Source organism: Sapajus apella, unplaced genomic scaffold (genome assembly GCF_009761245.1).
Source record: "Sapajus apella isolate SASKATOON/1434 unplaced genomic scaffold, GSC_monkey_1.0 scaffold7, whole genome shotgun sequence".
NCBI lineage: Eukaryota > Metazoa > Chordata > Mammalia > Primates > Cebidae > Sapajus > Sapajus apella.
Window position 1 is genome coordinate 23328855 of NW_022436947.1, and position 288358 is coordinate 23617212.

Sequence of the window (288358 nt, forward strand, 5' to 3'; positions counted from 1 at the left end):
TATTCAGTACTTACCATGTTTTCCTTTGAAGCAGCTTATGAGAACAGACATATGTGCAATAAGGTTAATGAAATAGAAAATCAAGAGAAAAATGAAAGGCGAAAAAATTGGCACCATCCAGCTTAATAATGCTTCTGTGACCAGCAATCACATTTGATAATGCAGTTTCTGGTGTCATGGGCAGAAGTCTATTTTGGAAAGCAGGAGATAGAAATAATATCTTCTCAGCTGGGTATCACTTTGGGAAGTTGAGAGGGGAGGATCACCTGGGGCCAGGAGTTAAAGATCAGCCCAGGCAACTTAGTGAGACCCCAGCTCTATTAAAAAACAAAAAAAAGGGGGCCAGGCATAGTGGCATGTACTACCTGTAGTCCTAGCTACTTGAGTGGGGAAGCTAACGCAGCAGGATCAGTTGAGCCCAGGAGGTCAAGGCTGCAGTGAGCTTTGATTAAGCCACTGAACTCCAGCTTGGGTGACACAGCAAGTCCCTGTCTCTATAAAATATATGTATATCTTCTTTATTGTAAGACAAACCACCATTTTTATAACAACTAATTGGTGGGAAAAGAAGAAGTCCCATATTAAATATATGTTTAGAATTTTGTTACAAAATAAATACAGTTGTTGATAAAATTACCACTTTCTTCATTATTCTCTCAATTAAAGTATTTTTTATATCCAGAGTCTCAGGATTCTTAGGAACCAATCTTGACCTCTCCTATATGGAGTATATTCTTTGTCAAGAACTGCGGAGCTTCCAAGATTTTTACCTTATTTGCAAGCTACCAAGTTAGCCTGCCATAGTTCAGGATGCTAAGTTAGGGACACAGGACTTCATCACCCACAGCACAGCAGGCAGCCTGAGCTTCACTTTTATGTAGGTTCCCTTTACCCCTGAAGTCCCACAGGGTGATACATAATAGCCCATGTGGATGCTGGATTTTGCCTCACAGCAGTGGAGACCCCCTTCCCATCCCTCCAAGGCTTCTGAGGGATGCAGCAACTCTGTTCATCCTTGGCCCTGGAAGAAGACGTTATTTTATTATCCTGATCAGGAAACAATTCTGCCCTCTGCTCTTGAAGGAAACATTTATCTCTGTCTTCCAAGACTGAAAAGATGGTCCAAAACAAAACCTGACACCAGATGTGCAGAAATGCCGCAGGGACTTGTCTACCAATGGCTAAGTTAAGGAATTGATTTTTTTTCAAACCACAGCTTATCATATTTATACCTTTAGCACTTTTAGGAATAACTGCATAATTTTGATTCATGCTATAGAATACCAGAATTTTGTCTGTGTTCCCTATCATACATTTATTTTTCCCCTAATTACACAGCACTAGATATTAAGAGAGAAACTTAAAACAGATGGATGCTTAATACCTGGGTCATAGTGTTTGACAGTTCTTGAAAGTTATATGCAATGTCCAATAGCTTTGAGAACATTCCTAACCTGGGTGATGTGGTTTTGTTTCTATAGCCTTTAATCATGTAACTGTTTTTAAACACTGCAACAAAGCGTAATCTTTTTTTTTTGAAAGAATTTTAATTGGCATTGAGTGCTGCAAATTTGGGCTGAAGTCCCACTGCTTATGGCTATTCATGCAAACAGTCCACCTGAGGCCATAGCTGTTTGATCCCCATCTCTCTATAGAACTGAATCCACCCAGGTGCAACAGTGATCCCTTGCCTTAGGACAGGTAGATTTAATTTGCCAGTGATTGTTAAGTGGTATCCCAGGCTGGGTGTAGTGGTTTACGCCTGTTAATCCCAGCACTTTGGGAAACCAAGGAGGGCAGATCACTTGAGGTCAAGAGTTCGAGACCAGCCTGGCCGACATGGTGAAACTCCATCTCTACTAAAAGTACAAAAATTAGCCAGGGATGTTGGCACACACCTGTAATCCCACCAACTTGGAAGGCTGAGGCACAAGAATCTCTTGAAACCAAAAGGCAGACTTTGCAGTAAGCAGAGATTATACCTCAGCACTCCAGCCTGGATGACAGAGCAAGACTGTTTCAAAAAAAAAAGTATCCCAATTTCAGAAATATTAAAATACAATATATGTGTACCTTACTAAGGAGAGGTAACAAAGAAATTGAAGCTATTTAGACATGGACTGTTAGGACATCTTTCTTCCAGATTTCTTCAGTCTTTAAATTTACCTGTTTTTCCACATTTTGGTTCATGCATTCATTCACTCAGCACTCGAGCATTGATTCTACACTGAGAGATACATGTAAACAATCAGTTTCATTTGAAATACATTGTATTTTTGAGGCAGATTTACTTTTGTATTGGATAATTTCACTTCGTTGAAAACTACCTGGGAAAGGTAGCATATGTATAGAAACACTTACGTTTTTTCCCCATAGTCTTCAAACTGTCCTTTCATAGAATTGTGTATAATTATCGAGAAGCCTGCTCCTAAGGAATGAATCGGCCCCTGTCTTGCTAGATGGATGTCTAAGCTGTGGAATGGCGTCATCACACCCAGAGTTCAAGAAGCAATATTGTCAAGAGCTTCTGTGAAAAGACAACCTGGCTTTGGGCAGACAACTGCTAAAAGACACCCTAGCCAAGGACAGCAGGCTGTGGTCAAAGCTGCTCTCAGCATCTTGCTGAACAAAGCTGTACTGCATGGCTGTCCCCTCCCTAGAGCAGGTATGTGGGTTTCTGCAGAGAGGAGAGGAAATTCACACCCTTATAAAATATCTTTTAAAAGTTATTTTTAGAGAGCTGGCTATCTTCTCTTTGTAATTAGAAAAATATACATTTTACAGCAGTGTTCCAAAACTGTGAATTTAATTACTGGTTAATGCTTGAATTCTAGACCTCTAAGTAAAGTTTGTGCTGGTTCACAAAGCCCCAGCTTGGATATTAAACAAGTGCATGATTTTGAAGAGTTCGTATCTTTGAGAAATGGAAATGTATTTTGCTTTAGTCAATGAAACTGCATTATCCCTGCTGTGATTCGTGTTGTTTCAGAGCTAGAACAGCATAGAGCTGATTTCAAAGGAGGAAGTTTCCCTTTATCCATAGTTTCCAGTTATAACAGTTGTAGCAAGAAGAAAGGAGAGAGTGGTGCCTGGAGAAAGGTGAACACCAGTCCTCGCAGGAAGTCCGGCCGCTTCTCTTTACCCACCTGGAATAAGCCAGACCTAAGCACCGAAGGTAAGAGGCTGGGGTTAGCGTGCTGCCTGCAAGATGGACATTCTCAGTCCAGTGTCTGAAAGCAAACCTGCTTTCATTGTTATCCACTCTGCATTTGGCAAAACGAAGTTTAAGTATTTCAATGCACATTTTCTTAGAATAAACTATATAGAAGGTACATTTTCAAAAATATATGGGAGATCTCTACCTGAAAAATACCACTTTTAAACTAGAATTCCAAAATTAATATTTACCTTGTTAATGGTCACTTATTAATTTGTTTTTCTTGCTGTTCATAATTTGCATAATAAAATCATTGCATTATTGTATAATAAAATCATTGGCATATTTCTCTCCTATTATGTCACTCCTAAGTTAATCTTACATTAAAAAAAATATATGTAGAGACATATTTAATACCCACTTAAGGCCTTTCCAGGTGAATCAGGTGTACACATTTCTTTCTCATGTATGATGTGTACCATGTGCCAGGTTCTATTCTAGGCACTGGAAACAGAGCGGTAAAATATATATATATATATATATATATATTTTATTTTTTCATTCCTGGCCAGGCATGGCGGCTCACACCTGTAATCCCAGAACTTTGAGAAACTGAGGCAGGTGGATAACTTGAGGCAGAGGGTAAAACCCTGTCTCTACTAAAAATACAAAAATTACCTGGGCATGGTGCCGCATGCCTGTAATCCCAGGTACTTGGGAGGCTGAGACATGAGAATCGCTTGAACCTGCGAGACAGAGGTTGCAGTGAGCCGAGATCACGCCACTGCACTCCAAGCTAGGTGACATAGCAAGACGCTTGGCTGAAAAAATTCCTGCCTTCATAGAGTTTATATTCTAATAAACTGAACAGATTTCATATGATGGGACATCATGTGAAAAATAAATATGTAAGCTTTCATTCTAACAAAGAAGATATAACACATCTGTATCTTCCTGTGTTAGACCTATTCCCTTTGGCATTGATAATAGGATAATCAGCTATTATATAAATTATAAATGTCCTTCCCAAAAGAAATCCAAATTGGAATAAAAATGAAAAAAAAAATTCCACCTGTTATGCACTGTGGACTTCAGATTATATAATTCATGTGCCTCCCTTCCCAAAGTATTTATTTTGTGGAATTTTATGCCAACTTTATAGCAGTTGTTTTCTAAATTAGATGCTTAAAATCTTATATGTTTTAAAACATAAAAAAGTTGTTTTTGTTGTTTTTAGTTTTGAGTATATTTTCTTTTTTTTTTTTTTTTTAAGAAGGAGAGTTGCTCTTTTTATCCAGGTGGGGGTGGAATGGCGCGATCTCAGCTCACCGCAACCTCCGCCTCCTGGGTTCAGGCAATTCTCCTGCCTCAGCCTCCTGAGTAGCTGGGATTACAGGCACGCGCCACCATGCCCAGCTAATGTTTTTTGTATTTTTAGTAGAGACGGGGTTTCACCATGTTGACTAGGATGGTCTCGATCTCTTGACCTTGTGATCCACCCACCTCGGCCTCCCAAAGTGCTGGGATTTCAGGCTTGAGCCACCGTGCCCGGCCTTGAGTATATTTTTATTCTTAAGCTTGTGTTTTGTTAATTTTAATAAAAATTTAATGTTTTTTAAGCCTATCAATATGTGCTAGGATTCTTTAATTACCCCAAGTGCATGCTAGTAAATTGTGGCCCCCTTTTTTTTAAGTGACTGAATGAAAATTTATGGAATAAAATGAATTTTCTTATAATTTTAAAAAGATAAATATTTTATATTGATAAGATACTGTTTTGATGTTAAGAGCTTGTCATTACTTCCCAAAGTTGTCAGAGGGTTTGATTCAGGGAGTGAGAGTCACTAGACTCCAGCCCACCAATTTAGTATAGATCCCCCAGATGACTTTCTGTAGCAAGGATTATACCTTTCATTTGCTCTTGCATACCTTTCAGTATGCAAGAAAGCTCCAAGACAATGACGATGATCTCCATTTACAGAGAACAACACTGAGGTTCAGAGACCCTTAGATACCTCTCCTGGAAATGTGGGGTTCTGTAATCAGCTCTTGCAAGCCCAGTGTTCTTTTCTGTAGTCCATGCCACCCTAATCCTGTTAGACATGCAGTGATCTGTGAGCACTCAAATAACTGGAAACCCACTGAGGCTCTTCACTGTGTCATTTTTAAGCTTATTAGAATCTCTACATAAAGTTTAAGATCAACTTTTTGAGCTAATAAGTGTTGTTGGTATATGCTTTAGAGTGAACAAACAGAATCAAAATGAATATGAATTTAAAGCAGTATGGAAGAGTCTAGCTCAGAAAACTATATTATGCTAAATGTAAAAACAAAAAGATGAATAGGTTTGAAATTATTTGTATTTTAATAATTTTAGTTTTAGAGCTATTTGATATCAAATGTTATACTCCTTGAAGCATGAGCTTCTTTGACAGAATAAAATTATAAGAGTATATACTGACTTCTAGGAGATTTCTAAAAGGTAATTTTACAGAGTATACAATTCACGAGTCAGTTGTTGGGTTAAAAACTATGACTGACAATGCCTCTCATTATTTTTATAATGGTAAATTTTTCCAATAATTGCATTGCATATATGAGTATTACAATGGTTGGGGTGACTTTGGTTGTTTAAAAAAACCAACACAGGAATCCTTTTGCATGTGGATCACTATGGAAGCTCATAAAATTTTATAAAGACACAGCCCATTTCCTTCCTGACCTAAAACAGAAAGAGTGATGTCAGATCCTAGGCTTTTAGGGCACAGCCCAAGGCTGTGTGCTATGTAGTAATTAGTAGAAACCACGAGTTGGTGCTTTGGAACAATAATGACAAAAGTATGAGTAAAGAAACTTGACAGTGATTTTCTTTGATCTGCTTTTAATGAGGATATATTTACTTTTCAAAAACATTCTTTAGAGAAAATTTGTGCTGGCAATATTAATATTTTATAATTCACTCAAAAGCAACTAAGTGTTTTAATGCATTTGTAACATTGAGTCTAAAATGATTTATAAGAGTGTTTCTCAAACTTTGACCATAACCGTAGTGAGAAATACATTTTACACCATGACCTGTACACACAAGCCTTTGTGTTTGTGTGTATATAACTGATACAAATCAGTATACCTACAGCAAACAATACAGGCTATTTTCCCTTTTTTTTAATTAGGTCATAATCAGCACTTCAAAAAACATTGATATGATTTTCAGCATTTTTTAAATTCCATGACTTTTTCTATACTGTTCATATTTTCTTTGCCACATAATGCAAAAGCTGTTATTTCTACAAATGCATGGCTAATGCCACATATCAAAAACTATGCCTGACTACATAGTAATGTTGGATTGCCCACAAAGGTAGAGAAAGGGTGATTACCATCACCAAAAGGCAGGTATTAAAATCTTTAGGTCCTTTGAGAACAAGGGCCTAAGAAACTAGGAACTTGAGAGAAGGGCCATCAATAAAAGCGAAGTTCAGGATTCTTGACTTGAGATTCAGATAGTGTTAGTTGTACCGAGTTCCATCAAAATGTACTCGAGGGAGCTGGCTATTCCTTGACCTTCCCACAATGCCTGTGCAGGCGGCTATGCCCAGAGCCTCTGTCCTGGGGCAAGTCTCCTCAAGTGGTGGATGCTAATCCAAGAACAGTATGAAAGTGTTGCAGAGTCCACAGTCTGTTTCTTTTAAATACAGAGTTTAAGATGCACAGGGACAATGATCTATTGAAAATGGTTCTGTTTTTTTAACAGGAATAAAAAATAAGACCCTATCACAGCTGAATTGCAACAGGAATGCTTCTCTGTCAAAACAAAAGTAAGTCCCCCTTTCAAATTTCACTCATAGCAATAGCAAACAAAGATAAATCAAGTAACTTCAATTACTATTTTGAATGTTCCATATTCTCAATTATTTGTATGACTATTATGCTGTTAATGATTTTTTAAAAAGTAATAGATGTCATTCAAATGCTGATATTAAACTGAAATCTAATGAATAGTATCCTTGGATGACGTCTAAACTGTTCCTTAAGATTAATATAATATAAACACTATTTTGCTTATAATTTGTTGAATACATTTAGAAATATTACAGAGTTCATTTCTGATCAAATTGTTTATGCATTTGTGAACTTTTAGACAGTCATTAGATGACTTTTCCACAGATTTACAGAAACAGCATGACTATTTTTAAGTGCTATATAGTTACAGTGATAATTTCTTATATTGTTCCTAAGAAGCCGACTATTTCAGCTTACAAATACTGATATATAAAGGATGATTTGGACAATTATAGAAATGTTTAGGCAGTTTGTAAATAGGTCCCTGTGATAGTACAACAAATTGTGCGCCCTGTCACTTGTCAGGTAACATTTAGGATCCTGTCCTCTGGTTTGCAGCGTTACAAAAGAGGAGAGGGCGAAGAGAGAAAAGGGGGATGAAGGAAACCGCATGGCCTGCTATTTTCTGCCAGGACCACTGCTAGATCCATTACATGCAACAGCCTGTATCATTTTTCCAGTAACCCTAAGATGTACACATAAGGGTTATTTACAGAAAAGGGAACCCAGGAACTAAGGTGTTAAGGAGGGAAAAAAGAAAACCTGATGCATGGTCATATTGCTAGTTAGCAGTAGAGCCAAGTTTGAAATTCGTGTTTGTTCCATTTTATCACACTGTCCCCTGTGCCACAGTGTTTAGCATCTTAGTTTTGTCTGGCCTGGAATATTGTACATCAAAGTGAATGTCTTTGTGAAACAAAATTTTATCCTATCAAGAAGTTTTGAGTAGGAGTTATCAAAATCCTGTGGAAATTTCTTACCTTAGTATTCTAATCTCTCAGGGTATGGGAGTGGGTTGTTGCATTAAATGACATTTATGAAATACTTTAAAGGATATTAAAAAGATATTAAAAACGTTTTCCCTACCCCACACCAAATCCTAGAAAAGGTACAGTGACTAGATTTCCAAATTGGGAATTGTTCTGACTTTGAAAAACATTTTTCTGAACTTTGTGTTAGGTCTTTAGAGAATGATGTATCACTGACTTTGAATTTGGATCAGAGACTCTCTCTGGGTTCAGATGATGAAGCAGATCTTGTCAAGGAACTTCAGAGCATGTGCTCCAGCAAGTCTGAGTCTGATATCAGCAAGGTGAGCAGTACAAATATCGGGCATTGAATGGCTCTGCCCAACAGCTGGGAGACTTTTGGGGGACCACAATTTCCTAAAAGAAATTCCTTATTAAATAGCATGGTTAATACTCCAAATCAAACCATCCTTCACGTTGCTTAGAATAGCTGTTTCTTCCGAAATATTATTTTGACAATAAAAGAGCTCTACTTTGTAAAGCCTGCCTTTCCATACTCCTCCTAGACCTGAAGTTAAAATTGTATGCTCTGGAGTGCAGTGGCACGATCTCAGCACACTACAACCTCCACCCCCCGAGCTCAAGCAATTCTTCCTGCCTCAGCCTCCCGTAGCCGGGATTACAGGTGCCTGCCACAGTGCCGAGTTAATTTTTGTATTTTTTAGTAGAGACAGGGTTTCACCATGTTGGCCAGACTGGTCTTGAACTCCTGACCTCAGGCGATCTGCCTTCCTTGGCCTCCCAAAGTGCTGAGATGACAGGCGTGAGCCACCGTGCCTGGCCTGGGCAGCTTTTTATGTAAGCCTAAATTTGAGTTTCCTCAGATCTTTTTCCCTTCCATATTCCCAACTTTGGTATGTCAGTCATCTATCAGTAAGAAAAGTACAAGCATCACAGCAGACTTACAGATCAAGCAACAGCTTTCTTGGCAAATGAGAAAAAGAATTAGCTTGTATAATGCATATCATCATAATCTTTAAGCTGTGAAATTTGAGATCCAAATATGGAAACCAGTGACCTGAAATCTCAGATAAAACATGCATCAAGTTCAACCTGTTTTGGCACTCTGGTATCTGCAGCAGGTTTCACTGAGCTGCCTTGATAGATGTCTTTTGCTTGAAAGGGAGCATAAGAAAGTGGTTGAAACTTGTTCAGGTTCCCCTGAAACACTCAACTGTGTTATTTGAGTTGTCATAATATCTCCAACAAAGTACAATTCACTATCTTATTTAACTTTGTTGGAAACAAAATATGTATACACTGGAAAAGTAAGGTAATGATTAAAATCTCGCAAATTTTATATCCTTTCTTTACTTGCCAAGTAACTTTTTTTTTTTCCTAGAGAGTTCGTCTTCTGGTCTTCTTTTGACTTTTCAAATGGGTTCTTTTCCCTTAGAGGATGTTTCTCTTGCATTTGCTGTCAGTTTTACATAAAGACTTCAAGTCTTTCATGTGAACAGTTCAGGATTTGAGGGGCAGGGAAGAGGATAAGGGTAATAGTTTTGAGGTTTCTCCGCCATTTAGCTGTGCCCTGAGTATGCACAGTGTGACTGTGGAGACATGACTGGGCAAATTCTGTATTTTCCAGATTGCTGATTCCAGGGATGATTTAAGGATGTTTCATAGTTCTGGAAACAACCCTGTATTTTCAGCAACTATTAATAACCTGAGAATGCCAGCGTCACAAAAGGTAAGTGTCCTTTTCTCCCCTCATCATGCTATTTAGAATGGTCTGCAAACATAGGAATTGTGTATTTCTCCCCAAAATGAGCAAAGAAGGATTGCTCTGGAATTGACTTCACAGAGCATCTTTCAGTATGAATCGCAGAGTTATTTTTTAAAACCAAAGCTAAGAACTGAAAAGTGGGATGAAGGTAAAAGTGTTCATTAGTTTATCAAGCTTAGAAAGAGTTTTTATAGAACATTTTGGAAACAATTACATAGAAAAGCATTACTTTTTTCCCTTCTATTTGATTCCTAAAATTTTATTCCAAAATTTTGGGTGCCTGTTGAGCTCTCCTTTTTTTGTTTGTTTGTTTCATTTGTATATGACAAAACTAGAAATACAGTAGTTCTGCCTTATCTTCAGGTGATGCCTGAACCCAACATAGTACCAAAGTTTTTATATACTATGTTTCTTCAATCCAGTAACCCAGTGGCTAAACTGGGTACTGGAGATAGCATGGATAAGATGATTCACATCCTGGGCAGGACAGAGTAGGATGGTGCAGGATATCATCATGCTACTTAGAATGGCCTGCAGACTTAGGAATTGTATATTTCCAGGCCACAAGTTAACTGAAAACACAGAAAACAAAATTGTAGATGAGGTGGGTACTCCTTTAACAAAACTTTGGTCATCTTGGTGGTTCCATTTTTTTCACATGTATTTTTAAGATTCCCTGCATTTTAGAAAATTGGAGTTAATTATAACAAAGCACTGAGTGATAACATAAAGGTCTTATACATGGCAAAAAAAATCTCAATTTTACCTCATCCTGATTTTTTCATAACATGCATTACATTTCAATGCGACTTTGAAAACAAGTCTGAATGGCAACTAGAAGAACCAGGATTCCAGTAGACTTCCGTAACCTTTTGAAATAGCTTCCATGACTACAGCACTGAACCATTATCAATTGGTTAATAAATGGCAAGAGCTAGCACAGCCTGGTATTCCCAGGTGAGCAGAAACAATAAAAAACATCTCACCCATTAGTTATGTTGTGACGATGCAGACTTCACAGAAGCACTTTGTAATATATGGTTTGTTCACCAAACCATGTTGATTGATTGCCATTCGCATCCTGTTCTCATCTACTCCCAGCGTGGCTTACAAAGACCTGTGTGTGGGTGGGGGGGGGGGGTGCAGATAGCAGGATTATAAAGTAAGCACAGTGAGACTATTAAGTTATTAAGCCTTATCTGATCACCCACAGCCCTGCCCCCTCACTGCTTCGTTAGGTTTTGATCCTGGCTTTTACATGTGGAGCTATTTGAGCTGCATGCATTGTGGGGAGCAGGTGTGGGAATCTGCGTGGTGGTGGGGGGAGGGCGCCTAATACAAAACATTTAACATGATATCCTGTGAAAAAACGCGTGGCTTTCAAGCTCACTCTACCATAATGTCTGCCCTTTTTTTGTTCAATTGGGAAGAATTTAGAAGCCCAGCAAAATTTGGAGGATGACCTAAGGAGGTGACCTGGAGTCAGCACTGAGCATTCTGGTTGGAAAACACTTTGTCCAGGGCCCATCCCTTTACCATCTTTAGAGCCTCAACTCCCCCTGGATTTATGGCTTGCCCTGAGCTGTGCTTGACTGGAGGTCAGTCTCTAGGACCTAAGAATTTAGGATTCCTTGTGGAACATGGTCAGTGGAAGGGGCCAGGAGGATCTAGGAAGAGGAACAGTGAGCCACCTTCCCCACAGGGCCAGATCACTTTGTTGTGTAAAAATGTTGTTGACTGGTAGAGACTGGCTGTTGAAATGTCTAATGGAGAAACATTGTCGTACCCCTACTTCTGCGTCACGTGACCATATTAGGTTGCTAATATGTTCCCTTACTGTTAGAGCAGTGAGGAGTTATATTGTGTCAAATAATAATAAAGGTAACTTAACTCATTTTTGTTTTCCAACAGATAATGATGGTTGCAGGCCCCCTTATTAGGTTGCTAATAAGGTACTGCCCACAAAATAATAGTACTGAAAATCAAAGCTCTGGGCAACATTGTTTAAAAAATCTTTTTTCAAGCGGGTACTTTTATACTATCTGGACTCTTATACCAAAAACAAACAAACAAACAAAACCCCACACACTATATTATTATTTAAATGTGCAATTTGATTTGGGGATTAGGACCACTGTCTCCTACTCTTCCTGAAAAGCTAGATGTGTTTCTCAGAAACCGCCAGCAGAGGGCAAAGTGGCACTGTTGGCAGCCTCCTGAAACCTTGGCTGGCTCGTTCCTTTTCTCTTCTACTCAGCTGGTGTTTCTTGGTTAGATGCCCGGTTTCTTCTGTTATCAGGAAGTATCTCCATTTAAAGGTTCTTACCTCCCTAGGTTAGTTGCGCTCACTTTCTCCTTCATGGTTAGAAGGCTGGCAATGCCTCCATTGGAGAGGGGGCCTGCAACCATCATTATCTGTTGGAAAACAAAAATAAGTTATCTTTATTATTATTTGCCACAATATAACTCCTCACTGCTCTAACAGTAAGGGAGTATAATTGGGTTTATGAATCAAGTGGCATTTAGCTGGCCTTCTAAATTAGAAACAAATATACATAAAGCAATAGGAAGAAAAAATGCTAGTAAACGTTTTCCTTTCATGTAAATCCTCCTAACGCACAAGTTCACATCTTTGGTTGCATGATAAAATCCACTTTTTTTTTAATTCTCAGAGCCTGGACAATGGGTTTCTTACAGCTCCCTGGTGATTCTTATGTGCAGCCAGGTTTGAGACCCACTAGTCTAAAACATAGCTCTGATCTGTCATCTTCATTTTCCACCCATTTTTTTCTTTCCAAATATATCTTTAGAGGGGTTGATATGCCTTCATGTAGCTTGTTTTTTACAAGTTTCTTTTTACATGTAATTTACTACTCCCCCACCCCCTACTCCTCCCTACAGAACCCTCTCTTTCCATCTGTCAGTCCTGTGCCTCTTTAAAGATCCACCCCCACTGCCATCTTCCTTATATATTTTTCTTTTCCTCCTGCCCCCTAGCTTCCCATTTAGAGAACTTATAGTATCCTCTTAGCTTCTAGCAGATGCTGTATATTGAATGAATTACACGGAATGAATTGCTTTAACGATAATTCTTAAAGGCTAAATAAAACTTACTTTAGGTCAGTGCCTTCCTCTACGAATTAGTTTTTCTTTAACATGCACAGCAATGCAGACAGTAAACGTTATACATTTAATACACAGAATGTGGAGGTTTTATCCCAGGAAGCATTAAACACTCTTAACTCTCCTGCTCCAAAATTCCACTACCTCCTAGACTTGACTTCCAGGGTGTCAGGAACACTTTTCAGGCAGGATGCAGTGCATCGGTCACTTGCTCTATTCTGCACGCCTGGCCTAGAACTGCTGTGGCTCACACTAAGCCCAAGTGATTCTCCACGTTCTCATCCTGCCTCCTCACATTCTAGCCTCATACTACCAGGCACTGACCCAACTACATTTTTCAGTTGTTCTGGGTACTTCGCAGTACTTTATTTCATGCCGACATTTCCTGCCTCAGACTTGAAGGTGCACTCCCCTTCCATCTTGTTGCAAGTACAGAGACTAGAACACAGTGTATGTCTCCTTTCCTTCCTCTGAGCCATGGCATTAGCCAGGAGGAGTTTGACAGTAATGGCAAAATTAAACAACCACCCCTCCACCAGATTCTGTATGCCAACTAGCTGTTGTTCTTATTATAAAATGCCGTATTTCATGTTTTCTGAATACTATGTATGTTGAATTTTCTGGTGGTTTTGACCAAGTTACAAGTTGTAATTGGCCTTAGTAAGCCCATGACTAAGACCCCTTTTCAGACTTAACAGTAATTTCTTGTTAGGAGAAATGAGATTGGATCATGATACCTGCACCGTTTTTACAGTATGTCTCAGTATGTGACTCTTTCACCATCCAACTCATGACAAGCAATTTAGCTTCTCATTTCTTTCTGGTAACTTGAAAGCATTAGCATCTTTATAAAACAAAAGCAGAACATACTACATAGATTCACCCCTAACCTACCATCAACCACACATGGAGGTGACAAGGATGGACTCGGAGGTGGGTCCTCACCAGATGCAGGCTCAGCCTTTTTCCAGGGCTTCCTTAGATGTCGTTAAAACTGAGCCCATCTGTTTTTTGTTTTGTCAGGAAGCTCTTGCCTTTCTAAGCTAGCTTCTTGCAGTCTCAACTTCTCATTTTCCTTTCCCTGCAAATGCAGGTGTTCTGGACCCCATATTTGTCCCTTCTTTATTATTACGTATTTGATTTGTCAGTGCTTTTATGTTTCCCCAAACCTCTAGCCAAGTGTATATTAGAGTTACATTGCTGTTCCCTTTAAGATTAGCTGAGTCTGAAAATCTGACACCAAGAGATGTCATTTTGGTGATTTGGGGAAAGTTTAATGGGCATGTTGTGTTGGGCTTCAAAGAATTATTAGGACTTTAATAGCAGGAAATAAAGGAAAAATGGGACTTAAAGGGGATTGGAGCCAAACTTGAAAAGAACTTTAGTGACATGCTTAAAAGCTTGGGACTTGTTCTGCAGTTAGTGAGGACTTAATTATCACTTACCTTCCTATTTGCACCAATACCACCATGATTCTCTGCCCATTTTTGTGGGTAACACTGGATTAGGCTGGTGAGGAGGAGAGAGAGAGGTAGATGCTAAAGATGGTAACTGAGGGTTTCCTGCTAAATTCACTGGGAGAGCAGCATTAACCGGTAATGAGACAAGAGGAAAGGCTTCAGGAAGTAAGTTGTATTGAAGAAATGCAATAAATACAGTTTTAGAAAGAGTTTGGAGTGTGGCTGGACATAGAGGTGAGTTAGTAGGGTGAAAATCAGTTCTTAGATGCAGGAGATAAATGAGGGCTAAAGAAAGAACTTTGGGAGACACGTAATTAGAGATCACTGAAATACTCTGAAGGGAAAGATCATCAAATGTGTGACATAGAAGGCTAAGAAAAATGGTGCCTTTTGAGACAGCAGTCCCAACCATTTTGGCACAGGGGACTGGTTTCATGGAGGACATTTTTCCATGGATCTGGGTAGAAGGTATGGTTTCCAGATGAAACTGTTCCCCTTCAGATCATCAGGCATTAGATTATCACAAGGAGTGGGCCACCTAGATCCCTCACTTGCACAGTTCACAACAGGGTTTGCACTCCTGTGAGAATCTAATGCTACTGACCTGACAGGTAGTGGAGCTCAGGTGGTAATGCTGGCTCACCTCCTGCTGTGCGGGCCAGTTCTTAACAGCCATGGACTGGTCCACAGCCTGGAGGCTGGGGACCCCTGATTTAATTGGTCAATGGAGAAAAAGGATATGGAGGAATTAAGCTAGGGGTTCTCAACTTTGGCTGCATATTAGAAAGATTTTTAAAAATCGTATGTCCATGCCACACCCCAGAACTATGAAACCTGAATCTCTGGGAATAGGGCCCAGCCAATGACTCTTAAAGCTTCAAGGTGATTCCAATGTCATGGTCAAGGTTGACAGCAACTCCTGTAAGAAGATTCCCAGGAGAATGCAACTGACAGCTGAAGCTAAATTTTGCCTGTTACATTTTCATTTTCTTTTAAATCTTTTAATGGTTATATGGCTGTTTAGCTGCATTATTACTTTTGGAGAGGGGAAGTTGTGAAGGTCAGCTCCTTCAGAGGCATTCAGAGCAGCTCACTTAGTAGGAGTCATATCATGTTAGTTTGCAGGATTTAATGCAATATTGGGGAAAACACCTTGAGTGAAAGTTGGGAGACCTGAGGTCCTGTCTCAGCTTCACCACTTGTTCACTATGGGCAAATCATCTTACCTATCCAGCTGTCAGATTCTTTGTGGGCAAAATGAGAGACATTGACCAGGTAATCTTAGGAGTTCTGAAACAGTGGAGAAATGAGAACATGCAGTTTCCAAGTATGGAAGATCTTGAGCCACCTAATCATAGATGCACTAGAATGCAGACTCTGCTAGGGAAGGAATGCTTCTCTTATGTTTTCTGCTCTATGCCAGTTTTTCTTATGCCTCCCAATTATTTGATTATTAATAGTTCATTTTTAAGACATGAAAGTAGAAAAGTTAGGTGACTTACCCAAGATGACAGTTTGTTTGTAGAGCCACCTACAAATTGGACTACTCCAATTTGGTGATTTCCTCATGCCTGTAATTGAGTGAAGTTTCTGTTAGTAAGGAGATCGATGCTTTAGCACTTGATTCACTGACTCCTATATTTAGGAATTTTGTAACACCAGGAAGGGATTAATGAAAATCATGCAGTAAGCCTATAGGAAATTAATTATTCAGCTTCTCCTCTCCATTTTCTTTTAATTTTTTATGAGAATCTATAGTTTTAGAGAGAAACTCCTGCACATTTGCTCAGAGACAAAGAGGAGGCAGGGGTAGGGCTCATAACAGGAGAAGCCGGTGACAGCACTGACAGCAGCAATGGCAAATGTGATAAACTTGTTTGGCTTCTCTTCTCTTACAGGAAGTCTGTCCTCTCAGCAGCCATCAAACTACTGAATGCAGCAACAGTAAATCAAAGACTGAGTTGGGTGCTTCAAGAGTTAAATCTTTTCTTCCTGTTCCTAGAAGTAAAGTCACCCAGTGTTCCCAGAACACCAAAAGAAGCAGCAGCAGCAGTAATACAAGGCAAATAGAAATCAACAACAACTCAAAAGAAGAGAATTGGAACTTACACAAAAATGAACACCTAGAAAAACCTAACAAATAGGCCTGCCTACAATATTCTCACTATTAACTTCCTCTATTTCACACAGAAACCAAGGACAACAAGATATAAATACCTTTAAATGAATAAAATGTTTTCACTGTAATATAAATTATGAGTGCGGGACCACTATTCAATTTTTTTGTAAAGAATGTATTTATAACCAACATTTTGTTGCTTTTTTTTTTTAATTCTGTAGGATTGAACTTCAATACCAAGAAGTTATGCCAACTTTTCAAGTAGTTTTATAATAGAAAAATTATAATAGTTTTAATCAAGATGTTCAGGGGTATTAAAACAGAACTGTCTGTGTACTGTATATCTGTATATATGATGTACATATGTATATTTAAGGAAGTCCACAAATCATATTGCATACATGCTACAAAATGCATATATAACTTTGGCTTAGATAACATTTGCCATTTTAAATGGTGATCATATTTTATGTTCACTTGATGGGGAATGACTAGAATGGGGCAATAACAAATCATTTCTAAACAGTTATTTTCCATTAAAAGCCATATTAAGTATTTTGCCTGTTAAATTCTAATTTTATGTTTTAAATCTTTTAGTGGTTACATTGCCATTTCGTAGCATCATGTATATATTCATGCTTATGAGTTTGCATTATGACTCCTGTAAAATATGAAATTATAATGCAATAAAAGTGTTATCTTTCTTACAAAAGTTTTATACCTAAGTGGATATAAATTACATAAATGCTTCAATAAATTAATTCAGAATTAATTCCTTCAATATTTCCAGAACTGATAAAATTGATAATATTTTCTAGAAATGTTACTTCTAAAATTACAAAATTACTTATACAACTCAGTTAAGATGCTTTGACACTAAATAAAATGTTGATTTAGTGAAATAATCTTGCTGTACATTTTTTCTACAGCTCTTTGTAGTCTACATAACAATTTGTGTTCAAGTTAGCAAATGCTAATAAAACTTGCCCTCCATGTTAATATTTCACTAGCTGTTCACAAGACTCAACCCTATTAGAAGAATCTTAGTTTAAATACTTAAATGGAGCACCAGGAATTGGGTGCTCTCAGAGTTAAAACACCTTTTTTTTCCATAAATACCAAAAAAGCACAATTTTGTACCAAGAATCATTTACTTGTCTAAAGTCATTGAAAGCCTTTTTTTTTTTTTTTTTTTTTTGGCCAGAATAGTTGTTTAAATGAAGTACACACACCTGCCTTGTCTTGCTATTACAAAACTGCACATATCTTAAAATAAACAATGTCTAGTGGAGATTCTGTCACTAATCTTGGGAACAAAACTCAATGCTCTCAAAATCATAGATAATATCTAGATTCAGGTAGCTCTAATGTGTTTTTTTTTCCTGCTTATATACACCTGCTTAGATTATATCTAATTTGATTTGTTAGTGCCAAGGCATTGTGTTTTTATTAGCAGCTTTTCTGAAAATAAAGATCCCATTAGTGTACTCAAGAACTAGAGGTGAGAAAACAAAACCAAATTTGTAATGCATTATTAAGATGACCTGTAGTAATTTATCCATGTTACTGTCAGTAACATTCAACATGTACACTTTTTGTAATTGATGGCAGATTACAAGATGTCTAAAGAGGACATTTAAAAACAGGGCTTTTAAAATAAAGGTAGAGACCTACCGATGGGTCATTATAGCAATGTAGTGAGTTACAGCTAGCATTAAAAAATAGAAAATATCATAGTCATCTTTTATTGTCTCACTGTCAATACAAGAACTGTTTGTGACAGTTTCTATCATGTGGATATAGAAATGTATGTACATGTGACACAAAGTATAACTGTGGGACACGGTCCAAAATCTTTGAAAGTCAATACTCTGTAATGGCACCTAGTGGTGGCAGTGGTGCTGCATTGAGGGGTCATATGGTCTTTGGTGGTAAACAGCCTTGGAGATGAATTGGACACGGCCATTTGTTAGCTGTGTGGCATGAGACTTTGTTTATTTTTGTTTTGAGATGGAGTCTCTGTCACCCAGGCCGGAGTGCATTAGCACAATCTCAGCTCACTGCAACCTCCATCTCCCAGGCTCAAGTGATTCTCTAGCCTCAACTTCCCTGTAGCTGAGATTACAGGCATGCACCACCACGTCCAGCTAATTTTTGTATTTTTAGTAGAGACAGGGTTTCACCATGTTGGCCAGGCTGGTCTTGAACTCCTGACCTAGTGATCCTCCCACTTTGGCCTCCCAAAGTACTAGGATTACAGGCATGAGCCACTGTGCCCAGCCAATCTTTTTTGATTCAGTTTTCTCAGTATTAAAAAAAAAAAAAAAAAAAAAACCTACAGGTCATCCATGAGTGTTAAAAAAGATAACACAGTAAAGTATTCCTAATTGCCTCACAGATTCATAAAATAAGTAATCAATTTCTCAGAACTTTTTGTGGGATTCCCTGTGAAGAAAATTTTAAGGATCTGAAGTTAAAGATAGACAGCAATACAATAACAGGAGGAGACTTCAATATCCCACTTTCAATAACGGAGAGGGCATCCAGACAAAAATCGATAAGGAAATATTGGACTTAAACTACACTGTAGACCAAATGGACTTAGATATACACAGAACATTTTATCCGACAGCAGCAAAATATACACTCTTCTCAAGCACACACAGAACATTCTCCAGGACAGGTCATTATTAAGCCACAAAACAAGACTTAACTTTAAAAAGATTGAAATAATATCAAATGCCTTTTCTGACCTATGGTATGAAGTTAGAAATCAGTAGAAGTTTCAGAAAATTCAGAAATATATGGAAATTAAACAATATGCTTCTGAACTACCAATGGATCAATGAAGAAATTAAAAGGCAAATTAAAAATACCTTGAGACAAAAATGGAAACACACCAAACTTTAAGGGGTGCAGCAAAAGCAGTTTAGGAGAGAAGTTCATGGCAATACACATCCAAAAATGACAAAGATCCCAAATAACCTAAATATCACACCTTAAGACATTAGAAAAAAAGGACAAACTAAGCCCAGAGTTGGAAGAACGGAAATAAAGATGAGAAAAATTTTTTAAAGCCATGGTATTTGAAAATCTTTTCAAATTGTAATAAAAAAACAAATACTGGCTACTATATTATGAAAACTGAATTTTAAACCAGGAGTGTGTGAAACAACTAATTCATAGAAATATCTAACTGGAAATTAGCAACTGTAGCACGTTAGCAATTTCCAATTTCATTCTATTTTAAGAGTTTCTCCAAAATACACTAATAAATTTTGTAGTTTCTTATGTAAAAGAGAAGTAGATTTCATAAAAGCTACTTATTAGAAGTAGCCAATTTTGATAAACAAGGTCAATTTTTCACAAATACAATATTTTTGTGAGCAGATAATCCTTGACATTAGATTCAGTTGACTAGCCCTAGACATCACCTTATTTAGGCATCTGTTCTTAACAACTAAGACCCATTACAGAAAAGTCACTCTCTGAAGTAATGTGAAGCTTTCTAAATGCTATCCCATCCTTTGCAAAATCATTTTATTCAGATAACATTCTGCAGGTGTCACAGGAAAAAATGAGTGAATAGATATCCTCTATTTGCCTGGTTTTGACCATGAATAAATATGTTTAGTTGTGTATCAAGATGCCCATTAAGTGTTAATTTGAAAGAGAAGACTGGGAAACACACTGAGAAGAAATGTGCAGTTACATGCCATATCTTGTCTGCCTTTCATGGTGAAGCACTCATATCAGGAGTTGTGAGCTCAGGTTCTGGCCACAGAGCTAACTACAATGACACTTAACATCTCTGGCTTTAATGTCATCATGGTAAAAATTCAGAGGGTTTGGCCGGCACGGTGGCTCACGCCTATAATCCCAGCATGCTGGGAGGCCGAGGCGGGTGGATCACGAGGTCAAGAGATCGAGAACATCCTGGTCAACATGGTGAAACCCCGTCTCTACTGAAAATACAAAAATTAGCTGGGCATGGTGGCGTACGCCTGTAGTCCCAGCTACTTGGGAGGCTGAGGCAGGAGAAATGCTTGAACCCAGGAGGCAGAGGTTACGGTGAGCCGAGTTCGCGCCATTGCACTCCAGCCTGGGTAATGAGCAAAACTCCATCTCAAAAAAAAAAAAAAAAAAAAAAAAAAATTCAGAGGGTTTTTCTGCCTCCCAGAAAGGAAACCAATGGAAAAATTAAAAATCCTTCCAGCTGTTTCTGTAAATCCTGATACCTTATAGTGAGGGCATAAGCTTAACATACCATAAAAGTTATTTCAGTTGTAATTTAAGGAAATCAAGAATATATCTCTCCTGAGCTAATTCAAATGTTCACATATGCTCAGAGTGACTTCAAACCTTACTTATTCATTAAAGTAACATTGTGCTAGGGACTAGGAATAAAGCATTAAGACATGCCAGGCACCTTTCATCTTAATAGAGCTAAGATAGTAAATAAAGAAGCAAATAAAGCACGATAATACAGAGCACTTGGTAAAGATTGTTAAAGGATTACTTTAGAACAGAATGGTTCAAGGAAGGGTCTTCAGGGATCAAGATATGTAGCAGCCAGGGTAAACAGCATTAGCAACTCTTCTTATGGAAAAACAGACAAATGAGATTAAATTATATTAAATTCAAAAGCATCACACAGCAAAGGAAGCAATCAAAAAAAAGTGAAGAAGCAATATACAGAATGAAAGAACAATTTTGCAAACCACATAGCTGATAAGAGTTAATATCCAAAATACATAAAAACTCAATAGCGAGAAAACAACCCAATTAAATGGGCTGAATAGATATTTCTCAAGAGAGGCTAACAGGGATGTGAAAGAATGTTCAACATATGAATCATCAAGGCAATGCAAATTAAAACCACAAGGAGATGTCACTTCACACCTGTTAGAATAACCATTATCAAAAAAGATAAGTGTTGAAGAGGATGTACAGTGAACCCTGTACACTGTTAGTAGGAATGTAAACTAGTACAGCCATTATACAAAACAGTATAAATGTTCTTTTAAAAATTAAAAATAGAACTAACATAGGATCCGGCAATCCTTCTACTGGTAGCGATATTTCATTTCCAAAGGAAATGACATTAGTATGTCAAAGAGATATCTGCACTCCATTGTTTATTGTAGCACTATTTAAAATGTCCAAGATATGGAATCATCATAAGTGTCCATCAACAGATGAATGGATAAAGAAAATATGACACATAATGTTTGTCCACAGGATGAAACTGGAGGACATTATAAGTGAAATAAGTCAGACACAGAAGGACAAATACCACATGATCTCACTTACATGGCAGAATCTTTAAAAAATATCAACTCATAGAAAAAGAAAGTGGAATGGAGGGGAGACTGGGAAGGTATTGCTGAAAGGGTACAAAATTTCCGTTAGAGGCTAGGCGCGAGGGCTCACACCTGTAATCTCAGCACATTGGGAGGCTGAGGCAGGTGAATCACCCGAGCTCTGCAGTTTGAGGCCAGCCTCGGCAGCATGGCAAAACCCTGTCTCTACAAAAAATACAAAAAAATTAACCAGGTATGGTGGTATGCACCTGTAGTCCCAGCTACATGGGAGGCTGAGGTGGGAGGATGGCTTGAGCCAAGATCATGCCACTGCACTCTGCACTCTAGCCTGGGCAACAAAGCTAGACACTGTCTATAAAAAAAAAAATCAGAAGGGAGAAATAAGTTGAAGAGGTCTAGTGCACATCATGGTGACTATGGTTAATAATATATTGGCTGGGCACGGTGGCTCATGCCTATAATCCCAGCACTTTGGGAGGTCGGGGGGGAGGATTACATGAGGTCAGGAGTTCTAGACCTGCCAGGCCAACATAGTAGAAACCCTTTCTCTACTAAAAATACAAAAATCTGTGGTGGTGGGCACCTATAATCCCAGCTACTCAGGAGGCTGAGGCAGGAGAATTGCTTGAACCCAGGAGGTGGAGGCTGCAGTGAGCCGTGATTGTGCCACTGTACTCCGGCCTGGGAAATAGAGAAAGACTCTGCCTCAAATAGTAATAATAATAATGCATCGTATTTTTGAAAATCCCCAAATTTACAGACTTAAAGCAATCCTCACCAAAATCTATGCAGGAATTTTTATTGTTTTTAAGAAGTCAACAAGCTCTTTAAACACATGACTTCCCTTTTAATCTGGATTTTTTGGTGTGTCTTCTTGGTTTTCTGAAATAAACATAGCACACAGATATTCGAGTTATTCTGACTTAGAGCTGAATTCTTCCTATGGTGACCACCTATTCATCTGCGGCCTTTTATTCTCTTTAGGAAGAGAAAACAGACTGACCAAGTTTATTTGACTTCTAGGTTTCTGTGCTAAGGGACCTAAACAATGTTCTATTTTCTTCCTAACAAATCCTTCAAGGGGTATTTATGTCCAAATATAATAATATTTCCACCAAAATATTTTTTGAGGTAGAAGCAGCGTGAGTGGGTTTTATCAAACCAGTTTATTCTTCAGAACTTCCTGACAATTTACCGGGAGATTTCAAGACTGGCTTTGTGAGTAATGAAATTGGAACTAGTGTAATATGCAGCCCCTGTGTGGTGTCATTTGAGAGGCAAGGTGTGGTGTGCCTGCTATGCTATCCCTCTCTTCCTTATTCTGAATTGTTTTATTAAAATGTGATATATTATTTTGTGATATGGTAAATAGATAATTGAAGTAATGAAGCTCCTCCCTGTGCTGCCTGTGAGTGATCTGTATCACTGACCATGTGACTCTTCCCTGGACCTGGGTTTTTAACTTGGAGCTAAGGTACCTTATAACTCCTGAACTCTTTGTTCTATAATTCATCATGCATATTTCAAATAGTTCAGATTTTATTTTCCTGCCCAAATGCTGAGAGAATGGAATCAAAATTCCTGCATTCAGTTAGAGAGAAGGAATCAGATACGATTGAGGATGTGGGGCCTTTAATATCGGGTGATATCCCATGTGCATGTTGTTATGAGGGGGATAGTGACCAACGACCTACTGGAACAGGAAGCGGAGAGCAACAAAGCCAAGAGAAAGATGTGCTGAAAGCCAGAAAAGTGGACACGAGGGGAAGAAAGGCAGCACAGGCTGAAGTTTAGCATTTTGGTAAAGAGATATTTCATCTGGCTAGTCCTAGCTGAGTCTAGGAACTTTAAGGGGGAAAAAAGTGTTCCATATATTTGCTACCAACCAAACTCTGTCAACTGCTTGAAGGCAAACTCTATTAGTACCTTATTCATTTCTTTTGGTTTCCAATATCTAGTACTACCATATACAAGTACTATAGGAGATACATGTTTGACAAGAACTATAAAAATATGATGATGATCATGACGATCCACGTGATATAATGGTGGTGTCCTAGCCTAACCAAGAACCCAAGTTCAGTTCACGTTCCTCTCAAGTAAATTTGTGAGAGTTTTTCACTCTCACCACCTCCTCTGCCACCATAGGAATCTATCATGTAGGCTTTTAGAACTCCTGCAGTCACATCACATGGAGTAAATGGATAATAGGAGGGCAAAAACCAAAGAAATAGAACTGGCACTGTGGAAAGTATAGGCAATCAGCTAGCAAACACCGCATCCTTGGCAGTCCTGAACATCTAAATAGGGCCTCTTCCAGTGGCCTCTCTCTCTGGATATTGGCCAGCACCCATGGAGTAGCTTCTCTCTTGAACCATGTCTTCCAATATTTCCCGGTATTTCAGGCTTTGGCATTACCCAGCCCCTTTTTTGGTCTTGCTTTTCCACCTCCATTATTCCATACCCACCCAACCCCCATCTCCCTTGCAGAAGGTGCTTGGGTTCCTTTGATGCTTATGCTGTACTCTCTCTCAAGAGTGTCTTCAAAATATTTTAGACAGGCTACAGAACTTGAATACTTATTTAACCAATGAGATCATATTTCTAACTACCAGTAGGCTGACTGTTGTCTCTAATTTCACCAATTAAAAACTCATTTCTGACATTTATTACACTAATTAGCAAAGGCTCTAATGTCAATCAATAATAAAGTCAGAGAAATGCTTGTGGTAGCTGCCTCTGCATTTCTCTAGAATGCTCCTGTGACATGATTTGTAATTAAGAATTACTAAGTGATAAACAGAAAATCTTGAAAGTAGCTAGAAAAAAAAAGCATGTTATAGGAAAGAACTACTTCAGATTTATCATAAACTGTATTCTACAGAAAAAAATAAAATATTTCTGAAGTGATGGACTAAAAGAACTGTCAATCTAAAAATTCTATATCTAGTAAAAATATCTTTCTAAAACAAAGATGAAACAAAGGAGAAGAAAACACATGATCATTTCAATACAGGCAGAAAAACATAAGACAAAATTTAACATTCATTTGTGATTAAAAAATAACTCTCAACTGACCAGGAAGAGAAGGCACTTAACCTGATAAATGCATCTGTCAAAAAACAACAAATGAACAAAAACAAAATAAACACAGCTAACATTATGTTTATCCCTAAGATCAGAAATAAGACAAAAATGACTACTTTTGCCTCTTCTAGTCATCACTGTACAAGAGATTCTAGCTAGTTCAAACAGACAAGATAAAGCAAATAAAAGTTTCCAGGATGAAAAAGTAGTAAATTTTTCTTTGCAGATGTAATTGATGTTACAAAAATTTTAAGGAATCTAAAAGTAAGCAACTAAAACTAATAAGTTAGTAAGATCATAAGATACAAGATCAATATATAAAAATAAATTGTAATTCTACATACCAGCAAATTGAATTTTAAAGATATTTAAAATAGCATCAAAATTAAGAAATATCTACGGGTACTTTAATAAAGTATGTAAGATGTGTACCCTGTAAACTAAAAATAACAGAGATGTACCATGTCAATGGATGAGAAGAATCAATATTTTTAAAATGTCAGTTCTCCCCCAAATAATTTATAGATTCAATGCAATCTCCATCAAAAATTTTTGTAGGGTTTTCCTTCTGTTTATGAAAATTAATAAGCCGAATCTAAAATTTATATGGAAATATGAAGGATATAAAAGCCAAAACAATTTTGAAAAGAATAAAGTTGTAGAATTGGCATTAACTGTAAAGACTTACTATAAAACTACAGTAATTAAGATAAGGTAGTACTAGCACAAGGACAGATATACAGATCCTGGGACAGAACAGAGTTCAAAAATCAACCTACTCACACATGCTTAATTTTTTTTTTATAAAGTACCAAAGTTGTTCAATGGAGAAAAATGCAATCTTTATAACAAATGGTGCTGAAACAGTTGCATATCAATAAATACCAATAAAAGAAAATGCTAATCCTTAATTTATAACATATATAAAAATCAACTCAAATGGATGACAGAGCTAAGCATAAGAGTCAAAATTATACACCTTCTAAAAAAATAGGAAAAACTTTGACTGCAGATTAGGCAAGATGTCTTAGGACACAAAATACTAACAGTTGAATTTGCCTGCTGGCAACTCAAGCCACATCTAAAGAAGCTGATGAAATGCTTGAATGCCCCAACTTTTGCATTATTGAGAAATTCAAACCAAATAAGCCCCAGCTTACACAAGAGAACTCTCTCTCCAGCCATGCTATTCCACCACATAAACCCCAAGTCAGTTCTCCCTCCCTGCTCTCTCAATCCGTTTTTAGACTTGCTTGGGAGCCTGGTCTGCTTTTCTCAGAAGACCTCATTATATGAGTAATAAACTTTTTCATGCCATCTTGGGGTGTATGTGTATATGTATGTGTATGTGTGTGTTTGTGTCACCATTAGCTTTATAACTGAACCAAATTTTGGGTACGCAGTTCCAATTCCTCTGTGGGATGACCACAACACTATCTTCCTTCTCATCCTTTGAGACACCAAATATTATTTTATACCTCACTTAATCCTATAAATACTTATAAGTATCTTGGCCTTTAAACCTAATATTTATCCTACGTACTTGAAAAGTATTACTCTGCCAGCTTATCCTTTATACAGTGTTCACAACTGGGCAGTCACATCAGTCTTGTGGTTTGTATTTATTTATTTATTTATTTACTTATTTCAGCACAAGCCTACACCCTGTTAGGATCACAACTACCAACTTCCCCATTCATTACAGCATTTGCACTGCCAAGATGGATCATTTTGTTTCTTTTCATGCCTTTCTTGACAGATCTACTTCATTATCACTGTAGACTTTTAAAAAATGAAGTCCAGAATCACAGTCATACAGTACCTTGGGGGCAGACTTGAGATTAGTCATTTGAATGTCTGCCTTCTAATTTCAAATCAAGCCATGTTTTCCACTGGATATAGTCAATCTGTATACCATAGAATCTAATCAGTATAGTCTCTTTAAAGAGTCTTCAACAGACTTATGCTTCAGGGGACATCACTGATATATTTTTACATAGAATTCCATGTGAATGATGCCTCCCTTAGACTGAGAAGTGTCCACCTTCCCAGAGTATATACCATTCATGTCCAAGCTAAAAGACAAAAGCCTGCCCTAAATTAAAGAGTTACTGCAAATCAAAACCACAGTGAGGTACCATCTCACACCAATTAGAATGGTGATCACTAAAAAGTCAGGAAACAACAGATGCTGGAGAGGATGTGGAGAAATAGGAATGTTTTTACATTGTTGGTGGAAGTGTAAATTAATTCAACCATTGTAGAAGACAGTGTGGCAATTCCTCACAAATCAAATACCATTTGATCCAGCAATCCCATTACTGGGTATATACCTAAAGGATTATACATCATTCCACTATAAAGACACATGTACACATATGTTTATTGTGGCACTGTTCACAATAGCAAAGGCTTGATACCAACCCAAATGCCCATCAATGATAGACTGGATAAAGAAAATGTGGCACATATACACAATGGAATACTATGCATCCATAAAGAAGGATGAGTTCATGTCCTTTGCAGGGACATGGATGAAGCTGAAACCATCATTCTCAGCAAACTAACACAAGAACAGAAAACCAAACACTGGATGTTCTCACTCATAAGTGGGAGTTGAACAGTGAGAACACATGAACACAGGGAGGGGAATAACACACACTAGGCCCGTGAGGGGATGGGGGACTAGAGGAAGGATAGCATTAGGAGAAATACCTAATGTAGATGACGGGTTGATGGGTACAGCAAACCACCATGGCATATGTATACCTATGTAACAAACCTGCACGTTCTGCACATGTACCTCAAAACTTACAGTATCATAAAAACATAAATAAAAAATGAAAAATAAAAAGTTATTGCTTTAAAAACTCAAGTGAGTGACTTATCTATGCCAAAGTCAAGACGCACATTGCCAAAAATTACACAGATGAAGTATACAAGGTTTCATAGGACTTTCAGAACAGTCACATTTTTGAATTGGCATATAAGTCTCAAACTTCTATAGGGTACTTATGTCTTTTTATTGAAAATTTTTATAAAAATTAAATACTTTTAATATCCAAAGCAAGAATCTCTCAGGAAACTAATATGCCACACCCAAATATAAATATCTCTTCTCCAATTCTACCACCAACACCACCACCAAGATCTCCTCCATCTCCTGTCAATCATACTGTGAGCTAATCCAGCTGTTTATGTTGCCTGCTAGTCATGGCACTAATGAGATGCCTTAGGAATCTTTGGGGCAGGGTGGGTGGGGCGGGGGGGACTCACTCTTTTTCCAGCTCACTTCTGTACTTCCCAAATTGAGAAGACAGACTTTTTTCCTTTTTTTTTCAAAAAAAAAAAAAAAAAAAAAACTATATCAGAAGGGTCAGTTATGCTATCTCAAGAAAATATGCTATCTCTTGAAAATATGCTATTTTCAAGAATTTATCGGTTCTCCAAGCAACATTACAAGGGTTCATGTAAACATAAAGAACGCACTGGAAGCAACTCGATACCTAACATGATTAAAAATAAATAAATAAGGGTTTAAACTTTTGTGAACACCCTTGATAGTTCAAAATCGAATCAGAAACCATGCGCTCACCTGGCCAACACTCACTATTCAAAGACAACACACAACTTCATGGCTCCAGATAAAACTACTTGGCTGTAGGATATAAGACTATTCCATGAAAGCCATTGTATTAAATTCAAAGAATATCAGGTTAGATATATGAGTTTAATACCAAAATACCTAGCCAATTCATCTCTGAATTAGAACTCTAGACTAGCAGAGATCTTTGAGGACTTTTTATGCAAGTCTGCAATTTTATAGAATTGGGAACCAAGGCCTACAGAGAATAAGTAATTTGCTTAAGGTAATAAAACTACTTAGTGACACTATTAGACTGAAGCTCAGATTTTTATGACTCATGCTGCATCACTCTTTAATCCTGATCCTTTGTTTCTGCCTGCCCCAAAATCCAACCTTTTAACCACTTCTGGTGACACACCATTGCTTTTTTGGGAGAAATAATTCCTTCCCTTTAGTCAAGAGCTAGCTTCCTCTCCAGCTCCAAGAGTTAGCATGTGGCCCAGTCCAGGCCAATCAGAGCCCAAGACACTCAACTCTAGGACTGTGTTTCAGCTTTAAATAGAAGCATTTTCCCCACTACTAGCATTGTTGAAAGGATGGATTGTAAGTCTGTCACGAGAGGAACCATCCTGTCACCTTGAGGGTCAAGACTCCCTTAGAATGGAGTCAGTCCAAAAAAAAGCAAATAGAACAAGATTGAGCCTTAATGGTAGACTGAAACAGTGAGATTTGGCAGTACCTACGGAACGCTAGTTCCATGTGAGCCAATACGTTCCCCTTTTTTTTCTTAAACCAGTGTGAATCAGGCTTCTGTCTCCTGTGACTGAAAGTCTTGAATACCCTAACTTTCCACTATAGCATACCAAATTTAGTCATGGAAAAGGAAAGAAAGCCTATCCCAAACCTGTCAAAGACATTCTCTAATCATAGTGCAGCTGAAATATTTTTTTCCTTTCCTTTTTTTTTTTTTTTTTTTGAGACGGAGTTTCGCTCTTGTTACCCAGGCTGGAGTGCAATGGCGCAATCTTCGCTCACCGCAACCTCCGCCTCCTGGGTTCAGGCAATTCTCCTGCCTCAGCCTCCTGAGTAGCTGGGATTACAGGCACACGCCACCATGCCCAGCTAATTTTTGTATTTTTAGTAGAGACGGGGTTTCACCATGTTGACCAGGATGGTCTCGAGCTCTTGACCTCGTGATCCACCCGCCTCGGCCTCCCAAAGTGCTGGGATTACAGGCGTGAGCCGCGCGCGCGCCCTGCCTTCTTTTTCCTTTTCAATGGTGTGCTTTGACATCATAAGATAAAGCCTTAGAAAATTAGACTTTGTTCTGCCTTAAATTTTGAAGAAAATTGTGTGTTTTGTTGTGGGCACTAGATCAAATGCAGGGTAGAGAACAGGACTCAGTGTATTTCTCCACATCAATGATCTAGAGAAGGGGGAAATCCAAGCTAGAGAATATATGTCAAGAAAATGATATATAACACATATAAACCATATTATTGTGAATATATTAACTTTTAAAATTTCTTCCAACTGAACACTCAATCTTTCTTAAAAAATTACAAATATATAGAGACAGAAAGCAGATTAAGTGTTGCTTAGGACTGACTGAGGGAGATGGAAAGGATGGAGACTGATAGCTAAAAGGAATGAGTTTTCTTCTTGAGGTGATTCTAAAATTCATAGTGGTGATAGTTGCACAAGTGAATATACTAAAAGCCACTGAATTGTATACTTTAAATGGGAAAATTGTATGACATCCTATGTGTATGTGAATTATATCTCAATAAAGCTGTCATACCGAAAAAAAAAAAAAAAAAAAAAAACTAACCAAAAATTGCAGTGGACAGTGTTTAGCCATGTTTATTCACCTGGCACTTGCCTAATGGAAAGGGATGGTTTCAAGAACAATTTGGAAAATATTTGGGAAAGGATTGCCAAATCCTGGTGCTAGAGGATTATTGATCAAAGATGCAATTGCTTGTTGAAATGGAGCTCTGAATGGCCTCTGCATGCAGACAACCAGAGTCTCTGAGAATTGTAAGCCAAAAAAGTAAGAACCTTAAGTCAAAGGAAGGGCATCTCACCTCCCCACCTCTCAAAGAATAATATAAAGTACAAAAGAAAAAAGCTTAGAGTTAGGCTTATGGAGAACGGAAAAAAATGTTCTCATCTGAGTTGGAAAATGTTCTCACATGAAGTTTCTACCACATCTGAGAGAGAAGACTAAATGTCCCTAAGAGACCTTTCTTAACCACCCTGAGGTACTGTCCATTTACATCCTTTCTTTATGACATTAAGTTTCCTGCCTATTCTCCAACTCTAACAGACCACATTTTTTTTTTCAAGTACAACAACCCAGTCTGCTGCCTGGAAGGATAAACACGGCTTCGTAATCCTAAAAGTAAATACTGTTAATACAAAAGGATTATTAAAATGAGTCCGTGTTTTATTGACCTTGACAAGGTTTCCTAAAAGATGATGTCTTCTCGTCTGAAGAAAAGGCACTCTGATAAACCAGTAGTAGAAAACTAGGCAAAAATTGGAGCAAAAATTTATTACCAGAGTTTACCTCTAAATGGAGAGCAAAAACCCTCCAGAAAGGATATAAAAATTACTAATCATGGTGCATCTAAGCACTGGCTATGTGAGTAAACTGCATCAGAGGAGTCTCTTGGAGGGGCTTATTTAACTGGACAAGGGTTCCATGACTTTAGTTTTATTCACGACTATTAAATATTTACTGGTACCTCTGCATAACACTGCAAAGCCTCAAGTGTATCAGTCAAGTGTCAAGGGTCTCAAATGTGTTTCCTTGACTGGAGTTCACTGTGTCACATTTAAAATGAACATAAGGAGGCTAGGCATAGCTAGTTGCTGGACTGTGTTGAGCTCCATCTGAAAAATTTAACAATAGCAATGAATAATCTCCATACTGTTCAATAGGCACATTTCCCAAAAATAGTAGCAAATCAGCTTTTAAGACAGAGGCCCTGATTATACAACATTTTGCATATCTTGTAATTTCCAGTAGTTTTTATCCCAAGTAGCTGGAAAGGTGGAAAAGGAGCTCATTATAGATGTATTACTGAGGGTTGAAAATATTTTTACATGTTACAATTCCATATTACAAAGAACTGGAGTCTCATCCAAGTGAAGAATCAACATTCAGCATTAGCTTGTTTCCGAGTAAAATCAGATTAGATAATATATCAGAGCTACCTCCCTCTCTCCCCAAACCAAGAGCTTGACTATGATTTACAAACTCATTGGCAGATGAGAAAACTAAGCAAACACCTAAGACCTTGCCCTGACACTACCATGTACCAAGCATATGCAATTTCCTACCCAAAGTTATAACTCAACTAGTTCATCACAGTCTAGAGAGCACTTATTAGTAAAATAAGACATCACACAAATGTGCAAAAAGTACAAAGTACATTCGCATCAGTTATATTTGAGAAAAAGGGGAGAGGGCCCCAAAACATCTAGGTTATATGAACAACACAATTTACCAAGTGGTATTTGTAATCAAATACATGAGATGGTAGATTTAAAGAGGGACTGAGCAATTTATTAGTTATCTGGGCATGAGGTGATTGCCATCCAGCCTAGATGAAGGCCTTGAAAAGGAAGATTAAGAAGGAGAAAAAAGGTCTCTGCCTGGTACAACAGTAGACATAGATGATAACAAATTTGTCACAATTATACTCACTTTCTGAATCCCAAACCAAAGCCACCTCCATAAAGTCTTTGAGTCCCTCCTCTCTTTTACCCTCTCAGGTACTCTATTCCCCTTCTGAAGTTCCATAGACTTTATTTCTGCTTCTCTTATATCATGTATCATAGTCTGCCTTGCATCATAGGTATTGCTATTAAGTTACACATTGCTTGACAGCAGAAATTCATTCTTATATTTCCTTCTGTGCTTCATACATAAGGCTCAATAAATGCATATTTGCATTAATCAGATAAAGTACAAGTTACTAATAACTTTAAAATTATAAAACTGGGGCAGCCTTGGAACCAGGCGTGACATTAACAGTAAAGAGATAAGTCACAAAATGTATTCTCTATTCTTACTATATCCTTTTAGAGGACAATCACAATCCTGCTGTGTTAATGCCACTACGCCTCACAGTCCTTTATGGTACCCATTCTCAGTGAGACCTTGTCAGGTCAAAGTCTTATCGTCTTTCAGTTTCTGCTGTTCTAAACCATCACTCAAGTTCCTTCCCCAATTCCATTCTCTCTTCCGTTTCTAGCTAGAATAATCCTTATACTTCATACTTCAAAAATAAATGAGGCCACCACCTAGGAACTCCCTTATCTTCCTGTTTTGTCTTGACATCCAGATCAGCCACAGTTCCATCAGGGTTTTACCATGCAAGTTCACTGCACAGATGTCCTGATGCAACATGCATAATTGCTGCTGACTTCAGCTGCTGTACTCGGTCCCCCTCCCCATCTGCTCTGGGACCAGGCTTCCAGCATACTTCTCCCAGCTGGTGACTGAGTGTGGAGGGGACAATTCCATGCCCATTTCTGTGAGACATGCATCTTCTTTAACTGAAGACTTTGTCACTCCATAGGCCTTTCTTGGAACTGTGTTACAGCAAGAGACACTTCCTACCTAGTCCTTTCTTCCCCTCTCCATCACAAGTGTCAGTCTTCTCCTAAGGTCTGAAGGGTCTCCCCACTTTCTCTTGCTCTCTTCTTTATCCTTCACAGGCATTATCCCAACGAATCTCTTGCACATCTAATCATATCTTTATACTGCTTCTTAGAGAAAATGAACTACTTCTTATTACAAAAGATAATAAGAGGAGGCTTTTCCCTTTCACCTATACAATTAATTACTCCAGGACTTTGCTCCCTCAATGATCTACTTGGTTGCCTTCATCTTCCCTTGCTGTGGATCTTTCCCTTGAGCCTGCATGTCACTCAAAAAGCCCCTATGAAGAGACAAAAAGAAGTACCTTCTAACAACCGACATCTCCTCCCAGATTGTCTAATCCAGCCTTGTCTTCCCCTCCTTTATTCTTTAATCAACTAAAATTTGCTGTATGCCTACTCTATTAGTGAAAATGCTCTTCCTAAAATCACCAATGACCTTCTGGTCTTCAGAAGCAACAGGTAGTTTTTAAAGCCTTCAATTATTTTTTAATTTAATTTTAAGTTCTGGAATACATGTGCAGGATGCGCAGGTTTGTTTCATAGGTAGAAGTGTGCCACGGTGGTTTGCTGCACCTGTCAACTCATCACCTAGGTATTAAGCCCAGCACACATTAGCTGTTTTTCCTGATGCCCTCCCTCTCCTCATCCCCCTCCCCACAACAGGCCACAGTGTGTGTTGTGCCCCTCCCTGAATCTATGAGTTCACATTGCTCGGCTCTCACTTATATGTGAGAACATGCAGTGTTTGCTTTTCTGCTCCTGCATTAGTGTGCTGAGGATAATGGCTTCCAGCTCCAGCCATGTCCCTGAAAGGACATGATCTGATTCCTTCTTATGGCTGCGTAGTGTTCCATGGTGTATATGGACCACATTTTCTTTATCCTGTCTATCATTGATGGGCATTTAGGTGGATTCTACATCTTCACTATTGTGAATAGTGCTGCAATGAACATACATGTGCATGTATCTCTAGAATAGAATAATTTATATTCCTTTGGGTATATATCCAGTAATGGGAATGCTGCGTCATATGGTATTTCCGGTTCTAGGTCTCTAAGAAATCACCACACTGTCTTCCACAATGATTGAACCAATTTACATTCCCACCAATGTTGTAAAAGCATTCCTATTTCTTCACAGCCTTGTCAGCCTCCACTGTTTCTTGACTTCTTAATAATCACTACTCTGATTGGCACGAGACGGTATCTCATTTTGGTTTTGACATGCATTTCTCTAACGATCAGCGATGTTGAGCTTTTATGCATGTTTGTTGTTAAAGCATTTGATATTTAAGCGTCTCCTGCCCCCATAAAGGCTTTCTCCTTCCATGGCCCCCACGACACTAAGCACTGTTGGTCTTCTTTCTGCTCTGATGGTGCTTCTCAACTTCCTTCACTGGAATGTCTTCTGTTCACTCCAAATATCCAAGCACAATTTGCCCTTGAGCAATCCACTTCAACTCAATGCAATTTTCCTGGGGGATCTCATCCACTCCCATGGTTTTAACCACTTATATGCTGATATTTAGTAGCACTATAGATGTGTGTGGTGGCTAGTGAATTTGATCTAATTGGCTGTGAAGTAGAAGTCAGACAGTGACTTCAAAGATGTCATGTCCACATCTGAACCTGTTTCTTCTTTGCTTGCATGAGCTCCTATCCTTGGTTTCCTGTCTCAGTTGTCAGGAAAGTAAAGACAAACTTGCAAATCACCCTTATTTTGTCCCTCTAAAAGTTAGGAGGTGCATGTATAGTAGTTTCTAACATAAAATTCTGAGCTTGGTTCTCCATATCTCAATTTCAGGTGATGACGTCTTATGTATAAAAGATAGGACAACCAGAAAGAAGTTGGCAAGAGAAAAGCAGAAAAATATAAAATTGGGTGTAATAAAACTTAAAATTGGAAGGACCATCTGGTCACTCCTCTGCCTTTTGACAGATATGGAAATAGTATCCTTATCCCCAGTTTACAGATGCATAGCTTGGACCCAGAGTGATTAATGTAAAGCTACCTACCAAGTCTGCTGTAAAGAGAAACTGAAACCCAGGATGATAGTGGAGTACAGTTCATGCTGCACTGACAGAGGGCACAAAAATCCCTGCTTAGCTGTGGGGAACGTTCCAAGACCCCCAACGGATGCCTCAAACTGAATATAGTACTCCACCCTATATATGGTTTTTTTTCCTATACATACATACATATCTATGATAAAGTTTAGTTTGTAAGTCAGAAACAGTAAGAGTTAACAACACTAATAATAAAATAGAGTGTATATAGCAATATACTTTAGTAACAAGTATGTAAATGTTCTCTCTCTCTCTCTCTCTCTCTCTTACTGTACTATATTCAGCTATTTTCAGACTTCGGTTGACCTCACATTACTGAAATCATGGAAAGTGAAACCATGGATAAGGAGGGTCTACTGTAAATGCAAGAGAGGTCAGGTCTGCTGGCAGAGGCTGGTCCACATAATGGGACACAGACATCCTTCATATGTCATCCTCATGCCATGCATCTCCTAGCTCAGGACATAATCTCAAATACCATCTCACAGTGTGGCATGTGTATCAATAGATCAAAGGGCAACCTACTCTCTTCTGCTTGTCACCAATGTGACAAGGAGCAATGGTGTCTCCCTGGATAATAGACCACCAGACCACCAGCACTGAGAGGCCATTTGGGGTGAGTCATCCTCCTAATATGAACATCATATAAACATCCATGACCATCATTTCAAACCAGAGAAATTTCACTGGCTGCAAGGAAAGAGAGTTCCGGCTGCCTTAAACTTAGCATAGCAGAGCTCAGAAAATCATGTGCAATCTGATGAAACATGGTGATTCCACTGGGATATTGGAGAGCAGGCTGAAGCCATTACAGATTCAATGTTTTAAAGTTTATCAGATCACAACAATATTGTATAGTGGGCTTGTAACAGGGTCTAGCATTACTCCTTAGTGAAGAATAACATCTAGGCTAGCCATGTAAATAAGCACACTAAATAAACTCACTAATCCCCAGAATAAGAACTTCACAATCCTTTCTTCCACAGTGGCTAAGAATATCAAGTACTGACATTCTATAATGTAGAAGGCCCTGTGACCATTTTATCTGATTTAATCTTTACTATAACACTAGGGGAGTTATTGTTTGCATTTGAGGAAAATGTAGACCATGTAGATTAATTTTCCAAAGCCACACAAAACTTGTTCTACCAGGAAGGGACGAGGCTGGACTTAAAATTCAGGTATTTCTGACCTCAAAGATCTTGTTCTTCCACTGTGTTCTATGATAGACTGTAAAAGGATAATTATCCTTTTGTTGATGCTCCGATCACTGGTCTAAGTTTAATTTTAGCTGACTGCCATCATGCTGGAGCATGTCCTTGCCACCTCTCCCCAATTCCCATGTGTCCAAAAACTGCAGAAGTGACATGAGAAGTATTTTCCCTACTTAGCCAGCCCAAATGTTTAGCTACCTCTGCTTGATAGAAAACAAAAGTATATCTTCACATTGAGATATTTTGATTGGACAGGAATCTGGGGCTAAGGACACTATAGGGTTGTAAAATTAAGTACCATTCTTTCCAAACCCATCTCTATGTAATCACTGTATCTCCCTATATTTTCTTCCTTTGCGTATAGAAACCTACTCAAATGTAGATACACACATAAATGATAGAAGACAGACACTTTTTAAGATACACGTTTGTTCAACTTTGAGAAACTGTTCATGTTCAAGGAACTGCATTTATTTAAAGTATAATTCCATGTGTTTTGACCGTTTGTACACCTGTGAAACCACCAACAAAGTTAAGTTGCAAAACACTTCCATCACCCCACAGTGGGTGTTTTTGTTGTTGTTTTGGTTTGGTTTTTGAGATGGAGTCTTGCTCTGTCTCCCAGACTGGCGTGCAGTGTCAAGATCTCAGCTCACTGCAGGCTGCATCCCCAACCCCAGACCCTGGATTCAAGGGATTCTCCTGCCTCAGCCTCCCAAATAGGTGGGACTACAGGCCTGTGCCACCACGCCCAGATAATTTTTGCACTTTTAGTAGAAACAGAGCTTCACCCTGTTGGCCAGGCTGCTCTCAAACACCTGATCTCAAATGATCTGCCTACCTTCTAATGTGCTGGGATTCCAGGCGAGAGCCACCACTCCAGACCACCAGGGTAAGTTTTTAAAAATATTTTTATATTTTATGTATTAGAGTTTATTTACATATTATTTAGGTAGGTCAATATATCTTGCAAAATATAAAGTGTGGACATTTTTCTAAGTCAACAACAAATATAGCTCCCACACATTCTTTTAATAGCCAAATACATGTCCACTTATACATATACCATAACTTATTTGTCTGTTTCCTTAACAATGGACTGTATCCAGGGATTTCTGGTTATTTTTTGTTACTTTTGCTATTGTAGTCAAGGTCACAGTAAAATCTTTATGCTCTATATTTAAGTATCTGTAATTTTATTTCTGTAGGATAAATTCCTAGAAATGATTTTGCTTTATATAAGGCAATAGACATTTTTAAATTGTGACCTGTAATACTTTGTAGAGAGACATCCTCTAACTCAATGCGCCTCAGAAAGTCACCACTTCCTCCTCTCACACTGGGCAATGTTATACCGTACAAAATAGCAGGTGCCAACAAGCTGTGGACAGAGACTGTTCCTTCTAGTACTCTCAGGAAGCTTACAGTACTGGGAAGGACCACAGTGGGCCCCTGACACTGCCCAGCCTCCCTGTTTTCCTTCATCCCCTACAGGACATCTTCTGGCTTACTAGGTTCCAACAGTTCTCCTCTCTTTTCTCCAACACACCAGGGCTAGAGCTTTCCAATTTTCTTTTTCCAATGTTTGTTTCTACTTGAAAATATCTTCCAAGATCTTTACAAGGCTGGCAATTTCTAGTCATTCACATATGAAGGAAAGCATCACCTTCTTGGGGAAGCCTCTCTACCTACTAGCTACCCAATGAATGACCTTCCTTCCTACCCTCCTTTCCATCATACCATGTCTGCTTCATAGCACTTTCCACTATCTGAATACCATAGGCTCTGTAGTCAAAATCCCACCGAAGTGTGACCTCTTCTCCACCCACTGCCCCCTACAGTCCAGTATTCACACAATCGCCATAGGGTCCCCCTTTCAAGTACATTCATGTTGCTCTCCTGCTCAAAACTCTCTGCTTGCTTTCCCACAGTACTTGGAATAACAGCTCTTGTCACATTTTACCAGGCTCTTTGAGCCCCAGGCTACCACTCAATCCCTTTCTCTTTCCTGGTTCACATCAAGAGGCCTCACTGGTCTCCTGTTCTTCCCAAATACACCGGGAACTTGCTCTCTTCAAGGTCTCTGTATCTGCAGTTCCTCCAGCTAGAACACTAAACCCAATCTTCACAAGACTCATTCCCTGGCTTCCTTCAGAGCTCAGATCAAAAGATACAAAGCTCTCCTACTGCAATCCTTTGCCTGCTTCCTATTTCTTGATAGCACTTATCACTAGCTAATGTTATTTGTTTGTATACTTAACTACTCATTTATGCATTGTCTCCCTACAAATAGAATGTAAGTTCTATGAAGTCATGGACTTTATTCTTTTTGCCTTTTCTTCATTCTCAGTGACTGTCACTAGGTCAGTTCTCAATAAATATTGCTTTGTGAGAACAAATGAAATTACACTTGTGTATCTGTCTCCAAGCCAGAACATAAACTCCCTGTAAACAGGGACCTTGTCCCTTTCGTTCATTATTTTGGTCCTAGCACTGCTCATGACACATAATAGACCTTTAATATGTATTTGTTAAATGAACAAATGAATGAATATAAACAGGGAACTGATGGAGCTTGGGACATGGTGGTGATTATTTAAGTATTTATTTGAATCACATTTGGTTTAATTGAAATGGATTTAGTATATTTAGAAGCAAATCTTCAAGACTACTTGTACCGAGGTGAATAGTATGCCCCAAAATTCACGTCAATCCAAACTTGTGAATATGGCCTTATTTGGAAATAGGATCTTTACAAATTTAATCATATCAAGATGAAGCCATACCGGATGAAAGTATCCTTAAGGATAAGAAGAGAGAAATTCAGCCACACAGAGGGAGACTGCCACGTGATGGAGGCAGAGATTCAAGGGATACATTTGCAAGCCAATGAACACCAAAGATTGCTGGCAACCACCAGAAGCTAAGAGGAAGCAAGAAAGAACCCCCCATTAGAACCTTCAGAGAGCACATGGCCTTGCTAATACCTTGATTTCAGACCTCTAGAACTTTTGAAACTATGAGAGAATAACTCTTTTTTAATCCATCTAGATTGTGGTCCCTTGTCACAGCAGCCCTAGGAAGCTAATACACTATCTCTTTTTAAAATGCTGTTAATCCTAATATATAATGGGGCCAATGTTGAAAGGATGCTAAAGTGTTTGATCATGATCTGCAAGTTACTCATTTTGAATGTTGGAGATTCTGTAAATGACAAGATTGTTCACAGCAAGGAACTAACCATGAGCTTGTATGTCCTGTTGGACCTTTGCCTGAAGAAATTTGAAGTTATTTCCCCACGCCAGGTAATGTCTGCTCAGTTAAACAGCAGATGAGGTGAGCAAGCACATATTGCTATGGCCTCTACTGACAGGAAGCCAATAACATAAAAGGCATTGAGCCATATGAATATATTCTGAGACAGCCTTCAAGAAAGCTAAAACTTACATAAGTGTAACAAGAAACACGCCTAGACAGGTATAATACTCATTGAACAGCATTCTGTAAGCAATGAGGCTTATGTGGCCTGCACTCATTGGGTACCAAAATCTTAATTGAGATAGTCAGTTGAGGTTACAGACACATATCATGAACAATACCTGAAGTAGTTCTTTACTCCAAGAAATTATGAAAACACAAGAATTGACAATAATTAAAACCTACCCTATGGCAAAATTTTACACATATAAAGTACTCCCTTATCTGTCCCACTCACCCTCTGCTCCAGCAAACTTAGGCAGATTAATTGAGAGAGAACTCTGAGGACTGAGCTTGGTGGCTCACACCTGTAATCCCAGCACTTTCGGAGGCCAAGGTGGGTAGATCCCTTGAGTCCAGGAGTTTGAGACCTGCCTGGGCAACATGGCAAAACCCCATCTCTACTAAAAATACAAAAAAAAAAAAAAAAAATCAGCCTAGTGTGGCAGAATATACCTGTGGTCCCAGCTACTCAGGAGGCTGAGGAGGGAGAATAACTTGAACCTGGTAAGTTCAGGCTCCAGTGATTGCACTACTACATTCCAGCCTTGATGATAGAATGAGACCCTGTCTCAAAAAAAAAAAAAAAAGAATTTTGAGGTCAACTGGGGTAAAGAAGGCTGGATGGCTGGATCCCAGGAGAAAATAGGAATAATGTTCATTCATTCACTCATGTCTCTTGGAATACCTGAAGATATTTTTTGATGTTGCAGAAGGATGGAGAAAGAGAAAACAATTTCTTGTCTATTCTAGAGGCAGAGGAAGTTTTATTCTCTTCTGGAAATTTCTGTTCAAATATAGGAGACAGGAAAAAGTGAAAAAGGCCACAGCTCCCATTATAGAAATTGCGGATTCTATTGTGTCAATCTATATGAATTTGATGTTTTCCTCAGCAAAATGGTCAAGTATTAGCTGTTTCATATGGCTCAAACTTGTAAGTTCTGCCTGGACTTTTCTGGAAGTGCCTTCCCTCTCTCCTTCTTTTGGTGAGTGAAGTAACTTCCACGTTCAATTCAAAGGAGTAGGATTCTTCAATATGCATAATTCTATTAAACAAGTCCCTTGATTCAGAACCTGGTGGTTTAACTCCTTCACTTTTTCATGCTTACACTTGGGGTAGGGTACATTAACAGAACTCAGTTAATTTTAGAAATGAAGACGCTCTAATCAGACTTAGAAAATGGCATTTATCTTTTTTTCTCTAACATGTATATGACTTTATTTTTAATATAAATTATGTTTATGGTATTACTTAATTCAAATGATCCTTTTAGTTCTAGAAGCATAATGGATTTTTTCATTCACTCCTAGCTGTCCTCCAACTAATGCAGACCTAAACAAGTGCCACTGTCCACCTTGAGCTGTACTCCAAAGACAGCCTATGCAGGAGAGGCCATTTCCTCAGACAACCAGTTACACGCTGTCTTAGTCCATTTTGTGCTTCTACAAAGAAGCAAAAATACCAGAGAGTGGGTAATTTATAAAGAACATAAATGTATTTCTTGCAGGTCTGCAGGTTAAGTCCAAGGCTGAGGGTCCCACATCTAACAAGGGTCTTCTTGCTTAGTCATCCATGGGAGAAGGCAGAAGGGCAGGAGAGCATGTCTGTTGTGGAGGAGAGAGGAGAAGTAGGAAACTTATCTTTTTATCAGGAACTCACTTGCTGGCTAATTAACCCACTCCCATGATAATGACATTAACCCAGTAATGAGGAAGGAAGCCCTCAAGACCTAATCAGCTCTTAAATGTCCCACCTCTCAATGCTCTTGCATTGAGGATTAGGTTTCCAGCAAGCTTTAGGGGACACATTCAAACCCTAGCATCTACACTAACCTAATCCAGTGATGCAAAGTCACACTGGCCTGACAGTTTGTCAGAGGAAATCAAACCGGGTTGGAAAATAAGTAGCAGGTGGCATAGCTGTTTTGTTATTGTTGTCTTCATAGCAAAAAATCTTGAAAGCAATAAACCATGTGGCTTGAGGGAAAAATGAGACAACTTTCTAGACTGAGAAGATGTGCTAGGGAGCACTGGATAGAAATCAGGATAAACAGCATCCAAGAAATACTTGCAGGACAGTTGCTTATTTCACATTTGTTAATAATATCCTGCCAGCCTGTCAGCTTGATAGCAGTCATTTCCTGAGCTGCTCTACATGGCCACTCTAAAGAAAAACTCATCCAGTCTGAGAAACTATGCAGGCTAACCCACCTTCTCTGTGCTGCTCTCTGGAGGCAAAGAGCTCAAAGGATCCAGGACAGTAATATTTAAAGAGGATCCCAGCACACATTCCTTAGGGATCTCTCACGTTTGCCATGGGTTTTTATAACCCAGACAGCAAGAGCTGTGAAAAAAAAATTTAGTGAGAACTGACAAGATAATTTAATGGAAGTCCTTCCAACAAATAGGATATGTCTTCAAATAAAAGAACCAAGCCTTTCTGAAAGCCAAATGAACACCAATATAAAAGCCAAGGTCAGAAGTAGAGCCAAAAAGTTTTGTTTTGTTTTTACGCTGAGAAGATAAACATGATGCCAGCTGGTTGTGTTGACCGGGCCTCCTTCATAGGGGTATTGTCACTTTTGTTTTAAATTTTGTTTTAATTTAAGCATGATCCCAACCTCTTCCCATGGCAGAGTTAAATAAAATATAATCACCATGCTTTATGTGTCTTTCCTAGAATTGATTCCAGGTTTATACGGAACTTTAAGGTTTGTATAGAACATATTACTGAATATTAGCTTTTTTTCTTTTTCCTTTTTTTTTTTTTTTTGGAGACAGGATCTGGCTCTGTTGCCCAGGCTGGAGTGCAGTGGCACGATCTCAGCTCACTGCAACCTCTGCCTCCTGGGTTCAAGCAATTCTCCTGCCTCAGCCTCCGAGTAGCTGGCATTATAGGTGAACACTACCACGCATAGCTAAATTTTTGTATTTTTAGTAGTGAAGGGGTTTTACCATGTTGGCCAGGCTGGTCTTGAACTCCTGGCCTCAGGGGATCTGCCCACCTCAGCCTCCCAAAGTCCTCAGACAGCTTTTTGTTTTAAACCTCAAAGGATAAACTATTGTAATAGAGGCTATTGATAAACATATAAAAATTCCCTAAAACAAATGCAAAAGTATAAATAAAAGGCTTAAGTGCCTTTGATAGAAATTAATTTTCATTCCCTTTTTTTATAAATGAGTCCAGATTTCTCCAAGGACCGAAACCAAGGGTAATTTGTTACAAATTACTTTGATCTTGTCATGGAAAATAGTTTACAAGAATTAGAAATGATTCTTGATGCTGACAGAATAGTGATCACCCCTGTTCTCAACATATTTGTTTTTAAAATTGTAAGACTCTCATGTTATAGTCACATGATCCAAGTCTCCAAAGCGTTTCAATGTCAGTGAACTGAAATCTTGGGTGAAATAAAGTTTGTTTTCTACATGTTCGTTTTGGTAGGTGCTACTAGATAATTCAGTTACAGAGTTAATGAAATCAGGTTGAATTTGACCACATATTGCATTGCTCTAAAGCCAAACAGCACAAAAATCACCTTTCTATTTTCTCTAACTGCTGTCTGAAGCCCAGGCAGCCCCCAGCTATGAAGATTATTGATTATATTGAGAGGTAAATGGGTTTGACTTATAATAACCAACTTTAAAGAGCGACACATGTTCACATCACCTGTCTTTTTTTTGTGATTGAAGAACAGTATTCAGACTCTCTTTTCAGACTTAATGTTCATTTGTTTTGATATCGCTGTTGACTGAAACTGAGTCAATGCTGAAAATACTGAAAAGCTCATTGGAGATGGTTGAAAACATACCTCTGCAAGAGGCTTGGCCCAGAAAAACCTTTAGGATTGCCTGGAATTCTTGAAGTTTGCAGTTGTAAAATCTTTGCTACTAAAGAGTAGGAGATTGATATATAAACTGTCTGCTTTCTAAGAACTAAAAATCCTGAAATGCCTTTCACTTAGTCAACCTCGATCGTTTTAAAAGAAAAATAGAACTGAGTGTGGCACTATGAAACCCATTGTTATGGGTCTATTTGAATAGCATGAAAGAGACTTATTTGGCAATAGAGCCATGCAAGAAAACTTTTCTACATTGTCATGGAGTCAGGGGTGGTGTAGGAGCACGTGTATACAGCCAGAAGACAGGGGCCTTTCTGGACTTATGAAATGACCAGAGGAGGTGTCAGCAATCAGTGGGAGGAAGTCAGGGGATTACCTCATACAACATTCTGATACGTGACCAGCTGCAGGACTCGTCCCTTGCTGCCAGCACATGGATTCTTTCTGAGGATGGTGGTTCAAATGGGCTTATCCCTGTATGCATTGTCAGGGGCCATGAGTAAAACACAAATCTGTTACACTAGCCACCTCTAATTGAAGCAAAGATTGAGGCCCTTTTAGAAACAGAATCATATCCTCTAGCAAGAAAACGCACACATGGACAGACCCTCATTGTGACATAAAATCCCAGGGGGTTATGAATCCCTGAAGCCTCAGTTAAAACTCCAAATGCTAGAAAAGCTGACCATCACAGAGGTGACTTGGTAACCATGTCCAGTTACAGAGCATCACAACGAGAGGCCAAAAGCTGACTTGATTTTACAATCTCCATTGTGTGAAGGGAACAAAAAGAAGACAAATTACCTGCCTGCCCTTTGATTGTAGGTAAGAAGTCTGTTGTGTGTTATTCTAGCTCCAAAGCCCTTGGACCAGGAGGAATTTAGCAGTTGATGAGAAGATTTCCCATCCTTCCCCTCCTACCCACTATTCTAACAATAAACTCCTATTACTGCAGGTGACATGTATAAGAATCCTTCTTGTGACCTTGAAAAGCCCAACTAATTCAACCACCAGGATGTGAGATGGGGTGTCTTGCTGGGGTTACTCAACAGCCTGTGAGAAGGCCAGACTCTCTCCTCCCTGTAACTTCACAGCAAAGATGGGACCAGCCCACATGCCAGCCCTTATCCTAGATACTGGTTGCCTTTATTGCAAAAATCTCTTGTTTTGCTTCTTATTGTGGGCATGGAAGTAGGTGGTTTCTGGGTAACTGAACTCTGAAATGAGTAATCCAGTAACTTGGAAAACAGTGTCAACAGAGATTGCCCAGTAAAAGGCTATGAAGGTAGGAAATTGCATCTAATTAGAACCTGGACAGGCTCCTTGAATTTTCTAGGTGTCCTTCAGTGTACAATGTTTTCAAAAAGAATATTTGTCAAGATAAGTAACAACCAAAATCACACAGGTCATAGTAAATAGAAATATCATGGTTATTCATAAAGATCAGGTCGAAAGAGCATTCAGGACTCCACCATTCCCTCACATATACACCAGTATACACCCAATCTCATATCCATTATACATAACATTAAGAGGGAATGAGGCTTGATTATGATTTGGATCAATGTTCAAATCAGAAGGGAGATTCCATAAACAGGTTTGATGGAGAGGGCCTTGAAAAAAATGGATAATCATTTTTCCAGGATGAACTGTCTTAATACAAGGGATTAAGACAAGATTCTCTTTTATGTCTCATTTCTGGAATTGATAATTTCATGGAAACTTTCAAGAAAGGGTTAAAAGAAGGCCAAGCAATTTTCTCAGCTGGATTATGGGGAAATTATTTCCTGTCTTCAGAAGAAATATGATCTCTGAAAAGTGATGTTAGATAACCTGTAGTTGCTTGGGTAGAAAACTCTGAAGCTATCTGGAGTTGTTTGCTCACCAGCATCCATAAAGCAGCAGTTTCAGTAACAAGAAGTCTGCCTTTTCAAGACAGGGGCACTTGTGCTCTCATCTCCTTAGGCCCTCACACATCCCTCAATGAGCTCTCATCTCTCAAACCTTCCCAATTTCCCCAGACTATCTCCCTGTGCCCTCCAGAGTCACCACCCTCTCAGCAAAACTTCCTGCATCTTCAAACAGCTGGTGAATGTTCCTTTCACCACATGGTCCTAATGAAAACCTGGCTCCCTTTGGGGGACACTGTTTTTCGGGAGGGCCTTCTCAAGCAGGCTGCTTTCCTCCCCTAATCTTTGATAGCCAGACATGGAGGTGGAGGATGACAGTCTCCTTGCTTCTTATAGTCACTTTCATATGTTGTCCCTCCCCAGCAAATGCCCTCCTTTTGAAGCTCTGACTTCAGACTCTAATACCAGACTATACTGGTCCTTCTTTGGACAGTCATATCAATTTGTTGGGGTTATGCTATTAAATTTCCTTCATTTGTTGAATGAAGCAAATGAATTGTTAAATTTTATTTCCAGGTTCACTCTCACCCTCACCTGGCATCATTCTTAGAGATTCTAATATCAGTGTAAATAATTCCTCCAATACCGTGACCTCTCAGTCCAACAGCCTCTTTTCCTCCACAGTGCCTCTGCTTCCCACTCCCATATAAGACCCTGACTTTGTCGTTACCAACACCTGCATCTCATCCATGATCAATTGCAAGCATTCTATTCTCCAGCCATCTGCTTCCCTCTCCTATCTCTAGAAACAGCAAGACCCCACAAAATTCAGAATCCATCAAACTGCCCTTTTCAATATTCCCCTCCTATTCCATGTCCTAATATCTCTTCTCACCTAGTCTATATTACATGATAATTAGTCTACACTTGGCATCTCTCTTCAACTTCCTCATCCCCTCTCTTTCTGTCATACTTGCTAGGCATAACCCCAAACGTAATTAAATCCAGTTCTCCCTCTATTGCACGACTATACCTGTGTAGCTGAAGTGGTTAAAAAATACAACCATCCTGTTCTTGTGTCAGTTTGCTGAGAATAATGGTTTCCAGTTTCATCCATGTCAGTGCAAAGGACATGAACTCATCCTTTTTTATGGCTGCATAGTATTCCATGGTGTATATGTGCCACATTTTCTTTATCCAATCTATTATTGATGGGCATTTGGGTTGATTCCAAGTTTTTGCTATTGTGAACAGTGCTGCAATAAATATACATGTGCATGTGTCTTTCTAATAGAATGATTTATAATCCTTTGGGAATATACCCGGTAATGGGGTTGTGAACAGAAAACCAAACACCACATGTTCTCACCTTAAGTGGGTGTTGAGCAGTGAGAACACATGGACACAGGGAGGGGAACATCTTACACCAGGGCCTGGGAGTAGGGGGCTAGGGGAGGAATAGCAGGGGGTGGGGGGATTGGAGAGGGATAGCTTTAGGAGCAATACCTAATGTAGATGATGGGGTGATGGATGCAATAAGCCACCATGCCATGTGTATACCTAGGTAACAAACTTGCATGATCTGCACATGTACCCCAGAACTTAAAGTATAATAAATTTAAAAAAATACAACCATCCTGACCAGTTTCCTCTTCAAATTCACAAATTCTACTTCACATGGAGTATTTCCTGCTACATGGCTACCTTTCTGCCTGTCTCTGCTTCATTCGCTCCTATCTCTTCTTTCAGAGCTCCCCAATTCATGTGTCAAACAGAATCAGGATGCCAGAAGGTATTACTTTCTTTAGCCATCTGGGCAAGTGGCAACCAGAACTCCTGAGCCATTTGCCTCCTGCCCCAGTAAACTTGGCTCCAAATCCCCTTCTAGTGGCCACTCAAATATTCTCATTTTTGATGTGTGTCATGACTTTAAAATGGTGGGGGAAACTGTCTTAAGTGACAGCGCATATCTTATTCTCCTTAAATCCTCAGTATCTTCTTTCCCATCCTCATTCTTAAAGACATTCTTCCCTTCATATTGATAACAACTGTGTCAATTGAAAGAAAACTCACAATTTTCTACCCCACATCTACCAAGCTACCTTTTCTCCTACGTCTATGAGTGACTTTCCATCCTTCTCACTAAAGGTGATCCCTTCTCTTGTTCCTGGGGTTCCTTGCCTCTCGCCTATTCAAGGTATCCTGGGAAGGCTTTCAATGCTCCCCTGTTCTGCTGTGGGTGGGTATAGGCAAACCTACCCCAAAACTTAGAAGCTGAAGCCAAAAAAGCAGCAGACGTATTTAGTTTCTCAGAAAGAAACATTTAATAGGGACTTACAAACGGAAGCCACGTCTGTATCTCGGGGGCAGGGAGACAAGACAGTGGCTCTCCACACCCTTACTTTCCATACCCCGGGCTTACACACCACAGGGAAAGGGCATATGTGCATTTCAGAAAGGATGTATAGGACAGTTGCTTGAGGGCAGCAGGATTTATGGTAAGTACACGCTCTTACACAAGAAACAGTGATAAAATAGAAATCTTAGAGGCATTACCAGAAGAGGGGTTAATCAGAAGTCAACATGGTGAATTACCGTCCAGGAGAGAGTTGCTTTAGCCTCCCCAGCTCCTCCAAATGCCCCACGCCTTAATTGGTTATTTACATATCTGCTATACAAGTAGGATGTTATTTCTCTCACCTTTTTTGTGTTTTGGTATGGGGTCTTATTCCATTGTCCAGGCTGGAGTACATTGTCATGATCAGAGCTCACTGCAACCTCAACCACATGGGCTTAAGCAATCCTCCCACCTCAGCCTCCTGAGTAGCTGGGACCACAGGCACATGCCACCATGCCTGGCTAATTTTGTTAAAGTTTGTAGAAACGGGGTCTCAAACTCCTGGGCTCAAACAATTCTCCCGCCTCAGCCTCCCAAACTGCTAGAATTATAGGCGCGAGCCACTGTTCCCAGCATTCTCCTTCCTTAAAAACAAAACCTTTCACCTGCCCTCAGTTTCCCATCCATTTACCATCCATTTCTCTCCTTTCTCTTAGAAAAAACTCATGAAGGTCTTTCCTCAGTCTCTAATATTTCTCTTCCCAGTATCTTGAATGCTATTAAAATGCTCTTACTGCAGTAACGAGTGATATTCAAATTGCTATGTCCAGTGGTAAATTAGCATTCCTCATATTAATTAACCTATTGCATTTGACTCCCTCCTTTTTGAAACACATTCTTAACTTGGATTTAACACCATTCTCTCCAAATTCTCCTTCCCTATATCATCTCAGTCTCCATATCTTTTCCAAGGCCTCCAAAGTTCGATTGTCTCAGGTTCTCGTGTTTCTCTTCTATATTCATTCAGACCCTAGGTAATCTAATCCAGGAAGGTTCAAACTCTAAAGCAGATCACCTGGGACCGTGACAATATCCTAATACTGACTCAGCAGTTCCGAGGTGGGGTCTGAGATTCTGCAGTTCTAACAAGCTCCCAGGTGATGATGATGGTGCAAGTAACAAGAATCTGGTTCACACTTGTGTTAAATGCAATCTGCATTTTGATGACCTCTGTAATTCTGCCTCCAATCTGAATCTTCTTCCTGAACTTCAGACTCAGATTCCACTGCTTGTTTGTCATTACACCAAGATGTCTCAAACTTAGCAATCTCTAAAATGTCCTAAATCATTCCCATCCCACCAACTTCTTCATTCTTCCCAGTCACAATAAATAATTTCATCCTTGTAACTCCTCAGACCAAAATCTTTCACGTCATCCTTGAGTCCTCTCCTTCTTTCCTACACTATATATGATTCATCAGCAAATAAGATGCTTCTGTTCTCAAGATAAATGCAGAATCTGGCCACCTCTGAGATACCTTAGTTGTCACCTCTGGTCCAAGCCGCTGTGGCCTCTCACCGGGACTATTGCAATAGACTCCTAACTGACCTCCCTGCTTCCATGCACCACACCTTTCAGTCTGGTCTCAGCACGGCATCAGAGTCACCCTGCTAGAATGTCACTCCAATCACATCACTCTTCACTCAAAACACGCCAAAGGTTTCCCTTATCACTTAAAAGCCACTATTCTTACAGAGGCTGTAAGATTCTTTCGGAGGCAGTATTCTTAGAATATCTTCTAACCTTCTTTTCCCCCAAGATTCACAGCACCTCCCTGCTGCTCCTCCGACATCCCAAGCAGGATTCTGCCTTCACATTTGCTCTTCCCTTTGTTTCAAACACTTTTTAAGACACCCCCACAACTGACTTCCTCCTTCATGTTTCTGCTCAATTTGCCACCATACCAGTTACTTTTTTCACCATGCTATGGCAAATTATCTAATTCTATGCCTTTTCTCTTTAGTTACCGTCCGCTATGTATTTTTAACATTGACTTATTTTTGTCCTCACCCACTAGAATGTAAACCTCATGACATTGAGAGCTTTGCCTTGTTTACTGCTGTGTTCCTAGCACCTAGGACACATAGACGACTCAATTTGTTGAATATCTGGTTAAGAATTCTCACTTGATGTCACCACCTCTTTTTTAACGAGCACTCTGAAGTTCCCTCAGGTGCCAGGCACCAGCCTACCGTTATTGTCGCTGTTGACAAGCTTCGGTCTCCCCCGGTCACACTACTGCTAGGCTCCCCTGGTTTCCTGATCATTGCAGTTCTTTCAGCCAGCTGAAAAGCCCAATCAAAAAAAACCTGTGGTTCTCAACTCTGCATATTAGAATCACCTGGGAAGCCTTTCCAGCTATCAGTAACCTAACCCCGGCTTCCAAGATTCTTCTTTGATTTTGGATGGAGCCTTGCACCAGTGTTTTCTCAAAATCTCCAGATTTTCTTGATGGTCATCCACGTGCTTATCTTCCGTAAGCAGACCCTAAGGGATGGCAGATGGAAACAGTGTTGATATAAAAACGTATTCCAGCTGAAAGGATTCAGAACCTGTCATTTTAGAATATTTCACTTCAGCATATTGATCATTTTAAGCTAAAAGAAACTGAGAACCAGCCAACACAGAAAAGCTCTACCGACTTCTCCAGTACATAAAATAAATTATAAATTCCCTCTTTTGTAAAGGAAATTTGTGTCTATAAAGAAAATCTTCATGAGTAAAATATCTGTACCAGGAAGAGAACTAATTTTTCGAGACAACTTTATCACCTGAGAATTTTATCCGCACAAGGCAATATTTATTGACCATACATTCCTTTACTTACCTTCCCCAAATTTGCCTCCACATCCCCCAAAAGCCCCAAACCCCTATTCCTTTCTGTAGCTCAGGGTAATATATAGGTCTCAATAATCTGGCTGCTTCCTTGAGTCTTATATTTTTTGTGGGACTCCCATGTATATACACATAATTGAAGTTATTTTTCTCCTGTTAATCTGTCTTATGTCAATTTAATTTGTAAACTAGCAAAATAACCTGAATGGGTAGAAGTATGCAATTTTTCCTTGCCTACACTGCCAATGGTAAGGATTTCCTATGCCCTTTCCATTTAGAACAAATGTTCTAGGCCAACCTTCCCCAAAACACAGGATATAAATGGCACAAGGAAATTAGGGTTTTGTAGCCAAACAAACTTAGAAACATTACGTATGATATTCCACCCTTACCAAGTCAAAATGTACCTTTGGATATTGAAGACCTTGAGAAGTTTTGCAGTAACCTATAGTAGCTCACTAACCAGATCAAGAAACTGCTGATTTAAGACAATCTCACCCCTTGTTATTACACTTTTAAAGACTTTCAGATGTGTGAGATAGAATCACTTTGACATTAGCAAGACTATTAAGAAAATCAAAGACAGAGGCATAAGCTTGAATCTTAGTAGTGCTAGAAAACATGAGCTTTATCCTGTGGTAAGCATTCTTATTTTCTCAGATTTCTGGAGTTTCACACACCCATGGGAAAGTATAGCAGGGCTGGTTGGCTCCCTAGAGAGAAAACCATAACGAGAAAGTAGTTATCTGACTCCCTGTGTGGGGTGCTGTAAAATGACTTCCCTCTGATTAAAAATGAGCTAAATTTTCCAATAAGCATACAAACTTTCTAAAGTTTCAAAATCTGGGAGTGTTGTGTAATTTCTAGGAAGATCCTTTTCTAAGCCTCTTAGTTTTTAGAACCTCCTTCACAGAGATTGTGTGAAGAACAAAATGACAATTATACATAAATGTTTCAAAGTCAATAATTTAGAGTTGTTTCAAAGAGTCATCCTAGAGATAAAAGATCAGAAAAACTGAAAGTGAGGGAATTAATACTAAGCTAAAAGACAAATTCTAGAACAGTGAGGTGAGGAGCTCTATGGAGCAACCCGTCAAAATAACCATCACTGGTAAAAAATTATCAATCATTTAAAGTCTCCGAAAATGGCCCGAAGGACATACAGCAAAAGAAGCAGCATTTTTTTCTAGAAAATATACTGATCTCAGTAAGAACACAAGTTTATGGCACTTCACCCACAAGCTGCTCCCTCTTCCTTCCCCCAACTTGGTGTGATAGAAGCTCTACTTTAGGCTGATGTGGCCAAGCTGATGGCATTCCCTCTTTCTTGAGTTTATAGCCTGGTAGTGTAGTATCACCCTGGGAAGTGAGGTAAATAGCAATTCTTATCCCCTCAAGTGCCAGCTCTTTGTTGTAGTGGCTAAATTCCAGGTGAGTGAAACTAAAAGGTCAGGGGCTCCTTTCCTGCCTGCAGTCCCCTTTGTCTTACTCTATTTTGTGCTGCTGTAACAGAATGCCACAGCTGGGGTAATTTATAATGAACACACATTTGTTGGCTTACAGTTCTGGAGGCTAGGATGTCCCATATCAAGGGGCCAGCATTTGGTGAGGGTTTTCTTGCTGTGTCATCCCATGGCAGAAGGCAAAACGACCAAAAGAGAGAAAGAAAGAGAGAGAAGGGGGCCAAACTTGTCCTTTTATAATGAACTCACTGCCATAATGGCATTATTCCATTCATGAAAGCTGAGCCCTCATAGCCTAATCACCTCTTAAAGGTCCCTCAGGTCCTACTTCTTGATAATGTTAAAATTATAATTAAATTTCAACATGAATTTGGAGAGGACAAACACTGAAACTGTAGCCCACTGTAGGGCAGCCTTTCTTCCCAAATATAGCAGGCCAAGAATACTGGGGCCTCAATTGCTCTCACCCCAGCTTGTTCATTGGGTAGAGGCTTTATGCCAGGAGAGGCGAGCTTACTTAGCAGACCAGAGTCTCCCACCCCTACCCAGCACCTTGTTTGAAAGCATGGATGTTATCCCAAGAGAGGTGGGAAGTTGAACTTGTTCTTAGTTCTGAAGCAGTGGCTCAGAGATTTTACCAAGGCTTAAATAACGCCAGTCCTTCAGCAACACAGTTTGAATTTTAGTTACCACAGTATATTAACTGTGAATAATTGCATAAACTATACATGCTACTAGCTCTTCAGTCCACAAATCACCATATAGCAGATGTGTATCATGATCAGTGGCCAATCACATCACTTTTTCACAGTCTGACAGTGATTGGGTGGGGTACAACTACATGTTCATGCACAGACAACAAAGCATGTGGCTGTGTTGCCTCCTGGTCTCCTAGTGTTAAACCCACCTAACATTTTACAAAAATGTACAGTCAAAAAAGAAGAATGGCAAACAAAGATACAAGCGTAGCAAAGAAACAAAAAGGGATAATGCTGTAAGTGAAATTCTAATTGAAAGTGAGTGGAGTTATAGAAGAAAGAGCTGGTTGTAGGAGTGTTGACACTTCTGCCATTGAAGAGATTATATACACAGCCTGAGGAATTGAGTGGAGGTGAACTTAATGACACAAACAGGAAAGTGATTTTGACAAAATAGGAAGACATAAGAATTGGATGAATGGATGACTGCATTTATGGTGGGAATGAGTTTGTTATAAAAAGGCAAGTTTGATCATCCCCCCTTTCTCTCTTGCTCTCTGTTGGCCTTTGCACCCTTTGCTATGGGATGACACAGCAAGAATGCCTGCAAGATGCCCCAGAGGAAGTGTCATCAGCAAAAATCATTACCTTAAACAAACACTTGGAGATATTTTACAACATTGAAATCACAAAGGATAAAATGTTGGAAGCTGGTCCTAAATTAGAAAGGAGTATGACAACTTGCCCAGGCATAGAAAAGATGCTTTCTTCGTATTGCAACTTACATAACCAAAAGAAATCAAGTATTTCTCAAACTACTCTTGATAAGTACTTTAAAAGAAACATTTTAATTCTCAATGTTTCTAATGTTTCAAATTACTTACTAAATAAATATTAGTTTCACTTTTCTTGTGCCCCTATTATTTATAACCAACAGAAGAGAGTTTTTAATTTTTAATATTTTTAAAGGTCATGGAACACTTTTTTCCCATTAATTATTTAAATTATCTTGCATGGTGATTTTCACAGTGCCATATTAATGTGCAACATGAGGATTATCTATATTTGGGAAGAAATTGACAATGACATTTTTACATGAAGTGAATATTTGAGGATATTAAGGATGACTGTTTTTCTAGAGTGCTAATGATAATATGGATCTGTTTCAAAAGAAAAAGAAAGAAAGCTCTGTCTTTTAAAGATACATAGAGCCAAAGTTACATGCTGTTTGGATTTGCTCAAAATAATATAGGAAGGAAGTATGAGGGAACATAGATGAAATAAGATTGGCTATGAGCTGATAACTAATGAAGTTCAGTGACAGGGATGTGAAGTTTATTATTCTCTATGTCTATTTTTGTATCTATTTTAAATGTCAAAAATTAAAGTTTTAATTGACCAGAAAATGTCAAAGAATGTAATGGTTGTCTCAGGCTCACTTGGAATGTTTAACTTCTGTGGCTCAATAGCCTGGCAACATTGTTTGGTTCAAGTGCAAATGTGTGGTGCACTTCCAGCTCCAAGCAGGAAGGAAGCTGCATTTGTGCAAGGACACATGGGCTCCTGCTTCGGCTCCTCAAGGACATTGGAGCATCTGACCCAATTGGGAGAGAAGAGAAAATAAAAGTCATAACTTTTTCCTCACAAGAGGATTGCCTATGATGACAAATTTGCTCACACAACTTTTCTTTTAGAATATTAATAAGCCCATGGTACCTGCTGCCAATGAAAAAACAAAAAAGAAGATCGTTATATTTAAAATAGTCTTATTTTTAATTAGCTTATAGAACACTGACAAAATGATGGCCAATGAATTGTGGCCAAATGTGTTAATCATTTCTTTTAATAAAATAGAGAAAGTTTATTTCTCTATAATTTTTGGTAAATTATGACAAGTTTCATAGAGATTAATTGCAAGGTTGATTTTTAAATTTCCTTTGTAAGTATTTGTGTCAATATTTGTCAGTTCAGTTTCGGTTTCATTTATCAGCACATCTGCCATTGCTGATAAAGATTGTTCCTTCTATTATTCCATGAGTGACAAAGGTGGATGGGAAAGAACATAAAGAGCAATTCGTACTCCAAAAGTATTCAGGCTTAATTTCTATTATTCAAAATGGCTTAAGGATAAAACGTCTTCGGGATTCGCTTACATTAGTATGTGAGGCTCTGTACTCAATTCTGTTGTTGACATGTGTTCTTTTGGGAAATCGGCTGTCTTAGCAATAGAACCAAATCTCCACAAGGCAGCAGTCTTTGAAGATAAAATTGTATTTTTTGTACAGAGTCTGTACTTTAATGAATAGAAGATGTATTGGAATATATCATAACTTTTGATCCAAGTAACTTTTTAGAATTAAGGCCAGCATTAGCATAGTCGCTTAAAAATTGTTGACCATGTACCAAAATGTACTTTACCAATACAATTAGAGAAACTGAAGCAAGCTATCTCCCTGACCCCTTCATGGGACATGAGACAGGGATGCCTCACTGACTCATCTCACCCTATCTACCCCTTGTGGGAAGGAGCATGTGAATGAATGAGTGCAGGAACCAGAATGAGTGAGTGCAAGAACCAGTCAGCCACTTTGGGGCTCCAGCAGGAGCAAACACTGTGCCAGCCTGCGGCAGCATCCAAGTAGGGGTGCCTGTGAGCCTTAAGGCCCAGAGGGCATGTTATAGTGTTCTTTTAGCTCTGCCGTCTGTGGATGGCTTAAGTGTTAACAGCTCAGTGGGTTCTTTGCCTTTTCATGTGAGGCAGCTGCCCTCCACCAGCAAGGGAAAAGTGCCAGAATGACAGCATTTTGTATCCACTCATGGCTCCCAAGCTGGTCTGGCATCCAGGAAAAATGAAGTCACATGAATGAATTGAAAGACCGTAAATGCAGGGGATCTTATTGCTGATGAAATTGGCTTTCAGTGGGAAGGGGAGCTGAACAGGGTATGGGGCAGGTGGGTGACCTTCCCCTGAAGTCCTGCCATATCCTGTCCAATTCTTCTCCAAAGTTATGCTGTCAAGCTGTTGGTCTGAAGTCAAGCTACTTCGCTCCACTGTCCAGTTATGGTTCCATCTACCAGCTGAGTCTGGGGTTTTTATAGGCACAGGATGGGGTGGGTCAGGCCAGGAAAGGTGACATTCAAATGGGAAAACGGGGATAGAATTTCTCACTTTAGGCTGCAGTTTCAGGTTTTTAGGACTGAGAGTGGGGTTTTATCAGGGACCCACCTTTTTCTGTCTAGAATTTCTCTGCCCCCGGTTCCTATCAAAACTGAGTTATTAATGAGCAAATGAGTATTCCCACTGCATGGAATTAAGGATAAACCCAAAATTTTGCCAAGACCTCTCCCTTCTCTGAGAAAGTACACAGATACTGAGAAAGTACACAAGTACACATGAGCCACCTCACATGAAAAGGGAAAATGCCCACTGAGCTGTTAACACTTAAGCCGTCGGTAGACCGCAGAGCTAAAAGAAAACTGTAACATGCCCTCTGGGCCTACAGGCTTGCAGCTCCCTGTTCCCTGTCAACTGACAATGACCTGGGTCTCTTAGCTCTCTACACGCTGAGAGCGGCTTCTAATTCCTAACCTAACAATTTGGAGTTCTCGTGCCCCAGTGTATTTGTCTTGTATTTGTAGGTTTTTTCACTGTATTTTTAAATAGGGAATTGTGATTGTCCATACGTGTTTTAACAGGTCAAACAGGTTTTTATATTGAGCTCTTTAAACCTCATTTTAAATTGTCTTCCACATAGTATTTGAGGTTCTTTCTTTAGTGTACTACAAAAATATTTACTTTGGGGGTTTTATTAGCCTTTTACTCTAATGGGTAACAATTTCTCAACCATGGAAGGTCCCTGGTTACTGGAAGGAAATGTATTCATTTCAGTTTGGGGTTTTTTTCCTCATAATGAAGATAAACAAAGTGAAACAACTAGGAAATAAGAAAGTGTGCGTCAGATAGGACTGGGCATAGACAGGGACAAGTAAAGCCCCAAACTCAAGAGTTCAGTACAGAAAACAATTAAATAAAAATAGAAAGTCTGTAGCTAAAATATTTTATTTTTTTAAATGGGAAAGAAGAAAGAAAATCTGATATGCTGAAAAGTCAAATGTTGGGATATATATAAGCTAATATATAAATGAAATGAATACCAGCCATGTAAAAGGGACAGAGCTTAGAAATTTGTTATTTAAGGTACTTGCACTAATATGAAATGGAATATTGTTATTTACAGGGACATAGTTTACTTGTAAAAGTTTATTGCAAACTGTATGGCAACCACTAAAAAAGATTTAAAAAATGAAGTAGAATTGCTATGTTAAGAAGGTGAGAAAATAGAATCATGTAAAATGTTCAATAAAAGTCAAAAAGGTAAAAAAAAAATATGGGAAAGTAAACATAGAAACAAAGAACAAAGGAGACAAACAGAAAGCAATAATAAATATGGTAGACATTAATCCAATTATATTAGTAATCACTTTAAATGTAAAGAGCCTAAATATACCAACTAAAAAAACAGATTGTAAGAGTGGATCAAAAAACAAGACTTACATGATGTCTATAAGAAACCTGGTTAAATTTAAAGCCCCAGATAGATTAATAAAGGAATAAAGTTTTACCATGCTAACACTAATCAAAAGAAAGAAATCCAAAAAAGGAACCCACCAGTAAGAAATAATGTGACTGAAACACAGGCCAAAGGCCTTAACAGATGCCTTGTCAAAGAAGATATGCAGCTGGCAAATAAGCATATGAAAACATACATCACATCATATGTCATTAGGGAAATACAGATTGAAATAACAATGAGATACCACCACAAAACTATTAGAATGGCTAAATTCTAAAACACTGACATCACCAAATGCTGGTAACAATAAGGAGCAACCAGAACTCCCATTTGTTACCGGCAGGACTGCAAAATGGTGCAGCCACTTTGGAAGACAGTTTGGCAATTTCTTAAAAAACTAAACTATGATCCAACAATTGAACTTCTTGGTACTTACCCAAAGAAGTTAAAACTTATATTTATACAAAAACCCACACACAGATGTTTTAGCAGCTTTATTGAAAATTGCCAAAACGTTGAAGCCACCAAGATGTCCTTTACTAGGTCAATGAATAAACTGTGATACATCTGACAATATAATAGTATTCATCACTAAAAAGAAATGAGCTATCAAGCCATGAAAAGACACGGAGGAAAATTAAATACATATTATTAAGTGAAAGAAGCCAATCTGAAAAGGCCACATACTGCATAATCCTAAGTAGATGACATTCTGGTACAGGGAAAACTATGGAGACAATTAAAAGATCAGTGGTTGCCAAAAGTTAGGGGAGAAAGAGGGATGAATATGCAGAGCACAAAGTATTTTTTGGGTAGTGAAACTACCCTGTATGATGCTGTAATGGTGGTTACAAGTCATTATACATTTGTTCAAACCCATCAAATGTAAAATATCAATAATGTAAACTATGTGTTTGGGCAATAATAATGTGTCAGTGTAGGTTCACTGGTTGTGTTAAGGAAAAAGTGACTGAGGCAGGTGTCTCAATTGATAGAGATTTATTTAGCCAAAGTTTGCAGAGGCACCCAGAAAAACACAAGCCAGAGGAGCATCAGCGACCTGTGCTTTTCCACAGACGGTTTGGGAAGCTTAATATTTAAGGAGTAAAGAGTAAACAGGAGGAGGGAAAGCAGGAGGGAGGGTAGGCAGTGAGGCAAATAGTTCTATTCTGGTGAGGCTCTGATTACTGCTCAGTAAATCCACATTTTATAAGTAAAAAGAGGGAGCAGAGGAAAAGTCAATTATGTGTTAATTGCAGGGAAGACAGAGGGATGATTTCTGGTCTTTCCCTCATCTTGTGCCTATGAAGACGAGCTGGTAATTGACACTGTTAGGGTGAAATTCAACAGAACTCAGTTTTAGGGCTATTGTATAGGAGGCATATGTATCCTGAAAGATGTAGGGGCTCACAGGATTCTTCTTGGGAGAAATAGTGAGGGAGGCCATTTGGGGAGATATGTGGCCTTCTATCACTGTGGGAACCTGATTTATGGATGAGGCTATCACACAGGGTTGTGATGTTACAGCTACCTAGAGAACAAAAGGAAGGCAATATTAGTGACTCAGCTCTGAAGCTTAACTTCCCCTTTGGCATAGTGAGCTTGGGGTCTTGAGATTCTATTTTCTTTCACAGTTGTAACAAATGTACCACTTTAGTGTGGGATGTTGAGTGGGGGAGGCTATCATATGTGGAGGAGTTGTATGTGAACTCTCCATACTTCTTGTTCAATTTTGATGGGAACCTAAAACTGCCTGAAAAAAATAAAGTTTAGTAATTTTAAAAAAAGAACTAGACTAGAACATGCTCTGAGACTGCCCTCTTGGGGCTACATGTGAAAACAAACCTCTCAGAGAAAGAGAACGCAGGGCCGGAGGGCCTGGCATTCAGTAGGGATCTACAGTCCATCCACCACATTGCTAGCACCTGCACATTTCATTAAGAAGCTCAACCAGGAAGAAAGGGGGACCAAAGAAGCCTCATCAATTAAAAAGAGGAATTTGGACAAAGAAAATCCACACAGGTGCCAATGCAGAAATAGTATTTTCCTTGATGAAGAGTTTTAACTTATCAAAAGCTATGAGATAGCTATCACTCTTTGAATAAGCTTTAAAAGAAATAGATGGACATTTGCAGAATATAAATCTTTTGTGTTCTATAAGCCTCCATTTTAAAATAAAAATAACCTCAAACATATCCTAAGTAAGGAAAGCAGGGACATGAAGAAATATTTGTATACCCACATTTATAGACTCTTTATAGATATATATTATTCACTACATCCAAGAGGTAGAAGCAAACCAAGTAGCCAATGATGGATGAATGGGTGAGGAAAAATATAGCACATATTCATAAGTGGTCCCCCATCCAAGGTTTTGCTTTATGTGGTTTCAGTTACCTGTGGCACAGTATAGTAAGATATTTTGAGAAAGAGAGAGACCACATTTGTATCACTTGTATCATAATATATTGTTATAATTGTTCTATTTCATGATTATTGTTGTTAATCTCTTATTGTGCTTAATTTATAAATTACACATTATCATAGGTAGGCATGCATGTATAGGAAAAAACAAGAGTAATCAGGTTCAGTGCTCTCAGTGATTTCAGGCATCCATTTGGAGTCTTGGAACACATTCCCCAAGGATAAGAGGGGACTACTATTTAATGAATATCATTCAACCTTGAGAAGGAAGAAAATTGACCCATGTTGCAACATGGACGAGGCTTGAAGACATGATGCTAAATGAAGTAAGCAGAAAAATACAAATACTTTATGATCTATGTAAGAAGATCATCTTCCTTCTTCAAGGCTCATCCAAAAAATACAAATACATAATGATACTGAACTGAATTTTAAAATGGTTAAACTGGAAAATTTCATGTTATGTATATTTTACCATAGTTTAAAAAGATAACTGTAAAATTTGTGTTCTAATCCACATGAGATTCTCAAAAAAGGCTATATCTAAAAGACAGATTCATGTTTCATGTTCCATGAAGCTTAGAGATTGGAGTAAGAGACTGAAGAGACATGAAGAGTGAACACATCTGAAAACAACAAAGTTTCACACAAATGTATGCATTTTATTGACAAGTGATATTTTCTTACATTAATAAATATAATACAATCTTCTTAAGAGTCAGTTTGGAGTTTGGAAGGCAATGTACCCTTGATGGGAGCACTGGTGGTACCAACTTCTTCAGAACTGCATCTAAGAGGGAATCTGTGTTGGCTGGGAATCATACAGGTGTGGGCAACAACTGTATCAGCCCCAAGCCTTCTCTCCATACCTAAAGGTGATTCGTGGCCCCTGGTTAATATCACCCTAGGTTCTCCCCCTTCCCAGTTTTAACATAATGTATCATTAAAAATAGCTAGTGCCATAAAAAGTCAACATTTCAAATATAAAATTATTTTATACAAATATTCATAATCATTCTTTTAAAATACAGCATTGTTATATATGTTTGAAATATTATTAAAATAAATATTTCCTAGAGAAAAAATTTTGCTTCACAAAATTATAAAACAGAAGCATATAAAACTAATTCATGATTGGCACTTCTTCAGGGTGTCTCTCATTCTCTCTTACCCAGTGTAGACAGCACGAAGTACATACATCTTGCCTGAAAACATACCACCATCACCCTATATATCTAGATGCTTGGACTTCATGTGTATCTACCCATGGTGCTTATGGCCTATCTACTTACGCACCCTTTACCTGGAGCTTCTGTGGAAAGAAGGGTTTTCCTGTGGCAATCTGCACTAACATACTTTTCCAGCCAACCTTTAGTTCAGAGGTCTTATGAGCTTGTCACTTTCTGAAGTCTGGGAAAAAGCATGCCAACTTCTTTATCAAAGGAACCATCCTGTCCCCTGTGTAAGACTGTAATAGCCCTTTGCCCAGGTAAGGGATGCATTGTGATTGTCCGAAATACTGAGATTTTTTGGTAGCCCTGGATGGTACTAATGCTGATTTCCAGGATCTGGAGGTTCCCTTTCCTGACTGCTCACTAGATGTTGAATAGGGCATATTTTGATGGGCAGTCTTGTGGTTCCTGCAGTATTCTAATACTTGCTTGGAAATGAGATAGTTGGAATGCTTAGCAGACAATGCAGTTGTGTTTCTAAACATCATGGGGTGAGGAGAGGAAAAGGAATACAAGCTTATACAAACCACTGAAGTTTCCAGTTTTCATTACTTAATCATAACCCTAAGAATTATAATTTCAGTTCTTCTCCAACACTACAAATTAACAAGTTCACTAGACAATAAGCTGATCAACTAGGCTGATTGACATTTATAGCTGCCTTTCCAATTACTACCAAAGAGCAAGGGTTTTTAGGAAAATCTGGCTTGCAAAACACAAGTGGTAAGTCTCCAAGGATTTGAAGTACCTTTCACACAATTTGACCATTGCCAGAAAGCCATGTATCCAGACCCATATCAGTGTCCTCAATTCCCCTTACCAAAATGTTTCCCTTTTTAAGAAATGTAATTCATCCTTGTTTTTTGAGGCAGAGGTGACTGTTCCACGAGCTCCAATTCCATGAGCAAACGTCCCATGCCAACATTTACACCTCTCTCTAAAGCCTTGTTTCTTGCACCTCTTCTTCCATCTCTTCTTTGAGAGAAGCAATTTGGGGCCGAGACTTGTACTTGCTTGAGTTCCGGTGGGGAAAGAGCTTCACCCTGTCTGAGTGGCTGATGGCTTGCCGGAAGAGGCTCTTCTCGTTCAGCAGTTTCTGGATGGAATCATACTGCCGCACTTTGTTCTCTTCTATGACCTAGGGAAGTGGCTGTTAGTGAGATCTGGGACAGAAGGCAGGTCAGACCACAGCAGAGACAGAAACTGGCACAGACTCAAAGGAAAATAAAAGCCAAATGAATGCCGTGTCCAGAGCCTTGCATTTTGAACAATCAGGTATATAACATTTAACTGCTGTATCCTCTTGCTCAAAGGAGGTTCTACCTTCTCTGAATTTAGCTGTGATTTTCTATTTAGCGGCTGGAGCATTCTTCAGGAAAGTTTAGAGGAACTGAAGATACTTCTAAAACAAAATATTAGGTCCCTTATGTATTACCTTAAAAATGGGTGTAAGTCTACAGCACCATAAAGAGTTGACCATCTTAAACAGTGATCTGAAGCTTAATAATTCCAAATTGGTCAGGATGTGCCTGAGTTTAATACGCCTCCTTGGCTTGTTCAGGTTGAGCAAATCCAAGATCAGACAATAGAGGATGTTATTTAGATTCTTGATCTTCTGCATGGCAGGGCAAGAGGTTGTGAGTCTGCCCCCATAATTTGTTACTTCAAGCTTAGTGATGATCATGGTAATAACAAGCCTTCAGCAAGGAAACCATTTACCTCCAGGAGGCTCAAAAGCCTGAACAGAAATGACGTGATACATCATCCTCAGAACTTCCTTGTGACTAAGCCAGAGGGAATTTGTAAACATCACTCGAAAGAATCTGTGACCATTTTGTTTTGTTTTAATAAAGACAGATGGGAGCCTCCCTACGTTGCCTGGGCTAGTCTCCAATTCCTGGCCTCAAGTAATCCTCCCACCTCAACCTCCCAAAGTGTTGTAACTACAGATGTAAGCCACTGTGCCTGGCCCTGTGACAGTTTTTTAAGAACAGTGAGAAGGTGGTGGAGAAAGGTACTACCTGAGCCCAAATAATGACTAGAAAAATTAATTGAGCCTTTCAACTATGTCATTAATACCATAAATCAGATTGTAAGACAGCCAGACCTGTCCCAGACCACATCCATGGGAGATTTAGTTATTGAAAGAATGATAAGGACCTTTTTAAAAAATTTTTTAAATAGTAGTGTATTTTGTATGACTTGGTCCCCAAATAAAGGGCTAAAAAGTATATATATGTTATTTATTAATGTAACTTAGTAATATGCTGCCATTTTGGATTTATTGTATTTCAACCTCATCACATGGCTCAGATCAAAGTGAAAAAGTTATGCAGCTATTTTGAGCAAAGCTGTATGACACATATTTTTAAAAAGAACTTGTACATTGTTGCAATTTCCAGGAACTATCACATGTGAGATTGTTATCAAGAATTACAAGGGAAACAAACCAGACTTTAAGTTATAAAGACTCACCAAAAATTGCTGGCATTCCAGCATTGCTTCTATCCTGTGTTCACAGAGGATTACTGTGCAATCAGCAAATGCTTGTTTTAGAGCTCTTCTAATTATTTGGTATGTTCTAGAAAAGAAAGAAAATACCACATATAATGTCACAGAACAGGAATGATCTGTATTTACCTTGAAAATATGTCTATTGTTCTATTATATCTTTAAATTACTTATTTCTTTAAGTACTTTCCACATAATGTTGATATAGAGTTAGCCACAATCAGCTTTTCAACGATGGGGTAGATTCTAAGTATCCATAAATAAACAGGACAAATATTTCAAAGAAAATTTTATAAATGAGTATAATTTGATTACGTAAAATCACCAGTAGTTCTTTATTTGGGGCTATAAACATGCTTATGGTATAAATGGGATATAAAGGCAATCATAAGGATCAGATTATGCCCATTATTTGAAAACTTCACCATGTGTTGACAAAGGGGAAGACTTTGTATGAAACTAAAAACTATTTTCAGAAGAAAACACAAGGTTCTTAGACAAGGAAATACACATTTATGCTCATTTCCACTGAGCAATTATTTCATATCTTGGGGAAGGCCTCCACTCACAGACATGACAGCCTAATAAAAATATGTGTCACTATGAAGCAGGCATAATGATTCTGTTCCCACTGTGTTATTAAGTAACAGAACTTCTGAAACTCACACTGGATCCAAATGAGCACTGGGTTCATCAAGCAGCAAGATCTTCGCCTTACTGAGAACAGATCTAGCCAAACACATCAACTGCTTGTGGCCATGGCTTAGGACACAGCCCCCATCCACAAGGACAAAGTCAAGCTTCCCAGGAAACTGTTCTATCACAGATCTGAGCCCAACCTGCAGTTAGAGAGAGTAGTTCAGATACCACAGAGTTTAAAACACTCAAGCAGTTGACATTCTAAAAATAAACACAGGAGTTCTGAAAGCTTACCTTTCTCATACCAATCCCTCTACCCCCACTACCTGCCACTATTTGAATTTGATTGAGCAAAAGTCTATTTATAATCTCGACAGCTCTAAAGAATCAGTCTACGACTTGTTTTCTCTTTGTACTTCATTCATCAGGAAACTTTCAATGAGTGCCTATTATGTGCCAGGGATCCCAAAAGGTAGTGAGGAAACAATGCATGGTACATGGCTCTTGTGAGGCTCAGGGTTTACAAAGGTATACATATATTATTGCAACACAACTGAATCATGCTGGAAAAGATAATATGTATAGATTGCCTTCTACCATGACATCTATGTAGACAGAAGACAGAACGGAGCATGAAGGATGGAGTTATGACATCATCCTTGATGCCACCTCCCATCTTCTACTCTATCATGACTGAGGACAAAAGATAGCATAAAATAATCAACTGTGCGTTTTTTTTAAATTACATATGGAAAATTGCTATTCATATCTTGAATTCATGAAAACTGTAACAAATAGAAAAAAATTTGAAGTAAGAAAAAAAACACACACTCTATGACCATTTCTTCCCATTGTCACGTGTGGAAAACTCTCCCTCTTTCTGCCCCTTTGAATATTAGTCTTCGCCATTTCCAACTCTCCTCTGAGATCCTGGTCATTTTCAGGGTATTTAGGGTATAAATTACCACCTATAAGCTAATAATTTTCAAATCTTTATCTCCATCCCTAGACTTCTTCCAATTACTTTTTAAATCATTCTTCTACTTACCAACTCTATTACAGTTACCCCCATCTGGGTCATCATCATCTCTTAAGCATCGTCCTACAAATCTCAATTAGTCATATTGCAAGTCCACCATACAAACACCTCAGGGATCTTCCTAAGATGTAGGTTTAACCATATCATTTCTGTTTTAAATCCTAGGGTAGCTCTCTTCCTGGTAGAATAAAAGACTGGAGCTCTAGAGTCAAACAGAATCAGCTTTGAATCTGCCCTCCTCAGCTCATTTGCTGACGATATCAGGCGCATTATTTCAAATCTCATTTATCGCATACATAAAAAATGGAGAAAATAATAATATTGATGTCGAAAGGTTGTTCGAAGGATTACCAGAGATAAGTTGTGGAAAGCAGCTGCCACAGACCATGGCACATGCTAAGTACCTAATGTACAGTAACTATTAGTATTATTGGAGCCTGGGAAACCCCAAGGACATGGGTTTGGTTACTGAAACACTACCCGAGTGTGACACCAGCTTTGTAAAAATTTTCTTTCACAAGTTGCCTTGGGAAGTAAGTTGGCAGAAAGTACTGCAATGCTGTGAAGTTAGTCATGCCCACAGAAACAAGGTTGAGGTCTGGGTCAGAATGCAGTACTCTCCCTCTAGATTCACACCACACACTAATTTCCTATGGCCATACTAGGAAACCTATTAGACTGTGTTAAACTTTGCACTTGTGGCAAAAAGCTGAGCAAAGTGCGTTTTTCCCCAGATGAAACTCTTTATTAGAAATAAATAATTATAAAAATTTATATATAACTGTCAACATTTAGAGAATAGAAATTTTAAAATGAATGACACTAAGACTGACCAATACAGGGGATATTTTGCAATATTCCTATGTTACTGTTTTATTCACTATGAAGTATAATAAAAAGATTTTTAGAATCATATTCATTAAAGTCAACCTAGTTAATAAAACTTAAAATTTGAAGTCAGTAAACATTTAAGAACTTTAAGTACCTATTTTCTGCCAGACATGGTATAATGGGCTTTTGCAAGATAATGGAAAGCAAGATAGATTAGCAATTGTTTTTGAAAAGATACAAAGTTATTGTTACCAAGCATATGTGCCCATAAGAATTCTCCTAATGATCTTTTGGATGTAAATGACTGCTTAGTCATGTATTCCTTCAACTGGCTCTTAATGAAAGTTTATTAAATTCTAGGTACTCTGACAGACCCAAGATTCAAAAATGAATGACACTAGGCTCTGCCTTAAAGGAAATTATGGTCCAAACAGGGAGAAAAAATTAATAAGTGGAAAATGACTGTTCAAAGAGATAAGCACTATGGGGAAAAAACCCCAGAAAATTGAGATTATCTGAATTAGTAATCATTAGCAGCAGAATCCTTTATCCTTTAAATATGTATATATAGACACACAAATATATATATCCAATATAATCTTTCTTTCTTTCTTTCCTTTTTTTTCTTTTTTTGACAGAATCTCACTCTATTTCCCAATGTGGAGTGCAGTGGTGCAATCTGGGCTCACTGTAACTTCTGCCTCCTGGGTTCAAGCAATTCTTCTGCCTCAGCCTCCCGAGTAGCTGGGATTACAGGTTGCCTGCCACCACACCCAGCTGATTTTTGTATTTTAGTGGAGATGGGATTTCTACATGTTGGGGCAGGCTGGTCTTGAACTCCTGACCTCAGGTGATCCACCTGCCTTGGCCTCCCAAAGTGCTAGGATTACAGGCATGAGCCACTGCGCCCAGCCCTCAATATAATCTTGTTAATACTATCATTGGAAACCATTCTTCAATAATTTAAAAATAAATATGTATAAACTTCAGCTCAGTCCTATCCAAACTAAGATAACTTCAAATCTACTAGAATCCAGTTTTCAAATTATTTTCATTACAACCTAGCATTAAAAATGAATAAATAAAAACATCAACAGTTTGTAGATATAAAGAACTTTAGGAAAAAGAATTTGCCAGCTTTATGTTGATGAGTTAATGAATAGTATGTACTTCGCAAATTGCTGTGAAGAAAGAAGAAATTTTGTTTTATAACATGTTAAACTAAAAAAAATGTCTAAGAGTTTGTAAAGGATTCAAAATGTTGACTTTTGCTATTGCTGTACTCTGGAATGTTATTATGGAGCAAGAGTTTGCTCTTGTGACAGAGAAACGTGAAAAAAATCAGAAAAGTGAATTGTAGTTTGACTGAATAATCCATAACTGGCAGTTACAAAAATAGACACAATGAACTCCTTTTGATTCTCTGTTTGCTACTCTGTAGATCTTTCAGTGTAAATTTTCAACTTAAAAAGTCACTATTTCTGCTGTTTAGCTTTTCTAAAATAACTTACCTAACTATCAATGAGTAACGATGGAAACTATTTTATAAGTAATTGAAAAAGCAAACAACGACCCCAAAAGCCTTCATTCCAAAATCAGCAGATGTTGTACTTAGATTACGGACGACCCTGAGATAGCCCTTTGGGATGAGGTTGCCTGTGAACCACAAGGCAGGGATGCAGCTCTGCTCCCACATCTGCCAGTAGTCCCAGTCAAGGCCTTTGACATCTCAAGGTTCTGTGTCCTCATTACTAAAATGAGGATGGTAATACCTGCTGTGCATCGATCACAAGGCTGTTTCCATTATCTGTTACATATAAAATGAAAGAACCCTTTATTCATTCAATCAATATTTACAGAGCGCCATCTATGTGCGCAAGACTACTCTAGGCACTGGAAATACCACAGGGAATAGGATATAATCCCTGACCTCCAGGAGCGTCCACTGCAGTGGGGAACATGGACAAGTTAAAAGGTAAATCTCTAGCCAGAGTGAGAAATACTATGAAAGGCGTGGAGTTATAGGGTACACCTAGGAAAGGTCCCTGAGACCTGGAGCATCAAGGCAGATTTTTGGAAAGAAGTGATGTATAAGGAGAGGCCTGAAAGATGGTAGAAGCAGGCAGTGGAGGGCAAAGGGAGTTTCCTCAGGTAGAGAACAGCAAGTGAACAAAAAAGCCTCTGCAGAACAGAAAGCACATGTGCTTTAGAGATCCAAAGAAATTTAGGATAACTGAATAATGGGAAGTAAGGGGAAGCTGGGGAGTGAGCTCAGAGAGGCAAGCAAAGATGAAATCACGAAGGACCTGGTAAGCCACCTTAAGTAATGCAGACTTAGTCCAGAAGGCATTAAGGAGCCATATGAAGGGAAGAAACAAATGATCAGATGTGGGGTTTAGAAAGATCATCAGAGCTGCAAAGAGCAGAATGAACTATTGGGGGTCAATAAGGAAAATGAGCCAGGAACCTATTTCAGAAATTCATGCAAGTGTTAGTAGTGATGTAGTAGTAGGTGGAAATGAAGAAAAGTGAATTAAATTCCAGATACTCTGCAGGGACAGCATCGACAGGATGTGACATGTGGGTACCTGTGGAGGAACTTGAGAGTGAAAGATGAGTCTCAGGTATCGGCCTTGGGAAACTGGAGGGTGGGATGCCATTCACTGGATTTAGGAACAAAGGACAAGTATCTGGTGGAGCAGGGAAGAAACTCGGTTATTGACAAAAGGTGCGTTTCATATGCTGAGATATCAGGTGGGGAGCTCTGGGAATAGGCAGATTTGGAGGTCATCAAAATAGAGGTATTAGTTAAAGCCAAGAGGACACATGAAATTTCCCAGGGAAACTAAGTAAAGTGAGACAAGAACCAGGATTCTGTCAAACACCATTTAAAGGATGTGTAGGTAAGAAAAACATGATTTTAGTTACTTTTACTTAATATCTGTATTTGCCAGGCACTGGGATAAGCCCATTTTACATGTCATAACAACCCTACCAATTTATTGGGCCAGAATGCCAGAAGTCTATTTTTTTCCCTTGGGATTCAGTTTCTTTTGAGATTCCCTTTGGTCTACACAGCGGTAATTTTAGTTTGGCATTGAAGAAGCTGTCTGGGCCTAAGCTGTTTTGGGATGGGTAAATTAAACTATCTAAGTTCTAGGTCTTAGAAACTCTCTTACCCTCCCTTGGACTTGCTTTAAATTCCTCCATCAAATGACAGGGCAGAGTGTCAAGGTGAAGGTCTGGCCCCAAAAAATAAAGAGAAAGGAGCTGTCTAGGCCAGCTTTGGTTCTAGGCCTTCCAGCTAGTAACGAGGTACAAGTCCTCACGGCTTCATGAGACACAGTCCAGATCAGCAAGGATAAGATTTCACACTGGAATTGGGAGCCAAGTCCAAGCTAAAATTAAAGCATTTCATGGCCTGGAATTGTCACTATATATATTTTTAATTTCCACTTGGGATAATGGGGGATTATGTAGGAAGTGCTGTTGGGATGAAATTCAGGTGTTTGGCTATTTGTCATTGCTCTGTTCATTTAACTCTAGAGACACAAGTCACAGCAAGGTGACAGAGAGGACTAAGTGAGATGACATACATCCTAGTTAGCCCTGGACAGTCCTGCCTTACAGCTTTTGTCCTAGTGTCCTGTCCAGTTTAGAGTCTGACACACCCAAAAATGTCTTGTTTGGATAAATTACATGACCAACTATATTAGACTAAAGCCTAGGCCTTGTAACTTTTAAACCCAAATGCCTTTTCTGCTTCTCTAGGCTGATACTTGTTTGTTTGTTTGCATGCTGCTAGCAGGCTTCCTCATTAAAAACCTATTACTACTACTCAAAAAAGCACATTACTACTCAACAAAAACTTAGCACTACTACTCAAAGCACTCATGACATTAAAATTAGACTAACATCATCAACTTTGTGAATAACAAATTATTAAAAAGAAGAACAGTAAAAATATAAACCTAAATATGAACTGATTAAATAAAAATCTAAACAGGTAAACATTCTGCATTATATTAATATTTAAAATCATAACCACAGGTTTTAAGATTTTAGATTATTTTTATGTACCTGCTTTCCCGTACATTTACTTCGATTTTGGCCAGATTTTATAAAGGCTAATGTCTTTCTTCCCAAGTTTTTCTCCCATTGCATTGTGTTCCTATAGTGCATTCTCTGAAGTCACATCAAAGATCTTAAAATGTGTCACTTGCAGTTTAGTTAATGTTTTCTTTAAAGACCCTGTGTTTGTTGGGTAATAAGGAAACTTTGATAATGAAAACGGTTAATCTAAGTACATTTTATTAGGGGCATATTAAGGTTGGGCACTCAACGGGTAAGTGTTTAACACTCACAGTCATTTCAAAGCTCCTGGCAAGGTCCACTGTGAAGGGAGGAAGAAAACGGAAGAAAATTTGGGATAAACAGAAATTGGGCTACAAGCACCAAAAGTGCTAATGGTAGAATACAGTTGTTCTCTAAGACCTTTGAGGCTAACATTTTAGGTCCCCTGATTCTATTCTGCCACAATCCAGACCTTTGAACTTAAGTTTAATAAAAACAAAATAACTTATGTTTCCTTTTTCTTTAATGCTTATATTCTTAAAATTATAAGTTTATAGCTAGCGTATTCTGTTAAAGAAACTGAGAATTTCACTCCAGCTCTCCTCCCCACCAAATTATTCTGTATAAGGCCCTCAATTATAATGAACCACCTGTTGGATAAACATAAGGTGTTATTTAGAAATTTTTATTCCATTTTAATTAATATATTTCCTACATAATGTCCTAATGGCTTCAAAGGATGGCATATGCCTCATCTAGGTCAAGTGGCATTTTGCCTGCCATGTGCTCACAGCCACATACCCCAAAGGCAGATGACTCCTGGTGACTTCCAAAGAAAATTATTTTCATTTGCAGGTGCTCTAGAATGAACATTACCCTTCTGTGCTAAACCTGTGTTTCCCAGGGAAGTATATCAAGTCAAATCAAAGCCTCCTCCTTATAGCGGAGAGCTTCAGAACTCAGATAGGGAGTAGATGAGAAGGTGTGGAGAGATGATACCTTATACTGGGATTAATCCCAGTGTACTGGAGTTGCCTGGGTCTCTTCTAACTCATGTTTCATTGATGCAAATTGAGTAGGGAAGGCCAAAATCGTGCTGTCTATGAGATTTGGTATAAACTGAACGCTTCAGTCCCCCTGCCAAATTCATATGTTGAAATCCTAACTTTAAAGATGATGGTATTAGGAGATGGGGCCTTTGGGAGGTGATTAAGGTCACAAGGGCTCTACCCTAAACTCATGATTTGGATTAGTGCCCTTATAAAAGAAATCCCAGAGAGCTAGCCTGCCCATTCTTCTGCCATGTAACAACACAATGAGAGCACAGCCATCTGTGAAGAAGCAGGCCTTCACCAGACACAAAATCTCCTGGCACCAGATTTTGAACTTCCCAGCCTCCAGAACTGTGAAAAATAAGTTTTACTGTTGTTTATAAGACATCCAGTCTATGGTATTTTGTTGTAGCAGCCCCAATGGACAAAGACAAAGTATTGGTATTAGGAGCTGGGTACTGCTGTAACTAATACTCAATGTGGAAGCAGCTTTGGAACCAGGTAATGAGTAGAGGCTAGAAGAGTTTTCAGGTACATGCGAGAAAAAGTCTACATTGCTGTGAATGGACAGTTAAAGACAATTCTGGTGAGGGCTCCAAAGAGGAGGAGAGCTGTAGAGAAAGCTACTATCAGCCGGACGCGGTGGCTCACGCCTGTAATCCAAACACTTTGGAGGCCAAGGCGGGCAGATCACCTGAGGTTGGAAGTTCAAGACCAGCCTGACCAACATGGTGAAACCCCGTCTTAAAAAAAAAAAAAAAAAGGGAGAGAGAGAGAAAGCGACTATCTTCCTACAGAATACTTAAGTGGTCACAAGCAGAATGTTTGTAGAAATATGAATGGTAAAGGCCAGTCTGATGGCTCTTCAAATGGAAATGAGGAACATGTTACTAGACAATAGAGGAAAAGCTATCCTTGTTATAAGGTGTCAAAGAACTTGGCTGAACTGTTTATGTCCTAGTGTTTTATGGAAGGCAGAATTTGAAAGTAATGAAATTGAATATTTGAGGAAATAATCCAAGCAAAGTTGAAGGAACAGTTCAGTTGCTCTTGACTGCTCATAGTAAAATTCAAGATGAGAAATGACTTTAAAATGGAATTGTTGATCAAAAGGGAAGCAGAACTTCAAAATTTGGACGATTTTCAGCCGATCCATATTGTGAAAAATAAGAAAGCCTGCTCAGGAGAGAATACAAAGGGTGTGGCCAAACTTGATAAGGTGATTACTATGGACTAGCCATCTCAACAGAAACTAGGTGCTTTGCATCAAGACAATGGGGATATTAGTCAGCCACCTAAACAGAATCCAGAATTTAAAGTCCAAGACAATGGAAGAATGACTCCAAAGCCATTTGGAGATCTTCCAAGTTGCCATGCCCATCAGAGGTTCAGATTGTAGAAGCCTGGGGTAGGGCAGAAAGATTTCAAATGAGAGGCTACAGCTGCCCTGTGCCACCTCACATTGCCACCTCACACTGCATACTTTGCCCCTGTATTAGTCCATTTTCACACTGCTATAAAGAAATATCTGAGACTGAGTAATTTATAAAGAAAATTTAATTGACTCATAGTTCTGCATGGCTGGGAAGGCCTCAGGAAACTTACAATCATGGCAGAAGGAAAAGAAGTATGTCTTACATGGTGACAGGCAAGAGAAGGTGCAAAAGCAGGGAAACCTGCCTTATAAAACCATCGGATCTCATGGGAACTCATTCCTTATCGTGAACGGCATGGGGAAACTACGCCCATGATCCAATCATCTCCCACCAGGTCCCTCCCTCAACAAGTTGAAGGGGGAGTTATGGGGATTATAATCCAAGATGAGGTTTGTATGGAGACACAGCCAAACAATATCAGCTCCCCATACACTACTGCCATGTATCTCTACCACCGCAGATGTAGCTCTAGCAGACCCTAGTGCTCACGTACAACACTCAGCAAAACTGTAGGGGCATGGCTGCCTCCACCCAGATTTCAAGAACCCAGAGAGTCACAGGGCCCAGGTAGAGAACCACCACAAGGGTGAGGTCACCACATAGAGCCCCCAGTAGGGAAACGCCCAGTGGAGCTATGAAGGTGGGGCCACCCATGCAATCCCAGACCAGTAGAACCTCCAGGCATGCAACTGCACACTCAGGGAGCTACAGGCATGGGATTGGAGCACAGAACTGCCACAAAGAATAAGACACTCAAATCCATGGGAATAGAGCACCCACCCCAGTGTGTCTAGAGGTGAGATACCACCCCAGTGAGCTTGGAGAGAAAAGCAAAGCAAATTATTCTCAAGCCTTAAAATTTTAGACTTATAGAGACCTGTTACTTCTTTTTTGTTTTCTATTTCTCTTTTTTGAAATGGGACTCTCTAGCCCGTGCCTGTCTTACTGTTTTATTTTGAAAGCACATAATAGGTTTGATTTCACAGTTTCATAGCTGGAGAGCAATCTGCCTAAAGATGAATCACACCTTAAGTCTCACTCTATCTGATTTAAATAGAGTTTGTGCTGATTTAGCTGATATTTAGATTAGACCTTGGACTTTAGCCTTGTAAGTTGATGCTGGAACAGGTTAAGACTTGGGGGCTATTGGGATGTAATGAATGTATTTTGCATGTGAAGAAGACGTGAACTTTGGAGGTCAGGAGTGAAATGCTACGGTCTAAATGTTTGTGTTTCCCCATCCCCCAAATTTATATGTTAAAATCCTAACCCCCAAAATGATAGTATTAGAATGTGGGACATGTGGGAGGTGATTAGGTGATGAGGACAAAGCCCTCATGATGGGATTAGTGTCATTATAAAAGACACTCCAGAGAGGTCTTGCCCTTTCCATTATGTGAGGACACAGCAAGAAGGCACCATCAATGAACAAGGAAGTATGTTCTCACCAGACAACAAACCTGCTGGCACCTTGGTCTTTGACTTCCCAGCCTCCAAAGATTGCTCATAAGCAGCTCAATCTTTGGCATTTTATTTTAGCAGCCTAAATGAATCAAGATAGGGCTTGATGGTTGGATCCTTACCACTGAGGAGAGGAGTAGGTCCAGTCAAAACTACCTGTTGCTCCAAGTATATTAGGGTACTCCATTTTAAAGTTGTACACACACACACATGCACACAAAGTGTAGGGAATGATCTCAGCTATATCAACCATTTGTGTTGGTATGAGTTACCTCTTTCAATATCATTTCAGTTAGCAGGCTTACCTCATCTGCAACTTTCCATATTTCTTGATCACTCCACTGTTCATAGGGATCCAAGTTTTTTCTAAATGTTCCGGTAAAGATAAATACTTTCTATAGCAACGAAGAAAAGAAAAAAGTATGAATAATCTAAATATCTTTTTATTTTTCCCTTATTATATTATAAAATATGTCAAGCAGAAAACACATTTTAAAATAAGAAACACTCATGTAATTACCATCCAGTGCTCTCAAATTTTGATATTTTATCATGTCTCCTTTGTATCGTTTTTTTAAGAAACAAAATATTACAGCAATATTTGAAGTCCCTGGTGAACATTTTTCTAATCCCAATGTCTTTGAAGAAATTGAGATAATTATAAATTGTAGAATATTAAAAAATTTTATTCCTAGCAATATTCCTTATTATAAGCAAATGTAATATAAAACTTAAAAAACAGTAAGTTTATGAGTTATAATTAACTTGTTAGAACAAATTCCTATTTTGTTAATATATTTTCCTTGGATTTCTCTGATAAGCTTAGCTTCCTAAGGGGTTTTGAAATTTCTTTAACTTATGCTTATTCAAATACACATGTTCATTTCATCTATAAACCAAGGCACAATTCTACTTATCTGACCAGACAGGCACAGGAGAGAGCCTCAACTTAGAAATCAGTGGAAGAGCAGAAGTCAAATATTTGTTTAACTGAATGCATGTTCCTGGTAAGGAATAAAATGACAACCTAATTCCCTACATGGAGCACAGCACAGCTATCATCCTGAGATGTCTACTTACCAGATCACCAACTACTTAGGTCTGCCTATATTATTTAAAAATGTCTTAAAATCACTGTCTCATTGGGGAATGCTGATGCAACAACAATAATAATATTTAGTTCTCTGTGCATAGGGGTGAATTGAAGAAAATATTTTTGCTATTAACATTTAGAATTCATTTTTACTCTTTTTTCTTTTGTCTTTGGTTAATAACATCCACTTAGGGGAATTAAGAATGAAATTTCTTGAAGTGTAGTTTTTATCAATTGCCTAGAAATGAAAATGTTCAGTGCCCATTTGGTCCAGAAGGAACAACACAAAGCAAGTCAATCCCAAATTAATGGTGTCTGTATCTCGCAGGCAGAAGGAGGGTATCCTCAGCAAGGCAGACAAGTTTACTGAGGATCACGTAGAAACTTGATACCCCAGGGCATAATTTATGACTTAAAGAAAAAGTTGTTGTCAAATGTCTCAGAAACTCTCTAGAGAGGTCAACCAGGACCCCCATGCTGATATTTCTTAATCTATATCAAAATCACCATCCTAAAAGGTACCTACATTGATTTACAGAAGTGAATATAAGAGATATCTGAGCATATGACTCATAGGATCATAAATATCTGATGGATATGTTTATGTATCTCCTCCAAACTTCTATGTAAATAAAGGTAATGTCTGAATAAACTGAAGAGAGTAGACAAAGGGCATTACTGGAGAATTCTGACCAATGAAAGGGAATTAAACAAGAAGCAGCTCTGAGAACTTAAGTCAGTTCACTAAGCAATCGAATTTATTTAGCATATAAAGTTAAAAAGCCTTGCCAATAGAATATTGCCATTTGCTGTTTTTTATATATTTTTCTTTTTATATTGTGGTTCTTTAAATAAAAAGTTTCTAGCATTATTGAGAAGAACAGGAAATGATAACTGTAAGGGTTAACAAAGTATCAAACAATGTATTGTTTTCTGCTACAGAAGTTATCTCCATCAAAAGGATGGGACATTTAGCGCCCATTTATGGCAGACTTACAACAACCATGTCCTGGGACAGGCTCATTCCATATGTTACCTCTTTCAACCTTCATGTCAACCTCATAAGGTAAATCCTATTATGTACATGAGGAAACAGAAGCTTCGAGAAGTTAAGTGACTTGTCCAAGGTCACTTAGCTAGGAGATAGTAGGAGCTGGAATTTAAACACAGGAGTGTTTGTCTCTAAACTTGTGCTTGTTACTGCAGCAAAATGGCTTGAGTCCTTTGTGGACCATTTTTCCTTCTTGTTTAAAGCTCAGGAAAGATTAAAGGTTGGGCAGCAGCAGGCTGATGGGTGCATCAAGAGCCTATGAGCGCTCAGCAGCATATTCTTTATTTAAACTGTTATCCATCTCTCTGGCCACAGGCTCAGTTCCTGGAGAGGTTAGCTTCCTCTTCCTACACAGGCCGAGTTGAAGGGTTTCATTTGGGCTATAGCCTCTTTATAACTTTCAAGGAGACTTACACATCCAATGAAAGCACACAAATCAAAATGGAATAATGGCATTATCATGGAGGACTGCGGGAGGATGGTGGGGAAAGCCAAAGATTTTATGGCATCCACACACACACAGAGTTATGAAAGGCAATGCTTTAGTAATGCCTTTCATAAAGATGCAAGAGTAATACAGTTGCAAAGATGCTGTAGTAACGCAGTTCTGGCCTGGAAGGTATGTCTACACACAGGAACCAGCCTCTGATCCTCCATGTTTTATGAAATGGGGAAATGCTACCTTTCTTCTCAAAGCTACTCTACCCCTAGGCTTTCCCATCTCAGTGTATGGTACCTTCATTTCCTCAATCCAGAAACTTGGGAGTCATTCATAACTTATCTTTCTCCCTGAACTTCTCAAATAAAATTAATCATCAGTCCTCTCTGGAGCAGGGCACTCCTAACTGATTTCTTCCCTTCCACTCTTGTATCTCTTCCCATCCATTCTCATTCAGCAATCAGTGCAATTCACTGTAATAGAAATTAGATCATTTCATTGACCTTTTAACAAACCTTCAAAGGCTTTCCACTACACTCAGGGCTTTAAGATGGCCTACATGACCCGACATGATTTGGCCCCTCTACTTCTCTGGCTCACTTACTGCCCTTCTCCATTCTCTTCCCTTTCTTACTGCCACCACACTGGCTTTCTTTCACGTCTTCAGCTTCTTCATACACTGGATTCCCCTTGCCTAGGAATCTCATTCCCTACCTTCTTCCCATGATCAACTGCCTTTAGGTTTCAACTTAAATATCACTTCCTCAGAAGTATCTTTCCTGATCCTCAATACCAACTAAGGTCTCCCAACATACGGTCTCATAACACTCATACTCTGCTTTCATAGCTTACAGTGAGTATTGATTATATGTGCATCTGTGAGCATTTGTTTTTAACTTCCATCTCTCCTACTAGACCATAACTGCTGTGTACCCTGCCCTTAGCATAAGCTATGTTCATAATATATGCTCAATAAATGCTGCCTGAATTAATAAATGGACTGATGTGAAAATAGGAAGTAAAATACAAAAACATCAAACTCAGAGTTCAGCACATGTTATTTTTCTTTCTTTTGAAAGAATAGCTATTACAACCTACTGTTTTGTTTTGGCTCAGAAAAAAAAATATATATACACACATATTATATATACACATAGATATATGTATGTATATATACACACAGATATATGTATATAGATACATGTATAGATATACATGGATATATCTATCTAGATGTGTAGATATATATATATATATATATATATATATATACTCTGCCATACATATATATATCTAATACACACACCATGTATAATTCTATTAAAATGTGTCCTAATGTTTATTAGTATCACAGACTTTAAAGAAATAATACTAATAACCCATTAAAATTTTGATTGTTCTTTATAATTGCTTAGGAGATGGTATGCCTAACTTTTACTCATGATACTATAGTCCAATAGTTTATATAAAATATCTCTCAAACATATGTTGATATATATTAATTTAGCTAAAATAGATAAATATTCAACATTATGAAGAAAGAAAACTATTGGTTGAAACTACACATCCCAAAGTTTTAAGTGTGATGAATTTGATACCATTCAGAAATTCTGTGGGTTTTTTGTCTATGGTTTACTGTCTGGCATTAAGTATTGAAGTAAGTGCTCTAATTGAAAAAAAATTTAACTGCACGAACAGGTTCAGTAAGAATTCAATTTCATACAATTAGACATTTCATTCCTGCATTACAAATAGTATCTGGCACTGTATTGTTTCCAGGGGTGCCAGTGGGTGTTTTAGTTCTGTTTTCTAAACTGTTTGAACTTTCCACAAACTCATCTCTAAATTTGAAAGGTCCTTGGAGGTCACTTAAGTCCTTTTCTCTGGTTTACAAATGAAATATTCAAGGCCCTGAGAAGTTAAGTGGTTTGGCCAACGTGGTACACTTGGACTGATGGTGCCGCAAAAAATATACCTGAAACTGTCAATCACACAATGGCCCTTTATCTCTCTTTAAAGAAACTTCTCCAATAGGAAAGTTAGGATGTGCAAATATCTGATATTTATTTAATGTCATATACGTCATAAAGAGCACTTCTTGAGACTCGGAGAGTAAGAGCACCATTACTCACTCTGTGACAAACCTCTTTTCTACAGTTGACTCCTCAACTCAACTCGGTGGCAACAGGTGAGCCTATATGGAGTTCTCAGAGTTATCTGCATGTATTTCACTGCAACTGGCATTATGCTTTAGCATTGGATGGCAAACAAAAAACAATAAAGCAGTTTGGCTTGTGTGGTGCCTGGATTTAATATGAATTACATAAGTGGAAAGTGTGACTGTTTTTCTTTAAGGACACAGTGCTGTTTTGGTTTTGGCTCAGAAGGGAAATATATATATATAAAATATGTATATTGTGTATAATATACACAATATTGTGTGTATATTATATATATATTATTGTATATGTTTTGTATATATTATACTATATATGCAATATAGTATACTATTTTTTTTTCCATTTTTCAAATTTTATTCCAAAAAAAGGGGATGTGTGTGGAAGATTAAGATGTCCACAGAAAGTAACCCTCATTGTTACAATAAAGTACTCAACTGAACAGAAATGACAATGACTCAATTCAGTATGTAATGTCCTATTTTCCCACTGTACCAGTTACTGTATATATAGTATACTATAAATACAATATATAATATATATAACACATACAATACATATTGTACATTATATACAATATATACACAATATATATTGTGTATATATGCTATATAAAATATACACTATATATGTTTACACAGTATATATAAACATATACAATATGTTTATATATACTATATATGTTTATATATGCTATATAAACATATATTGTTTATATATACTATATATTGTTTATATATAGTATATAAACATATACTATTGTTTATATATACTATATAATTATATTGTTTATATATAATATATAATATACTATATTATAGAAATATACTTGGAGTGTGTGTGTATATACTATATATTATATATAGCATATATACAATAAATAGTATATATACTACATATAGTATGTATGTACAATATATATTATTACATATATATAACATACATATATGTGTATATGTAACATACATATATGTATATATAACATATATAACACGCTATATATACAATGTATATACTATATACAGTATGTTACAGATATTACATATACAAATTTTATGTTATAGATGTAACATATGTTATATATAACATACTATATAGTATATGTATTGTGTATATAGTGTGTTATATATATTATATATACATATATGTATGTTACATATGTATGTTATATATACACATATATGTATGTTTTATATATATATAGTTACATAGTTATATATATAGGTATATGTAGTAATATATAGTAGGTATATATGTAGTTATATATAGCAGGTAGGTAAATAGAGTGTATTTTATATATACACACACATCCACACACACACTCCATGTATAGTTCTATCAAAATGTGGCCAAAATGCTTATAAATATCCCAGTGGTTTGGGTCTCCCTTTTTGACAATGTCTGTAATTTTTTTTTATAAATTGAATCTGTATAATAAAAACTGTTCAGTGTGAACAAATTAAGATCCTAAGTTTATGTTAGAGGTTTTTCTTTTTAATTAGCTGGTGGTATGGTTTGGATCTGTGTCTCTGCCCAAATCTCATGTTAAATTGTAATGCCCAGTGTTGGAGCTGGGGCCTGGTGGGAGGTGACTGGCTCACGGGGCTGGATTTCTCATGAATGGTTTAGCACCATCCTCTTGGTGCTATCCTCATGACACTGTTGAGTTCTCATGAGATCTGCTCATTCCAAAATGTGTGGCTCCTCCTCCCTCACTCCCTCTTGCTCCTGCTTCATCATGTAACATGAATGCTCCCCATTTGCCTTCTGCCATGATTGAAAACTTCCTGAGGCCTCCTCAGAAGTAGATGCTACTAAGCTTCCTGTATAGCCTGAAGAATTGTGAGCCAATTACATTTATTTTCTTTATAAATTACCTAGTTTCCAGCATTTTCTTATAGCAATGAAAGGATGGACTAACACAGCTGGGCATAGTGGTGTGGGCCTGTAATCTACCTACACAAGAGACTGAGGTGGGAGGATCACTGGAGCCCAGGAATTCAAGGAAACACACTCAACATTAGGTGACAGTGCAAGAATCTGTCTCCAAAAAAGTGTGGCTTTGTTTTAAAAAATATCTATTAGCTAGAACAAAGTAGCTATAAGTAGTTGAATAAAATATTCTACAGTCAAAACTATCTAAGGTTTATAACAAATACAGAATAATTTTATAATATTAACATACATATATTTGCATGCAAATGATTGTAGGTAACCCAAATTATTGTTTCCTCTAAAATTACTTCATGCTTTACAAACTTTTTGTACTACAACTTTTTAGTATATACTTTTTCAGAGATAGCATAAAAGAAAATACTTTCCTGATCTGACCAAATAATCAAAAATTTCACATTTTTAGTCTCAGAAATAATAAAATTGCATTGTACCTACTTCCATACCAATTATTTTTCTCTCCTCCTTTGAACTCAGACTCCACCCCTACTGTCCTTATTTTAGCCCAAACTCCACATCATAGCTGGAGAGTTTCCCAGATCATATCCCTGCTTCTCCTGCCACCTACTCCATGCCACCAGCAGCAGCAGGGTCCTCCACTACCCTTTCACCAGCCTCTTCCTGGAGCCATCTTGGTACTTGTCAACTATTAACCTATTTCTCCTAATCCTCCCTAATATGTGGCCTCCTCTGACCTTTTGCCCCTCAACCCTTTCTAGTTCACATCTTAGTACTTGTCCATAATCTGTCCTCCTGCCTGGCATCCTGGAACACCCTCTCCACATCCTCATGCCCCTAACCTTTCTAAAATCCACAACCTTTATGACCCTTTATGAAACACCTTAATTATCACTTTCCTTGTGAAACTATCTATATTCTTTTGTTCATTTCTATGGTATATACTTCCAATAAAATACAAAGATGGAGACAGGATTTCTGCTCAAGGAACTGTAAATAATAGTAACCACCACAACACAGCCTATTGTACTTACTATGTGCCAGGGAAGAGTACTAAGTATTAACTCATTTAATCCTCACAAAAACACAATGCATTCATTACTACCATTATACTCATTTTACAGACAAGAAAAACTGAGGCACAGAAAAATTAAATAACTTGCCTAAGATTACACAGACTAAGATTCAGATACTGATAGAACCACAATCTCTTGTTAAAGAGATCAAGCATTTAGTGAATCAGCATAAAACAATGTAAATTGAACTCTTACCAAGCAAGCTACTGTATTATGCACTCTATAGGAGGGAGAAAAATTAATAAGAAAAAAAAATCTATGTTTTATCTAGCATTTCTATTACATTCTTTTATCTGGTCTGCTTTAATCATTGATGATTTTTTGTGTTTAAACTTTGCTTTCTTAACTAGGATACCTGCAAAGTATTTACAATGCTAAGCAGAAATTAGACAAATACATTGATTACTCTAAGATAAGATATATTAGAAGTGCTGGGTTTATAAACAAGGTTCTAAATCTCATGTGGAACTGGAATGTGGGAGTAGAATGTTGGAATTAGTAAAAAACCCCAAATTTGCAAAATTTACATGTTGCTTTGAAGTCTACTTTGTGAATCATATAACAGAGGGACGCAAGGGAAAAGATGAGAAAGGCACTGCAGGGAGAGTAGAAAAAAAGGAGGGGTCACTGATGCGGGGGAGTAGCAACAACAGGGCTTGGGAGCTGGCCCTTCGTAATTACCCACATCACACTCCCTAACTAGCCTATACCTTGACCCATGACTACATTTAATCACCTATATTTAATTTATCATTTTGGCTCAATCCTTTCTTCCTTTGATCTCTGACTTATGACAATGAGTGCAATTTTGAACTTTTCATTTGAAGCTCATAGGCTGGATTGGGACCTCACGATGACAGATCAAGGAAAAGTGCTATCTATACCATTTATGTAATCACAGAAGCTATCATACTTATAATGTTAAGCATAGAGGAGTTTAATAATTAATTATTAAGTTGTTAATTATTATAAAATGAGTGAGAAATGCTCTACTGCTGAATCATCATTCAGATCTACAAATACATGTTTTGGTCTCATTTGCTATCTCCCAGAGCAAAAGATGCCCCAACTTTGTGGTGGGAGTCATGTGTGGACATAGATTCTCTTCAGATCATAAAAGCTCATTGCAAGAATAGGCCTAGTCATTTCCTCAGAATAGTGTGTCACCTTTCAAACTTGTAACTGAAGCTTTAGAAATACATTTTAAAATTTTTTTCCTGTTTGTTTATGAATTAAGTCTTTAACACATTTCAAGGCAAATAAATCATTTTAGATCTTGTTATTCAAAGTGCCTAAGCCAATGGGGCTCTGGTGATAAGCCCCATTGTCTCTTCTTCATGACCTCACAGCTCACAGGTAACACAGAGCAAATTAAAGGAGGCTCCACCTTGAAATTTACACAATAGTCTTCCAAGGAAAGGAAGAGAAGAACATTAATAAAATAAGGGAGGGAAGAACATTAATAAAATAAATGCTCTTTACATTAGTAAAATAAATATTCTTAAAATAAATAAAGAAGGAAAGAACATTAATAAAATAAAATTAAAACACCTGTAAGGACCTGCCAAAACTGACATGTTGTGATTTCACAGCTGATGTCTCAGGATCACTATGAGAAAGTGAGGGGAAATTTCATGTTCAAAGTTCCTGTTTCACGTGTCTGAAAACAAATGTCCCATTGATACAGAGATCTCTAATGTCTCAGGGCAGAGATCTTCATAACTATGCCCTTGCAAGGTTTGGGAGTTGGAAAGAAGAAAAAAATAGAAAAGCAAACAAACATAATTCTTTCTGGATTTTTTAATTCCTTATTCCTTCTTTTTTTTTTCTTTTTAAAGTTTAAACTTTAGGAAAGGACAACATTACTTAATTTGAACTTTTCAAAGAAAAGTTAGGGAAAGAAAAGCATCTCTCAGTTTAGACAGCAAAAATATATGAGGAGTTTGCTCTCTTTTTCTCTTTCTTGGGCATTCACATAATGCTCAAAAGTTGTCACAATGAAGAAATAGTATATCATGTTTACAGACATCTTTGTGATACTGAGAGACAGCCCTAGAAACCAGCGTCATAAACACATATACGAGAAGCATCTATATCAGGATCGTCCGGCACTTCTGAAGGAATCTCTGAACACATTTTTTTGTTTGGCTTATATAATGCTAGAAACCATAGAAGAGTGAAAATGAGAAAAAAAAAAAAGAAGACAACCTTGGAAGACTCCCTTTGGCAGAAAGGCAAGATAAAGAATTTTCATATCTCTGGCCTACTCTGTTTTCTTCCATGTCTTGCGTATGTATGAGCATGCAATAAAACACAACCTCTCTACTACATAGTCGATAAACTAAAGGATTCTCAGTGAAACTGAAATTAATTTTTAGACCTTGGCTTATTCTAATAGGCAGATTTGTGTGAATAAGAACAACAAAAAACAAAAAATTTACTCTTTTTCATTAAAAATGGGACCAGAAGACTTAGGTTGAACTGAATAACAACACTTCTCTGTCAATCAGTTCTATTTCACTTTTCAACATTTTTATTTTGCCTAATGCTATCACCTCGGGATACTTGTATTTCCAGTGTTTCTTTATCTTTCGATCATCTGACAATCCCTTTTTTTTCCTGAGGAAACAATACTGTTTTCAAAACTCCAACCAGGATAAAGCTTCTGGCAACATGACAAAGAGTAGACAATATAAATTAAAAGCACCAGTTGAGCAGCTGCAATATTTAGTGCCTCACTAGTTGAAAGGAGCAAATGTTCCACAAAGGTAATCTATTAGGAAATACAAGCTTTTTTCTCAGTCTAGATTTATAGTCAGTCTACCTGGAGATGCTCCTGGCATTTTAATTTTGTGTAAAAAGTAGAGTAGTGTTAAAAAGAAGTATGGTAGTGGAATGGATTCAGTGCCTATTAGTACAAAGGGAGAAAAATGATCATCAAGAGTGAATATATTCAGAAAGACTAGAGAAAATACCAGCAAAAATACAGTAGATGCCCTCAAGATTTGGTCCCAGTGAAGACATTTCTTGGTTTCCATTTAGAACATTTTAAACTGGAATTGTTGCTATTTCTCTCACATACAAAAAGTGCTCTTACACAATAACACATTCTAATTAGTAGAATGATACTAAGCCAGTGAGGCTAGAGATCCTTTGTGACCCAAATTGAAAAGTGACATTAAAAAAAAAAAAAAAAAAAAAAGCTACAGACTAATCTGACATGGTTCATCCCATCCAAAGAACAAAAAATAATCATTACACTTTCTGTTTTCAATTCAACTACCTCGTGATTCCAAGTGTTTGTTATTTCAGGAGCATCTTTCAAGTCTTGCAAAGCATTTCTAAACCTGGTGGTTGCTAAATTGGAGGTCAGACCACTGAAGCAGGAACAAAAAGAGCTGTTAAAAACAAAAGCCCAAGGCTCCCACTGTAGATTAGGTCTTCTGAAAAATACCATCAAAGCCATGAACATTTCAATAAGCAGAATTTGAGAATTCCAAACTTTTAGAGACATTTTTTCTGCCTATGAGAAAGCTGCACTGGAGAAAAAAGACAGCAATGCATAACAAATAGATTTTGCAGAGTTATGTGAATTTCTGGAGCACAAGTGTCAAATAATGGTTAAAAATGTAATTTAGCTGCTTTTTTTCTGACTAAGTCCTTTTGCTCACCTGTGGTATCACTCCAAAGGCCTTCCTCCACTGTTGCAAAGTTATTGAATCCCAAGACACACCATCAATCTGGATTTCTCCTTCAGTGTTCAGTAGTCTCAAAAAAGCTAATAGCAAAGTACTCTTCCCTGATCCAGTTCTTCCCAAGAGGCCCACCTATAAGGTAAAAGTGATGGGATTACTCCTGTGACATACAGACACCATGCAATAAACATAATTCAGTATTGTACTTTAATAAGAGCTATTGGAATATTTTCTCCTGTCACCAGTGGATGATTTTCATGTTTTCATTCAAGCCTTTTTGGCACACTCTCAACCCTCACCAATGTTGATATATGGAGAACAACAACCTTGGAACAGAATAAAGAAACTGGCCATAAGGAATTGAACCCCTGATGCAGCCTTCCTTTATCGCTGACATTTACTAATGATAAAAAGACTGAAAATGCTCATTTTGCATAAAGGAAAAGCAAAGAGTGTCTTCACGCACATCATCTCTAAACATAGGCTTAAGCTGGAAGCAAAGATCTGCAGTTTGATCTAGTACCCAAAGTGGACACAACTTAAAAATTACTTAATCTGAAATAGATCTAATATTTAGATATTGACCCTAATAAATTAATTAGGTCAAGTTCAAGCCTGGCAATAAACAATATGTTCAGGCAGCAGTATATTCACAGAGAAGGCAGGTTGGGCAAAGGCCTTGCCACTCCTCAGTGAATGAGCACTTTGGACAGTTGTCAAATCACATTCTGACATTCAATCAGATTGGTGAGAAGGGAATTTCAGGAAGCAAAAAGTATATCAAGGAAAACAAAGAAAATTATTCGTGTTGCCTAAAGACCATAAGAACATAGCATGGACGTGAGAGCACCATGTACTACATGAGGAGATCAAGTGCTAGAGGTGCCCCACAGAGAGCCCCAACGCTGTTCTGATGTCAGCTCAGATAGCAGAACTTGAGGAAGGTACCTTGAGCGAGGTAGAACACACTTGTGGTCATTAACTGACCAGTGAATAAACTGACATTAGGAGCACTGAATAAATGTTTGTTTCCTTCCCCTTACATCAGTTCTGTTTTTTTTTTTTCTTTTTTTTTTACCTTTCTCTAGTATAACTGAGCAATGGTCTTTTACTAGAATGCTTTTCAATCTGTAGTGAAGGACAGTTTTGTCTTCTTTTTAAATTTCTAATTCACTACATATCAATACTTTAAAATATATAAAAATGAATTTCTAAATATTCATTCTCAATTTCTATACTGTGTCACCATAGACAAGTAAGTTTCTAAACCAGAACCAGTGAATGGGTCACAGTAAATGTACATAACAACCCTTAATAAGAATTACTTATTGAACACTATTTGCAACCTGGTAATAAACTAGGTCTTTGGGATGAGCTGATAAGCAATAATGACACAGTTGATCTCCTATTCATCATAAGAACCCTACAATGAGATTTTCACAAATGTTTATTTTCAGACAACTGAGAAAACTAGATCAATCAAATGTTATGTACAATACTCTGTTGAGTTTCTTCATAGTATTAATCACAATCTGTACTTATTTTATTTTTTCTTGATTATTGCTTGTGTTTGTACCAAAAACATAAGTTTAACAAGGACAGGACACTATCTTGTTTTGCATTTAATTCTTAGCACCTGGCTTACCCAAAGTGCCCCATAAATATTTATTCGAATTGACTAAGGGACAGCCAGATGGAAAAATGGATGGATTTGTGAGCAGATGAATGAACTCATGTACTTTAACTGATCTAACAAATAATGGATATAATCAATTTTGTTCCATTGCCAGAACAACTCCTAATTTTAAAATATTATGGAATTTAAAAGCACATTTTCATTTATGAATCGGCTAATGTTGCACAAACACATTTATCATGAGTCGTGAATTTTCAAACACAATAGTAAAATTTTGTATAAGCAACCTGAATATGTCCAGTGCAGGTAAGGTACAGGGGAAAGTGATTTGCTATAAGGTCATGTTGAGAATTTTGGTAAGAAGTGCTTGAGATCTAAATCCTTGTTATCATTAGTCAGGTTTCCAGTGAGGATTAGATAAATGACCATGTTTCCTTTTCTTCAGAAGCAAATACTGAAATTTTTAGAGAACTTAGTTTTTAGGTTGGGATAAGACTGGATGAAGAAGCAATTTGTAAATCTTTGGTTTCACTTTAAAGGTTTTAGCTATTACTGTGGTTTCCTTATGTCATTAAACTGCTGGTAATGCATGATGTCTGACACATTTTTCAAAAGCAAGGAATCATTGATTTGTACCCAACAATGTCTTCTTGTTTATATAATTGACACATAATAATTAGTTTCCGGGTCTTGTTTTTCCAGGCTTCTCAGTGATCTGTTGAAGAAGGCTAGAGAACTTCCCACAGATAAGCTTTTAAGATAGTGTTTTCTAGTAACTTCAATGCACCTCCTTCCTGAGAATGTCAGATCAAGATAAATCAAAATAATATGTGGAAAGTTAAATAGTGTTGAATTTGGTGCTAGTTGTAATTGCATTGTACCATGAATAGAACTGACTCAGTACATTCCTTTTAGGGTATCTTACTTGCCATTTTAATACTACAACAGATGGAAAACACTTGTAATTATTTTTCATTACCTTGTGGTCTCCAGAAATCAAGATGACAAAGTCAACTGAAATTTAGATCCACAAGGTGATTATAATTGAATCTTTTATGTGTTCATATATCTCTATTAATTATTAATAAAATATAGTATTGAGAAATGCTGCTCATACACTCACTCAATGATTCAACTACTTTACACCAATTTTTATCAAGATAGAAAATGGGATATGTGTTTAACAAAGCTAACAGGTATTTAGCTGTTTGTGCTGATATGATCTGAACCCTTGATAGTCTTATGAATTATTTCAGGCATTTCTGCATTTTGAAGAGACTATAAATGGAGAAAGCAGCTAAGTTCATCCAAAAGTATAGATCTTGAAGTACTATTAAAGATCTATTTAATCAGAGGACTGTCCAGTACTATGATATATACAAATACACCATCTGAAGAATTTTAATAAGTCCAGATTTATCATGAAGTATCTGACTCCAAATTAAGATCCCAGCCAGCATGTTGAGAGGAAAAAGAAAAGACAAAAAAAGGATGAGGTACTCTAATTGGAGAAGGTAATCTGGCTATTACAATTTAGATAAAAAGCTTTTAAGAAAAACTATTTGAGATTAAAAAGAAAAATAGATTTTAAAAATAACCGTTGTAAAATAGCTGTAGCTGCAACATTTCTCATGCATTAACAATAAAAACTTGTAAAGTATAGGTTCTTTAAATTAAAAGCCTCAGTTAAGAGCAAATAAAGTAATAGCCAATCTTTTCCATAAGGTAACTGCTATGGACAAAGTGTTTTCACATGAAGATTGAATAATATTTCCGCACAGAGTATTTATTCATCTATTCACCATAATCAACAACACAGAACTCAATTAAAAATTAAATGAGATGCCCACTTAAGTCCTAAATTTCAACTGCTTTTTATCACCACCAAGAAGAGTAGCCCAAAGCTGAGCTGGCAGTGTTTTTGGATATCCAAAAATATTACTAGTATACTAAATTTGAGTCAACTTCTTAATTCAGTACATAAGGAATATGTTTGGAGCATCTTGTGATACTTTGCAAGATATTATTATAAGTTCTAAAGGCAAGGTAGTAAGATTATATTCTTCAGAGACTGCTCAGCATAACTTTTTTCTTTTGAGACAGAGTTTTGCTCTTATCACCCAGGCTGGAGTGCAGTGGCGTGAGCTCAGCTCATTGTAACCTCCACCTCCCAGGTTCAAGCAATTCTCATGCCTCAGCCTCCCTAGTAGCTGGGATTATAGACGCCCATCACCATGCCCAGCTAATTTTTGCATTTTTAGCAGAGACAGGGTTTCACCATGTTACCCAGGCTGGTCTCAAACCCCTGACCTCAAGTGATCCACCTGCCTTGGCCTCCCAGAGTGCTGGGATTACAGCGTGAGCCAAATAACATTTTAAGAATCAATTCCTAGGAAGCATATGACCTGGAAGTAGATAGAAGCTATGCTTTCCTTTATTTAAAATATATTAAGATAGGTAACATGCTAAACAAAGGGATAAAAAAAAAAAAACAACAGGACTTTCAGATTGTGGTCTGGTTTGCAGAAATCCTGTAAGTGGTCGTTTCATCCTAACAAGTAAAAAGCAGAGCATACTGAAAAATCAACAACTTCTCTTAGATCTATCAGAGAGGTGAGATCACAGGGCAAACCACTGCCTCGCAAAATGGGAGACAGAGAAGTAGGTTCTCAGATGTTTCTGCTTATTGGTTTCTGTTCTTTAAGTTGTGACAGAGAATCACAACTTAAAGAACAGAAACCAATAAGCAGAAAACTCTGAGGGAACCAGTGCTAGGGTACAAAAACCTAAGTTGTAAGTGAAAAATTGCTGGAGATTCAGTGTGAACAAGTATGAGAGCAAGAAAATTCCAAGTGGGCCTAGTCATTGGGGGATTTCTATAGTTTTATGAATTTTGTGGGTAGGATCCTTACCTGATTCTCACAGTGAAAATCAGAGGAAAAAATGCTCATGCTTCCATCAGAGGGAGGGGATAAGTAACCATTTTGAAATATGCCAGAGCATTCTATTCTTTTTCTTTTTCTTTTCTTTTTTTTTTTTTTGAGATGGAGTCTTGCTCTGTCACCCAGGCTGGAGTGCAATGGCATGAACTTGGCTCACTGCAACCTCCACTTCCTGGGTCCAAGCAATTCTCCTGCTTCAGCCTCCCAAGTAGGTGGGATTATAGATGTGTGCCACCACACCTGGCTGACTTTTGTATTTTTAGTAGAGACGGAGTTTCACCATGTTGGCAAGGCTGGTCTTGAACTCCTGACCTCAGGTGATCCACCTGCCTTGGCCTCCCAAAGTGCTGAGATTATAGGCATGAGCCACCGCATCCAGGCCCAGAGCTTTCTAGTCTTATAATAAGGCCAGCCCTCGAAAGAGACTACTTTACCATGCCTAACCTATCAGGATTTTTTTCAGAGCCTAACTGACCTAGGGGAAGGGAAATACTCAACTCCCGCCCACACTAGTCACTATGTCCCACCAAAAGGGGTAAAAAAACACTTCACAGGTGTTTCTAAGCTACGGGGACACAGGCTCACTGAAAGACTAAACCTAATCATCTAATCATAGGACTATAGAATACTTCCCTCACCCTTTGCTACACATACCACTACATTACTAAAGGCCTATTTATTACAGCTCCTTTTACCCAGTACATCATGTCCACCTTTCAATAAAAAATTGCAAGGCATACTAAAACACAAACGAACACAGTTTGAAAACACACAGCAAGCACCAGAGCCACAGTCAGATATGACACGGATGTTGGAAATAACAGATTGGGAATTTAAAACAACTATGATTAATATTCTAAAGGCTGGGCATGGTGGCTCATGCCTGTAATCCCAGCACTTTGGGAAGCTGAGGTGGGTGGATCACTTGAGGTTAGGAGTTTGAGACCAGCCTGGCCAATATGATGAAACCCGATCTCTACTAAAAATGCAAAAATTAGCCAGGCATGGCAGCAGGCACCTGTAATCCCAGCTACTCTTGAGGCTGAGGCAGAAGAATTCCTTGAACCCAGGAGGTGGGGGTTGCAGTGAGCCAAGATCATATCACTGCACTCCAGCCTGGGCAACAATGAGACTCCATCTCAAAAAAAAAAAAAAAAAAAAAAAAAAAATTCTAAAGGTTTTCATGGTAAAAGTAGGCAATATGCAAGAACAGATAGAAAGCAGAGAAATGGAAATTCAAAGACAGAATCAAAAGGCATTCTATAGGTCAGAAATACTGTAATCAAAATGTAAAATGCCTTTGATGGACTCATTGGTAGACTGAACACAGCTGAGGAAAGAATCTCTGAGCTTGAAGATATGTCAATAGAAACTTCCAGCACTGAAATGCAAAGGCAAATAAATAAATAAAAAACTCTGAGAAAACGGAAAGTCCAAAACAGTGGGACAACTACAAAAAGTGTAACATACAGGTAATGGGAATACCAGAAGGAGAATAAAGGGGGAAAAAAGAACAGAAGAAATATTTGAAGCAATAATTACCGAGAATTTTTCCAAATTAGTGTCAGATACCATACCACATATCCAAGAAACTCAGAGAAAGCCAAGCAGAATAATGCCAAAAAAACTGACACACAGGCATATCATATTCAAGCTGCAGAAAAATCACAGGTAAAGACAAAATCTTGATAGAAGCCAGAGGAAAAAACATCTTACTTATAGAAGAGCAAAGGTAAGAATTACATCTAACTTCTCAGAAACAATGCAAGCAAGAAGACAGTGGAATGAAATATTTAAGGGTTTGAGAGGAAAAAATCACCAATCTGGATTTCTGTGCCCTGTGGAACTATTCTTCAAAAGTCAAGAAGAAATAAAGTATCTATCAGACAAACAAAATTTGAGGAAAATTGTTGTCAGTAGGTCTGGCTGGTAAGAACTGTTAAAAGAAGTTGAAGAGAGAAAAAGAAAATTACACAGGTCAGAAACTTGGATTTACATAAAGAAAGTATATTAGAGAATGAATAAATGAAAGTATTTCATTTTACAATAAAATTAGAACTTCTACTTTCTTACTCTTAATTGATTTAACAGAAAACAATTTGTTCAAAATAATTTCATTAATATATTCAATCATATATATGATAATGTATATACTTAGGTATATACATATATGTAAGTGAACTAAATGATAGCTACAATATAAGAGAAGGTAGAACTGGGAGCATTTTATTATTATAATGTACTTGCACGTGAAATCATTTAGCATTATTTGAAAATGAAATTAAATTAGTTATAAATGTATATTGCAAACTCTAGGGGCAACCACTAAAAATTAAAGAAGAATTACTATGCTAAGGAAAGAAAGAAAGTGAAAACATAAAATGCTCAATTAAAACCACAATGGAAAGAAAAAGAGTAGACAATAAAAATATGAACAAAGAACAAGTAGCTTAACAGAAAACAGGAATAAATGTGGTAGATGTTTATCTAACTATATCAATAATCATTTAAAATATCAATAATCCAAATACACCAATTAAAAGACAAAGATTGTCAGGGTAGATCAAAAAACAAGACTGAACTATTTGTTGCCTATAAGAAACTCACTTTAAAACCACATATAGACTAAAAGTAAGGGGATGAAGAAAGTTAGGCCATTTTAACATTAATCAAAAGAAAACTGGAGAGGCTGTATTACTTTCAGAGAGAACAGACATGTAAAAGCATTTGGGAAGAGATTGCAGAGGACTGGTAAAATTAGAAATTTTAACTAATTTCTAACTTCCATTAGTAAAATCAGAAAATCATTAGCTTAAAACCATAAGCAGACAAAGCTGTCATAAAAAAAACCTACACGCCAATATTCTTCATGAACACCAATGCAAAAATTCTTAAAAAGTATTAACAAATTGAATTCAACATGTATACAAAGAATTATATACCACCAGAACCAAATTGAATTAATCCCAGGTATGGTATACAAGGTTGATTCAGCATTTAAAAATCAACTAATGTACTTCACATCAACAGGCTAAAGAAGAAAAATAAAGTGTTCAAATCAATAGATGTAGAAAAGCATTTCACATAATTTAACACTCATTCCTGATTCTTTTTTTTTTTTTTTTTTTTTTTGAGACGGAGTTTCGCTCATGTTACCCAGGCTGGAGTGCAATGGCGTGATCTTGGCTCAACGCAACCTCCGCCTCCTGGGTTCAGGCAATTCTCCTGCCTCAGCCTCCTGAGTAGCTGGGATTACAGGCACGCGCCACCATGCCCAGCTAATTTTTTGTAGTTTTTTAGTAGAGACGGGGTTTCACCATGTTGACCAGGATGGTCTCGATCTCTTGACCTCATGATCCACCCGCCTCGGCCTCCCAAAGTGCTGGGATTACAGGCGTGAGCCACCGCGCCCGGCCCTCATTCCTGATTCTTTAAAAAAAAAAAAAAAAAAAAAAAAATCAGCCAACTAGGAATAGACTTCAACTTAAAAAAAAAAAAAAAAAACAACAACAAAAAAACTTCTACGAAAACCTTACAGCTAAAGTCATACTTAATGATAAGAAACTTGAAGTTATCCCTCTAAGATCAAGAACAAGACAAAGATATCTCCTCTCACTACTACTTTCAACATCATACTGGAAGTCCTAGTTAATGAAATAAGAAAAGGAGATAAAAGGCATACAGATTGGGAAGGAAGAAATAAAATTAAGTTCAGATGGTGATCATCTACATAGAGGACTCAAATTAATTGACAAAAAAATTCTTGAAACTATCAATAATAAGTGATTATAGCAAAGTTGAAAAATATAAGGCTAATATGCAAAATCATTCATTTTCCAGCAATGAAAAAGTGGAATTTTAAATTAAAATCACAATACCATTTACACTGGCATTCCTTGAAAATGAAATACTTGAACAAAATATGTAAAAAGCCTATATGAGGAAAACTAAACTCTGACAAAAAAATGAACAAATCAAATAAATGGAGAAATATTTCATGATGATGGATAGGAAGATTCAACATTGTCAAGATGTCAGTCCTTCCTAACTCATCTATAGAGTCAAGCCAAGCACAAAATCCCAGCCAGTTATTTAACGTATATTGGCAAACTGAATCTTAAGTATATATAGAAAGGCAAAAGACCCAGAATAGCCGACACGGTATCAAAAGAAGAAAAAAGTCAGATTCTGACACTACTCGGCTGGGTGTGGTGGTGCACGCCTGTAATCCAAGCACTTTGGAGGCCAAGGCGGGTGGATCACCTGAGGTCAGGAGTTCAAGACCAGCCTGACCAACATGGTGAAACCCCGTCCTAAAAAAACAAAAACAAAAACAAAAACAAAAACCTGACACTACTCAAGTTTCATGAGTTTAGCTTACAGCTGAATTAAAAGATTGAGGCAGCACAACACAAATACCTTCAGTTTCCCAACTCTGTGCTCAAAGTTTCTCTTTAACTTCACTTAACTCCTTTTCTCCTATCTTGGAGAAGATAGATTTCTCCTCAGTGCAGAGGCAAATGCCTCCATATTGCATTTGATATGACCATCCCCCAAAGATCAGTGCTCTTGCTTTCTACTTCCTACCACCACCAATGGTGTTCTACATAGCTTCTTATTTCAGTATCCACCCATTCCCTAACCTTTTGTAACTGGCCTTTTACCATCAGTCCTCTATACCTAATGGCTTTCTTTTTCATTTTTCTTGTTTTTTTTTTTTTTTTTTTTTTTTTTTTTTTTGAGATAGTGTCTCATTCTGTCGTCCAGGCTAGAGTGGTGCCATCACAGTTCACTGCAGCCTTCATCTCCTGGGCTCAAGTGGTCCTCCCTCTGTGTCCTCTCATAGTGCTCAATTACAAGCATGAGCCACCACACCCAGCCCTAATGACCTTCTTAAACAAGGGCTTTCATGGTTGGGCAGGAATGCATCAGCATTGTCTGGAAGTTGTGCTGAAAGTCAGACCCCTGTTCACTTTGTTGGGACCCAAGAATGTACATTTCTCATAAATTCTTAAGTGATACACATGATGCTGGCCCAGGGACCACACTTTGAGAAGTCCTGCTCTTGAAGATGATCAAAGACCACACACACAAAAAAACAAATTGTTTTCCCTGTACTACTCACAATACACATTGTAAATGTAAAAGGTTTTACATTTTACAATGTAAAACCCACATTGTAACACCAACAATGTAGGTTTTGGACACCAAGCAATGCTGACAACTGTCTGGAGTTAGCATAGATCTCACAGGATAAGGGATCATTCCCATAAGACTGCCTCCCAACATACTTCAAATGCCAATGGCAAGCCCAGATTGTCACCTGTGCTTCTGACTGTGTATCTGTAAATCCATGAACTCTTCAGATTTGATAATTTGCTAGAATGGCTGACAGAACTCAGGGAAACAGTTTACTTACTAGGTTACCAGTTTATCATAAATGGATACCACTCAAGAACAGCCAGATGGGAGAGATGCGTAGCAAAAGGCATGTGAGAAGGGGCACAGAGCTTCTGTGCTCTCTCTGGCATACCACCTTCTGAGCACCTCAATGTGTTCACCAGCCTGGAGGCTCTCCAAAGAGCTTCCAGTTAAGACTTATAGAGTGACTTAATTACATAGGTATGGTTGATTAAATCAATGACCATTGTTGATTGTACACAATTTCCAGCCCCTCAAAGGTCCCTGGAGGTCAAGGGGTGAAGCTGAAAGTTTCAACCCGACCCCCTGGCAACCAGCCCTTCCCCATTCCTGTCCTTAGGGACTTTCCAAAGGCCACCTCATAAATACAAACTGGGGTGTAGTTAAAAGGGGCTTGTTATGAATAACAAAGGATGTTATCTGCTTTTACTGCTCTAGATCTATTTCAGGAACTAGGGGGAAAAAAAAACATAGAACAAAAGATTCTCCTGTCGCTCTTATCACTTAGGAAACTCCAAGGGCTTTAGAAGCTCTGTACCAGAAATCAAATAGCACCTAATAGCAAAATCTACCTGGATTATCTGAGTTTTCAACTGTATTGCTTTAGCTTTCAAATTCCAAAATTGGAGGCCAGGCACAGTGGCTCATGCCTGTAATCCTAGCACTTTGGGAGGCTGAGATGGGAGGATCACTTAAGGCCAGGAGTTTAAGACCAGCCTGGGCAACAAAGTAGTTTGAGACCAGCCTGGGCAACATAGTGAAATCCTGTCTTTATATTTATGTAAAAAAAAAAAAAAAAAAAAAAAGGATCCACAATCTATCACCCATCTTGCTCCAATCTTGTCTTCCATTACTTCCTTTGCCATCCCCCAACCTGACTGAACCAGTCACTGTCTTATGTGTATGCCCCTTGCCTCTGTTATGCCCTCTGCCTGGACCACCCTTTCTCACTCAACTAACTCAGCCAAATGCCTAGGCAGATGGGAACCTGCCCAGGGCTTGTCTGGGCATGCCCACAGCAGACTTGGAACCCCAGGCTGAAGGGAACTGGGTGGAGCCACAAGGAATTTGCACCTTATGCAGGGGAGGAGCCTACTCTCTTCAGTTCCTATGTGGTGGCCTGGGATTCAATCTGTGAGCAAGCCTCCATCTCAGTTTGCTGAGGTTATTTATTTTTTTTTTTCTTTTCGCCCAATAAAATCCTGCTCTACTCACTTTTCAATGTGTCTATGTGCCTAAATTTTCCTGGTCGTGTGGCAAGAACCCGAGTTTTAACTGAACTAAGGAACAAAATTCTGCAACACCACCTTGTTCAAATACACAGCTCAGTTCTCAAAGCCTTATTCTAAATGCCACTTCCTATATAAAACCTTCCCTGAATAGACTAACTCTCCACCAATTGATACTAGCTGCTTCCTTCTCTGAATTCCCGTAACATTCACCTGTATATCTCTTATTCAAGAGCATTTCAAGGATTTTGGGGGCCCAAAGCTTGTAAATTTGAAGGGAGGGCTCTTTCCAAGAATAAAGATTATAGAATTATAAATACAAAATTAGATGCAGGGCCTTCAAAGTTGGCTCAGGCAAATGAAGGTCTGTGAAATTTCAGCTTTGTTATCATCACAATAAATCTGCTTCAGGTTTCAGTGGATCTTATTTTTCCCCTTTCAGATTATCATCTCCTGGAACATAAACTTTCTCTCTTCCCCAGCCCCATGTTTTCTGTTCTTCCACCTTCTTTAAAGAGACGCAATGGCATCTGGTGAAAAAGTACCTCGAACTCAGACAGATCTGGGTTTAAGATTTCTGCTTCCTTACTCACTCAATTGAACCTCAGTTTCCTCCAGTGTGGAAAATAAAAGCAAACTATCTGCCATTAGGGTTATAATGGGATAAAATGTAATAGTAAATGAAAGTGTTTAAACAGCGCTTAGGATATGATAAGCTCTCAATAAAATTAGAGTCCCTCTTTGGATGTGTCAAACAAAAATTCTAGGAAGTCGTTGTTTTGGATTAAGCTCTCTCATAAGGCCTCAACAGACCAGGCTAAAAATAAAAATGGAGTCACCCATGTTCACCAAAGCAAAACTAAGCTGTTATCTGGCCTTCCAAGAAATCAACAAAGATGACAGCCTGATTTCCCAAACAGGTCAGTTTCAGACTTCCATCTTAAAGTTCCCTCTGTTTTAATTCTTAATCCAACGTTAACCAATCAGTGACTTTTCTATTATTCTGTCCCCTTTGTCCCCACTTTTCAAGAAAAGTAACTTTGAAATGACCAACTATCTTCTTATTCTTTGTTTCTGTTTTCTTTGGCCCTTTTTTTTGGTCTACAAAGCCAATCTCCGATGCTTGAGTTACTGGAACACTTATTCCAATTTGTGAAATGAAGGATTGGCCAAATCTAGAATAGAAAATGAAGCTAACTGAGATATTTAAACAAAATTTATTGTCATTTTGTCTTTTGACAAATGGCACAATCCATAGCCTTGTGTGAGTAAATTTCAATTCCCCCAAAGTACCTAGAGAGTGCCTTTCGGTGAATTGTTACTGAACACACATGGCCTATTTTGTATATACAGGTTTAGAGAAAATGAAATACCTGAGCATATTAATTCTTTCTCATTTTGCTATATCTCTAATTACTAAATTCAAATCAGGGAAACTTTCCATACGAATGAAGATCCACAAATTCTATTACTCTAGGGCTTGCTTAAATTTAAATAAATGGGCAAATGAGCATCAGCAAAGCAAAGGGGTGGCAGGATGTCAGGAGGAGAGAAAGTCAATTTACCAAGGCTTTCTATCTAGGTTTATTCTTGCTATTCTTACTATTGTTTATAATAATGATATTACTTTTGGCATTCATCTTGGTGACCCCAGGAAAAAAATACTTTCAGCTATGGTATTCATTGATATGTAAAGCAAAACAGAGTAATTAATTTTACTTTTTCCAGTGCAAGAAAGGAGCCAAGACAAATCATTAATTCTACATAGTTCCAAAGTACAACTAACATCTCTGCAAGTTAAATAATGAAGCAAAAATGCCAAAAATTGTAGAGGTTTCATTGGGGCTCAAGTTATAACCCAAATATCCATAAACATACTCATCCTAACACTAGGGGCAAATTCAATATGAAATGGAAAGTCTTTCCATTTATGCCTATTTAAAACTGTTTTCCCTTAGGAAAATAAAAAATAAATCAAATCTTATTCTTGATGAAAAGAAATATTGTTCATTTTAGTAGTATGTGAATTTATTTATCCAAATATAAGGCAAAAAGATGTGTCAAAATTTCCAGTGTTCTGCCATTTCACATGGTACACAGGGACTTTTTGCTCATCTTATATATGTGTTTTTACAGAATTTGTGTAATGCATTAAATGTTTATGAAATGCTCTAAAATCCATGGGCAAAAATCAAAATCATATATTCTGAAACTCATGAGCAAAACTGTTTCTATGTCAGTGTTAAGGACTATGGCCTAACATCTTTACTAACTATATCTCTATATATATTTTTGTATCTGTGTTTGCAATTAACCACAAAGAGATAGCATTTTAAAATTCAGTTTTCAATTCAGTTTTCAGCTCCCTTTTATTTTATCTAAATAAAAAAGAAAATCAATCGAAAATATATAATACGCTTGTCTAGATTTATAGAGCAGACTAGAATTAGAGATTTGAAGACAATGAAGAACTATGTTTATGGAACCTGAAGTCTATCGATAATGGCCATCCCTGTCTCCAGGAATCAATCCAGAAATCAGTATATATTAAGTTTCTTCTATGTGTTCAGCCCAGTGCTGGGATCCATAAGAAGTATTTCAAAATAATGCCAATTACTTATGCTTAATAAATATAGTAAATAACTAGGGGAAAAATCTATATCTCAGTGAAAACTTCAAAGAAAACCAAAACAAACAAACTGAAAAAAAAAGCTAGGAAAAAAAAAGTATCACTTGTTTGGCAGAATGGAACTTAGATAAAATTTAAGACATTAGATGGAGTCAGCGATAAAATATTATTCTTATTGGAAGATATTTTCAAGATGGAAAATCTAAAACATGTTATAATTTTGATTTTTTAAATGGCTTAGTTATTAACCTAGCAATTAATCAGATATTCTGCAAGTACAATCACATTTAAAATAAACCCATTATATAGATTCAGGACTCTGAAAATTAAATTTTATATTCAAGATAATGACTCCATATAATAGCAAAAGATGTATGTTTAATATTGATTCTACTCTACGATAATAATGTTACAAATAGATTCTACTAACACATTGCTTCGGGCTACTGGGATTCACTTACTCAACACAAGTCTAACAAAGCAAGCAATGTTCAAATCTCACCCTCTGGCCAGGACTTATTAAGAAGGAAATGTTCTCTAATATGGCATTTCCACCTTCTATGTATTTTGCTGTGAGGTCTTTGATGGTCATTTGACCCCCTGAGGGCCAGATGTCATCTTTCTTCACGTGTGAATTCTCAATAATCATAACTTTTGAGACCTGGCCATTCTTGTATGCTTTGGTTGACTTGGTAGGTTTATCTTCTTCTGTTGGCATGTCAATGAACTTAAAGACTCGGCTCACAGATCGCATCTGAAATAAAAATAACAACATTTTTGTGTTTAAGATTGGCAGACCATTTCATAATTAGTTTGATGTTTCCTAAAAAATAACTCGTAAAATGCAACACTTGCTACTCATCCCTTGGTTATTGTCAGGCTTTTCAATGAACTAACAGGAAATAATTGGATATAATTAAAAGCTTAACTGAAGAGAATTAGCTAGGACTTACATAAATGGGCTCTGTATAGGCCTGTTTATTTTTGTGATCACCTAATTCTCAGTTATGCAAGCCACACATAAATAGCCAAACTATTCTCAAGGGAATAGATGACGTCAAAGAGAAAATTTATTTCTACTATACACAGCACTGCGCAATGCTGTACAACCGGTATATTATAATAAAATGTACCACAACTCAAAATCACTACTGAAGATTCTTCTCTTTCTCTCGAACTACCTTAGTAACTAACTATAATTCTGTGTGTCAACCACGTGGTTAAGTGAACTCTTTATGATTAGTCAATTTTTAACAACTTCACTGTAATCTTCAAACAATTTAATTCATTGGCATATATCTGCAGTTAAATAATTATGCTTTTAATCTAAATTACTTAAATATTCATTTTTAGTGCTAAAAATATAATTGCATATAAGGGTTATATTTATAATTAAATATGATAAATCTATTCATGTAATATTTAATAAAGTATACCTTTAACACACATAGAAAGAAAATGACTTCATAATTTTAAGGTGTTCAATTTTTTAAAGAAAAGCATACTTCTCTTCTCTGAATAATTATGACTTATTAGAATGTGGAATATGATTTTAGAAACAACCTGGCATATAGTAAGTACCCAATAAATATTTGAACAATAAATAAAGAAATGAATATACTAATGAGTAAATAAATATAAATGAATAAGAAGAAAGAATTTGAAGACTCTGAATTCATTCAACTTCCTTTTCTTTGTTTTTTTTTTTTTTGAGATGGAGTCTTGCTATGTCACCAGGCTGGAGTCCAGTCGTGTAAACTCGGCTCACTGCAACCTCCACCTCCCAGGTTCAAGCGATTCTCCTGCCTCAGCCTCTCGAGTAGCTGGGACTACAGGCATGTGCCACCATGCCCAGCTAATTTTTGTATTTTTAGTTGAGACAGGGTTTCACCATGTTAGCCAGGATGCTCATGATCTCCTGACATGACCCACCCACCTCAGCCTCCCAGAGTGCTATTTTTAAAAGATACCATCCTTGATCCTGTGGTTCAATCCTTCCCAGGCATTAGTAGCTGACTAGACACAATTTTACTGCTCTTATTCTTAGTCTTACTAAAATTAAGTAAGTCGTACTAAAATTATTGATGCTGGCTTTATTCAGTCAAAGAGTTTATTAGCTTTCCTTTAAGATATTAACATATCTTATTACCAAATGTTTAGACTTTAAAAATTATCCTTTTTGGAAAAAAATGAGGGCAAAAGTGCATTTGCTTCTATTATTTCTATTTTTCATTATCAAAAGGTGGAATGGGAAAAATTCTTCATCTTTAGTATGGAATGACTGATAGATAAAGCAGAAAAGTTTAGACACAGATCCTTAATTGAACATTAAAATTCCATCTTAGCAATTCTAATTGTATTGCCTGTTTTCACATGCCATTGATCAAGCCTGCTCTGCTTATGAAGTTCTTTTTCATTCCGGCGATTCTATGCTTCAGTTTCCTTCATCTTGAAAATATCTTCAAATTGTCTCCAGTAATTATTCAAGATTCAAGAAAAGAATCCTTTGAAGTCAAGCCCACTATTAATAGATGTGAAAAGGACCCCAAAGCCTATACACTAAATAACAGTAAAGGAAGTAAAAGGCATATAGTCATGACTGTACACATGTGATACTTTAAATTCTGAATTATGAGTGATTTTCAGGGTAGATAAGTCTTGACTCAGTTATTCTTGATTAACTTTGAATTAAAATATACTCTTATGCTGTCATTAATTTTCATAGAGAGCTGCTAGTCTATAATAAGGCCTGGGAGATAAATTAAAATTGCAACTACTATTGAGATGAAACTGCCAGAGATTTAGTTCTAATGCATTTAAAATTTCTTATTGTATTTATCCTGCGTAAGAATAGCATTCCTCTCTTGAAATAACTGAAGGGTATACACAAATGTAGATTAGCTGCATAAAGTTGAGACTTGATATTTATGCCTGTTAATTCTATACACAATTCTAAACTTATTTTTTATTAAGCAAGACAGGAAAGACACTATATAACAAAAATTATTCACATTTTAATACTTCCAAACAATCAATAAAACATTTAACTACTGTTATCTAAATGACTCAGAATTACATACAGTATTATCAGAAAATAAGAACTTTCAAAACCACTATTTTGGCAGCACTGGAATATAAAATACAATGTTTTCTGTTTAGGACTTGTGTTTGAGCATTGCAAATTACATTCTCCATTAGTGAAACTCACCTAGAGGGTGAATCCAGAACTTCTAATGTCAAATGTGACAAATGGAATGTACCAATCAAATTTAGAGAATGTAACTTTCCAACTCATTATCTTTCTTACAGCCTAGCTGCTTAACGTGACTCTAAGACGGACTATCATGGTTCCATACAGCATGGTCAAATATGCCTAGCTAAGAACATGTAATTTCATCTTAACACTGGGCACTCATTCATAGCATATGAGCTGACAGTCACTCAATAAAGTGGGTTAGAATACCTTCTGACAGGAAGAAAAAGTGGCTCGTGCAGACACTTCCACCACGGTCAGTGTGTAGCCACTGAAATGCCATTATTGAATACATGTGGACAGGTAACAAATTAGATTATGCATTACTAACCAATTCCTTGTATTCGTGGGCTTTCCAGCTTGGATATTCTACCTCCAGTACCTCTGGAAAGAGAGGCCACATCAGAACCAAAGCAGAACAAATCAATTCTGGTCATTTAAGTTTCAAAAACTGGCTTTTGAAATTCAAGTCAGATATTGATCATTTGAAAATTTTGAACCATGTGAATACTGGCCTTTAAGCTCCAAAAGCCAAAGCCTAAGAACTCAATGCATAGTGTTTATGCAAAAACAGTAGCCATAGACAAAGTTATGATGGATTAGAAGCAGTCACTCTCCTCACCCCACAATCTGACTCAAGAAAGGTTGTCCATTAATGGGAGTAACAAGAGGGTTTAGATACCAGGTCCTCTAAGAAAAGTTCTGCCTTACAAACAAATCCTGGTTCTGTCCTCAAGGTGATCTGGAAAATTTAGAACAAAGGAGACCTATGCCTGAATTCCAAGGCAAAGCCCAGGAAAGACTCATGCCATAGTGAAGCTTCCTGTGTCTTGCATGATGTGAGAGCAGTAGAATGAACAGGGTTTCTTGGAATGTCTATGCACAGATGACTTGACATAGCTTCAGATTTGAATCTTTTGATTCTTCAGGGGCATAGAAGAAGCTGAAGAAGGCTCAGCAAGGGAGAGCTCACAGTGAGAACAAGGAAGACAAAGACTCCATCTACATGGACCATGCACCTCTAGGTCAGACAGGAACATCAGTGCCTCAGAGACAGTGAGCACAGGCAAAAGACGATGCAGGTCAAGACACACCTTAATCACTAATATTATGGCATTCTGCAAACTCCACTTAGAACCCAGCAAAATCTCTGAATTTAATTATATTATTTCTTTCACTCAGTGGAATGCATGCTCAAACAGAAAATAAACTCAACTACAGAAAAAGTAAAGTCATATTTCTTGCCAAAGATTCCTAGTTGCTACCAGAGATGGATCCAGGTTTTGTGAAGCCTGAAGCTTAAGTAATTTGGGGAATTCTTAAAGAAAAAATATTGAAATCCAAATTATGCATATAAAATTAAATATAGGGCCTTCAAAGGAGTTCATGCAAGTGAGAGGACCTGCAGGTCATGTCTCCTATGCTTCATGTTAAACCAATTCTGCCTATTATAGTAACCTCATTCAAAGCGTTCCTTGTTGTATTCAAACAATGGACGGTTCAAAACATCCCTCTCCATCTAGTGCTTAGTACCATGTAGTCACTTAATAAATCTTTGTTAATAATGAATGAATCCATTATTCTACCTCCTATGCAGAAAGCAGTGTCTGTGCAGTAAGAATGACAGTGTTGCGAGTACATTAGCAAGTAGTGCAGGCTGCAATTTTACCCTTCAGCTCCTCGGCCTCAAAATATTCGTTGCTATTTGGATTAGACGGTAGTTACAACATATCAAACTATTTTTAGTCTCATCTATTTGTTTTCATTGAGCTTTTAACCTCACTTAATGTTTTTTCTCAATTAGAGTGCCTACTAAACATTTTCATGTGATGCATAAAAACTACTGTGCCATCGTGTAGCTACCTAGATTGTGCTGGATGGAAATTTGTATTCAGCAATTATCAGAATGACTGGATTGGCAAACTCCTTAACACCAGCCTGCTGCTTCCTGTGCATAGAAAAGAGTTGCCTAAGGAGGGTGGAGGGATAGCTCTGTTGAGAGCAGCAAGTCTGCCCTGCCAGCAGCAAAATCCCAACATCTGCTTCAGTAGGAGCACTTCTCTTAGACTTTGAGAAATAGAAAATGAAGCCAAAATGAGGCCCAAGCACTGATACAATGAACCCCATTCTTCACTTGTGGGGAAGAAAACTTGACAGAATTTGTGCAGACTTCCATACATTAGAATTTAGCCAAAATTTGGTGGGATTTTTGCTTAGGGCTCTTCATCTGCTTTAAATTCTTGGTTTCATTATTTAATTTTGGTATTCTTCAAAACCTCTTCTGAGCCTCTTCAGAAGGGATCAATCCTTAAAACTGGACCTCACTATCTTTATAAGAATGTCTAAAGTTACTAACCTAAGCATTAGAAGAACAAAGTCTTTTGGGATTATGACACTCTTGACAAAAATATAGCTTCACAGCCTAATCTCAACCTTATTTTATAAGGGATGCATTTAAGCCAAGAAGAAAATAATTCTTGATTGTCCTTTTCTCTTCATGTGACAAAGAGGCAAGAGGAGGCTTACAGGCTTATTCTAGAATAAGTCAAGAAGCCAGACTCCTCTCCTTCACAAAAATATTTGTTCTATTTCCTTTCATCCTTTTGGTTGTTCAGAAGCCAGCACATCAAGATTAGGCATTAACACCCAAACTATGTGCCATCATAGAAAATACACTTCACACACCGAGATCTGGCTGGCAATACTATAAAGAGACTTCATGACTGGTGGTTATAGGAGGATTGCAAGAAATAAATATGAAGAGAATCATCTAGAAAACTCGCACAATGTAAAAAAATCACATTTTATAGGAAAAAAATTCTAAGTATGAAGTACTTATAAGGGGAGATTTAGGGCTTTTAAATCATAAATCCTTCCGGTAGGCACAAACTATACTTTTCAATACTCACTAACACAGACCTGACACCCAAGGCTAAGTTGGATCCATTAGCATAATCTTTAGGCCATGCACATGAACTTAAGAGACAATGGTCAGCAAGAAAACAGACTCTGCCCAAAACATGTTCTTGAAACTCTGGTCTATGTTTCTACATCTATCACTTACACTCCTAGAGGACATAAGAAGTCAGTCAATTGCCATGTTGTTATAAATTATTAACAGCATAAATGATTTACTTATATTATACTATAAACCTAGCCCTTTAGTATATTATTATAGCTTGCTCTCTACAGAAACGGTTTACAAATTTTTACCTGTGGCAAATCACTTGAGAAGTCAGTGTCACTTTTTCTATCAGAAGGGACAGAGATGGTGATCTTCACACAAAAGAAAGAAAATCTATTTGCAGCATGACAAAAGGCATATCCCAAGTTAACACTGAGTTTCAAAATACACTGGTGCCCATTTTCAATAGCTAAAAACTTCAGTAAACATGGTACTAATTGTGCCGATGGGCAAAGGAAGACTCAAACTTACCTTTCCATGTAAAAGGTCAGACACTGGCCAGGCATGGTGGCTCTCACCTGTAATCCCAGAACTTTGGGAGAGTGAGGCAGGTGGATCATGAGGCCAGGAGTTCAAGACCAGCCTGAGCAATATGGTAAAACCCGTCTCTATTAAAAATACAAAAATTAGCCAGGCATGGTGGCACACATCTGTAGTCCCAGCTACTCGGGAGGCTGAGGCAGGAGAAGCACGTGTGAACCTGGGAGGCAGAGGTTGCACTGAGCTGAGATCATCACGCCACTGCACTCCAGCCTGGGCAATGTAGTGAGACTCCGTCTCAAAAAAAGAAAAAAAGGAAAAAGGAAAAAGAAAAAGGTCAGACATCACTCATCAAAGCTATTACTTACTCTGGAACTTAATTACAATCTAGCTTGGTGAATGCAATTGGATCTATGCGGCTTCCGCCAAAAATATTTCAAAATAATTTGCAAAAAGAGGAATCCAAAACAACAAATAAAAACACCTTCTCACAGTTTTCACTATTTTAATAAGATTTTTTTCCAAACATCTTAATTTTGAAATATTGTGTCTTCCCCAAAGTACTCTCTTATTAAGCCTCATTTTTTTTACATGTCTTGTAGAGATGTATATAGGTATCCTTGATTGATACAGGATAAAAATTATTTGCTGGTGGTCCATCAATTCAAAAGGAAATTCTATGACACAGAACAGGGGTCAGCAAAACTATGGCCCACAGGACACATCCAGCTACTCTCATTAGTTTACATATTATCGACAGCTGCTTTGCCCTCCAAAGACTGAGTTGAGTTGTCATAAAGACATTACAACCTGTAAAGCTGAAAATATTTACTATTTTAGCCTTTATAGAAAAAGTTTTCTGAGCCCTCTGCTTTGACTCACAGAAAATCAGAGCTAAAATGAATCTTAGAGAGCATATAGTACAGCGATTCACAAGCTTTGCTTGATACACACTAGAATCACCTGGAGCACTTTTAAAACTACAAACATCATGCCCAGTCACCCTGCTTCCTACCAAGAGAATTGACTTCACTGGCCTTAGTGGACCCTGAGTAATCACTGTTCTTATTGTTTTGTTTGAGGTGGAGTTTTACTCTGTCACCCAGGCTGGAGTGCAATGGAGCTATCTCGGCTCACGGCAACCTCTGCCTCCTGGGTTCAAGAGATTCTCCTGTCTCAGCCTCCCCAGTAGCTGGAAGGCACGTGCCACCATGCCTGGCTAATTGTTGTAATTTTAGTAGAGACAGGGTTTCACCATGTTGGCCAGGCTGGTATTCAACTCTAATCCTCAAGTGATCCGCCTGCCTCAGCCTCCCAAGATGCTGGGTTTACAGGCTTGGGCCACCACACCTGGCTACTCTGTGTTTTTATAAAGATTCTGCATGTGCTAGTAGGATGAGAACTTGTGATCTAATCCATAAATGAGATTATCTAAATCCAGGAAGTTAAAGTGATAGACATGAAGCCCAGTGAATTTTTTAAAGTTTTCAACCTGTTTTTTTAACATTTCAGCAATCCCTTAGGGTTCTCATTAAACCTCTTCTACTAGTTCAAGACTCTAAAACATCATAATGGCATTTTCTTTGTTGGTTCTAGTAACACACTGGTTCAGAGTTCTTTGATCAGCTTTGATAATTGCAGCAGTGAATAACTTAATCAATGGACTCTAGCATTCAAGAGTTGAAATTTTTCACAGGAAAAAGATCCAGAAGAAAGAGATTGTCAGAGCTGGAAGGAACTTTAGAAAACTTCTAACCAAACTGTTTCATTTTACAAATGAGAAAAATAAGGCCCTCAAGTAGGCTAGGACTTGCCCAAGGCCACATGTAGCAAGGCCAGGGTGAAATGCAGGACTCTTACCACAGACATTCTACAGGATGAAATGAGAAGAGATGGGTGGAAAAATGTCTTGAGACAGAGGTCATGAGAGGAAAATTTAAAAGACTTGTGAAAACAGAAAAAGATAGACATGGTCAAGAAACCATTGAAAGGAGACCAAAAAAAAAAAAAAATTGAAGAAATGACTCCTCCCTTCAGATTCTAACAGCAAAAACTACACTCAGTACAAGAAGATTAGACATCAGGAGTAATGCAGAAAAGCCAGGTTCCCCTTTTCTCTGCATATCAGGCTTCTTGTTGGTCACTGTACAATCAGTCACTTGATCTTTACTGGAACCCAAAACAAACATAGGCAATAAAAGGACAAAGGAGAAACCGAGAGGGAGTTTCTATTGACAGAAAACTCTTCTCAGATTGCATCAATCTTGCAAGAACTTTCTAGCGCCTCACTAACAGGAATCTATCCATAAGCCCTGCAGATTCACTGCCTTCCCTGCTCACCCTGGTGGCTTTCTTCCTCTTATGTTATTAGAAACACCCAGTTGAACAGGGTAGACAGCTAACATAAACAGGGATGGTTTATCTGCTGCTTCACTTGGAGAATTAAAGAGGCAGAATAATATTCACATAGGAGTAATGCAGAAAGGCCAGGTTCCCCTTTCTTCTAGGCATCAGACTTCTTGATGGTTGTTGTACAATCAGTACTTCATCATTACTGGAACCCAAAACAAACAGTAAAAGATAAAAAGTAGTCTTTTAGCTGTGCCATGTGGTAGGCAGTCCTGAAACAAACTGAATTGTCAATGGCTTCTTTCTGACAATGTGACTATGAGTGTGCGTAGTTTTTCAATCACTAGATGGCTTGATACGGTTCAGTTTGAAGCATCACCTTGTCGCCCTTTCTAGATCTTATTTATTTAATCTTTATTCATTCATATAGATAGCAATCTTAAGTGCTTAAGTTACATAATGCTTAAGTAGTTAAGAATAGGAGAAAGAGAAGACAGTTGTTACTAAAAATGGAAGGAAGGCATCTTACCAGTCCAAACAATAAATAAACCAGCACACAACTTTGTTTTGGAGGAAAAAATATAAGATAATTGCTTTAGCAATTAACAGCTATAAATCCATATATCATTTGAGGATACAGTTTTTAAAAATTAACACTTTTCTTTTCACCCCATCTATAGAATGGTATGAGAAATACAACTGAAAAGAATAGAGACAGCCACAATTATTGTTAAAATAAAGAGTGAATTATTAATATAAATAAACAATTTTTAAAACATTGAGATATCAATTTAGAAAACTGGAAACCCCCTAACATGGGGTTTTCTAATAGGAATTATTAAATTATATTCTGATAATTTTACTATTTTTTAAATTACATGGGTGATTCACAAACTGTTAAACTATATTATTCATAAAGCAATGATGTTCAAATGACTTTTTTTCCAACCTGCTAAATAAGGCCAGACACATTAGTAAGCAGAATAGAAGTTTTGTCCTGATAATAGTCTCTTGAGACCCTGGGTATATGTTAAGGAGATACTAAACAGAAACTCATGCCTTAAAATGTCAAGCCTACATTCTGTAATTGTGTTTTATAAACATATGGTGGTGTTAAGATGATAGTTGGATACACATTTAGAGAGCAGGACAGAAGTCTAAACTAGAGATATGAATTTATGATTCTTCAAGAGATGTTTTCTTTTCTTTTTCTTTCTTTCTTTGAGTCTCCTCTGGTGCCCAGGCTGGAGTGCAATGGCATGATCTTGGCTCACTACAACCTCTGCCTCCCAGGTTCAAGTGATTCTCGTGTCTCAGCCTCCCCAAGTAGCTGGGGTTACAGGGGGCATGCCACTACATACAGGTAATTTTTATATCTTTAGTAGATACAGGATTTTACCATGTTGGCCAGGATAGTCTTAAACTCCTGACCTCAAGTGATCCGCCCACCTCAGCCTTCCAAGATTCATCAAGAGATGGTTTCTGAAGCATGGGTTTAGAAAATAACAGCTGGAGAGTGTCAGTAGAACAGGGCTGGAATATAGGTGATGTTTAGAGATCTGAAAGAGAAAAGGGGCCAGCAAAAGGGGCAAAGGAGGAACCAGAGAGGTAGAAGGAAAATGAAGTGGGAGTAGTGTCATGGAAGCAAGAAAGAAAGTATCACAAGAAGAAGAATTTGTCCATGGCATAAATACTGCTGGAGCTGTTAAGGGAGACAGAGAAATTGGCTCTGGCAAGATATTGGTCCTGAGTAATGGGGGTGATAGAAATAAAATGATGTAGGCTGTGGAAAGAATGGGTTGAGGAAACAATGGAATGAAAGTGGATTGAGGAAAAGAATGGAACTGAAGTAGGTTGAGGAAAAGATGGAAAGCGGCCCTTTCTCAAACAGTTAGCTATATATAGGCCAAGAAATGGGGTAGTAGCTGGAGATCAAGGGAAAGTATTTTTTCTCTAATGAGAAAGGTCCTACAAAGAGGAAGGTATTGCAAATTACTTGCTCCTGAATATAGGAGCAAGAACACGGGCAGAAGGTAGTGCACGAGGAGAGGTGCAGTAGCCTGGTACAACTGGTAGAGAGAAAAAAGAAAATTCTTTCTGGTTGCATCAGTATTTTTAGATTTTTAAAAAAGATATAATAAAGTCACTGGCTGAAAGTGCAGGGGGTGGAATTATTAGAGCACCTGAGAAGGGAGAAGGTGGGAAAAAGCTATCTTAGGGAATATAATAAAAAATTTTATAGGAAAATCCAATAAAAAGATTACTGTACAATTGTGTGTACCAATATTTGAGATATGTGATCATAAATTCAGTATAATTTGAGGCTAAATGTTATCATCCAAACATTACCTTTACTAGTTGAGAACTAAAGAAAGCTAGGCACCTGGGCATAAGCAGCGGGGGGAAAGTTAAAAAAAAAAAAAAGCCACACTGTCATTTTTATAACTTCGGAATTCTGTCAACATTTGACTCTGTGTTCTTGTCTAAACTAGGCCAAATAGGTGAATAAAACATTCTTTCTATGTATAAACATTTTTTTCTGAAAAATTCAAAGTATACATCAAACTAAAAATCTTGTTTATTCCATTATAAACTCAACTCTAAATTCAGTTAACAACTCAGTAAGTAAAATGACAACACTTTGAGTTTTTACTTCAGAAGTCACAAAGACCTTTAGGGTTAACATCATATAAACGTGGAATTTGAGGGCATAGCCATATCTATTTCCTACTCTCAACATATGCCAAGGTGAAAACAAAAAAGTTACTGTATAACTTTAGCGACGGTATGGTTAACAGCAATATGATGGGAATCAATAACCAGATAAATGCCCATAAATACCCAGGAAAAGGCTACTTGTGCTATTTGGCAAGGAAATAGAAACTCACATATTCACTCTGATATTCAAACAAAAGAACGTGCTTTTTTAAATGTGATCAAATGCAAATATTGATACTTTTCATAGACTGTATTATAACATAATAGGTCCTTGCAAAGATCCTTTTATTGCACAAGATGAAAGACACGATGTCAAAGCACAGATCACAAAGCCCAGGATGCACATGTGAAAAACTAGAGGAATGAAAACACCTTACAGAAACTTTCATAGAGATTGAACAGGCAGAATAGAAATGCACCAAACAGAGGTTTTGACATCAATGGGTAGAGGCCATTATGTAAACCAAGAAAATTAATACAGCAAAGAGAAAGGAATTGTACATATCAATGGTGAGGAGATGATTTTAGGTAAAGAAACATGTAAGTACATGAGGAGCTTAAATATAAAGTCAGAATTGTAGAAAGTTGAACAAAGAATTAAATAGATGCAAGCAAAATATTTATTTAATATATTCCTGCTATTTTCCAACAGAAACATTTCTATATATTTAAAAGAACCAACTCCAAAAGCATACTGGAATGGAATTAAAGACAGGACTGCACAAGCTAAAAAAAGCTGATCAAACTAGAAAAAAAAAAAAGTTAAAGGTAAAGGTAAAGAAACCAACTTTAGTATAAATCATGTTCAGTTTAAATTACAGCTCAATGGGTTACAAAAATGCTTAAAGAAAATAATAAGACACATGAACCAGAAGAGAGCATTAAAAGGTTTTCTTTTCCCTGGAGATATAATTTATAATGATGTTTGTTCTAATAAGAGTTGATCACATGAATTTCATCGCTGAAATGAGTGTGGTTTGGGAACACAAGCTCTGTCTCAGAGAACAGGGAAAGAAACTTGAGCAAAAAGTATAATTTTAAAAAGAGTATAATAATAGTGTTGTACAATCATTCTTAACTTGGGTTTCTAAACCTTCTACAAAAAGCAGTGGTGAAAGAATGATTTTAAATACAGTAGTACAAAAAGACTTTAAAAAGTCAATGATGAAGCTATCCAGACTAACCATATAGTCTGATTGAAAATAATGCATTTGGTTTTTTAAATAAAAATGGGGAAATGTGCATCATTTCCTTTAATTTCTCAGTTCTACTTCAATGGGATTTGTGTCCCTGACACGGTATTAGCACATAAACATTACTATAATATTAATGGCTCTGCATTCTAGGAAACCAAAACAAGAGAAATAACACAATCAAAATGTAGTCTTTGTCCACATGAATAAGTTATACAAGTGTGTGGCAATATTTATCAAGCAGAAAGAGAGAAGACAATGATAAACACTTTGTGAACAACAAAGGAGTTATCACTAAATAATGTGAAAAAATTTAAATAATATCATGAAAACATCATGCTGCTAAAATTGAGAGCCCGAGATAAGGAAACAGTTCTTAATTAAGATACCGAAAGCACAAAACATAAAGGAAAAGACAATAAATTGAACTTTATTAAGCTTAAAAGCTTTTTTTCATCAAAAGGCTCTATAAGCCAAGCCACTGACTGAGGGATTATGTTTGAAATGTATAGAACTGACAATCAATCCAGAATTTATAAATTACTACAATCAATTAAAGAAGAAAAAAAATCTAGGTAACAAATTTGTGAACAACATGAATAAGAAATTAATGTTAGAGAACACCAAAAGCCAATAAATACGTGTCAAGCTGCCCTATATTTTTAGTAATCACTTCACTTCCATCAGACTGCCAAAATGAAAAAGTCCAACAATAGCAAGTATTGTTGAAGATATGTGGCTATGAGAACTCTTGTACTCTCTTGACGGGAATATATGTTGGTACAACAGACCTGAGGGCAATTTGACACCATCCAGTAAAGTTAAGCATGGGTTAATTCTTTAATCCAGCAAAATCATTCCTAGGCATTTGTCCTAAAAAACCCTGAACAAGAAAATAGCTGAAAGAATGCTCACTACAGTATTAGATCTTCGTAGTGGCTATCTATGAGGAGGAAAGAAGAGATATGGGTTTAATGAAAGATACACAGTAACTCTCAATTTATCTGTAATGTTTTATTTCTTAAGTTCAATATAGAGTATACAGTTATTTTTCATGCTATTACTCATACTTTTTTCTTGTCTGAATTTTTTTTTATAAAAGTTAAAAAGATGATAGTGACTTACCAAGCTATCCACATCTATGCTGGAGTTTACAGCCCACTGCAATGTACTCATGATATTCATGGCTAAAGTCAGTATAATACCAACTGTTCCTTCTCCTTCTCCTATAGATGAACAAAAGACATAAATGAACCTCATGTTATTTCTCTCTTCTGTAAACTACTTTATTCACACCTCTCCAAGGACACATATCACATTAAATTTACATTTCAATTTTATGCTGATTTTAACAATTTTTAAGTCTCAGTTCACCACAGCATCTACTAATAGCAATAATGCTCTGCATATAGTAAATATTCAACCAAGGCTTTAAATCAAAGAGTGATTGAATATTAGGAAAGTGTTGCTCTTTTGAAAAAATGTTACTGGTATTGGAGGTGTTGTTGGTATTGGGTAGGCACTATATTTGTCTCCTCTATTATTACTCTATAAGTAATAGCAGTAACAAATAATAGAATGGAAAATGGTGAATAAAGGTCCTGTATCCAGATGAGCTCCCCTACAAAAAAAAAAAACAAAAGCAGGGGAGGAATGTGTCCAAATAGCATCTGCAAGATGTTTAGATGTACTCTGTGCCTTTGCAAGGAGGACCTTTGCTAATTGCATGCTGTTAGGAAGTAAGTATGCTTAGCACTTTACCAGATAGTCAGAAAACTAACAGGTCTGCTATTTGCAAAGAGAAAAGATTGCCCTTTATTAAAAAAAAAAAAAAAAAGATTGTTGCATCTGGGAAGAACAATACTTAAGTGTTTAATTATAAGGACCACTAATTAAAATTCATAAGTATTCAGTATTATGGCCAAAAAATTCTCTAAGAGGAATGTTCTTAAATTACTATAAAGTTAGGCTATCAAGTTCCAGTCGAGAGTTTGTACATCTATAATGCATGATAAACTTGTCAAAAGGTTCTACAATTGTGAGAAATAATTCACATTATTAATTGAAATTTTCGTTTCTGCAATTCCTCTAACAGAAGGCATAATATACACAGCATATACCTGCACATAGTACTAAATTATTTTGACATAGGTAAGATTTATTTGGGCTCCAATATATTGCTTGTTCTTAAGGTTAAGATGAGAAGATAAAATTTTAATAATAAGAAGTCATATAACATTTATTTGGTATTTATCAAGGACCAGGCACTATACTAAGTGTTTTGCACAAATTATCACATTTAATAGTCACCACACATATATGGAATAGGTGATATTATTGTGTCTATTTACACTTGAGAAAAATGAGGGGCTTAGAGAGTTAATTAATGTTTGCAAGTTAATACAGTTGAAGACCAGTTGAGCCAGGGATAATAATAGCTGGGTGGCCAACATCCACTCTGGCTGAGCATCTGATTTGACTGGTAAGTTCTGTATTATGCTAATTGTTAAATGTTTTGATTATTGCACCTAGTAAATCAAGACTCAGCTACACTCAACCATGTTATTAGCATGTGTAATACTGGTTTGAATTAATTGTTAACAAATCTTCATTTACGTAATTCAGCCTTCTTTGCTTTTATTTTCAAATAACTTAAAAGAATTTTTAAAGTTACAGTACCGATGAGGATTAGTACATTTGCCTGCCCGTGTATACTCCTTTCATAGAGTCACTTTCCACTGCCCTAGCTAAGAGAACAACAAAGGTAGTGGACCCACTATTCTCAGAGCAGCAGAGTAGACTGCAGGTGGACCCCTGAGCCAAAAGGAACCTGTTTTCTGTTCTCTCTAGGACTTTGTGATTGTATAGAGGAACTCTGCTGTTAATTCAGGAGGCCAGAATGGAGATACTACATAAAGTCAATGTGGAATAGCCCTGATACACCAAGAAAACTAGTCTTCAGAGAGAGAAATTAATCAAACAGCCACAGAACGGAATGGACCCAGGGCAGATATGGACTCAAGAAAAATAAGAGCTGCAGCTGACTCTCCTGTGCTTGTTCCAGCTTCTTTAAGGGCCAATGGCACCACCTTCTCAGTACTCCCTGAGGCCTTCCTGTAACTCCAACAAATGCCTCCTTTTAGTTTGAGCAGAATTCTGTTCCTACAATCCAGTGAGCCTACAGATTTGGCATTGATTTGGCATTTTCTCTGAATATTCACTGTCACATATAACAATTTACTTCAACACTATCATAAATACTCAGAAATTCAAATTCTTAAATTAGAGGAACAAATCTACCTACATAGATTTTTATTTTACTTATTAAATATTTTGTTTTTGACTAAAGATCCTAAAATCCAGAACACTTGTATTTGAAAAACATGGCACTTTCTTTCTTTTCTGTGTCAATTTGATTTGTGCAAAACTCACATTAGATAACAAATTTTACCAAGAAGAGATTTTAAAAAAAAGAAACATGCTGACAAGGGGAACTAGAGTGTGTGCGTGTGTGTGTGTGTAAATGGGAATGTTTCATTTCCCCTACTCAGATAGCTCTTTACAGATCTACTAATTTTGAGGCCAGGACTCTTCATCAATATGAGTATGAAGAGGTGACTTTTTTCCCCTTCCATCACAAAATTGCTGTCTGACAATCTGTGTGTCTCAGTTTTTAAGACTGTGAAAATAGGTATAACACTACATATATCTCCAATTTCAAAGAAATTACTTGTTCAACAATAAAACAATAAAAATTCAAAGAAATCATTTGTTCAACGATAAACCAAAAATTTGTTAATTATTAAACTCCCTAAAAACTCTAAAGATATCTAAAATTGTTAACCTATAAGAATGCAGCATTTTATTCATTGACAGAGCTTTGACTTAAATGCTTAGCTAAAGCTAATGAGTTCATAGTACCTGTTGTTAAAATGGAAATGAAGGTAACAGCAATGAAGAAGATGACAAAAATCATTTCTATTCTCATTTGGAACCAGCGCAGTGTTGATAGGTACAAGAACCAGTTGGCAGTATGTAAATTCAGAGCTTTGTGGAACAGAGTTTCAAAGTAAGGCTGCCGTCCGAAGGCACGAAGTGTCCATAGTCCTTTTAAGCTTGTAACAAGATGAGTGAAAATTGGACTTCTCCCTGTGAAATATTCCCATAGAAAACATTGCAAATAACATAAACACAGAATGTAATTTCATAATACTATGTACCTGAAAAAGGCTAAATTAATCATATCACAAATGTCATTGGTAAAAGAGATTTTTTCATGATGATGTCATACTTTGAACAGATATGATTTATTATTTTATTAATGAGTTATCCTTCTTTTTACTTGGCTACCACAGATATGAACTTAAAAAATCACCACTGCTATTTATTCGTTTTTCTTGGCTACCACTGGGAGTTGTTTTTCTGGGTAATTGTAAATTAAAGACAATTTTTTTCAAGTATCTAAATTAAGGAAGTTTATGTGATTTGATTTAGCTAATAACCTACAAAGCCGAAACATACTGAAAATTTATTTATTCCCTGAAAATGCACCCACATTAAGGCTGTCACTGCAAAATGGAATTCCCTAACAGCTCAAGTAGAGTTTGGGGTACACGAAATGGCAGCTCCAGCACATGAAAAAAGGGGGTCTGAAGACAACAAGCCAAAGGCACAAATTTGGTCAAGTATCATTTGGGAACCCAGACAAACCTTTAGTAATAGCAGCACTATCATTTTCTAATTTAATTGATATAAATACATTATAAATGAATGTCCTTACACCAACCATGGTAAGACTCTATCCACTTATTTAAAAACCAAAATGAAGTCACATGGTTGTTAGTTATGAAAAACAATCCACGTGTACTTTGTAATGTAGCTTCCTTTTATATTCACAGACATGTAGAAAAAAATTATTGTTATATGATGTAAAAGTTAAAAAGCAGAATTTTTTTTGAAGAGTAGATTAACAATAAAGAATCTCAAATGGCTCTTGTGGCTTTTTTCCAAGATGAGTATCGCACATTCACTGTCATACCTGCAGATTCTAGTTGTTTGAGTTGCTGTGAGGTTTGGAGGAAATATGCTCTCAATAAAATAAAAGCTGCTATCACTGGCACTGTTGCAAGAAAGATGTAGGGTTGTAAAACCGAGACAACTGCTATAGCTCCAATCACAATTAATAACAACTGTAAGATCAAAGAAAACATGTTGGTGAGTAAATGTTTTCACATTGGAAAGTGGACAAAGTGTGTCAGTGATTTATTTCTAAATACTCTCCCTGTTCTGTTCCTAATAGGAAAGTAGCCATTTGCAAGTATATTTTTCATAGGCTTTATGAAAATTTTAAAAACTGTTTGGGTCACTGATAACATTTTTGAGGTTTTGAAACACAGTGTTCTTTGATCTTGGAATATTTTCATTTCCTAGACACTTTAAAGTATTGTAGGATAAATAAATTTTAAGTGAATATTAATTTAAAATAAACTTTTAAAATAATTTTAGTATGAAGGTGAATTTTAGGACTTATTTTGGTTAGACAGTTTTTGAAAGCTGGACTTTTGTCTTGGAGTCTTTTGATTCAGAAAGTTCTGCTTGAAATATAAGCTTGTCACATAGGCAAGCTGTGTAACATTTTGGAGTCTATTTTCTCATGCTTAACATTGAAAGAAATAATACTTAATAAATTTTATATTTCTACTTTACACCAAATACATGTTTTTAAAAGGTACGAAGTCTGCTAACAATTACTTCACAATAACCCATTTGAATAAAGTAACTGTCAGCAGAAAGTTTAAAAAAATAAACACTTTATAACATCCATATGCTATTCAGTGAGGAAACTCACCAGTTTCCATGAGCGACACATGCATTTTCAACTGATATTACTTTAGAATTGAAAGGAACCATTATCAGGCTTATCTTCTCCATTCTACATGTGACAATATAGTGTCTGAGACCCTTTAAGATAAGTGTCTGATCAAGGTAAAATAGTGGGATCTGCAGAATAGAACCCAGATTTTCAATTTTCATTATACAGTGCTCCAATCCAGAATGCAAATTTGTCAGAACATTGTCAAAAGTTAGCAAATAGAAGGAAGAATTATATGAGATATCAAAATACTCAAACTCATAGAAGCAAAGAGCAAAACCATGGGTAACAGGGCAGGGGAGAGAGGGATCAACAGGTAGAAAGTCTCAGTGCTACAAAATTAATAAGTTCCAGAGGTCTGCTGTGCAACATCCTGCCCATAGTGAACAATATTGTATTTTACACATAAAAATCTGTTAAGAGGGTAAATCACATGTTAAGTGGACTTGTCACAATAACATTTTAAAGAGAAAAAAATAGAAAATAGAGTGAACAGAAATATTTTTAAAACATTTATAGATAATCTGCTTTGGAAATATCATGAACAGAACAAAATTCCATTTGTTTGAAATTAAATATAACCAGAGGTATGACACAATTAAATATAACCAGAGGAGCTCACAATTTAAAGGACCCCTGTGATTATTTACTAAAATCAGAATTAATCAAATTTGTGCTGTATTTGGATTGTCATATATTATGCTTCCTTAATATGAGATTCGTTTACAAACAAAATAGTATAAAATAGTATAAAATTAATATAAAAGACCTCTGCCTAATCACTTGTGAAGCAACGACAAATGAATCAAATGAATCTCAGCAATAAAAGTTGAGCAGGGCCAGGTGCAGCGGCTCACAACTATAATTCTAGCACTTTGGGAGGCTGAAGCGAGTGGATCACTTGAGGTCAGGAGTTCAAGACCAGCCTAGCCAACGTAGTGAATCCCCGTCTATCATTATAATACAAAAATTAGTTAGGCATGGTGGTGGGCCCCTGTAATCCCAGCTACTCTGGAGGCTGAGGCAGGAGAATCATTCGAACCCAGGAGGCAGAGGTTGCAGCGAGCCAAAATTGTGCCACTGCAGTCCAGTCTGGGCAACAGAGTGAGACTCTGTCTCAATTTAAAAAAAAAAAAAAAGTTGAGCAGAAATGATTCAAATTGGCATAAAAGAAAAAATTTGAGAGCTATCACATATGTGAAAAATATTAGTTTATAAAATAAATATTTAAAAATTAACTCTTCCAGAGGAGCTCTGAAGTGAGCCTTAAATAATTATTGAGAAGCACCATTGGCAAAGACTTTTGCAATCAGGTCAAGAGGTTCACATTCCAGTTTTTATCTGATCTAATAATACTATATTTGGGACTAGTTATTTATATTCTTAACATAATAAACAAATATCCAGCATTTAATAACACAGTACATGTTTCTTTGAATGCATGAATTCAAAGCATGGATTTAAATATTCCATCAGCTGCTTCTAAGTTATATCTTTAAACAAGACAACTGAAGGAAATCCAAAATGCTAAAGTTCACTTGGAACAGTAAATATATTTGATTGTGTCAATCATTTCAGATGAGGCAAACTGACAGTCTGGTTTTTCTGCACCTGCCAATGTTGGTTATATATACACACTATGTTGTAATCCTTCTTTTGTTTTATATGTTCAGTCAAATACAGTGTTATTATTTTGCAGGGGTGGGGAAGGAGCAAGAGGGTACAATGACTCATCCCAAGATGGGCAGCAACCTATTCCAACTGTTTTTCCAAGGAGATCACTGGGATTGTGGCATTTGCTGTCTGGAGCTTGACCTAAACCAGTCAGGAAGCTCAGGAAGCTGTTCTCAAACCTAGTCCAACAATCACAGCTTACAACACTCCTTAAATCCTGTCACTTGTGGAGACCTAATGTCCCAAGGTCACTTTCACCTCCTCCACCCCCCTTTTCTTCTCCACTCTCACCACCAGTCAGTCACCCCGACCGACCCAAAGAATCAGCCTCTAAGCCAGGCTGCCCTGGAGGCCTATTCACATCTATAACTCAGGGACAGACCTCAAAAACCTAGATTTTTCTTTCCCCTCTCTCTTGTTCAAAAACTTATCTTTGTTTCTGTCCCTTCCTTATGGTCCTTATCGTGGGAGAATGGGCTAGCTACTCTGCGCCAAAGTGTTCACTGGTGAGGTTAGTTTCAAGTGTAACCCACCCAGGGAATCCATCTGCATTCTAACACAGGCCTTTTGGGGGTAGGTTGGCTTCCATCAAATAGTGATGCCAATGCCAAAATGTCACACTGTGTTGCCAATGATTGCGGGAAAATGGTCCTCTGTGCCTCTCAAATCACTCCCAAGTAGACAACTGCTACATCTAAATGTGGGATTGCCTCACGTTTGGGCCAGGTAAACAGGTAAACAGTTCAGACTTATTATTGAATTTGTTAAATTTATGTCGGTTTTGAAGGCTTTGGATAATAACAAACTTCATGCAATAGACAGAACTTCAACTCTCAATCAAATAAAAAACGAAAAGAAAATCACATTTGCTTTTTATTATTTAAAAAACAACATGGCGGGAGCAGTGGCTCATGCCTGTAATCCCAGCACTTTGGGAGGCCGAGGAGGGTGGATCATGAGGTCAAGAGATCGAGACCATCCTGGTCAACATGGTGAAACCCCGTCTCTACTAAAAATACAAAAAAAAAACAACATGGCAAATACAAAGATACTTAACAGTACTAATTTTTACATACCTGGATGAAGTCAAATATGGTAAGAGGCAGAAGATCATCCAAAATTGCTATATCTTTGGAGAATCTATTAAGAATCCCACCTATAATATACAAGATGATAAACTTCTCAAAAAGCAGTGATTTTTCAAAGACATATCAATATTTCCAATACTACATTTGGGTCACAGTAGGCGCATTCAGATCCCAAATAAGAATTAGCATGTAATCAGATAAATAAGGACTTAGAAAACTTTGGGTTCAAGTTATTGTCTTGTACTCTTAAACCATTTTAAAGTATCAGATTCTTGTAAGATTCAAGTTACACCCCATGTCTTTGAAATAGCTTTTACTATAATTTATGTCAGGAATGGGTAGGTACTCATTCTGCTATTACAATCTTATTTTTCCAACCTTGCATTTAATGACAACTTACTGGATATGCTGTCATCGTTTTCCTTCCACTTGTATCCCATAACATAGGGTTCTCCCTCTCCTGACTTCCAAACCTTTTTGACATACCTCTACGGACACCGTGGCTGCTCTCTCTCCCTGCTTGCCACACTATCTGGTCCTCCTTTGTCATATTCTCTTTCTACCCTCTTCACTGACAGTCTACATTTCCACCTGCCATCTGAATCATGGATTAACATTTGTAAGTTTGATAACTTGTTGTTTCAATTAAAAAATGTATATACAAGTATCTACTATGTACCAGGCACAATGCTAGGCACTGAGATAACTGAGGTGAATAAGCTATGCTCCTTGCCCTTGAGGAATTCATTGCCTAGAGAGGAATTAAACAAACAATTAGAGAATATGAAACATAATACTACACAAATAAAGTGATATTGAATCTTATCATTTATCCCCCATAAACTGCAGGATAAAGTCCAAAATTCTTAGTTTAATATTTAATGCCTTGCATAATTTGGCCTCAACCTGCCTACCTAGTACCAGCTTCCTCTGCTCAAATATCCTGTTTCAGCCAAACTGATCTATTCTTTAAACACACTTTACACTTTCCTACCTCTCTGCTTTCCCCATGCGGTCCCCTCCACCTGAAATCCCTTTCCCCTCATCTCTCACTGTCAAAATCTGTGTTTCCTCCCTTGCTCAACTCAAATGCCCCTCCTGCAAGAAAGCATCTGTGTTTCCTCCAGCTGGAATTAATCTCTGCCTCCTCTGGACATACTTAATAAATCTTGTTTGCACCTCTATTATAATGACTATATGCATGTCTTATATCACTGGCACTTATAAACATATCTTAACTCTTTTTCTAGGATGTAAATTTGCTAGAGGTCAATGGGATAAGGCCACATTTATTTTGTATCACCCATAGCCCCAGGCAAAAAGGCCTTATATGTAGGAATTATTTAATACATGCTTACTGATTAATATGTTCTTTAGAATATTTAATTAAACATATTTGTATCTTTTCATGATAATCAAAACTTGAGAAAAATAGCCCATGGTATTTATAAACAGTGTTTAGAAAATGAAATTTGCTTTGGTGAAAAGAAAAACCATCCTGCTGCTTATTATATTTCAAATGGTTTGGAACCAACTGTGAACAGTGTTAAAGGGAATAAGGAGCTTGAAAAACAAGAGGTGGAATGACCAGTGCATCCTCTGTGAAAACAGCACCCACAGAAGGGAACCATGGTGAACTAATATCGATTTCCCATTGGCTTTGTAGCAGGCAAGTAAATTGCCTCGTTTCATTCTCACAAAGATTCTCTGGGATACAGTATTCTTTTCCCCACTTCACAGGTGAGGAGGCCAAGGCTCAGAAAAGTCACTTGCCCATGATCACTGCTCTTAAGGCGTCAACTTGGAGCTCAGGCAGTGCTCATGTTCTTTCCACTGTGCCTCCTGGCTCATGTCTGACTCTTCTAGAAACTTGGACAAATCCCCTGCCTTGTCTGGGTCTCAGATTTCCATGAAAAATAAAATCACTGTATCAAGTTAATTGGACATACTGAGTCTAAAACTCCTAGCTCCAAAACAGAGGATGGTGATGACTATATTCAAATGAGGCAAGATTTCAGCAACACACATGGGATTCAGAATTAATATCAAGATCTTCCTACATACTAATAACTGAAATTTTGTTATCCAGAAAATATGATGGGTTTTTCTTGAGTTTTTTAGATTTCTGCAAAGTTCAGTCTTGGAATTTAATCTTTGCTTTATATCAGATATTTCTGTGTCAACTCCTCTTCTCACCTCTGACTTTCTCCAGGGCAAGAACTGTGCCTGATTCACTGATTCATCCTTTCATACCTCAGAGTAAATGCCTCAACAGAGAAAATGCTCACAGATTGCTGTGAAAAAACTTGGGGAAATCCTTATTAACCTGTCTTTAAATGCAAATCTCTCTAATGAGGAATCAACAGAATTGATTTCTTTCAAAGTACCTTATTAGATTTTTAATTTTTAGGACCTTTATTCTACTATTCTGACTTTCTATTACTTCAAATATGATGATATAAAAACAGTTTAAAAATAAATGTGGGATTCCCCCCTACTATATAACTTTGAGCAGTTACATGAAACTAGATTATTCTACTCCATCAGAAAACTTAATCAATAGAAGAAAAATCACATTTTCATTGATCACTTCAAATATCCTGCCCTTTTGAACAACACTATATATTGGCAACAAGGTGCCCAGAAGAAAGCTAGACCAAATATTTGAAAAGAGAGGTATGTCTGACCCATAAGGGCCTTCTTAGCTGCTATTGTCTCACCATCACATTCTTACAAACCGAGCCACTCTAATTATCTAACACAGAAATATCAGGAGCAACAATATATGATAACCTATAATATCTGGGAAATGTGCATGCCAGTCAAAAGGAGGTTCAACAAAAGGCAGATGCTTCTGTACAAAAGCCAGCACTGTCAGTAGAAAACCAATGAAACCACAGGCCCTATTGATGGTGTGTCACACTTCCATTTCTTAGACCTAGTACCTGCTTTGTCCATTAATCTTATTATGACCACATCTATAATATGAGAGTATAGATTGGTGGGACAGTTTCTGTCGAATAACCAAGGACATTTTACATATTAATTTGAAGTTGACGTAACTGATGAAAGTTGTAAATTGAATGACATGTCTTTATTAATAACTAACGTTTTCACTGATCTTTTTATGCAGTAAGAATTAGAATAATGTTCTTAATATGCGAATAATTTCATAAATTAAAAAAAAATTTAATTTAGTACCTGCTTTCAATGTGTTGAGGGTTGACATAGGTGCTTGAAGAACAGAATGTAACATTTTGTGGTGTAAAATTTTCGACACTGTGATTAGAGTATGCACCAGTGGTAGACCTCTGAAGAATCCCAGAGCAAGCAAAGTGTCAGCAACTCCCACGTAAATGTAAAACACATAATATGAACTGGTGTTGGTGATAATCACTGCATAGCTGTTATTTCTACTATAAGTATTATTCCCTTTGTCTTGAAAACGAGTGCTGTAAAGGAAAATGGAAATTGTTATTTGGCAGCCAAACTTACTTATTGAATTTCCAAGACATGTAAATGGAACTAAATTTGAGTCTAAAGAAATATAACATATTGCATTAACAGAGCATGTATCCTTAATCTCAAAAACTTACTATTATTGCAAGAAAATGGATATTTTTTCTTAACATTGATAAAGTTTATCTTTATTAAATTAAAATATTTAAAGAAAATCCTAAATGTGTAATGTTGTTTCAAATATTTTTATTGCATTTCATGGAAACTGAACAGAATTATATTCTTTAGAAACTGCAGGAGCTGCACATGCTCACAATTTATTTATTTATTTTTTTAAATTTAGATATAGGGTCTCACTATATTGTACAGGCTGAAGTGCAGTGGCTATTCACTATGATAGAACACTACAGCCCTGAACTCCTGGGCTTAAGTGATTCTCCTGCCTCAGCTTGTGGAGGAGCTAGACTATAGGTATTTGCCACCTCGTCCAACTAATGATTATCATTTAAACAAAAATCCTTGTTTTTCCACTACCATAATGCTTGGGAGAAGTGAAACAAAGTGGATTACAATTCGTAAAAACATAGTGGATTAAAATATTTAATCAACAGAAATAAAACACAAGCTACACAATAGGACATGGAATACTCACTTTCCAAGGAGCCACAACATGACCAAAGAAGCAGCCACCTGAAATGGAAGAAGACACAGTTGACTTATTTCTAACATCTTCACCTATTCCTCCCATGCCCACACCTAAATTCACATCACACCAATTTGATGTGTGTACCAACATCAATGTACACATAATTTCATCTTCCTGTGCTTTGTGTTCCTGGGTCCAGCAGCTGTAATAGTTGTTCTAAGTACTATTATTTATGATGAGAACACATTAAGTTAATAAAATTCAAATTTCATTGAAGTAAATTCTTTGCCATTTCTCCTTTTTCAATAGAAACTATTGTCCTGTCTCACAGGACAGCCAAGACCACAACTGAATGTTTTAAATAATAAACACAAGAGATAACACAAATATATAGATCTAGATCACAAATATGTATTTTATAAATATGTTATATAAAAATAATAAACACAAATATAAGCCTGCTGGCAGATAATTAATGTTTATCTGCCATAAATAATTTCATTTGCCATTCAATGATTATAGGGGACTAGTACCTGGGAAACCAATTAATTATTGGAAAAGGTGAGATTAATATTAATGGAAACGAATTAAAAGTTTCAGGCCAGGCACAGTGGCTCACACTTGTAATACCAGCACTTTGGGAGGCTAAGGTGGGCAGATCACTTGAGGCCAGGAGTTTAAGATCACCCTGGCCAATGTGGTGAAACCTCATCTCTACTAGAAATACAAAAAACAAAAAAAATTGGCCAGGCCTGGTGGCACACACCTATGATCCCAACTACTCAGGTGGTTGAGGCACCAGAATTGCTTGAACCCAGAAGGTAGAGATTGCAGGGAGTCAAAATCACACTACTGCTGTACTCTAGGCTGGATAACAGAGTGAGACTGCCTTAAAAAAAAAAGTTTCAACAATGTAAAAAGTCACAGTTTATGAATAAAGATAAGGTACATTCAGGTTAAAACATATTATTGTTACTAGGACAACATAGAACCTCTACAGCTTTCTCAAGGTGGGAACATTTGGCTGAAGGAGACATGTTCTACACCATATACAAACAAACCGAAAAACCTTTTTAAACAACTGTGATTTTTGCAGTCCTTTTTATATTTAGATCATCTGTGTTCTATTCTATTTCAATGTGGCATTCCATTCTTTTAAACCCTATAGAGAAATATAATCTTGTGTTGATACCAACACAATTGGAATATTAGAAATGACCCTGAAATTATACAATTAGCCAAATAATACCTTTATGATATAATGAAATAGAAAAAAACAGTTGTGAGTAAAATAATTTTAGAAACGAACATAGAATAAAAATAAATAGGAGAGAAACAAATATGCTTAGAAGATATCTGCAAGTCTTATTTTATACTGGAATTTGCCTTAAATATTTAACAGTAATTAACAATATATAAAAACCTTACAGGGAACATTTAAATTAAGAAATTTACACTAGGAAATATTATATTTTAATGAGGTATATAAGTTTTAGTTAAATTCACATATCAGATAGAAGTATAATGACAAAAAATCTAATGGCATTATTCTCACTTTCCTAATTTTCTTCATTGTACATAGAGCTTCTATGCACTGTATCAATAAAAAACTACCCTTATTTCCTCAAAATTCAAGTTAATTCAAAATGAAAAGAAATCCAGAAACAATCTAGCTATTTTAAAAGTCTTCTGGTACCAATGTCTGTTTCCTAAAAATAATCAAATCACTCAAGATCCTAGATAAGGGTATACATTCTGAGTCACTCTTTATTTGGCTATTATCATATTTTGTTATTATATTTCCCCTTTGCTTTAATTAGAGGAGTGTCAATAATGCTGGCATTGCCAACATTCTTTGATGGTGAGTAAATCTCAGAAATAATTATAACATTTACTAATGGAAAAATAACCAAAGCAATGTTCCAAGGACTGGTCTAGTCATCATAATATAAAGTTGTTTCCTGGCTGTTTCCACATAGAACTACCAACCTAAACTTCTTATATTGACTAGAACAAAATATTTTCAAGGACTTAACATCATAACTTTAAAAAATATTTTGTGCATATAGAAAAATCAAGTAAGCAAGTTCTGTCATTTCATTTCCAAAATGTTTTGAGATTATAAAGTTTATGCAGCTTATGATAGAGTGATAGTCCTAGATGATTAAGGTGAAAAGTAAAAATATCTTTCTTTTCCATTTTCTCAGGGTTTTAAGTATAATTCTATACCACATAGAAAACAGTACGCTTAATACACAGATTTCAATGCTTCACAAGTCAAATGACACCCTAAAACATAAACCAACTGTCATAACGCTGCTCTAAAATGATTGCTATCAGTCAATAGCAGCAGTGGTTTTATGGGAATATACTACCTCTCTACTGTACTAATAATGTAAGCCATTCAGGGATTTCTAATCAACAAACAGGAGGGAAGTCATAAAGAAACAGGATACAGCAGTTCTATGACATGTTCTTAACAATCAGAATGAAAGCATTAAACAGGATCTTCAGATATTCTAGTCAACAACAAGACTCTGGTTGTTGAAGCAGGATTCCAGCTTCACCCATGTCCCTGCAAAGGACATGAACTCATCCTTTATTATGTCTGCATAGTATTCCATAGTGTATATGTGCCACATTTTCTTTATCCAGTCTATCATTGATGGGCATTTGGGTTGGTTCCAAGTCTTTGCTATTGTGAACAGTGCTGCAGTAAACATATGTGTGCATGTGTCTTTATAACAGAATGATTTATAATCCTTTGGATATATACCTAGTAATGGGATTGCTGGGTCAAATGATTTTTCTATTTCTAGATCCTTGAGGAATCGCCACACTGTCTTCCACAATGGTTAAACTAATTTACACTCCCACCAACAGTGTAAAAGTATTCCTATTTCTCCACATCCTCTCCAGCATCTGTTGTCTCCTGATTTTTTAATGATTGCCATTCTAACAGATGTGAGATGATATATCAATGTGGTTTTGATTTGCATTTCTCTAATGACCAGCGATGGTGAGCTTTTTTGGAAACCATCATGCTCAGCAAACTGACACAGGAACAGAAAACCAAACACCACATGTTCTCACTCATAAGTGAATGTTGAACAAGGGGAACACATGGACACAAGGAGGTGAACATCACACACTGGGGCCTGTTGGGGGATGGGGGGCTAGGGGAAGGTTAGCAGGGGTTGGGAGGATTGGGGAGGGATAGCATTAGGGGAAATACCTAGATGGATGCAGCAAACCACCATGGCACGTGTATACCTATGTAATAAACCTGCATGTTCTGCACATGTACCCCAGAAGTTAAAGTATAACTAAAAGGTATAATAAATAAAAAATAAGGATAATCAAGAAACTGCTTCCTAATGTATTGTCTTCATTTCTTCTTCATCTAGTCAATGATGCACTGCCAAGCAGGGGTCTAAGAATTAACATAATTTTTTGCCTATTTCTTTGTAGTTAATGTCTAAGAATTTACAAAAGATACTGTTCTATAGCAGGGAAAATGGTACAAAATACAAAAGTAGACTCATTCCCTTTCAAAAATAGTAAGTGCTAACAAACTGAGTAGACCAAATTATTTTTTCAGTTTAATAGCTTTGAAGAAAATTTTTAAAAAACTATGTATTTCATATTGTAAAAGGGAAGCATATTTTACCTAACCTATAAAAATATAAATCTCAATTGAAATATGACCCTTAGGAAAACTAAAAATAGACAAATCACTTACATCAAGGAAGAAACATATCTTAACCTTCCTTTAGGTTCTCTGATCATAAGATTCTCAATTAAATTTAAAACAACTAAACTATCATCTTGGATTAGCAGTTGTACCAGAATGTGACATGCTAATGAGACATTTCAATGGTAATGAGAAATGGGCACACTGGTATCATAAAGGAGCTTCATCTGAAAGAAAAACTGTAAATTTTGATTCGAGGAAGGCAATAGAATTGTGAACACTGGTGAATAAATTGTTTAGTTGTATAATGGTGTGCACAGTTTTTAAAAATTACTATTTTTTTCTATTATCACCAAGTTTTTATTATTCAAAATTTTGAGAACCAGTTAATTGGCAAGGCCTACAGAATATTGGCCAAAAATTGTGGATAGTATATTATTTCTTGCCCAGAAAATGTCAAAATCAATTGTTTTGTCTACTAAAAGGTCATTTTTTGCAGTAATTGTGGCAGTTAAACTAATAATAGATATTTATATGGCATTTAAATTCTCTATTATAATTTATTTCCTTTCCCTAAAGGACCACTGTTTTCTTGGTTTAGTGAGCGCATAATATTGTACACATGTGAAGCAGATCAACGCTCAATTAATTAAGTACAAACCATTTTAAAGGTGCATAAGTTCAACTCCATGGAGCTGCATGAGACAAAGGTCCTATAAATTTACAGAAATCACCACCACATTCAGCTAAGTTGAAGACAATTAACTTATGTGATCTTTCAAGGCAGAGGTTCAAGTCATTAACAATTATAAAGGGCTGGTTGAGATTAAGTGGGCACAGACTGGGTTTTTTTCACATTCACGTTGGTCATTTGGCATGACTGGCAGAGACTAATGTGGTAAATTTTAAATATATTTTAATGCAATATTTATTGCTCATGTAAAAGTAATAAATTACCCAATCTCATATTTTTGTTAAAGTATAAAATGAATCATTAAAATTTTCATTATATTGCTATTATGAACTTGTCCATCTCATACTAAGTATTATAATAATGATAATTAAGGATACTAATGATAACAGCAACAAACCTTGATCATTATGTATCAAGCCTTACATTAAGTACTTTATAATCATGATGTCTTTTAAATCACAAAATGGGCTATGTAGCTGTACTATTAAAATCTCATTATTCAAATGAGAAAATGGGCTCAGAGAGTTTAACTAACTTGCTCAGTTTCATGGTTAGAACAGAGTTAGAATTCACACTCTGAGTAGTTGGATTCCAGAGTTGGCACTATGCTATACTGCATCTTGCATCAAGCCTCCATTTGGTTTGTTAATTTACAGCAGTTGTATGCACAACTTTTTGATACATATATTTAGATATTTCTTGACCATTCAGATATTACTTGACCATGGTGGAGTGATGATACTTTACAAATATCATCAAGCCTTCTTAATTGAGGTTAGCAACAACCAACAATGGGAAAAATGTATAGTTACAAGTTTAGGTCTCAGTTATTTATACATTTATACTTCCTTAGGAGAGGTGGCTCTTCTTCTGGGTCATTTATTCCCTGAAGGTAGCATGGGCCTTGAGTTTAGATTTAGGCTTTATATTAGGACATACCCAGGGTGTCCTGGAACAAATATCTGCAGTAATCATTCACAGGCTGAATCCAGCCCACAAATGTGTTTTGTTGTGCCCATATGGTATTCATTTGTTTTTGTTTTTGTTTTTTTATGTAATCAACTACCCGTATTTTAAAATAGGAAAAAATTACCAAAAAATAGCTGGACCTCTATCTTATCCTGATACACAAAAATATCTGGCAAACCTGATCCCCAATTCCCTCATGGCAAGGCCTTCGCTGGTGCTGAGTGACAGCCGCCTTCTATAGATAGCTGAAGAACAAACGCTCTCCATTCAGCCTCCCAGCCAGATCACCCACATCACCCACTGTTGCTCCCTGCCAGGCCCTTTTAAGCATTTTTGTGGCTGCTCCTGATCCAGAGAAAAGCCTCATCCACTGCTTCAGGCACCTCTTGTGCTGATGAAGATCTGAACTTGTGGCCTATGATGTGATTTTCATTCTTCCCCTTTTTTTAGCTTGGTGATATAAAGAACAGCAGAGGGTTGGTAAAGAAACCATGATGAGGACATTGAAGACAACCAAATTTCTGTAAGCAAGTAGGTTATTTGAATCTCTAAAAAGATTGTCTAAAATGAATGCTAAGCCACTAATATATATTTAATCTCATTTTGTGAAGAAATCATCATTTAAATAGTAATTGCCTGCATATTTAATAATAAAATATCTTGAGCAGCTGTGTTCAACTTTTTGCATGAGAGGACTGTTTTGCTTATCTGTGGTGGCAGATATCACGAAGATTATGCATGGATCTTTCTTTTCTTTTTTTTTTGTTTTAGTTTTTGTTTTTTTGCCCATCTGATATCATAAGCATATTTTATGTGTGGCCCAAGACAATTCTTTCATTTTTCCATTGTGGCCCAGGGAAGCCAAAAGCTTACCCGTGATCTAGAGTCAAATGAATTTAAAATTTAGTACAGATTTGTTTCAGTGTTTTGTTTATTTATTTATTTATGAGATAGGGTATCTTTCTGGCACCAGACTGGAGTGCAGTGGCACAATCACAGCTCACGGCAGACTCGACCTCCCAGGCTCGAGAGATTCTCCCACCTCAGCCATACAGGCGCATGCCACCATGCCCAGCTAATTTTTAAATTTTTTGCAGACACAGTGTCTCACTGTTTCCCAGGCTGGTCTTGACCCCTGGGCTCAAGCAATCCTCCCGCCTCATCCTCCTAAAGTTCTGGGATTACAGGCATGAACCACCGTGCCTGGCCTTTAATTTCAATCCAAATAAAAGTCTTCTACTTTGAGCTTTTGACTCTTTTATTATTAAAATCTATTAAAATTATTCTTATGTTTCTATTTAAATGTATTTCATATGTAATATGAAATAAACTATCAATAGTGTTTCTAATTGTTGATTTTTAGATGCTAAGAACTATATGAAACTGTACCATTATATACTGTAAAATTACAAATATATGTAATATATACATATTTATATGTATAGTTATATGTGTGTATATATGCATACTTATACATGTATACACATATATGTATGTATATATACATATTTATATATGCAAATATGTGCGTGCATAATATGTATACATCTTTCCCAACTATTCTTAACTTTAAATCATAGTAGTATTTTACAATAGAACATTCTTACCTCAGCCAGAAAAATTACTAAGCACCAAATTAGCACAAAAATTAAGCTCTTGTGGAGAGTAATGTATCGAAGGTATGTGTTCCATGTAGTCACTGCTGGTATGCTCTCCATATCATCAAAAAAGCACTCCTGAATAAAAGAATTATGGTTATTACAATAAGACAGTACACTTTCATGCCACCACTGTGGTTTTACTTTTAAATGTGAAAATAAAGGAATATTATTACTTGAATCTAAGTGTATTTTAACAGATATAAATCGTTATAAATTCTATGAATTATGTCATTCTATAGCCAGAATAATGTCTACTGGAGCAACACAGCTTTATTAAAGTTGAGAAACACCATAATTTTTCAAAATTATTGGATGATTTTACCATTTTAAGGCTTAACAGTGGCATATCTTTTATCAAATAAATCATACCATCTAAATGAAGTTTCCCAGAACTCTCCTTGATTTAACCTGTTTCTTCAGGGGTCCATGGACAAGTACAGCTCAATATACTACTAGCTATAAAGGTCTTCCAAAAGACTGAAAGCCCATTTATGTTTGAACATTCCTTAGTAGCTTAGGACTATCTCTCTTTCCAGCTATGATTTAAATTACATAATTCCAATCCTGGGCATATTCCTCTAGAAATCTTTGTCTCTTAGCAAATAGACACATTTCAAAAATTTGAAAAAGAGAGAGTCCAGATAGTCCAAAGGAAAAGGTAGTTTTGTTTCTCACAAAATCAACAAAACTTATAGGAAAGCACTATGAAACATAAAAAAGGGTCCTATGGAATTGGGATACAGTGCACTGGTTAGGAGTATGCATTTTTTGAGTTAGGCAGATCTGGATTTGAACCCAATCTCCACCATTAACATGCTAGGAGCTGCTAGAATTCAAACATGTTGTCAAACTTTAGTTTCCTTATCTGTAAATGTGAAAAATGGTAAGTACCTTCCAGGGTAGTTGTGGGGACTAAATATAAGCCGCCTAGCACTAGACGCAATCCATAAACAGTAACAATTATTAGACAAGGATATGATTCTTTACAACTAAATTTTAGGCTCAGGATTGAGAAATTCATTTAGATTGATAATAAACTATATAGACAGGCCAGACACGGTGGCTCAGGATGGGCGCCTGTAATCCCAGCATTTTAGGAGGCCGAGGCAAGCAAATCCCAAGGTCAGGAGTTCAAGACCAGCCTGGCCAACATGATAAAACCCCTTGTCTACTAAAAATACAAAAATTAGCTGGGCATGGAGGCACACACTTGTAACCCTAGCTACTCAGGAGGCTGAGGCAGGAGAATCACTTGAACCCGGGAGGCAGAGATTGCAGTGAGTCAAGTTCATGCCATTGCACTCTAGCCTGGGTGACAGAGAGAAACTCCATCTCAAAAACAACAACAACAACAACAACAACAACTATATAAACAAATTATCATTAAATTATACACTTCAGGGATATATTTTATTCCCTCATTTTACAAAGGAGGAAACTTCAGCCTAGAGATGTTAATGACTTGTGTCTTGTCAAAGGTCACATTATTCTCAAATGATCTATGCTATTAAACATATCAATTCATTACAACCCTGCCTATGGCTCATTTCATCCAAGGCATTAAGTTTTCTACCAAAACAACAAAAACTTTCCTTACAGTATTTTTTCCTCTTTTAAGAATAAAATGCTTTTATACTTGAAACCTAATATAACAAACTTTCTGTCTGAAGATTGGCACTAGTACATGCTGAGCTTCATATACATTTTTTAAAAGAAATCTTTTCAGAAGCCCAATGTATAAAGCAAACTTACAAGATAAAAAAAGCCCACACTAGCTAAATTCAGGCAAGACTGATATACAAACCAGAATGTGAGTTAGTCCTATCAAGAGGCTAGATGTTTGTATACCTTATATAAGCTGCTTCCACACAAATTATTTTGCGAGCTCTAAATAATGAAAGCTACTATTTGTTTACACAGTTATTAAAACTGCACCTCTTTCCACAGAGGGTTCAAGATGGTAATAAAGCAGGCGCTTTCTAACTTATAGTCATGATTATCACTGGCTTGGTAAAGGACTCCAAACTAAATCCTTTCCCATTTCATGGGAAGAGATATGTCCATTGCAAAAAGAAATCGTTATTTTACATTTTAAAGTTGCTTGCATAATTAATAAACTTCATGCTTTCTGAGTTTTGAGATAAACCTTATCCTAATCTCATAATTTGAGTAAATTTTGTTACATGCTACATATTGCATTCTATTCAAATGCACTCTGTGGGGTGAAGTACCCACAAGCAATTTATACCGACCTTTAAGTCTTCTTCATTAATTTCTTCACTTATTTCCAAGCCAGTTTCTTGAGATAACCTTCTTGAATATATATCCAGCTCAGTCAAGTTTGCCTGAGGGGCCAGTGACACTTTTCGTGTGGATGCTGTTGTCTTTCGGTGAACACTCTGACCTTGGTTAACTGAGTGTGTCATCATGTTCAGAACAGACTGTCTCCTTCGTACCTGAAGTGCGGGGCCAGTGTTGATCATGCTGATGCGAGGTAGTATTGCTTCTCCCTGCTCAGAATCTGGAACTAAGGACAGCCTTCTCTCTAAAGGCTCATCAGAATCCTCTTCGATGCCATTCATTTGTAAGGGAGTCTTTTGTACAATGGAAAATTTTCGTATAGAGTTGATGGAATTGAGAATAGAATTCTTTCTTTTTTCCCCAAACTCTCCAGTCTGTTTAAAAGATTGTTTTTTTGTTTCCGTCCAGGAAACAGGAGCATCTCCTTCAAATGAGAAACGGCGTAAGGTCTCAGTGAGGATTGAATTTCTTCTTTCTGAACTAAATTGGTCAAAAGAATCATATCCCATGAGTTTTGAGCTAAAGTCTGGCCGTAGATTTTGGAGTTCTGAAAATGTCCCATAAAAATAGCTGCTACCTTCATGTAAAATTAGTATTTTGTCAGCTTTCTTTAAGTGTTCCATTTTGGAAGTGACCAGAATCCTAGTTTTGTTAGCCATCAGTTTACAGACACAGCTTTAAGAATATAAAAAGATATAAATATCAATTTTATAAATACTTTATTACAATAATGTCTTGCATTTTAGCATTTTATTAATGTTTTATAGCATATAATCTGTATTATACAATTTTATTATATTTTAAATGATTCTATAAGTACTCTGTAGCAATTAAATTAGTACTTTATGAATTCTGATAGCACGAAATATCACGCTATATTGAAAAGTTGCATGTTAACAGACTGAGAATGAAATAAAATTTCCTATATTAAGCAGATATTTGACTTTGAGCAAATCATTTATCCTCTAGGTCTCAGTTTATTTATCTAGAAAATGAGGAAAGTATTAGATGATCTTTAAGGTCCCTAGAGATCTGTACTTCCATGTCTTTTAAATGTCAGAGTCTTGTTGTTCTTTAAATTTTCTATTAATTTCTTTCTTTTTTTTACATTTTAGGTTGACCGCCAATTTATTTCTCAAGTGCTTACATAAGATTAATGTTTCACTAAAAATAAAACAGCAACAATAACTGAGAATTTGATAATTAATTTGACTCTCCTCTAATAAAATTTTCACCTATTCTAGAAGTAAATCTGGACTAGAATCATCTAAGAAATACCAGATTTTTTTAGGCATTAAAATATTATATATCATATAGAAAGATACATTGTTCTAGATTATTCCATAACACACTAACACAACAATGCAAATGCAGCAAGGTTTATATTGATATAGAAGTTACTTATCACAGTCACAGGGTTGTAAAAATAGTATCTTGGATATTAAATTTAACTAAATTTTAAGAAAGGTACTTCTAAGAATAATCCAGCCATTTTATACACATATCCATCTTTATAGCTTAAAGTCTTTATTTCTAGAAGAGTACAATAACTGTTCTCCTAATAGGCTACCTCATAGTCCATGAAATCATTTTAAAATTTTGAAATCAGGTCATATAACTAACTGTCTGTCTAGGGAATTTCATGTATATTGGACCCTAACGGGAGTTCCAAGGAAATATAAGTCCTGAGCTCTGTGTGACTAAGAAGAGCAATACTTCCAAAGAAGTATTGAGGTAGATGAGTAGTCTAAGCATTCACCTACATTAAACCAGTGAAACACTCGGCATATGTATTTTCTTAAGAAGTGTATTATTTAAGGAGAAGACAGAATAAAATACTAACACAAAAAAAATAAATGAAAATGTTAAGTATAATAATTAAAGTAATATATGTCACAAGGCAATAATACTGCAAAAACTACATAGATGGCAATTGCTATAACAGTATAGAAATGGGAAAAATTGGTTTAGCATGAGATGGACAGAAAAGGGTTTAATGGAAGTGATCTTGAATCTTGGCTAGGTAGGGAAGATCAGGTTTGAGTTAACACCATGCTACATTTTGCCATACCAACAAGGGTGAACATATTTCTTAAGAGGTAAAATGCAGTGTATGATGGTATAGTCTTTTTTTCTTGTATTTTAGCATAAGCATTATAAGTACGTTATTCAAAGAACATACCTTTCAAATATTTCTTTTTCTGTTAAAACATCTAGGTATCCAAAAGGAGAGTCTAACAAATACAAATCAGCATCTTTGTATACGGCTCTAAAAGGAAAATGGAAATTAAATTACATTTCCTATTTCCTGTATCTTCTAGTGTAGATGATTTTCCTTAAACAGTTCACTACGTGCATTACAATACGGTCACCACATCCATTCACTGAAATAACACTATTCTCAAAAGTGGTGCAGAAGTAGCACATTCATATATGTCTTTTTACTAGGGTAGATTAATTTAAATGAGGAATAAAGGAATAAGTTGAAAAGATTTTTATCACTTTTCACAACATTCCAAGAACTGCTGACATGGTTTTGTTAGATGTAAGTGGAATAAACTAGCAAAAGTTACAAAGTGAATTGTACCATGGCATACACTTTAAAATATTGCCTTAAAAAATAAAACCTTTTATCAATAGTATCTATTTAGAGGCCAGTACCATGCTATGTGCTCAAAATACAATGGCGAAAATTATACAGTTCCTGCCCTCGGAGATCTTGCATTTTGGTGAGGACACCAAGAAGAAAATAGACTATTTCAAATTGTAAAATGTCAGAGATAGCTAATAAATTGCAGCACTTATGTGAAATTATTTTTAAAATGTTTTTCTAAGTGTTAACTGCTATCAACAAATTGAGAGCAGTGCTGCCGCAACTGTATAATCAATATTGCACTTTGATCCTGTAGTTTCAGTCTCTGTATCATATTCATAAAAAGTACTTCACAACAAAATATTATGGGTATACCCATAATATTTTACTATTTAGCTAAAATATGAAACTATAAGCAAGTAATATCTACATTGAGTTGATCTTAGAACAGTAATAAAGATGAAGACATAGTTTCCATATTAATAGAAATGGGATAATTTCTTTATAATATTTAAATTTTTCAAGTGTGATTGTCAGTAACCTTACTTATATCTCAAGTACATAGGATTGTGTTTATACATGTAATTATTGGTACTTGTGTAGAAAATTGTATTCAATCAGCATACAATTAAGAAATTTTTAAAACCAATTTAAAATTTTTTAAAAAAACCATGGCAAAACTTGAAAGTCTAAAGCAATCTTCAAAGTGTAACTTATTTTTGAAAGCAGCATGCAAGAGCTAGATAATGGATCCCATCAAAATGTACACAGTTTTTTCCCCCACACTCAGTTCTTAATTCTCTCCCTCATATCTATGACCAGTTCCTTATGAGACCAGAAATAATAAATTCATCATCCAAACTGGACAACACATTACACATTCTAATGAGAATATGAATAGACAATTATTTTTAGTAGTTCCTTAAAGGGTGTGCTCCTTATGGCAAAACCAAATCTAAACTGATAACACAAACGCAATTCTATGTTGGAGGACTAGAAGCCATATACTTTACCTTATTTAAATTCGTGGAATGCTTAGAATAGGTCTTCCCTTGGCTCACATAAAAATAATCAACTTCCATTTATTTAGAAACTATTATCTTGTCTGTGAGTTATCCATATCTATTGATTTATTACTTTACAGTGTAATTCTAAGATCAAAGCACGGTTTAATGGAAAGAATCAAAAAGATATGGTTCAATTATGACTCCACTTGCTTTTGTCAAGTTAACATCTAACAGCCTGTTATCTTATGATCTCTTCTGTAAGGAAGGGAGAACAATTCTTACTTTGCAGAGCTGTAAGGGGATTACACACACAAAAATATATACATGCCTAGGATACTACGAGGCAATTGCAGGTGCTCAGTGAGGGTATTTCCTGTCGCAGCTTTTGGAAGCAAGAGAAAGTAAGGGAAAGGAGCCAAAACATCAATAAGTCAATGTGATTTCTTGTTAATGACTCTGGCAACAAAGTGAGAAGAAATTTGTTCAGATAAAGCTTGAGAAACATTTGACATCCGCGTCGCTGTCACCAATAATTGTTTAAACTGAAAGTTACAGTTTAACCACAAAGCTCTCTCCTTGACATACATTAACTATATTTACATGTCTTTGACAGCTTTAACATGCTTGGACCAAGAGTGTTTCTACTAAGAGGGCTCCTCCCCTAACTATGTTAATGTGTTTGTCCTCTTTATTTTGAAGATTACCAATTTCAAGCCAAGGGACATCATTTGCCTTCCTACTTTTGTTATGAAAATTATGCTCAAAAAGTTTGAAAATGTTTATTTATCTATACCAAGAAACCTAAACAGAAGCCTAAAGCTGGGATGTATATTGGAGTGGCAGGGTCTATGATGGAACTAACAGATATTTACACCTTCTCTTTCCAGTATTATGCAAATTCCTAGAGTTTTCCATTTGTATTAAACTATACCATAAGCCAAGAAAATATACAGACACCAAAATGTGGGCACAGATTTTGGATAAGCCATAATCTCTACCAAATCTGGATAGTATACCATTATTTACAGTTCTTAAATGTGATTCTTAACCCACTAGCTATAAAATCCCCAGGACTTTTTCAGTTCCAGAAACAGAATATAAAGCAATAGAGAAATGTCTGTAGTTCTCTACATGAATGACATTTGCAGCAAATGCTTGCTAGACCAATAATCAGTTACTCACCTTGCTAAAGAAATTCTTGCTCGTTGACCTCCACTCAATGTGATTCCACCTTCTCCAAGAACTATATTGTCTTTCTCTGCAAACTTGGAGATGTCCTATTATCAAAAATAGAAAATTAGGGAGTGACTTTTATTATGTTCAATCTGAATTTGAAATGCACATCTTCCTTCTAATGAATCATATATCACACTATTGTTTTAACCACAGTTGAAATTTTGAACATTGCATCTCCATTATGTCAAATGCAACTTACTTCATTGGTCAAAAACAACATTGCTGAAATTTTAAATGTAAATTTTTCTGTATTTTTAAAAATGTCATTCATGATCATTAAATAATAATTATAAAATACAAAAAGTAAAATACGGGTATATAAATGCCATAGATCATCCACAGGCCCATTTTGCAAATTCAAATGCTATCAACATACTAAAATGCACTTCTCTCCAATTTAAGTTCACTCTTTTCAAAATAACTCTCCCAAAATGAAGAAACCTCCTAATAAGAAAACTAAAAGAACACTATTCACACCCCTGCAGGACCTAAGCATCTTCACCAGGCTTCCTGAGTCCAAGGCAATTCCTTTCCATACTTTTCTCACCTGCCCTCCCAACTAAAACAGCTTTCTTCCTCATCTATCCTCAGCACCTCATTCCCATGTCCTCTTTCCATCCATTCTGCCCCTCCTGTCATCCTTTCTCCCAGGTAATGAATATTTCTGTGACAACAACCATTCTAGGCATTGTAAAACAAGACTGGAATTTATGAGAAATCATCCTTGACTCCTAGCCATTGTATGTCTAATTGAGAAGGTATGTCATAATCCTGGAGAAAGCTAAATACCATCTCAAAGATTTAATTAACCATTTTAAGATAGTTCATAAAACAGTTCACAATTAACTGGCAAATTAATTTTGCACATAACAGAAGTATAAGATAGATAGAACCCTAGAGGCTTTTAAACAGATGGGATTTGGTCTGAGCCTTGAAGAATGAGAAGAGTTAGATAGGTAGTAAACTCTCATTAGCCTTAAAAAAAAAAAAAAAAAAAAAAAAGGCCAAGCACGGTAGCTCATGCCTGTAATGCCAGCACTTTGGGAGGCAGAGGCAGGAGGATCACAAGGTCAGGAGATCAAGACCATCCTGGCCAATATTGTGAAATCCCCGTCTCTACTAAAAATACAAAAATTAGCTGGGCGTGGTAGCACACGCCTGTAGTCCCAGCTATTCAGGAGGCTGAGGCATGAGAATCGCTTGAATCTCAGAGGCGAAGGTTGCAGTGAGCCAAGATTGTGCCCCTGCACCCCAGCCTGGCAACAGAGCAAGACTCTGTTTCGAAAAAGAAAAAAGGCTCTCTCCCTTTTTTCCTCCCATCCTTATATATCTATTCTTTTGTTTTCACCCCCTTCTTTCTCCCCTCTACTAAAAATTCTCTTTCATATGTTTCTTCCTTCTTTCACAATCCAGAAATAATCCAATATTATCTAAATCTAAAGTGTCAAAATGGTTACTTCTGTTATTCATTTGTTTCATTTATCTACCATACGGACATAAATAGGACTTTACACGCAAACTCACAAACTAAATAGATTAATAAGTGGTCGTTTATATTAAAAGCCATTTGGCAGCGCCTGTTGGCTGGAACCACGCTAGCCACTGCCCTCAAGGAACTGTTGCTAACAATATTTCTGATCTAGAGTGACCAAAAGCCTGGGGGAAAACATGCTGACATGTTGGAGGAGACGTAGCACGACTCGGTGGACTCTGCTACTCAGGCGCTGGAGAAATAAAGCATAGAGAGGTCATTAATACCCATAATAAATACTACTTATGGGGAGGATCTTCAGTCTTGTGAGACATGTAAAACGTAGCTCTTTGGACTAAATGAACATGCTTTTGTTCAACTCATGAACTGGATCACGTACCTAGGGTTCCATCCAAATAACAAAAACTGCAGTAGATTTCACTTGTAATTTAGAAGGTAAATTTCACACCTAATTTAGAAGGTAATAAGATAATTTAGAGGTGTTCATGGAAGTGCTCCTTTCGCAAGGCTAAAGATTTCAGTTTTATAGCAATTATCAAGAGAGTTCACATGTGTATTTCTTCTCTCCCGCTTCATTTTTTTTTTTTTTTCAAATCCTATTTTCTTTTTAAAAACTAATTCTGGCTGAGCATGGTAGCTCACTTACAATCTCAGCACTTCAGAAGCCTGGGTGGGAGAAATGCTTGAGATCAAAAGTTTGAGACCAGCCTAGGCAACATAGCAAGACCTATCTGTACACAATTTTTTTTCTTTTAAATTAGTTGGGCATGGTGGCATGTGCCTGTAGCCCCAGCTAGTTAGGAGGCTGAGGCAGGATAATTGCTTCAACCCAGGAATCATGGGTTCAGCGAGCTATGATTACACCACTGCACTGCAGCCTGGGTAACAGAGCAAGACTCTATATCAAAAAAAAAAAAAAAAAAAATCTTGTAGAGAGAAAAAGAGAATGAAGAGAATGGTTTGCTTTTGCCTTATATGAATAGATTCATTGTAGGGTTTTTAAAAAGAGGCAAATTTTCTAATACATTATTAAAAAGCAGGGGGTTGCTAGAATTATTAGAGTTTTCCATTTTTTTTTTTCAATTTGAACTCAACATTGTATTAATTAAATTGGTTGAAAATTTAAAATATCTTAAGTATTAAAAATAAGTAGTTATCTTGACAGTATGATTATAACACTGTTGGCTATAGAAAATAGATTACGGGTTTAGAAGGTATAGAATCCTAGCCCAGTGCAGGCAATTAATAAAGATTTATGGAAAGAAGGAAGAGAGACAGAGTTAATCAAATATTAACCTAGAGAGAAAGAAGTATGCATAAGAAAATAAATGTGTGCAGAAGAGAAAAAGAAAAAGCAAAAATTGTCAGAAAAAGAAGTAGATATCTGTATATTTAAAAAAAAATCAAGAAGATAATAGCAGGAAACAAAGGACAAGTGCAGGGGACAATAAGAAACACATAGAAGATTAGAAACTACAGTCTACACTTTAGAAAATGTCCCTGCTGTCAACGACCAGGCTGAGAATCAAAGCAAGAACTCAATTTCTTTTATAACAACTGCAAAAAAAATCTAAAATACATGAAAATATACTTAACCAAGGAATTTAGGCCTCTACAAGGAAAACAACAAAATGCTGCTCAAAGAAATCACAGATGACACAAACAAATGGAAATACATCTCATGCTCATGGATGGGTAGAATCAATATTGTGAAAATGACCATACTGCCAAAAGCAATCTACAAATTCAATACAATTCCATTAAAATACCATCATAATTCTTCACAGAACTAGAAAAAAAATCGTAAAATTCATATGGAACTAAAAAAGAGCCCAGATAGCTAAAGCAATACTAAGCAAAAAGAACAAGGCCAGGCGCGGTGGTTCATGCCTGTAATCCCAGCACTTTGGGAGGCTGAGGCGGGTAGATCACGAGGTCAAGAAATTGAGACCATCTTGGCCAACATGGTGAAACCCTATCTGTCTCTACTAAAAATATAAAAATTAGCAGGATGTGGTGGTGCTCGCTTGTAGTCCCAGCTGCTCAAGAGGCTGAGATGGAAGAATCATTTGAACTGGGAGGCAGAGGTTGCAGTGAGCAGAGATCATGCCACTGCAATTCAGCCTGGTGTCAGAGAGAGAGACTCCTTCTAAAAAAAAAAAAAAGAACAAATCTGGAGGCATCACATTACTTGACTTCATATTATACTCCAAGGTTATAGTTACCAGAACAGCATGGTACTGGTGGTATACAAGTAGGCATGTAGACCAATGGAACAGAATAGAGAACCCAGAAATAAAGCCAAATACTTAAACCCAACTGATCTTTGACAAAGCATACAAATACATAAAGTGAGGAAAGGACATCCTTTTTAATAAATGGTGCTGGGAAAGCTGGCAAGCCACATGTAGAAGAATGAAACTGGATGTTAGACACTCACCTTATATAAAAATTTACTCAAGATGAATCAAAGACTTAAATCTAAGACCTGAAACCATAACAATTCTAGAAGATAACATTGGGAAAACTCTTTTAGTCATTAGTTTAGGTAAAAAGTTCATGACTAAGATCCCAAAAGCAAATGTAACAGAAACAAAAATAAATATATGGGAGATAATTAAACTGAAAAGCTTTTACACAGCAAAATAAATAATCAGCAGAGTAAACAGACAATCTACAGAGTGGGAGAAAATATCCATAAAGTATGCATCTGATAAAGGACTAGTACCCAGGATCTACAGGGAACTCAAACAAATCAGCAAGAAAAAAACAAGTAAGTCCATCAAAAAGTCGGCAAAGGCCATGAATAGATAATCCTCAAGACACACAGACAATCAACAAACACAGAAAAAAAAAAGCTCAACATCACTGATTATCAGAGAAGTACAAATTAAAATTAAAACAATGAGATACCATCTTACTCCTGCAAGAATGGCCATAATTAAAAAGTCAAAAAATAATAGATGTTGGCATGGATGTGCTGAAAAGGGAATCAGTTTTACACTCCTGGTGGGATTGTAAACTCATATAACCACCGTGGAAAGCAGTATGGAGATTCCTTAAAGAATGACCATTCGATCCAGCAATCCCACTGCTGGGTATCTACCCAAAGGAAAATAAGTCATTATATGAAAAAAAAATGCACACACATTTATAGCAGCACAATTCATAAATGCAAAAATATGGATCCAACCTAAACGCCCATCAACCAACAAGTAGAAAAAAATAATGTGGCATATATACACCATGGAATACTATTTAGCCAAATAATGGAATGAAATAATGGCCTTTGCAGCAACTTGGATGGAGCTGGAGACCATTTATTCTAAATGAAGTAACTCAGGAATGGAAAACCAAATATTGTACGTTCTCACTTATAAGTGGAAGCTAAGCTATGAGGTTGCAAAGGCATAAGAAATATATAATGTGCTTTAGGGACGATAGGAAACGATGGGGCAAGGGGAAGGATAAAAGACTACATATTGGGTACAGTGTACGCTGCTTGGGTGACGAATATACCAAAATTTCAGAAATCACCAATAAAGCAGTTAGCCATGTAACCAAAAACCACCTGTAGTCCAAACACAATTGAATTAAATTTTTAAAAAAGAAAAAGAAAATATCCCTGCTGGATTTAAATGTCCGAAGACTACAAATGCTATTTTATTACACTAATTTTTAAGACAATATATAAGAGGCTGTTTCAGTCAAATTTCTATCTTAGGTGTCTATAACATTTGTATTTTAAACAAGTCAAGGAAATAGGAGGAAGGAGAATGAAATTAAGTATTCCCTTCCTTCTTTCACATATGAATAAAAGGTGGAAAAATATTAGAGAAAAAGATTAGAAGGTCTCTTGTGAACTCAGGCTTTGCATACTTAGATCAAATGAAACATCAAATTCCTTCAAAGACCAGAAACAGCCCTCCTTTTAGTCTTACCATTCTTCAAATTCTAATTTAAAGCTTGTTGAGGAAAAGGAGAAAATGCTTTAAGAAAATGAGGGATTCAGGGAAGGAATTGCTAAGTTTCTTGGTATCGTATAACTTTATCCATTTCAAGTATAACCACAAGCTACTCTGATTCCTTAAGAGTAGTGTAGTGTGCCCCAGTGCCTGGTCTTTTCAACACTCAAGTCAGTAAGCCATGGCCCGCATCCGCATCCCAGGAGTACCCCAGGCCTGCCTGAGGAGATGGCTGATGAGAGATAGTACTCTCCTTCCCCTTGTCCCAGTTTAGAGGGAATAGGATTCCTCAGGGTGAAACCTTCCCCCATACTCGAGAGACCTTCCAGGTTGTGTGTACCCTGGGGAAAACGCCATAAAGAAATGCATCCAAGTGTCCTTGCTCCTGAGTCACTGCTGAGTTGAAATCTGAATTGTGTTTGTGAAATCCATTTTGAAAGCTATCAGATGTCATGTAACCTGTGCTTGTAGTGGTTGCTCAATAAGTAACAAAGCTGGAACACTGAATTGGATAATGTGAGACCCAGAATTTGAACCCTGCTGTGTCTGGCTTCTTGTGAAATCTCAGCTACTTAACAGCTCTGTGACTCAATTCCTCTAATCAAAACCTGGGTCAAATAATAGTTTATGTTTCATAAGGAGAGCTAAGTATAAAAATTAAGAAAATGGCATTTATAAAGCAATTTCCTAAATATAAAGCAATGAGATAAAATGTAACAATCCACATGGAATATTTTTAATTTTAAAATAAACTTGGCCGGGCAAGGTGGCTCAGGCCTGTAATACTGTCACTTTGGGAGGTCAAGGCTGGTGAATCACTTGAGCCCAGGAATTTGAGACCAGCCTGGGCAACACAAAAATTTCAAAATCTAGCCAGGCATGGTGGCACATACCCGTAGTGCCAGGTTCCTTTACAAAACAACTGAAAGAATTATATTTACACAAGCAAGTTTAGAAAGTATCCCTTTCCCTATAATCACCACCACCAATAGCTATTACCATAATCACACCTTAATTTTTTGCAAAGTTGCCATTTTAATTTGTATTTTCCTTAATACCCATGAAATTGTAAATACTGGACATGTGGATTGCTCTACTGTGAAATGCCTGTTTTTATTGAATTCTGCCTTATACAGTCACTTTTATTTGTATGTAATAGACGTTAACAATATTTTTTGCTGCATATATTAAAAAACATTTTTCCTTTTATTTTTCTTTTACACTATCCATAGACCATCTATCATGTGCACAATGTTAACATTTCATGAAATCATTATATCTGTTTGAAATTGGAATTCCTATGTTTGTTTGCTGTCTTTTTTTCTTCTAGTATTCCAAGTGACAAATTCCTATATTTGTTAAAAAGTACTACCCAACCTTCAGCTTATACGTTGAATATCCTATATTTCTTTTCAAATATTATTGCCCTCTTTTAATTAAAAAATTTAATCAAGATACCATTTATGGTTATATTTGGTATGAGACACGAATCTAACCTCATTTTTTTATTTGGATAGCAGACATGATTTATTAAATGAATTTTTTATATTGAATTCATTTAGTATCTATCATATTATCATATTTACGAAGATTCATTTCTGGCTTTTCTGTTTGGTTCCTCTGATCCATTTTTCATTCCTATATTAATATCCTGCAAGGTATTTCAGTACTTTGATTTTTTTAATGGCTCTAATATCTGAGAAAGCACAAATCTTATTCATAAATTTCTTGACTCTCTTTGGTCATTTAGTCTTCCATATAATAATAAATATTAACAATACAAATAAAATAAATAATAACAAGAATAGATAATCCATATTTAGTGCTTGCTATATGTCAGGCACTGTTTTAAGCATATCTATAAGAAAAGATGGATGTCATTCCAAAGATAACACAGCTAATAGATGATAGGGCCAGAATTCCAACCAAGGCAATTTGTCTACAAAGCATACACTCTCAACCATTTTTTAATTTTTTCTTCCCATATGAAATTTAAGTTCCATTTAACAAAATTTCAAAACCAACCTCATTAGGATGTATTTACACTTCTATTGAATGTGCATAAATCTGGATAGGGTTTGCATTTTTAAGATGCAAATTTTATTAAAAATCATGATCTTTCTATCAATTCAAGTCTTGTTTTAGGTACTTCAATAAGGGTTTATTCAATTCCATTTTCTCCATATATGTCTTATAAATTTCTTATTAGATTTATGTCTAAATATTTGATGGTTTGCTACTATTATGAAGCAAATAGTTATTAGTTTACCATTTAAATTCCTAAAGGGTTATTGCTGATAGAGAGAAAAGCTAAATTTTCTATATTTATTTCTTATCCAGTCATTTTATTATATAGTTAACATGCTTAGACAGACAATTTCAATAGCAGCCTTGTTGAACTATGACTACTTAGGAAGAAGCAAAGAAACTGTCTTAAAAAAAAGGTTATACTGAGAGAAAGATGAGTTATATTAGAAGGGTTTAACATATATCTTACATTTTTAACAGAAATTTAGATATCTTCATTAGTGGAACTTAAATATTTGGCTATCTGGTTGTGTTAAATTTAGCTTCAAAGATTTTCAGAATTACTTGAAAAAACTCTAAAGTGACAGGAAACCAAAGATGTTTCAAGCATTAGACAAAATTTTACCCTTTAGCAATGTTTTCCTCAATAATATTTAATAGCCTATAAAATGTGACTTTCATTTATAAATATAGTACACCTAACAAGAATTTACCACAGCTGCTATCCAAAATACCAATTACAATTGGCCCTTGGACAATTCTCTTGGACAACATGAGGGTTGGGGTGCTGACTCCCTATGCATCGAACATCCACATATAACTCTGACTACCATAAACTTAACTAGCAATAGCCTACAGTTGACCAGAGGCTTATAGATAACATAAGCAGTCAATTAACACATATTAGGTACGTTATATGTATTATATACAATATTATTACAATATGGCAAGCTAGAGAAAAGAAAATGTTATTTTAAAAAAACATGGAGAAAAAGAAATGTCTGTACTATTCATTAAGTGGAGGTGAATCATCATAAAGCTCTTCATCCTCATGGTTTTCATGTTGAATCAACTGAGGAGGAAGAACAAGGGAAGGAGTGGTCTTGCTGCCTTAGGGATGGCAGAAATGGAAAAAAAAATCTATCTGTAAGTGGACCTGTATAGTTCAAACCCATGTTGTTCAAAGGTCAACTCTACAATAACTTGGTTATATATACATATACATTAGAATATACATACGTATATGTACATGTATATACATATATATGCAAGTATATATATGTATATATATGTGCTTATGTGTGTACTATATATCCATATATATGTACATATGAATGTATTCATAGAGCTTGATCCCCATCATTCACTATTTTGGTGCTAAGATAGGCTTGGTATCCTGCATAAGTAAAAGGGGATGATTATTTTCTTTCCGAACTAGGTTACCACTTCTTATTAAAAAAGTAAAACATATGTGGAAGATATGGAATTATAAGAATTTAGTTGCCCCACTTTCCAAAGATTTATCATCTTCAATCCCATTATATAACATAATAACACTGGTTATATATTACGTTATATAACATGTTCAACTGCATAGGGAATCAGCACCCCTAACCACATATTGTCTAAGGGTCAATTGCAGTTGGTATTTTGGATAGCAGCTATGTAAATTCTGGTTAGATGTACTATATTTTTAAATGAAAGTCACATTTTATAGGACATTAAATTTTACTGAGGAAAGCACTGCTAAGGATAATAACAATGGTTATTACGTTATGTAACAATTGAAGATGATAAATCAAGAATGCTTATCATATATCCCACAACCCAAAATCAAGAAAGCCCTTTTTTTCTCTCAGTTTATAAAGAATATTTTGGGCAAAGAATAACTTTAAAAATAGTAGACTGTGTCATCTACTTTAAGCAATTCAAGTTTTTCATTTATTCAAGCTGATCATGTCACACTTCTGCTTAAAACAACACAAAACAAAATTATTGGATCCATGTGTACTTCAGAATAAAGTCCAAACTATTAAAAATGACTTTTAAGAAGACTTTTCCCAGATTATTTATTCAGCCTCACCTTCTAGCACTCTATAACCACCTTACCCTTCAGCTACACTGACATTTTATAGTTCTCCAAACTATCATGTCTTCCATCACTTTGTGTTTTTGTGTCTCCTGTTCCCTCTGCCTAAAATGCCTATCCTCTACTTCCTCTGGCAAGCTCCTTCAAGATCAATAAAAATTGAATTTCCTCCATAAAGTCTCCAATGACTTCTCTGACAGTCATGCCTTTCTGCTCTGTGTCATTCATTTTCTTCATATCTTTTCACATATCTCTATCCTTGAAGACTGAGCTTCTCAAAGGTAAGGGAAGGAATGTGATTTGCTCTATGCTTTGGGTGCCACGGAAGGCTTAAATTATTGCAGGCATACAGGTTCCAAGAATGAGTGAAATATTGTAGGTAACATAGAGACAAGTATAGTCTCTGATTTCAAAAGCTTACAATCTAGTGAGGGTATAGAGGACAACCTAATGGCTGGTTTCTGAGCTGGCTTCCGAGCTGCACTTTTGCTTCATGCATAGGAGATAAGTTGTATCTTCCTCTGCCCATTCTTACTGATCCTAACCCTCACTTGTCTTTATCGGCAGCTTAATAATGCCTCACCAGAGGAAATTCTCTAATCGTTAAGTAATAAATAAAGTTAAATAATAAAGTTATTATTATTTTAAAAGTAGATACTGATGTGAGAATAAACAAATAGATGATAGAATATAGTTATTCCTTGGTATCTGTGGGGAATTGGTTCCAGGACTCTCTGCAGATTCCAAAATCCATGAATGCTCAAATCCCTTATATAAATTGGGTAGTATTTGCATATAACATACGCACATCTTCCTGTATACTTAAAATAATCTCTTGATTACTTGTAATACCTAATATAATATGAATGCTATATAAATAGTGATTATACTGTACTGTTTAGGGAATAATGACAAGCAAAATGTATGTATATGTTCAATTCTGATGTTTTTCTAAATATTTTCTAACCGCGGTTGATTAAATCCATGGATTTGAAACTCACAGATTCAAAGGGCTAACACTTCCTATAAAGAATCAAATGCATAGATTGGAACCTAGAATAAAGATATCAGAATGACAATAGGAGAAAAAGGGACTACTCAAAAACTTACCTTGGGACAAATGGCTTTCCATATGGAAAACAATAAAATTAGATTCTTAACTCACACAATATACAAAAATTAATTCTAATGATTGCAACATTAAAACTTTTTGTGATATAGAAAAACATATTTATGATTTCTGTTAGAAAAGATATCTTAAAGAAAAGACACCAAAGTACAAACCATAAAGAAAAATATGAATAAAACTGACTACATAAAAATTTTTAAAACTCTCTACAACAAAAGATCCCACTCTAGAGGATGGTAATGCAATGTATAGAACTGTGTTAGTTCAGGACCTCCAAGTTGCGAATGGAGGTCCCAAACCAAATACTCATGTAAAAGGAAACAAGGAGAGAGGCAGAGGAGGCTATGAGATCTCAATGTAAATTCAATCCCCTAGTAAAGGAAAGAAGGGTAGAAGGCTACATGGAAGATGTTAGAACACTGAGCAGTCTAAGGAAGTTTTGGCAAAATCATTTGTGAGCCAAAAACCAGCCAATATGGAAATCTCATACCTCCAAAATACATAACTACTTTAGTATCCCAGTTGTACTCATTCATTCACGTGGAAGGAGAATCATCAGACAAACTCAGCGAAGGATTTTAATACACAGCATCTGGGGCTCTCATTCAATTGTATTTCCCATAGCAAGGCCTCTGTAAGGCACATCTCATGGCCACCACAATAACTTATGAAAGTATGTGAAATCAGAATGATTAACAAACATGAAAATGCATGGCATCATACAAGTAATTGAGGAATTGCAAATATGAACTAGAGATAGAACAATAGAGATTCTGATTTACAAATCAGAATGCCAAGAATTAGTATGTCTATTAATAACAGAACTTTCAATGATATAAGGACATGGGAACTTTCATAAGTGGCTGGTGGTACTGTAAATTGTATGGCTATTTCAAGGGCAAATTGGCAGTATCTAGCAAAATTTTAAAAGTATGTATGTATCCTACGACCACACAATTCATCTATAGATGAATATGTACATCAGAAAATTCTCTTGTATATGCGCAAAGGAGAAAAATCCAAAGATTTTCATTGCAGCATTGAGTAAAATCCTGGAAGAATCTAAATGTTTATCAGTAACAGAAGGAATAAATAAAATGTGATACGTTATGAGTACAAAGCAACAATGAAAAAGAATGAAATAGAATTCTACATACCAGTGGCATAGCTAGATCTCAAAAATGTAACAGTAGCCAAGAAGGCAAGTTAAAGAAGGATATGCACAAATTATACCATTTATGTAAAATTTAAAACCACACACACAAAAGCTACCAAATATTGTTCTTAGATACCTATATGTATATATGGGTGTAAATTTATTTAAATGGATTGGAAAAGCACATGTCAAATTCATAACAGCAGTTGTCTGAAGCTGGGGGTTTTGTGAAAGAAGGATAAGGAATGGGGTAAAAGTCTATTTAGAATTTGTCTTGGCCCCCAACAACACAGTTAAGAATATAGGAATGTTGTCATACGAAAGTTTTCTGTCTATAGTAGACACTAGAAATACAGATTACCTTTAAAAGTGTGAAAATAAAAGATTCCCACATCTGAAAAGATTTGATGTTCTGAGCTAATGTATTTGGCTTCCTTTTATGGACTGAAATATTTATATAAAGAGAAATGCATACATTTGGATAACTTTAATAATAAGTTTTTCAGAGATCATAATATGAAGCTGCTAAGACAGAAATAAAATACAATTGTGGGGGTAGGCTGGGGAGAATTATAATTAAGTTCATTATTTTAAAACCAAATACATTAATAATACCAATATCCTGCTATTAAAGTCTGTATCTGTTCTTATTACCTAATCTGTCATTCATTTGCATTAGTGTTTGGCGTTCTCTATTTAACATAAAACACTTCATTTTGTATGCACTCTTAAACATTTATCGTTGCTGATACTAAGGGCACTCAAATATGGTAATATATTTATCTTAAGGATGTTGGTTTTCCAGCTGTCACAGCAGATTTTCCCTTCTGTGAATCTAAAAAAAAAAAAAATCAATTCCACTTGGTGCTATCACAATTTTTTAAAAAAGCAGTATAAAAGCCTGTGCTGCTTCTTACACACAGAGACAAATTCTACTTCTCTTTGTTCACACTATAGCTTCCTTTGAGGTCCCTTGGAGTTATCCACAAAAATTGTTGTGGAAAATCATTCATTGGAATTAAGACACGGGGTATGACATAAAAATTGCAGAGATTAAGAATAAATTAAAGCCTTAGTCTTAAATCAAATATAGAGTTTTTAATATTGTGTTCAATTAATTTTCTTGTTGAAAGGGCCCTGAAAAACCTCTTTCAAACGATCCTCCACTGCCATGTTAATTTTTAATAATTTCCTCAGGTGTTAACAATTTCATCTCGTTTATCTACAGATAAAAAAATCAAATTATTTGGATCATTAGTTCTTAATATGTGGTCCTTGGACCAATTTCAGAATTCCTGGAGCACTTATTTAAAAATGCTCCACCTGAGCCAGGCGCCGGGGCTCACATCTGTAATCTCAGTACTTTGGGAGGCAGAGGCAAGCACATCACCTGAGGTCAGGAGTTTGAGACCAGCCTGACCAACATGGAGAAATCCCATCTCTACTAAAAAGACAAAATTACTAGGCATGGGTGGTGGCGCATGCCTATAATCCCAGCTACTCGGGAGGCTGAGGCAGAAGAATCGCTTGAACCGGACGGCATAGGTTGTGGTGAACCAAGAGCACGCCATTGCACTCCAGCCTGGCCCACAAGAGCAAAACTTTGCCTAAAAAAAAAAAAAGAAAGAAAGAAAGAAAGAAAAGAAAAGAAAAAAGCACCTGGCCAGGCAGGGTGGCTCAAGCTTGTAATCCCAGCACTTGGGAAGGCCAAGGCGGGTAGATCACCAAATCAGGAGCTGGAGACCAGCCTAACCAACATAGTAAAAACCCATCTCTGCTAAAAATACAAAAACTTAAATTTAGCCAGGCATGGTGGTGTGCGCCTGTAATCCCAGCTCCTCAGGAAGCTAGGGCAGGAGAATCGCTTGAACTCCAGAGGAGGACGCTGCAGTGAGCTGAGATCACAGCACTGCACTCTAGCCTGGGTGACAGAGGGAGACTCCGCCTCAAAACAAACAAAATCTTCAGCTACTCTTAGGAAAATTCGGACACAGTAAATTTATCTGCATTTTTAACTTGTGACCATTATGTGTACTAATGTTTGAGCTACTCATCTAGATACCTGTTCTTTTGGCTGATTTCCTTTACAACAAGCTGGTCAGAAAGGCAAATGTCAATTTCAAAGGATTCTGTGCATACAACACATTGGTTTGTTTGAGATTGTAAAGCACTTGAAAATACTTAGATAAAGAGTACTAGAGAGGGTCAGGTAATACTATAATAAGTGTGCAATAAAGATTAATTTACTTTATTATTAAGGAGTGCATAACATACCCAATGTGATATATAAACTTTTCACATAAATGTTCATAATTTTATTTTTTTAAGTGACAAAATTTCATCCTCCTAACACTATTCAACTGCACCAAACAAACCAGAAGTTGTTAAGGAGTAATTGCTAACACAAAGCTTATTAACTCTGATTTGCACATACAACAGGGCAATAATATAGGGTGTTGCTATATTGACAGAGAGAGAGAGAGAACTTTAAAGGGTGGAGTGATACATTTAATGGTTCTGTGTAATTTTGCAATATTTACTGAGTACATTTGAGCTTCCTGTGACTTTGTAGATAGGAAAATACCATAAACCTTTTTTTAATGGCTGGCTTATCAACTCTTTATAACAACCTTGACAATATAGATGCTTGTGGTAACGGAGGAGGGTGAGAAGCTTGGTTGGGTAAAGGAAACATGAGCTTTACAGGTAATGCCATTCAATAAAGCATGTCTTTAAAAATTAGTGGGTGGTTAATGCCATTGTTATTAATACTTAATAATTACTAAGCACTGTGTTGTGCTTTATGCACAAGGAAAATAGACAAGAGGGAGGGGGAAGAAAATAAGTGTGATAAGAGCAGAGGGAACAGGTAGAAAGAATAGAGTAAGGGCAGAGTAGAGTGTGTGAGAGAATGTGAGAGAGCTAAGAGTATTAGAAAGAGAGAGAGAATGAATTAAGCACTTTTGCATACAGCTACTATAAGTGTGAATATGTAGCTGAAAGTGTCACATGGCTGTGTATGATATATATAAACAGAATTCAACTTCCACAGCACAAAATAGATACTAAATAATGTGGAAATTAAAACTGGGGTTCTGATTTTTCAGGAAAGATCATTTGTTGACGTAAGTCAAACGATTACAAATAGCTGTATATAGAAATATTGGCTAAAGATTAATCACCACTAGAAAGTATGAGAACTAAGAGTCTTCAATCAGCTTAAAAAATAAAAAGGGCTGGGTGTGGTGGCTTACGCCTGTAATTCTAGCACTTTGGGAGGCTGAGGCAAGCAGATCACCCAAAGTCAGGAGTTCAAGACCAGCCTGGCCAACATGGTGAAACCCTATCTCTACTAAAAATACAAAAATTAGCCAGGCCTGATGGCAGGTGCCTGTAGTCCCAGCTACTCAGGAGGCTGAGGCAGGAGAATCGTTTGAACCCAGGGGGCAGAGGTTGCAGTGAACTGAGATAGTGCCACTGCTCTCCAGCCTGAGCAACAGAGAAAGACTCCATCTCAAAAATAAATAAATAAATAAAATTTAAAAAAAGGTTCTTCCTTCACTGATAGGTACTGACCAAATATATAACAGAAAACTCAAATTCCAATGCAATTTTTAATAGAACCAACAAAAAATACAAAAAAACACTAACATAATGGATGTTACAGATTTTATCACTAATATCAAACACTTGTTTACTATTGTTTTATATATATGAACTTGTAAGTATATATAACTGTTTAATATCTTTATGTCTCTTTAGTGTTTATTTCTATATGTGTATAGATCTGTCTCAAGCATTTTTAAAAGAATGGCTATGGAGTGCAGTGATTTAAGGTGTTTGGGGTGAGGGAAGTCATATTGGAAAGGATATTTGAAACAAACAAATTATTTTATTTATAATTCTAGCTCTACCATAGACTCATCTAGCTATTGATTTCTAGACTCCAGATTCAAGAATCTCTGAAATGGCCCTTAAAAAATCTGGTTTCTGAAAGCTTTTTAGATGATTTTGATTCAATGGGTCTAAAAACTGACATTTAGGAGCTGCTAATTCTTTATCTCCTCTAAGTCTGCTCACATAGAAATGCCCAAATGCTACCTAAAATGCTAGAATAAATCCAATCCCTGAAAAATAACTCTTTTCTCAGTACTTCATTGCTATACGCTGTGTTATCTAGAACTTCTTCCTGCTCTGGATTTCCTAACATGTTTTCCAGCTCCTTAGTAAACAAGTCTTCTGCTTTGTAATTTAGATCTTAGGAGCTGGCCTTCATACTTACCTACCTATTACTTCTGAAGTTTCTACCTTGATCCTTATTCTGTCAAGAGTTGGCTTTGTAACACAAGCTTCCTATCTTTCCCTTTGCTGACTGTCCACCTACCTGGACTTCCACAGCTTAAATTTGAGGTTATGAGGCATGAAGAAGAGATTCTTTCCCAAGGGGAAAGGAAAAAGGAGAAGAAAATTTGGGAGAAGATCTGGAAAAATTTTTCCTCACTTATTTAAATTTCAAGTGTGTTAGAATAGGTGGTTTTCCCAAATATACACTTATTAAGGATTATGGTAGCTTGAAAGCATCTTTGTCTTTCTGCCTTTTTTTTTTTTTCCGGAAGTAAGGAGACTGACACCTTCACCTTCATAAGGTAGATGGCTCTATAGTCATAATGTGATGAGTACTACACTAGAAACATAAACAAGGAGAAATGGCAGCATGGATGAGGGAGTAGCTAATGACACCAGGAGAGGAGAGAATGAAGAGGTCCATGAAAGCACTTTCCCTGGCACTCTATACATCACCCTATTGTTCTTATTAATGCTGAAAAATAGTATTATTGATTTTTAATCTCTTTATAATCTCTTCTTAAAGTAGAATGTAAGCTACACGAGAGTACAAACTGTCTTGCTTATCACTGTGTCCTCCATTTCTAGAATGATGCTTGCCACACAGTAGTAGCTCAATTAAGTATTTTTGAATGAATAACTAAATATGAACTCACTCAACTTCCCATTACATTCTACTTCATATTTGCATCCACACACATTACCTGTATTCATCCTACTCCAGAAGAGGGTTCCTTCTACCTGTTTGAGTCTCATTCTCCAAACATGTTTTATGGTTTCTGTCTCCTTGTTCTCTAAGTCACCCCTTTTCTCTTTTGTACTGAAATTTCAAATGCTTCCTTTCCTCAGCCTTCCTCATATTGTTACTTAGGCATGCCCATTGTGGTTTTAATTTACTTTTCTTTCATTATATATCAGATTGAACACATTTTTATATGTTCAATGCTTTTAATATTTTTGATAAATTTTCTGGTTATATGCTTTCTCTATTTTTGACTATTGGATTATCATCTCTTTATTGATTTGCATAAATTTTTACAAGATTAAGGAACTTGATCCAGTGGGTACTCAGGAAACTTACTTGGCCTCTCCAAAGCGATGCCATTATTGCATTTTGTATCATTTAAAATATCCTCTCTTCTTCCATTTCATGATGCAATACTCTCCTGGAAGTTTTCCCTCCTGGCTGTTAGTCTCCTCCTTGGTATCCCCCACAGCCCCCCTTTTCTCTGCATACCTACTAAGTATTGAAATTCCTTGGAAGTCTGTCCTCAGTGCAGTCTTCATATATTATACTCACCTTTGGTGATATCATCCACTCCTATGACTTTATTTACAACCCATATACTGAAGATTACCTGATGTCTGTCTCCAGCTCAAACAACTCTTCTAAGCTCTAGAACCAGACAGTTTCCCTTGAAAGTTCCCTGGTCACCTCAGCATTTCCAAAATGGAGCACACTGTTTTCACCCTACCAACCTGCCTCAGCAAATGGTACCACTATCCACCCAACTGACCAAGATAGAAGCCTGGCATGGAGAGGAGAGACAAACGGGAAGATGCTGGTCAAAGGGTAAAAGGTTTTAGTTAGGCAGGATGAATAAGTCCTGGAGCTCTATTGCATGATGTGGCCACTATAGTTGGTAATAGACGTATTCTCTACTTGGAAATTGCTAAGAGATTAGATCCTAATGTTCTCACTGCACACACAGAAAATATTTTTGTGAGTGATACATTAATCAGCTTGACTATAGTAATCATTTCACAGTGTATCTGTTTATCAAAACATCATGTTTTAAATGGCATACACCTATAATTTTTGTCAATTATACCTTAATAAAGCTGAAAAATACTTTAAAAATAGGTTGAATTATTTTTTAAAATTGGCATCATCTTTGACATCTCTTTTTTCTTCCCCTTCCATACCAAATAGTGACCAACTCCATCCATTCAATCTTCTAATTATCCATCAGGAAGCAATTTACTCCTTCCTACCTAACAGGTCATTATTATTCCTCACCTAAAGCCCTGTGACAGCCACCTAAATGATCTCCCTGCCACCAGCCTTGCTGATCCTCCAGTACTCCATACTTCATGTTGCAGCCAATGACAATCTTTATAAAATACAAATCTAGTCATATCACCACTCCCAAATTTAATGCCCTTCGATGAGTCCCAGGGCCCCCAGTGTAAAGTTCAATCTCCTACCACCTCACACCAGTTAGAATGGCAATCATTAAAAAATCAGGAGACAACAGATGCTGGAGAGGATGTGGAGAAACATCCTCCAACAGTGTAAAAGGAACACTTTTACACTGTTGGTGGAAGTGCAAATTAATTCAAGCATTGTGGAAGACAGTGTGGCAATTCCTCAAGGATCTAGAAATACAAATTCCATTTGACCCAGCTATCCCATTACTGGGTATATACCCAAAGGATTACAAAGCATTCTGTTATAAAGACACATGCGCATGTATGTTTATTGCAGCACTATTCACAATAGCAAAGACTTGCAACCAACCCAAATAGCCATCAATGATAGACTGGATAAAGAAAATGTGGCACATATACACCACAGAATACCATGCAGAGATAAAAAAGGACGAGTTCATGTCCTTTGCAGGGACATGGATAAAACTAGAAACCATCATTCTCAGCAAACTGACACAAGAACAAAAAACCAAACACCACATGTTCTCACTAAAAAGTGCATGTTGAACAATGAGAACACACAGACACAGGGAGGGGAACATTGCACACTGGGGCCTGGGGGGTGGGGGTCTAGGTAAGTAATAGCAGGGTGTAGGGGAATTGGGGAGGGATAGTATTAGGAGAAATACTAATATAGATGATGGGGTGATGGATGCAGCAAACCACCACCACAGCACGTGTATACCTATGTAACAAACCTGCACAATCTTCACACGTACCCTAGAATTTAAAGTATAATAAATAATTTTTTTTAAAAGTTCAATCTCCTTACTAGAGTATGTAAAGTTCTTGATATAACTGTCCTCTCCCAATGAAGATCTCACAATACACCCCTTTCTTTCCAGACTCCAACCTTACTGTAATACCTACAGCTTCCCCAAAGGGCAAAGTGTTCTCTTGGATCCAGGTTCATTTCATTCTATAGCCCAGCAGCTGGGCGTACGACAGTGCGGACCAGCTTCCAGCAGCACTACCATCTCCGCATGCACCATTTCAACTGTTATCCCAGACTCGGTACAGCAATTTGTGTTTTGTGTCTTGGATATTTTTCATCAAACCCTCCCAAGATGTCTACCAAAAGGAAATTGTCTTTGTCTACGCCTCAGCCTGCCAAGAAGGAATGAAAGGCCATTGATCTCGACACGAAAATGAAGGTAATTAAGCAGTATGAAGGAGGAAAGAAAATGAATGTGATTACACATGATACGAAGTTATCACACTTGACTGTGTCGACGATTTTGAAAGATAAAGAAAGAATTCGTGAAGCTGTGAAAGGTTCTGCACCCATGCGATCAACAGTTACAACAAAGCAACGAAGCGGGCCCATCCACGAAATGGAGAAATTGCTATATATTTGGATGGAAGATCAAATTCAAAAACGGACACCATTAAGTCTTTTTACTGTGCAAATGAAGGCGAGAAGTCTATTTCAGACTCTGAAGGAGTGTGCTGGAGAAGTTTAAACTTCTTATAAATTTCGAAGCAATGGACCCAAACATCGAGCGATTGGCAAGGATTGAATGGATGGCGCATGATGTGTTTCGTCCGTATCGTGATATTTATGAAGAAAGAAAGAAACATACCATTCAGACAAAGCTCACCATTTTTATGAAAAAACCAACTCCGGTGACCCCAACTGCTGCCTCAGATGACGACATCAATGATCCGCAGCCAAGCACCAGCAGCCAATAAAATGTTTCGTATATGTTTATATATTTTGATATGTTTTGCAATTGGGAAAATATTTCCTATGGTATTTTTTACACCTGTATTTTGTATTTTTGTATGCACCTGTATTTTGTAATTTTGTATGTTTTGCAAATATTAAACCAGTTGTACTGGTAATGCAGTGTTTTACTTAAACCTGACGAATGTAAAAATAAGAAACAAAATGGTGTAGAGATGATACAAATGGCATAAAATGAACAAAGAAAATTATGATATATAACAATAATGAAAGAAAATTATGATAAAATATGACTTAAAGATTTTTATAACACCATTTCACAGTACTGTACATATAGCCTACTCAACTTACGACCAAATAGTGTTACAACAAGTCTGTCGGAACCAGTCGTGGTCGTAAGTCGAGCACTAGCCATATATATATATATATATATATATATACACACACACACATATATATATTCCTTGCAAAAATATCTGTAAATCTAAACTCATTACAGATAGGAACTCCTGTTATACTTGCAGGCAATATCCCTGATGCCAAACACAGTGTGTCCATACAGGAACTCAACAAATATTTGTTAAAATCAATTTCTTCATTTGTAAATCTAATTTAAGATAACTAAATATGGTCAATAAAAAGTAGGTATTAATGTCTTGGTCCTACACTATAATAATAGGAATACAACCTGCCATTCCAGGAGCTGTTTTGTCTAGAGAATATTTGTACTCAAATTTTAGAAATATCAACATCCCTTTCCTGGAAGGCCTTCATGAACAATTCTCTATGGTAAGATGCTCATCTGCCGATGTTAAGATTTACTCAGGGATTTCTGAGGTTCCTTCTGTATGTCTAAGCTACTATTACAAAATAAGTGTAAGATCTTCTCTTGATTTTTTAAAATTAGACATCTGTTCAATATAGAAAACTCTAAGTGTAGAGTCAAGAATCTCAATTCTTCAAGAGGGTTGAAACATCAGGCATATCTATATCATGATACAGTACAGCTTTTACCTCTGGAAAACAACGATTCTTTACTTTGTATTTTAATATGAAAGCATGACGTAAGTGTCTTAATTTTATCATCTATTCATAGGATAGTTTGATCTAGGTAGCTATAATTATATTTGTATACTTCTATTACATTGAGTGGCCCAAATCTTACTGGAGGGACAGACTTAGGGATATTTTGGTTTGAGAGACATAAGAACTCTCATTTTTTAAGCTAATAATTGGTTCCAGAATTGTGATTTTTAACTTCTAAAACCTAGCTCATATTTTTGGAATTCAGTACATTCTCACTTTGGGTGCAAACTCTGGGAGAAGCTGTCACTAGATAAATGGAAAGTGAGGCTTTAATGACCAAATCATGAAAGGTGCTTAGCACAATGCTGATGTGTATGTTCTGTTCACAGATGTTAACTAGAATTTATTTGCTAGTTCTAGGGCTCAAATGAAATGAAATAGCAGTTTAGTTCATAAAATGCTATCACGTTTCTGTTTGGTTCTGGTAGTTTTATTTTTTTTAAAAAGTTATTGCTTCATATTACAGTAAATATGTGTCAGTGCGTTGAAGCTTAATTACCTATCAGTAGAAAATTACAGGTAGTTCAAGGTACAGTCATTTAGTATGGCTAATTCTTGTTTAAGGGACATAGTTCAATGTGTTTCAAATATAGGTTTTGTTTTATTTTTGAGACAGAATCTCACTCTGTCACCCAGGCTAGAGTGCAGTGCCATGATCTCAGCAGACAGCAACCTCTGCCTTGTGGGTTCAAGCTATTCTCATGCCTCAGCCACCCAAGAAGCTGGGGCTACAGACATGTACCACCATGCCTGGCGTGTGTGTGTGTGTGTGTGTGTGTGTGTGTGTGTGTGTGTTTTAGCAGAGAAAGGGTTTCACCATGTTAGCCAGGCTGGTCTTAAACTCCTGTTCTGTGATCCACACACCTAGCCTCCCAAAGAGCTGGGATTGCAGGCATGAGCCACTGTACCAAGCCTCAAATACCTGTTTTAAATGTCCATTGTGTCTTGGCTACTGAATGCAAATGTTAATTCCTATGGTACCTTTTTATTTTCGGTTCTCCCAATTGAACATTCATAAATTATCCTACAGTGGTGGATTGACCATTCAAAGGTTAAGTTTCAAGTTCTACAGGTTAGTTTTTACAAGACCTAGAGAGCAAGAGGTCAGATTCAAATTTAATCAGTCATGTGATATCTGCATGATATAATTTATTTTCCAGAACAGTCATTAACTCATTTTTTTGCTTACTTCCCTCCCAAGTTTTTTCATACTTCTTGCCAATTTCCCTCCCAAGTATTTTTTTCTTTCAGTAAATTTCTTCCAGCTTCCCTCCCAATTTTTTTCTTCTAGTGACTTAAATATGAAAAATGCCAAGCAGAGTTTAGAAAATACATGCAGATTTTACCTTCTTCAACTTACATAGTAAATAAATTTTTATTATAATGCATATATAATGGCTGCCATAACAGACATTTACTTAACGAAGACCATTACACGGTTCCAAAAGTATTGCAACAGCTTTGTGGAAACCAATTATGTATCCTAAAGCTCTGACCTCTTTCTCACTCTCCCCACCCCAGCTCTCTACCCCACACCCCTCATAATAGCCAATTACTTCTCTAAACCCAGGTACATTTTCAAAATATAAATGAGTCGCTGAGTAAAGACAGTGAGTCGCTGAGTAAAGACAGTCCAATTACTCATTACTCAAACACTGGCCTGCCTAGAATTCTCCTCCTGTCAGCCATGGGGCTACGTGGCAGACTATGGTATTGTCAAGCGCAGGAGATGTGGTAGTCTGGAAATAAAAAAGGCAAGAGGGCAGTGTACTCTGTTCCTCTTTTAATAACAAAATAGAATTATAATCTCATAAGGGATAAGTAAATTAAGGGCTTAATTACGTTGATTTCTCCTTTTAAGCTAGCAAAGTCTCTGGTGCTGTTTATAATAGCTACAAATATTTAGGAGATTCTAGAGGTGGTTTGGACACAGGGAGAAAAATGACAGGATAAGTTAATGAGCACAGGGAGACATAATAATATTTTAAAATAAGTGTCATTTTGCCTAGAACGTCATTCTCCTATAATCTAGATTTAAAATAGGATATGCAAAACAGGACATGGAGCTGTTTATGAAAGAGGAGGACTGAAGGTGAAGAATCTGAACCTGGCTTCTCACTCATGGCTGTACATTATGAGTTTTCTATCAACATAGAACTATCTCCATGCCCTTCCCTGTGATAACGTCTTTACGCCATCTCACTGAGTGAATAATTTGCAAAAACAAACTGAAATCAGAAAACTATGTGAAGTATGCTGTGCATGCTTTCTCCTATCCAGACAAATTTACACTTACCTGCCTACTCCTATGACACCAAGCCTCATTGCATACGCAAGTGCTTTGCAGACATTAGAGTTGAAGAAAAACACAAAAATGAGGAAGAAAATATTCTGTTCTCATCTCCAGTTCCAAGTCTAGGTGTAACACATTAAGAAAGAGATCAACTTTGGCAATCAAAATGAAAACATACTGAATCATGAATGTTTGTATTTGGTGATTGGGGGTTCATAGAGAACATATTGAGGAATTCTAGTGCTGGCACCAGATGCTTAGCCATTAAGGATTCTGAAGGTATCTCAAGTTCTCATGATCAAAACTTCTCCACACTTTTTTTTAAAAAGGCATCTTCTTTTGGCACACAGGCATTATACTGTATCGAATTCTTATTGGCCTTTTTCAAAGGTGAGGACACTTATTTAAGAATACCAAAAATACAAAAATGGAAACTCTTAAGTCACTGAAAATAGAGAAAGCTTTTGATTTTGACTGTCAAGATAAATGAGCACTTTCAGTTACTTTTGTCTGTTACTCCCAGCAATCATGTGCCGCCTTGTAATCATCTGCTCAAAGTCTGAGACTGTGAGACAGAATATTTGCTGAGCAAAATTTTTGCAACTGACATGCCTACTTCAAAACACTTTTGAAACAGTCATCCAGCAAGAATTTAACACTCTGTCAATGTGCTAGGTAGAGTACACCAAAATAAAGTTTTTGGAGTTGATGTTTTCAAGGAATCGACCATGTCATTGTATAGAAAAGAACATGTCTGAAACATTCAGCACAGAGAAAAAAGCAGCATATACTAAGTTACTCATTGTATTCATTACATTTGCCCATTTAAAATACAAGAGATGTAGGAAATGCCTGGGTGATTTTTTTTCTATCATAAGATAACTAGAAAAAAAAAGAAAAGAAAGCCTAAACCAGTTCCAAAAGTCAGCATGACAAAAAAGAAAACAGGGACTCAGGGATTCTTTGAAATAAAAAGCTGAATGTTTTATGTGACACTTAGGCAAAGAAGGATAAACTGTTTATTTTTTTAATGGAGCTTATTATCAACAATTATTCATTAAATCTCACCTAGTGGCATCCTCTACTAGTACTTTGTTAGCAAAAGCTGTGATCCCTCTGCCTTGAGCAGATGTCTCAATTCTAAGTAGTTCACCTCTGCTTTCTTCCTTCCCCTAACCCCACAGCATTTCTACCTGTCTTCTTTCCCAATTTCTGTTATGCATGGAGTCTTTTAACTCCTTATGAGGAGAGAAACCAATTTCCCTCCTCTTCTAATTTCTTGAAGAAAAAAAAAATCACTCTTTCCTGAAGGATTATTTTTCTTGATAGCTTTTCTGATGGATGCCAATAGTACACAAACATGACATTTCTTCTCTTCCCAAAATTCTTCTATGTAATTCTTGTCTCTTCTTGTCTATCATATCTGGATTCCTGAAATAGCTTCCTATTAGTCTTTCTCCTTCTAGTCAGAGTAGCAAATCGTATCATCAATAATAGTTGTTTTATTTATTATTTTCTATTATATATGCCAGAAGAATCCACAAAACTCTATAAAATAGGTAGTATAGTAACATAGGTATTTTAGATTTCAAAATCTATGTTCTTTCTGCTATTCACAAAGCTTCTAATCATGTCTACCTTAATTCTGTTTCTCACTGTCACAGTCAGTGATTTATCTACACTTGAAAGCTGATTATGTCATTCACCTGATGAAAGCTCTCCACAATCAAATTCCTGAGACTGGTATACAAGGCCTCCATAACATGGCCTTCTGCCTTCTTAAACTCTGGTTCTACCTGGTTCTATCCTGATGATTCCCTACACCAACCAAGTAGTTTCATGTCCTGTGTTTCTGTTCATACAATTTCCTCTGTCCAAAATACATTTTTTGTCTTTGACTCAGCCTTCAAGGTGTCTGCTTTTAGAGACAACCTCCCTGAACCAGGCTAAAAGCCATCAGCTAGGCTTCTATAGTACCCTAGGGGTACTTCTGGCTCAGCACTTTATATTGAAATGGTCTGTTACCCCCAGCCAGCCTACAAGTTATTTGACAGAAAAGACAACAAAGTTTTTATTTGATACCTACCATGCTCACTCCACAGTGAATGGTTTTTGGCATAAGGTACTCACACAAGTAATGTTTGTGTGTCTGAAAGGGACACAAAGGAGAATCACCTCCCAGCCCCATTGCCATTTCTTGAGCATGGAGCCAATGTGCCCACACTTTAAACCTTCAGGATCTTATGCTGTTTTCTTCCATACAATACACCAACTTCTGTAGATTGTGTCACACAGAACAACTGCCATATTTATAAGTGACCATCTTTATAATTATCTATTATAACCACTTTTGTCAACATGAAAATTCATATTGATGCTTTTTCATCATTATTTGGCTTCATGGCTTTCCTTCCCCTTAATTACACCAATCTCCATCTTTTCTGCACAATAGTCACTAACAAGAACTGACTTTCAGAGGTATTTCTCCTATGTCATGCTTTCTAACAGTATTCTTCACCTCGAAGGGAGGTATAAGCAGGAGAAATACTATCAGTAGTAGAAATACTATTTCTAATAGTATTTTTCACCTCAAAGGAGATACTACAAACTAGTATCTACTGAATGACTACTTTGTACAAGATGTTGTGTTAGGTACCTTATATGTACATCTCATTTAATCTTCACAACAAGCCAGTGACCATTTACTCATTAATCTCCCACTTCTTTACACAATCTAATCTTTACTCTACTTTACTGGCAGCTGTTAATCAAAATATTCCTTCGAAGCCCTAAGTTTCATTCATGACACCCTTAGAATTTTAAGGGTGAATTTATTCACCCTTAGAACGGTGAATCATTCCATTAGATGACATTAGTCTTCTGCCTCCTTGTGTACGGTTACTCCTCATATTATGCAGACCCAGGTAGAGTCCATGCTACCTCCTTTTACTCTTATAAAAATGCCTCTGTCATTTTCCATTATATCACCAATTTGACTTGTTATTGATATGTTTATCTTTCCCACTAGTCCATGAACCCCTGAAGTATATGGATCATGTTCAATACATATTTTCATCTCCAGCTCCTAGTACACTGTATAAAATATAGCAAGTCTTAATAAATATTTGCTAAATGATGACTCCTTACCTTCTTCTCCTTTAGAAGCTTATTTAGGCACACACAAAAAAACCCCTATTACATCATTTCATTTAAGTGAAATGTCCAGAAGGGACAAATTGATAGAGACAGAAAGTAGATGGGTGATTATTTAAAGTTGGAATGGGAGAGCGTTAGCTACAAGGGAATGGTAATTGAATGCTAATGGGTACAGGATTTCTTTTCAAGGGGCCAAAAATGTGATGATGATCATACAACCCTGTCAATATGCTAAACAAACACACTGAATTATGCACTTTAAATATAATTTTGGCAGGGCGCGGTGCCTCATGCCTGTAATGACAGCACTTTGGGAGGCTGAGGCGGATGGATCACAAAGTCAAGAGATCAAGACCATCCTGGCCAACGTGGTGAAACCCCTAACTCTATTAAAATACAAAAAATTAGCCGGGCTTGGTGGTAAGCACCTGTAGTCCCAGCTACTTGGGCAGCTGAGGCAGGGGAATCACTTGAACCCGGGAGGCGAAGAATGCAGTGAGCAGAGATCACACCGCTGCACTCCAGCCTGGTGACAGAGCAAGACCCTGTCTCAAAATAATAGTAATTTTAAGGTTGGCCATGCAATCTGAAAAAATAATATGTTCTCTTCTCCTTTTTTCATTATTTTTAACAGCCTTTTTGATATATTATTCACATACTATACAATCTTTCATTATTAACACACGGGACTCCACTATAAACCCTTCAGAAAATAGACCATGTCTCATTCAAGTTGATATTTCCAGGACCTAGCACAGTGTTCGGAAATTAGTAAATGCCCATTTTGAGAATGAGAGACCCACAGTCCTAAATTTATTACTAGTAATATACCTAAGCTACATTTCAGCTAATTAAATGTTTAAAGGTTGACTCAAGGAAATCAAACCACCATTTATAAATTCATTTCTATTGGAAAACACATACTTAGAGAAAAAAAAAAAAGTCTGCAAGTCACCCTCCAAACCTTTCCACTCATAAGTAAATAAAGCCCATGATTTGTCTTGCAAGGCACTACCACTCTTGCATCCTAGTCCCCTTTAGATGAATACCTGTGTTATCTAGAAACATTCAGGTTTTTTTGGTAACAAATCCAGATTTTCCAACCACCAGGTTATGAAATACTATTCCTGGAAGAAGGGCTTTTGAGGAATGAAATATATCCTCTTCGAGGTAAGTCCAAACTTTTAGAAGATAGCTTTTCTTTTCATTATGCTCTCAAAGTGTATACAAAATAAGCATGGGGCTATTAAAAAAACTGTTGAATGAGTGAGTTTATACATGGAGAATCATTCATATAAGCATGCAATCCTTTTTATAAGAATCGCCATTTCCATCTAATCCACAGTTAGCCCTTTTCCATGTTTTGGGATAGTGTATTTTAAGCTACATTTTACTTTCTGTGCAATTTTTTTTTCATAAAAGATTATATAAAGGAATTTAAAATGCCATCTATCAAAGATATTACTCTTAAATCAGAATCACTATTTGGGGAATAAGGCCAATAAACTTCATAGTTACATATTCCCTCCCTAACATTTGCATCTATCATTACTGACCCCACCATCACACAATTTACATAGTGAACAACGTTCTCCAATATTGTTGTGAAATGAGTAATAGCATCATCTTCATTTTGCCTCTGTATCAAAGAATTGCAGTCACTAGAAGTTATATGGTTATTTGTTCAAAGCCAGAAATACAATATCTATCACCACTATTTTATTCCTCTGATTCTCTGCCGGCAGATCAATGCTCATTCCATTAGGCTACAGTATTATTAAAATTATTAAAATCACCTTAATAATTTTTGGAGTATCTTTTTAAAGATACATATATCATTTATATGCATGCCATATAAATAACCATTAAGGACACTTGTCTCACTAATGAGTGAACAAAATTCTCACCATTTCATAAAATGCATTTATTGTGATAAAATGAATCTATGCTTTAAAAATAAATTGCATTTATTTTATGTGTTTGCAAGCCTCTTAAAGCATAGCTTATGTGTTTTATTAATTGAGCCATTCATAGTAGCTTACCCTTAGAGGAAACATAAATGTATGTAAACTAACTGATTGAATATGGAGGCAAACATAAAATTTGGGTAGTGTGAAGGGTTCATATGCATAATAAAAAATTTTTCACGTAATTTCTTACCTCTTCTAGTTGGCATGCTTTGATGACACTCCTATATCTGTATTCATCATAGGAAACACCAAAGATGATATTGTCTTTAATGGTGCCAGGCATAATCCAGGAGAACTGAGAGCAGAATGAAATTCTTCCACTGTGCTTAATTTTACCCTCTGAAGGCTCCAGTTCTCCCATAATCATCATTAGAAGTGAAGTCTGGAATTAAAAACCATCATTATTAGGTCACTATCAAATTACTCTAAGAATTCACCTGCCCCAAATTACCATCCTAAGCAGAAGAGTATATTCTTATTTTTAAAGATTCTATTAACTCATTTGATTCAAAATATTTAAAGAACTTCCTGTTCTGGGTACTCTGCTATGCACAAAACATACAAGGGGGGATAAAAGAGACAATTACAATACAGTATGACAAGTATTATGATAAAGGTTCACAGAGAAAGGGCACCTGATTCAGATAGTAGGGACAGGTTTGGAGGAAGGATGGGAAAGGTAAGAGCTAACAGTTGCTGAGTGCTCACTCTGTGTTGAGTGCTGTTCTATGTGCTTTAACTATATTAATTTATTTAACCTTCACAGAAATCCTACAAGGTAGATTCATTATTTTCATCTTATTAGGTAGAGATTAAATAATAGAGACATATTCAAGTAATATTGTTCCCATGAGCTTTTCTTGGAGTATAAAGTCATTTAAGTGATGATAGTCCAAAAGTACTATCAGTGAACAAAAATTTACATAACTTTGAATAAAAATTAAAACTAATGGTAGAATTAGAGTTGAACAGCAAAATTTGAATATGTTATATGTCATATGTTATATGACAATAAGAAACATTAGAAGTAAAAGGCAAAAAAACAAATAAAGGAAATGGGGTATAAATGTGGAGCATAAAAGAAATTTGCTGTTTGTCTTATCAAGAAAAGCTGAAATTCAAAAGGTGTCATTTAAAGCTGACACACTAATAAAATCATACACAGATTTAACAATACAAAGATAAATCTGAAGAAAGATAATATTACTGACTAAAGTCAAGTAGAAGAAAAGGAGGTAACAGAGAAAGAAAAGGCACTGATTTTATCACAGTTCATATTAGTGAACTAAAGACACATAGAATGAAAATTTTAACATAAAGTTATTAGTATAAGTATACTCACTGGAACAAAAATATAGACTTTTTTAAAAAAACATAATACACACATATACACACGCATACTCACAGATACACACAGCCTGCAGGTAATATAGTGACTTTATAACAAAGGAAAGAAAAACATAAAACAAAACATAATAAGACAGAACTCACATGAAGCATATTTACAAAATTAGTAAATAAAAATGAAAAGGAAGTGGTAGTTGCACAACTATGTGAGTATACTTTATGCCACAGAGCTATGCCCTGAAAAATGATTAAAATGATACATTGTATATTATGTGTATTTCACCACAATTATCATTATTTTTTTATTGTGCTTTAAGTTTTGGGGTACATGTGGAGATCTTGCAGAATTGTTGCATAGGTACACACTTGCCATGGCGGCTTGCTGTCTCTATCCCCCCGTCATCTACAAAACCTTTTTTAAAACAAATTCCAAAGTCTATTAGCTAATCTATCCAAAAAATATTTGTGGAAGACATATTTGAAATAAAAGTATATGTCAGTTTTATTTTTCAATTGGCTTAACCCATCTATTAAGAGGAAAAAACTTCAGATGAAATTAAAGAGAAACCTAACTTTATGCTAACTAAAAGAGACACACCTAAAGCAAAGGATGCATAAAAGTTGAAAATAGAACTTAAAACTGTAAATACAAACAAAGAAACAAACAAAAAAAAGGACTATAATTTTCACATTAGGCATATATAGGCCCAAATACATTCAATAAAAAAGAAAAGTCCTTTATAATGCTAGAGTGTAATTATAAGTATCTACACATTAAATTTAAAAAGCAATATTCCTGAAGCAAAAATTACAGAACCTATAAGGAATAACAGGGAGAAACATTTGTAGGAGAAGTCTTTAATTTAACTTTATCTATTAATAACAAAGCAAGTAGAAAAAAGATAAGTAAAGATGTAGAAGACCTAAATGTCATGAATAATGATGTACATTTAATATCCGAGTTGAACTCTAACCTATTAATAGAAACTACACAAATATACTCTTTTTATGTGGGCAGACAGCAACTACAAATACTATTTATTGGATACATAAAAATGATAAAAATTTCAAGCAGTGGAAATAATTTGAACAACATTCTTGGAAAACAAAGAAAACTTGTTTTCTTTCTGGAAAATGTTAAACTTTCCCTTAGGAAATCTTAGGTCAAAGAGGAAATAAATATAAATCAAAGGTACAGATTTTCTAGAAAACAATATAATAGAAACACTATATATCAGAATCCATTATATATAGCTAAAGTATTACCCAGAGGAAAATGCACAGCTTTTTAAAAAAGCATCAAACTACTAACTCAAAAAACAAACAAACAAAAAAAAAAAAAGCAGAAGAAAAATAGAATAATTAATAAAGATAAAATTATAAATTAATGAGTTACAATACAACAGAATAGTTAAACTAATAAGTAAATCTAAAAGCTAATTCATGGAAAGTTTGTTTGGTTTTAGTAGTAACCTAATCAGAAATAAAACTATGATCAAATAAGTTACAAAAATACAATATAAGAAATGATGAAATAAATAAAAAATAGAGAAAACTTATAAGGGACTTCTTTGAAAAGAGATTAAAAACAGGTAACGCCAGTGCTATTTAAACAGTTACAGAATCAGGGGAAAAGAAGAAGATAAAGTTCCAAATTGTTTTTATTGGGTAAGAATAATATTAATGGCCAGGCATGATGGCTCACGTCTGTAATCCCAACACTTTGGGAGGCCAAGATGGACAGATCATGAGGTCAAGAGATCAAGACCATCCTGGCCAAGATGGTGAAACTCTGTCTCTAATAAAATTACAAAAATTAGCTGGGTGTGCTGGTGTGCACCTATAGTCCCAGCTACTCAGGAGGCCGAGGCAGGAGAATCACCTGAACCTGGGAGGCAAAGGTTGTAGTCTGCCAAGGTGGCACCCCTGCACTCCAGCCTGGTGATAGACTGAGATTCTGTCTCAAAAAAAAGAAAAAGAATAATATTAAGAACAAAATCCTATGAAGATTGCTTTAAAATATAGATTTAATCTTATTTATGAAGATAAATTCAAAATTCTTAAATAATACACAGTTGACCCTTTATCAACCTGAAGGTTAGGGACACCAACCCACTGTGTAGTCAAGAATCCATGTATAATTTTGACTCCACAAAAACTTAACTACTAATAGCCTATTGTTCACTGCAATCTTAATGATAACATAAACAGTCAATTAACACATATTTCACATTTTGTATTGTGCAAAAAATGCAAGGTCTTCACAACTGCACTTAGCTGCAGTGATGGTTTCACAAATTTCCTTTTCTTTTGTTGTAATAGTCTTTATTCTGGATTCATTTATCTCAAAATTGCGGGCAACTGTAGTTGCAGACCTCAATCTATGGTAAATACCAAGCAATTCAACTTTTTCTTGTAATGTTACAACTTCTCCATGCTTCTTGGGAGAAGTTGTAACTTTAACAACCCTTTTATTGGCTGAATAACATGCCAGCATCACTAGTGGCACTTTGTATGGATTGCTTGATGTTATTCAAGGTTTATGGCATTGCACTAAACATGATGAAAAATGTGTGAGAACCACTAGAGATCACCTTTTACCACAATACGCAGTTCACTGGAGAGACAATTGCTCACATGGAGATGATTAGCATCACATGGTGTTTAAATGGATACCCACAACACTTGAGCTTACCGTAATAGCAACAGGAAGTGGCTACCAAATTATTACAGTCGTGCCACATGTACTACAGTTAGTTTTATGCAGTTATGATTTAATAACTGCATTTTTACATTTGTTTACATTTCTCTTGACTGTGAATGGTACCAGGTAGGTTAAGTGCTAGTGTGTGTTAACTTTTGATAAATTTTAACTTTTTATAATAAATTGTGTACATTTTGTAGTAGTGAATGATAAAATAGACTAGTGTCTACATATATTTTATGCATTCATGGCATATTTTTTTCTTAATTTTCTCAATATTTGTAGGCTACACAGTTTGTCGGTGAGTTTTTTCAAATTGTTAAAACTCCAAAAAATTTTCCAATGTATTAATTGAAAAAAAAGTCCTCAAATAAGTAGACCCATGCAGTTCAAGCCTGTATTGTTTAAGAGTCAATTGTATTAGCAAGTGGACTCCAGGCGTATATCAAGAGAATAAGGCATCAAGGATTGACTATATTTGATCTTTTGTTTCCTCTTATTCTTTCAAGTTTCATTCTGGTTAAGTTTGACCTTCTCCACTATTGCTCTCATCAAGTCACGAGGGATCTCCATACTGCAAAAGACACTGGTTAATTACAGCAGTTTCATCTTACTTGATGAATGAGCATTTGACATAGTTGATAATACCCTTCTCCTTGACATCAGTTGGGCTCCAGGATACCACATTCATTCACTAGCTTTATCTTCTCAGACTTTTATTTTATTGGGAAAAGCAAGAAACAAAACTCTGCACATTGTTACATAAAAAGAGAGGTGGGGAACAATAAAAAAATATATATATATATATAATATATATAATATACAATATATAATATATAATATAATATATAATATGATATATAATATATATTATATATAATTTTGTGTGTATATATATGCATTATTATATATATAATTTTTATGTGTATATATACATATATAATACACACACACACACACACACACACACACACTTCTCTAGAAAGATGCTAAAAAAAAAAATTACCCGGATTGGCTACCTTGGTTAGATGAGGGAAGGGAGGAGAATGGAAAATGGACAGATGACAGAAAGTAAAGAGAAGAAGAATTTTCAACTCTATACATATTTTAATTTTCATTTTTAAATTTTAATAAATAATATCACCTAAAATATATTCAGAAGAAAGGAAGGCCATACACTCTATAAGAGAGTGCTGATTTCCCCACAGTATTACCAACAGATGATATTCTCTAATTTAAAAAGTTTCTCATCTTATAGGGAAAAATAGGAAAGAAAGGATTTCTTTTTGATATTTGTTTCAGTAAATTTTACAATTTTTATTATATGGGAAACAATCTGAATTACTTCATTTCAATGTAAAACTCTTTTGTTCAAAAGTAAAAGTGATATTTTCACATAGAACAGCTTTATAAACCCAAACAAAATATAGCTCTGATGATCCAGGTTGAAAATATATATATATATATACATATATTGGACCAGGTACAGTGGTTCATGCCTATAATCCCAGTCCTTTTGGAGGCCAAAGCAGAAAGGTCACTTCAGCCCAGGAGTTAAAGGTTACAGTGAACTATCATCATGCCACCACAGTTCAGCCTGGATGACAGAGCAAGACTCTGTCTATAAAAAAAGAGAAAACTTTAAAAATTAAATAAAATAAATCATGCACCATGTGTATATATGTGTGTGTGTATTCAATGATGTTTTTGTTTAACTTCCTATCGCCCCAAATTCCAAAATATTGATAAAACTCTTTGCAGATATGTATTCTGTATAAAAAGCAAGCAAAAACATGAGCTAATAGCTTATTCTATACATACAAGTCCCAGTTATTACAAGTATAAGCTAAAACTCAATACCATAGTGAGGCAATGACAGATTATAGAGACAAGGTGGTGTCAGGGATTGTCAGCAACCCAGCATTGCTTCAGCTGTCATGCAGACAATAGAGGACTGAAACTCCCCATACACTGGTGAGATGCCACAAGGCAGCCTTCAGTCAAGGGCATCCAGTGATACAAAATTCTACACTAATATTGCTTTATTCACTAAACTAATTCAAGGAAGTTTCATAAGTGTAAGACACTTAATGTAGACTAGAACAACTACAAACAAAAATCTATTTCCTAAAGATATTCAGTTACATTTCTACAATATACCTATCAAGTGTTAAGCACGTGTTGATAGTCCTTGGAATATAAAAATGGAGAAGATATAGTCCCTTTGCAGTCTAGATGATTATTAACAGGGGATAGTGATAAAAGTCAACAATGTTATTACTTTATCAGGAAAGTAATACATATACATTGTTAAAACTTTGAAAATCCAGGAATATAAAATATACCCAAAATTTCAGAGATAACTTGATAAATTTGTCCTTCCAGACACACATATATACATACACATATATGTTTTTATGAAAATAAATAATGTACATAATATTTGTGACTTCTACATAACATTTTGTAACTCTTTTTTCACTTAAGAGTATATCACATACATCCATCACAGTCATTCTTTTTTTTTTTTTTTTGATGTTTATGGCAGTTTTATTCCAAAACTTGGAAGCAACCAAGATGTCCTTCAGTAGGTGAGGGGATAAATAAATTATAGCACATTCAAACAATGAAATATTATTCAGCACTCAAAAGCAATGAGCTATCAACGAATGAAAGACATGAAGGAAACGTACATGCATGTAAGTTACTAAGTGAAAGAAGCCAGTCTGAGAATGCTACATACTGAACAATTGCAACTACACAACATTCCGGGAAAGGCGGAATTATGGCAAAAGTAAAAAGATCAGTCATTGCCAGAGGTTAGAGGGGAGTAGAATAATTAGGCAGAGCACAAAGGATTTTTAGGTCAGTGAAACTATTTTGTATGATGCTATAATGATGAATACACGTCATTATCAATTTGTCAAAATCCATAGAATATACAACACCAAAAGTAAGCCCTAATGTAAACTGTGGATTCCAGGTGATAAAGATGCATCCGTGTAGGTTAATTGATTGTAACAAATGTAACTCTTCTGAGGGATGTTGATGGTGGGGAGGTTGTGCTTGTGTGGAGCACAGTCATTCTTTAACAACCCTTTTATTGGCTGAATAACATGCCATTATAGAACTACACCAAAATTTATCTAATCAATACCCTATTACTCAACATTTATGGGGCTCCTGAAAGCAATGTTATAATGAAGATCTTTACAAAAAAATCTCTGCAAACATATTAGGGTACGTTATAGAAATAGAAGAATCATTAGGTTATCTTTTAGGCTTCTGATACAAATTACCAAATTGTATTGAGTGGATAAGATTTAACTTAAAATATTAATATTTTCAATCATTCTATCTTATATTTTAGCTAGATCTTTTGTCCAAAAAAACTATAAAATATTCCATTCCTAATACTATTAAAAGGCAGCCTCCTAGATTAAGTTGGCAAACTCTATTTCTCAGAAGTGTTTAAATATTTCCAAGAGACCACTGCCTTCCTCTGACTCTGCCTTCATAGCTGCTTCCCATAAGATGCAAGTTCAGTGTCAGCCAGTAATTATAGGCTCATCAATTTTTAATAAAACTGCATGAAATTTAATTGCCAGTAAGTCTTGGAACTTGCAATTCCAAAGCTATTTTTGCACATCTATCAAATTGATCTTGAAGATATACACAGAATTTTAAAAGTTCTATTAAATACAATTACTACCTTTTCAAAAATAAACATCCTTATTTAGATCATCAGTAACTTATTTAGTATCAGCCCCTCCTAAGGTATAATGTTTTAATAGTGAAAACTGCTGGTAATAGTATACAAGATATAGAAAGAAAATAATAACAGTCTAGGAAAGAAAAGGTTTTTGTAAGAAAAAATGCACAATTCCAGTTATTTTACTTGTTTCATGTGTAGGAAAACAACTGGAGAGGGAAACAACCAAATTGTATTATTAGACCTAAATTTTTTAATTTTTGAGACAGGGTCTCACTCTGTCACATAGGCTGGAGTGCCATGGTGCAATCATGGCTCACCGAAGCCTCCACCTCTCAGGCTCAGGTGATCCTCCCATCTTAGCCTCCCAAGCAGCTGGGACTACAGGCACATGCTACTACATCCAGCTATTTTTTGTTAGTATTTTTTGGACAGAGGGGTTTACCATGTTGTCCAGGCTGGTCTCGAACTCCTGGACTCAAGCAATTCACCCCCAAAAGTGCTAGGATTACAAGTGTGAGCCACTACACCCAGCCTGACACCAATTTTATTGACTGAAGATTTTTTGTGGCATTTTGTTTTCCAAGTCTCATATTAAATTCCTCAAAATATGATTCTCCTCATTTTAGGTATTGATAAATAATTGCCTTTCAGGAGTGTTTCTTAATTTCTATTTTCATTTACATTTTTATCTATAGCAGCAGCACCGTTTCCCTCTTACTTCTTTCTTTCCTTCCTTCCTCCCTACTTCCTTTCTTCCTCCCTTCCTTCCTTGCTTCCTTCCTCTCTTTCTTTCTTTTTCTGTTTGCCTTAGATCCTTGGGTATAATTCCAGAAAGTATTTTTAAAAGCTCCAAAGACCACCAAACTTTTTCTTGTATTTCTACAAAGTACCACAGCTAGAATGACAGTTAAATGGGAAAAAGGATCCATTTTATAGACTTCGGAAGCAAATACCTATTGCCCTTTAGCCCATTCTAATTCTAGAAAGCTCTTTCTTATCTCTAATTTTATTATTTCATGTTTTTAAAATTTGTTTCCTCAATAGTTAAAAGAGAACAAGTGTTTATCATTATCTACACAATAGGTTATGTTCTTCAAGATCACTATAAAGTCTCCTCTCCCGGCATTAAAGTTTGGTCCTTTCACTATTTTTCTTTCTAATCTACTGTTTTTTTCAGATGTCTCTCCAAATATGCCAGGTTAAGTTGTTCTTAGAGTGGAATATGGGTAAGAGGGTGACCCATTGAATAAATCAAGATTCCTATGTATTTCCTCAAAAAACTATCCCACTAAATAATTTTTCCTTATAATATATCGTAAGTAAATCTAAATCTATTCTCCAAAATTCTAGCATTAACAAAAATGGAGACCTTTTGCCTATGTGGTTATTGAGACAAAATGTAAGTCATGATTTTCCTGGACCAGCTCTGGAAAAATGTCTGTTCTGGTTAAGACGGGTTAAAATGGATTATTTATTTATTCAATAAAGTTATTGAATGCTCACCATGTGCAAGATATGGTGTTGAATGTGATGCAAAATATAAAGAGGTAGAAGAAAAAGCCACTGAAAATAATATGAAGAAATTAAAAGCTAGAGGAAATTATCAGAGGAATAGTTTCTATTATACAAGACACTATACCCATACATTCTCTTAATACTCACGTAAGAATTTCTCCAAAATGCCTTCCTACACCACAGACAAACTAGGGAAAAAAAAGAGACATGGATACCAAATCAAGTTCTTAATAATGAGAATAAAAGACACTACCTTGCCTGCTCCAGTAGATCCAGCAACCGCCAACAACTGTCCTCTTTCTATCTTGAAATTAATATCTTTCAGGACAGGAGTACCAAGAAGTGAGAAATTACTGAAGAAGAGGTTGTCATCACCATTAGAAGTTTTTCTATTGTTACTGTTTTGTTTTGCTTTCTCAAATAATTCCCCAAATCCCTGTTTAAAAAAACACACACGAACATCAAAAATAAAAGATGAGTTTGTCAGATATTTTCAATAGATGTTTATTTTACGTATGATTACTTTAAAAAGCACATGGCACATGATCAATTATACTGTATATATTATTACTTTATAGTACATAATTATATAGCATATGGTTTCTAGAGGACATGATCCAAAACTCAGATATTTGCCCATTATCAAGTTAAAGATTTTTTAATTTAAGTAAAGACTGAATGCGTACAAATACACACACACACACACACACACACACACACACACTCTTCTTCTATAAGCCGGATGCGTAAACCATATTATTTAATCTTCAGCATTAACATGAGATAGATTTTATAATCCTCCTCTTTCAAAGCCGTAGACTGTGACTCAGCAGTTAAATGACTAAAGTCACGTAGCTTTAAAGTCACAACCCAAATCCGAATTCTACTCAATCACGCTGGTAGCACCGAACATTCTCACTCATAAGTGAGAGTTGAAAAATGAGAATGCATGGACATAGGGAGAGAAACATCACACACTGGGGCCTGTAGCAGGGTGGGAAGCTAGGAGAGGGATAGCATTAGGAGAAATATCTAATGTAGATGATGGGTTGATGGGTGCAGCAAACCACCACAGCACATGCATACCTATGTATACAAACCTGCACATTCTGCACATGTACCCTAGAACTTAAAATATAATAATAATTAAAAATTTCTTGCCTCACTATTGCCCCCTCGAAAAGCTTTAGCATAGTGGTCTTCAAGTCAAAGTAAACAATCCTAAATATTGATCAGGAGGAAGCAGATTATGCACCTTGTTTTAAGGGACTCTATTTACTCTTTCCCAAAATTAACCTGCCTGAGAATCTATCATTTCTCCTGACCTACTTCCCTCTCATGAGTCCTTCCCTCATTTTACACAGACAGCCTTTTCACTTACCATGCAAGGGAGTACAGTGCTAGTCTTACTACATTGCACTTTCTGGAATAGAAAAACCTCTGGGACTCAAACAAGGGGACCATGAGAGACTGACTTCTTGAAAGAGGCTCCAATAAAAGCAAAGGCAGAAATACTGAAGGAGATAGTATCTTATTTCACCCAGATTTCAAACCTAAGGCAATCTATGTGTCTTACCTATCTTAGAGTGAAATTGCAGAAATGAGTTGAGAAATAAGGCATTTAATTAACAAATGTTTTAATTATTTAAATTTTAATAAGTTAATAATAGTCATTAATTGTCTATATTTTTAAGTCTGACTTTTTCTGACAGAAAGCAAGTTATATTTAGCTGATTGACTTGACAATAAGAACTAATTTCATAAATTCCTTTCTTTTCCATAAATTGAATGCACTGAAATGACAGCTTCAAGGTTTTGACAAAAATCCATGCAGCATACCCAAGTGGTATAAAATAAACAAGAAACTACATCATTTGCCACCACTTAAAACTATGTTGAAAAATTTATAAGTTAACTTAAAAGTGTGTTGGGACACATAGGTTTTCAAAATTCTTTTAAGGCATACATAAGCAATCAAGCTTGAAGACTACTGTTTTGAGTTTTTATTACATGGGTAGCTAACAATGAAAGTATTTTAAAATGAGACAAAGGCATTTGTTATTCCCTTATCCATTTATTTATCTAATAGATATTTATTGAGCATGATCTCTGTATTAGAGACAACTTCAAGCATCCTACATGGGAGAATGATAAATGAATGAATATTGCAATGTGCTTGGTGCTACAACTGAACTCACACTATGTCCTATGGGAGTACATTCAAGAGAACAACCAACTCACCCTCGACCAAGTAAATGACATACATGCTAGGCTAGAAAGAATGTAAGTAGGATTTCACAAGACCAAGAAATGGTTATAGGTGTTCTGGGAAGATGGATCTGCATGCACAGTGATTCAGGCACAAAGGAACAAAATATATCTCAGGAATGGTGTGAGTGGTTGGATCAGATGTATATGGCAAGGTGACAAAGGCTATCAACCTAAAAGTTATGGGTGTCATGCTTAGAAGTGGGACTTTTATCCAATAAGCACTTGTATGAATGGAAGATTGTTGTTACTAATAACTTGTATTTCTGATTACAGAAGACACATTTCAAGAAATTTGGAAAACATAGAAAATCATACATAAGGAAATAGAAATCACCTGTAGTTGTACCACTGAGAAGTAACTATGTTTAACATTTCAATGGATATCACTCTACACATTTATATTTATATTTACACATAATAAATATGTATATTTGCATAAAATCATGTACATGGGCCAGGTACAATGACTCATGCCTGTAATCCCTGCCTTTTGGGTGCAGAGGCAGGAGGATTGTTTAAGAACAGGAGTTCAAGACCAGCCTGGGCAATGTAGTGAGATCTTGTCTCTACAAAAAATTTAAAAATTAGCTAGGTAGCCGGGCACAGTGGCTCACACCTGTAATCCCAGTACTTTGGGAGGCCGAGGCGGGTAGATCAAGAAGTCAGGAGTTCAAGAGCAGCCTGCCCAAAATGGTAAAACCCCAACTCTACAAAAATTACCCGGACGCAGTGGCAGGTGCCTGTAAAACCAGAAAGACGGATCTGCATGCACAGTGATTTAGCTACTCAAAAGGCTGAAGTAGGAGAATCACTTGAACCCAGGCAGCAGAGATTGCACTGAGCCAAGATCGTGCCACTGCACTCCAGCCTGGGTGAAAGAGTGAGACTCTTTCTCAAATTAAAAAAAAAAAAATTAGCTAGGTAGGCATGATGGTGTGTACCTGTAGCCCTAGCTACTCAGCAGGCTAAGGCTGGAGGATCACTTGAGCCTAAGAGTTCAAGGTTACAGTGAGCTATGATTGTGCCATTGCACTCCAGCCCACATGATAGACTAAGACTCTGTCTCTTACAGAAAAAAAAATCATATATGTGATTTAAAAAAAAAATAAGTGACAATATGCTGAATGAGAAACGGCTTTGGAGTCACAGAAGCACAGCCTGACATTTTAGCTCTGCCCCAGCTAGTGGTGTAACTTAAACTGTTTGAGTTACTTAAATTATCTAAGTCTCAGCTTCCTAATACGTAAATAGCAATTTTATTTACTCTCAGGTTTGGAGCAAGGGAGGAGTGATATATAACTCACCAGGGACTTGCCTCTCAGGGATGCTATCAAAGGAGATGGAAAATACACTAAAATGAATGGGTTTATGAAGCTTGGGGAGTGATGAATGAGAACCTTGAGGTACATACAAGAAATCTGGAAACATAGGTATGAAGTCCAAGAAAGAAACTGAGGCCAGAGATGTACATTTGAGAGTCATCAGCACATTGATATCATCTGAGCCTGAGAGACGTCATCCACAGAGAACATAAAAAAACAGAAGGAGGCTGACATGGTTTGGCTGTGTCTCCACCCAAATCTCATCTTGAATTGTAGTTTCTATACTTCTCATGTGTTGTGGGAGGGACCCAGTGGGAGATAATTGAATCAAGCCTGGGTCTTTCCCAAACTATTCTCATGATAGTGAAGAAGTCTCACAAGATCTGATGGTTTTACAAAGGGAAGTTTCCCTGCACAAGTTCTATTCTCTTGTCTGTAACAATGTGGATGTGACTTCCACCATGATTGTGAGACCTCCCCAGCCTCCTGGAACTGTGAAACCCTTAAACCTCTTTCTTTTGTAAATTGCCCATTCTTGGGTATGTCCTTATCAGCAGTGAAGAAACAGACTAATACAGAGGCCTAGGTGGGGGCCCAGTGGCCCATCATCACTTAAGTGGCAGGCAGGGCAGACTTAGAAGCCATGGTCTGAAGCTAAAATAATCTGGAAAGAATGGAACACTGAAGCTAAATTAAAGAATAATTTCCACAAGAGTTTTAATAGATTGGTGATAGCAGAATCTATGTTGTGGGGAGAAGCCCACAAAAAGTGAAGAAGTGAGAACAGGCTTGACAGCAAAGGGAAGAAGAGTAATAAGGTTTGGGGCATGAGATTGCATGAGCAAAAGTCAGGAATGAAACTGTTTAAGTTGAAAGTATTTAAACATGAGAAGGAGTCAGTTGACAAAAGATGTTGAAGCTTCTGGAGGAAGAATAATTGCTGGTCTCCTGTTCTGAGAAGATGAAGCAAAATAGAATAGTTCAGACAAGGATAAGAGGAAGCATACATCTTTCTCTTAGGTACAAAAGAAGAAAAAGATAATTCCAAAGATGAAGAGAGAAGTTGGAAACATTCAAATATGATGGTGGCCTCTATTTTCTCTAAGTATTGTGGGAGACAAGGTCATCTACTGGGGATGAACAGGTCCTGGGAGAAGATGGAAATTTTGTGAATGTGGTAAAAATCTGGAATAGTCTTTAGGGAAATGGTAAAGGAAATTAAAGACAAATGAAAGGCTTTCCCAAGTAGGATGATAGACCCATTTGAGGTTGAAACAATAAATGTATAAAGCTTACAGTTGACTAGAGTCAACAGATAGCACTATTGTTTCCCAGATACCACTTCCTTCTCGAAAACTGATAAAGTAAATGTTTGGCAGGGGAAAAAAAATCCCCAAAAGGAAAAGGGATTTGAGAGTGCAGCTGGGAGAATGAAATTACTGTTCTTTGAATAAGCAGAGGTTAAATCAGGAGGAGTCCAAAATGAAGAGTTAAGGAGACTAGAAATTTTGATGAAATGGAAAGGCAGTAAATGTAAAATTAAAAGACTCAAAGAGGTGGAAGATTAGGAAATTCTAGGCTGAGAAAGAGATTTCAGAATGCAACATTTCCAAAGTGAGGTAAGTTCAGGTGCCAACAAAACTCAGGATATGACTAAGAGAGAAAGATTTTGAAGAACTCACTATAAAATATAAGTTCTAAGGACAGTATTGGAAGACTATATTGAAGTCTCAAACAGGAAGTTTAACAAGTATCACCGTCCTAAGCAAATGGCATCAAGGAATGTCCAGAGTTTAGGTGACAATCAAAGACTGGAGGACTAGGATGCCACCAGATAGAAGACAATAGTTTAGAGAAAAGGGCTGTAGCCTGTGACATTTGGGTCCAAAATCCAGTTTCCGTCCTTGCCAGTTGTGTGAGCTGAGCCAAGTCCCCAGACTTTTTGAATCTTCCATTTTATTATCAGTGAAATGAAAACATTAATTTTATTTAGCTCATAGAATGCTGTGGGAATTAAGTGAGACAAAACACATGAAGTGCTTATCCAAGTGCCTAGTAAGGGCTCAAGCGTGCCACCCATTTGATTAGATGGAGTGAGACGGGAATTGAGGATTTTTGCACCAGAGTAAGAAAATAATGACCTAAAAGTTGTGGAAAATGTCAAACTTCACATTTTTCCTTCATGCCTAGAAAGATAATTGAAATTCCTAAAATCAAAGTGAAATACATCTGATCCACAAACTTTTCCACAAAACAATTTTGCTAGGCAGGTGGGAATTACTCTCTTACGTATATCTTTAAAAAGGAAGTAAAATGAAGCTCTGATGCTCAAGTTACTTACATAAATGAATCCAAAGTAAGATACTATGATTTAGACCTAGGACATGAGTTTTGTACCTCCTACCTTTACTCAACCCATGTAAGTGAGAAGAAACTAAAAATTCAACAGTTGTTCTCAATAATCAAATATTGCTCTTCAGAGACTAAAAATCATTGATAATATTTTTTTCTGACGACAAGCAATATAAAAGAATTTTTAATAGTGGATGAAAAAGGTTAAAAATGGTAGAAAACAATACACTGGTCTATCTCTCCCGCATCCTTTTACTGACTGTATATGTAAAGCACTTTTGACTAGAACTTGTGATCAGAGAAGCTGTTTATTGAGGAACCACTGTATGCATGGTATTCTGATGAACGTTTTACCTAAATTCTTTCCTTCAGTCTTCAAAACAAGCTTGTAAGGTAAATATTAACATTTTCCATTTTTCAAATGGAGAGCCAGAGGGCTCACAAAGTCAAGTAACTTGACTTAGATTACACAGAAAGTAAACGGCAGAGCCAGGATTCAAACTCGGCTCCAAAATCTATGATCTCTGTATTATTTCCTGATCTGTTAGGTGAAACAAATTATATGACTTAGAAAGAAATAAAAGAGCTTTTATAATGCATTGACTTTTTTTTTTTTTTTTTTTTTTTTTTGAGACAGAGTCTTGCCTTGTTGCCCAGGCTGGAGTATAGTGGCGCAATCTCAGCTCCACACCCTGCAACTTCCACCTCCTGGGTTCAAGCAATTCTCCCGCCTCAGGCTCCCAAGGGGCTGGGATTACAGGTGTCTGCCACTACACCCAGCTAATTTTTTGTATTTTTAGTAGAGACGGGTTTTCACCATGTTGGCCAGGCTGGTCTTGAACTCCTGACCTCAGGTGAGCCACCCGCCTTGGCCTCCCAAAGTGCTGGGATTACAAGCATGAGCCACCACACCCGGCCATTCCTCTACTTCTTAATCTAGAAAATAAGCAAGTGATCTTCCTTCCAGTTCTACCAGTTATACCATCATTCTTATTTTATTTGCCATCAGGATGAAATCCAGATTCACCAAGAAGAAAATGCTTAAGTGTTTAGAGCAAACATTTTTTTAAAAAATTCTGACCTCCTCCCAGAAGGCTGTTACATTCTCCATCACTACTTCTGTAGTTGTTAAGTTATATTCCAATGTCTTATATTCTTGCTTTTGTAAGAAATCCTATTTATAAAAAAAGAGCAAAAGCATAATACGGAATCAGAATAGCATTAATGTATTATTACATCCACTTTATACTCTCATCATGCTACATCTTATATATAAATTTTAAGAATGAAATAGTAATTATTTCTTAATAAAATAATTTTATTCCAGTGTTCTACAGTTAGTTTGTCAAGCACTAGGATTCATCATATTTGAAATATACTCTTCAACCATGTGATACTTTATAAAACATTTTATACATTAGATTTAACATACAATTGATTCTTCCTTGTACTATTACGTGCTAACCTTAGTGATGAATTTATAAAGCAACTCTGAATTACCCACTAATGTGTCTTAATCCAACATTGGACAAAGAAAAAAATGAATGTCTTCATCTTAATAGCACCCTCCTTATTAAAGACCTCACGAGCATCACTTCAGTGGGTTAAGGAAGGATGTGAAGGTATATAACTAGGCTTAAGGCATCAAACTGTGATTCTAAAAGAAAGGCTCTATTAGAGACTCTCAATCAGTTTCTTTAGGGAAGGTAGGAGCATAAGGAAGAATTAAGTCCATGCATCCTGAAGTCTTGGCCATAAGAAGTAATGAAAAAAGCCTGGTCCTTGCCTTGCTTCTTCATTTTCTTCTCTGCTCCTCTCTATGTCTCTTTTGGTTTCTCTCATTTGCTGTCAGTTTGGTTTCCAAGATCTATTTCTCTGTCTCTATGCTCCTGTTCAGTGACTCTCCCCAGGTCTGTTTCTTCTTCTTTATTTCTTTCTCTCTCTTCTCTCTCAATGGGTTAACAGAAGGCAAGATGATTCCTAGAGCTACTTATTATGATTGAGAGCTACATTCACCACTTTATCTACATCACAGATCTCAAAATCCCTTAGTCTCAGGGCCAAACAGGTGATATAATTAGGAATGGGGCTGAGAAGAAAGCGTGATGAGCTGGATGGGGCAGGTGCTCTGCAAGGAGGGAGCTGCCACAGTTTGTGGAAAAGGAGGACCCAGTGACTAATTATTCCAATTCTCCAAAAAAGGCTGAACATAGGAGTGTGAGTGTGTGTGTATGTGTGTGTGGGGGGTGGGGGGTTCTCCTAATTTTTAATTTAAGGCAACCAATTCAAATGTTTTTAATTAAAGTTTAAACAAAACAAGTCAAGGAGCCAAAATTAGGTGTATGGGCCACCATTTGCAACCCCTGGCCTAGATTAAATAATGGCAGAACTACTTAAAAGTGGTTCACCCTTCACCCTCATTTTTATTTCTGTCACAGAGACATATTTTCTGGGTTAAATATTTTTTAAAAACAGCAAAAAAGCATTATAACCATTTATTTGCTTCTTAATCATACACAAGTTTATCCAATTAGCTTTGTATAAATTGAATCTTATCACCTAAAGACTTTAGAATTTCTCAAAGCTGCCAGCTACATCAGCATTATTGGGATTTTAAGGTGATTTGGCATAAAACACCATTCTCATCCATCATACTGCCCAGAGAAATGCTAGGAAAAATATAAGGTGAACATTCCTATTATTAGCTAGCAAATTTTATAACTTCCTAGTAAATGAAATTTTTTTCTATCTTTTTGCACATTTGCAAAGTTCCTTAGAACTGATCTATTGATTGATTACTTAAATCATAGTATATAATGCAACATTATGGTATATTACCTGTATTTTGTTTATTGCTCCAAGAGAGTCATACCATGTTTGTACAGCCCAGGGAAATTGTCGAGTGACTGCCATGCGCAGAACAATGCAGAATGAGATAGTTGTAAAGATTTTTCGGAGGACGATTCCTTTGATTAGTGCATATGGAAGCACAGATAAAAACACCACAAAGAACCCTGAGAAGAAGAAGGCTGAGCTATTGAAGTATCTCACATAGGCTGCCTTCCGAGTCAGTTTCAGTTCTGTTCTATGAAAAAATAATAATAATAAAATTTGAGATGTTATTTATTTTTCAAATATCAGGTATCTTGGAATGTAAGATCTGAGCATGGTTTCCAGAGTCTTTCTGCCCATACTTTTATCCTGGCTCCATATCGTATCACCTGTGTGACCTTGGGCATGTGATTTAATCTCTCTGGGCCTCAGTTACCTTACATGAAGGGATAACAATGAAAGTACCAGTGTTTTGCACATACTTATTAACATTATTATGACATTATATTTATGCCTTTATTCACTTCATTATTAACTTGTAAGATTAGTTAGACTAATCATTTTTTGCTTGTTGGTTGGTGTTTTTAAAAAATTAAGTATGGAAATGAGAATAACTTTGCAAGATTTATTTAAAAAAAAGATAATTCTGTGATTACCAAATGGCTTTTTAACACTGGAAATTCTAACTTGGCTTCAAGGAACATTGAAAGTAACATAAAAGCTACAGAGAAGTGGTTCTCAAACCTTAGCATGTATAAAAATCACCTGAGATACTTATTCAAAATACAGTCTTGGCTGGGCGTGGTGGCTCAGGCCTATAATCCTAGCACTTTGGGAGGCTGAGGCAGGCGGATCACCTGAGGTTGGGAGTTGGAGACTAGCCTGACCAACATGGAGGAACGCTGTCTCTAATAAAAATACAAAATTAGCCAGGCATGATGACACATTCCTGTGATCCCAGCTACTCAGGAGGCTGAGGCAGGAGAATCACTTGAACCTGAGAGGCGGAAGTTGCAGTGAGCCAAGATCATGCCATTGCACTCCAGTCTGGGCAATAAGAGCAAAATTCCATCTAAAAAAAAAAAAAAAAAAAAGTAAAAATACAGTCTCAGGTCCGCCTCTCAGAGCTACTGATTGAATGAGTCTCAGTAGGTTTCCAGGATTTGCATTTGAAAAAAAAAAAAAAAACCCCAAGTGATTCTTTTGATTCAAGTTGCTGGTAGATTTTCAAAAATTATGAAAGTAGATACTACATTCTCACTGTCTCATTTCAATGTAATTATTTGCAACTACATTATACTATACAATCTTCTAGAGTAAAATGCAAATTGAAATTATTTTTTTAATACACATGCGAGGCTTAAATGATCCAGCAGGCAGAAAACAGACAGAGCAGAGGGCAACGCTGCCTTCAACTCAGTCCCAGTCTTCCAGAAGCCATACAATTGGAATCACTTGTGAGCCTCCCCATCCAGCTTGCACAAGGAAAGGTTAACCAGAATACAGATGGGGGCTCTGGTGGAAGGGGACAACAACTGTGCCATGGCATAGTAAATGTGGGTACCTGGTATTTGTGCATTAGTTCTACTTGCTTGTATAATTCAGAAAAGCCATTCTCATTCTCAGAACTAAGAGGGAATCCTTTTTTCTGTTTTTAGTCTGAAAACTAAAATGTAATCTGAGCACACTTGATGAAGAAAATGGAGTTCAGTGTGCCCAACACAGATTACAATTCAGTCTGTTTAGGTCTAATATTTACTTATTTCAGTAATATGATACTGAAATCAGATTATGATTTTGGAATCTTACCTGGCTTTGAATCCTGGTTCTGCCAGTTATAGCTATGCCCTCTTAAGCAAGTCACTCTTCCCTCAAACTTTACAGAATCCACCTCTATAGAAGGAAAATATATCATCTCCTTTGTGGAGTTGTTGCCAAGATTAAATAGCACAGTAGAGGTCTATATACTTTGAATTTACAATGTGTGTTCTTTATCCACAACAAGAAAAGGAAAAACATGGACTAGGCTGGTATTAATAAAATGATAGAAAACACCTTTTATAAAAATGTTAAATTTGTTGAACTGTTATTGAAATATATTAGAAAGAGTTGAGAAAAACACAAAGAAGAGGTACTATAAGAAACAAAAACGGATCCAAGAACATTTATAAGAATTACCCAGAAAGTATATTCTCCATAATATAATCAGTAACATTTTATGAATCATAAAAATATTTTATCAGTTTCTTATTTTTAAAATTGAAAGTAACTTTATTACTAAAGAGCAATAAAAGAGTAGATTTTCAGAGAGCTTTGCACAGACTTTTGACCAGTATAACAGTGGCCCAGGCTACGGTAATCACTCCTTTGATGTGAATTCTGCCAATCTCTTCCAGAACATTATATTTGCTCTCTTGAGTAGAAGCAATTCTCGCTTTCCCATATTTACGTCAGCACTTCCTAGCCTTTTCAGGTGACAATTTCATGCCAGATTATACAGGTTGCAACCAAACATTTGCTATATATCAAACAGAAATAGCAAGTAAGGGGATAGATCATCTTTTGAGGAAGAGGGAACAATAGCAACAAAAACCAAAGTCAAGTCAGCACCAAGAATGACCTACCCATGAGTTTAACGTGAGTTTTGAGAAAACCAGACCTTCTGATACCCTTGTCATCACCCTTGCTATACATGTGTCTGCAGGCAGAAGAGTGATGCAGCAAGCAAGTGTAATGGAGCACTCACTTGTTAATGAGAAAAACAACTTCTAACAATTGAACAATTCCCCCAAGATCTTGTTTTCTGGAAAGAAAATGCAATTCGTTTCCTGGATTTATCTTGAAAGGCATAACAAAAACAGGTGACCAATAATGTTTGGGAAATAAATGCTCTTTTACTCTTTCTATTTACATGGCAAAGGACTTAATATTTCAGCATTTCTTTTGTTGTTCCAATCACACACCTGCAGCTCAGTTACCATTGTATACTGGACTCAGCAGCCTGGATTCCCCATAACCCATACTGACATCATCCAAAAAGGTACTTCTCTTTTTAGTATATTTTCCTTGTGAAATTCTCATGTGCTGAAATTATTTGTCCTTTCAACAGTGTATCAACTTTCACTCAGTCTCCTAGAACCTTTTTTGACTGCAGCTTGTAGAACATGGAGCTCAACTGAAGAAAAATGGTGTCACTGCTACAGAAATGCTGTAGTTTATATTTTACCCAAATTTATCTCAGTAATCATATCTCAGTCTGTGCTGTACTTTCTTTGTTGGACATAATCTTTGCTAATCAGTGAAAGGTTATATGAGGTGAAAGAACACTGGGGATGGGTGCCAAGTACTGATTCTATCTCAGGAGGTACCTTTCATTACTTGAACGGACTTCACTTCAAGTGGAGGATTTGTAGGAACACAATTTATGAATTTTATCCTATGTCATTCCCAAGTTAAGGAAGAACAAACATATTGTAATCAAATATAATTTTTTCATTGTTAATGTACCGTAACACATAAATTAAGATATAATAATAGAAAATCATTTATTTGGTTCAGAATTGTATATGCTACTAGTTCCATCTGAGTTACTAATCACCCTTCAGTATCTTGATCATTTCAATGAAATAAATGTATTGAGCAGCAATGAACACATGCAGCAGATTCTTTAATAAGGCATAAATATAATACACTTACAGTGCAAAATAACACCCTGGACCAGCTACATAAAACTACAGCCCATGAAAATGAATTTATGAAACTAATGCATGAATACTGATATAACTTAATTTGATTGCCAGAAACATCAAATATGAGCTGAAAGTCTACCATGACAAACTTATTTTTTTAATTAGGGATAGAATTACTAACAATATTAAAATTATTAGAACAACTTACTGTCTTAGGTTTTCAATCATTTTTTCCATTGCTTCTTCCCAGCAATATGCCTTCACAGATTGGATATTTTCAATCATTTCTGATGTAATCACAAGTCTTTCATTGATCTTTCCAGCTCTTTGATCTCTGTAAATCAATCAATCAATCAATCTCATAGGAAAAACAAGTCAAATTTTTATCTACTAAGAACTGCTCAAGGTTTTAAGTCATATTTATTTTGTTCAAAAGATGGGCATTTATTTTATTATCAAATAGATGGTAGCAAAAATAATAACTACTGTTTAGTAAATGCCTCCTATGTGGCACTGTCCCTGTCCCTTACGATAGTCTATGAGTGGTGGGTATCTCAATTCAGAGATGAAAAAACAAAGACAGTGAGGTGAACTGGCTTGACTAAGGTCATATAACTAGTAAGTATGCAATCTGGGATTCAAACAAAGGCTATTTGACTCCAAAATTTTTATACTTTATGTCATATTCTACCTACTCAGGAAGCCCTTTATCATAAGCAGTGACTGGTGTAAGTCATTCATTCACTGGTATTAGTTATTCTGTAATACAAAGTGACTAAGGCTCTGGTGTGTTGATCCATTAACTAGAGTCGTAAAACCTAATAAACTCTACACAAAAATTCCTTTTAACTCACATAAATATTTTATCCATTTTTAGCTGTTTTATATCTTAAAAAATGAACTGAATCAACATATTTATAAAGAAATTCTAGAGACTGACAAACAAAAAATTTCCCATTGATATAGGAAGTAATATTTATACCACTTTAAAAAGTCTTTTTTAGGCTAGGCGCAGTGGCTCATGCGTGTAATCCCCGCACTTTGGGAGGCTGAGGTGTGCAGATCACCTGAGGTCAAGAGTTCAAGACCATCCTGAGTAACCTGGTGAAACCGTGTCTCTACTAAAATATAAAAATTAGCCAGGTGTGGTGCCATGTGCCTGTAACCCCAGCTACTCTGGAGGCTGAGACAGGAGAATTGCTTGAGAGTGGGAGGCAAAAGTTGCAGTGAGCCGAGATGGTGCCACTGCACTCCAGCATGGGTAACAAAGTTAGACTCTGCCTCCAAAAAAGAATTTAAAAAGAAAAAAAAAAAAAGGCTTTTTAATTACACTGAAGATCACAGTTCTATGTAGAGAGCAGTCCTGGTTTTACTAAAGTGGGCTTTTTGAAAACATAATTTTTAAAATTTTCAAGCTATGCAAATAAGTTGCTACCTGTACTTCATCATCATTCTCCCCAGCCCAGCCTGAAAAAGGGCAAGAACTATCAGGAAACCAAGTCCACAGAAGGCAGAGGCCTGTAACAACTCCCAGATTAGCCCCATGAGGAGTGCCACTTGCAAAGGAGCGATCCACACAAAATGTGCCAATGCAAGTCCCTGGAAAATAAAAGCACAGCAAAAACAGGAGGCATTTTATCTTCCACCCCTAGAAACAAACAATCATATATGAAAGAAAGCAAATACAGGGAGCATATGATCAAACACTTCATGGTTCTGAGCCCACTAAAATCAAGTAATCATTACATGGAGCACATAGCAATGTGCTTAAACATTCTACATATAGACTAGGCTTTCCCAAAGAACAAATTTCAAGTAAGTGCATTTTAAAGTATATTTTTATTCAATGGAATTGAGATTGGACATCTTAAGTATCCTGTCCAGGTTTTTAGTAACTCACTTCTTTTTGGATTAAGCAAGAACCACAGCACAGGACATGAGAGAACAAAAAACTCTCTCTAGAGACTCAATCCACACAACTGCACATCTCTGTCAATTGACAGAGACATTAGGAATAAATAGTTGCTGAATTCAACAGTAATTAATTTTGTATCAGCTGTGGGTCCAATGCTATTTTAAGTACTGGACATGCAAAGATAAGTAAAACACATTATCTGTCCTCAAGGAGCTTGAATTTGTCACAAAAGACAATATAGAACAAAAATTCCTCCGAGTATCATATTCAGCCAAAGTATATAACAGATTTAAAGTATTAAAAAGAAGCAAGATCTGATAAGAATTAAGTTATGAAAAATCTTATTAACAACAGCCTGAGATGCCTTTGAGTTGGGTGGTTCTACCAAACCCCAGAATGGTGCTATGCTATACAATTTACCTTTCTCAGTTTCCAGGATAGGGAAGCTAGAGACAAGCAAGACTTAACCACTAATTACTATTATGTGACCCAGAAAAACTCTACCTTTTCAATTGTATAATTTATAACAATAGTGCAGAAAACATTAAATCAACAGGTACATACTTCATCAAATTTGTTCAGGTTGTTGGAAAGGAGACTAACAAGTTGTCCAATACTTATTTTATCTAGAACACGGCTTGACAGCTTTAAAGTCTAAAAGAAAAACGGGAAGTTAGAAAATTTCAACAAACAAAATACAAATATATTTTAAGTAACGTTATAATATGACTGAGAAATTCAGTTATTACGCATTCATTATTAAGCAAAGGTAATGAAAATTATGTTCTATTCATCTAGCTTACTATCTTCTCAGATTCATATATATTTCTTTTAACAGTTAGTATTATACTGGCATGCTTCTAGCTGTTTTATTTTCCAGCATCTAGAGAGAAATAACTATTTTTTCTCCTCACAATGAGAATGATATTATACTTAAATGCCCATTTATATGGCATGGGATTTTTTTTTTTTTGGCTTTGTTTTAAAAGATAGAGCCAAAGGGAGGGGAATTTGAGATTAAGCCTTGACCTTGAATTTTTCATGCAGTCCTATACTAACTCTTTTGAATAAAATTACTGTTAAAGTCAATAAAGGTATGTGATGAATAGCTGAGTAATTAATACTTTTGTGAAAAAGTATATTAACAACAAAATACTTAAATTTTACAAAGAAAAATGCAATGGCATATGAAAAATAGTTAAGCAGGTAAATTATTTTTTGTCTACTTATTTATCTACCAATTAAATTTACTTAATTAAAATTATAAAGTTGACTATGATTATGGAAGATCAGAGTCATACTTTGCTCAATTTGACTTCAAACTGAAAAAGAACTGATTTGCTATTAGCTCACTTTGATTGGGAATTATCTAATATTAGTTTCAAGTGAATCTCTCACATATTTGTTGGGCATTTAGTAAACACAAATCACTCTACTTGATGCCTCAATGATTATTAAGATTTATTAAAATGTAATTATTTCTTCAAAAGCGACCTAGTATATAAATAACTAAATATAATGTGATAGATGAGTTAAGGAAAGTAGAAAGTAATAGGGTAGTTAAGAGAAAGCTAAAACTTCTGGTTAGAAAAATCGGGAAGGATTTTCTTGAGGAGTTAGAATTTGAGATGGTCTGGAATAACAAACTGTGTAGATAAGCAGAGAAAAGAAGGAATCAAGGCACTTAATTCCAAAACATTATCAGAGCAATATGAAGGGGGAAAATCCATTGAGCTAAATTGCACATGACTCAGTAACAGGCTTAGTCTCAAGTGACTTTGAGTCCTGCATAAGGCTTAACATGGAGCTGTGTGCACAGTAAGGACTCAATGAATATTTTAAAATTAAGTTATTTCTGCATTCTTGAAAAGTATAGGCAAAGCTCAAGTTAGTTTGTATTTAAATTCATTATTTAAAGTAAAATGTTGCAGAATTTGGAACAAAGCAGAGGAGAGCTCTGTTACAAACTTTGGAACATTGTAGGAACCATCCCACATATCCTGGTCATGAGGCCAAACAGGTCAGATATGGGAAAGCATGAGACCTGGGAAGAGTAAACACAAAGTTCATTTTAGGAACCAAACCAAAGCCACACAGAGATGGGATTGCCTTCTTTGGTGATAATGCCAACGTAGGCCAATAAGGGTGGCTAGAGAGATAAGTCAAACTGGCCAAGAACACAGATACTCAATGTTGAGAAAGGAAGACAAATACAATGCCATCTAACTTTTTATCAATGCATCTGGGTCTGAAAGCACCTATATCCTGTATTTGTGCTAAATGTTACATATGGACTTGTTTATAAACTAACCTGCCCCTTATTTGATCTCTGTACCCCTTTAGCCCATGCCTCTCTCTCCCTGCAGTAAAGTCTGCCCACTAAATATCAGTACTCTATTGTCCCTAGTGGTTGGAAAACCCTCCAGTTCAAAGATTGTGATTTACCTATTTTAGAAATTTTGAAGCAGTGTCTACACCATGTTCTGTACTCTTTAAATCTTAGTTTCCTTATCCATATGATAGGGATGATAGTACCTACCATTAAGTGTTGTGCGGAAGATCAAATGAGATGGTGTACCTAATCGCTTAAAAGTTTGTCATGTACATCCTATTATCAAGATAACAAGCATTTTTAATAAATATTTATTAAACTGAATTCAACTTTCTCTGATATGCCACCTGTGCAGAGTCTACATTCTAAATGATATCTAACAATGTCCTCACTTACGTAAAGGTTTGGATCAAAATAAAACTTTTGTTGATTTATCACATGTTTTCCTGGTACTTGTGAACTGATGAGATTGCAGCTGAGGTGATAACTGTGGACTCCGTTTTTTTGTTTTTTTTCCTTCTGCCTTCATAAAAGGCTTTTTTGAACAATAAAGTACAGTTATTGAGGTTTTACAACACAGTCGACCTTGCAGTTATATCTTGGAAGTGTTATGGGTTATTTGCTAGAGGCAGATTTCAGATCAATGTCCCTTATAAGCCAATTATTTAATATATAACATTTTTACAGTAGTAAAAGAAGAAAGAGAGGGGTAAAGCAATATCCAAATTAGTCCATCAGAAACAGCTTTCTATAATGACTTTGCAGATCCAAGTTAGTCACACATGGTAGTGAATCAGGTTGATGAAAGCACATGCCTTTGAGACAAACTTAAATTGTGTTTGTAAGGTACCTAAATGTTAATTTGAATTCACCTAAATGATGCCCTGGCAACTTGGGCTCTTGTCTGGACAACACATGCAGAAAAGCAGAGTAGGTTCCTATGGTTTCAATGCACATGCTCTTCCAAAAACTTTAAATTTGTAGGGCTCACAGGATGATAAAAATCCAATTCAAAATAAGCCATGGATACTACTGCTTGTGACAATTAGTAGGTGAAAACTTTTATTGCTTAGGTTATCATTAACAATTATATATTAAACTCTTCTTACTGAACATAAAGATATGTAGCATTTTGCCATAAGATGATATTTTGTCAATTACTTTTATGTAGGCTAGTGAATCATCTTAACAGGAAACCATGGATTCCAAAAACATGATAACATGATTAGGAGAAAAAAAAAAACCCTACAACACAGGCAGTTTACAGAAGACATTCAATAATTATCAGTTGAATCAATTAAATTATCAAGGATAATTAAGAGCATTAATTATTCCTGTCGTTTGCTTCATAGGCATATGGCATTAATTTCAGTGTGTATCTGTGATTTGTACCAGCTCAGTACCTAATTTGGCATTTAAAATATTTACAATACAGAATATATGTACCATGGAGTCTGTGTAAGGAAGTATTACCTTCTTATAAATCAAACTAAACATAGCTATTCTCATCTGCATTCCAATGTGATGAAGGCCAAAAATGGCTGGGTGTAGGAGCAGTGTCCTCACGATAAAGAGAAGGCATAAGCCTATGCCCAGGTAAATCGCAATAGAGCGTTCTGTCTTGTTATCTGGGTCATAGGAAGCTATGATTCTTCCCAGTAAGAGAGGTTGTACTGCTTTGGTAACTTCCTGCAGAAGGAAAAAAACAGAGAAATTAAATTTCATTTCTTTCTCATAAAACACCCTGATAATTTCAATATAAGATGTTTCATCTTTAGAGGAGACTTAAATTGAGTTTACATAAAGGGTCATACCATATGTGAAACACTTGGCACTATTTTTAATATCTTGGTACTTTGAAATAAGAGTGGGGATTTGTTATAGCAAAAGTCATTGGGAGGCAAGTTTACACATAAGGTATTTTTAATTAAACAGTGAGTAGTGGCCACAAAATAAAAAGTATAGTTTCTGAAATGATTTGTTAATTAGTAACATCTACATAGCACTCACCTAACAGTTTCTAAAACATTTCCCTCTTCTTTTTTGGTAACAACTTTCAGTATCAGAGTATGCATTATTATTTTTTTATTTTTTCACTATAGAGACTTTCTTTGCTACAGAGTAGACAGTATTATTTTCAACCAGCAGATGAAGAAACTGAGGCCAAAGAGACCAAGTGACTTGATATAATTTCAGACTAGAACTTTCAAAAGTGTTTTGGGGAATGGCATTATTTTCAGAATGAACTTAGCTTCTCAAGGCAACTATATAAGGCAGAGCTGGCTATGGGAGGGAGGACCACACGAGCACTAGCAGTACTTAAAGTCAGCCACTTCCAATATTAGTACCTTCTCAGTCAGCAGTAGGAATAGACTTTGGTGAAGGGGTTTGCCAGCAACCTCAACCTCAGCCCAGATTCCAATGACTCCTGGACTCCTCAAAGGCTTGTGAGTCAATGAGGGAGAACAGAAGTTATGTTCTACCAAATATACCTCATCAGGGTCCGCAATCAACTACTAAACCAAATTGTCCATCGAATTTATTACCACGTCTGCTGAATATACGGGAATAGATCTGAATCCAGGGATTTTGAACCCAGGATGTCTAATTCTTACACATCTTGCTAAATTGACTTCAAAAGCGAAGAACACATAATTCCCCACTTTGTTTTATAATGACCTAGTAAAATAAGGATCAGAGGGTAACCCTGCAAGGAAATGATGTTATGATAATTGGTTCTATTTTAAATATGTATTACCAAGCATGACTGTCCCCTACCCCCTATATTGCCAAGCATTATTCTGCCTCATCCCTTAATTTGGGTTTTTTTTTTTTTCTATTTTCTACAATGTATGTTCTAAACTTCAAGTATCCAGTACCTCCAGGCCCCGCATTCTCAATAGATGACCATACTTTCTACATCAGTGGCACTCCCACAAGAAATCCTAACCCATATAGAGCTGTCATTGATTGAGTAGCTTTGTGTAGCTGCTCATTCTGTGCTTTATATACAATGTTTTATTTTGAATTAACTGTGTCAACCAAGGCCCTGAATGCAAGAAAACATTCAAAACTTTTAAAAAGCTTCCAAACTAATCACAAACTTGGAATATCATGGTTCTCTCAACTCACATAGCCACGTTTTTTTTTTCTTTCTTTTTTTTTTTTTTGAGACGAAGTTTCGCTCTTGTTACCCAGGGTGGAGTGCAATGGCACGATCTTGGCTCACCGCAACCTCCGCCTCCTGGGTTCAGGCAATTCTCCTGCCTCAGCCTCCTGAGTAGCTGGGATTACAGGCACATGCCACCATGCCCAGCTGATTTTTTGTATTTTTAGTAGAGACGGGGTTTCACCATGTTGACCAGGATGGTCTTGATCTCTTGACCTCGTGATCCACCCGCCTCAGCCTCCCAAAGTGCTGGGATTACAGGCGTGAGCCACCGCGCCCGGCACATAGCCACATTTTAAGTGTGAGTTTGAATGATAGCAGACAGGCAGTTTCTTTTTTTCTAAAAAGAAAATCACTAACCTCCTCCCCAAATATTACATGTTAATAGTTTGCTATATCCACTGAAATATTTTTTAAAGAGTAAATAAGCATACAAATGACTATATAGTGTGTATTATATGTTTTGTACTTCTATTACATATATGTGGATTTTTAGAATATATATCAAGAGAGAATGGATTTTGAGGTTTTAAAATTTATATAAATGGTATCCTACTGTGCTTTTTCCAACTTTTTAAAAACAACACTGTGTTTCTCACATTTATCCCTATCAATACTTGTATAGCCAACTCATTTATTCTAAGTGCTGCATAACATGCCATCCTGTGAACAAATTGGGTCATTTGCCCATTTCTATACATTGGAGCAGTTGTGTTGTTTTTACTCCTGAGCTACTGCAGTCAGAGAAAGTGCTACCTTGGATGGTTTTACAAAGTTCCACAGGTGTTTGCCAAACTTTCTCTAGATTCAAGTATTTTTTTTCAAAAAAACTCCTTTAAATTAGAAAAATGTACAGTTAAGATAAATCTTGGATTTAAAATTATAAATATATCTGCACTACAAACAATTATTAAGAGTATGCTTTCAGTAGCAATATTTAATACTTAAAATTATTTTAGATTAATATTTTATCCCAGAATTTTTCTATATTGTGTTGTTTGTCATAGACAAATGTCAATACCATCAATTTACTTTGATTTGATTTATTTTTTATGACTAGTGGGTTTATACTTGGCCAAAATGCTCTCTTGAGTTGCAGTCAAGGACACTGGATTTATTTGTGCTACTCATGTTAGAAGTATCACATGTGGTCTTGAGGCAGAGAGCAAGGGGCATTATTTACCATACATACCAGATAAAGCATCATGTCTTGTTCATTGTAAGACAATAACTGGAAGAGTATGACCTGTGAACAGTGCTTATAAAGTCAAATTGCTTATATCATGATTAGCATAAACATATTTCTCCCCTTTCAGAACTCATTTCTCGTAATATATATCTATACAGATATGTAAGATAGATATCAACAGAGAGAGAATGGATAGATTATCTCAAAGAATATAAAACTACTGATAAACAATACATTGCAAAGCAAGTATGTAAATATTTTAAAAAGTAACTTCTGTCTGTGGAATGCTAAAAATAACCTTCTGAGAAAAAAGGGAAATATTTTAGCAACCAAACAAAATTTACCTCAGAATTTTTCACATTAGAAATGTTAAGACTTGTATGATTTTTTCCTTTTGAGTAATGTGTACTAAACTCCCTTCCACTGGATTTCTCCATTATATTTTCTATAACTTGTTTTCTCTATCACGATAGACTTATTTGCTAAATTGTTATTCAGTTGTAATTTATAACAAAACAATTAAAATTGTATATCAAACTAAATGGAATGCCTTTTTTTTGTTTTTAAATTCAGAGACAGGGTCTTGGTTTGTTGCTTAGGTTGGTGTTCAAGGTCTATTTAGAGGTGCAATCATAACACATTACAGCCTCAAATCTATAGATCAACAGATCCTCCGGCTTTAGCCTCTCAAGTAGCTGGGACTATAGGCTCATGCCACCATGCCTGGTTTGTAATGCCTATTTTACATATTGTCATTACTGAGTTAATTGTCATCTTTCCTTAACCAAAGTGGACATAGTCATCCTTTGAACAACAGTGGCTATGTTACAAAGAACTGGTAGCATTGCTCTGGATGGACATATGTTTACAGACTAAAATGCAGTTTATTTGCAGTATGAAAAAATTCTAATAATCAGATCATCTGCAAACAGCAAACCAACATAAACCCCACCACCACATGGAGCTGTTACCATTCCAGGACAAAATCAGCACTCTAAAATCCCTCCCTTTCCATAGTTTTCCTTAATCAGTTTTAAGCAGCATGTTCTTTAATATTTACAATGGAACCATTTACAGATATCACCTGATTTTTTTATTTGGAAAAAAACACTGGTAACTGTTACCTAGCTTAATCCACGAAGTGCAATCCTTTACAAAAATTATCCCCAGAATGACTGGGAGAAACACAGACCCTATATTCTAGGTAGAAGAAAGCTGCCTATACTCCGTTATTCAGGCTATTTTCAGAGACACAAGAAATGTCCTGATTTGCTCCCACATGAAATAATACAAGCAAACTGAGGCTTGCGTGTAAGAAGGAGGAATGTACAATTATTTTGGGTATTTAATAAAATAGTTTATTACTCTTTATCAAACACAAATCAAGATGGAATTCACTTAATGGTTCACTTCAATAATAGAAGAAGCCTGATATCAATGTGTAAGCCAGTGTGATGGTAAAATAGACACTGAATTCAAAATCATGAATTCCAAATTCTTATCCAGCACATTACCTACATTGGCAGTGTTACTTTAGTCACTTCCCTGCTCTGGACAATTTTCCTCACTGATAAACTAAGAGGTGGAGAGAGTTAATTGTGACGTCCCCTCCAGTGCTAATATCTCTGATTACATGATCTGAATCTGCAGACTCACAAGGCAGAAGCTAAGAATTCCTTGGGTAATTGTCCTAGCCCTCATCCTGCCATGACTATGGCTGTTTTCTACTCAGAGGGATGAAAGTCTGAACGGTGTGTGAGTTCAGAAGACCATCTGGGTAGAGGGCCTCAGGTTAGAAAACAACTCAAGTGATTGCATTCCTGGTGGGGATCATTTGGGAATTCAATTTAGATCAGTCTTCCAGGGAAAATCTGGAAGTCTAAAAATACCTCCTTATCTTCTAGGAGTTATATACCTCATTTCTCACAGGACTTTAAGATCAGAGCTTCAAAGTTACTATAGATGAGTCTAAATTCTTTAACCATTTCTGGTTAAAAAATTGTAATGCGTATCTAGGATAGGGTCAAATGTTTCTAGAGGTAGGAAAGTCTGCTTTTTCTAGATATTCAGATCATGAAGGAAAGTTCAGGTAAAAACACAGAAAACTGAACTCAGGTTTGCAATTACATTAAATGAATTAATATCAAGATAATTTGACTTTAAAAATTACAGCTCTGATCCCAAAGCAGAGTTGTTTCTAAGTAGAATGATCAGTTCGAAAACTTCTAAGGCTATATTGTTTTCTGTTGTGTGAGGTCACTTAATAAAATCATCACTATACTTTTCACTGGTTTTAAATACACAGTACTTTATAAGTCTTTATCCCAAGAATACTAGGACAGTTTAATTTTGAGAAATTAATTAACAGAATACAGAAGAATCTATGATTATCTCAATAACAACTGAAAAGGAATCTGATAAAATTTCAGTATCTGTTTCTGATAAATGTTCTTAATAAACTTGAATATAAAGATATATTTTTAACCTGAGAAAGAATTTCTTCCTCAAAATAACAATCAATGCCATAATTAATAAAAGTCTAGATGCATTACCTTTAGAGTCAATAAAAAACCAGAATACTAGCTATTTCTACCATTTGACATTTTTCTGGAACTTCTAGCTAATATAACTCAACAAGAAAAATGATTTAGGTACAAATATTGGAAAGAAGGAACAAAAAGTATCATTATCAGCATACAATATGATTGTGTAACAAATTTAAATGAATTAAGAGTTTAATAGGTATAGGTTTAAAATATAACTATGCTAAGAAAATAGATTCCTACATATCAAACATGCTAACAATTAAATGAATATCCCATTCATAGTAACAATATAACCAAAGATACATTGTAATAGCAGTAAGATATGTATCTTAAAACACACATCTGACAAAACATTATTGGGACATATTTTAAAAGTGTCAAATAAAGGGAAAGACTTAAAACTTTCTAAAATAAAAAACTTAATATTACAAATATTACATTCTCCCCCAAGTTATAAGATTAGTGCAATCTTCATCAAAATTTGAAGTAGATTTTTTGGAAGTGAATTTTTAATACCATAAGAGTAGGGACCATCAGTCTCAATTTTTGCAATAATCCTAGCACCATGCACAACACCAAGCACAGAATATCCACTCAACAAATATTTGTTGAATCAATGAATAAAATGATTCTAAATTTCATTTGGAAAAAAATTTGTCAAAAATATTTGAGGAATAAAAATAATGTGTCGGAGGGTTTACATTACTGGATATTAAATCATAAAGCCATAATAATACATGAGATGACAAAGAAATAGACTGATTTATCTGGAAAGTCCAGAAACATGTCCAAGCACATGTAATAATTTAATATATTATAAAATATGACATTTTAATTCAGTGGAGAAAGAATAGGTCACACAATAAATGATGGAAAAACTGGATACTTACCTTTTTGAAATTAGATTTCTACCTCATACATGCATCACAATAAATTCCAAATAGAGTAGATATTTAAATGTAAAAGATGAAGCAATATAAACATAGATGCATGCTTACATAATATTTGGGTGGGATGGCCTTTATAAAAGAATAATGTCAAAGCAGAAAACAAAGAAAAAGATACATAGATTTGCCAGCAAATTTTTCAAAAATTGAAACTTCTAATTGTTAAAAAAAATTAACTCACTAGAAACAAAATTACAAGGCAACTAACTAACAGGCTAGGGAAAATATTCTCTCATGTATCAAGAAAGAAACAAATACACCAAAATAAAAACACACAAAGAACATGAAAGGCAATTCACACACACAAAAGGAAATATAATTGCATAGTTAATATACAAAAACAGTTTAAACTCACTAAGAACCAAAAGTAATGCAAATAAAAATAGTAATATGCTCTTTTTCACCTAGCATTTTGAAAAACATTTTTTCAAATATCTATTTTTAGGACTGAATTTTCATAGTTTAGTATCAGGAAAGTAAATTAGTAGTACATCTTTTCTGGAAAGCAATTTATTTGTATTTGTACATTTAGGTAAAGAGTCAAGAAAATCTTCTAAGAGTCAGCTTTTAAAGGGGTGTGTAATGAAGGACTTTTTATAGTAGTAAAAAAATTGAGGCAATTTAAATATTCAATGATGAGGAACTGATTAAATAAATCATGGTACAGCTATATGAGTCATACAAGTAATTAGGTAGAAAAATATCTAATGACATGGAAAGGCATTCACAACACATTAAAAGGAGAAGCAGATAAATGGCACATTATGTAATAATCACCTCTCCCCTTTATAAAGTATAAATTCCTATGGGAAAAGAAATGGAAGAATTAACATCAAATTTATCAATAATTATCTGATCATTCTGATTATTCATCAGAAAAAATACCTAAGAAAAATTAAAATTTGGATAAAAATTTCATATTACTTACAATAACAAAAAGAAAACGTATACAAAAAAATTTAGAAAGCAAACACACCTGCACTCAGAACTTATCATAGGATACAAGAATGCTGGCTTATATATTAAAGCAAAAGTTTACAATTTTGCTTTTGGTAGGATAAACATGAGTGTCAATTTTTTTTGTTTATTTTGACACAGCAGAGTCTCATGATAGTTTTTGGCTTCATACAAATTGCTAAGAAAAATAATTTTTTCATATTTATCCTAGATAATAAAAACATATTCACGCTTAATCCACTGAAGTATTAAGAGGTTTATTTTTAAATATTTCCTTCACTTTGCCACAATTGTTTATAGTTTTTGCATAAATACACATATACCACACCTAGAACAGAATCTCAAAAAAAAAAAAAAAAAAATCTACCTTTCAATTATGCTTTTAGATTCAATGACTAATTCAAAATGTTTTAGTTTTGGTATTTTCCTCTTAGTGCTTACTGATTTCATAAATTATTACTGGTAACATCTCCACTAGAAATCTAAGCTATATTCATCATATTTCATAAGAAAAAGCTCCTGGATTTGCTGAAATAGTAGCAATAATAGGTTTGGTTAAGACAATATGATAATGAAAGATGTATTAAAATATTAATTTTAATGTCTAAAATAATACTAGAATCTACCTATCATTTTAAAGTATTAGCAAAATATATTCCTGTGCCTTATAAAAATCAAACTGGTGCTTCAAGATTTGCTTATAGCATATATACAGAAATAAGTAAATGTAAATAATGAGTATTTGTACACTTAGGTAGAGAGTCTATTTAAAAATATAGGGATGGGTGCAGTGGCTCACATCTGAAATCCCAGCACTTCAGGAGGCCAAAGCAGGAGGATCACTTGAGCCTAAGAGTTTGAGACCAGCCTGGGCAACACGACGAGACCCTGCCTCTAAAAAAGAAAGGCAGAAAACATATATATGTGTTTTCTATATGTATGTGTGTGTGTGTGTGTGTGTGTGTGTGTGTGTGTATACATATATGTTTTCTATTTTCTTATCTATTATTGTTGCTATATATGTATATGAAAGGTATATACACATATATGTATATATTATAGCCTATTATATATTAAAATTATATATAGTATATTAATTATAGTAATATATATTTATTTAGACTATTACTATATTATAATAAATTAAATATGTTATATATTATAATATGTTATATTATATATTATAATAGGTTAGACAGAGACATATGTATGTGGCATATATATATAGGTTTTATATATATATATATCCCTTTCATATACTAAGATTGGTGCAAAGGTAATTGTGGTCTTTGCCATTACTTTCAATGGCAAAAACCACAATTACCTTTGCACCAAATATATAGAGAGAGCATTTGCTATAGGCCAGGATCTATTCTATGTGCTTAATGCATTTAATTCTCACAACAACTCTATAAAATATGTGCTATCATTATCTCCACTTTACAATAATGAAATTGAGATAAAGAGAATTTTAGTAACCTAGTAACTGGCAAAACTGTGATCTGATAAAGAGTGTGATTGGATTGTTCGTAACTCAGTGTTTGAGGGGACGGATACCCCATTCTCCATGATGTGCTTATTTCAGATTGCATGCCTATATGAAAACATCACATAAATATATACACCTACTATGTACCTACAAAAAATTAAAAATAAAAATAAACAAAAACTAATATTTGAACTGGACTAATATTTGAACTGGACTTTGGAATTTAGATTCCGAAGTCCCCTTCCCATCACCACCCTTATTCATAACCCTAAATCAAAAACAAAAATGTTATAACACAACCTGGTTTCTTCTCAGGTGCCCCTCTGTTTACATATCATTATCAGTTCAACATGACCTAGCAAATTAAGTTATAAGCTAGCACCACTGTAATTTAAGAAAAATACCATTTCTCTAGTCCCCATGTCATAAACACAAAATTTAAAAGATGGAAGTTATGGTAGAGATGTTACACTGAACTATAGCTATAGTATACAGTTTCCTTTAATTGTATAGTTAAGGAAACTGAGGTCCAGACAAATTTTTTTTCATTTGCTTAAGATTATAAAATAAGTTCATGGTATCAGTGCATAAAGCAGATCCCAACGGAGTTACCAAAAAAAAAAAAATGCTGAAGCTTTGGAGAAAATACAAACTTACTGCATCATATATATTTTACTTTGTTTTACCATGTCATAATCATTAGTCATTAAAGGATAGTAGGTAGCAATAAAAATGAAAGATGCACCATATTCCTAAAAGGAATGAAAGAGCTAATACCTCATCTTCTCGTATCCAATCTAAGTTGCAAAACTATGATCACAAGCAATTTCTAATTTGCAAATAGATTTGGTTCCAAAATTTCACAAATAAAAACAGGAGATGGATTTTCTTTCCAGCAACAATAGGCAAGCAGAGAGTCAAATCATGAATGAACTCCCACTCACAATCACTACAAAGAGAATAAAATACCTAGCAATACAGCTAGCAAGGGATGTGAAGGACTCTTCAAGGAGAACTACAAACCACTGCTCAAGGAAATAAGAAAGGACAAAAACAAATGGAAAACATTCTATCCTCATGGATAGAAAAAATCAATATTGTGAACATGGCCATACTACCCCAAGTAATTTATAGATTCAATGCTATTTTCATCAAAGTACCATTGACATTCTTCCCATAATTAGAAAAAAATTATTTTAAATTTCATATAGAATCAAAGACTCCACATAGCCAAGACAATCCTAAGCAAAAAGAATGAAGCTGGAGGCATCATGCTACCTGAGTTCAAACTACACTACAAAGCTACAGTAACTAAAACAGCATGGTACTGGTGCCAAAACAGACATATAGACTGATGGAACAGAACAGAGACCTCACAAATAACACCACACATCTACAAGCATATGATCTTTGACAAACTTGACAAAAAAGCAATAAGGAAAGGAGCTCCTATTCAGTAAACGGTGGTGGAAAAACTGTCTACCCATATGCAGAAAACTGAAACTGGACCCTTTCCTTATACTTTATACAAAAATTAACTCAAGATGGATTAAAGACTTAAATGTAAAACCCCAAACCATAAATACCCTAGAAGAAAACCTAGGCAATACCATTCAGGACATAGGCATGGGCAAAGACTTCATGATGAAAATGCAAAAGCAGTTACAACAAAAGCCAAAATTGATAAATGGGATCTAATTAAACTAAAGATCTTCTACATAGCCAAAGAAACTATTATCAGAGTGAACCGGCAACCTACAGAATGGGAGAAAATTTTTACAATCTATCCATCTGGCAAAGTTCTAATGTCCAGAATTTACAAGGCACTTAAAACATATTTACAAGGAAAAAAAACCCTATTAAGGTGAGCAAATGATATGAACAGACACTTCACAAAAGAAGACATTGATGTGGCCAATAAACATATTTTTAAAAGCTCAATATCACTGATCATCAGAGAAATGCAAATCAAAACTACAATGAGATATCATTTCAGGCCAGTCAGAATGGCAACTATTAAAAAGTCAGCAAACAATAGATGCTGGTGAGGCTGTGGAGAAATAGGAACACTTTTACACTGTTAGTGGAAATGTAAATTAGTTCAACCATTGTGGCAGACAGTGTGGTGATTCCTCAAGTGTCTAGAATTAGAAATACCATTTGACCCAGCAATCTCATTACTGAACATATACCCAAAGGAATATAAAGCATTCTACTATAAAGACACATGCACACAGATAGACTGGATAAAGAAAATGTGGTGCATATATACCATGGAATACTATGCAGCCATAAAAAGGAATGAGATCATGTCCTTTGCAGGGACATAGATAAAGCTGAAAACCATCATCCTCAGCAAACTAAAACAGGAACAGAAAATGAAACACCGTATGTTCTCACTCACAAGAGGGAGTTGAACATTGAGAACAGGTGGACACAGAGAGGGAAACAACACACACCAGGGCCTGTAGGAGAGTCAGGGGTTGGGGGAGGGAACTTAGAGGATGTGTCAATAGTTGCAACAAACTGCCATGGCACACATGTACCTATGTAACAAACCTGCATGTTCTGCACATGTATCCCATTGTTGGATTTTTTTTTAGAAGAAATAAAAAGCAATTAAACTAAGCAGTTTTTTCTATGGTTACCACTCTCCAATCCCCTTACCTTAGATCTAGCAAAAGTCAGATTATTCAGTCATTGTGCTGGTGGCTGTCTACAAGTGGTTCTCAACCTTGGCTATATAATTAGAATCACTTAGGGGAACATTTCAAGAATGACAGCATCCCAGGTTTTATCCCAGACCAATTAAATTACATTTTCTGGTGTAGGGCAGAACTGCATCATGGGGACTAAGGGGAAGATATGCAATGCAGTAGGTAGCACAAGAAAGTGCAGCTGTGTTAGAGGCAGGGTTTAGGATGGGGTAAAAATATTCAGGACATAGGAGATTGTGGGGAGTGCAGCATGTAAGTCACTGCTGGGGTTAGAGAAGCAGCTAGATAAGAAGGTGAGACAGAGATGAGAAAGGAATTCTACATGGCAGACATCTAGAAGACTTGCTGGAGACAGCAGTCCCTAGGTAGCCAGTCACAGGAAGAGACATATATAAATTAAAGTGCTTAAGGCACAGGCTCTCTATGCACAGAATTCCCGAGAGAACAGCATCCCTTCTTTAGTGAAATAAATAAAAAGAGTTTACCCCTACATATATTTCATTCACATATTTTGAAATGGTTGCCACAGGCCCAGCTGTTAGAAGTGGACTTGCACAGCTATATTTTGTGGGAGAAATTTGCATCTGTAGAAAATCTGTTAGTGCAGCCAGGTTTTCCCTTTCTAAGGGTCTTTTTTCAACCTAGGAGAGATTAACTAAGAGTCTGACACCTGCCCAGGTCTGAAAAGAAACATTTACCATCTATTTTCTCTGTGGGCTGCTAAGGATTTATCTACAAAATAAGTCTCCCTTTGCTACCTAAGCCTCTTCCTTTCTGCCTCTTATAACCTGTCTTGACACTGAAACCTGTTTTACAACAATCCAAATCCTCATTCTTTCTGTAACCTCAAGATGGTATACAAGCTTCTGTACTACACTGAGAGGGTGGGTCTTCATCCTGAAGGCTCCCATCTAAACAGGTTAAAAACATTTGTGTGCCTTTCCTTCTATTAATCAATCTGCCTCCTGTCAGCAATTTTTCAGCAAACCTTTAGGGGGCCAAAGATCATGGCCCGCACATTAGCAGTAGGCTTGTATTCAAATGCCTACCCAATGTTTTTATCCAAACATAAGGGGCAGAGATCCTCTTTTTCCATATAGACTGTGGTCTGGCAGCATGAGTACCAGGACTTCTTCATGTCCTTAAGTTTTGTGAGTTTTAATGAAAAAAAGTGGTCTGACCTAAGCTGCACTGACATATGCCTCAATTTGTTGGTAGAAACATGCCCAGAGCTGCCTAGGAATCAAGAATATTTTTGAGTGAATGCTTGTGAATTTCTTATCATAATAAATCCATTGTGATAATCATATTCTCTCAGCAATCTGCTTACAGAGCTTCCTCTACTCGGGTTCCCTCAAACTATGCTAGATTAACTCTCACCTTCAGTTTTTCAACAGCCAGTTTCTCTTCCATGCTAGGAGTCTTAAATGTTAAAGACAATGTTGTATCTATCTGGCTGCTGAGTCAGATGAAAAAAACAAGTGCATAGTTAATGGTGAGAACCATAGCTAATATGATTTAAAATTATAGCAGTACTTCAGAAAGATTAGCTCCTTCATGATGGCATTTTCTTTTTCTTAACCTTTCACAGTTAACAGCAAATTTTATAGTACTTTTCTCATCAGTGCTGAAACCAACCAAATATTTTTATGCCAAAACTACCGTTGCTTAGAGGGACTAAGAATGTGTAGGCATTCTAAAAGCATGACAATCTATTTCTAAGAGTAATGTTATAGCAGTTTCAAGAATCCATGTTTTTTTATTGCATTTTAGGTTTTGGGGTACATGTGAAGAACATGCAAGATTGTTGCACAGGTACACACATGGCAGTGTGATTTGCTGCCTTCCTCCCCTTCACCTACATCTGGCATTTCTTCCCATGCTATCTCTCCCCACTCCCCACTGTCCCTCCCCTATTTACCCCCAACAGATCCTAGTGTGTAGTGCTCCCCTCCCTGTGTCCATCTGTTCTCATTGTTCAACACCTGCCTATGAGTGAGAACATGCGGTGTTTGATTTTCTGCTCTTGTGTCAGTTTGCTGAGAATGATGGTTTCCAGGTTCATCCATGTCCCTACAAAGGACATGAACTCATCGTTTTTGATGGCTGCATAATATTCCATGGTGTATATGTGCCACATTTTCCCTGTCCAGTCTATCATCGATGGGCATTTGGGTTGATTCCAGGTCTTTGCTATTGTAAACAGTGCTGCAATGAACATTCGTGTGCATGTGTCCTTATAGTAGAATGATTTATAATCCTTTGGATATATACCCAGTAATGGGATTGCTGGGTCAAATGGAATTTCTGTTTCTAGGTCCTTGAGGAATCGCCACACTGTCTTCCACAATGGTTGAACTAATTTACACTCCCACCAACAGTGTAAAAGTGTTCCTATTTCTCTTCATCCCCTCCAGCATCTGTTGTAAATGCTCATCATCACTGGTCATTAGAGAAGTGCAAATCCCTGTTTTAATGTTACAGCAGTTTCAACAAGGTTGAAAGACCTATAGCCTCATCACACTTATGCCATTTCCAATATAAATATTCTTCTCTCTGTTTTCTCACCATACATATTTCAGCTGCTTCTTCCCCCCAGAATCCTTTACTTACTAATATTTCACTGCTTATCAGCAGGAGTTGAGCTGGTAAAAACATACTCTGCCCTTCAAATGTGCTGCTAATTCCAGAGCTGTAGCCTCAGGCTCAGGAATACCTTTCCACTCACTCCTGTGCATGGATAATTAATACTCCATGAAGGGCTTTAATATCTCTTTTGCTGGGAAATTTTTAATCTTGAGAAGTTCAAGAACAATTTAGTCTTTCTCCATATCTACTCCAGTCTCCTAGCCCTTATTTTATCTATAGGTTTGACCCTTAGCATGAGTGGTTCTTGGGTAGATTTCACACAGTTTCTTCCCCAGGGTATAAGTAAGAAGATCTCATCGATTCCTGTCCTGCTACCTGTTGTGAAGTTTCTTCATATTTGCCCCTGAAGTGACCCTGGAAGAATCCTCAGCCTTCAAGCTCTGTAGCCTGTTTCTCCTGAGAAGATGCAGAGAAGCTCAGCAGAACCAAGGCTGGTTACTAGAGTTACCATTCTGTTGAGTACGTAAATACAATCATTATAATTACATATTAATAGCAATCATAATCTGGTTCAGTGAAAGGGTCAAAGTCTTTGGAGCTAAAGAGACTTGGTTACACTCAAATTTACCATATGTGTGACTTTAGAAAAGTTACTTAATTTCCCTGATGCTCAATTTCCTATTATGTAAATTAGAGATAATTTCTGCTCCATAGAGTTACTAGGAAAAATAAATAATCTGCATAAAGAGCTTCATATTGAACTGGAACAGGTTAGGTACTCAATAAATATCAAACTGTTCTATATCATGTTTATTTTTTGGCATACATCAGACAAAAAAATATTCTATAGATAAATCCATGTATCATACAAACTTTGACATTTAGGTGGGCACTTTTGCTCATGTGAAACTACTATGTTTGGGGTTCTACAGAAATAAATTATTTTACAAGCCAAGCAGAGCATAGAAAGGGGCCTCCTAATTAGACCCGCTGTCCAGCTTCTACTCAGCAGTGCTTATGTTAATCAATAGAAGTAGCATGAAATGAAGAACATGACCAGGGGAAATTTTGAGTTTCACTGAAATCTTAGCTATGACATAACAAGTGCTTGTAATATCACTCACTTCAATCCAACAATCATTTTTTGAAAACGTTACATACTTACATGATTTATATGATAGGATCAGAGTGAACTGTACTCCATACCCTGATTCAAAGCACACAGTAAAACTTATTTTCTAAAAATTACATCAAATAGAATCAGAAGCTGTAAATAAAATTGTTTATCAAAGCTCTAGGTGGTGCTCTGATTGAGAAAAATCATCTCAAAGGGAACCTAAAAGACATTTAATTCTCCGGCTACCTCATTTAAATTTATAAAATACTTTTTACCCCCAAATTTCCAAATGGTTGCAGATTTTCATATGAATATATATTATGGATCTATGATTTCAAAACCCAGAAAAATTTATTCTAGAAAATTGTCAAGTGCATTAGAGAACATTCTGGATATAAATGTAGTCATCTTTGTTAAGATAAGTTTTAAATGTATTTTTCGTGGGGTATTTGAACTGAAATTTTTTAAGCAATGTAACTCAAATGGCATTTCTTTGGGAGGCACTGTAGTACTGCTTAACTTCCTGAGGCATAAAGACCTATAGGAACACAAGTTAATCCATATGGGAAGTAAATACCCCAAAGTGAATATTGTGTACAGCCTTAACTTGAAGACTAAATAAGTCTTAAACCTGTTACCTTTAATAGGTTACAACCAAAGATTCAAATAATGTGTTGATGATGTAGAAAAATAATAAATCAGAGTCACATTGGACACCAGCTGGGGAACATGCAAGGCACTTAAGCACCACAAAGCCTTGATTTTCAGGTGTGCAACTCTTCATACTAGTGAACACATAAGATGTTAAGAAAATATATTGCAAGAGAACTTTGCTGCCATATTTTAAATTTTTAGTATTTTTCTTTGAAACAATTCAGCACGCAGATATGATTTCAAAATATTACAAACGTTCATATGTGTAATTAGATGCATTTGACCTAATTCTGCTAACATTGTCTTCTGACATTCTCTGTTGAATACTGTAAAATAAAGGCATCAGTAATCTCATATAGATAAGATAATGTGATTTGGAATCATAACAGTAAATAATTTTGTAAGCAAGGAATTTATTTTGCTGAGCCCATTGAGATTGTAAATTGCCACCCGTGTTCCAGGACATTTTCGTTCCAAAGGATTTTTACTCGTCCTTACTAGAGTTTTAGGTGGTTTCTTAGTGTTTGGAGTTGGTTTCATCCTTTATATTTTTACATCTATTCACCAGATTTCCTACTCCTTTAAGAATCACAAAAATTAACATATAATTATGTGATACATAATGAATTTCAAAGGAGATCCTTACCCCTAAATATAACAAGATTCCATAGAACGTAAATCTCCAGAAAAAGCATCGCCGAAGGGCATTAATGAGTTTGGGGTTTTTCTTTGAAGCCAGCTCTCTATCCCATTCTCTGCAAAGAATAAAAAGTGGGACCAATAAGTTGCATGTGCAAACATTTTACTTGTCTTATTTCCCTTAACATAGTTTGTTTCACACAAGTATATCCAAGGAGACTAACCCAAGTAATTACAGAGACAAAACCTCATGGAGACTCTCCAACATCAAACACTTAGACAGATATTCGGCAAATTTCAATGCTCTGCCATATATCACTGTGCAGGGAATTTATTTCATGAAAAGGCCACATTGTATGTGTTAAAGAAAAGTGTGGAGCTTCTAAAGAACAATGGAAAGTGTGGACAAAGAAAGTAAGACTTTTATGAATACTCACTGCTGTGCTTAGAACAAGGTGGAAAAAATAAACACATAAATATCCTACATTTTTCCCTCACACCTTGATCTTTATCTGTTTAGAGCTATGGCAGATTTTACAAGATTTCACTGTCGAATCACAAACAAGTTAAAATGTCAGGTGGCTTTTTCTGTTATTTAACATGAGAAAAATCTGTTAGACTTTGTTTTTAAAAGTAGAAGCATAAGATAAATATAATTAAACTTCATTTTAAACTACTGAAATCATTTATTAGAGTAAAAGTCTTTGAAAATGAGCACAGGATCAAATTACATATTTTCTATTGTAGTAAGAATAGACATCAAGTAGTCTGAAAACTGGCTGAAATCTAGTAAACATTCTGTTTTCTTTTAAATACTATAGGAATACCAGCTGATTGTATTTATTACATTATTGCCACTGATTTCTGTTAATAAAAGCCTTTTTTCTCTTCACAAAGGAATAAAGTATCTCTAAATATTATCATCATCTTAATTTTGAAACTGTACAGAGATGAAAAATTTCATGAACCACAATCATGAAAGAACTTTTATATAAACGATTAGATAAAGGCTACATTTCATCAATGGTTATTCCCATTACTATCAAGTTACCATAACTAAACATGGCTCTAAATCACTCTAAAGGAGGAATAAGCCAGGAGCAGTGGCTCATGCCAGTAATCCCAACACTTTGGGAGGCCAAGGCAGGCAGATTACTTGAGGTCAGGAGTTCAAGACCAGCCTGGCCAACAGAGCAAAACCCTATCTCTACTAAAAATACAAAAATAAGCTGGGCATGGTGGCTCACACCTATAGTCCCAGCTACTCAGGAGGCTGAGGCAGGGGAATCGCTTGAATCCAGGAGGCAGAGGATGCAGTGAGCTGAGATCACACTACTACACTCCAGCCTGGGCAGCAGAGTGAGACTCTGCCTCAAAAACAAACAATACAAACAAACAAAAAATATAAAGGAGTGGTATACAACTGATATTTGAAGACAAGCTTAGCAATCTCTGAGAATGTATCTTGGCATCCCGCAGAAGCTTGCTAATGAGAGCCTTTCTATAAAGCTTAATGACATTTTCCATCTATCTACCTCCCCAAACTCTTCACCCTTTCTCATACACAGAGCTAACCTCCCATCCATAACATTTGGTGACTCACAATACAGTAAAAAGCTAAGTATGAAGCAGACTCACCTTCTCCATCAAAGGAGAAATGGGTCAGATAGGAATGCCAAGGAAGGGTGTGTACATAAATCAATGAAATGGGTTCAATGTGAAAAAGTGCTCAACACCAAAGCAGACAGGTGTTGTTATATTTCATAAGAGGTCTCTAGCGACCCTGGTCAGTGTAGTTTTAGGAACATGATGGAAACCATATTTCAGAAGCTGAGATGTAAATGAAAGTGAAGAAGTAGAGAGACCAGGAGAACAGAGAATGTTAGCTATGAAAGAAAAAAAAAGAAAGGGGTAGTTACCTGAGGAGAAGGCAAGATCGGGGAATTTGTTTAATGGGTGAAACTTGAACAACTTGGTGCCACAAATTGTTAGCACCAAGAGTTGGTGGTGTGATTCTAGTAGCACCACATACCAGGCCCAAATCAGAAGTGAAGAAGTTTTATTCTTGTAAAGCTCATGTCCTGACTACAATCTTGGAATGGATATGTGGTTTGCACACTGAAGTTATGTACAGGATTCAATCCATGCTCACAAAATTGAGCAAAATGGGTTAATATTCTTCAACCACCTGGCAACCACTTGAGGGCCATGGTCACAAGGCAGTTATGAAATGTGAAGCCAGGGTCACTTCCCAAGGGTGCAGAGGTACAAAATACTATAAATGATATGTCACTCTTCCAAAATATTTCAATCAATTCCAAATACCGATTTTATAAGAAAAGAAGTAACAGGGTGAGGAAGAGATACAAAAATCAAAACAAAAGTAATAGAATTTATGCGTTTGTACTGGCACAGCATTGTTGAATTGAAATAAAATAGGCATACTTTTAAAATTGAATCAACATGGGGACACAGTGAAAATGAAAATAAAAAAATGTTAAGCCAGATAATTCTGCAAATTCAGATGGATGTCCTCTTTCTGGACATAAATAAAAATGTATCTGGAGTATACATTTTTCAATTAACCCAGCCTTACTCTGATTAATTATTCCCTTAGCATCCAATTAAAACTTAGATATTTAAGGACAGGCATGGTGGCTCATGCCTATAATCCCAGTATTCCGGGAGGCCAAAGCAGACTGATCACTTGAGGTCGGGAGTTTGAGACCAGGCTGGCCTATGTGGTGAAACTCCATCTCTACTAAAATACAAAAATTAGCCAGGCATTTGTGGTGGGCACCTATAAAACCAGCTACTCAAGAGGCTGAGGCAGGAGAATCACTTGAATCCACAGGCAGAGGTCGCAATGAGTGAAATCGCACCACTGTACCCCAGCCTGGGCAACAGGGTGAAACTCCTTCTCAAAAAAAAAAAAAAAAAAAAAGGTAGATATTCAATATCCATTATATTATTTTCAACTTGTCAATATATCTGCAGTGAATTATGTTTATATATTTTATCTCTCCAGCAATGCTACAGGTTTCTATGTAATGTCAGCCATTTCACATTCAATCATTGATTCATTCAATAAATATTTATGGAGTATATACTATATTCCAGGCTCTATGCTAGGCCCTTGGGGATACATCATAAAAGAGATCAAATCCAATAAAAAATATAAAACAAAACGAAGTATCCCTTCGTCATGGCACTTGCATACACCAAATTTCCAATAATAGAAGCTGGTCCTTGGTCTTAGAATTGTGAATTTGCTACTCCCACTAGCTTAATTCCTTGAATAAAATCAATACAAATAAAGTTTAATATCTTAATTTGCCTTCAAAATGCCAAAAAAAGGAAATGAATTTAATTAAAATAAACAAATTGCAAGTCGACTCAACATTTTTACTTTGGTACAATGATTTAATGGTTATGTTTTATCTTTTATCCCCACTCATTCTCACTTTTATCTGGCATCAGACCTGTGCTGTTGGCACGAGGTTCAGCCTAGCTCATTCTAGACTATGAGTGGCCCAAGGAGTGTAAGCATTGTGACTCAAGAGTCTCCAGGATTTTTCACATTGAGCCAAGAACAAAGGGCTCTTACTTCCACGGTCCTTGAGGATAGGAGCAAAGAGTTCTAACCAAGGACCCACTGTATGTAGAAAGCTGGCCTGGTCTCAGAAAATAAAACCAGCATAAGGGAAATGCCACCAGGTGGCATTTGAGTCCTTGGTCCCATTGAGTCCCTAAGACCAGTTCTCTACCTAGGTTTTCACACAGTTCAGGCTTCATGAGCCAATAAATTCCATTTCATTTACTTAAGCTAATTAATTGGGTTTCTGTCACTGGCAATCAAAAGGGTCCTAACCTTTTGTTTAGAAAGGAAACTGAGAAATTCTTTATGGTGGGACTACCATTTCTAGAAAGCAAGGCAGTACAGATCTCAGCTGGAATCATGGCTCCATCATTCATTAACTGGAAAAATATATCATCTCTCTGAGCCTCAGTTTGCTTTTCTGTAAAATGGAGATAATGATGCTTTCCTGTGGCCAAGAGGAGATATTCTATCTGGCATGTAATAGGTACTCAAAAATACACAATTTTTACATTTGTTTGATAGCCAGTAGCCATTATCTTAAGACTTCCCAGGGAGTATATTTATATCCAAGTATTACAATTTTGAAAGCAAATATACACAATTTGCTTCATAATGGTATTACTTTAGTTTTCACAAAATTCATCTCATGGTCTCTAATGAGATAAATTCTCTGAAACCAAACATGTATCAGGAAGAAAAAAAAGTCATTTTTCAGGAAAATGATTATTTTTCTTTTATGATTTGTTTAATTCTCCATTTAGTCAACATTTCAGCATGAAAATCAGATTTTTTTTAAGAGAGAGAGGGTCTTGATCTTTCACCCAGGCTGAAGTACAGTGGTGCAACCCCAACCTCGAACTCCTGGGCTCAAGTGATCCTTCTGCCTCAGCCTTCTGAGTAGCTGGGAATACAAGCATGCACCACCATGCCCATATAACTTTTTTCTTTTGTGTAGAGATGCAATTTGGCTATGTTGCCCAGGTTAGTTTCAAACTCCTGGTCTCAAGGAATCCTCTCATCTCAGCCTCCGAAATAGTTGGGATTACAGGCATTAGCCAGCATACCTGTCTCCTAATTTTAAATATAAGAATTAAGCCCACGAAATGTTTGCTTTTTCTTCTCTAAATAATAATATGAATTTCTATCTCCAACTAAACAATGTACATGAACATACCTTTCCAATTTTTCAGATAGATTGTCAGCAGAATCAGCAGAAGGGATTTGGTATATGTCTGACAATTCCAGGCGCTGTCTGTATCCTTTCTTCAAAATTGGTCTGGTCCAGCTAAAATAAAGAGATAAGGATCAGATATTCACTTGATTTGGTCTCCAATACAGATTTGAAATCTGATACCTATTCAAATTTTCTGGCATGTAGAAAATTAGGTACGCGCGAATATGAAAATAAGTCAATCTCTATAAATACCAGGCTTCATTTCTTACAGGCTACACCTGTATAAAACATCAACATCTCTGGATTAATGTGACAGTCACTTTGTCAGAGGGATTGGGAATAATGATACAATTTTTCCCAGGGAAAAAAACAAGCTGCTGAACATTCCATATTTAAATTATTTTTTTGAAAAATAACTTCCCCCAAATCATCATATACTAGCAGTGTATAACAAACTGTGGAAATCCAGCCTCTTCCATTTCAAATATAAAATGAACTCTAAATGACAAGACAGGCACTTAATCAACAGCCTTATATAATTTTGTTACTGCAGCATAGCATACTCAGCAATGAGCTATTTGTTGAAGGAACTGAGTATAGCGAGAGTTAGTGACGAGTTACTATCAATTTGTTGACTTAATTATCATGTTTGAATCATTACTTGAGGGTAGGACTATAACTTTCTTACGTTTTGCCTTACTCCATAGCAGCTACACTCATCTGACCTCTAAGCACCAATAAATAATAATTTATAACGGAAACTAGTAAAGTTGTCATGGGAAATTACTATGCAATATATCCTAGTGATTTTTACAAATACTGTTTCTAACTATTGAGGATAAGGTAGAATAATCTGTATAAAGATAGGAAAATCTAGAAAGAAGAAAGCGGAAGAGGGGGCAGAGGAGGGTTGTGACATCACTCATATACAAAGAGAAATTTTTAAATAAAATTCGAGAGTATTGATAGCTTTCTCAAGTAAAATTTTATATATTTATTTAAAAAAGGAATTGAACTTGGATTTAGTGAGTCCCAAACCTATGCTTTTTCCCTCAGGATCTTTCTTTTCTCCGGAGAATTCTAAAATTTGGCGTAATTCAGACCTTATTTGGTAATGTACCAAAATGCATTTTAAACCACCAAAAATCAAAATGGAGTGTCTTAGCAATATCTGAGAAGCAAGATAAATCCATAATAGAAAATATATTCTAGTAAAGCCATTCAAACAAAAGAGAAAGTACTATGCCAAATGCAAACATATTGACATTGTTCTGGGGCAAAACTTTGCAGGTGGCCTTCATGTCCAACTTCAATGCTCCTACCCTAAAGCTCCAGGTCCTTCTTCATACTTCCTTGGTCTGGAACTTCTTCAGTAGGCTCCTGCCCTGGGTTCCCAATATCTCTACAACTTGTCCTTCATTGAAACTTAACTGAATTAGGGCTTCAAGGTTAAGTGACTTCATTAACTATTTCTTAACTAAGATATTAATGAGTGACTATAATTTACTATGTCATATTTTCCTCTTAATTTGCAATATCTGCATTTTAACAAGAGCTTTCTTTAATAAAGAGTGCTAATTAGGTTTAATCTTCATTGCCCAATCTGATTCACTTGTAATTTTTCCTGGAGAGCAATAATGAAAATCGTTGAGACCAATCTGAATACAGCAGGAAAATGAGTGCCATGATCATGCAGGGTCTTCAATGGGCATCATCTGAGAAAATGATGGCACACCTATCTGGTGCACACTATCCCAGTATCTAACATAAAGAACAAAAGGAAAGTTGAAAATACAGGTGGCAGTTAGGCTGTAAAAAAAATCTGGGACATCAATTTATGATATAATTTAGATTATAGCCCTTGTAAACTAAAGCCAAGAAGTGAAAACGTAAAGTAGTGTTTACTAATAATAAAAAACAGCATATATTTAGCACTTTCCAAAGTCCCTTCATAAACATGAGCAGGTTGTGGCTTTCACTGGAAAATCTGCTTAAATGGGTAGAACAAAAAGGGATCATTGCCCAATTGTAAAGATTAAAAAATGGAGGCTTAGAGATGCTAAACTTGTCTAGACTATTAAATGGCAAAGCCTAGATTTTTCCACATTCTTCTGACATCATTCATTCTTTAACCATGTTCAGCTTTCCCTATTTAAGAAAAAAAAGTATGCTGGGTTGTGCTAGACAGACAGCTGGGAGAAGAGCCTGAAAGCAGGAAGAACAAAAGATAGCAGACTGCATGTAGAGATGTTGCATGCAGGCAAATATTTAACAATCCCCTCTCCCGAAAACAAAAACAAAAACTGACTTACGGCATTTGCTAATTTCTATGGTGTAAATACTCTCACCATCACCACATTAAACCAACCAAACATAAAGTCATTGAACACAGAGTCAGGAAGAGATACACAGTTGCATATTAGAATATACTACTATGAAAGTACAATAGAATATAGTCCACCTTTCAAATACAATGAACACAAATAACCTTAATAGCATAGATAATAGTAAAATGTAAAATAATTAGGAAGTGATAACTTTTGAGTTTTTTAATACATTTGTTTTAATATAATTTATTTAATTATAAGTTAAAATAATTTAAATAATGGCCATGTCTAACAATCAGCTTACAAATTTTCCGAAAATTTAACAATCAGCTCAGCTGGAAAGAGCCAAATCCAGCAGATCACTGACTTCCAGATGTCTGAAAGGCTTAGAATGAAGGTAATGGCACTGTGGATGGAAAGAAAAAGCCTGTAGAACATTTAGTAAAAAAGGAAAATGTGCTCCCACTATTAATTAATAAAGTCTGCATTTTCAATATGTTTGAAATTATTAAAATATGACACTATGTTTACAAATGAACAGAAATTCACTATCTGTCAATACCACACAAAAAAAAGGCATTTTCATTAAATTTAAAAATAAAATCTCCTCAATCTCTTTTTAAAAATATAAACATAACTCTTTTGGTCCATATCTATGACCCAGTGACCCTTCCCATAAATGGCCAGTTCATTTCAAAGAAACACAATTTGTGGGCTGCTTTTATAAAAAGCTTCCTGTGTTATCTGTGCCCATTTTTATAAGTTATGTTGCACCATGACACATAGTTTGGATTAGCAAGAATGTCATAGCCTAGCATCATCAAACCAAACAAATTCACTAATATAAAGACTTAGGTTCACCATCTATAATTATTAATGTCACTTAGTATTTCCTGGAAGGTTCACTATAATAAACCTATAGTTGTTTCCTGAAATATAAATTTGGTTTAAGGTAAATAACAATAACTAAAATCCATTAAGGATACGCTGCCCAACAATGACCACAGAGTCATCTTAAGAAAATATTTTATTTTGTGAGGTTAAACCAATAAAATTGAATGAAAACTCTGTCCCATCAAGGAGTTCTCCATGCCCACTTCAGGCCAGTCTTGGAAATAAAAAATAAACAGACATCTATACTTAGACACTTTATGAATTATTAATTAGTGCAAAATTCCAGTCACTCTTCCTTTTGAAAAACCCTGAGTATATTAAACAAATCTAGAATTTTAAAATGCACAGTCAGGACTTTTACTTCAGCATTTCTTCCACTAGAAATCAATGGTCATCCAGGTGTTTCATGACACAAAGCAGATATGCCTGGAATAACCAAAAAGCAATAAACTTGGCTCTGCCTTTCACGTGCCCCTGCTGTCTTCTCCTCTCACCTCTAGTTCATCTTATCCTTCTCCTCCATTCATAACCAGGCACTACATATTGACAATAGACTTTTAAACTGGTCTACTTAGAAATTTTGTTCAAAGTTCTGGCTATTTCTTTCTTTCTTATTGTCCTTCGCTTGTTTGTTTTTGTAAAGACAGGGTCTCACCGGCCTGCCCAGGCTTGTTGCAAATTCTGGGCTTAAGAGATCCTCCTGCCTTGGCCTCACAAAGTTCTGGAATTACAGGCATGAGCCACCACACCCGGCCTAGTTCTGGCTATTTCTAACAGAAACCAACTAATCATTCATTATGTGGTAGCAGACAGAGATCCATAAGACATATGGATTTTTACTATTTTTAAGTTTTAAACTAACTTTGAAAATAAAGTCTAGCATCCTAGATACACTGTTCTGTTCATTTAAGTATAAGAGATTTCAGATTTTATTAATGAAAAGCCTTGTCACTTGATTTTTAAAACACACACACACACACACACACACACAAAGATGTCACTATATTTAGTAAATTTCGTTTCTTAGGATAAAACTTCCAATTTTCATATAAAGTGACTTGTAATTCCTTACAAAGAAAAAAACTTGCCAATTATAATCACTATTAAAGCTTTGATTTTCATACAACCTATCCTCCTAAAGTCATATAATTAAACCTTATAATCATTTTTCAATTTGACATTTGCCTTTTATTAATTCAACAGAGACATCTGACATTTTCATCTGCTAAAACTTCAGATGAAGGTCAGATATCAGATCTTTTCAAGTCAAAGTGATTTTTAATGTAGAAAACAACCATGCTTCCATGTATTTAACATTACTTTTTATTTAACTAGGCAAATAAAGTAAAATGTAATAAAATAAAATATCAAATTCAAACCACTAGTTGCATGACACTTCTCCCAAATACTGACATGTTAATACACTCAGACTAATAGCCTTTCTCCTTTCTGTATGAAATAACTAATACTTGAGGAACTAAATAGAGATTAAACTAGTTTGTGTAGACAAATTCGAATACATTAGAAATTTTCTCAGCATCAAATGTATTTGCCATGAGTTTGAAATAGGCCACATGATCTGGATAGTCCTAACCAAAAAAGAAAAAAAAAATGTTGAAGGGAGGGAAAGGAAAGAGGGGACTCACTGGAAGAGATTATGATCATAAATACCAAACTCCTAGAGCACAGCTCCACCACTTTGTTTTAGTAATTTTGATAAATGACTATGATGGGGAGGGTTGATTTGAGACTAAAACTCATCTAGTGTCTATAAGGATATTTTTCTAAAATCATAAATAAGGTTTTGAATGTCACAATTATTTTACCCAATTTAGATTCAGTGTTATTTAGTCAGATGTATTTTTCTCAAAGAATCATAATAAAAATAAGACTTGACAAAGTGATAGTATCCAGCTCTCAAAAAGTACTGTGTAAAACTTGTAGGCTTCAAGAACTCAATTTAAAATCACAGCATTGGGGTCAAGTTGCAAATTTCCCCTCCTCTGATTCCATAAGGTATTTAGCAGTGTTTGCTGCTTCTCCATAAAATGGTGAATTTATAAGCAATAACCACTTGGTCAGCTTCATCAATTTTGGAGAGTATATGCTTACTAAAGATAAACCGTGTGTGTGTTTGAGTTAATTGTTCCCAAGGCTTAATTTTATCAAGGGACTTGTAGAAGTTCTTTTTCTTTCTCTAGGTAAGTAAACAGCATCAAAGTGGTCGATTAATTTCAGAAGCTCTGCAGAACTAATTATTTGCTGCTAAACAAAAGATTATAAACCAATACTGAAAAATCTTCTGGAGGTCCAGGATTTACAACCATACAGGCACCCTAGTGAAAATTAATTTTTTAACTTAATGCCCAATAAATCCAAACATTAAATAGAAAACCGATCTACCCATTTCATAAGCTGCTTCTAAAATATAAATATTATTAGGAACAGAAGTATGTTAAGAAAATATCAAAAAATATATTTTCTTTTTTGCTTCTCTATATGCTCTAATGTTTAACAATAGCATGCATAACTTTGGAAGGAAGAAATACTTTTTCATTAAAGAAAAGGTACCTATAATTATAATGCATTAATTGCTATGGGTAACTACTAACATAAATTCTCTGGCCAAATATATTCTAACTCTATGATTTTCATGTAATGCTATCAATATTAATTTTCTATAAAATCACTTTTTCTTTCTCAACATGGTTGTCAGAGGTAATGTTTCACCTTGAAGAATATAAATCTCTGGTTGCCTGATGCCTACAACAAATCTGTTACTGAAAAAAAAAAAAAAGCTGAACTAAAGATTTTAAGAAGAAACACAGCCCTGGCTTGTAATCTTGTCTCTATTATTTCCCATCCATGTAGCCTTGGAAAAAGCTCTTAAGATCTCTCAGCTGCAGTTCCTGCTGGAGATAATTACTACCATGACTCCTGTTGCTGATGTTCATGGGAGCCAAATTCAATGTTGTCTGTAAAGCACTACGACTGTACATTTTTACATGCTTCTTCATATCAACTCCTTGGCTTTGGTTTAATTTTCAAAGCACCAGAGTTTATTATCGGAATTATAACAAAAATGATGGCTCACATTAGTATTCATTACCACAGACTTGCATAATTTTAAGTATTTCACATACATTATTCCATCTGATGTCCACAACAATTCAAGAGGGAGGTCTTGGTCATATCTCCATTTTACAGTTGAGAAACTGAGGCTGAGGAAGCTTAATTAATTTGTCAAAAGCAGAGTTAGAATTTTTAAAAATAGAATTGTGACACAAAAGCCCACGTGTATCCAATTTGCCATATTATAATTAATTTTTTAAAGTAGCATACACTTAGATACACCACAAGCAGCAATAACAAAAAATAAATAAATTGCAAATTATCAAAATTAAATACTTTTGTGCTTCAAAAGACACTATTAAGAAAATTGAAAGAAAATCCACAATCATTGGTGAGGAAAAGAAAAAACCCACAATAAAATACTACTTCATACCAAGTAGGATGGCTGTAATTTTTAAAAGTAGATAATAATAACTGTTGCAAGTATGTGGAGAAACCAAAACCCTTATACAACGGTGGTAGGAATTTAAAATGATGCAGCCACTTTGGAAAACAATTTGAAAATATTAAACATAAAATTACTATATGGCCCATCAATTCCACACCTAGGTATATGCCCAAAAGAAATGAAAATGTATGTCTGCACAAAAACCTGTATACAAATGTTCATAGCAGCATTATTTATGATAGATAAAAATTAGGAGCAACAAAACTATCTATCAACTGGGGAAAGGATAAGTAAAATATATATTCTTATAAATGCAATATTTCAACAATAAAAAGAATAATGCAAGCCAGGTGCTGTGGCTCACACCTATAATCCCAGCAGTTTAGGATGCTGTGGCAGTAGGATCACTTGAGCCCAGGAGTTTGAGACCAGCCTGGACGACATAGTAAGATCCTGTCTTTACAAAAAATTATAAATTAGCCAGTCATGGTGGCACATGCCTGTAGTCTCAACTACTCAGAAGACTGAGGTGGGAGGATTGCTTTAGCCCATGACTTCAAGGCTACAGTGAGCCATGATCACGCCACTGCACATTCCAACCTGGACAACAGAGCAAGGCCCTGACTCTAGTAAAATAAAGAAGAATGACACACTGATACATGCTACAACAGGGGTGAATCTTTTTTAAAAAAAAATATATGCTAAGTGAAGGCTGGGTGCGGTGGCTCACACCTGTAATCCCAGCACTTTGGGGTACCGAGGCAGGCAGATCATGAGGTCAGGAGATTGAGACCATCCTGGCCAACATGGTGAAGCCCCATCTCTACTAAAATACAAAATACTAGCTGGGCGTGGTGGCACATACTTGTAATCCCAGCTACTCGGGAGGCTGACACAGGGAAATCACTTGAATCCAAGAGGCGGAGGTTGCAGTGAGCCGAAATTGCCCCACTGCACTCCAGCCTGGTGACAGAGAAAGACTCCATCTCAAAAAAAAAAAAAAAAAAAATATATATATATATATATATATGTGTGTGTGTGTGTGTGTATGTATATATATACATATATACATATATATACATATATACATACACACACATATATGCTAAGTGAAATAAGCCAGTCACAAAAGAACACTTTGTTCCATTTACATAAAATTTCCAGAATAGGCAAATCTATACATATGGAAAGTACATTTGTAGTTGCCTAGGGCAAGCAGGGTAATTTGGAATAAGGAATGACTGCTAATAGGAATGGAGCTTCTTTTCGCAGTGACTAAAGTGTTCTAAAATTGATTATGGTGATAGACAACTCTTTGAATATATGAACAAAATTATTGAATTCTATGCTTTAAATGGGTAAGTTGTTTTGAATATGAATTATATCTCAAAGTTATTAAGAACAATAGCATATAGAAATCAACTGTCAGTGTTAATATTAGAAAGTTTTACAAAACATTTGATTTTTCACTCCTAGAACTGGTGAAATCAAAATTTTCATTATAGTGACTTTGATAATCTAAGCTCTTTTAAATATGTTAATAACTGGTTGGCTACAGCAAGTGATTTAAGATTACATGCATAGCTCATGAGAAGATCTAAGGATTGGTGACATGCACCATAAGTTTGTGTAAATTGTTTGTTTTTTTGTCCTCCAGAATCAATGAACTTCACTTCTGGGACTATTATGAATTCAAATAAAAAGTGGTAAAGGCAACGGTATTGTAAAGAAATCAAGGAACATGTACCATTGGCATTGAAAGGCCACTTCTAACAGCTGTATCTAATTCACTCACATGACTTGGATTTCAAAGACTCAAGCACTTAAGAGGCAATAATAAGCAATGCCCCCGCCCCCCAAAAAGACCTGACCCATCTTGAAAGATAACAGAAGAAACAAAGCATTGTGATTTATAGTTGATGCCCATCTACTTTACAGAAGCATCCACAGAGTGCCTTTCCATGATTTGGGGTTGATTTTTATTCTATTGAGGCATTATGCCACCAATAAGAGCCATGAAACTGTAGCTGGAACAACTGGCTAGAAAGAAGAATGATTACCCTATAAACTGCTGCATCCTGTATGAGTTCATATTTAGGAGCTCTTTGCTCACAAGACAAGGGATACCATTGCTCTCTAATTAGAGATTTTTATTTCCATTGGCAATAAAAATATATTTGAAACCAAGAAAATAAGGAAGAGGGGAAATGGATTGGCCTTAAGATTTTACGGTAGAAATGCCACTAGGTTACTGGCTGGCATTTTTAAAGCTTAAATAGAGAAACTTGTGCCACTGTCAAAATTTCATCACTATTACTGTTAGACAATCACATTCTAGAAAACAGAAGCAGAGAAGCAGTTTCAAGCATGTCCATTCGTAGCTGAGAGGGAAAAAGGAAAACAAGTTCCACCTCTCTTCTGCCTAATATAGAAACAAAATAGACATTACATGAGTGATATGAGGATATCTCCCATATGATATATTGATTTAACTTTGCTGGTACTTGTTTTATAATTATTCCATTTATTTGGTATTTCCTCTCTTTTTCTAGTCCTCAAAATCCCTTATTGAAGTTCTTTGTTTATCTACCTTGTTCAGATACCATCACTAGGACCTAAAGTAAACACTCTCTAATGGGCTTCTCTGTCTTTTGACAGAGAAATACCCATATCTTTTCTGAGCCATGGTTGTCTTTCTGGAATTAACTCAACGTTTGGAATTAAAGGTACTTGATTTTTCTCGCTAAAGTGTTTATTGAAAGGTGGAGATGACATTTCTCTTTGGGGACATAAATCCTTCGATAAGCTCTGGGCTATAGAGTCAGGAACCTGTCTGGCATGAACCACTACAGGCAAAGTGCAAGCTAGACTTTTTTATGACCTTTAACAACTAAATGATTTAATGACCTGTCACTATGTGTACAACAAAATCACTATTTATTAAATCCTTTCTAGCACTTGCTTGCAAGTTACTGCCTTGAATCGACTTTTCCCAAATTAAAAAAAATAAAATACTGTGTAATTCTTCCTGATGCAGTTTGGGGATTTTTACTTGTTTGTTCATTGGTAAAATAGAGACTAGAAGTGACCTCAAAAATGTTCTAAGATGAAGATGATTAACAATACTCCAAGGATAATACTGAAACTGATGCTGCATCACAATAACAAAGCTGGTGATTTTCAAAATTCAATTGTGATAAAGTTGGTCTCTAGGATTCTGTCTGAAATCATCTAAACAGATAAAAATGATCAGTCAACTCTGGAATTTTTCTCATCTGTTGTGATCTTTCCTTCACCCTCATCTGTTTATGTTCTTTGCTCTGTTGTGCTGTTATGTTATGGCTACACATGATTATTTCTCAGAAGGATTCCAAGAACATCATGGCATTGGATTCAGACTTCCCAGCGGCAGCTGATTTCCCATTTTCAAACTAAACATGGAATTAGGTTCGTGGTAGCATTTTAACCCTTTTTTTTTTCTTCCACTGTTATTACTTAACCCTCAAGAAAACAAATTGCAAAGTACTGCAAATTAAAGGTAAAGCTAGCATCTTCTTTACTTCTCCGTTTTGGGAGCAGGAGAATGTATGCAGACACATTGTGTGACTCAAGATTTAAGTTTCATCCTGTTCTTGAGTTTGAGGACCAATACTTAAGCTACTTTCATTTTCTTGAAGCCTTGTTATCACTGGGAAGGAGACCAATAGCAAAGCTTGAGACAGGCAGGATTGGTCAGAAGCCCCTGATTAACAATCCCCCATTCCCACAGTGAATCCCACAGATGAGGAACAAGACAGAGGCAGAGAACATAGCCAGCAATTGATTCAAGGTTTACCAAGGAATTAATAAAACTCTACTGCAAGAGCCTTGCTTTAAATCCCTTTTACTTCATATTTATGTCTTTTTTTTTTTTCATAAAAGCAACATATACCTAAGTAAAGGTCTGCAACACACTTAAGTTGCTATTTTTCCAATAGCAAAACATGCAATAATGGATAATTGATTCATTAACCAATTCTAATAAGCAGTTTAAGAATTTAAAATGTTCACCTTTGCAATAAGGTCATTAAAAGCACAAAGCATGATAATTTGGAGAAAATAAATTTTATAGGCATTTCAGAATTTTTTTTCTACCTCAAAATGTTACAATCTCTTGCATCCATTCACACTTCAGGAAAATGAACTTTAAAGGAAATGTGCCAGATTCTCTTCTTTTTGAACTCTGCAGGAGCTCCTATTGACTTATTAGGTATCTCTTAATTTTTAAAAAGATTCTCTTATTACTATCACTGGGCATCGCATTCTTTGGTTCAGCCACATCACACCGAAAAAAAATGATAACTTACTTAAAATAAAACTTAGCCTCTATTTTCAAGAAGCCTCAAATGCATGGAAATAGTCATATATAAATTATGTATGTGTGAGCCTCTCTGAAGTCTAGGGTAATTCTCTGTGGTGTGCTCTATTCTATCCTGTACTTCTTCCACCTGAGCCTTTACCACAAAATGTGTATTTATTTGTCTACCAATCCCCCATGTTTCCAAGCACCCTAGACTATAAGGTCCACAAGAAGAAACACCTTATAGATCTCGCCTGTGTGTGTGTGTATGTGTGTGTGTGTGTGTGTTTTAACCACTGAATCCCCTGCACGAAACATGGAACATAATTGACATTACAATTTGTTTGCTAATTTCTTTCCCTCAGAAGACTCACTTCTTGAGGACAATGTAGATGTAATATCTATCTTTCTATCCCCATCATTTTGTTCAGTGCCTGGGACAGAGCAGAAATTGAACAAATTAATGTCTCAATTAATCAATTACACAAACATGATATGTTTATAGCCCACATAAGGACACTGATTGCAAAAAGGTGCTGCTTAGCTGTTACTCCTGGTCAGAAATATTAAAACCCCCCAAAAAAGAGGTAAAACATTTTTCAATTCTGTAGTAAATACAATGCAAATATGAGGGTGTCTATACCTGTTCAGAGACCATTCTTTAATAATGTTTCTTCTCTTTTTCTGAGTCCTAAAGTTGATCATCCTAAAGCTTCCAGTCAACATTATTTAATTCTCCTCAATAAAATGTTTTCATATGCAACATTTTCAATTATCAAAATATTCTTCCAAACATTTGGCCTTCATCCTATTTTTAGTGGACATGTACCAAAATTTCATAAATGGAAAGTCATTCTTCAGCCCTCTCAAGAGTAAAAGGTCCTTTTTCTTATGACCCTCTTAGATTGTTCCTGTATCGTGTCACTTAACATCCTTTGCAATGTCTCCACGCTATTCATGGACTACTATACATGAAGTACATATAGTTTTTAAAAGGTTTCATAAATTACATGTATTATACTTTATGGTTTCAAATAACTTCCATATCTCATTCTGCTCCTTAAGACTGTTATTGATTGTTATAGGTTGAATTGTGTTTCTCCCAAAAAAGATATGTTTGAGTCCTAACCCCCAGTACCTAAGGATGTGACCTTATTTAGAGATAGGATCTTTACAGAGGTAATAACATTTCAATGAGGTCACCAGAGTGGACCTTCCTCCAATATGACTGATGTGCTTATATTAATAGGAAAGAAGTCTGGACGCAGAGACAGGCACACAGGGAGAATACCATGTGAAGACAGAGATCAGCGTGATGCCTCTGCAAGTCAAAGAATGCCAAGGATTTCTAGCAAACCACTAGATGGTAGGTAGGGGAAAAGCATGGAATAAACTCTTCCTTGTGGGCCTCAGAAGAGATCAAACCTACCAAATCAAAGCTGCCAACACCTTGATCTTGCACTTCTAGTCTCCAAAACTGTAGGATAATAAATTTCTGTTCTTTAAGCCACCGTTTGTATTTGGTTATGGTAGCCCTAGTAAACTAATACACTGGCCTTAAGTAACAGAGAAATTCCATGTTAGGACAATGTATACAAGGGGACAAATGAACAAAGGTTATACTCAAGAGTATATAAGATACAGTCATGTTCTGCATGACATTTCAGTCTACAGCAGGCTGCATATACAATGGTGGTCCCATGAGATCATTACATAGTATTTCTAGTTCACCTTTTCTGTGTTTAGACATGTTTACATACACAAACACCACTGTGTTACAACCGCCTGCAGTATTCAGTACAGTAACAAGCTGTACAAGTTTGTAGCCTAGAAGCAAAAGGCTACGTCATATTGCCTAAGTGTGTAGTAGGCTATGCGACATCTAGATTTGTATAGGTATACTCTGTAGTATTCTCACAACAATAAAATTGCCTAAGGACATATTTCCCAGAATGCATCCCCATTGTTAACTGACATATGCCTGCAAATGTAAAAGCTGGGGATAGAAGTCAATGGCAAACCAAAGGATACATATGTAGAATTGGGGGCAGGGGCATTTGTAGGAGGAGTGTGACATCCATAATTCAAAGAAAGCACTGGGTATAATTCATAGGAGAGCAAGGTTAAATTTAGAGAAGAAAGATACTTTCTCAGCACCCAGACAGAAAGATGAAAAGGTGCTAAATTATAATAATGCTGTTGTTGCTGATAACAGTGCTTACCATTTATTAAAGACACCCTATGTCTGGCATTATTTGCTATCACTTGATGCATAGAAAGTGCTTACAGAGAGTGATGGTTAATTTTATATGTCAACTGGGAGGGTGTTTTTGGATGAGGTTAACATTTAAATCAATAAACTTTGGGTAAAGCAGATTGCCCTCTCTAATAAAGATGAACTTCATCCAATCAACTGAAGGCCTGAATAGAACAAAAAGACTGCCTTCCAGAGAAAGAGAGAATTCCTCAACAGACTGCCTTTGGACTTAAACTGGAACATCGACTCTCCTGAGTTTCCTGCCAGCTGCTCCATACTGCAGATTTTGGACTTGTTAGCCATCATAATCATGTAAGCCAATTCTTTATAATAAAGTGTGTGTGTGTGTACCATTGGTTCTACTCTGGAAAACCATGACTAATATACAGAACAAATGCTCAATGAATTTTTGATATCACAATACTCTGCCATGTTAAGATAAGGATAACTCATTGTACAGATGAGAATAGCTGAGGTTGAGAGAGATTAAGTAAATTGCCTAAGATCACATTGTTAATAAGTGACAGAGTTAGGATTCCAGCCAGGTCTGTCTGATTCCAAAGTACATGCTCCTTCCATCACATATTGCTACCTGAGAGTTGACAATGAAGATAAAGATGAAATAGAATATGAGATCATTTTCTAAGGATACAAAAGGGTGAAATGAGGGACACAAGGGAAGATCAGGAACAACCAATATGGGGGAAGAATTAGGTCAGTGGTTTTCACATTGTGAGCCCCAACATCCAGTGTTCTCTAGAGATATTTCAGTGAATTCACCAACTTCTGATTTGAAATGTATATGTTTTAAAATATTATTTGATAGATAGGAACAAAAATAATCACCCATTCTCAAAAGTGTGAGTATATATTAATTGTAGCACACTAGATTCATCCAAACATTATCCTGGGCTGTCAGGCTAATTTGTTTAGTATCCACTATGTAGGAAAGCTTCTGCTGACATCTCTTTGCATATATTTAGACCTGTTAAGATCTGTTATTGGTTACCTCTGTACTGCATTAGTGAGCATGTCACTACAGCATACGTGGGCCAAGCGCAGTTAATAGCCCATCATATCTTTGACATACCTGTTTGCACGAGGTCTCATCACAGCACAACAGAGTTGTACAACACCCAGGGAACAATAACAAGCCACATATGATATTATCATGGTTTTATAATACTTTATCATGATTACTTGCTTTAAAGTGATATTGGTTATAGGATTCACTATCAATTTAACGATAGCCTTTTCAAAAAGAAGCACTATGTTAACTATACACAGTTTTTAGAAATTAACAATATTATGCACTTGTTCATGCAATCACCTACCCACTTTCTTCTTCAGCATCATAATTAAAGTTTTAGTCTAAGCGTTCTTCATATTCAGACCAAAAATATTCTTCTGAGTCACTCTCAGCCTTTCAGAGCTATGAATAGGGTTACAGTGACAAGCTGCATTCATAACACCTCCACCTGTAGGACAGGCAGTATAATTTCAAGGCATAATAAAGTGCTGAGCTTAGGCAACTTCTACTTTAATTACATTGCTTAGTATGCCAGACAAACTTCAGACTAAATATTACCTGTTTTTTTTTTTTTTCAAAACTAGATCACAAAGTAATTTATCCCAAGAAATCTCAAGCAACAAACTAACTTTAAGTCAGCCTTGTGGTATGAAACCAATGCAAATAATTCAACTGAAGTCACAGGAATATATACCTTTTATGTATTGATAAGTTCCCATATTACAACTTATTCCTGGGCCTGGTGGTGGACAAGTTTCTTTTGACATCAATTATAAAAGGCATCTCAATTTCAGAAACATAACACTGTGAAAAATACAAGCATGGAGGATCAAGAAAATTGCACATAAATGTTATACAAAATCACCTTTACTTTAGAGCACTAGGTTAACTGTTTCTTTGTATTATGGGAGAGTTATTATCTTTTATTGTCACTTCTGTTTTTATATACTGCAGTCCCATGGAAGATTTCATTTGAAAATTGATGAAAGTATTGTTTTTTAAACAACTGTGAAAAACATTGCCCTGGGAAAATGCAAGACAGAAGATAGATTTGATAGAGCCTTTGGCTTGAAGGACACATTAAAAGATGCATAGTCCAAAAAAAAAGAGGCAATGAAATGGTCAACAAATGCTTATAAGTCAAAAATCATTCTGGAAAATAATTTAATAACTGTTAAGCTACCATTTTCTTCTCCTGAAAAGTCCATTTTGCACGTCTAAATGTTTCACTTACTTCTAAAATTATTCAATTACTGAACAAAATAATGTTCTAAAAGCCTTAAAATGTTTTCCAGATCTTTATTTTAAACTAAGAAAAACTAAAAACTGTATCATTTTAAAACGTATTGCATTAGAATTTAAATAAAGGTATTTTGCAACATGTGACAGTTACATGAAAATCAAATTTTAATGTTCATAATAAAGTTTAATTGAAACACAGCCATGCTCATTTGTTTGCATATTGTCTATGGCAGAGATTTATGCAGCCCACAAAGTTGAAAATATTTACTATCTGGCCCTTTACACATAAAAGTATAGCAATGGATTTTGGTTGAACAACTGTTTTTGTGTTGTTATTGTTTTAATTTCTAGAGTTTATATAAAGACGTTTAAAATAAATAAAATATACAAAGGAAGTCCCCTATATAGTTTCTCCACCTTGCTTCCTCTAGAACTGTGGTTGCTAATCCCAGTCAACATATGCTTCATCTGTGTCACACCCACAACAAATGCTAGACTCTAAGGTCTGGCCCTTGAATCACCTCTAAACATAGCTGTCAGTACCCCTGGGATTCTGCCTATTACGCCTAATTTTCATGTATTTGCCTGGCTGGTACCAAATGAAATTCTAGAGTCTCTTTTTGAAATTCTTAAGCCTTCACTAGGCCTTTGGGAGTAGATATGAAGTCAGGTAGGAGGGAGCTGCACTTCTAGGCAGTGCTGAGAAGGAACTCAGCATATTTAACAAAGATCAAAGTTTTAAAATAAAACAAGGATATATAACATTTTCAAAAGTAAAGAAAACCTTCTTTTAACACACACAAAAACCTCACCATAGTAGGTGAGGTCCTATTTTTATTCAGTCACTGGAGACAGTATCTGAAGTCCCAAGCAGATTTTCATAACTCATTAAATTTCTATGACCTCTCACATGTTGTGTCCCATGATGTGAAAAGCACTGCCTAAAGAAGTGAAGTTATCAGGAGGTTCAGACATCAGTTAGCAGGTTATATAGGAGGGTTATATAGGAAAGTTCTAAGTAGAACTTCTAAGTAGAATTTAACCAGTACTATCCCTAAAACTCAGCCGCTTGTTCCTATTACTCTCAGGTCATGCTATGCCACAATAAGGCCAAATCTGTGGGCACTCTAAATATTTATAAAACTGTCACCTCAGACATCTTATAACTCTTACCTAAGGCTAAGCTCTAAATCACTTTAAAACATTTTCAAATAATCATCTTACCTGACCCTGAGCCATACACATCATTTCCTTTTCTGTTTTTGAGAGAAGTAGAGTCTCATAGGTCTCCATTCCTACTCCATGCTTTCTGTTGCAATTAAATTTTCTCATTCAGTAAGCAGCACCACTATCCCCTCCATTATCCAAATCAACAAATCTAGATGTTATCCTTAGCTCTTCTCCTTTCCTTTTCCACTGATAATTAATTACCAAACCAGTTGATTTTACCTCCTGTCTTTCAAATCTCTCTCTTGCTCTCTTTCTCTCTCTCTCCCTACTGTCACTCTTTCAGTTCATCTTTTCTTTTGCAAAACTGCAACAGTATGTGAACCAATTATGTCCCTCCCCTGTTTAAAAGCCATGGCTTTTCACTTCCAGTATGATCAAGCCCAAACAAAGCTTACGAAGTCCCTTATGTTCTGGCCCCTTTTAGAGTTTCCAGACCCATCTCCCACAAATTTCTGTCACACATTTTATGTTCCAGTCATAGGGAACGTCTCAGGATTCTTCAAAGGTGCCATGCTTACTTATCCTGACAGTCCTCCACACTATCTGTTCAAATTTTTCCTAACCTATCTCCACCCTCTTTGGTAATTCCAGTTGAATAACCTCCTTTAGGTGTGAATGCAAAAGACACTTCCTCCAGCAAGCCTTCCTTGACCAGCCTTAGACTAGGTTAAATGCCCCAGTTGAGGGCTTCTATGAAGCCCTTGTGAAACCTGGGTTTCAGATAATTTGTTTCATAAAGGCAGCAACAATTTCCTTTTGTCTACCTCTACCTTCATGTTTCACTTAGAATACAGAATTCAAATGAGATTATCTTCCATGTTAGCCAGAATCATGACCTACAAAAGAAGTACTGCTCTATCTCAGCTCCTTGAAGCAAGTTATGTGAAAATTTTCTGGCTGTATCCAGGTACAGTTTTACTGCTGAGAGTTCTAATAATCTTACGGACCTAGCAAAAATCTTCATTTCCTTACCCCATGAGCAAGGAATTAGTAAGCATGCCATCCCACAAAGGTTAAGTCAGAAGGGACACAAGAGAACTTTGATGGAATAATTGTTTTAAGTATTAAGAATCTGCTCACAGTCCCACTTGATTTTATTCCTTTTTATCAAAACGACGCCAGCACCACAGGACTGCTGAATGTCATCAATCTACAATATACATAGGTCTCCAGGGTTGATCACCATGAACTCATAACCATCACAAAAAGATCTTTATTAAATTGTTCCATGGAAGAGTCTTGAAATGGTCTGAATATTGTACTAAACAAATTATAAAAGGCCCTGCCATACAAAGTTTTAGAATCTGAAATCGTAATTTATGTCAAAAGATAGTAATAATAGAGCTGCACAGAAAATAGGAAATTTGACAAGCCTTGCAACTTGAATACAGCTGTGAAAAACTCTGAAAAAAGATTTTTCAGAGCTCTGTAGGAATGTAATTCTCTACATCAAGCAAGCTAATAGTAAATTAAATTCGTACAAGCTTCCTGCTAAAAGAAGCCTAAGCTCTTTGCTGACACAAAGCCCTACAGTAAAGCCACTTCGTAATGCCAATTTCACACTGAAACAACTATGTGGTACATTGATTCTAGAGTGCTGAAGAGAAACAATTGAAAGAGCAATGTTTTCCTCCGTGATAATGCACTTGACATATTTGTAAATTGATCTTTCTGCCAAGATCTCCAAACAACCAGACCTTTATCATAGTCTGTTTTCCCCTCTTGACCTCATTGCATCTCAGAGGTTTTGCTCCAGGAAGATGCCCTACACAGATGCATTGGGATCAAAATTGACAAAATTGCTGCTGAGTCAGAGAAGTTTTTAAAGTTTGACAACCAATATATAACTGCATGCTAAATAGTTAACATCCTTCCCTGATGGTTTTGCAATACTATGCTTATATTGTAGCTCTATCACACCGAAATTACAGGCTCTTGTGAAAGACACTAGCAATAATAACGCATTTTATAGCAGTGTTCACTCAAGGACCTTTAAACAAGTGTGAACATTTATATATTGAATATTATTACACTGTTCCACTCCCTCCCATAAAACATAACTGGAAAACTGTGATTTCCCTAGTGTAACAGTTGGCTCTGAGGGATATTTTGACTGTCACATCAAACATAAAATATTGACGAAGCAGCTAAGAAAAATAGATTCCAATTCTCTCTTTAGCAAGGAATTAAATATTAAAACTACACTATGCCTTACAAGTATATGAGAATATTCCTTGAATCAAGTGATTAATAATTTAACTAGCACATATAAACTATTGGAATAAACTTCAAAGAAGGACTTTTTAAAACTTGTGAAATTGACTAAAAGAAACAATTATATAATTATACATACACATATATTTTATATATAAACATAAGTAATTATAATTTTAGTCATATATCATGTACAGGAGGTACTTTTAGAACTCTGAGAATTAAGTTAATCAAAATTGACAAAAAATTAACACATATTCCCAGTTGAAAAATCTCAACTGTTTAATAACAAAACACGTTCAGCAAAAGGAAGATGAATGGAAGAGACTACTGAGGGACTGGTTAGAAAGGCAACATTTGTTTGTTAGTGTTCAGGCAACATTGTTCAAGACAGAAGGGCTCCTATCCCAGAGGTGGCCTCCTCCAATTCCTACAGAATATAAAGCCAAAAGAGAATATGGACACCCTGGGCTGTCCACATTGTTGGCATTTGCCCGTGAACTGACAAAATGGACTCATGGTAATCAGGAACACTGGCAGTTGTATATCACAATATAATTGTTCCACACATATTGGCCTTTGTTTTATGCATCTATGTTAGTTTGATTTGGACAGCCTACAGTTTGTCTGAGAGACAAACCTGAGATAACACATACGTATTGATCAGAACTAGGCTAAACCCTTGCTTGAGTAGCCAACTAGTCTTCTGTGGCAACATTTTTACAAACACCCACAACAAACTGCAAAAATATTTATGGCTCAGCCATAATTTTAGCTTTCCTCACAAATCACAAACATGTAAATAAAATGTAAATATAAAATCATCATGATGAATTTGTAATAGTGTATCATAATTTATATAACTAAATAATTGTGGTACCGTTAAAAATGGTCATCTTACAAATCTTTCATAAAATACTTATTATTATACTTCCATTGCTCAGAGCACTTAGTTCTCTTCATTAAGCACTGTCTTTAGGCTGACAGGGTGAGGTGACTTATGCCTGTAATCCCAGCAGTTTGGGAGACCAAGGTGGGAGGATAACTTGAGGGCAGGAGTTCTGAGAGCAGCCTGGGCAACACACTGAGATACTGTCTCTATAAAACTTTAAAAAAAAATTAGCCAGGCATGGAGGCACACACCTGTAAACGTGTCGTCCCAGCTACTTGTGAGGCAAGATAGAAGGCTCACTTGAGCCCAGGAGGTGGAGGCTGCAGCGAGTTATGATTGTGTCACTGCACTCCAGCTGGGGCAACAAAGTGAGAACCTGCCTTTTAAAAACAAACAAAGGAACTATCTTTAAAGTTTGCAATGCAGTTTTTTTTTAATGAAAACACCTACAATTAGGTAGCACTTGGCTATTAACAAGGAAATTGTGATGAAAAATCTTTATATTTTCAGAGTGAATTTGATTTTGTTATACAGTCAAAAGTCACTTGGAAGCAAATCCAAGGAACTAGTCTAGGTAATATAATTTTTAACCTAAAGCAAGCTATGAACATTAAATAATTATAAAATAATGATGCTAATACATACTAATGAGAAGAAATTTATGCATTATTTAGAAAGGCAATTTCATAATAAGAAACCAAAATTATTTTGATCAAAGGCAGAATGTTTAGGATATGAGTGTGGTTTTCATTAGGTAGCTATTTTGAACCACCATACCTATTCTGATATACAAATTCAGCTGTATTTGTTTTAAAATCTCATTACTTTTTGTTTAATAATTACAAAAGCATCTCAAATTATCTTATTGTTAACTTGACCCTTATACTATGTGATTCTTTGATGAATTTCCACCTTAAATCCTAACAATATTTTACTCTTTGGTCTTATTTGAGACTTATCAGCAGAGTTTACAAGAGACCCCATATGCCTTGTAAGAAATCAATGGCATCTGTATACTTGGATTCTGTGAGGTTCTCACAATTCCTCAGTCTAGACCTAGACTTATAGCACAGATAATATGACCAAAATTCAAGTTATGTCATCTGACACACAGTTTGATATACACTCTCACAACTAAACAAAACATGAAAAATTCAGGGCATGAGAGAAGAGACGGAGAAGAACAACTTGAATAACTCCCTTAAAAGTTGTGAGAAAATGTAAACTTTAAAAATTGCTCCAAATTAAAAAAGCACAATTTCTGTTAGTGACCATTTATAAATCAATCCCCCTTGTATATAAATTATAAATTCTATGCTAATTTATCACTTCTAGTTTAAAAATAGCTTCCTATTTCATAAATGTTATTTTCATAAAAGTTTCAACATAATTTACTTGTTTGCTTTGATATTCACAAACTACCTGAATTTTTCATGGTGAAATTCTCTTAGATTATGTTTATTTTATACATATATGGATTATGACAGTTCAAATGTCTTTCAAAATTTATACTTGATGTGAAATTCACGCAAAATTTAAAAAGTAAGAAATAACATACATTATTTTCCAAAATTCTTTTGGTTTTCCAATGACAAAACCTAGACATACAAAGAAATATTCAATACAATCTATAACCTGTACCATAACAATTTTACTCTTTTGTGACTCTCAAACTGAAGGGATCCTATTCAGAAAGTTAAACTCTAAGGCATTTAACACCATATGATAGAAATATGTGATGTGTTTCCTGTATATCTAGTAAGGCCACGTGAAACACAGTTTTTCATAAATTAAATTCTCATACGGGCCCACTCACTGCATATACAGATTGAGAGTCACAAAATTATACTCAACAAACATTAACTGAGCATCTTATATAAACAAGGTATATGTACTATAATGACTGTAAAAATATGGTAATCCATAATAATAGCAGTTAACATTGGGCTCACTCTTCACATTCCTTTTCTCAAGGGATTAACTCTTATGATATAGATCCTATTAGTCTCCACATTTTAAAGGTCAAGTCACACAGAGAGATGTTAAGGGACCTGCCTCAGGTCACACAGCAACTAAACAGTAGATGTAGGATCTGAATCAAAATAATTTGACTTCAAAGCCTACCACTCTTGAAGACTAAGCAGTACTGCCTAACTTAATGCAGAAAAACACATTTTCTACACTTTTAGAATTGCAGTCCAGAAGACCAGAAGGAAATTTGTAATCACTGGTATTTTAGGTGATTGTCAGTTCCTATAAACAATAGGAACTTAACTTTTAAAAACATACCTATTCTTAGAGCAACTTATGAGACATTTTGGAGAACAGAAATGAGTATGCTCCTAACAAACTTAGTAGCCTTTATATTTTCTTTGCAAACCAACCTGACAGCATTTTAAAAACTACATTAATCAGGTGATTTGTAAAAAGAAAATTATATAAAAACCCACTTTCATAGATCAATAGTAAGTTATTTTTAAGTTAAATAGTATTTAGAAGTATCCATGGAATATTCATTCTTCTGAATCCTGCATTTTTAGACTGATTGGCATTTAGGTTCCTCAAAGTTCTCTGCTAAAAAAGTCTATAATTTATGCCAATTAACATTCTAATTTATAAGTAGTAGGAAAGCAGATCAATAGATAAGCCAATTTTATAGATGGAGTAACAAAAGGTGCTATAACATCAACACAAAGAGATAATTCTAAAGAGTAAAGTCCTTCTCTCTCATCCACAGGGAGGAGCTCTCCTTCAAGGGCCAGTGGTCTCTCCTTAGCACCGGAGTTCCAGGATCAATCGCACATGCAGAGAACTGAACATAAGAGATATGTGAAAGCTAAATTCCTTCCCCTCTACAGACACATAGGAGCTATTTATAATATCTTTGACTTTTTTGATACATCTGTATGCTTATTCATTGGGTAATTATGAGTCAAGTAAGGCCCCATGAGAGAGCTGTACCTATTCATTCATTCACATGGGTAAAATAACAGGAACAAGGTAGAGGCAATATTCAAAGAACACTTCAAATATGAAGTGCTACATCTAATAACACTTTGCCTAAGATTCCAAACTTAGACACCATTTTAAAAAATCATTAAAGTTTGCAAGCTTCTATGGCTCATCACATTAGGATATGAATACAATTTATTAAATGTCAGTTGGATATAACTTCAGTATCTATTCCTATGGCTTTTAAAATGTATAGCTTGTAAAGTTAACTTTTTTCAGATAAATATTGCAACAAATAGGCTTTCAATTTTTAAAGGAAGAATAATTTACTTGTGGCAAATACTAAATTTACTCAGTCTCATAGCAATAAATACTTTAAGCATATATTTTCTACCTACCCCCCAAAATTTTCTTTTGCAGAATTCAATCAAGAAACGTTTTCTGAACACCTACTATATGCAGGCATGGTATCTGTATGTGCCAAGAAGACAATCAAGTGTCCAAGGCTTGAGGGGGGAAACCAATAAACCACACATATGTGTTATTAACAAGTTTTTTAGTTTCTTAGAAAAATCAAAGAAAACCACATAGAAGCATATCTGGGTCTTGAGATTCTAACTTTTCAGTTGCAAGTAGATGTGGCTCTATTCAATCAGCTTAACTTCATTCTTCCATCTCTTCTTAATGCTGTTTCATGCCACAATACCCACATTTTCTTTCAAAACAATGAATGATAGAGCATCTTTTTAAAAACTGCTTGTTCCATTTCCCCAAATCCAGCCCATACACACGCCCTCCTCTTTCGTGGGCACGTGTCCTTCCAAAGCTCGGTTGGCCACCCTCTCACCTGAAAAAAAGTTTGGAGACAACGCTGGCCTTTTCCAGAGGCGACCTCTGCATGGTCTCTCGGGCGCTGGGGTCCCTGCTAGGGCCGACTGGGCTCAAGCTCCTAATGCCAAAGGACCTACTCCTCTGGGTGCCTGCCGCTCAACCCTTTTTCTCTGACCTGCTGTGATGTCATTTGCTTCCAACTCCCCCCACCCACCCCTACTCCACACACCTCCCCTTCCTCTTGCTCCTTACCCCGCCTCCACTGCCCAGGTTAAAAGCCAGCCACCGAGCGCTGCCTGGTCCGGCCCCAAATTTGCTCTAGCAGCTTTCTCCACCCACTCCGTACCCCCCCCCCCCTGCCCGGGGCCACACCCCCACCCGCTCCTTCCTTCTCTCCTCCTTCCCTCCCTCACCACCCCGCACCTCCCTCTCCTGATTCTGACTCCCAGCCTCTCTCCCGCGCGCGGGCTCCTTCCAGGTCCGTGTCCTTACCGTCCACCAGCAGGCCCATCCCACAGGTGGGCGACAGTCGCGGCCGCTCTTCAGGTCCAGTAGGCAACATTCCAGGACGCAAGAAACTACTGGCAGGAGAACTGGCTCCCCGGGGAGCCTCCTGGGCTCTCCTTCGCGTCAGGGTCCGCCAGACCCACGACCAGCTGCCACCAGCTTTCCTGAGCCTTCCTCCTCCTTTTTCTCCTTTTCCAGATGACCCTAGCTGGGCTCCTGTTACGTTTGCAAGGTGCATTTTGAAAGGGGAAGGAAAATATGCCTTTCGTGCATCAAAATGCAGCCTTAGAGAGCCAAAAAGTTCCGCGGCCGTGTGGATCTGATGCATTTACCTTAGCACTTCCTTTGCGTGTCGTGTCGGAGAAGAGAACCAAGCATGGTTAGTTTCAGGCTTATGTGAGTGAACTCCAAGTATGGCACAGAAATCTTAGGAGGCATACTTAAAGGAAAAAAAAAAATCTACAAGGAGGTAAGAGGAGATAATGCTTTGCCTAATTGCTGGCCCAGGATTTGTTCCTTGTCTGTCCTTTTTAGCCGTGTGCATTTTTAACGAAGGCTTTGGTGTGTTTTAGCGACAATGACAAAGAACAATGTAAATTAACCCGCCCTCCTATAGATTTCCTAGTCTCACTCAGCAAAACATCTTGACTAATCCACTGAAAGGAATCCAAGCAGTCTTTGAAGCGTAGGTAATGTGTTAACTTTGACCTGACTCAGAGAAACGCCGTCTTCAACCCTCTGAGGGCATTTGGGCATTCCCAGGCGTAGTCACCTTCCTTCTCAGCATTTGGTGTGAGGATTGCATGTGTCTCTGGTGGTTTTTAAAGAGCCAACCTTCTAATCAATCCCTAAACCCTATTATGTAAAAGCAAGTACACATTGTGTTTGAATTGAAAATTTTAAAGGAAAGTAAAAATTTTGGCCTGATTACTTTATTGCCAACATCTCTAAGGCAAGGGTCTTGTGAATTTATTATTGTTGACTTGTGATCATCCAAACACAGTACAAATAAAATGGTGCATTTCATAATGGTGGAAAGACAGGCACATGTGTTGAAAATAAAGAATATGTTCAGCAGGTTTTCATAGCTATGCTTTTCACTTCAGTGGACAAAAGCATACATTTTTTTCTTGATATTGTAAAGTAAGATTTAGAAACATTTAAACTTTATTGTCCTAAATTTGATTAGTAGAGAAAAGAGGAAAGAGATAAACCAAATTGCATTAAGTTAGACACCAGGAAAGAACTTCAGTGTTTTTAACTCACCATCCAATCTGTTACTTGAAATCCTCTGCCTGTGTTTTCATCTCTCCAGTATGACAAAAAATGAGACTCTGTCTTCACTATTGACTTTTCCCAGACATGTGATTGAACTCACTCCATCCACTTCCCCATCCCCCAACTGTTGTTTGCTTGATAACTATTAGTGTGACCCATCAAATATAATAGATGCATTTTGAAATAAATTTAAAATTAGTTCTTCTTTGTGATCAACAAGCATGTGAAAATAAAGGAATTAAGAATTAAGTTCCAAAGAGGATTGTAGAAGCTGACCAAGGAATACGGCTGGAGGAGACCCCGAATGTTTTTCAATCAATCCTCTTCTTCTGGAAAGAATAAAACAGTTACTTGGGTTCCTACTATTTGCCAGACATTATTCATATAACCACTACAACAACCATGTAAATAGGTGTTATTGTCTGCAGTTTTCAGCTGAGTAAGCAAACAAGCAAAGTTAAGTAAATGCCTATAATGATAGACCTAAGATTCAAACCTGAGTCTAGTTCTAAATCATTACTCCTATAACTGTGTAATACTGCTTCTAATCAAATCATCCCTCATGTATTTCTATATTGTCACTTATACATCCACCTAACTTTTCTCCTTACATTAGTTTCATGAAATAATAACTTCTAGAGCTGTTCAACAATGAAACAGGAAAACATAAATCTACAAATTAAGTAGCCACTGGAGTAATGTACTTTTAATGATTACATTTAACTATAATACTCCATTTTAAGCATGTACATACACGTGTACATAGGAAGACCATAGATTTTTATCATAAAACATTACAGCCCAAATTTGTTATGGTAGAAATAAAACTTCACCATTATTCAGAGTTTTAACACAGTTAGCAAGCATGTCCAAATGCACTAATTGAGACATGATATACAGGATTTGCATCTAGGTACATACCTAATGTGGGAATGAGGACTTATCTACCAGAAAAGTGTTCAAATGTGGCTTAAGGTTATGACTGAAATCCTAAATGTGTCTTCAAAATGTCAGGAACAGAAAACAAATTAATGGGCCAGGGTGAGAGTAGGTGAAACAGTGAAGCTCTTCTCTCCAAGCTGCTCAATAATAGCTCATATCATTTTATAACAATTTTATAATCACTTACGGTTGTTGGGCACTTACCATATATGCCAATTATAATGACAAATACATAGCCTGATTTGCCTTTTTTAATCTTTACGATACCTTAATGGGACAAGTAACTTCTTCATTAACTATATATTACAGATAATGAAACTGAGGAACAACAAGTTTAATATTTTCCCAAGCAAGTTGCACAATTAATAATAACAGAGGAAACTAGGGTTTAAACCTGAACAATCTGTTACCTGAGCCCAAGCATTTAATGACTACACATACTTCCCCTATGGAATTTCCTAATGTTTTAAGCAAGAATGACCTTAAACATAGAAGACTGGATGGCCATTTGTGTGGCATCATTTTAAAGGTATATTAAAAAGAAGAGTGAGGAGGAGTAGAAGAAAAGGAAGCCAACATTTATTTAGAATCTACTTTGTGTTCAGCAATGTACTGGGTGCTTCTTACAAATTGATTTCAATACATGAAAGATTATAAGTGATAACCTTCCCATCAAACATTACTTACCCTGCCAGGTTTCACCATTTGAAATCATGAGAGTGAACTTTCACAATACTTTACTTATCCACCATGTTGAACTTAATTTGAGAGTATTTCTCAGATTCTCTGATGAGTGGGCTTTAATAGTGATAAGTGGGTAGCAATCCCAAATGCACTAAAACCTGAAAAAGTAGAAGAAGAAAAGAAATAGTCACTCCTATAGAAAAGAAAAACTCATTAAAAAATACAAGGACTTGTCAGTTTCACATATGTATTCTGGTTGTGCTTATAAGTTTATCTAAGCTAGAAGGGTAAGAACAGCCACAGCTCTTCAACAGTGGACCACAGTGATTACCTAGGATGTAAACACATATTACAGTCTCACAAAGATGTTTCAGGACTAGAAAGAGGTGTCCTGGGACATGAGTAGGCCAGATTCTAGTTTACTTTTACTGCTTCCAAAATAATGTTTGGTCTGACAATTCTGTTTATAAACACACACGCACACCAACTTCTATTTATATACATACATAACCCCTCTTCCCTACAAACTCCTTGGAGGCACGAATTGCATCTTCTGTTTTCCTTTGAATTCACCACTTATTTTGTAATACAGTATATGCACTCAAACGACCATTTTCTCTTGGGGTTACTGACCTAATAGTTGAAATGTCATTCTAAAGGGCACATCTGAAGATGCATAAGAGGTGAATGGTTACCATTAATTTTTCACCAAGCAAGACCTTTGTGCTAAAGCAGATGTACAGAATAAGGCAGTATCTCCACCCTTCAAAACTCTGAATCTAGACATCAACATTCTCTGAACATGATAGAGAATAGTGGAAATAGCTTGGGCTAAAGCAATAAAGAACTAGGTTATCAATCCTGGTACCACCATTCACTTAGCTGTATGACCTTAAGTAAGTTACTTAACCTTTCTGTGTTTTGTTTCCTTGCCTGAAAATGAGGTTAAACATACCCACCTTGGTCAGGTGTCACGGCTCATGTCTGTAATTCCAGCACTTTGAGAAGCTGAGGGGGGAGGATTGCTTGAGCTCAGGAGTTGGATATCAGCCTGGGCAACACAATAAAACCTCTTCTCTACAAAAAAAAAAAAAAAAAAAAAAATCAAAAAATTAGTCAGCTGTGGTGGTGTATGCTTCTGATCTCAGCTACCTGCAAGGCTGACGCAGGTGGATGGCTTGAGCTTGGGAGATGGAGGCTGCAGCGAGCCATAATCATGCCACTGCACTCCAGCCTAGATGACAGAGTGAGACCTTGTCCAAAAAAAAAAAAAAAAAAAGGTAACCACCTCATAGGGTTGTTGAACAGATTACATTACGGTCTCTCTACCTCAGTACTATTGACATTTAAGTGTGGATAATTCTTTGATATGGGGGTTGCCCTTGTACTGTAGAATGTTCAGCAGTATCTCTAGCTTCTACTCACTAGATGATCAGAGAACCACACACATATTCTAGGTTGTAACAAACCGGACTGTTTCCAGAGATTGCCAAACATCTTGGGGAGAGAAATACAAAATTGTCCCCAGTTGAGAACCATTAAATGAAATAAATTAAATGTGATACATATACCAAACTTAAAGGGCTTAGAACATAATAAACACTTAATAAATGTTAGAAATTATCATTACATACCACTAGTTATAAATTAGAAATTTGTGAGGTATTGCAAAATAGAATGCTACAGAAAACTGAACTCTCTAAAAGCTGTCAGAATTCTCAGGAACATTGGAATCTCTTGTTCTCTAAGAAATTGTTAGTATTTGAACTAGATGAAAAGGGGCAAATCAAGTACTCTTGCAACTGTTAATAATTTTTATTTAGAAGCAAAATTCTATTTTTATATGGTGAAAATGTCCCATTGTATTGAAATAACATTTTAAAGCTCTGTTGTTTGGTTGCTCTAATTTTCAGCTCATCATCGGCGGTATAATTGTAACTGTGTCCAGATGGAATTTGGCACCCTGATGGGTCTTCTGTAACTTAAAGGTAGTTTCTCATTAAGGAAGTCTTAAAGATCTTCAAGCTGTACAAAATGGGAGCTTATTAATGCTGCTAATAAACTGAAATAATTCTGAACAATATCAAAAATACAACTTTGTCATAAATGTAAAAGCTACTAAATTCTCTAGGATTTTCTAAAGCTACCATTCATAAAATATTTTATTGTTCATATGGGTTCTCTTCTCATTTTCCTACTGAAACTTTTCTAGAAACCAGGGAATTCATAACACAGATTAAATTTTCATTGGTGATATCATGTTGAAAGCCAGATACTATATATAGAATTAGATAATTAAAAACTTGAATTCTAAAATGAAAAGTAGTGATATGTTTTCTCAGATGAGTTCTGTGATAATTTACATGCTACATAGAAGAGTTATATTTAGAAAGGCAGGGGTGCACAGTAAATAGAACAATGAATTATTTATTTATAACTCTTTCCCTCTAAATAGATAATTAGTAATCAAAACAGGTAAAACAGGGCACTTGAAGTAATAATAATGAGAGATAGGATAGAAATATTTTATTCCACATGGGTACTAACATCAATTCTGAAAGTCTTGGCTATCAAAACCCAGTCCGTTGTATTATTCTCATAGTCTGATATCTCATAGAAGGCAACACGCAAGTTCACCTGGAAATAAAAACCATCCCCCTTTCATCCCATTCATGGAAGAGTTTGCTGTTTAGAGACTTATATCACTGAATGGCATCATGGATAGTATTTTCAGCTATAATTTTTTCAAAAACATTTATTTTATGGTCATTCCTTATACCAGTCTATGACCAAAAACCAAGGACAGGACATAAAGTCACTTAAAGAAGGCTTTTTGGCCTAAAAAACTAAAATTCAAGAATTTACAGGTTTAGGGTCTCCTTTCTGATTTAACTTCCACTATATAGAAAGTGTCTATGAAATCTCATTGTTTTCAGGTCATTCATTGATCCTCAAGTTCAATGTGCTTGGTGAAACTACAGTGATTAACTGCCTAGTCAAAAGGACAGCCAATTCCCAGTTTGGTCACTATGGCTCATTGGCCTCCATAGCCTGCATCCTTGTGTCTGAGACAGTGACTGGAATCTTCTCACCTCAAAGGCTGTTGAGAGGCAACACTGATGAAATGATAGCAAAACACTTTGAAACTCTTATTTCCATTTGCAAAAATTTAAAGAAATATATGAAAATTACCTAAGTCCTTTCTAGAACAAAGCATATCATGCTAATGAAGCAAAATCAAATTGATAAATTTGTATCATGTTTTTCATCCAAACAAATTAACTTACCAAGTTTTACCTAAAAATATAATTTTTCAAAAAAAGCAAATTTAGTATATTACTATCTTTGCAAAAAAAAAATGTTATGCATACTTATATGTTGTATAAATTGCATTATGTGTCTCAAGGAAGACAATATAAAGTTGGTATATTTTATTATCAACATCCCACTTTACAAATGAAGAAACTGAAGTACAAAAGGTCAAATGCCATGCCCAAATTTAAGAAAGAGTGCTAGAATTTGAACAAGCCCAGTGGTCTGGATCCAGAGCTGAGCAGCTAATCACCATGATCTCTGTTTAACTAGACCACATAGAACTCTTTTGTTTATTTAATTAAGAGAAGGTGCCTTATATAATTTGTGTTCTTGCTTCTCTGTTTAGATGAAAACAAAGACTTATCACAAACTGGACTTGAATTTTTGTCTCCATTTCTTCTGAATTCATTGAATGGACCCTCTTCCTTAGAGGAATGAAAAGTATGTAGGTGTTTAGGAGGAAAAGAAAGAACAAGCTCTTTTCTGTGGCTTTACAAAGACTACTTCTATTTCTTTTGAGATTCAGTGTAGTTAGAATCTATTTGATGCATTGAGATGACCCCAATTGGAGTATGCGAACAGAGACATCAAAGATCCCAAGGAGAACACACCACACCGTGAGAGAGAAGGTTTAACGCCAACACCTACTATGTGGTGGGAGATGGGTTCTTCTTTCTGCAGCTGAAACTGGAAGCTTGTCTTAACCCACCCATCCTTAGGTGCTGGGTGGGCTTTGGAAACTACCATAACAACTTTGGAAGTCCAAGAATAAAGTACTACTGGCTGACACTAAGGCTGGGAGAATGAGTTTCATCTTCCTCCAGGAACTGCTGTGACCTGTGCAGGGATCTGTTCCAACAGGGTGATAATAGTAGCAGTAGACTTGGATGCATCTGACACTATGGGAGGACCTATTTTCATCAGTGACACAATGCTGTGGTGACAGAGGCTCTTGCAGCAGAAAATGGGGTGGGACATGTGACAATGGACTATTCAGATCCTTCATATTCTCCTTTTTCTAGTGTTTAGAAAAGGAAATTACTTCTTTGAAACAAAACAACCTTGGAATTCTTGGACAATTAGGAGTGGAAAAAGTTCTTTAAAAAAAATTTCTAGACTTCTTGCTAACTTCAATATTTTAAACATTTAAAGCTAAGAAGAGATATGACCTTATTTGTACTGCAAAAATTGGGTGAAAGGAGACCTCCAGGTCACATATATATGTTTGCATAAGCATTGAAAAAAGCCTGGAAAGATGTATGTCATGATCATGTCATAAATTATAAATTTTTTAAATAATTTTTTTTTCAAAATAAAGAGCTGCATCTTGGGAAGTAAAGTGACTTTCTGATTCCATTTCACAAATGGAAATGAAAAGGTTTTTGGAAAGCCTATAGTGTTCCATCTCTGTGCCAGGCAGTGGACAAGTAAACAAAACAGGAATCTGCTACAACTTCCAACAAGCTTCTTGGATCTAAATTTTACTACAACTCTGGCAAAACAAAGCATTACTTCTCTGAGCCCAAAGAAAATTATCAGCATCATTGTCTCTTTTATTTATTCTCATCTTCTTCAGTGCTGCAAAATCTACAGTAACTCCCTAGTCTCCTTCGGTTTCCTTTTTTTGTACCCACCCAGGTCTGCATTTCTCCTCCATTCCTGTTTTAAGACTGAAAACAAAATCTTCTCAGAAGTCCTTATAGTCACAAAGACGCCCTGTTGGAAGTAGAAGAAAAACACTTTCCTCAGGTAAATTTGAATGTTTAAGCTATAACTAAAGCCCTCTACTATTCATTAGCAGTTAATATTCTTATAAGTCTTGTATTATCCTGTTTAAGTGCCACAGTTCCACTGTACTTTATTTTTCACATGTTAAGAGCATTAATTTTGCCAGGGTGCAGTGGCTCATGCCTATCATAGCATTTTGGGAGGCTGAGGCAGGCGGATCACGTGAGGTCACGAGTTCGAAACCAGCCTGGCCAAACATGGTGAAACCCCATCACTACTAAAAATACAAAAATTAGCCAGGCATGGTTGTGGGCATCTGTAATTCCAGCTATTCAGCAGGCTAAGGCAGGACAATCGCTTGAACCTGGGAGGAGGAGGTTGCAGTGAGCCAAGATCACACAATTGCACTCCAGACTGGGCAACAGAAGCAAAACTCCATCTAAAAAAAAAAAACGCATTAATTTTTTAATGTAAATTTGAAATCTAAAAATTTTACATTTTTAGAACTCATTTTTTTCTTAACAAAAGATACTAGGAAACTAAAAAATGAAAGTGCCTCAGTGCTGTTTCTCTAAAAGGAAACTCGAACTCCCTACTCATCTCAAAAGCCAGGCCAAGACATGTGAGATGTAAGAGCAGGTTCGTGAGCCCCTTTCAATGCAGATTCCTTACCCAAAGCAAAGCAGGAACTTCACTTCTCCTACCCCTCATGTCAGACGACCTGTATGCCCTCAACACTAATGGGGAACAGAAACCTTCATCCTTTCTGCACCTGCCTCGTGCTTGGCACTGTGGGAACCACAGCGACTGACAGCTCCCTGGACAACAGCCAAGCCATGGTGGAACACCCAGTCCCATGCTGCAGGCTCATCGCCAGCCACCAAGACAGCCATCAACTGTGATTGCACTGCTGTTTTCAAGACCCAGTTTGGTCATGATTCTAATTGCCTTTAGGAATTCTTTTTGTTAATTACTTATCCAATAACAAAGCAAATGGCTCTTGGAAATTATTTATCTGGCCTAATGGCGTGGGGGAGAAAAGCCTTTTTGATTATTACATTCTATCCTACTTTCCTTGAAGAAAGTAAAGATGAAAAAAAGGTGATGTGAAATAAATTTAAACATCTGGGAAAAACTATATCTAAAAGAGTTCACATACAAACAAAAATGAATTTGAGGTTTGTAACAATTTGGATAATTCAAGAAAAATGGACTATTTCCTGTAATCCGTTTCTATAATCACTTATTATTAAATTTAAGTCATATTTTCCTTTAGCTCTATAAGTAAACAAACCTTAGATCATCTCATTTTAAAACATATTTTCTATCAGACAGCATGGCATAGGGGCTTAGAACTCTTCCACTGAGTGCGAGCTAAGGTTTCTTCATTTATAAAATGGTGGAAAGAAAAGCTTCCATTACAAAGGGCTGCAGTGAGAAGTAAATGAGTTAATATAAAAGTAAAAAATTTAGCACACTGATTGACATAGGATAATTAATAAATTGTGTATCAAATTTTACATCCTCATAGTAATGATTCAGTGAATATTGAACTGACTCTTCCATGATTTCTTCCTATGAAAGAACTGAATGTGTATCATTCAATTCATTGATTTTTTAAAAAATGTGTATCTTCTCAACCAGTTTTATTTTATTTACTTCATTCAAAAATAAAGGAAGATAAAACTCAACAATAAGATAATAATCAGCCAGGTGTGGTGGCTCACACCTGAAATCCTAGCACATTGGTAGGCCAAGGCAGGTGGATCACCTGAGGTCAGGAGTTTGAGACCAGCCTGACCAACATGGTGAAATCCCGTCTCTACTAAAAATATATTTAAAAAAACAAACAAACAAACAAAAAAAAACATTAGCTGGGCATGGTGGCAGGCACCTGTAGTCCAAGCTACTTGGGAGAACGAGGCAGGAGAATTGCTTGAACCCAGGAGGCGAAGCTTGCAGTGAGCCTAGATCACTCCATTGTACTCCAGCCTGGGTGAAACAGGGAAACTCAGTCTCAAAAAATAAAAATAAAAATAAACCCAGTTTAAAAAAATAAGCAAAACATCTGAGCAGACATCATACCAAAAAATATATACAAATGGAAAACAAATATATGAAAAGAAATTCACCGTCATTTGTCATTAGAAAATTACAAATTAAAACAATGAGATACCATAACTTTTTGAATGGCTAAAATCCAAAAACCTGACAGTACTAGACCACTGGCAACAGTTGCTTGTGGCAAAATGGTACAGCCACTTTGAAAGACAGTTTAGCAGTTTCTTGCAAAGCTAAATAAAGTCTTACTATACAATGTAGCAGTCACATTCCTAGGTATATTACTATACTTCAATCAGCAAATGGATAAAGAAACAAACTGTGGTACATTTCTATGATATAATACTATCCAGCAGTAAAAAGTAATGAGCTACAAGGCACATAAGGACATGGACTAATGTTAAATGCATATTGCTAATGAAAGAAGCCAGGGTGAAAAGTATACATATTGTATGATTTCAATTATATGCATCTGGAAGAGGCATAGCTCTTCCAGATTGCCAGGAGTTTGCCAGGAGTTTGGGAAAGGAGGGGAAGGGTTGAACAGGCAAAGGACAAGGGATATTTTTAGGGCAGTGAAACAATTCTGTATGACACTGTAATGATTGCTACATGACACTTTGTTTTTTTCAAAACCTAGAAAACTTTACAGCACAAAGAATAAACCTTGACATATGTGAATTTAAAAAAATAATAATTTAGGAGATTGGAGAGGAGGGAACCCTAAAATGGAATGCAGACTGCAAAGAAGGAATCTGCGTTACTAATGCATAAAACAACTTCACTAGAAGTATGAGTGAAATGTTCTGGACTAAGAAACTTTGGAAATGAGTAGAGTCAATAAAACTAAAGATAAAAGAACCTACATAATCACCACTAATTGACAAAGTTGTATCCCACAGGGCTATTTATAATAATTCTGAAACCATTATATACCTAAACTGGAAATGAGAAATTAGATAAGTAGATAGTGGATGGTGGAAGACAGATTTTTCACTATTTGAAATGGGTAGTTAAGAAATAAGTAAGAGGAGGAGGCTAGAATGATCTATACAGTAATTAATTAGAATTGAAGACACCATATGAACTCATATTTAGCTTAATAAAGATATAATTGTTACATATAGAAATAATTATAGTTACATGTGTACACATAGGTTAATACACACACACATATTTCTTTGCTGTGTCAGCTGGGAGAGAACCTAAAAGTAATGACATTTCAATAGCAACTAGCATACCACAGTGCGCAGACCTTGGTTTCTAATTCCACTCAGTAATAAAAGGAACCCTGACCTTAGTTAATACTAATGCATCACTATTGGTTCACGAATTGTGACAAGTGTAACATACTAATGTAAGATGTTAATAATAAGAGAAACTGGGTGTGGCACGTACAGAACCTCTTTGTAGTATCATCACAATTTTTCTGTAAATTTTAATTTAAAAAAACAGGAGTTCTTTAATTTACTGACATTCAGCACATTTTCTATGCAATAAATAACAACAACTTAGTAACAATATAAACCTTTAATAATTTTTAATATTTAATATCTCAAGCCCAGTGAAATCCCTTCATGTCATTTTAGCACTTTCAAAATTAATGCTCTTCATAGTAATGTTTTTCAATTAGGTATTTCTCCTGAAAGGGTGACTATGTGATCTAGGGCTTACAGCATGAACTGCCTAAATCTGAAAAACTGGCTTAAGTTGGGTTACTCTGTGACTTAAAAAAAATTCTATCTCCAGTGGGATTTATTTTCCAGTGGGAAATAAATCATGTAAAAAACAAAATAGTCAATAAATATTTCTTAAAAATTGTTTTAAAAACTAAATTTCTTCATCCCAAGAAAACTCACAGGAAAAAGCAAACCTCCATGTTCTCATGCCAACCCAGGACCCTCAAACTGGTCTGCAAATGTTCAAAAATCTGTAGCGATTATTAAGAGAATGGAATTCATCAACCATACCAAACTTTCAAGGTAATATTAACTACTTGCTATGAGAGTTGCATTACTTAAAAATAAAAAGTGTTATATTAAAAATAACACATTTTTTACTATGTAACAAACCTGGACAGAAATTAAATTTTTTAATGTAAAAATAAATTTAAAAAAAGAGGCTGGGTGCAGTGGCTCACGCCTGTAATCCCAGCACTTTGGGAGGCTGAGGTGGACAGATCACAAGGTCAAGAGATCAAGACCATCCTGGCCAACATGGTGAAACCACATCTCTACTAAAATACAAAAAATTAGCCAGGCATGGTGGTGCGTGCCGGTAGTCCCAGCTACTCAGGAGGCTGAGGCAGGGGAATCGCTTGAACCCGGGAGATGAAAGTTGTCATGAGCCGAGATCACACCACTGTACTCTAGCCTGGTGAAAGAGCAAGACCCTGTCTCAAAAAGAAAGAAAAAGTGAGTTTGTCCACAGAGTGGTGACAAATTTCCACTCCTATTGTATGGTGTGAAAACACTTGTTACATTTAAAGAGATTCAACCTCGAAATGCTATTGTCTATTTTCTCTCGGAAAATATTTTACTTAAATAACTATATTCAATCTGTAGCTTTCCATCTCTCTACTCATTTTATCCTCTGATTCTTTTATATTTATCATTACTGACTTTCAACTTTACATATTTAAGTAGTATTGCAATGAACTAACAAAGAAGTGTAACATTTCATTCAAAATACAAAAGCATTTTATAAGTAGTCAAAGTTGACCAATAATAGTTTTTACACCCTTATTAAAAAACTTTTAGTAAACCATGTTTTGAAAATAAAATGTTTTTATTTGTAGAACTAATATACGTGTGTGTATTTGTGTGTGTGTGTGTGTGCGCATGTTTGAGACAGAGTCCCACTGTGTCACCCGGGCTGGAATACAGTGGCATAAACAAGGCTCACTACAGCTTCAACTTTCTAAGGTCAAGGAATCTTTCTGCTTCACCTTCTCTTGTGGCTGGGATCACAGGTGCGCACTACCATGCCTGGCTATGTTTTTTTATTTTTCATAGAGACAGGGCCTCATTTTGTTGCCCAGTCTGGTCTCAAACTCCTGGGCTCAAGCAGTCATCCTTCCTCAACCTCCCCAAGTACTGGGATTACAGGTGTGAGCCACTGCATCTGGCCAGAACAACTGATATTTTAAGTCACTGAGGCATGAAACATGGATCTTTGTTGCTGTCTTGTTTTCCAATTTGAAGCAAACCTATGGTATATCCAGGACAAGCAAAATGCAGGAAATTGATTTGTATTAAGTCTCTAATGTGCTAAGCCTTCTGTGTGGGTTTTATTCCCCACTTAATGCTCCCAATAGCCTTATAAAATAATTATTACTACACATACCATTTTACTCTTGAGTAAAATAAGATTCCAAATAATCTTTACTGTACTTGCCTCACCTCTAGTACAGGTAGTCCTGAATTAGGTCTAACCAATCCCAAGACCACCCTTTTTCACTATATTGTTGTAGGGTAAAATGTCAGTCAAAAAATCAAAATCATTGAGAATAGGAAATTGTAAAATTAATTTTGTTTAAATTTTTAACAGGAGACCTCAAACTGAGAAAAAAGGTTTTTTACTGTGTAACACTTGTAAAATAATTTGGACTGAAAAATTCAACTGGCTTCTTGATTTTTGGTATTTAGCAAAAGAGGCTGTATGGTTTGTCCCCTTGAATCCCAAGACAGTCATGTTATAATGCAAAGGGTAAGAAAGGAGTGAATAAAGAAGCAAAACCCTCTTCTTACCTTTCCAATACTCAGGAAAAGTCCAGTAGATGGGGCACCTCTCATTCAAAGATTCAGGCTAGACCTCAAATCATTGTCCAGCACCCGTGGTTGGCAGAGAAAGTAAAGGATACATTATGGGTGTGAAGGGTAATGGAAGTTTTTTTGGGCTTCAGTATGGAATTCCATGTGATTATATATATAAATGAAGCCACGTACTACATTTTGTTTGGTAACATTGCACAAAAATGTTAAAATTTATAGTCCTTTCAAATAAGATAAATTTTAAATTTTTGATGGAGACCTTGACATCATCGGGACTATGTTGCATGTTTCACAATTATATAATTAACAGGATTTTATCCACAAATAAGTGAATATTTTCAGATGCCTGTTGGACATGTATATGCCTACCCAACTGGAAAGTACTGGGCAGTATGGAAACTATCCTTTCAGGCATACTTTTTGTTTGTTTGCTTTTTGAGACAGGGTCTTACTCTATCATGCAGGCTGGAGTGCAGTGGTGTGATCTCAGACCACTGCAAACTCGGCTTCCCTGGCTCAAGTAATCCTCCCACCTAAGTCTCCTGAGTAGCCGGGATTACAGGCATATGCCACCACACCCAGCTAATTTTGTTTATTTTTTGCAGAGATGAGGTCTCACAATGTTTCTCAGGCTGGTCTCAAACTCCTAGGCTCAAGCAATCCTCCCGCCTTAGTCTCCCAAAGCACTGGGAGTACAAGAACGAGCCACCATGCCTGGCCTCAGGCATATTTTTAAATGTACAAAGTGTCCTCTTGAAATTCTTCCTTAGGTTTTATGAAACTATCCTCACTTTTTTCCATAAAACCCTATTTTAATCACACATGCATATTGATATTCAGTTTCCTAAGGTTAAGTTCTAGTGTGATTTATTTAAAACATTTGCGTGTATTTTACTTAAAAACAAATTGAAAGTTAACAAAATGCTTTTTACTTTTGGTGAATACAAAAATTTGTGAATAAAAACGAGAATAAGAAAGAGGCGTGACTATGGGTTATTCAAATTGCAACTTCCAGTCATAGAAAAACCTTTAGTGCTATTATGGATTTTTAAATGTTTTTAACATATGATACACTTTAAATAAATGCAAATAAATTAACAGATTTAAAATAATAAATTTCACAAATAACTTCATCTTTCAAGTTTTTCTACATCTAATTATATATCTCTTACAAGTGATTCTTGCAGAGGACATTTTAGAAGCAACTGCATTTAGTATAAGTTAATTAATTCAAACTTCATCACCCCTTAGGTCCAATGCATCTCTATCCTTGCTCCTTGAAAAATTATCACATCTCTCAGTTGTATGGATGTAGGAGAAAAAGTTGATACCTAATGTTTAAACAACAACATTTTTTTCCTTACTGCTGAATTATAATAATTAATGTCTTGTTATCCTTTTCACTATAAAATAATTTTAGACAAAAGGTTGGGTTCATGTTAATTTAGGAAAATAGGGTTCAAAACATATCATTCTACTAACTAGTCTAAGAGAATGAGATTATATAAAAAAAAATCTAAATACATACATGTCAAAAAATAAAGAATGGTAATTCTTATGATGAGTTCTTATGCCAGGTGTGCCTGATTTATATGCTCTATACTAGAAGGAGAATCACAAAGATACTTAATTCACGTATTTATGTTCCTCAGGATAGGGATATCTCTAGGCAAAATTAAGCTATATTACCCAATATCAAAGAATGATTATTGATATTAGTTTGCACTCTTATGTAATAATTTCTAAATATATTGAAGTGATAGAATTCTTCATTATTTTCTATCTGTAAGCTAGTTTTGAAAAAAAACTTAAACTAATTCTCATGAAGCATTCATCTTTGTTACTAACTCAAGACAGTCACAGAGGATACAATTTGACTCCTCATGCACCTCATAGTGCAGGGAAATATATAATTAGTTAGTCAGGTAGTAAAAATGAGTACTTTTTTTGAAAAGTGTCTGTTCATATCCTTCACCCATTTTTTGATGGGGTTTGTTTTTTTCTTGAAAATTTGAATTCCTTGTAGATTCTGGATATTAGCCTTTTCTCAGATGGATAGGTTGCAAAAATTTTCTCCCCTTCTCTAGGTTGCCTGTTTACTCTGATGATAGTTTCTTTTGCTATGCAGCAGCTCTTTAGTTTAATTAGATTCCATTTGCCAATTTTGGCTTTCGTTGCAATTGCTTTTGGTGCTTTAGTCATGAAGTCTTGGTCCATGCCCATGTCCTGAATGGCATTGTCTAGATTACCTTCTAGGGTTTTTTATAGTTTTAGGTCTTACATTTAAGTATTTAATCCATCTTGAGTTAATAAGGTGTAAGGAAGGGGTCCAGTTTCAGTTTTCTGCAAATGGCTAGCCAGTTTTTCCAACATCATTTATTAAACAGGGAATCCTTTTCCCATTGCTTATTTTTGTCAGGTTTGTCAATGATCAGATGGCTGTGTGTGGTGTTATTTCTAAGGCCTCTGTTCTGTTCCATTGGTCTATATATCTGTTTTGGTACCAGTACCATGCTGTTTTTGTTACTGTAGCCTTGTAGTATAGTTTGAAGTTAGGTAGCGTTATGCCTCCAGCTTTGTTCTTTTAGCTAAGGATTGTCTTGGCTATATGGGCTTTTTTTCTTCCATATGAAATTTAAAGTAGTTTTTTCTAACTTTGTGAAGAAAGTCAAAGGTAGCTTGGTGGAAATAGCATTGAATCTATAAATTACTTTGGGCAGTATGGCCATTTTCACAATATTGATTCTTCCTGTCCATGAGTATGGAATTTTTTTTTTCCATTTGTTTGTGTCCTCTATTATTTCCTTGAGCAGTGGTTTGTAGTTCTCCTTAAAGAGGTCCTTCACATCCCTTATACACTGTATTCCTAGGTATTTTATTCTCTCTGTAGTGATTGTGAATGGGAGCTCATTCATGATTTGGCTCCCTGTCTATTTTTGGTGTATAGAAATGCTTGTGATTTTTGCACATTGATTTTGTATGCTGAGACTTTGCTGAAGTTGCTTTTCAACTTAAGGAGTTTTGGGCTGAGATGATGGGGTTTTCTAAATATGCAGTAATATCATCTGCAAACAGAGACAATTTGACTTCCTCTATTCATATTTGAACATCCTTTATTAGGCAACCAACAAACACATGAAAAAAAGTTCATTAGAGAAATGCAAATCAAAACCACAATGAGATACCATCTCATGCCAGTTAGAATGTAAATTGTTAAAAAAGTCAAGAAGCAACAAATGCTGGAGAGGATGTGGAGAAATAGGAATGCTCTTACAGTGTTGGTGGGAGTGTAAATTAGTTTGACTATTGTGGAAGACCATGTGGCAATTCCTCAAGGATCTAGAACTAGAAATACCATTTGATCCAGCAATCCCATTACTGGGTATATACCCAAAGGATTATAAATCATTCTACTATGAAGACACATACACACATATGTTTATTGCAGTACTATTCACAATAACAAATACATAGAACCAACCCAAATGCCCATCAATGATAGACTAGATAAAGAAAATGTGACACATATACACCATGGAATACTAGGCAGCTATAAAAAGGAATGAGTTCATGTTCTTTGCAGGGACATGAATGAAGCTGGAAACCATCATTCTCAGCAAACTAACATAGGAACAGAAAACCAAACACTGCATATTCTCATTTATAAGTGGGAGTTGAACAATAAGAACATACGGGCACAGGGAGGGGAACATCACACACCAGGGCCTGTCAGGGGGTCGAGGGCCAAGGGGGGGGATAGCATTAGGAGAAATATCTAATGTAGAAGACGAGTTGCAGCAAACCACTATGGCACATGCATGCCTATGTAACAAACCTGCACGTTCTGCACGTGTATCCCAGAACTTACAGTATAATTTTTTTTTTAAAAAAAGAGTACTTTAGTTCTCCGACCTTTGAAGTGTAAAACAACTAAAAGTTAAATTTATACATTTAATTAGACTTTAACAACTTTCAAGCTTATTTCTGAATAGCATGATCACACAAAAATAGAAATTTATGGTATAATATTTTTATATAGCATCATTTTGGTGTGTAATTAAACTGAACTCATTTCAGTTAACATTTCAGAGATTTACATGAAGGGGCCCTCACATACAGTCTAGAGTGTCCTCTGGTCAAGGCCTTGGATTAACAGTCCTAGAAATAAACTGACAAGACAGAAAGAAGAAAATCAACATACAAAACGTGCAACATTACACTTGTGTCCAATTATTAGACTATGCCAACTGAAAAGTACCATGAGCTAAATATTTTAGAAATCCTATAATTATCTTATAAACAGCACAATTACACTGGGGATTGTTGTGGGCATGTATGTGTTTTCATCACACCCATTTGTTTGAAGTAACATTTAAAATATGCCACAATTTTCTAACCCTGGCATTTCTTCAGTTTTTAATATACTGAAGGTCTGAAAAAATACAACTAACCCGAGTCTCTCTGAATGGCTCTGCCAGTTGCAGGACACCATGCTAATTTCTGGGGACACCAAGACACAGTCCCTGCTCTCAAGGACTTTATAGTTGGCATATAAAGAAAAACAAATATATGAATACCTATAATAGATGATAGAATATAATGAGGGCCACTCTACAGATGCAAATAGCCAGGAGACTTACGGGCACCAAAGATCATTTCCAGTTAAGAATAAGGTATGTCTTCAGGAGAAAATGTCATTGACAATGGGCCTTGAAAGACAAGGGGCCACTGACAGCAGAGACAAGTGAGAAAGATTTGAGTGAAAAGGGACATACTTTAGAAATAGCACTGTTTGCACAGTTTGTGAAAAGCAGAGGAAGGAATAAATGTGGAAAATAAAATTGGGACCTTGTTCAGAGTCTCAAATGGCAGAAAAAGGAATCCCGTGCTTATTACCATCGGTAAAAGGAAGTCAGTATGGGGTTTTGAGTAAGGAAACAACATCAATGCGTTGCATTTTAGAAAGAAAAAGCAGAATAAATATACATGGTGGCCTAGTGGAGAAAGAAGACATATGAGAAATCAGTAAAGAAGCTGTCACAGCAATCCCAGGCCTGAAACTTCATCACTCTGCCTAATTGGAAGAATTTCCTTTTTGCTTAGTCCCGAGAATCATTTCCTTGTGTTCTCCAATACACCTATGTTCTAAGCTATAATAACTATAAGGCTGTATTCATTAGATAACCTGAGGAAGTTCATTTTTGTCTAGTATTTGGAAATACTCCTTAGAATGACCAAGGGGAGCCCTCATACAAAATCTTGCTTGACAGTTTAAAAAAGATTCAAGGAAAGAAGTAATTTCTAGTACTTGGAATGAGCGTTAAGGGGATTTATCTTCCCAGGACTTACTCAATTTCTCTCTGCTGCATTACTTCCAGAACAATGGCATTATTCAAGCTGAAAAGGCAAAAATCCAAGTTGCCACCTGACCTTTGATTTAACAAATGTTACGTGAAAGCTATTCTGAACTGCTGAATTACATAGTTTATCATATCATCTAATGTTCTAAAAAAGATGTTTCATTATTAATTAGACAAATTTAAAGTTTCAAGAGAAAACATCCTAATATACCTACTAAAACTGTATTTAAACATTCCTGTAAGGTATACTGTTGCAAAAAAAGAAAAAGAAAAAAAACTCTATCACATCCCATTTGAATTTCATTAAATTATGTTTATAAGATAGATTACTTGATTAATAAAACTGAAAATCATGCTTAACAACTCTGCATGTTGAAGGAAATGACCAAATGGCTACATTAAGTTGTCTATGGAAAATATTCACATCATTGAATTAGAAAACCAGCAAAGGAAAAAGTCTAATTAATTGAATTACCCAAAATAAAAGGGGACATTTTAGATATATCACTTTAAAACATAAAGAATATTCAGATTTTTCAATATAATTTAAAAAATTAATGAACTTAATTAAAAATTCAAAGTACTAATTTCATTGGTGATTCATTAAGCCAAATATACATAAGAAATTAAAATTTATACTTAGATCAGTTATTTTCAAAATAGCATAACTAAAGAGAAAACAAAATAGATCACTTTGTAAATATATCAGAGAAGTGTTTTAAATAGTTGAACAGAGGATGAGGTGCTTTTACAGTATTTTCTTTTGCCTTCCTTACCCGCCCTCTGCTGGTGAAAAGAGAAAACTGAAAAGTAAAGACGCTTCAAACATCCTGGAAAAGCACACTTCATACAAGAAATATTTAGTGTTACAAAATTTTTCATAAGACCAGATTAATTAGCCATCATATTCAATTAATTTGCCACCACTCTTCTTGGAAGCAATATTCATACATTAAATATTGCCTGTGAGTTAAGATTGGAGTAAAAAAAAAAGAGGAAGATTTAGAAATATTTCACTATTTAATATAGTTTATGCTAAAATAAGAATGCAAACATCTAAAAATATTCCGAAAGACATTTTATGTCATTTTTTTGAGAAGGAGTTTTGCTCTTTGTTGCCCAGGCTGGAGTGCAGTGGTGTGATCTCAGCTCACTGCAACCTCCCCCTCCCTGGTTCAAGTGATTATCCTGTCTCAGCCTCCTGAGCAGCTGGGATTACAGGCACTCCCCACCATGCCTGGCTAATTTTTGTATTTTTAGTAAAGACAGGGTTTCACCGTGTTGGCCAGGCAGGTCTCAAACTCCTGACTTCAGGTGATCCACCCACCTCAGCCACCTAAAGTGTTGAGATTACAGGTGTGAGCCACTGCGCCCAGCAATTTTATGTTATTTCTATCTGTACATCCTTATTGACAAAATAAGCATGGACTAGATGTGAGTTCCATTAGCAGTAGTCATAACTGATTGAATGACCATATCCAAAAGGGTCTAATGGATCACTGTGAGCCAAGATAGAGGTTAATAAGGATGGTCTGCAGGGCTTTATCTTTAGTCCTCCCTGACCAACATTTTCACCAACGTTGAATACAAAATTAAGTAAATCCCAATCCATGAAGATTTCAACAGACTGGAAATTGAACAAATTATATCAAAATAAAATGCACAAGCATGAGGTTTGTGGTGCTACAATTTGTGAAAGAGATTCTGATATTTCAGTTAGTAACAAACTCAAGAGTAAAATGGGATGCAAATATAAAAAACTTAATAGTAATTTATATCTTAGGTACTTGATATGTGCCAAACCTACATTGAGCAGTTCACATATGTTCTAAAAACCCAGACTAAAACAAATTTGGATTGGTAATTGACTCATCTACTGCCCAACTCCAATTCTCAAAAAGGGATGAGCTAGAATTCTTTTATTGGGGGAAAAGGATTAGGAAATGACTGTCTCTATGTATTTTTCAGATTCTCCCAATACAAAACTTAATTTGTTAAGTGCCACATAAGTTTCAGTATCTTTATATTGTGCTTATTATGAAAGTACAGCCTTATCAATTGCACAATATGCAACCCTACATTTTAGGTAACTAGAATTTTTAGTCCCACCTGTGGACAATTTTTCCTTCTAAAGTTAATTTAACATACATACAGAAAAGTACACAATTCATATATATGTGCTATATATGTGTATATGTTATATATACAGATATAGACAGATAGATATAGATACACATCTCAACAAACTTTTACAAAGTGAATACATCCAGGTAACTATCACTAGATCAAGAAAAACGTATATCAGCAAAACAGAATCCTCCCTGAAAGATAGTCATCTTTCAATCATTATCTCCTCCCGGAAGAAACTATTCTGACTTCTACCACTATCAATTTGCTTAGCATGTTTTTGAATTTCAGGTAAGTGAAATTGCAGTATGTACTCTTCAGTGTCTCGCTCCTTTCACTAAATTTGTGTTTGTAGGATTCATTCATGTTATTGTATAAAAAGGTAACTATTTCCTTACTACATAGTATTCCATTGTATGTATACACTTGATAAATTTATCATTCTACTGTTAATAAATGTCTGGATTGTTTTCATTTTGCATTTTAAGGCATATGCAAGGAGGCAAAAAATCTGTGTCACAGGATTTGCATATGTTCAATTTTAGTAAATATTTCTATTGTTTTCCAAAGTGTTAGTACCAATTCATAATTGATATTCTACCAAGAGCATATGGAAGTTCTAGATATTCCACCACTAAGACAATACTATGCATTATCAGGGATTTTGTTTTAATATTGGTCATTGTGGTAAATAGAATTCTTTTGTAGTTTAAAATTACATTTTCTGATAATTAATGATTTTGAATACATTTTTATATGTTTATTGGCCAGCTGAATATATTCATTTGCAATGTACCTGCTCATTTTTCTGTTATCTTGCATGTTATCTCTCACTGATTTTTAGGAGTTTCTTCATATATTCTGGATATAAGCTCTTCCTCAGATATAGTATATTGATTGCAACTATCTTCTTTCCCTCTGTAAGTTGACTTTTCACCTCTATTAATAGTATCACTTCATGAAAATAGGTTCTTAATTTTAATGAAGTCTAATTTATTAATTTTTTCCTTTATATTTAAGGGCTTTTGTAGCCTATTAGAAATCTATAAGCATCTTAAGAGCAAAACATGAACTTTAATCTCTAGTATCTTGGCCTCTCTAGTCATGGCTACTAATCTTGAGCCATAATGAAGAGGAAGAAGGTAGGAAACATTTGACATTGTCTTCAAATATTTGAAATGCTCATAGGGATGAAAACATTAGACTTGTTCTGCATAGTCTCATGAAAGGAATAAGACCCTAGGCTAGAAAGTAAAAGGGTGAAGATGCACTCTCAACATAAAACAGTATGTCTGATAGTCCAATGATGAAATGAGACTGTGTTCTTCCTGACACTGGAAGTGTTAAAGCATAGATTAATGGACAGTTTAACAGATAACCTTTAAGCTAATTCATCTGGCTTTAAAGGTGTGACTACAGCACGTGATGTGGGACAGTATAGTTGCCTTATATGCCATCAGCTTAAGGACTGATTAAGGCCAGGAGTTCAAGACCAGCCTGGGCAAGATAGGAAGACCCTGGCTTTACAAACAACCAACCAAATTAATGAATTAATTAAAAACAAGTTAGGGTTGAAGTCTCATAATATCCTTATTTTTTTCTTAATAGAATACATGAACCTACATAAACCCTTTTTTCAACTATCTATATTTTCAGTCTCTATGACTTCTACTTCTTAAATAATATAGTAATTCTCTTCAAAATTTTTCTTTTGAAATTTTTAAGGGAAGATCTCTACTTCTAATATTCCAGGGTTTATCAAAAAGGATTCTATTTGTCCTAAATATATCCTTCATGATTTAACTCCAATCATTTTGCCTTTCTACCTTCATCTATTCAGAAGAAAAATTCTCCTGTTAGTTGATAACACGGCAACAGCAAAATCCTTCTATTCTTTGTTTACCCTAAAATGTCATTCCCTACAAGTTCTCCTATAGCTTTATATATTTTTTCTTAAAAATTTTTTGTGGGTTCATAGGAAGTGATATAGAGTGCATGAGATATTTTGGTACAGGCATGGAATGTGTAATAATATGGAAAATGGGGTAACCATCCTCTCAAGCATTTATCCTTTGTGTTATAAACAATCCAATTATGCCCTTAGTTATTTTTAAATGTATAATAATTATTATTGACTATAGTCCCCCTGTTGTGCTATCAAATTCTAGGTCTTATTCATTCTTTCTAATTTTTTTTGTACCCATTAACCATCACCACTTCCCCCCTTACACAGCCTCTAGTAACCATCATTCTATTCTCCATCTCCATGAGTTCAATTGTTTTGAGTTTTAGATCCCACAAATAAGTGAGAATGTGATGTTTGTCTTTCTGCACCTGACTTACTTCACTTAACATAATGACCTTTATTTCCAATGATGTTGTCACAAATGACTGAATCTCGGTTTTTTATCACTGAATAGTACTCCATTGTGTACAAGTACCACGTTTTCTTTATCCATTCATCTGTTGATGGACACTTAGGTTGCTTCCAAATCTTGGCTATTGTGAACAGTGATGCAACAAGCATGTGAGTTTAGCTATCTCTTCGATATACTAATTTCTTTTCTTTTAGGTATATACCTACCAGTGCGATTGCTGGATCATATGTTAGTTTTTTTGAGGAACCTCCAAACCATTCTCTATAGTTGTTTTACTAATTTACATTCCCACTGATAGCGTACAAGGGCTCCGCTTTCTCCACATCCCTGCCAGCATTTACCATTGACTATCTTTTGGATAAAAGGCATTTTAACTGGGGTGAGATGATATCTCATTGTAGTTTTGATCTCAGTGTATTTCACCGGTGATCAATGAGGCTGAGCAATTTTTCATATGCCTGTTTGCCATTTGGATGTCTTCTTTTGAGAAATGTCTATTCAAATCTTTGCCCATTTTTAATCAGATTATTGGACTTTTTTCCTATAAACTCCATACATATTCCGGCTATTAATTTTTTTGTCAGATAAATAGTTTGCAAATATTTTCTCTCATTCTGTGGGCTATCTCATTGTTTCTTCACCTTGTTGATTGTTTCCTTTGCTCCACAGAAGGCTTATAACTTGATGTGATCCCATTTGTCCATTTTTGCTTTGGTTGCCTATGCTTGTTGGGTATTGCTCAAGAAATTTTAGCCCAGACCAATGTCCTGGAGATGTTCTCTCAATGTTTTCTTGGAGTAGTTTCATAGTTTAAGGTCTTAGATTTAAGTCTTTAATCCATTTTGATTTGATTTTTTATATGGCAAGAGATAGGGGTCTAGTTTCATTCTTCTGTATATGCTTATACAGTTTCCCCAATACCATTTATTGAACAGACTGTATTTTCCCAGGGTATGTTCTTGGCACTTTTGTCAAAAATGAGTTCACTGTAGGTGCGTGGATTTGTTTGTGGTTTCTCTTTTCTGGGTTTTTTGTTCCATTGGTCTGTGTGTCTGTTTTTATGATGGTATCATACTGTTTGGGTTATTACAGCTCTTTAGTATAATTTGAAGTCAGATAATGTGATTCCTCCAGTTTTGTTCTATTTGCTCAAGGATAGCCTTGGCTATTTTGAGTCTTTTGTGATTCCATATACATTTTAGGATTTTTTTTTCTATTTCTGGGAAGAATGTCATTAGTATTTTGACAGGGATTGCATTGAATCTGTAGATTGTTTTCAGTTATATGAACATTTTAACAATATTGATTCTTCCAATACACAAATATGGAATATCTTTCCTTTTCTGGTGTCTTCTTCAATTTCATCAATGTTTTATAGTTTTCATTGCAGAGCTCTTTAACCTCTGGTTAATTCCTAGGTATTTTATTTGTGGCTATTTTAAATGGGATTACTTTTTTAAATTCTTTTTTAGATTGTTCACTGTTGGCATATAGAAATGCTACTGATTTTTGTATGGCGATTTTATATCCTGAAATTTTACTGAATTTGTTTATCAGTTCTAATAGTTTTTTGGTGGAGGTTTTAACTTTTTCCAAATATAAGATCATATCATCTACAAACAAGGATTATTTGACTTCTTCCTTTCCAATTTGGATGCCCTTTCTTTATTTTGCCTGATTGCTGTAGCTAAGGCAATATAATTCCAGTACTATTTTGAGTAACAGTGGTGAAAGTGGGCATCCTTGTCATCTTCCAGATCTAAGAGAAAAGGCTTTCAGTTTTTCCCCATTCATTTTGACACTAGCTGTGGGTCTGTTGTATGTGGCTTTTATTATGTTGAAGTATGTTCCTTCTATATCAAGTTTTTTTTAGAGTTTTTGTAATAAAGGGACGTCGAATTTTATCAAATGCTTTTTCAGCAACAATTGAAATGATCATATGCTTTCTGTCCTTCATTCTGTTGATATATCACATTGATTGATTTGCATATGTTGAACCATCCTTACATCCCTGAGATAAATTCCACTTGGTCATGATAAGTGACATTTTACTGTATTGTTGAATTTGGTTGCAGGTATTTTACTGAGGATTTTAGCAGCAACATTCATAAGGGATATCTGCCTGTATTCTTTTTTTTTTTTTTTTTTAATGTGTATTTGTCTGGTTTTGGTCTCAGGGTAATACTGGCCTCACAGAATTAGTTTGGAAGTATTCCCTCTTTGTGTATTTTTTGGAGCAGTTTGAGTAGGATTGGTATTAGTTCATTAAATGTTTGGTAGATTTCAGCAGTGATGCTATTGGGTCCCGGGCTTTTCCTTACTAGGAGACTTTTCATTAAGGTATCCATCTCATTACTTGTTATTTGTCTGTTCAGGTTCTGGATTTCTTCATGGTTCAATCTTGGTAGGCTGTATGTGTCTAGGAATTTATCCATTTCTTCTAGATTTTCCAATTTATTGGTACATGATAATGTACCAGCCAGTAATGATCATTGAATTTCTATGGTATCAGCTGTAACATCTCTTATTTATTCATCTCTTATTTTATATGAGTTTTCTATTTTTCTTAGTCTGGCTACAGTTTTGCCAATTTTGTTTAACTTTTCAATAAACCAACTTTTGTTCCATTGATTTTTTGTATTGTTTTTATTTCAAGTTCATTTATTTCTATCCTGTTCCTTATTATTTTTCTTCTTCTAATTTTGAGTTTGCTTTGCTTTAGCTTTTCTAGTTCTTAAGATGCATCATTGAGTTATTTACTTAATTTTTTCATCATTTTTTATGTAGGCACTTTTAGCTATAAATTTCCCTCTTAGTACTGCTTTTGGTGTATTCTATAGGTTTCAGTATGTTGAGTTTCCATTATTATTTGTTTCAATAAATTTTTCAACTTCCTTAATTTCTTCATTGAACCACTCAGCATTCAGGAGCATATTGTTTAATTTCCAAGTTATTTGTATAGTACAAAATTCCTTTTGTTACTGATTTCTAGATTTGTTCCATTGTGGTCAGAGAAGATGCTTGATATTAATTCAGTTTTTTTCAGTGTTTTGAGGCTTGCTTTGTGACCTAACATATGGTCTATCCTTAAGAATGATCCATGTACTGAAGAGAAAAATGGATATTCTGCAGACATTGGATGAATTGTTTGGCCCACTTGTTCTATAGTGCAAATCAAGTCCAATGTTTCTTTGTTGATTTTCTCTCTGGGAGATCTGTCCAATGCTGAAAGTGGAATGTTGATGTCTCCTGCTATTATTGTATGGCAGTATATCTATCTCTCTCTTTAGCTCTAATAATATTTGCTTTATATAGCTGGGTGATCCAGTGTTGGTGCATATATATTTACAAACATTATATCCTCTTGCTGAATTAACCGGTTTATCATTATATAATTATCTTGTCTCTTCATACAGTTTTTGTCTTAAATCTATTTTGTCTGATATAAGTATGGCTACTCCTGCTCTATTTTGGTTTCCATTGGTATGGAATATCTTTTTCCATCCCTTTATTTTCAGCCTATATGTATCTTTATAGGTGAAGCATGTTTCCTGTAGACAATAGATCATTGGGTCTTATTTTTTTCAGCCACTCACTGTCTGCTGGTTGGAGAGTTCAGTCCATTGACATTCAGCATTATTGTTGATATGTAGGGACTTACTCCTGCCATTTCATTATTTGTTTTCTGGTTGTTTTACAGTCTTCTGTTCAGTGAAGGTGATTTTCTCTAGTGGTGTGCTTTAATTTCTTGCTTTTTTGTGTGTCTGTATTGTTGTTTTTCAATTTAAAGTTACCATAAGGCTTGTCAATACTATCTTATAGCCCATTGCCCATTATTTTAAACTGATGACAACTTAACACTGATTGCATAAACAAACACAAAAAAATTGAAACTCTACATTTTAAATTTGTCTCCCTGCCTTTTAACCTTTGTTTCCTTTATGTCTTATTGTACTGTATAGGCCTTAAAAAGTAGTTGTCATTATTTTTTATTAGTTCGCCATTTAGTGTTTCTATATAAGTTGAGAAGTTTACATACCACAATGACAGTGTCATACTGTTCTTTATGTTTCTGTGTGCTTGCTATTACCAGTGAGTTTTGTACCTTTAAGTGATTTCTTCTGGATCATCAACATCCTTTTTTACAGACTGAAGAACTCCTTTTAGCATTTCTTGTAGGACAGGTCTAGTGTTGATGATATCCTTCACTTTGTGTTTGCCTGGGAAGGTCTTTATTTCTCCTTCATGCTTAAAGGATATTTTCACTGGATATACTATTTAGGGTAAAAGTTTTACTCCTTCAGCATTTTAAATACGTTGTAGCATGCCTTCCTGGCCTATAAGATTTCCACTGAAAAGTCTGCTGCCAAACATGTTGGAGGTCCATTACGTGTAATTTCTTTTCTCTTGCTGTGTTTAGGATCCTTTTTTTTTTTTTTTATCCTTGAGCTTTAGGAGTTTGATTATCAAATGCCTTGAGCTAGTCTTCTTTGGGTTAAATCTGCCTGGTGTTCTATAACATCTTTTTTTTTTTTTTTTTTTTGAGATGGAGTCTCACTCTGTCACCAGGCTGGAGTGCAGTGGCATGATCTCAGCTCACTGCAATCTCTGCCTCCTGGGTTCAAGCGATTCTCCTGCCTCAGGTTCCCAAGTAGCTGGGACTACAGGGGCATGCTGACACCTAGCAAATTTTTGCATTTTTAGTAGAGACGGGGTTTCACCATGTTGGCCAGGACAGTTTCAATTTCTTAACCTCGGGATCTGCCTGCCTCAGCCTCCCAAAGTGCTGGGATTATAGGCATGAGACATGACACCTGGCCTCTATAAATTTATTGCGCTTGAATGTTGATATGTTTCTCTAGGTTTCAGAAATTTCCTGATATTATCTATTTGAATAAACTTTCTACTTGTATCTCTTTCTCATCTTTAAGGCCAATGACTCAGATTTGCCCTTTTGAGACTATCTTCTAGATCCTATAGGCATGCTTCATTTTTCTATATTCTATTTTTCTTTTGTCTCCTCTGTGTATTTTCAAATAACCTACCTTCAAGCTTACTCATTCTTTCTTCTGCTTGATCCTTTCTGCTATTAAGAGACTCTGCTGCATTCTTCAGCATGTCAATAGTATTTTTCAACTCTAAATTTTCTTCTGGATTCAATTGTTTCTATCTCTTTGTTACATTTCTCTGATATAATTCTGAATTCCTTCTCAGTGTTATGTTGAATTTCTTTGAGTTTCCTCTAAACAGCCATTTTGAATTCTGTCTAGAAGGTTACCTGTATGTTTCTAGGCACTAGGGTTGGTCCCTAGTGCCTTATTTAGTTCATTTAGTGAGATCATGATTTCCTGGATGTTGTTGATGCTTATAGATGTTTATATGTTTCTGGGATGTTGTTTATACGTGTTTTCCAGATGTTGATAGCTGACGCTTATAGATATTTCCTGGATGTTGTTGATGCTTATAGACATATAAATAAGGCACTAGGCTTTGTCTCTAGTGCCTTATTTAGTTCATTTGGTGAGGTCATGTTTTTCTGAATGTTGTTGATGCTTATAGATGCTTGTCTGTATGTGAGTATTGAAGATTTAGGTATATTTATTGTAGTACTCATTGTCTGGACTTGTGATTGCTCACCTGATTTTTGATTCCTGTGATGGTGCTTTTCTGTATGCAGAGAGTTGTTAAAATTTTGGTATTCCAGTGAGGGGGATGAACAGCATAGGCTTCTATTCTACCATCTTGCTCTGCTCTCATACAGTTTTTGAAGTTCAGGATTGGTAATTTAACAGTAGAGATAAACATATCTAGTTTAAATGCAGCTCTACCACTTACTATAACATGTTATTTAAACTTTCTAGGGCAAAGTATTATCATCTATAAATTGGAGATAATAGTATTATCTACTCTATTAGCTATTGTGAGGACTAAATGAGATATTGGCCATAAAATATTTAACATAGTACATGGCTGACAGTATATACTTTCTTATTTTTAAAGAAAACATATAAGCCAGGCATGGTGGCTCACATCTATAATTCCTGTGCAGTGAAAGGCCAAGGCAGGTGGGTTGCCTAAGGCTAGGAGTTTAAGTTATAATGAGCTACAAGAGTGCCACTATAGCTTGGCCAACAGAGCAAGATCCTGTCTCCAAAAGAAAAAAAAGAAAACATACATACAATGAAATATTATTCAGCCATAAAAAGGAATAAGGTTCTGATACATGCTACAACATAGATGAACCTTGAAAATATTACACTAAGTGACATAGATCAGACATGAAAGGACAAATATTGTAGGATTCCACTTTTAGGAGTGCCTACAATAGGCAAATTCATAGAGACAGAGAGAGTAGAGGTTACCAGGGGATAAGGGGCAAAGGAGGATGGAGAGTTACTGTTCAGTGGATGAAAAGTTCCTGTTTGGCATGATGAAAAAGTTCTGGAAACAAATAATGGTAATGGCTGTACAATATTGTGAATGTACTTAATGCAACTGAAATATACTTAATGACACTAAAATTGTCATAACGGCAAATTTTATGTTATATATGTTTCACCATAATAAAGATAAAATTAAAAATGTTTTAAATGTGAGCCATCATTTTTAACCTCCAAAAATCTGTAGGGAAGGTCTATACTCTCATAAGATCATGTCCCCACAATTAAAATTTGAATTATTTTTACCCATACATCTTATCTTATACTTAGCCACACCAAAGTTCAACTCTTTTCCTTCTGTTCTCTCTCCTGGCATCTCAGACTTTTACAATCTTTTTGTTAATTTTTTTTCACATATAAAAATCACTTGTTTAATTCAATTGTGAACTCGGGAATTTAATGTAGTGCTTGATCTGTAAACATTTTAGATTAATGTCAGCACTTCTTACTGAGGAAGCCAACTACCAGTTTTCTTTTTTAAAAATCGACTGTTCCAACTCTTCATTCCTGATTTCTTAGTCAATTTCTAGATAAAATAAAGCATTCCCTCCAATCTTATAGTATGCCTTTTTAAGAAACAGTCTGCGGGGGATATGTGTGTGTTGGGATGTGTGTGGGGATGATGTGGCACAGCAGGGGAAAGGGAGACTTTGTCAAAGGTATTTTTTCTAATGTTAATAAGTTACATCTAATTGTGCCTCTTTTTTTCAAATAGCTATTTATCATTTTATTAAACCAAACCTGATTGGTTGGCATGATTTCCCATTACGTAAATCATACTGTTCACCTCCAAATAGATTGTGTTTGTTTAAATGTTCAACAATTATACCATTCATTACAAATTCTATCCACTTCCCTGACCTTGAAGTAAAAATGAGCAATCTAATCAACAAGGACCTCCACTGGAATGCCTCATGTGGATTGATTACACAGAAGTTATTTGTAATGATAAGATGTACATTTTAGTCAGCCAATGGTAGAATATTAATGTGCACTTGGAAAAATAAAGTTCTTTGTGAATATCATCTTGCTAAATAATTTTGTCTCTTAATCTTCTTTTGTGTTTCCAATTTCTACCCAGACATTTTATAGTACATTCTTATTACTATAGAGTATATTTTTTTAATTTTGGATGTACATGTAATTTATTTCACAAAAACTACATATTACTTCCAGTAGTTAAAGAGCTCCTAAAAAGCTACAGGTAAAACCCATAATACTCTGGAATAGAGAAAATATATGCTCTTTTGTGGAACCTGGTATTCTGTTATGAAAAAGTATTAAAATTTTCTAATTATGCAACTTTTGCTATCAGAAAAAAAAATGTGAGGTATTAAACTTAATTCCATCCAAAGGAATACAGTCGAAAATTTCCACTAGAAATCCTTGGGCCAGCAGTTCACAAGACTGATTACAAATATTTATCTATGTTCAACTTTAGAATACTGTCCATGAAAAGAATATAGTATAAGAACAACTAAACCCTATCACAAGATGCATTCATCATGGAGATTTACTCTGTTGTACTATCCATTTACATGAGCAATTGAGGCACTTTATTGTAAGGAAAGAAAGAACTGAGTAAATCCTCTTGGTCCTATTTTAGAAAAAGAAGGCAGTCTACTATGGTAGTTAAAAAATTGGATTATGGGTCTGGTTAAGTCAGGTTCCCTAGGAAAACCTGAGATGAGTTAGGCTGTACTCTCAAAAGAAGAAAAGTGAAGGAAGTAGTATAGGTCAGGAGAGGGAAGAATGTGGCTCAGTTAGAGAATAGTTTCAGTTTGATCCCACAGGAATGCTCTGCAGAACAAGTTGCACTACAGAATTAGCCCTACGTTGAAGCAAATGGTTAGCCCATTGGAACTCCCTATCATTGTGTCATTGGTCAGGATCTGCTGGTAGGAATTGGAGGAATCATAGTCACTCAGGAGAGAGTAATTCTCTGAATTACTAGCCCATAGTCATATGAGCCGGAGGAAGAAATGGACAGCAGGGTAAAGTAGATACAGCGGCACATCATCTTCTATAGGGTTTAATTATTCTAGCTTTTAATCCTACCACATAGCTATTACCTACGTGACACTTGGCAAATATTTAAGTTCTCTGCTCTTGGAATTCCTTATCTATTAAATTGAGGAGAATAACCCTTGTTTCTCAAGGTTGTTTCAAGAATAAAAAGAAAATAATGCATGTACAACACTTGGGCTGGTGCTGATAAATATGCTTAGTATATAGATGCATTTAAAAATGCTAAACAGCTAGAAGGCAAGAATGATTTAACAAATCATATGGTTTCTTTCAATAAGACATTGTCCTTGGCAAAACTCCACAAATAAGGAAATATTTTTGGGTCCCCTTCCAGCAGAGAATTACACAAAAAAGACATACTTGCCTATTTTTTACAGATGTCTGTGCAATTGCCGAATCTTCAGCAACTCAGTGATGGTACTTAGTGAAAATGCCCAAGTGGCGGGGAGAGTACGTGATTCTCATGAGAGCAGTAGCCTTGCCAAGAAGATATGGAAGAACTTGAAGAAGTCATACCCATTTAGCATAAGGGAACAAAAAAGAAGAATGGAAAGAAAGAGAAAATGGTTGAACCCCTGCAGTAGCTGACCAAACTTGTTTGTGAGTATGTAAGACACTTGGTGGTGGTGGCTGGGCAGGGAGTAGAGGGTTAATACACAAGACTCAGACCCTATAATAGTAAAGACAGGTGGTGGTGAGCTAAAGACTAGCAATAGGTGCCTAAGGACTACTGCTTTGTCATTTTATTCATGTGATGTATTATTAGACTAGCTTAAAGTTACAAGCACAGGCTCACAGGTGACATTTCTGATTGGCATTAACTTGGGCCAGCTTGCCTAGAGCACTATTCTAGCGTATCAAAACATATCAGGGAATAAAACACAAATGCCTGCCACATGAGCTTATGCCTAGAAGAAAATAAACATAATATATAAGCTAATAATACACTGTAATATGTCAGAAAGTGGTAACTACTATGAATTTTGAAAGTATATAGAGTAGTGTAAGGCATGTCGGAGGGTGAAGGAGCAGTTTGCTGTATTAAATAGGATGGGTGTGATAGGCCTTACTGAGAAGGTACGACTTGAGTAGACACATGGAAAAGGTAAACAAATTAGTCTGGTGAAGATCATTGGGAGAGCATTTCTGAAAGAAGGAACAGCCACAGCAAAGGACTTAAAATAGGAGAGAATGTAGCATGTTTAAGGAAAAGCAATAAGAAGAGTGAGCAAGGTGGAAAGTGGTATGAAATGAGGTCACAAGGATAACAAGATGAAGAGAAATGAGTGAAATAGGGGGATTAAAAGTAGAAGGATGCTTTGCATGGTTGGTGCTGACATTCTCTTTTGTGGCCTGGCTCCTGTTCCCCATACCTCCCAGATTGGAAGAAGCCACCACTGTTCACTTCTTTAGTGTCCTCTATTGTCTGCAATTACCTTTCATTGTGCCTTTCCTGGAACAAACTTAGCACCCTCTCCCCTATCTCCTGATGCTAACTCCTACTCAATTTGCGGGCATTCTTAGGATTTTCCTACAACTAGGATATTTTTCTTCTTAGCCTTTTCACCTCACCCTTTTCTACCTCACCACCACCACCACCATGACCACCACCACCCTCCCACCCTCCTCGGATACAGGAACCTTTTGTTTTGAGATAGGATCTAGCTCTGTCACTCAGGCTGGAGTGCAATGGCACAATCATAGCTTACTGTAACCTCAAACTCCAGAGCTCAAGTGATCCTCCTGCTTCAGCCTTCCAGTAGTTTGAGATTACAAATGTGAGCCACCACTTCCAGCCCCAAGAGCCTTCTTCTGTTATATGCATTTCTATGCTACTGAGTGGATCCAGCCATTTGACTCTTAAGGTCAAGCCCATTAAAATGTAAATAAGTTTTTCAAGATTTTTATGTTTCTTATAGGTATCTTCAACCAGCACATAACAACTCACCTTTGCTGTCTAAAAAAATGGAGAATTTGATGGAACGACTATATTCCGACAGATGATATTTAAAGCACAGTAAGACATTTACAACACAATATTCCTTCTTTGTCTTTCTCAAAGCCTAGCTTGGTGTCAAGAAATATTTGTTGGGTGATTGTGGAACAAAAGAGACCTGGTTGCAAATCCAAGCAGGTATTCTAGGCAAGGTAATTAAGCTTCTTGAACCTCAGTTTTCTAACTGTAAAATCAGGATAACACATAATTCTCAGGGTGATTTTAAGACTTAAATAAATTGCATGAAAAGGCCCCACATTTTATAGGTCCTTAATGATCATTCAATTTCCATCTTAACTATGCTTTTCTCTTCGTGTTGCTGCTTTCAGGTTTTTTTTTTTTATTATTTATTTATTATTTATTTCAGTTTCATAACACTCAGCAAGAACCTATGAAACTTCAGAAAATCTATTCTTTAGCTCATTACAGGTTAATAACTCAAATAAGTCTGTTCAATCGGGTGACTACAAAAATGTAAGAAAGTGTTGGCCATAAAGCCAAGCCAGAGCAAGGAGAAAACTGCTCCTCTTTCCCAAAATATAAAAAAATACCATTTGAATAGCCCCTTTTTGAAGATGTTTATTATCCATATAACAAACTTTGAGAGGCATGTTTCAACAATTTTTCTTGGAGGTCAAAAACATCCTATCTATATTACTGTTTATTTTAATATGACAATTCCAAACATGGCTTTAAATCAAATACATAAAGGTTATAATTAGCTTAAATTACTGTATACATATAAAAAAGCATAAACTTTTCCAAACAAAAATGGTATGTGCCAGAGGTCATTTTCTTTAGTTCATAAAATCTGTTTTAAGAGCATTCTATGGCAGCAATAACTGCAAAAATCCATTTTCTATAACCTTGAAACACTGAAAAATGAAAGCTATTTTGACATGGTAGTAAACACTCCAGTCTACTAAAGAGAAATAATCATCTTATTCTGTTTATTTACAAAACATTGTAGAAATGTTAAAAATCGGGGCCTCACTTCCTGTTAGACTCTCGCCATCTAAGAACTCCTGAAGAACTCCTAGGTCTAGTAGAGGCAAGTGACCTGTCCAACTCAGGCCAAGCTCTGCAGTTCAGACCCTATCAGGTTTGGTGGAAGTGGTTTTTCCACTCTTGGCTGTTAGGAAGGCTGCAGGCAGAACTCCCAGGCCTATGCATGACCAGCTAGTGGGATAAGACTGGAACTGGATGCCCTTTTCCCTTACTCCCACTCATGAGACCCTCTAGTTTACAGGTTTTTTATTATCTTCTTCCCCTTACTGTTGCCCCTGGATCCTTGGGTTCAGCACATCTCTATTGCTTTGTGCTTAGAGCAGTAAAATGTCATGCGGTGAAAAATAATGTGGAACCTTTGAATCAGAGTATCTGGCCTTTCAGTTTCATTGAAGGGTCCTTAATTTAGGGCAAGTTGTTTTAAGGTAACTTCACCTGTTGCTATGGTTTGGCTCTGTGTCCAACCCACATATCATCTTGTAGTTCCCATAACTCCCACGTATGAATCATGGGGATGGGTCTTTCCTATGCTGTTCTCATGACAGAGTGAATAAATTTCACAAGATCTGATGATTTCAAAAACGAGAGTTTCTCTACACAAGCTCTCTCTTTGCCTGCTGCCATTCATGTAAGATGTGACTTGCTCCTCCTTGCCTTCTGTCATGACTCTGAGGCCTCCCCAGCCATGTGGAACTGTAAGTCCATTAAACCTCTTTTTCTTCCCAGCCTCAGGTATGTCTTTATCAGCTGTGTGAAAACAGACTAATACACCTGTAAAATGCAATTTATAGCCCCACCTGTCACTGAGTTGTTTGTGAGAAACTGACATAGTTCACATCTCTCCCAAAATGGAATATGCCCTTTAAGTTAGGAAAGGCATCCTATTAATTACTGATAGAATACCAGGAATATCATCAAATTTTGGTGAATAAAATAAAGTAGATGTAACACATCTCTAGAAATATTACTTATACTATTTATATCCTGGCATTTGAAGTACTTTTTATTTATAGCAGTAGTAAAACTGGAAAAAGGAAGTGAATGATGATGGAAAACCAAAACAAGAGAATTCCTTGGACTTTTTGGAATACCTTAATCAAATTGAATTGTTAGAAACACAAGGATAGGGAATGCTTCCAGCTTTTGCCCATTCACTATGATATTGGCTGTGGATCTATCCTAAATAGCTTTTATTATTTTAAGATACGTTCCATCAATACCTAGTTTATTGAGAGTTTTTAGCATAAAGGGCTGTCTAATTTTGTCGAAGGCCTTCTCTGCATCTTTTGAGACAATCATGTGGTTTTTGTTTTTGGTTCTGTTTATGTAATGAATTACGTTTATAGATTTGCATATGTTGAATCAGCCTTGTATCCGCAGGATGAAGCCTACTTGATCGTGATGGATAAGCTTTTTGATGTGCTGTTGCATTCAGTTTGCCAGTATTTTATTGAAGATTTTTATATCAATGTCCATCATGGATATTGGCCTGAAGTTTTCTTTACACCTTACACTAAAATTAACTGCAGACGGATTAAAGATGTAAACATAATACCTAACACCATAAAAACTCTAGAAAAAAAAACAAGGGAAAACCATTCAGGACACAGGCATAGGCAAGAACTTCATGACTAAAACACCAAAAGCATTGGCAACAAAAGCCAAAACAAATGGGATCTAATTAAACTAATTAAGCAAAAGAAACAATCATCAGAGTGAACCAGCAACCAAGAGAATGGAAAAACATTTTTGCAGTCTACCCATTTGACAAAGGGCTAATATCCAGAATCTACAAAGAACTAAAGCAGATCTACAAGAAAAAAACAAATGAACACATTCAAAAGTAGGCAAAAGATGTGAACAGACACTTCTCAAAAGAAGACATTTATGCAGCCAATAAACATGAAAAAATGCTCATCATCACATCATTAAGAGAAATGCAAATCAAAGCCACATTGAGATACCATCTCACACCAGTTAGAATGGCGATCATTAAAAAATCTGGAGAGGACAGATGCTGGAGAAGGATGTGGAGAAATAGAAACACTTTTACACTGTTGGTGGGAGTGTAAATCAGTTCAACCATTGTGGAAGACAGTGTGGCAATTCCTCAAGGATCTAGAAATAGAAATTCCATTTGACCCAGCAATCCCATTATTGGGTACATACCCAAAAGTTTATAAATCATTCTATTATAAAGACACATACACACATATGTTCATTGTGGCACTGTTTACAATAGCAAAGACCTGGAATCTACCCAAATGCCCATCAATGATAGACTGGACAAAGAAAATGTGGCACATATACATCATGGAATACTATGCAACCATAAAAAATGATGAGTTCATGTCCTTTGTAGGACATGGATGAGTCTGGAAACCATCTGACACAAGAACAGAAAACCAAATGCCACATTTCCTCACAGGTGGGTGTTGAACAATGAGAACACATGAGTACAGGGAAGGCAACATCACACACTGGGGTCTGTTGGGGAGTAGGGGGCTAGGGGAGGGACAGCAGGGGTTGGGGAGGTTAGGGAGGGATAACATTGGGAGAAATGCCTGATGTAGGTGACGGGGAGATGCAGACAGCAAACCACCACAGCATGTGTGTACCTATGCAACAATCCTGCAAGATCTGCACATGTACTCCGGAACTTAAAGTACAATTTAAAAAAAAAAGAAAGAAAGAAACACAAGGATACCTTATTCCCAATAGTACTCAAAGTCTCTGAATAGGCAATTCTGATGAAGATGAGGAGCAAGATGAAGAAAAATGAACAGCGATATCAATTGCAAGAAAAAAAATGTGTGAAAAGATCCAAATAAATTGCTGATTTGGGCTACTGAAAAAAATCTACTTTTTAACACAAGAGCACTCCATAACCCATCAGACATCCATAGAAAAAACTGAAAATCACGAACTGAAGGCATGTTTCTAAGCTTACTATAATGTGAAGACTACTTTCTGAAGAAGCCAATCATGTAAACACTTGGGACAAAGACGAATATAACCTTCTTCATCAAGCAGTCTACAATGGACACTTAGATATCATTCATGAGGTGACTGCACAAGGGGCAGATGTTCATGCAGTGACTATGGATCAATGGACAACCCTGCACAATGCTTGTAAGTGGAATAACACCAGAGTGGCTTCTTTCTTCCTTCCACATGATGCTGATATGAATGCCCAAACAAAAAGCCTCTTAACTACATTGCATCTTGCTGCTGAGAACAAAGACAGCAAAGATACCCTAGAACTTCTCTTGATGAACCCTTACATCAAACCAGGTCTGAAAAAAACTTGGAAGAAACAACATATGATATCACTAAGAGGTCAAGTATCTATTACTACCTCTTTGAAACTGTGGAAAGCTATACAAATTTGTCACCTCAATCTTAACAGTTCTAGTAATTTTCATAAATTTGTAAGTACCAGTGACTCCTTTGTGTGAGATGTAAAATATTTCCATCATTCAAAGTCAAGCCTACTTGAGGGAGGAGAATGAAAGGAAGGTGAGGTTTGAAAACTACCTGTCAGGTACTACTACACTCAATACCTGGGTGACAAAATTATCTGTATACCAAACCCAGTGACCTGCAATTCGTTACCCATGTAACAAACCTGCACATGTACCCCTGAACTAAAATTAAAGTAGAAAAATTAATGGAAAAAGACCAGTGTGGATAGAAACAAAAAGCATAAATATAAATATTCAAGAAAAATAAAGTATAGCAAAAAATAAATTTTAAAAAATCAATGTTGCCTATTATATGAAAAATATTAATAAAAAACTACTTAATTTTATTGTAAGAAATAAAATAGATTAATTCCAACATAAAAACATACTTGCCATGAATCATATATGTAAGTTTTTAATTTCAAAAAATAACAACAAAATGTACATTTACTTCCTGCATATAATTCATAATTACTCAGTTTTTACTCTCTATTTTATAAAAAAATTACTCTCTATTTTATAAAATAGAGCTATAAAAATGTGTCAGAATTTCTAGTAACCAAGGGAATTAGCTTTCATAAAATTTGGTATCTCAGAGACTATTGTTAAGACATTAAGACCATTAAATGTTGAGTTTTAAAGCTTTAAACCTTTGCCAAGTTGAGAAAATTCGAAATGTAACATTTGTTTCCATTCTTCTGCAATTTAATTAATATTTATCCTAAAGTAAAGATATCTATACTGACAGGCATCTGATGAAGTACAAATGGCCTGGCTCTATGTAAATCTAGGTTTAAGTTCCAGATCTTTTTGACATAAGCTTGATCTTGTATTCCCAATTATCAAATGCAAATAATCATGTCTACCCCTATTTCTCACAGGATTTATGAGGAAATCTGAAGTATATATTATGAAAATACTTAGAATTCTTTGAAAGGGTGACTTTACAAATTCAAATTAACCATGTGGTTTGTTATTATTGGTATAATTAGAAAGGAGAAGAGCAATAGCACACATGTGTTTAGTTTTATCATTAGGTAATGCATTGCCTATTGTAATAAATGTATCATTCACAAGAATATAAGGAAGTTATATGGAAGATCACTCATACGAGAAGGCTTGATGTTAAATCTGTCTGTGGCTAATTTCTATACTATAGTAGAGTGGCTGAGAAGAAAGTAGATTCTGGAGACAGGCCACCTGACTAGACTTCGGGCTCTACATTATTTAGTTGTGTGACCATGGTCAAATTTCTCAACTTCTCACTGTCTTAGTTCATTAGCAAAATGCTAATAAATAAAAGTACCACTTTGAGAGGGTTTTCATAAAAAAGACATGAATTTGCGGTAGTTACTGTTGGCTGCATAATTCAAAACCCATTCTCAACCTTCTTTTCCTTCCTCCTGTTCTGCTATAAAGGCAGAAAAAATGTAATAACCTGATTTTCCAACCTCCTTTGCAACTAGGGGTGCTAATAGTGCCAGCAGAGGAGACCTAAGCAGAAATCTGTTGGAGCTTCTAGGAAAGCTTTGGCTTTCCTGATAAAAGGAGACAGATGTTCCTGGGTCCATCCTTTCCTTCCTTTTTCTTGTATTTTAACACAAACATGCCTCCTGGACCTGGGAGTGACATCTTACAACCATGAGGATGAGGCCAAGAGAGCAGCGTAGATGCTATGAGAAACCATTGTGCCACTGAACCAATACCAGTTTCCAGACTCCTTTTAACATGAAAAGCAATGAACCATAGGTTTCTATGCAACCAATACTGAATATTGTCACTTGCAGCTGAAAGTATTCCTTAACTGATAGAGTTAATATATGTAAAATGCTTGGAATAGTTCTTAGTCATTGTAAATGTTCAATAAATTTTAACTATGAGCATTATTTTCCAGTTAATGAAACTTTGGATTGCATCAATTTGATGTTACAATTGAATTTGAATATGTGATATATATTTGTCTAATTTATGTATTCTTTAATTTCAACATAGAGCTATGTTATTTAAAATTCACTGTATTTTAAACACATGATAAAGGATCCTCTCTTGCGATTAATCTGTCTAAAAGCCCTTTTATTTTATTTATTTATTTATTTATTTATTTATTTATTTTTTGCTATCTACTTTAATTCAAGAACCCATTAAATCTGTTGAGCTCTTTTTGGTTTTCATCAATATATTAGTAATTTTAAACTGTTCTGTAGTGAAGAAAGTTTTGGAAATAATGTTCTAAAATTTCATTGGTTATCTTTTAATTCATTTTTTAAAATTTATAATTTTGCTATGTTTTTAACCCTAAAATGTTTATACATTCATGGGTTATTACTCTTTCTTAGCAGTCTATTAGGACTACAGTTTACAAAATTGTAAAGAAATTTTTTATTTTACTAAATCAAGGAACAAATCATTCAAATTGTGACTCTAGATCTCATTCTCTACTTAACATTCATTTTAGAGTTTAATTAACACTCTTTACATTATGAAGTCCAAACTGATACTATTAATTTCAATATTCAACCTCCTCCCCCACACAGATACAACTCTACTTTTCTACCCATTTTCCCCCAATGAAGTAACTGCAACCATTCATCCAATTGCTCAGGCCTAAAATTTGGATGTCATTTATAACCCGTCTTTTCCTATCATCCCACTTCCAATCTAACAGTGAATCTTATTTGCTATCTCTACAAAATGTGTATATCCTAAGTCTGACATCCAGCCACCTCCATAGATCACTGCTAGAGACCCAGTCTCCTACATCATCCTTTCACAACCATTTTCAATCATGGACTCCACGCTAGAATATTTGAAGAAACAAACATGAGAAACATTTTCATTCACCACTACTTCCTTGTATTATATTAGTTAATGCTTCTTAGCCAATATCCATCTTCATCATTTCCTGATAAATTTTTTCCTGTTTAAGAATTTGTTCTCTGACCTAACTATATTCCTTAAAGAAGAAAACAAATCCAGATAAGAAGCCAGTCCTGTTTTAAGAGCTTACATGTTCCTACTAGATGTGGAAAACTGACCTAGACTTGTTGACTGACATCTTTCTTCCACAACCTTTTCCAACCTTGGCTATGTTTTAAAATCACTAGAGGAAACTTGAGAAATATCAACTCCTGAACTCTACTCTCAAAGATTTTGACATACGGTAACTGGTTTCAACTGGGGCTAGCTAGAACTATCTCCAGGGAATTCTAAGGAGCAGACAAGGTTGAGAATCTAGGCTATTGGAATCGACTCTTAGCTGGTGTTCCTGATTCTACAATTGTTCCCATACATACAGTCTTTTTTCCTTGTAACAAATCAGATCCTTGAAATGTTCCATGACAGTAAGAATAAAACCTCAAAGAGGTCTTCTCTGAAATTCCTATTTTAATTCCAATTTGCTTCCATTATTCTCTATCTCCTTTACCTGGTTAATTTTTCTTTACAGAATTTATCATTACCATTTAATTATACATTTATTCTCTTGCCAGACTATGAACATTTGGACATCAAGGATCTTGCCTTGTCTTCCTCACAACTTTATCCTTCATGCTTAGAAGAAAATAGGCTAGCAGCATAGTAACTATTTGTGGAATCAATTAATGCTATTTTAAAAAGTAGTTGTCAATCTTTCCCCCGACTGTCTTGTGCACATGAATTCTAAAAATCGAAAAAATTTGATTTACCATTGTTATGCCTCTAAAATTATCTCCAAACGATCTCAGTCAAAATTAAGAATTCAGGATCCCAACATAATTTTTTCAAACTATTGAAAGTAATACTGCATGTACTACTATAGAAAATAAGAATTAAAAAATATAACATTAACTTTAAAACAAATTCCCCGCAAAATGTGCCATCGTCATTTGTAATAGTAAAACAACTGTATTAGCTAACTGTTGCATATTGTCTGAGTCAAAGCTTGAAAGTTAAAGAAAACAAACTCAGGAACTAGGAAGAAGAGTCTAAATCTGAGTATTATTTATTACTGTGATACAGCTGGTTTCTCACCCTCTTTGTTTTACCAGTTTCCTGTCATCAGTGAACCAAGCAGAACACTGAAGTCATTAATCCAGTATGTAGGTGGCATTGTGACCCACTCCAGGAAATCATCTTGGGGGAATTCCCAGATCTCTTCAGACAAAACCAAATTACTGATTTCTTATCTGGCCAGGAATAAAGCTTGTGATTTACCTGTAAATGAATCATAGCTCATTCCGAGTCTGATTTACTGGTCAGAAGATGAAATCTCCTTTGGAAAGGAATGTTTCCCTCTACAGAGTGACAGTGAAACAAATGGTGGAAACAAGTATTCCCCTAGGGAGAGAGTGCCTTTGTGAGCATTATACTTTCCAAGTAAAATCTGAACACCACTGTGGGGCCCTATAGTCTGGTGTTAGTTTAGAATGTCCCACCTCTATGACCTTGGGCAATTTATATGGCCTTCCTGTTCCTCAGTTTCCCCATCTTTAAAATGGAGATGATAGTAATTACCTTAAAAAGCTATCATGATAATTATATGAATTAGTGAACACAAAGTGTTTAGAAAAGTGTCAAGGCACATGGAAGTGCTATTTAAGTGTTAGTAATCACTAGCCTGGTGCAGTGGCTCATGCCTATAATCCCACTACTTTCAGAAGCTGAGACAGGAGGATCACTTCAGGCCAGAAGTTTGGAATCAGCTTGGACAACACAACGAGACTCCATTTCAACAAATTTTAAAATTAGCCTGGCATAGTGGCACACACCTGTGGTCCCAGCTACTCAGGAGGCTGAGGTGGGAAGATTGCTTGAGCCCAGGAGGTTGAGGCTACACTGCATTCCAGCCTGGGCAGCAAAGTGAGACTCTGTCACAAAAAATAAACGACCAAACAAAAATTACTAAAAACATGGACTGCAGAGCCAGCTGTTTCCCGCCCTCCTGGGTAGATGACCTTGGGCAGGTAATATTACCTTTCTGTGCCTCTAATTCCTTCTGTAAAATTGAGATAACGTATAGCTCAAGAGGATTGTGTATTAAGTGACTTAATATAAGAAAAGCCCATAGAAAGTCACTGGCATAGAGGATGTACTATAAAATGCATTTATTATCATTATTATTGCTGTGGTTGTTATTATCTTATATTACAGTTCAGTGAAAGATTTTTGAAGCGTTGATTTCTTCCAGGTCTCCTGCTTCTTTGGTCACTATTTCTTAGGCCCCTTAAGTGATCCCTTTCCTTTGGCGACTTTCTAAAGAAATCGTCAATCCCTAAGAATATATTCTTGGCACTCTGATCTCATCCTATCCCTTCTCCCTTGATAACATGATTACCTTAATATGTCCCTTATGACTTCTTAGATGACTTCTAAAGCTGAATAACCCAGGCCTCTCTAGGGGAACTTTGGACCTTAATTTGACATGGATGTTCCTTTGCTTTTTAGATACGCTTCTGCAGAACAAAACTTCCCTGTTTCCTGAAAAAGTTTTCCTCTTCCTTGTTCTTGTCTTACCAGCTTTGACTTCTCTCTCCCCCTCATCCTTTATATCCAATCACCAAATCCTATTTTTTTTTTCAGCTTAACATTTAATTTATTCAGTTCATTTAAGAGTAAGTGTACCCTCAGGGTTGGATTACATCACTGTAATTCGGAAATGAGAAACGTTGGCTGGTCTTTTGAACATACAACATATAAACTTGAGAATAGTCAATTGCTTACTATTATCCACTATTTGGATTTGGAAACAGAGAAAATGAATATTCAGCAAGAGAGCAAGGCATGAAAAAGCCAAAGAAGAGACAAAATGTATTTTGAGTTCAATAACGCATACCAGTTCAAGGCTTGTTCCTGGAGGTTTGCTGAATGTTGAATCCTTTGCTTGGTGCCTAGGAAATGTTTCTTTCTTTTTTTTTCCCCAACTTTTAAGTTCAGGGGTACATGTGCAGGATATGTAGGTAAACATGTGCCATGGTGGTTTGCTTCACAGATCATCTCACTGCCTGTTGCTTTCCCTCCTCCCAACTCCCACCCTCTAACGGGCCCCCGTGTGTGTTGTTCCCTACCTTGTGTCCATGTGTTCTCATCAGTTAGCTCCCATTAAAAGTAAGACCATGCAGTATTTGGACTCCTGTTTTTGCATTAGTTTGCTGAGGTTAATGGCTTCCAACTCCATCCATGTCCCTGAAAAGGACGTGATCTCATTCCTTTCTATGGCTGCATAATATTCCATCATATATATGTACCACATTTTTCTTTATCCAGTCTATCATTGATGGGCATTTAGGTTGATTCCATGTCTTTGCTATTTTGAATAGTGCTGCAATAAATATACATGTGCCCATATCTTTATAATAGAATGATTTATGTTCCATTGGTTGTATACCCAGTAAGGGATTGCTGGGTCAAATAGTATTCCTGCCTCTAGGTCTCTGAGGAACCACCACAGTGTCTTCCATAATGGTTGAACTAATTTACACTCTAGCCAACAGTGTAAAGGCACTCCTTTTCCCCACAACCTCACCAGCATCTATTGTCTTTGACTTTTTAATAACAGCCTTTCTGACTGGCTAAGATGATTTCTCATTGTAGTTTGACTTGCATTTCTCTAATGATCACTGATGAGCTTTTCTCCATCTGTTTGTTGGCCACATGTATGTCGTCTTTGCAGAAGTGTCTGTTTATGTACTTTTGCCCACTTTTTAATGGGGTTGCTTTTTTCTCGTAAATTTGTTCAAGTTTTTGTAGATGCTGAAGATTAGACTTCGGTCAGATGGATAGATTGCAAAAATTGTCTCCCATTCTATTGGTTGCCCGTTCACTCTGATGACAGTTTCTCTCGCTGTACAGAAGCTCTTTAGTTTAATTAGATCTCATTTGTCAATTTTTGCTTGTTGCAATTACTTTTGGTGTCTTCATCATCTTAATCCTAATCCATCTTGAGTTGATTTTTGTATGTGGTGTAAGGAAGGGGTCCAGTTTTAATTTTCTGCATATGGCATGCCAGTTCTCCCAGCACCATCTACTAAATAGAGAATCCTTTCCCCATTGCTTGTTTTGTCAGGATTGTCAAAGATTAGATGGTTGTGGCTGTGCTCTCCAGCAAGGGCTCAGAACTAAGCTGAGACTGAGATGGCTGAAATGGCAGAAGTAAGCTTCAGAAAGTGGGTAATAATGAACTTTGCTGAACTAAAGGAACATGGTGTAACCTAATGCAAAGAAGCTAAGAATCATGATAAGACAATACAGGAGCTGATGGCCAAAATAGCCAGTTTAGAGAGAAATATAACCAATTTCCTAGAGCTGAAAAACATACTACAAGAACTTCACAATGTAATCATACGTATTAACAGCAGACCAAATCAAGTGGAGGAGGGAATCTCAGAGCCTGAAGACTGTCATTCTGAAATAAGACAGGCAGACAAGAATAGATTAAAAAAAAAAAAAAAAAAGAATGAAAAGGAATTAATAAAACCTCTGAGAAATATGGAATTATGTAAAGACACAGACTCTATGACTGATTGGGGTGCCTGAAAGAGATTGTGAGAATGGAACCAAGTTGGAAATCATACATCAGGATATCATGCAGCAGAATCTCCCCAACCCAGACAGGCCAACATTCAAATTCAATAAATGCAGACAACCCCAATAAGATACTCCATGAGAATATCATCCCTAAGACACATAATTATCAGATTCTCCAAGGTCAAAATAAAAGAAAAAAATGTTAAGGGCTGTCAAAGTGAAAGGCCAGATCACCTACAAAGGGAAGCCCATCACACTGTTAGCAGACCTCTCAAGGAAAACCCTACAAGCCAGAAGATGTTAGGGGCCAATATTTAACATTCTTAAAGAAAATAATTTCCAAGCCAGAATTTCATAACTGACCAAACCAAGCTTTATAAGTGAAGGAGAAATAAGATCATTTTCAGACAAGCAAATGCTGAGGGTATTTGTTACCACCACCTTGCCTTGCAAGAGCTCCTGAAGGAAGCACTAAATAAGGAAAGGCAAAACCATTACCAGCCACTACAAAATCACACTGAAGAACACAGACCAGTGATAGTATGAAGCGAGCACAAAAATAAGTCTTCAAAATAACCAGCTGGCATTATGATGACAGGGTCAAATCTACATATAACAATACTAACCTTAAATGTAAATGGGCTACATGCCCCAATTAAAGACACAGAATGGCCAACTGGATAAAGAATCACAACCCATCAATATGTTGTCTTCAAGAGAACCAGCTCATATGCAAAGACATACACAGATTCAATATAAAGCAATGAAGGAAAATTTACCAAGCAAATGGAAAATAGAAAAATATAGGGGTTGCAATCCTAGTTTCTAACAAAACAGACTTTAAACCAACAAAGATCAAAAAGACAAAGAAGGGTATCACATAATCTTAAAGTATTCAATTCAACAAGAAGAGCTAACTATCCTAAAAATATATATACCCAGTACAAGAACAACCAGATTCATGAAGTAAATTCTTAGAGACCTTCGAAAAGACTTAAACTCACACACAACAATAGTGGGAGATTTTAACACCCCACTGACAATATTAGACAGATCATCAAGACAGGAAATTAAGATATTCAGGAGATGAAATCACCTCTGGATTAAGTGGACCTGATAAATATCTACAGAACTCTTTACCCAAATAAAACAGAAGATACATTCTTCTCATCATCACATGGCACTTACTCTAAAATTGATCACATAATCAGAAGTAAAAGACTCCTCAGAAAATGTGAAAGAACTTAAATCATAA

At 36.2% G+C, this 288358-nt stretch overlaps 2 protein-coding genes and 1 pseudogene across 9 annotated transcripts in view; 2 read left to right on the forward strand and 1 right to left on the reverse strand.

The window, feature by feature from the left end:
- CTTNBP2 (cortactin binding protein 2) overlaps window positions 1-17442 on the forward strand; it is a 168982-nt gene extending 151540 nt beyond the window's left edge. For 4 of the 8 annotated variants that reach the window (XM_032276193.1, XM_032276192.1, XM_032276190.1 and 1 more), the window contains 6 exons: window positions 2460-2665; window positions 2990-3175; window positions 6912-6975; window positions 8180-8312; window positions 9617-9718; window positions 16236-17442. In XM_032276193.1, the coding sequence (XP_032132084.1) occupies window positions 2460-2665; window positions 2990-3175; window positions 6912-6975; window positions 8180-8312; window positions 9617-9718; window positions 16236-16481 (937 nt within the window). In that variant the 3' untranslated portion in view covers window positions 16482-17442. Of the gene's footprint in view, window positions 1-2459; window positions 2666-2989; window positions 3176-6911; window positions 6976-8179; window positions 8313-9616; window positions 9719-10576; window positions 10712-11191; window positions 11353-16235 lie in introns of all 8 variants that reach the window. The other 4 variants (XM_032276195.1, XM_032276191.1, XR_004268312.1 and 1 more) reach the window with 3 other exon arrangements.
- Window positions 17443-60613: 43171 nt separating this feature from the next.
- On the reverse strand, window positions 60614-240716 carry CFTR (CF transmembrane conductance regulator). Its single transcript, XM_032276197.1, has 27 exons — window positions 240531-240716; window positions 216787-216897; window positions 212019-212127; window positions 195472-195687; window positions 192231-192320; window positions 191187-191350; window positions 189960-190085; window positions 186069-186315; window positions 184312-184404; window positions 177539-177721; window positions 168195-168386; window positions 139345-139439; window positions 136745-136831; window positions 134514-135237; window positions 132208-132336; window positions 125250-125287; window positions 124340-124590; window positions 121127-121206; window positions 117543-117693; window positions 116426-116653; window positions 113630-113730; window positions 100049-100300; window positions 85666-85821; window positions 74553-74642; window positions 64382-64554; window positions 63680-63785; window positions 60614-62342 (listed from the first exon to the last, which is right to left on the reverse strand). The coding sequence occupies exons 1-27, from the start codon at window positions 240581-240583 to the stop codon at window positions 62142-62144; spliced, it is 4446 nt and encodes a 1481-aa protein (XP_032132088.1). The 5' UTR covers window positions 240584-240716; the 3' UTR covers window positions 60614-62141.
- An 8992-nt stretch (window positions 240717-249708) lies between these two features.
- Window positions 249709-279545, forward strand: LOC116550064 (annotated as a pseudogene).
- The last annotated feature ends 8813 nt before the right edge of the window (window positions 279546-288358 follow it).

Coding starts and splice junctions, on each gene's coding strand:
- CFTR (XM_032276197.1), bottom strand. CDS start 240,583: ATGCAGAGGTCGCCTCTGGAAAAGGCCAGCGTTGTCTCCAAACTTTTT. Junction 212,128..216,786: donor CTATCTGAAAAATTGGAAAG/GTATGTTCATGT, acceptor TATTCTTTGCAG/AGAATGGGATAGAGAGCTGG. Junction 139,440..168,194: donor AAGCATGCCAACTAGAAGAG/GTAAGAAATTAC, acceptor TTTTGATAATAG/GACATCTCCAAGTTTGCAGA.